The sequence below is a fragment of the Brienomyrus brachyistius genome, chromosome 4 (genome assembly GCF_023856365.1).
Source record: "Brienomyrus brachyistius isolate T26 chromosome 4, BBRACH_0.4, whole genome shotgun sequence".
Taxonomy (NCBI): Eukaryota; Metazoa; Chordata; class Actinopteri; order Osteoglossiformes; family Mormyridae; genus Brienomyrus; species Brienomyrus brachyistius.
The window spans coordinates 4654420-4942777 of record NC_064536.1 but is presented as its reverse complement, the minus strand read 5'-3'; the positions used below and the strand labels follow the sequence as shown (position 1 = coordinate 4942777).

General features: G+C 44.1%; 6 protein-coding genes across 12 annotated transcripts; 2 read left to right on the top strand and 4 right to left on the bottom strand.

Annotated features, from left to right (window-relative positions):
• Positions 1–55: 55 nt before the first annotated feature.
• Positions 56–10141, bottom strand: asb10 (ankyrin repeat and SOCS box containing 10). 2 transcript variants are annotated; one of them, XM_049011193.1, is made up of 5 exons: positions 9760–10141; positions 5531–5798; positions 2317–2824; positions 1451–1564; positions 56–1307 (listed from the first exon to the last, which is right to left on the bottom strand). In XM_049011193.1, exons 1-5 carry the CDS (start codon positions 10094–10096, stop codon positions 1122–1124), a joined length of 1413 nt encoding a protein of 470 aa, XP_048867150.1. In that variant the 5' UTR covers positions 10097–10141; the 3' UTR covers positions 56–1121. The 2 variants fall into 2 exon arrangements, with proteins under 2 accessions (XP_048867150.1, XP_048867151.1); XM_049011194.1 differs by lacking the exon at positions 9760–10141 and adding an exon at positions 6715–9718.
• An 11907-nt stretch (positions 10142–22048) lies between these two features.
• On the bottom strand, positions 22049–22868 carry zgc:92591 (uncharacterized protein LOC436997 homolog). Its single transcript, XM_049011197.1, has 3 exons — positions 22678–22868; positions 22472–22590; positions 22049–22389 (listed from the first exon to the last, which is right to left on the bottom strand). The coding sequence occupies exons 2-3, from the start codon at positions 22586–22588 to the stop codon at positions 22153–22155; spliced, it is 354 nt and encodes a 117-aa protein (XP_048867154.1). The 5' UTR covers positions 22589–22590; positions 22678–22868; the 3' UTR covers positions 22049–22152.
• Positions 22869–54285: 31417 nt separating this feature from the next.
• Positions 54286–240125, top strand: asic1c (acid-sensing (proton-gated) ion channel 1c). Of its 4 annotated transcripts, none has more exons than XM_049011189.1 (11): positions 54286–55688; positions 215718–215868; positions 218383–218510; positions 227709–227859; positions 228055–228111; positions 230684–230837; positions 231018–231109; positions 231249–231328; positions 231779–231850; positions 234830–234882; positions 239620–240125. In XM_049011189.1, exons 1-11 carry the CDS (start codon positions 55134–55136, stop codon positions 239696–239698), a joined length of 1572 nt encoding a protein of 523 aa, XP_048867146.1. In that variant the 5' UTR covers positions 54286–55133; the 3' UTR covers positions 239699–240125. The 4 variants fall into 4 exon arrangements, with proteins under 4 accessions (XP_048867146.1, XP_048867147.1, XP_048867144.1 ...); XM_049011190.1 differs by lacking the exon at positions 54286–55688 and adding an exon at positions 183337–183926; XM_049011187.1 differs by lacking the exon at positions 54286–55688 and adding an exon at positions 209005–210157.
• Positions 240126–246482: 6357 nt separating this feature from the next.
• Positions 246483–255966, bottom strand: cdk5 (cyclin-dependent kinase 5). Its single transcript, XM_049011196.1, has 12 exons — positions 255810–255966; positions 254729–254817; positions 254570–254637; positions 254266–254326; positions 253694–253750; positions 251281–251376; positions 251044–251118; positions 250465–250561; positions 249601–249670; positions 249144–249204; positions 248914–248994; positions 246483–248626 (listed from the first exon to the last, which is right to left on the bottom strand). The coding sequence occupies exons 1-12, from the start codon at positions 255844–255846 to the stop codon at positions 248540–248542; spliced, it is 879 nt and encodes a 292-aa protein (XP_048867153.1). The 5' UTR covers positions 255847–255966; the 3' UTR covers positions 246483–248539.
• A 78-nt stretch (positions 255967–256044) lies between these two features.
• Positions 256045–264388, bottom strand: abcb8 (ATP-binding cassette, sub-family B (MDR/TAP), member 8). Its single transcript, XM_049011186.1, has 16 exons — positions 263999–264388; positions 263266–263593; positions 262622–262777; positions 261707–261801; positions 261499–261604; positions 260432–260593; positions 260206–260291; positions 259940–260037; positions 259558–259663; positions 258850–258883; positions 258401–258537; positions 258130–258224; positions 257909–258042; positions 257641–257788; positions 257157–257407; positions 256045–256866 (listed from the first exon to the last, which is right to left on the bottom strand). Exons 1-16 carry the CDS (start codon positions 264103–264105, stop codon positions 256783–256785), a joined length of 2127 nt encoding a protein of 708 aa, XP_048867143.1. The 5' UTR covers positions 264106–264388; the 3' UTR covers positions 256045–256782.
• Positions 264389–264500: 112 nt separating this feature from the next.
• On the top strand, positions 264501–284875 carry atg9b (autophagy related 9B). Of its 3 annotated transcripts, none has more exons than XM_049011184.1 (15): positions 264501–264807; positions 270993–271215; positions 271601–271646; positions 272773–272835; positions 273409–273573; positions 276402–276543; positions 277439–278187; positions 278466–278619; positions 278717–278896; positions 279174–279419; positions 280159–280388; positions 280479–280581; positions 280850–280928; positions 281098–281274; positions 281475–284875. In XM_049011184.1, exons 2-14 carry the CDS (start codon positions 271107–271109, stop codon positions 281256–281258), a joined length of 2427 nt encoding a protein of 808 aa, XP_048867141.1. In that variant the 5' UTR covers positions 264501–264807; positions 270993–271106; the 3' UTR covers positions 281259–281274; positions 281475–284875. The 3 variants fall into 3 exon arrangements, with proteins under 3 accessions (XP_048867141.1, XP_048867142.1, XP_048867140.1); XM_049011185.1 differs by having other exon boundaries at positions 264503–264807; positions 271059–271215; positions 281537–284875; XM_049011183.1 differs by having other exon boundaries at positions 264508–264807; positions 271059–271215.
• The last annotated feature ends 3483 nt before the right edge of the window (positions 284876–288358 follow it).

The window sequence follows — 288358 nt, the reverse complement described above, 5'->3', positions numbered from 1 at the left end:
ATTTATCAAATAACCGCTAGCCATCGTTTACACATATAAGGAACATGTGTCGGCATTGAGGAAATAGTTTTATGAGAATTTAATCATTTGCAACATTCTGCTACGTGGAAAAAACAGCATTCACACCGTGGTGTTTGTGTAACAAAGCTATACAATTACAAATAAACTCGTCTTGTAAAATACGTATATGAAGAATGTTCATTAAAAGTTCAGAAAATGATTGCCTTCACTAAACAATAGTTTCTGATGTATGAAAATACAAAATGTAAGCCAGCAATTTTCATGTTCTTAAGCAGGGATATTTCTCAGAGAAGGTTATATTTAAAATCAAGGTGCTTTCATTACCCTGTATTGACCAATACGGGATAAAAGTTTTTGGTAGAATAAACGAATTCGTTATGTTATATGGTCATCCTTCGTAAAAACTATCCTTAATATCATAGATCTGCGTAAAGTGTCAAATTAAAAATTGTTTGATACTCACGTGTCAAATTGTATTATTTTACCATATCCTACCATTACGAAAAAACATCCGTGAAGTGGTCTGCGGCCATCTTACATTCTTGTGCTTGTCTTATGCTTAACTCTTATTTAATTTGAAGTTGTTTACATTTTCCTGAAAATATGCCGAAAGTTTCTTCTAAAGGAGTATCAAGACACAGGTCCTATTTGAATGTTTGACGCACTTTCAAGGTTAGGGCCCCCTCTTGTGGACGATTAGTTGTTGTCAGCCAATACACGAATATCTTGTTGCTGTACTGGAAACAGAACCTTGGAAATACCTTACGTGAAAAAAAACATATCACTATATGTATATCAACCTAACAAAAATAAATAACACAAAAAAATAGCGACACAAAATAACATTTTGGGGTTAGTTTTCAGTCTAAAGCAATACGATAAACAATTGTTTATAAACCGTTAGTTTTCAGCACAAAAATACAAATACAATTAATGCAAGTGTATACTTTAAGTTAGTTGTACATATCTAAAATTATATTCCATGCCATTCTGCGAAGTGTAGTGCTTGCTTGGTTCTGAAGGTTTGTCAGCCTTGAGGACTTAATCAGTGTTCCAAGGGTCCCTCAGAGACAGAAAGCTCATCCATTTCTTCTACCTCATCAGTGGATGTAGTCCCGGAACTCCAGGAGCAAGTATTTCTGCAAGAAGGTGGGCAGACCCAGCTTGGGCACAACGTGGGGCACGCGTCCCTCTAGGAGACCCCGGACCTTGCAGCGAGCCAGGTGCTGGAGTGAGCGCGGCATCTGGGTCAGGACGAACACGGACTCGTAGAACCCCCTGTGCTCCTGTAAAGAGGTGGGGGTGCATTAATGGCTGCCGCGTTGCGTAGGAGATCACGTCTATTACACGCAGCCCTCTGCTGGTTCTCAGCTTAGCTTTTCTGAACTTGAGAACCTTCTCCACGTGCTGAGGACTTGCGAGGACTCACCTGGAAGACCTCATGGGGGACAGCCTCCCTCCAGGTGTCTGTGATTTTGAGGCGGTCGTAAGCATTCAGGATGACCTCCATGGTGCGAGGTGATTTACAGCAGTGTTTTAACAACTGGAGAAGACAGAAACCAGGTTCCTCTGAATGACATTTCCAGTAAGGAAGAACCTCAAGTGTCTCTATGTCTTTTTGACTGATCTAGCTGGATTGCACCCCCCCCCCCCCCCCCAAGCCTTATGTTCTAATATAGTCATGCAAGCGTAAGTTCCTTAACTCTAGATCATGGATCATAATCCTAACCATAATCTAACTGTTCGGAGAACCATCTGTTGACCTTCCAACTTATCTATTACTTGGTTGCTGATCTGTCTGAGGAACCAATGTAGAAAATGCCCAGCTTTTCTTTTCTTTTTTTTTCGTAATCGATGGCTAATCTGGCTCCACTGTTACTCTGCTCTGAAAGCTGGAGGAGCTGAATGTTGGATCCATGAGAGCCTCTGTTTAGATCTGGGAGCCCAGGGGTGTCCCAGGGAACGCATGAGACAGCTGAGCAGACTGAACACCCCCCCCCCCCCCCACCACCACCACCTCGGAGGGATCTGTGGGAGAATCAGCAATTATGGCTAATTAATTTCTTATTAACATTGCCTAATTAGGTGTCGGGCAATTTGTTTGAAGGAAGACGGAGTAGGGGGAAATTAACAAAAGTGTGTATATATTTCTTCTCCTTTTTTGAACTGCGTGCTGTATTGATATGGGGAAGGTGGTCTCCTTTGCCCCTGTGCTTTTCCTCATTCTCCTGGCAGTCACAGGGCTGAAACAGGTGCCAGAGAAAGGTGCATTGTGGCGCCCCCTCCTGGCCATACCTTTGGCAGCGCCCCGGGCCAGACGCGGGTGGAGCCGTAGTTGAGCAGGGCACGGACGATGCGCTCAGGGTGGTGGGTGGCCGCCTTGTAGGCCACGGCCTTGAGCACGTTGTGCATGGGTGTATCGCCGCTGTAGCACATGTTGTTGACGTTGGCGCCCTGCTGCAGCAGCAGCTCGGCCACGTCGGCGTTCACGTTCTTGCTGGCCATGTGCAGCGGCGTCTGGCTGTCGCGGTCCTCCGCGCGCACATTGGCCCCGGCGCTCACCAGCAGCCGGCACACCTGGTGGTAGCGCTGCAGGTCCTCGGCCGCCTGCGGCTCGGCGCAGGCCGTGATCAGGGGCGTCTGGCCCTCGTCATTCTGCCTGTCCAAGGCGGCACCGTACCGCAGATATAGGTCGGCGTGGTCCGGGAGGCCGTGCCGCGCCGCAACGTGCAGCGGCGTGTCGTCCTCCTCCAGGCTCCGCCCATTGACCGCCGCGCCAAATTGCAGCAGGTGTTTGGCACATCTGTGTGGAGGTGAAACGACAGCTACGAATGAGAAGTTTTCTTAATATTTTGGCATCTTTGACCGGCACAATCGCTCTCGTCGCCTGACACCCCCAGGGTCAGTGGTTCGAATCCTGCCTCTGCTTTGTGTGGGTTTTGCATGTCCTCCCATGTGTCTGACAGGTTCCCTCCCAAAGTCCAAAGGCATACAGGCTGATTCGTGTCACTTACAGTTACCTTAGTGCGTGGTTATGCCCTGTGATGGACTGGCATCTTTTCCATAATGTTCCCTGGTCTTATGGGACAGGATCTTGCTCCATGACCCTGTCCAGGAGAAGTGGATGGAATGCACGGATGCTTACTATATCAGCCATGTTTTACTAACTGATATATGGGTTGATCCTCTCCATCTGTTGCTTTATGTGCATATTGTGTGCACTGAGAGAAGCATCTGCCCACTGAATGTGTGTAAAATGCTTTTTGTTACATTGAAAAAGCAATGGTCAGAACAAAGGCAGAGCAGTCAGTGGATGTTACAAAGAACGTGACAATTTCCCCCCATAGCAGCACCCAGGGAACTGGGGGGCTAAGGGCTTTACTCAAGGAGCTACAGATGTGCTGAGACTGGGCTCAAACCAACAACCTTCTGATCATTGACACAGAGGCCGAGTCCACTGAACCACACGTTACCCCATGATAAGAGACTGTCTGACTTAAGGTTAATGGAATCTTCTGGTAATGGTTCCGTCTTTAGGAAACCTTGTGTCTTCCATAGGAGTTCATATAGTTGTATAATTTAAAATAGATGTGAAGTAAGTATGCAAGGTTCAGTAAGAGTAGGGTTAACAATATACAGACCCTCCTCTACCTACGAATGAGATACGTTCCGGACGGCCGTTTGTAACATGAAAGGTATACGCAAGTACAAAGAACTAGGATGCTGGGAGTACGCACGCTACGCTGGGAGTACGCACGCTCCGCTGGGAGTACGCACGCTACGCTGGGAGTACGCACGCTACGCTGGGAGTACGCACGCTACGCTGGGAGTACGCAGGCTAGGCTGGGAGTACGCACGCTATGCTGGGAGTACGCACGCTACGCTGGGAGTACGCACGCTACGCTGGGAGTACGCAGGCTAGGCTGGGAGTACGCACGCTACGCTGGGAGTACGCACGCTACGCTTCTGCGCGGCGGGAGTAGCAGCCAGAAGTCATACTAGGCGGAATTGGAGCCACAGAAAAAAGACATTGATGTTGCGGAGAGGAAGCAGGAGCCCAATTAACACAATTTGGACTTGCAGTACTCTTTGTTCGTATGTCTGAAAGTGCGTAAGTTGAAAGTTCGTAAGTAGAAGAGCGTCTGTAATGTAACAGTTATTTGGAGACATTGTGAAACGTCAGTGAGCGACTTCATATGGGCTGCTGTAACCAATCCAGAGACTCCGTCAGCATTTTCTGGCAAATTAATTGGCCCTAGTTTGCATACATAATTGTCCTGGTGTAACCATACCGAAAGTCAGTGCATCAACACGATATTTCTCTAAAGTAGAAAAGTTATTTGATTTTGGTACTTATCCCTGCTTCAGGAGCACATTTTCAAACATATGTCAACAGTATTACAGCACTGTGCCGTAGGTATTTCTCAGAGGTTGCTGACAGGCTTTCTCTCGATCTAGACCTGGCTTTAGGACTTTGGGTTCTCGGTAGTAGGTGCAGACATATGCAGGAAAGTTAAGAGTCCTAATCTAATTTACTAACTGTGCTGCACCGTGTTAATGACGTCGTTATTCAAACTGAGCGGCCATTAGCAAGTTTAACTGAGAGGAGCAAAGTAACTGCTAAAAAAAAGCCTTTGATTGTCAGTGAAATTAAAAGTAAACCGGGTTAAATGAGTTTTCCCACTGTTTTGACCTCCGGTGCAGTGGTTTTGCAGTTTTCTGTTACTCTCGGTGCTGCTGTGTGGCCTGATGTAGTTCTCGTTCCTGCACTGTAGGATCTGCTGATCAGGGTCGTCAGCTTTGTTGTTCTTCTCTCCTCTTTTTCGTTTCACAAAACCCTTGTTTTACCCATTGTTTCTGTTGTACTTGGTTATAGCGGGAGATAATATTTTAGCTCTTCAGAGAAGCTCAAACCGTATTGAATGTTTCGTACAGCCCCTGCTGGTCCTTGGACAGGAGAAATGTGACCCATTACCCTGGTGATGACTGCCATGTCCTGTAAACAATAAATTTAAAACAGATTTTGTATATTTAGCCGACACATCTAAAATGGCATACAGGTAAGAAAGCAGGGACAGACAGCCCTGGAGCAATTGTGGTTGAAGGCCTTGCTGAAGGGCTCAACAGTGAAATCACTCTATTAATGCTGGGATTTAAACCAACAACCTTCTGGTCACAGCTGTAGGGTCCAAGGCCACAGAGCCACACACCACTCCCGAAGCACAACAGCAACTGGTGAAATGCACTGAACATCCTTCGGCTGGAAATGCACTAAATGCAGTGAATGTGCTTTGGCTGGAAATGCACTAAATGCAGTGTCCAAGCATTTGCTGGAACTGCGCAAAATGTGTTGGACAAGCAATGGCTGGAAATGCGCTAAATGCAGTGTACAAGCGTCGGCTGGAAATGCGCTAATTGCCATGAACAAGCATTTGTTGGAAATGCAGTAAATGCAGTGAACAAGCATAGACTGGAAATTAACTAAAGCCGCATAGAGGCCGCTACCCACTCCAGGGACTCGGGGAAGATGCACATATGCAGCGGCGCAAGGCCCTCCTCGTTGGTGGCGTTGGCGTTGGCGCCGTAGGAGAGCAGCAGCCGGGCACACTCGCTGTGGCCGCCCTCGCAAGCCTCGTGCAGTGCTGTGGTGCCCCCGGGAGCCAGCTCCACGTTGGCGCCTCGCTGCAGCAGGTGTCGGAGGCAGTCAGCATAACCGCGGCTGGCCGCAATGTGCAGCGGGGTGGTGAGCTCCTGCTCGTAGGTCAGCGACCATAGTCCTGCAGGGGGTGGAGGACCAGGTTCAAAGATACAGATACAGCTTCCAGCTCCAGGTAAAATTCAGCAGGTTAGGGATCTGGGTCCGAGTTCAGATCCTGTGGCTGCTAGATGCTGTGCTGATACTCGTGGGAACACCAATAGAATTAATGCGTCAATTAATGCAGCATAATTAATTTCAAAACAATGGAAAATGTGCAGCACGGTTCGTTGTTAGTAGCAAGGTCGTCCCCCACCACTGGAAACCAGGGTTCGAGTTTGCATGTTCTCCCCCAGTGTCCTCATGGGATTTTCTCCCCACGGTCCTAAAACATGCTGAGGTGAACCGCAGTTGCCAAACAACCTAGAGGAAAACTGAGAATATGTGCATTAAATGCCAAAGAGCACACGTTCAGTGCAAAATGGCAAAAGTAAGTAAATGATGTGCAGGGAAGCAGCCTGGTGATTTAATTATGAACTGGCCCAGACAGGATATGTTGAGAGAATCCAGCACAAGACTGACAGGATCGACAAGTGCAGCTTTTGAACAGGAGTCAGGAGCTGGCGCAGTCTTGCCAAGAGGCAGATGACCTGGCCTGCGCTTGGCCACTGTAAACACAAGCCTGAAATCCCAAAACAAAATGTCACTCCACAAATAGCACAAGGGCTCCATCGGACGCGGCACTAAAATAAACACCATCGATTGCCCAGGGAAGGCTGCCCCTTTAAAAACACTGCAGATAATATTTGATTCTCGTAAATTCCGCGTGTTTCATCAGTTCTAGCCTTTATGGATCATGTTTTATGGATGAATCACTCCATGTGCCAAAACCTGGTCCTGGATGGTGTAATTACCATGGATACAATGAAACCGCCTCGTTATTTTGTCGGTTTTGGCATCGACCAGCTCGCAAACGCAGGGATGAGATCGGGACCTACTCAGACTCCTGTAGTTCAGCCTGTGGGTCTTCCACTCGTCGATGTTGCTGGTGTCGTAAATGGCGTTGACCACATGGCTGGACTCGGGGTCGTCGGCGATGCCCACGATGGTGATGTCGTCGCCCACCATGAGGGCGTGCCAGAACTGCAGTTCGTAGCCCCTGGCCTTGGCCGTAGGGATGACATCGTTGCGAATCTTCTTCGCCTTCCGCCACTTGATTTTCGTCCCCATGCTGTGTGGCCGGCCCCGCGTCCCGTCCGGTCAGGGCTGCGGGTGCTTCTCTGTTTGGCGCTTGGAGGTGCAGATCCCTGCAGGCGGACCCCGATGAGCGACGAGGTCAGGGGAGCCTGTTCTGCCCATCTGAGCTGTACTTGAGCGGTTGGTGCTCATTTTAAAGGAGGAACGGTGTTATGCGATACGCACCTCAGCCGTGAATGGCCAAAAAAAACCCAGTCAGCAGGACAGGAGCTGCCTCAGCTGTTAAAGGGCCAGCAACGACCGACCAACGCAGCCTGGACCAACGCTGGTGCCTGGCTACGTCCCGTAAGGCCGTACACGTGGATAAGAACAATGAGCAGATCACAGGAAGGGTAGAATATGATGGGTGTACCGGAATGCGTCATTAGGTCAGTGCAGAGCTGCGGTGGAGGATCAATCATCCCTCAAGAGTGATGGGGCTCACCTGAGTGACGAGTGAGAACTCGGCTCATGGCTCAGAACCGGTCCATTTGTGGGAGAGAAAGATAAAAGAATCGCGTGCGTTTCATTTTAAGAAATGCACTTTGACTGAATTGTGCAGATTTTACCTTCCACAGTGCATGGGAATCAGATACACTGTTCTCATCGCAGGGGGCTTGTGAAATAAGTGTGGCGGGTTCATAGGTGATGGCGGAGTCTGCGACATCACATCCTCCTCGATGGCATGTCAAGCTTTTTCGCTCTGATGTGTTATTTTCCATTGATCTGGGAGAGGAAAAGCTTAGAGCACAGCTGTCTCCTCTTTCGCTCAGTATCGATCCGCCAAAAACACCCATATTTCACATATAATCCTGCTCATCGATTCGCCGGGGATCCACCCTGTTGTGGACCCCTGCATCCACAGAAAGTGACACATTTGCGACGTGTCACAATTTTTGCAGAGTGTGTGCACTGGGAAGAAAATGAGTTTCGTGTCATGATTTTGCATACGGCATGCATTTAAAAGATCTAAATTGTCTAATTTGCTGTGCTGCATAATACGAGTAGGACCTCGCAATCGCAGAACTGTTGTGGGGGTCCTGTAAATCATGCTTATTTTGCTGCAAGAGATGTAGTTCATTTCCTCCTTAATGTCTTAAAGGTACAGTAGCTTCGCTACTTAATGACTGGGTGGTCCAATTATCTGCCTTCACACAATGCATGTGAATCTCGTGCAGGGAGATAACATTAAGAAATGTATGAATATCAAATTTACGAACATCGGGAATGAAACGATTTAAAGAACAGGTGAGCAATCAGTACACGATCTAATCCATTACTTCCAGTTTGATTCTGCTTTTAGTAGCTGATGACTTATCAATTCCTGGATGCTTGTTCTATTTTTAACCATTAAGTGAAGTGGTAGTTCTTCACATTACCACTCAGACTGGAATGCCACACATTGTTTGATTCTACAATTAAATTATTTATGGTCAAGGATAACAAGAATAAATGAAATGGTTGTGCTTTTGGGTTCAGGGGTTAGACCAGGGGTGTCAAACCCGGGGGGCCGGAGCCCTGTGTAGCTTAGGTCTTTCCTATCCTACCACAAATGATTCAGCTCAAGAGCTGTGTGGTAATTAGCAGAAGGAGTTGAATCAGGTGTGTTAAACGAGGGTAAACCAAAAACTGTGCGGGGCTCTGGCCCCCCAGGACTGGAGTTTGACGCTCCCGGGTTAGACTGCTGAGCTCCCGTCATTCCGCATTGCCAAACCTCATACAGTGTGGTCACATGGTCACCACATTTGATGGGAGGGGACACGCAAGGGCAGGGCGGGTGCACCTGAGTCCCACAGGAAGCCCGTAAGCCGGCTGATGTCTGTCAGCCCGGGCCGTTTACGCCGTCACCTGGGTGGGCCCACGTGCCATCTGGGAGGTGGACGGCGCGATAACGTGCAGCGACAAGTTACCAGCCAAAGCAGAGACCCTTCCTGCTTTCGGGACCATTGCTACGAATGGATGAGCTCTGATTTTTGGGGTGGCGTCACAAGGATGGTAAGTGATAAGATCATCACGAACTAGACCCGACTTAAATTTTAAATAAGCGTTTGTCACCTTTTACACCCGCTCTATCTCACCCACCCATTCAACCTCGTTAATAAGAGGCTTTGCACAAATTAACTAATTAAATAAAGAACGCTGAGCATCGATAATATTTACTTAATTTGTTTTAGCCTTAAGCAAAGTAATAGCAGGGCTTACCAGTGAATTCTTCCACAAATTATTATTAATAATATATGTTCAAAGTGCGTCAGATTTTTTCCAGCATTGCCTTTTTTCCTTTGTTCTTTTTTTCCTCTCAAGCTGAGTAGCTAAAATTGTAATAATAATGTACATAATAATGTAACTGTCATATGTATTTCTGTATTTGCGCAGTACATGTGATGCTAATTTAGTCTCGCTTGCATTAATGGGCAAAGCGTCCCCATTCTCTGAAACACACACTATTACCTAAAAGACCTGCATGTGCGTATCATTTTATTTAAATTATGGTGAAAATGTGCAGCTCCCCACTTCCAACCGGTTCATTGGAATTGCTAACATATAGCTCAATTTTTATGCATTAATGTGCATTAATACGCATTTAGTCGCAGTACATGTGAGGCCGAAGCTGAAACGTGAAAAGCCGTAATTTAAACGTGTAATTTCAGACCTGGGACCTGCGTTTCCTTGTTTGCGGAAGGAGAGTTTAATTTAAATGCGTGACACGGTCTTATCCTGCTACGCCCTCACTGCATCTCAGAGGCTTTGTTGGCCTTGTTTCTATTGGACGGTCTGAACTCCAGTGGCCAGTACGTGACTCTTACCTTCGCTCTGGCAGACCCAGCGCATGTCGCCGCCCTGCGACTCCACAAGGAGGTCCACCGGCGACCCCCGGGGGAACAGCCTCTGCACGGCTTCCAGGTTCCCGGTGAAGAGGGCGTTGTGCACCACAAGGTCGCGGCACAGTGGTGGCGCCCCAGCGATCCGCCTCTGGACCGCCGACGTGGGGCCTGTGTCCCGGGCCTCCTTGTGCAGCAGGTAGGCGCTGAGGCGTGGGGCTCCCTCCAGCCACCTCCGCTGCGAGCGGCGCTCCAGCTCGGCCCTGTCCACCCGCAGCGAGCGCAGCGCCGATGGGGTAAACGCGAAGCTGCTGTGCGACATGGCCTCCCACGCTCTCTGCCCCCTGCCCAGCAAGGGGAGCCTGTTTTGATACAAGATACCCAGCAGCCTCCCGCCCCCCTGCCCTGGCCCTCGTGAGGGGCTATTTATACCCCCATATGCGCCATTTCCCCGAAATCTTTTCATGGCTGCTCGGAGGGACAGCTGTTTTATTTCACGGCATAGCACCGCAGCACCGGCCAGCACTGTCACGCTAAAACTTGGCACTTGTGTTTTGGCTGCCGTGGAGCGTGTTTGCCGAACGGCGGCCGGAAGCGGACCCAGGGAATATGAATTATGTAATGTGCTCAATGTAACGTGGCTGTATGCAGTGGGCTTCGCATAAAACCGAGGGTGGGGGGGTGGCGTATTTGAATCACCGCCTAGTGATAGGAATCTGTATGTTGGGCATCCAAACCCGGGGAGGTTCTGTGGCACCATCAGTCATGCGTCTAAAACTGTCTTTGGCGGGGGGGCACGTGGTCCAGCAGGGGAGTCCCAGAAGGACAGAGCAGGTGGCTGTGAGCGAAATTGCGGGTGAGAGGGAGGGGGCCAGATCGCTTGGAGCCCCCCCTTCCGTCTCCATCCCCCCGCCCCCCCCAATATCAGCACGCACACCTGACTTAACTGTAAAGGAAGACGGTTATCCTTGACTTTTTATCCTCCCCTATAATCTTCATCTTCCTGGTGAAGGGCTCCTGCTTTCCGCTAAACCTTTATTTTTTTTTACTGTTTATAGAGTACTTCAGTAAGTATTACATGCCTCCTATGTTACTACTCCCCTGTGGTATACTAATACCATTTGGAAGATACTTCAATTATTCAATACTCTCCACAGCCCATTAAGGCCAAACTGAGAGACATGTCATACTTTATAAATGGGTGTGTGCGATTCCCGCATTATGGCATGAAGTTAGTTCACTGCCTTGTGTCTGAATGTGTTTCCGGGAGGAGATTCATCACGACATTACATGTCGGGAGGTATTAAATAGCTGGTCGAGTTGCTTTCCGAGGAATAGTTGCCGTGAACATTGTGTCTTTTTGAGGGAATCGCATTGTGATGTCACAATGCTAGAGGAATGGTCAGGGTCCTACGAATGCTGAATCCCAAATCAGTAACGGCTGGGGTGGCACTGCTGTTAGCTGCGAAGGGACAGTCTAAAAGCTCCTTTCCCAAATTTACAGTGCAATTGCTCAGCAAACTGGGATGAAACGAGACACACGGCGCTGTTGCCATTTAATCACCTACGGAAGAATGAAAATGCGCATCTTACCGTACACATGGATTTCAGGAAACTGGCAGTAGGGTAGCCATAGTAACCGTGTAGGTGTCCTCACGACCAGATGGATGAATAATCTTTAAGACACGGCACAAGTACAGCTTCCCATCTGCCCTCCGAGATCGGCGGGAGAGATGAGTGGCGTTTCCAGGAAGGAGGGGCTGGTTGAAGAAGGCCCACGAACTGCCCCCGCTTCCCTTGTGCACATTAGCACAGTGCACCGACATTAATGGACATTAGGACGAAAACAGCACCACCGCTGTTCCTCCGCCGCCTCCTCCCGCTTTCGCCCCGGGCCACACCGGCGACGTTCCATCGGCGGTAGGACAGCACGCGCTTACAGCTATCATGCCCGCATCCTGGGCGTCCCACAGATATGCTACATTTGACTGATGAACAATTATTTGCCAGGGACAGGGGGGGAAAATGGACTGCACTAAGTGTTCCGCTCGACTTTATGGGCCTCCGGTTCTAAAAATAAAGAGGACTATGCTGAAAAACGGGCTGGACGCTTGTGGCGGCTGCCCACTTGGCCTTCGGCGCTACAGGATGGCGAGGCTGAAAGAGACGGGCGATGTTTGATGCAGCAGCCATCATAGGCATGAAAACATTGTCGTGCTTCCGGGGGGGGGGGGGGGGGGGGGGGGGCAGTTTGAAGAGAGAAATGCTTTTTGGCTGGTCTTTGTGTGTGTTTTTATGATGGTACACCTTATGAACGAGTTCATCGCAAGGGCTACACACCAAGCCAACGGCAAAAGACTAGCGCCAACAAAGACCACTGAATGGTCAGCTACCTTCGGCTGACGTTAGCTGCCTTTGGCTTCCGTCGATTCGTAAAAACTTGTGCTGGAACATTCCGGCATGACAAGAAGTGTCAGTTAACATACAGGCCGATAAGAGAGCTGTTTAGCCAACTAGCTCCGACGCAGATTCAACGTGGAAAATTGGCCAAAATAGTGCCGACAGTGACTAACCGTGCCGACAGTGACTAAACGTGCCGACAGTGACTAACAGTGCCGACAGTGACTAACCGTACCGACAGTGACTAACAGTGCCGACAATGACTAACCGTACCGACAGTGACTAACCGTACCGACAGTGACTAACCGTGCCGACAGTGACTAACAGTGCCGACAGTGACTAACAGTGCCGACAGTGACTAACCGTACCGACAGTGACTAACCGTACCGACAGTGACTAACCATACCGACAGTGACTAACAGTGCGGACAGTGACTAACCGTACCGACAGTGACTAACAGTGCCGACAGTGACTAACCGTGCCGACAGTGACTAACCGTACCGACAGTGACTAACAGTGCGGACAGTGACTAACTGTACCGACAGTGACTAACAGTGCCGACAGTGACTAACCGTGCCGACAGTGACTAAACGTGCCGACAGTGACTAACAGTGCCGACAGTGACTAACCGTACCGACAGTGACTAACAGTGCCGACAATGACTAACCGTGCCGACAGTGACTAACCGTACCGACAGTGACTAACAGTGCGGACAGTGACTAACTGTACCGACAGTGACTAACAGTGCCGACAGTGACTAACAGTGCCCAATTGTGCTGCACACAGCATCCCGATGGACAGTCATCGAATGTTGCCACTTTCAACCGCCAAAAAATGGCTTGGTGTGTTCGCAGCTTTAAGAGTGTGGGATGGGCGTCCCACACAAGCTGCCACATGCAGGGGCTGTATGCCTGATATTGCTCAGCTAGGGTGGGGGGGTCACAGGGGACAGAAGGTAGAAAGCAAAGGAGATGGGGAAGGGTTGGGCAGGCAGGGAGGACGACATTTTATGTTTCAGATGGGAAATGCTATGGTTCATTTTAATATGATTGGCTCCCATGCACAAATAAATAAATATTTATCTTTGGAGGGGGGCTGGTACAAAATCTGTATTATTATGTTATAGGTTATATAATCCTGCAAAAGAGTTATCAATTCTTCAATCTTCTAATGTCTTGACGTTACAATACAGCATCTCTATAGCATATCTATAGCCATAATTAGTTTTCGTAATCCGAGGTTTTTGATGCAACGACTCCAGGTGAGATATACAGAGCTGTGAAGTTTGCAAAAATAAAATTAAAAACGCGTCTTTGCCGGTGTGAATGTTTTTAAAAGATACACCTTGCTGAAAAAACGTGCTATTAGCGTGCATACAACCCAGTAAACAGTATCACATTCAGATCATCTGTTCATCTACCAGGTATATTATAATGGACAACCAGCATTTAGCCGCTTCCGCCTTCATTTCGCATCATAGCCAAAGCAGACAGACCTAAACATGTTAATACATAAAAATGGAGGATTTCCCCTCAACTGAAAAAGCATTTGTGCCCTATTGATGATATTTCCTTACAGATATTATGCTTTTTGCGCATTTCCATCCGAAAACATGGACTCGAGATGTCCCAGCCATACCTTAACGACCATGCTGGTATGGAAATCAATGCAATTTATTCGATTTTACAGTTCGATAATAGATGTCACATTAACTGAAGGCATCTAAGAGTTTCGACTTTGCAAACACACATTACCAGAGAGAGACGGGTAATATTGTATTTGCTGCCGATGTGCATCCTTTTAAATGATATCTATAATGAGTTTATAATATGCATCTGGGCTACCTCCTCTCTTCTTTGATGTCTTCTAAATGGCCCGGGTGTCATCAGCAAAACATGTAGGCACTTTCCCGCCTCATTGACTCCCAAATGTATTTTAAATATCATTCCTGGTAACGCAATTATTTAAAACGCTGAACTAAACACTTACTAATGGGGGGAAAAGACAGTGACTTCAAAAAATTCATTTCTCAAATGGTGGGCATTCAATTTTCGAAGGCGCCGGGAGTTTGCCGACAACAAAAAAGCGCACAGCGGCAGCAACGGCCGCCTGCTCTCCCGGCTCCCCTCGGACGCCAGCCGGCCGCCGCTTCCTGGCCTTGCACACCAACGGCAGCTGCGGAGCACCGCCGCGCCGGGCCGGGAGATTCCGAAAACCAGCCGCGGCGTCATTATCTGGACGCTTCAAACTGCTAAGGAGTCTGTTGTTTGTTATAAGCGCAATTACGCAATTAGTTCCCGCTGATTATGGCCCTTTTCATTCTGGTTTAAGTTATTTTTTTCAACACTGATCAGAGAGAAAATGAATTAATTAACCGCTCATCGGCTGGAAGAAATGATAATAAAATAATAATAATAAGCTGGTTATCTTACAGCATCACGTATAGGCCGCTTTAAATTGCGGGTAAATAAAATAGGCCTTCCAATCTAGTTAACCACAAGGCAATGCAAATTAATTGTACAGGCTAGTTGATAATCGATTTTAATGCCCCCTCTTCCAAACCAGACCATGTACTGCAAAGAGGACAAAGTACAGTATAGTCTATTTAATACACATGCGTACGTTTGTTTCACGTTAATATCTCTAATTACAGTATTCCTTCCTGATCCTTGTTAACTCATCTTCTTTCCTTATTGTCTGTGTATGTTATTAATATTTATTTATAATCAGTGACTGTATGAGATTAGTGGTTGATTGATGATGACAGGTCGTCACCTAACAGCTTAATACAATCCTGCAACTCCTCCACCTTCGCAACCAAGAGCCCATCCTCCATTAGCGCAAGAGCTATAGGTAATGGAAAGCGCCCTGTTTCGTACACGGAGAACATGCTGGACATGAAGCAGAGCTGCTTTCTCTTCTCTTGGGCGCTGACGTTCGACCGGAAGGTCTGGACTGATTGACAGACCCGGAGCGAATCCAGGACCTGACAAAGGTACGTTTATAAGGCGGGCTGCTGTCCGTGGTTCTGAAACGTGGTATAGGGAGCAGAAACCAAACATACATCAATGAGACGGACAGACACGAATTGGGCGAAACGTCAAATTTTCAGTTCTGCTCTGGGCGTTGTAGCTTTAGTGAGCATGCCTCACAGAAATATTTCGTTTCAATTAGTTAAATGTAGTCTTTCATATCGCATTTGTATTGTGCAAGGAAGAACCTGCCATGAGAGGATGTCCTTCAATAAAGGTATTCATTACGTTGAACTGTTCTTGGACCGAACAATTACGAGAGCGGCCGCGCTTTGGTAATCGCTGGCGTGGTATTTCCCAATTAAGTTCCTGTTTGAGGGTGGCCTAGGGGAAAAAATCACTTTCCCGATAGGTCACATAATGACTCGACAGTTAATTAGACTTCTTTTCTTATTTACCATTATTGCATGATCCTATGCAAAGCAGGCCTATCTTTTCTTTTTCGGAGCCATGTATTCCAAATCTGTACCCATGAATGGTCCTTCCCCTCCCCAGGAAAGGAAACCGCCCCCGTAATGCGCTCCCCCCGCCTTTACCTCACCCACCATCCTTGGCCTCTAACTTTTTCCACTCAGCACCCCATGCAAAAACTCAGATAGGTGGCTAAAACGAGTAGTTCCCACAGCCTGAACTGTAGGTTAATGGAAGCTCAGGAACATACTTCGCAGATATTACTTTTCTCCTACCTTAAAGCCTTAAACCGCCTTCCTGTAATGTATCGCGTCTGTCATTACGGATTCCAATTGTCTCCTAACGCACTGATCGCCGCGCAAATAGCCCGCCGCTTCATTATGACAATTGAGAGGTTCATATTTCAACCTAATAGCTTTCTATAACTTTAACAATCTATCACGACCTCATTTCATTGCGAGTGCATTTAATACGCGCTTCCCTACCAAGTGGAACATTTTGTAATGATGCACTCTCACACCAAAACAACGCGAGGCCGGTCCGCACATCACTCACTAATGTATCCATCCATAATGGGTTTATAACACTCTTTCAAAAAGAGACAACAATGGGGGGGGGTTAGAACCCGACAAAATGTTCAAGATGATAATTTTTAAAACACCATCATTAATGATTCTATCATACCCCCGGTAATATATCTATAGACGTCCTACCATTAACGCAGTATCTGAAAAAAAAATTAAGAAGAACGTCATTAAAGTTGCCGAAGGGGGGTCGACGACCAAATATCACATTAACGAAAGATATTTGACTTTCTGGTCTGACGACATATGAAACGATGAGGTGTAAATGTATAATAAAACAAGTACGAAAAAATAAAAACATTAGACTAATTAGAAAAATGGCAATCAGTTCCTTTTGGTTATCTTTACTTGAATTTGATCATTACAACTCGTTAGGCGTATTATACAGCAATCAGGGGCTATACAAAGAACGCGCATTTTATGATTAGATTAAACTCAGTGTAGATCTTGTGCTAATCAGAACATTATGTTATGTCGCGCATCACATTTGCTATTATTCAGCAGCAAAATAAACACGGAATCAAGATATGCATAATTGAGACTCATTAAATGTCTAATATGGGCGACACCCGTTTGGCCCGTGTGTGGAACTGCCTCACGTGCGTAGTCGCACGCATGGGAATGACTCGCAGCCGTAATGACAGGTCCTGTCGGAACACGGGAGGCCGAATGAAACACCGTGCATAGTACTACGGGTTCCTATTCTTACACGATAAATTAATTGGCATATTAGTTTGCAATCAATTACCGCTCGATGGCTTAATTAGTGGAGAAGATGTCCATACGTGTTCGAATCGCGGTTAATGCTTTTGTGGTTCCCCATAAAGCTGAATGTTTTTCTCGGGATTTAAGGATAACAAACATGGTTAGTGGAATATCAATCAGGTTTTGAACACCAACGCTGTTTTCTCCCAATCTACAAAATCTAGACTGCGTATATGGAGCATAAAGCGATGAAATATGATTTTAATTATGATGAATCTTGAATCTGTTACTAATTTTTGGCTACAGACAGATCTTTGTGGTGAAAATTAATACAGGTCTATCTGGTTTACATTTTTACGTTTTGTTGTTAGATGTAAAAAAAAAAAACGTAAATTTGTGATTTATTGGTACTGAAAAATCATGTGAAAAATCAAATAGAGATCATGAGTTTAGAAAAATTAAACTGTAAAAGAAAAGGTACTGAACACGCTGCAGTCATTTCCTATTATTTCATGTCACTCACTAGACTCAGTGTGTATCATTTACTGAATGCACTTCAGCTAGAAAGCTAGATTAATACATTAAATTAAAACTGACATGAGATCATATATTGTTCAGTTGTACCGCGATCCTGTAAAAAGTGACTTTTCCTTCTAAGGGATTAAAAATCAAGCTGATCCATCCATCCTTCCATCTTCCAAATGTGAATTAATATGATTTAATAAGATTTTTGTGGTGTGATTAAAATAAATACACGAGTAAGCCGTACAAGCTAGTGTCTGTAAGCTGCCTTCGGTGCACCTTAAATACACCACACACACGGCTGTTCAGGTTTAACGACGCACACACCCGTGCGTATTGCTCTGTAGGTAATAGCTGCTGATATGATGACTCTGTTCACCAGAAATACAATCAAGATTCAGCTTTATTTGATCTCATTTACTGTCACCATAGCTTGGCCCTGATCCTCGTGCCGTAACAGCTACGAGGCACACAAAGTTCAGGCCTAGCAATATACGATATTAAAAGGCAAGCCAACAATTCCCTGCTCTTTTCCCTGCTTCCCTGCTTCATCATATTTAGAGTAATAACAAAACACCAAAAGTTTATTTTAAAAATGAATAGTCATGAAAATTCATTAAATTACTTGCCTGGATACATGAAACAGATTCATTTCCCAAAAGTCACCCTTTTAAATAGAAATAATGGAAATAAAATAAATTAAAAGAATGATTAATAATAAATGCACTGGGCATTGATATTTGTGGTCTGAAGAATGTGGAGAAGTCGCTCGGAACACATGCTCCAACTAAAATCAGTCCGTGACTAACACCAAGGAGAAATGTTTCCTTAAAAGGCACTAACTCCCTGTTCAAGTAGCCTGCATGGGGAGCATGGATATTTAACTAATCAACTAATTTGCTAATCAACCGAACGAACATATTATCATTTTAGAAGAAATTCCCTCTCGTCTATGGAAATAAAATAGAACTTCTAATACTATACCGCTTAAGCAATAGCTCCCTCAGGTGGACAATTTGAAACAGTGCAGCTTTTATATATATACTGAACAAAAATATAAACGCAACACTCTTGTTTCTGCTCCCATTTTTCATGAGATGGACTTAAAGACCTACAATTCATTCCAGATACACAATATTACCATTTCTCTCAAACATTTCTCACAAATCAGTCTAAATGTGTGATAGTGAGCACTTCTGCTTTGCTGAGATAATCCATCCCACCTCACAGGTGTGCCACATCAAGATGCTGATCTGACATCATGGGTAGTGCACAGGTGTACCTTATACTGCCCACAATAAAAGGCCACCCTGGAATGTGCAGTTTTTTGCTTTATTGGGGGTCTGGGGACTCAGAACCGGTCAGTATCTGGTGTGACCACCATTTGCCTCATGCAATGCAACACATCTTCTTCGCATAGAGTTTATCAGATTGTCAATTGTGGCCTGTGGAATGTTGGTCCACTCCTCTTCAATGGCTGTGCGAAGTTGTTGGATATTAGTGGGAACTGGTACACGCTGTCGTATACGCCGGTCAAGCACATCCCAAACATGCTCAACGGGTGACATGTCCGGTGAGTATGCTGGCCATGCAAGAACTGGGACATTTTCAGCTTCCAAGAACTGTGTACAGATCCTTGCAACATGGGGCCGTGCATTATCTGTCTGAGTGGCTGGTCTCAGACGATCTTGGAGGTGAACCTGCTGGATGTGGAGGTCCTGGGCTGGTGTGGTTACACGTGGTCTGCGGTTGTGAGGCCGGTTGGATGTACTGCCATATTCTCTGAAACGCCTTTGGAGACGGCTTATGGTTGAGAAATGAACATTCAATGCACGAGCAACAGATCTGGTTGACATTCCTGCTGTCCGCATGCCAATTGCACGCTCCCTCAATGCTTGTGGCATCTGTGGCATTTTGCTGTGAGACAAAACTGCACATTCCAGGGTGGCCTTTTATTGTGGGCAGTATAAGGTACACCTGTGCACTACCCATGATGTCAGATCAGCATCTTGATGTGGCACACCTGTGAGGTGGGATGGATTATCTCAGCAAAGCAGAAGTGCTCACTATCACACATTTAGACTGATTTGTGAGAAATGTTTGAGAGAAATGGTAATATTGTGTATCTGGAATGAATTGTAGATCTTTAAGTCCATCTCATGAAAAATGGGAGCAAAAACAAAAGTGTTGCGTTTATATTTTTGTTCAGTGTATATATATATATATATATATATATATATATATATATATATATATATATATATAAAGGATAAATCTAGTTGCGGCTTGTCTCGTGAAACTACTGAAACCTTTATTTTTTTCTCTCTCTTTTTTTTTTTAAAAAAAAAGACTTTTTAGAAATAGTACAAAAATAAATATATGATTCATGGAAATCCTATACGAGGTATGAGTATAAACGATATATTTACTTGCATTATTAAAATGACTTTGGCAGTGATTATGCCACTTGACATCTCATGCAGCCTTTGTACTGTCTAGCGTCCTGCGATTTTCTGTGGATCAGCATAAAACCCCCAAAAAGCACTTATCAGAGATAAATTAAGGAATGGATAGATGCATGCGTTGTACTATGCAGTACACTACATTTACAGGAAATATAGCATATGCATGTTTCTTTTGGGAAATTGCACTTTTTCCTCCTGGCATCCCAGCATTCTAGCGTCATCATACCGGGAGCTCATTCAGTCTGAGTATTTGGGTGCGTCTTTCATACAAACAGCTGTGCATCCGTCAGCAGCAACGATGCAGGCATGTGCCCTTTATGTAGGACCACAGGATTATGTTGCTGAATACAGTTTTGACACACGCAGCTATGTCGTTAAGCTATGTTCATTAGTGCATTGTTCTGTGCTGTGGTGCCTATTTACACCAAAGATTTAATATGCTAATAGCAGCAGATGGTCTAGTTTTACAGGATCTGAACCTTTTTCAGTGACCAAGTTCCGTGGGCAGTGGTGGCTTAATGGTTAGGGTAGTGCACTTGTAATTGAAAGATTGCTAGTATGAACCCCTAACCAGCTAGGTACTGCTCCCTGGATGCTGAATTAGCTGCCCCCTGCTATGTCATGATGCCACCTATGCGTTAAATGCAGAGGACACATTTGTCGTGGTGTGTCAACACTGATAATCTAATTCACCTCTGATAGTAGCAGTTGTAGCATGTTTGTGGACGTTAACTTGAATCGCTCCCATAAGTATCCAATTATGTAAATTGATTGCGTTTAAAATTGCAAAATAATGTTACTTTGTGTTAAGTGTCTCAGCAATGGACTGTCATGTTCCACCACAGCAGAGGATCTGTGACCAAACGGGATTTGTTTCCTGGGAGAACTTTCTTCTGCAAAAGTACCTAGCAGACAATCCGAACTAACTAGCCTATCCCAGATAATCTCCAACATAACTGGTCTTAACTTTGTCCAGCTGTGTTGAACCTTCAATCACAAATTGAAATATGCAGTTTTTTATTGTTAACAAAATGAATAAACAAAATTGATAGTTAGGATAATTTGATGCCACTTTACTATAGACTATCCTTATAAAAGTTTATAATCAGGTTATTAATTAGGTTGTAGTATTTGGTAAATGATTAATAGACAATTATAAGTAATTTTTTGGTAATGAGTTACTACCATTTTATAAGGGGAGTCTAATTATAAATGTGGTAGAGATAGTTTATATAAAGTCAGATAAATGAATCTTTTGTTTGGTAGCTCATTTTTGGACGACTTCATAGGAATTACTTTCTGAATAGTGTGTGATTCATCCATTCATTCATTCAATTACACAGCAGCATAGCCCCGAATCGGAAGTGTTCTATGGCATCGATCCTTTAACGTCTGCACATTCTACTTAAAGACATGAGTGGCATAGAAGGGCAACCCAGCTTCCACCAAAAATCTGTCAAACCTTTCTGTGAAATGTCCAGCAGTAAAAATGTGATCTGGGGCAGAAATGCGTGATATTAAAATGACACCCGAATGTAAATAATCACAGTTGCATCAAAATGTTGGATGAAAGTATCATTACGTTTTTTGTAAAATGTAAATCTTCCTACATTAGTCGGGCTGAATGTCCGACTTGTGGTCGTATTGAAAACAAAAGTGCAACACCAGAGATATCTTACAGTATGTGTTTAACTCGGGGCAAATCTGCAGAGGCCTTGGTGTATGAGTCAGTCTCTTGTTTTTGCAGCTCTATCAAGCCACAGTACAAGTTAATCAGGCCTTACAGAAACACTCAGAAAGCAATATGAGCCCCAAAAAAAAAAAAAAAAAAAAAAAAAAAACATTTAGACCTGTCCTGGGGAAAGAATCACTTTTCCGGGTGGTGAGAGGTGGTTTGTAAGTGCCTTAATGTCAACAAAAACAAGGGAAGCCATTTGTAGGTGCTTTCAGTTTCCCTCAGGCTTCCATTGGGTTTTCTAATAAATATTTTAAACACCAAAATAGAAGTTTAGAGGAATCAAACCCCATTCCACTGTGTTAAGATGGCTCCAAAGATACTCCTTGACATTTATAGAGTTCGGTGAAACCAGAACCAGTAAGTCATCTTTCCAATGGGACCTTCCATCTAATTATATCCAAGTACTCAGTTATCACCTTGAGAATTTTGAGAATGTTTTATTTCAAGAGCCAAAAGGCAAACAAGTGCGCAAGTAGCTGGAGGCGTTGCGATCGCTGCAGTTCAGGAAACACGCCGGCGTTTCACTTGGAGCTGGTGTATTTGGTCACGGCCTTGGTCCCCTCGGAGACGGCGTGCTTGGCCAGCTCCCCCGGCAGCAGCAGGCGCACGGCAGTCTGCACCTCCCGGCTGGTGATGGTGGACCGCTTGTTGTACTGAGTGAGGCGCGACGCCTCGGTGGCGATCCGCTCGAACACGTCGTTGACGAAGGAGTTCATGATGCTCATGGCCCGGCTGGAGATGCCGGTATCCGGGTGAACCTTAAGGTGCAGGTTAAGGCATGATCTTAAATACGTCGCTACGACGTAGCCTAAATTCGACAGTAGTCTCATCAGTAAATACCTGCTTCAGGACTTTGTAGATGTACACCGAATAGGTCTCCCTTCGCTTCACCTTTTTCTTAGACGACTTCCGGTCCCCGGGAGCCTTTCCTTTCTTTTTTGCAACGTTATTGCTCATAGCTGAAAAATCAAATCGGATAAAGTTTATGTGTAGTACATGTCGGATGCTCAAAATGTTTTTGCTTACAAAGGGGAAAAATAGCCAACCTTCTATGATACGGTGCTTTTTAAGCTGCCAAACCTATGTGAGTTTCAAACGATTGTCCACGTTTCCTAGAACTAAATCCGCTTTTGTATTGTCTTTAATTTATTAATTAGCAAATCAAAGTAGGATGTGATTAGGATATTTATCACGGCGTTTCAAAGTAATTGGCAAACTTGTTTTTACCCTTTAATGAGCTCTTGAAAAAATGTCGAAAGCCTTGATTGCGCAGGGAACGCGTCTCATGGTAAAATGTTAGCACGTGGTCGCTTTTTAATTGCTTTCCTACCACTGACAGCGCTTCAACAATCCGTATGACGTGCAGTGACCTTAACTACCTGCAGGTGTCACGCTTGTAGCGCATTCTGGTCCATGTATCGATTATTCTGTATTTTGGATACACCTGAAGAAAACCCACCACAAACCATATTAACAGAAAATCTGGTAAAAACGCGCTCTTTCACTTTACTTGGAAAATTCTCTTTACATACAGTAAGCTTTATGCCGGTTTTCTACAATGTTCTTCATAACAATTCTCTTTCGGACGGGATTGTCTGGCGTACGTACTATTCAGTAATGTCTAGTAATCTTTTCACGTTACTGTTTAATCATATGCTTTAATACTTACGGTAGATGTTGTAATAAATATGAAACATTTAAATTAATCACCTTTTAATGGTAAACAAGCAAGCAGAAACAGACAACCTTTATTACAGATTACAACGATGACATATAGAACTTTCTATATGAAAATGACTGATTGTGTAGCTACTGAATCTACACTGAAACCGAACTCTTAATAGCGTCGGAAGAGGACATGAGAAACACCATATGTGCTCATGCATCATCACTGTCTAAGCATGGAAAATGTATCAGGAGCTGATCTGAGCTCGTGAACACTACTAATGCAGTTACTGATCATTACGGGCTCTATAGTGCAGCCGTATCACATATTTTCTACCCATAACACTTTGCATCGTCGGCTTTTAGAAAAAGTGGCAGGGGAGTGTATGCAATTTACCAGCGCTTACTTAAGCCGTCATCACGCATGCATTTCAGACTCGGGTTTTTTTTTTTTTTTTTTTTTGTGGTTCCGCAGAGCTTTAGAGAATTCTCTGTCTAGGGCCAGACGTGACAGCTGTGATATAAGAAATTAGACTTTGACACACACGCGGTTCATGGAATTATAATGCACTGTCAAGTTATAAGCTTGGGAAGCATTAAACCAGCCTGATACCTGACAGAATACGATAACCCATTGAGATGTTCGAACCATTTCTTCCATTGCTACCTTTTAAAGCAATCATCTGCATTTGAGATGCAGCCATATCTCAGTTGGGAGCAGGATCTGTTGGTTAGTGTTTCAGTCCATTAAAGTTTGCTTCCCAATGGACTATGGTCACAGAAAGCCTCCATGAAGTCTGACAGAAGAAATTATTGAAAGGTCTTGCAGGTAGGTTCCATTTACACGTCACTTCTGTCAGAATAACATTCAGTCGTGGTTTTCCAGTAGTGAGTTTTCGCTCGGCGGATCCCTGATCACGCAGAGAGCAGTCCTCCAAATGAGCTCACATTAAAACCTCACAGCTGGTGAGTGCCGTTGCAGATAGCTGGCTTGCATTGGCATTCCGCACATATCCAGGTAGAAAATTAATTATTCAGCAAATTTAAATTTGTATCTGTTACTCCCCCCCCCCCCCCCACCCGACACACACCTTGCTCCTGGCACCGTTGCTTGTCGTGGTCCAGTAGGGATGTATTTGAGGAGTTTTTCCGGAAGACGGCTGAGTGCAGTATTAGCGATATGATGAGTCAACAGACCCAGGCGGGGTCAGTGGTGCAGACGTGTGTATGGGCCAAAGTGGGCCCACAGGAAATGTTCAGGGAACCATGAGGGGGATCGGAGGAAATACTGAACACAGATTTCACAGCATCTGCCCTGGCAGCATCTGCTTATTCTGTGACCTCAGCTACATCTCCACTGCTAAATTAATATCATACTTGAAAACCTCTTCTCAACCGCAAAGCCTGGCGTGGGAATTAAATGTGGACTTAGCTGTAGTTTAACTGTCAGCAGTAGTAATAATTCTCCATGCACTTAACTAGTTTCCTGGATTACATCTCCCCAGATAACTTTCTTGTGTTATTGGCCCATATAAACCTAGTACTGAGTTTATCAATTAAGCAGTAAGCAAGCCCACACACAGCGCGTCTGCCAGGTCCTTACGTGGGAACCGTGCCACAGATCGGCAGGGACAGCAGCTTTTGGGTTTGCCAGCTTGCGTCTGTGTCAGTTTTCATAGTTCATCGGATTTTTCATGTTTATGCACAGATACGGAATAAGCTAACGGAGTTTAAAGAGTGAAATGATCATGAGGAAAGAAATGCCAGGCAACAAAACGACACAGTTGCATAACTGACTCATAAAATAATGTGCGATCCTCTGTCCTGTTCACAAGTTAGTTTTGCTGTGTTTTTGAAACATTGACTCTGTGTAAGAATCCTTAGGATTCATATGTAGAATACATGACATGGAACTTTCACATAAAAATAATTGTTTGACTGGCTGCTGGGGGCGGTATGGTGATGCAGTGGTTAGCGCTGTTGCCTCACACCTCTGGGACCCGGGTTCGAGTCTCCGCCTGGGTCACATGTGTGTGGAGTTTGCATGTTCTCCCCATGTCGTCGTGGGGTTTCCTCCGGGTACTCTGGTTTCCCCCCACAGTCCAAAGACATGCTGAGGCTAATTGGAGTTGCTAAATTGCCCGTAGGTGTGCGTGTGAGACTGAATGGTGTGTGAGTGTGCCCTGCGATGTGCCCTGGGTTGCTCCCTGCCTCGTGCCCATTGCTTCCGGGATAGGCTCTGGACCCCCCGCGACCCAGTAGGATAAGCGGTTTGGAAAATGGATGGATGGATGGATGACTGGCTGCTGATTTGTTACATAGAGGAAAAAAATGCTTTAAAAACCAGGCATGGGAGAATAAAACACTACCCTTTTATTATTATTTTTTTAATCCTCAGAGTCCTCAGAGATTCTGCAGAAGTGTCATTCAGATCACAGCTGCTGTCCTTCCCAGAATCCTTCAGTGTTGCTTAAGTGCCTTATTGTCAAGGATGTTGGCTGCTGCTGCATTGGAGCCCTTGCAGCTCACAGGGCCGCAGAGCTTCCCATATATGCGAATAAATAAACTTGTGTGACTTATTATTATTATTATCTTTTTTTTTCTAAATTGTGCATTGTTTGCTTAATTTCTGCACTGACCTATGTCCTCGCAAAATTAAAACCATGGCACAAAATGGTGAAATTTGTCTGTGCATCACGTCCTGCTTGTGCATGCGTACATTGCAAACATTACTCTTATTTGACTACTGCAGATAAAAAGTACATTAATTTGTCCTTTGGATGTATTCAAATATTTTGAGTTTTGCTTGTTAATATCTTCCTAGAGGCAGGAAAAAAAGCTTGGATAATTTTTTTTTTTTCACGCTGGCTTCCAAAACGGTTCTATGCATGAAGACTGGTATTCACACCTTTAACATGGCTCAGTCTTGACAAATTCTCTTGTGCACTCACTTTGTGTATTCCAAGAAAAAAAAATCCTGGTGGATTTGCACGCTTTCCAGCTCTTTGCTGAGCCCCCCTTAGGGCTCTCTGTTTTAGCGGGGGTGTCTGATGATGATTAAACATTTACCCTGCAGATTCCCATCAAAGAGTATTATCTACCTAAACCTCTGCTCTTCCTCTATTCTGAAAACGGTGTTATGCTTGTCTACAAGGCTTTCTATCTTTTGTTTTCTGTACTTAAGTTCACATAGTCCGTCACCAAACAAGCTGCTGTACTGTACCAGTTTTGCTACCTTGTTATAAGCTACTGATAGAATTGAGTTTTGACTCATGATGCATAATTTCATCCATCCATCCATTCATCCATCCATCCATCCATCCATCATCTACTGTTTTTCCTGATCGGGTTGCGGGGGGGGGGGGGACAGTAGTCTAAGAAGGGAAACCCAGACTTCCCTCTCCCCAGCCACTTCGTCCAGCATGTACAATTTCAAAATTCAAAACTTTATTTGAACAGCCACCTAAAACAGTTTTTTTTTTTTTCACGTATTATAATTACAAAGAGTCACCCTGTCCTGGGTTGCTCCATGCTTGTGCGCTTGCAGTCTGCAGGATCCAGACCCCCGCAACCGTGAATAGGACAAACAGCTACAGGAAATGAATGGATGGATGGTTATAAAGAGTCATCTGACAGATGTAGACAGGTGATGTTTTGGGAACAATATGAATGACAACCAAGGCTAAATGTAAAAAAAAATACCAATCGGAATGATAACAGGCACAGACAGTTTGAGCTGGATTGCTTTCAAGAAGGTCACACCATGGCAGAACTGGACATCCTACAGGAGAACTGGACATCCTACAGTAGATCAAAGGATGGGGATAGTTCCTGAGTTGCTCTCAGTTCTCCCAGAAATCTAAGGCATCGTGAATAAATTTGCATTGAGGTCATTATTCGGTGCCACGGACAAGCGATTCCCTTTTCCTTTGCACACTCTGTAGCGCTGTGATTAAATGCCTTTTGGTCAGTGAAGTGTTCTCGTCACAATTATTATGGATAACCCAGCCGGCGGAGCCCCTGCCAGGCTACCTTTCTCCTTTTCATGGCACGTAGCGCTCTGCTCCCGCACTCAGCCGTGCCGCTAATTACTGGGGCTTCCTCTCTCCGGGCACAGTGCATTTCGGCTTTGAAACGCAGAAACGATTTAAGCTGGACTTCTGACGCGCGCCGGCACCAGCGCTAATGAACACGCCTGCATGCAAAAGCACATTGAGGAATATGGGGGGGGGGGGGGGGGGGGGTTACATGGTCAGGTCCCATGTCAATTTTTTCTAATCTAAATCTCACCCCCACCCAACCAAATCACACAGTCATGCCCCCCCATGACCAAAAAGAGAGTGTTCACTGCTTGCTAGAACTTCTTCACCCTCATTTTCGGTTTAGTTCCCATTTAGGAATCTTTGACAACACAGTGATTCTCTTTCCTGTTTCAGTGCCTCACTGCAGCTCTTTCAATGGCCCTTCAGACCATCGACAGTTATTCTCAATTTTAGGACAATAGTTTTAAAGCTTAGGTATAGGTGAGCCAGAGCCTTGTTACTGGCCCGCATTCGTGATTCACTTTCATTATTCCATTCCGATAATAACTATGGACTTGTGTGACAGTTAGTTGTAGGGTCATCAATGTGGTGCATGTGCAGAGTGTAGAGCCCAGACGCATCGCTGAGACTCCTGCGTGAGGGGAACATCATCCTAAGGACACTCTGCACTGGATGGGGGGGGGGGTAGGGCTGTCAGGGGAGGGTGTGTGTACAACGATTTCCATTAAAAGGGGAAATGTAACAGAAGTTCAGCGTGAAAATCAGGGACAGTAATTCTTACATTTCAGTCAACTCACAAATCCATGAGAAAGTCATTTCACGGCCGCGAGAGTCTCTGAGACATACAAGAAAAAAAAACTGGGGTCTCTCAGGAGGTTGGCAGCTGTAAGTAATTGATTTTGTTGCCTTTCTTGGTAATAGAAAAAAAAACATGAAATTGTGGTTGTTTGCTGATTTTATGAAATTGAGCAAGCACTGAATATTTCGATTTACAAAATATGTGACAGTATAAGTTTTACAGTTATCGACCTTATCTAAACGTCTTCTGTCCTTTAAACATCCATGAAAGTAGGATGAACTTAGCAGACACTAGATCTCTGTAGCAGGACTGCGTCCAGCATCATCTCAGACTTCAGACCCAGACCTGACTGTCTGACATGTCTGACATCTTATGGTTTTACTGTGGCTGCAGTCCAGGGATTCTGGGTGATCCAGACTCCTTTCTCTGCTGCACGTACCTGAGTGCAGGTATCAACCAATATGCCAACCTGACCTGTGTCTGAACCTGCGCTGTTTCAATGGGCATTTGTATCTTCAGAGCTCAGTGGTGGGCATTTCAGGTCCGGAAGTTACAAATCCAGACCAAGATTTTCTTTCTACCCACCAGCTGAGTTCTCTGTGATGACTGTGACTCTTTATGCTCAGCTGGTTTGTACGAACGAAATCCTGGTCTGGATTTGTAGACTCTGGACGTGAGATATCCAACGCTGCCAAAACTGTACCACTTCGATGCATTCTTAGCTCAGTCAGCTTTTTTCACTCTTGGGTTGACACATAAGAGCCTATTCACACGATCTAGGATTTGACGTGAAGTTTCAGCTCCAAACTGCGTGCTAATGATCTGATAATCATGGTCTGTTGAATGAGGGCACAGCAGAAGATGTTTTTCCATTTTCCTCTGCATCTTGTCGGGGTCGAGGCCCAGGATGTTCATGTAAAATAATTAGGGAGGGCGAAACTAGTAATTTACAAGCATCAAGCACTTTAGTAAAACAGAAATTCAAAGATCCACATGACTAGATCACAAAAATATCTAAAGAAAAAAGAAAAAGACTGTCTTCGCACACAGCTTGAAAACAAATTTGGAGACATCATAGTGAAAAAGACACAGATGGGATATAAAATATATAATAAAATAACCATGGTCTCCTGATTTAGATTTACTCTCTTGGACTGCATGAAATTCAGGGAGTGGTAGACAGTCATAGAAACAGCAGAGAAGACATGGAGTTTAATATCATCATTCACAGCCTTTGTCATTTTATAACGTGTGATTCAAAGGCTTGGTGTGTATTCCCACTTTAAATAAGGACGTCAGGTTAACTACAGTATCGCTGAATCCAAATCCAGCTTTGGGCTCCAGCATTGAAGGCATTGTCCTAGCCAACAGAGGCAATGCGACAATGCGACAAACATGCGACAAACATGCGACAAACATAGCACAACTAATTAATAGGGATGAGAAGAATGAAACTTCCACACCTGTGGTAAGTGGGACCATGTGCCCCCCCCCAAGTTGGTTTAACCGATTTCCCATTGGTTACTGTATTTCTTTCCATGGGGTTGAAGACAGCAACAATTATCCAAATCAAATCCTCATTCCCTCCAAAACTACATTATCTAAAGTGATTCTTATTACGTAAGGAAATTATACACACGAATTTAATTGTTTTCCGTGGTATAATTTTATCGTTATTTCCACTTCTCTACATTTTCTCAACTCCCACATTTTTTTCGTAGAAAATTCCTTTTACAGTGCCGTTTTTAAGTTGGTTTAGTTTTTAGCTTTCATATTCAATGAAAAAGTGGGTGGCGTTGCTTCACACATTAAATACTAACTAATTCTGGCTTATTTATAGATGACTGGATGAACCCTGAATGTTCGCAGCTGCTGGCCACTTCTTAGCGGAGGACAGTGAGAGCGCAGTGGCGGCGTGCTTGGTGGTGCAGCCTCGCTCCCAGGGCTGCGCCTTTCACTGCACCACCTTCGGTTCGGGTTCCTCCCACGGTCCAAAAACATGTGGTTAGGCAAAATGTTTCTAAACCTACAGTGTGCGATTGTACGAACCCCGCAATGTATTCTTTCCAGAATATCCCCTGCCTTGTGCCCTCTGCTACTGGGATGGACTCCAGGATCATTGTGATCCTATACTGGGTTAGCGGCTGGAAGATGGATGGATGAAAATGCTGGAAACTACATTTACAGTAAACAGGATATTTCCACTGTTTCACTGCCTTCCTAAACTGGATTCTGCCCAGAATCCCTTGAGCTCTCTACACAATATGGTTTTACTGAGTTAGCCATAAAAATGTGTATATATATTTTTTTCTGATATTTTTAAAAGAAGGGCTTTTACATTGCATGAAGCAAGGTTAACGCTTTTATCTGCCTGATTACCATGGCAACACATCCAGCAATTCAAGTCTCTTCCGGAACTGGACATTAGGGGAAAAACATGGTATCTCTTTCCCACAGGGTAACTAAACAGAAAAACATTCATCACTGCATCCCCTGCAAACTCTCTTTCCAGTTGACCTGTGGAGATGGAAACTCTGTATGGTCAAAGTTGCCAAAATGTGATCATTTACATGTTAATTACTGGAATTCTCTGTGTATCGTGTGGGTTTCCTCTGAGTACAGTGGCGTCCTCATGTGGTCTGAAAAACATGCAGTTGCGGAATTGGCATCTCTTAATTGGCATTGGCATGGCAGTGTGTGGGTTAAGATTATGAGTAGGGTTGGGCTGATACTGGATAAGTGGTTTATCATTGAAGTCTTCTACCCTTTCCATTATTTTTAGCCTCCTTTACTCCTTTCATCCTCCCTAATATAACATCCTTTACCAGTTCCCACTGTTATGTTCATCATTATCTTTCTATACCCAAATGCTTGTGTCTAATCTCTTCTATTTCAAAATCAGTCAATGGTGTGTGTAGTAGGAGACAGCAATGGACTCACCGCCCTTCCTTGTCAATTTTCCTTCGATTGTATCTCCCCCAGATGGAAGGGAAGAAATGAAAAAAGAAAAAAAAAAATCTGAAGCGGCGGAAATGGCTAAAGTAATGGATTTGAAGCTCTGAATCCCCCCAGAGGGTCTAGTTCAAACTTTGTCCATCTTTCTGATGAGAGCTGGGAGTCTCCCTTTGCTACACCATCATTTCTGAGAAGAGTTACAGGTGAGAGTAATTGATTTGACCTGGGTGGTACAATGGGCGACTCTGACAGTTTAGGAGTGGCGAAGATCACGGTGATAAGTGGAAATGCAGACGGATTATAACACAGCACGTGCAGCATAGCTCATTAAGCAGGCGTGTTCCCTGCAGAGGGCGCGATATTAGGAGTCAACACAAGAGTCTGATAAGTTCAGAGAGTTTGCAGACTGCAGCGCTGCACATTGTTACTATGTAAACCTGGGCACTGTGCGTTCGAACGGTGGCAGCACATAGAACTGGGTAGGAATGTTCATATACAGTAGTATGTTAATGGAAACATATCAACAGGTCATGACCTGCAATGGACTGTCTTTTCGTCCATGACGTCCCCTGCTTTGTACTTCCTGGGTAACTCCACCCCTAGGCTCAGACACAGGTCAAGATGGACTGTTGGTTAGAAATCAGACATCATACATCCATTTCATTACCGAAGGTTAAAGAGCCACATTATAATCAAAATGGGGGTGCAGAACATGCTCGCTGACCACGTCTCTTGAATGTTGCAATAACAGCCCGATCTGCTTCTCCATGAGCTCCACTTAATCGGCCCCTCCCCCGCCCCGTTTAAATTCTGCATGGTGTCGTGTTTGGACCGTCCACTTGAAAGCCAATTACCACTGAGGAGTTCATGCGTTCCCGCCCCGGAAGATGTGCAGGGCGGCAGAAACGATTCCCGCGGTGCATTTACATAATCTAATTTCACATGCCCCATCAGAGGATGGCAAAAGCTCAGCGGAATCTGACGGAAATGCAGTCCTGGCTTCACAGAGCTAATTTTAACTTTATTCATTTATTTGTACTCAAATTGTAATTTTTTAATGTAAAGGAATGTAGTGAACACATAAAGAAAAGCATACATATACACACACTCATACATGTATGTATATATATATATGTACTGTACATATTTTTCTATGTGTGCGGATTAGGTTTATATTACATTGTGGGGACCAAATGTCCCCCACAATGTAATAAAAAACCAGTTATTTTGACGTTGTAAGGACCATTTTTCAGGTTCCCACAAAGATTTGTGAATGCAGTCAAAGTTAAGTAAAAATGTCAAAAGTCTTGTATTTTGTTTGGTTACTTATGGTTACGGTTAGGGCTGGGTGGGGGTTAAGGTTATGTCATAGTTAGCATTAGCATTTTCCCCATAGAAATGAATGGAGAGTCCCACAGACCTGTGTGTGTGTGTGTAGTTCCCTACAAGGGAGAGTGATAGTGTCGTGTCGTGTCGCATGACCTGGCCACCTCACCTAAACATAGAAATCGCTTTGGAGGAGTTTGACTTGACTGACGGAAAAGCAGCCAATTACAGCTCAGCATATGTGGGACCTCCTTGAGGACAGCTGGAAAAGCATCTCAGGAGGCCACCTCATGAACCTGCCATAGAGGAGACAGTAGGGTCAGCCAGTCCCTGGAGCAATTGGGGTTAAGGGTCTTGCTTATGGGCCAAATGGTGCCATCACTCTGCAGACCCAGGGATTTGAACCAGCAACCTTCCGAGTCCAAAACCACAGACATGGGGACTCACCCCAACATTTTTTTGGCTTAATACTTTTTCGGTCAGTGCATAATTCCATATTATTTCATGGTTTTGACATCTTTATTCTAAAATATAGAGAATGGTAAAAAATTAAATAATCCTTTCTATGGGTGGGTGTGTCCAAACTTTTGACTGGTACTGTATATTTCTGGAACTATGTATTGAAGTATCCTTGATCCCCTGCAAATGGCATAAATAAAGCTGCCAGGGTTTTATTGTATTATTATACTGCAAATACAATTCAGCTGGCTCAGTACATGATTTAAGGTTTTGTGAGGACTCCGTCGCCATGGTGGTCCTGCTCCAGCTCCATCTAGTTAAGCCAAAAAAAATCCTTCACCGTTATGCCATATTTCCTTGGTTATTGGCAGGCTGACATCAGGGATCTCTGCCAACTGAAGGGCTGCACCTAGCAAGAAAGGTCACACCATCAGAGATGCAACCGTAATTAAAAAGGAGAGAACTGGTTGATCTCCAAACATCTGTGTGCAATAAATATACATCCATCCATCCATCCATCCATCCATCCATCCATCCATCCATCCGTCCGTCCGTCCACCTTCCAATGACTTATCTTGATCAGGGTCATGGGAGGGCTTGGAGCCTATCCCAGACAGTACAGGGCACAAGGGAGGGGTAACCCTGGACGGGATGCCACCCTGTTGCTGGATGCAGTAAATATCTTCCTAAATACTTAAACCACAGGACAGCAGAGAATTGTCACAAGAGTTCGCCCAGTATGTATTTATATGAAAGGTCTTGTACCGATCAACTGTAAATTAGCATGTGGCTAACATGGTAAGCTAGTCTATTCGCTACACTTTATATATAGCCTAGGCTTACAAGTCTAACCGTGCCTGAAAATATGACAGATGATTTTTCATAATGTGCAAAACAAGCCGCAGTCAGTAATAACTCTGCCGCACGCCTTGTTGTCGAAGTCGGCCTCACTGGTCAGCATTACGTAATGCCCTGTGTTGTGGAGCACGCCATGACCTCTGACACTTTCAGATTAGTTGAAAACTTAACCCTGCTTAATAACATGATCTTACCCCATTTCTAAGGCATTGTGCCCTAATGGAGTGCTTAGCATATCTGCACTGAATTATATTTGCTACTTAGAGTAGCTGATATGCACCGCATGCTGGGGGGGGGGGGGGTCAGCCTAGCCTAAAAGGGGCTGCTTATGGAATTAGCCATTACTGATATGACACATAATGAGAGCAGCGCTAACAGGCCGATCCTTTGGAGTTGGATTTGCTACAATATGCATTTTTATCAGTGTCACACAAATTCTAGAAGTAAGCAAATGCAAATGGCGTTCAGTTAGATTCCATATAACATTGTATCGCTGGCACTTGTTCTGTGTCTGTGTTGGTACCTTGAGTGTAAAATTGACGCGATGGGCTGCCCTCAGCATTTTGCTTGGAGGAAATGTGTCCTGGGTCTCAATGGACGCATCACCTGCATTTACTAAATTCACAGGACTTGCTGAATTGATCGTTGTACCTTTTGCATGGATGGCAGTAAATGTTGCATTCACTGGAATGAATGTCATACTCGCTGGACCCACTGGATGAATCACTGGATGGATGGCGGTATTCACTGCACCGGCTGAATAAAATGTTGTACCTCGTGTTTACTTTACTCACTGGGTGGATCCTCTAATTTATATCCAGACTGAAACCACATAATAGTAAGTGAATAAGACAGGAGACAAGAAATACACACTATAGAAGAAAAGGGCAAGGCATCTCCGGTTCAAAAATAAATAAAATAACCCAACAAGTATATATTCAGAAGTGTGAAGCTGAGCCTGACATCTTTAACGCATGCCCTGCTCAAAATTCCCTGGACGGTACTTTTGTGACAGACTTACCACACAATATTCTACAGAACGTATCAGCATGAAGGGCTAGAACTTCAGGATTGCCAAGTGTCACACGTCACAAGAGGCCCCTGGTTTGTGAGCTGTGGCACAGTATAGTTTGATGCGACACCTTTCGTGGGGATCACGTCGTGTATGAGTGACAGATGTCATTAATTACACACTTTGCTGGTTCTCAGAGACAGTCTGACTTCCGAGCACAACAATGTGAAGATTGTTTGTCGTGTTTCTTGAACTGGGGAATCCAAGCAAACAAAATGCCAGCTTTGAAAAGGATTTGTTGGTTGCATTTTCTCATTAGACTTTTAAAAATGGCATCACTAATCAGCTCAGTCGATGTGTGATTGCGACTCTGTGAAATAGATGCACATATTCTATTAATGGGCCAAATATTTACTTGGAAACCCTAGCATTACAAAGTGAGACTCTGCCTGAAAGTTTTGAGTTCAAGGTCCATTCACCCCATCAGTGGCACCTTTTCTAAGTTCATTTCAGGATACAGACAGTTGTGGTGTTTCCCTTTATAACTGCATCTACTGTAAACAAACAAAAAAAAAGGAATCTGTGTTGAAAATCATCAGTATCCATATGATGTATTAGAGATCACTTTGACCTTCTCTTTTGTTGAGTGTAAGTCAGCATCTAAAAAAATCAACCAGGTTTCAAGAGGCTGTCATTCCTGGTTCAGTTGCAATCCTGCAATCAGACCCATGCGTTATCCTCTCCATCCTCTTCTGCTTTTCTTCCTCTAATTTAATTCCAAGCAGCTGTTCACATGAGACTCCCTCCTGGGAATTGCCAAGTTATGTTTTTTTGCTTTGTTTTGTTCTTCACAGTGCCTGTCACTAGACAATGTTTTGCCAAAACTATTTACCAGTGGTGACACTAGAGATCCTGTCTAGGGTTTCCCGCATAGTGGTAAATACTCTCATGTACTCGTAACCAGATTTACAAACTTAAAAATTGTTTTATAAGGCAAATGTCAAAATAATGTGACCTGTCAAGTCAGATCATTTACAGACTACAAAGTTCGAATGAGTGAGGAAGTCTTTCATATTGGAGAGCTTTGATAAAATCACTGTCAGCGAATGTCAGTCTATTTACGTTTGTATGCTGGGGAATTTGTCTATTAGTTGTTCATTGATTGCAGCCTTTATACAGTATAAGCAACTTGCAGTTTTCCAGTTTTTAGTATGACATTTTCCTGAATAAAATCAGGTACCAACGCCAGTTTTCTTGTCCTCCTAGGACTGAAACATTAGGTCACTGGTCCATGGCCTTAACTATCATGCAACCTACAGGTCATATTTTGTAAATCTGTGACACCCAGGAGTTCGAGGACTCTAATAGGGTCCAAAAAGTCTCTGACAGACCTCAGCATAAAATTGTTATCAATGCAATATGACCAATATGTTAAGTGCATACTGCCCAGGTTATTTTGCATAGTATTAATTCAATTTACTCTTGAGGGATTTAATTTAGAACAAGATATAATCCTATCGCTGTGTCCTTCATCAATGAGGAACATATGTACACACCCATAATTTGCCCGTTTAAAATAGGCCTAGTGGGTGGCATGAGATTTTCGGCAATTATTCAGTCCTAGTTTCATTTCAGATCTTTGATGTGTGAGTAGGAAACATTGTAGAAGTCTCCCTCTCTGACGGCAGATAATAATTACACTTTAAATAAGAAATATGAATAATTTTTAATACATTAAAGCCATTGATTATTTCCTAAGGAAGTCACACTGAGTGAAGCCATTTTGTCCTAATTGAACAATCAGCCCATGTGTTTGAATTAGAAGGAAGCTAAATTTAACAACGTAGTGAGGTATACAGAAATAAGAACAGAAATACTTTATTGAGGTTTTACAGTTTATAGAAATGTCATCGTAATATTCAGTCTTGGGAATTCAGGATGGTAAGGAAGCATCGACAAATCATAGAATATTTAATTAATCAGCTAAGAGCTGCTGCAGCTGTCCCATGTCCCAAGATTTGTGTGATGTGTCAAATCAAAGCCAGTCATCACTGTGTCGGGTGAACTGAGGAGCTGGACATTGACAGTTGGAAAATCAGCAGCAGTTAGAGGGCACCAGATAGAGGAAATGCCATGACATTGCCCTCATATTAAAGACTGCAAATTTGTCAACTTAACAGCACTGTCATATACAACGGATCATGATGCAGAGTCATTAAACTTTCATGGCAGTAATCTGAATTTATGAGTGATTTCTTCGGCCATTTTCTGTCCATTTCTATTCAGAAAATGGTTGAAGACCAGTTTGTCGTCTGTGCTGGCAGATAGCAAGATAAAAGGTTTCTTTAACGTTAGAACAGCAGTGAGAAGATATAGTTAGTTTTTGCCTACTAGTATTTTTGGCATTACATGTTTCAGCAAATGATTACGTCATTAATATGAGCTTCAGATACATTTCCCTGCCTTAATGCACGGTCACGTGGTACCTGCGCCTGCATGGTTAGCCGGCGTTTAAATTTAAATTTCAGTACGTATAGTTGTTCACTGTCGGTTTCTACGCGCGTCAGATGTCTTGTATTTAACGGTATCCGAGGAGCTAAGACGTCTTTCACGGCATAGTAAGCCAAACGATTTATCCCCATAAGTGTGTTCTCTTTTACAAGGTAAAATGTGATATATACATCCGCCATCAGATTTTTGTGTCATGCTACACAATATTATGAAGTAGTCTGAGGGGATATGTGTGAAAAGGAGGATAGGTGCACCAAATGTTACCTTAATTGATGAAGCTTTAAAAATGGGGGGGGGGGGGGGGTCAGTGATGGCGATATGTGTGATATGACGTTATCATACACTACTCACAATCAGTTAGGGATATTGTAATGTAGATGAGTGCTTCTCCAATCTGCTCTGAATATTAATGAAATATGTAAAAGTTCCCTTTGACATTAATAATAATATAGAGAGGAAAACCATTGTCATTAGCTTAATATTTATTACCCCAGAAATGTAGACAATAACAGGGACAGCCCCGAATAACAAAAATTGACAATGTCAGTAGCCGGTGTTTCCTCCATTTGCCGCAATGACAGCTTGACAGCGACGTCTCATGCTCCTCACTAGCCTCATGATGTCGTCCTGAGGCGATGCGCTCCACTCTTCCACAAGTGCTACCTGCAGTTCTGCCAGGTCAGGTGGGGGTGGGGTACGATCATCCAGTCTCTGCTTCAATTGGTCCCAGACGTGCTCTCTGGGGTTCAGCTCAGGGGACATTGATGGCCATACCATATGAGGCACTCCAACTTCCTGAAGTCGAGCTGTGACAATTCTGCAACGATGTGGTGGAGCATTATCATCCATGAACAGAAAGTTGGGGGAGTGCTGGCGGAATTGGGGGATGATGCTGGGTTCAATGATGTCTCTGAGGTAAGAACGTGTAGTGACTGAGCCATGGACAATAACCAAATCTGATTTGCGCTGACTGGTGATGCCTGCCCAGACTGTTGCACCTCCTCCACCAAAGCAAACCCTGGGGACCATGTTGACTTTAGCGTATCGCTCTCCTCGCCGTCTCCAGCAACGCTGACGGCCATCATTTCCATGCAAGGTGACCCGACACTTATCAGTGAACAGGACGGTAGACCACTGCTGCATTGTCCAGGTCACATGGTCTTGTGCCCACTGCAAACGTTCACGCCGGTGTCTTGGTGTCAGTCAAAGCCAAAGCGGTGGAGTCGGTTGCGAATGGTTTGTCTGGAAACCGTAGTGCCCCGCGCACCTCGTAAACGGGCCTGCAGCTGTGTGGCAGTTACATAACGATGTCTGAGTGCAGTGGTCCTTAGGTACTGGTCATCGTTGCGGTCTGTCTCTCATGGGGCTCCACTCCTGGGTCTGTCCTGACCTCTGCCAGTAGTTCTGTGTCTTGATGCAAGTCTGCTGATGACACTTTGAGACACACCAAGTTCACGGGCAACGTCTGACTGCCTGCCACCGACCCGAAGGCACCATGGCCAGGTGGCGCTGGTCGTCCGTTAAGTGACGTCGTGTGTTCATGGCTGTTTAACTGATGAACTTGGAATGACTTGCTGACAATACCAGCTTTTTATCCCCACAGACTGTTGAAACTGATGCCACATTGAAAAAGGTTGTCTTGTGGTATTGGCCCCAATAAGGCACACCTGTACACAGTGAGACCATTACATGGAAAACACAAGATGAGGTGTGTCTATAACCCCAATACAATTGCCTCCCTATCCCAAAAATGTCTGAAGTGTAACAAACACTGTATGTATGACATCCACTGAGTCTCTCACAATATCCCTAACTTATTGTTAACTTATCCCTATTATTGTTTTCTAGACCAGTGACTGTCAAACCGGGTTAGAATATGTAGGGAAAATGTTTTCTACAGTTTTTATCGGTAGAGGAAATTTTCTATCGGTCCACCACTTTTAGACTAAACGTGAAATGACAAAATGAACTCTTTAGTTTTGCTGTAGAGGGTACGTCTAATACCAGGTGTGTTCTAAAATCACTCCCAGTGCAAACACAATTAAAGGTAAAGATGCTTTTTGTTTGTAGTTTTTAAGAGATGGGCATTTGTGGAAGTAATTACAAGCGTGTACCATCCGTTGTCGGTCACTTTACCGGTGGATAATGTATAGTTTTATAGCAATGTTTAGCAATAGGTTTATTGTTTTAATGGCTTTCGTTCCGCTGGAATACATGTCCCGGTACAATACCAAAGTCATAAAACCACGGTAATACTAAAATAATTTGCCTCAACTGATTCAGTTGTTGATTCGGTCGATTGCCGTCTGAGGCAAACCTTAAGTTCCCTGAATGTTTTAATGTCACACTTGTGGTCCTTAAATACTCTTATTAGGTTCTTTTTAAGAAGTTGTCGTGTAACTCCTCCTCCAGTACTACTGTACACGTGTACCTGGGACGATTTGGACACAAGCACCTGCTAAATGTGTAAATGCAAGTTGGAAGTTTTTTTTTCGTTAATATTAATCACCCTATGTAAACTTAGCACCTACATATTATACTTTTAGCATTCAGATTAAACAGGTTCTGCCTCTCTATTGGTGAAGCATAAGTGCAGTCATTAAAGGGGCTGCTATGTTCTTGCAGCCTTTAATCAAAATAAGAGGCCTCCGCTTTTATTGTCCGCAAATGTTCTTAGGTCTTAGGGTATTATCTACCTAAAGAGTAGCGGGCCCTGAAATTATCTGACTGTCCTGTTAAAATGTTGTTCCCTTTTGTACATATTCTTGTACTTCTTGTGCAACTCATAGTTGAAAAGTAAGACATGACATTCGTATCAAGGACAAACGTAACCTCTGGGTATATAACTGCTCTTGAATTTGATAAAGAATATAAATACCGATTAGCCAGAGCTCTCTCATTTACTGGGGATGAAGCTCATTATTAAAATATAATGGATAATTTCTTGGTCAAAGCTTCTTTTCAGATCAAATAAATCCCACTCGGTTCTGTTCAGCTTTTCTAAAATTGCAAACTTCTGAGCATGGAGAGAAAGAAGATAAAAAGCATCAACAGCAGAAAGCTGACGTCCAAGTGTGTCTCTCGTAACTTTTAGCTGTTTACTGAAGAGTGGTGCGGCCGTCGCTTTCTGGCAACTTCCAATCCTCCTGAGGAGAAGATGTGAGGAGCCCATTGGTACAGGTATGTCAGCATGGGGGTGCTGTGCATTCTCCCACTTTGACCTGAGATGTGTTGCTGCAGCTTGGCTTTTTTGGGATTCAATGTGTAGCTTCTAAAGTTCCCTGGAAACACCCAAGAAACTAAATGCTTAAGTGTGGAGAAGCCTTTTGTTAAAATACACAGGGTTCCAAGTTAGCATGAAGATACCACTAACAAAGTAAATCTTCACTATGACAAATGTGTCACGTTGAAATGAATGACCTTATGACTGAATGACAGTAGAGCTTTCAAATAAAAGCAAGGCTATAACCATAACTGTTGCTATTGTGTTTGGCATTGAATCGCAATATTCTGTATTTGTACTACATTCAGTTCTGTAATTCCAGAAATTGTTTGATTAAAGAAATGTAGTTAACATATTTTATACTAGAGCTATGCTATGTATGGAAGTTTAGAGTAATGCCACATCATTATCATGTGCGTTGCCATGCCTGCCCTTCCCAGAAATAAATATGTACTGCCAGCCTGGCACATGTAACAGTTATAGACCATTTCAGAGTTAAATTAGGCTACAGGGTAGGTTGACGCCATCTTAATTAGCTGATGTGTAACATCTTTGGGATTTTGCTTACGTGGCAAAGAGCAGAAACTGAAAAGCAGGTATAATTCCATCGTATGCAGCTGTCACGTGTTTGGGTTGGCCATGAACTCTTTGCGGCTGGAGTTAACGACGCAAACCGTGCTTGGCATTGTCAGGGGGCGTAGGCTGAATCGTGGTCAGTCGGCATTCTGTAAGTGCCAAAGAGGCTACCGTGTCCAGAATTGCTGGCGCCTGGGGGAATCCTCTGACTGCTTGCCGCTGTCAGGTTCTGGCTTTCACGCCGCTGAAGTAGGGCCGCTTCGGCACGAGTCAACAGACACTTGAGTCTGCTGTCCAGGGTGCACGGCGAGAGAAGGGAACCACTGGCTGTTTACAACAGTAATAAACCTCTCTAAATGCAGAATAGTACCCCGGCGGTCGATAAGGCCTGAATGGTTAATGGGATATTTCAGGGCCTACATTCCTACCACCCCCATCGTAGGTAATCTCCTAATAGGAGACGATTCAAAGATTTGCTAATGTTAGTCTATGGCTGACATCTTTTTGGGGTCACCTGGTTGTTGTTAGTTTCTCTGCTGTGGGCTGCTTGCCTAAGAGTGGGGAGATCAATCTGCTTTATATTGCCCAGTTAAGTGCTGCAGTTAATTATGGAAGTTTCATTATTGGTCTGGAGATACAATGGCCTCCAAAGGAAGGAGGACTACTGACAAATGGTCTAATTTACCCTGAGAACCTCAATGTGTAGAGTAAATAAATTCTGCAAATGTGGGATGGTACTGTGTACATCTTGCCGATACCTTTTGATTATAATTAGAAATGTATATCTTGTCCTTAAGAGCCATTTCTGTAATCAGAATACCTCAGTGTGGCTGAATTGTCATTGAGTGGCTGACGGAAGCTACTCACAGCCTGACAAGGAATTGCTCACAGGTGTGTTCTTGAGAGACTGAAGCAGCTGGCAGCGTATCCCCCCCCCCCACAAACTCTGTGCTTTAGGTTGTTATTGGAGGAGAGAAGAGGCTGCTTGGGCCTCCTGAAGATGATCCAGGCAGCTGTTGCTATCCCTGGAACCAGCTGCTCTTCCCTCTTCCAGTGCCTGAGTCCTGGCACTCTGCTTTCTGAGCCAAAAGGCCAATTGATGGTGCATAGCTGCTGCTGCCCCCCCCCCGTGTCTGTGCCATGACTGTTTTTGTATGCTAAAAGGTGCTGTGAGGTGTGGTATTTGCGAGAGAGAGAATGGTAGCATCTCAGGTTGTCTGGACGGCATGGTGAATTCCGTGATAGCGTAGCAGTCGGCAATGTATTTGTGTTCGTTGGGGAAAATGGCTGCGCTACTGCCGGAATTGCATTGAAAACAGGTTGCTACAGACAAGGTCTAATTTAATCGTCGCATCTTTATTAAAATGCGTTCCATTTGCGAACAGGAATGCGCATGGGAGATGTAATTGCAACTGTAATAATGTGTTGCCTCCATTACACCTCCTCTAATCAGAGGGGCTTGATAACAATCAGTAAAAGCACAAGTATGTCATTCCCATTAAGGATGTGAAATTATATCTGCACTTATTGAACATTAGTAACGCAACATTTATGTAAACAAATTATTTGTTGAATTGCGTGGTAATATCTAAAGTAACAATTGCCTTAAGAATGAGTAGAAATAGCCAAGGGGTGTTTGTTTAATATTAATTTCTTGCCATTTTCTGTCTGCTTTGCCAGATCTTGTGAACTCTTGTTGATTTTGTGCTGTCATACTTTCTGTATGTCTTCTGGGGATGGAGGAAGGCTCACATCTACAGCTGGGCTTATTAGGGCATGAAAAAGTGTAATATGTATATGTATATGGAGTCATGGCACTTGGTAAGATGGTCCTCATATAAAGTGTTTGGACAGTTGGGTGTGGATTTAAAATGTGTCACATTTTCACTTTGTGTGAGTAACTGTTTCCAAAATTAAAAATTGAAGCAGGGTTTAACAAATTCATATGGCAGTTTGTGTTTAATGGCATGTAAGAGTTCATTTACGTCTAATGAAATTGATTGACTCAGTTTACAGGATGAAACTGTCAAGGGTTAGATACAATTGTTGTGCAGTTTTTGTTGCACTTCTGTGTGACGAGCCAGTAGTTCTGCTCCTAATTAACTTGAGGGATTGTGGGGATAGGGGGTTAATTTAGTTTTTACTGGGCAGGGGGCAATATCTGAAGGAGTCTGGGTTCAGTTTAGTGTCTCATAACTCTTACTGTCTAGCCCCCCACTGGTCTCGGAGTGGCATGGGGATTCTTGGGTAACAGAGTGAAGTTACCCGTGTTGTCTTTTGGCTCTCCTTTGTGGTGCTTATTTCTGGACGCTGACTCAACAAGGATGGTGTTTCAGCACATCTCAGTCCCATCAGCTTGTGACCTTCATCTTCGCTGGTTCTCCTTTTTGTTCTGCGGTCCAACCTTTACCAGAGATTTGCATTTGTTTTCTTGTCATGAAACCCCCAATTATGTCCTTTTGCTATGGTAACTTGCCTGTACATTGCTCTCTGGTATGGTAGGAAGGGTATCATGGGCATAATAGTTCTGGTCTAGGCAGTGGATTTTGAATTGTTCATTTTGAAGCATGGTCTTCAGGCGGTGGTCTGCATAACAGTTGCGGATGGTCTGCAGATGTGTCTCATAGATTGACAAAACGTTAATATTTTCAGCTGCTTTACGCCACGGGAAATGCTTCTGAGCTAAGAATACGCGCCCCACCACCACTTTTCCAGTGAGAATCATCTTTAGTTCTCTGCGTAATCACACAGTGTGATGGCAGGGTCCCAAGCGCTGGTGTGCTATTTTTTTGGGGTCCTTGATTTGAGAGATGTTCAACACCACTGGTCTTTTTTTTCCTCTTTGCTGTGAAACATTTCAGAATCTGCTGTTATTAACTAGCACAGAAAGGCTAATTTTCTTTTATCCCGCAGGCCGTGTCACATTTTATTGTCTGAGAATGGTCAGACGCTAAGAAACGGAGGCAGTGACCCATCGCAAATGAAAGCCGACACGCCGAAGGTTGGATATTACGGCCACTCTGGATGTGTCTTCATTTGCCGCTTTCATCGGCCGTTTATCTTTAATGGTCTTTTGCAGCTGCGGTAATTATATTGTCTGCTACAGAGTTTGTGTACTCGTACAAGAAGGTTAGTTCAATTTATGTTCTGCAGCAAGTCAATGGTGAGGAAATGAGATAGGGTAGGTTTGGATTTAATATGACACGTTAAAGAATAACGTATACCTTGGGGGTCATAGGTAGTGTAAGATCAGATACGAAACAAAATGTTATATATTCTGTTAATTTTTTACTGTTCAGAATGTAATCCTTTGGAGTGTTTCTAAGATCCTGTTGTTTGTTTAATGGATTTGTTTTCACTGGCAGGTAGCAGTTGTTTTTCCTTACTGCAGGGTATTCTTTCTTGCACAACATGTTTCCAGGATAACTACATCCCTTTCGTTAATTCGTTAGACTGCATGCTGCACACAAGACTGCCCTGATTGCATTGGCACCGTGTTTTGAGTGAAATCTTAATTGCAATCAAGCCCAGTTGAGCTGCACCCCCATGATATCGTAGCACCGATATCAAGTTTTCAAAGCAGGGAAGGCTTCCTTAAGGGTGAACCACAGAAATGGATTCCCGCGGAGGAAGACTGGTGGCAAAACTTCTCTAAGATGATGATTTTTTTTTTCTTTTTTTTTGGTCCCCAGAGAAACCCTCTTCAGAGCAGCAGCGACCACTGGAGGGAGGCCAGCCGATTGGATGGGGAAGTTGGTTGTGGTATATGTGGTGCATGAACACAGCTGGTTGAAGAAAAACGGGCCTTTAACCATGAGCACTTTGTTGGTCTCTCGGCATGCTTTTTACTGCCCGCATTGGTGACAGAGCTGGACATTTGACTTGGCTGTCGGCTAAAATGGCTAATGGGGTAAATGGGACCTAATTTGCATGAGTGTCCGGTAAGCAGGTTAATAATGGTAATGATTGTCATCGAGCAAGTTTTACTGACCTGTTTGTACTTTTAAACTGATATTTTCAAAGCCTTGAGTTGCCACTGCTTGTAAAGACCTTTGAGTCACTCTTACAGTAAGTCTGACATGCTGTTTGCAGCCAGCGACGGCTGAACAGTAACACGAATCCTTGCATCAGGGCTGTGGCTCGCTCCTGGCAGTATCTCCTCAGTCGCGTCCAGGGCAGTCTGTCTCTTCCCCACCACCCCTTCCACACAATCATGCACATTTGATGTACCCTTACTAGCCTACCTGTCTACACCCTCCCATCACTAAATCCACAGCTCATCTGCCTATTTAAGTATGTGGTCTTGGCCCATGCTGGTCTGCTGGCTCCATGAAACGGGCTGCTTCTGCCCCTCAGCCTCAGGGCCGTGCTCGCTTGTCCACTTGCCGTTCTGCCACCCTGGTCACAGTTCCGCCTTCTCCGCCTCGCGGCTCCGCTTCGCTAGACCGGCTGCTGGTGGGCAGCTGCCGCTTTAGTGCTTTGAGTGCTGCTGCTGTTATCATCTGTTGCCAGTAAGTGGCAGTTCGAATATGTGAAGTATGTGGGCGAATGTAAACTAAATACAACCTTTTATCAGTGATGGGGGAGGGCTGAGAGTGGAGAGTATCACAGGAAACACAGGGCGCGGAGCAGTTTACCTAAATGCATGCAAACTCCACACACAGCTTGGTTTAGGAACTGAACCTGCATTCGTGTGTGTGTGCGAGACCACAATGATACCGTCTAGGCCATCGCGATGTCCTTATCCAGTTTTAACGATCATCGGTCATAAGTAAATCACACTAATGGCAGCTAGGCAAATAATTGCCAGAGGTCTGTTTTTAAGTTGCATTAATATGTTCATCAGCAAAGGGTGTGTTTTCTTGGTTCTATAACTAGCACTACAGCAACTAATAGATAATGTCGCAAATAATCGGTAGTAAAAATAGTCAGCAACGATTTGCTTATCGATTACAGTAGAACCTTGGAACTCGGACGCCTTTTAGCTCGACCAGCTCGGATGTCGAACGGGTCTGCTGAATTATTTTCGATTTATACCTCGACCAAATTCTTGGGACTTTTATGTAAAGTACGTTTAGTGATGCAGTAATCATGGCCCCTAAAACAGTGAACAGTGACAGCAGCAAACCGAAGAGGAAAGTAGTGAGAGTAGCCGTAGAACCTAAAAAGGAAATTATTGCGAGACTTGATGGTGCCCCTGTACATTTCTGCTCTCGCCTCGAACTATGGAATTGTCATTTATTTCATGTTTATTGCTTTTTTATGAGTGCTTTTCCATATGTGTTTTAGTTTTATATTGATAATGGTTTTTGTCATTAGTTAGGTAGGTAGATAAGTTTAAATTGGTAATCATTTGGAGGTCTGGAATGGATTAAATTCATTTCTGTTATTTCTTATGGAGAAATTTGACTTGGACCTCGACCGAATCGCAACTCGATCAGCCTTCTGGAGCGAATTAAGTTTGTGTTCCAAGGTACCACTGTAGTTGCATTTTTGTGGTTTGCTGCGTAAACTGCATATAATGACATCATCACCTAGGAACTTTATAGTGGGTGTTTTAAGCCTAGTTCATATGTCCCTTTTCTGCATGATCCCCTTCTACTCATGCTCAGTGAATTTTATCACCAATATTTCAAACTGCCATATTAGTGTTGCTGTGGAAGATATTGTCAAAATACTGTATACTGTGGTGTAAAATACATCCATCCATCCATTTTCCAAACCGCTTATCCTACTGGGTCGCGGGGGGTCTGGAGCCTATCCCGGAAGCAATGGGCACGAGGCAGGGAACAACCCAGGATGGGGGCCAGCCCATCGCAGGGCACATTCACATACCATTCACTCACACATGCACACCTATGGGCAATTTAGCAAGTCCAATTAGCCTTAGCATGTTTTTGGACTGTGGGGGGAAACCGGAGTACCCGGAGGAAACCCACACACATCTAACCCAGGCGGAGACTCGAACCCAGGTCCCAGAGGTGTGAGGTAACAGTGCTAACCACTGCACCACCATACCGCCCCCATGTAAAATACAGTCCTTATCAATCTAAATATGGTGCACTCAGTGGATCTTGGGTTATATGCCGCTTCAAGGATTGAAAAGGTTTATTGTCATTTGTACTTTTCTCGTATTTAATACTTGTACAATTGTGATATAACAAGACAAACAGTTACTAGCAGTACAACACTTAGAAATAAAATCTATGTATGAATATGCATATGTAAATATGAATGTATGTGGAAGAATAAATGTGTGTATAATAGCTTGTAAATATAACTTGCAAATATAGTTCAAAGTCAGAAATACTAGGGGTTTGGGGTTGTAATCGGATCAGTGCAAGAACAGTGACAAGTGCAGGTCAGAACTCCTATGGCAGTGGGGAAGAAACTGTTCCTAAAGCAGGAGATGCAAGTTCGCCACTTTGTCACTTTACACAGTGTACAGAATCTCTATTTAAAGTTTTTATTACAACTGTAACTCAAAAACCACATCTTTGTTTTTCCTTTTAAATAAAGCATTTTCACTTTTCCTTATAACCTGTGTTTTGGCCCAGCTAAATGATTAGATCATCTGATCACCCGGTCAGAAATCGGATGTCATCCATTTCAAATTGTAAAATGATAAAATGTTTTTTATAGCCCTAGTTATGACACATTAACTACCTGCATTGTGGATGGTGGTTGTGGTTGTGAAATGAGCTTAACGCAGCACCAGCCTGAGGGGTGTGGTCAAAGTGTGTTGTCAGTTCCAGCGCTCTTACCCTTTTGCAAGTGGTTTTGAGAGTCTTTGGTGATCATCAAAAACTCTGTGTAACAAACCCTTACTCCTGAACAGATTGAGGACAGTATGTAAACAAACCCGTGATTGGGAATTTGCAATTCATTTTTGAAGCATTTTAGCTGTGTTAATGGATGATGGGGCTGTCCAAAATATTTTATGTAAGTGTATCTTCTTGGAGCTCAGAATGAGCTTCTTGAAGGTTTTTATTACAGATAAGTATTTATGTAATAGTCTGAAGTTCAAGTCCTAGGAAAGGCTAGCTGTTTTACTTAGCTAAAATATCTCTGTATGAATTGTAAGTTTTAGTTCTTGGCAGCTGGCTATTCTCTCAGTTTGTATTTTTTCTGAGGACTTAAGGCAGTGGTTCTCAAACTCAGTCCTCGGGACCCACTGCCCTGCCTGTTTTCCAGCTCTCCCTGCCCTACACACTGCTGATTACCTGGATCAGGTGTGTTCGGTCAATCAGAAGCTGAAAGACAGCTGGGACTTGTGTGTGGGGCAGGGATAGCTGGAAAACAAGCAGGGCAGTGGGGCCCGAGGACCGACTTTGAGAACCACTGACCTAAGGTATGTTCTTAGAGTTTTTAACCCTGTAATGGTTGTATCATTGGAATGTAATCAGTGGATGCTGATACAATTTTGACTGGCATCCAAAGAGTTAAAATGGTCCTCCACTTTTAGGTTTTAAAAATGCAGCACATATTTTGAAGATTTAGACCTTTTATGAAAATTTTATTTTGTCCCCTAAAGGAGGGTTTGACAGAAGGGGTGGGGTCCATCACGAGCTCCTCACTCATATAGCCTGTAGAACTTGATAACCTTAAACTTTCTTACGTTCTTCTCTCGCCTTCTCAGTGTACCAGTTAAACAGTCTGTAGGAGCGGAAACAAACTGCACACGTGGACAAAACCCATAATCTTCCCTGCCGGTGCTCCATGGCGCCGAATAAGCCTCTCAACAGGGCCCCTATTCATGTAGCTACTGTGATCTGAGGTGGAAGGGCTGGTGGTATCTTTTTTTCTAGTTCATGAAAAATGACAGCAGGCTGGGGATGGGGGGGCCCTTATAACTGCAGCTCATAAACAGCATTAACTCTCTGGCTTACCTCCACTGTAAAAACCATGTGTCTTCACTTAAAATTCACTGACGACAACGGAACTGGACAGATGTGTGTAAGACTTTTCACCTGAAGGTTGTTTGAGGCCCTCCATTTAAGGGCCTAATGTTAGTAACTTTGGTCATTTTTAATTTCCAAATTAACATCCATCCATCCACCCATTTTTCAAACCGCTCATCCTTCTGGGTCACGGGGAGTCAGAAGCCTATCCAAATGAACAATCTTACTTAAATATACTTAATGTTGCTCCACTGGTAAAACAATGTAATATACCGATTTAAAACGGATATTAATGTTTGGGCTTGACTTCATTGTCATTATAACTTTTGGGTCCTATATCCATGGCAACTCTGTCACATTTTAAATTTGTGTGAAGCACCATATTGCAAAGCCTTGTGGGGCTTCACAGAGCTAGTGAACCTCCCAGCTGTTGGGAGGCAACACGGTAAAGAATCTGAGAATTGCCATGTTTGCATTCAGAACTGGAGTTGCATCCTGTGTTCGAGTGTCTGTCCACTGTTTTGTTGATGCATTACATAGACATGGTAGAGATGATGATTATGGTTTCATTAAGTGTGGAAGGTTAACATGTGAACAAGGCTTACTGATTTAATTTTAAACATGCCATGTTTGTGTGGGTGCCTGAGCTTCACCTTTAGGCTCGAAGCTTACAGTACAACAATGTTGGTTCCTATTTAACTAGCTCACAATCATGCCCTGAGCTTGTTAACCTCAATTATTTTTCTGGATTTTAATTGTACATCCATCCATCTTCTGTAGCCACTTGTGCCTATAAGCTCTGGATCCAACTCTGAATAGGACAAGGCGGGGAACAACGCAGAATGGGGCACCGGCCCATCGCAGGGCACACTCATACATCATTTACACTTGTGGGCAATTTGGTCACTCCAATTAACCTCTGGATGTTTTTGGAAACCCACGATGACAGTTGCTCAACATGCAAACTCATGGAGCCTTGGTGGAGACTTGAACCTTGGTCACAAAGGTGTGAGGCGAACGTGCTAATAATGAGTGTTTCAGTTTGTCACCCCTCTAATGAACACTGTAATTCCTGTGGGATTCCACTGTGTGTGTTCAGCATTCTCCCATGTTTGAGTGCCTGTGAGGCAGTTTGGGTCAGGTTGCGGCTGGGCGACCACAGCTAACTATGAGGTGGGGTGGTTGTGAGCAGGTTGGGGATGTACTGGCTGTATGCAGTGAGATAACATATGGCTAGGATTGCACAAGGTGCCGAGAATGACCCTGTGCAGCCCGTCTCTGCGGGTGCTGTCTACGGGATTAACATACCTTTGCAAAAGTGCTCATGCATTTAGGGGATAGTTTGTTGTAGGAGGTTCTTATATATATATATATATATATATATATATAAAAATTGAAAATGTAGATTCCCATAGAGAAGTGAGCTTTAAAAGTGAATACCTTAAAATTTTAATTTAGAATGTACATCCATGGTGCAGCAGTAAAACCTTGAATGTGGTGTGAAAGGCACAGCAGTAATGTGTTAGTTGCAAGATACTGTATGTTTGCTCCTGAGGGCATTTATACGCTGCGGGGAGCCTCCCCTGTAACTACACCGTTCAAAAAAATTAAAGGAACACTTTTTAATCAGAGTGTAGCGTCAAGTCAGTTAAACTTCTGGGATATTGATCTGGTCAGTTAGGTAGCAGACGGGGTTGTTAATCAGTCTCAGCTGCTTTGGTGTTAATGAACTTAACAACAGGTACACTAAAGGGGTAACAATGAGACGACCCCCAAAACAGGAATGGTTTAACAGGTGGAGGCCACTGGCATTTTTCCATCTTCATCTTTTCTGATGGTTTTTTCACTAGTTTTGCATTTGACTACGGTCAGTGTCACTACTGGTAGCATGAGGCGATACCTGGACCCTACAGAGGTTGCACAGGTAGTCCAACTCCTCCAGGATGGCGCATCAATACGTGCCATTGCCAGAAGGTTTGCTGTGCCTCCCAGTACAGTCTCAAGGGCATGGAGGAGATTCCAGGAGACAGATAGTTACTCTAGGAGAGCTGGACAGAGGCACGGAAGGTCCCTAACCCTCTGGGGTGTAGGGGTCGGGAGCACACTTTCACTGACCGGGGCATGGTCACACATTTTATTGAATATCATAAACTTAATTCATGGCAAATAAATTATTTCTTATATTCTTCTTTTGGCATTAAACTCTCCTTATCTTAGAGTACTTTGTAAATATGTCAGATTTATGTGAAGTTTGTAATTTGACATCAAAGTATAGACATTGCAAAATGCAGTTTGGAACACTTGCAGAAACATTATAAAAGTACATAGTAAGCAATGGTGGCAGTTTGTTGTCAAGTCAAGTCGGTTTTATTGTCATTTCAGCCATACACACAGTATATAGAGAAGTGAGATAATGTTCCCCCAGGACCATGGTGCAACACAGAGCAGGACAAAGACAGAGCAGCATCATAAGTGCAGAACCCAGATATCTGATATTTTGATCCCAGATACCTGATCACCAAAGTCTTGGCTACATGAAGATGACTAAATTGTGTACATTCAGTTGGATAAATAAGAAAAGGCTAACTCATCTCACTATTTCTGGTCTCCTTTCATTGAATATGTAGCAACTTTCATGTGTCTGCATGAGCCACCTGGGCACATCCCCCCTTTTATGGCGCTGATGGGGATGTATCTGGATCGCGTTTCACCGTTGCGTTGTTCATCAAATTACCATGCGAATGTGATTTGAATACGCGGTAATGCGACTATTTAGAATGTGAATAGCGATCTTCAGGTGAGGGTGGCACTACACACCCCCCATGCAGGTAAAACAAAGAAAGGTGACATGGTTTACTTTTTTACTATTTAACTTAATTTTAAAAACTTTAATACTTCTGACAATGGACGTTTTGAAAAGAAGACAGATTATGGATTTAGTCAGCGTTTTTTTCCATGTTTCTACAATAATATTTCGACAATGCCCGGCCTCATTTGGCGAGAGTAAGCAGGCAGTTCCTGAAGGATGTAGGAATTGAAACCATTGACTGCCCCACCCACAATAAATAACCTGTGGGACATTATGTTTGGGATGTCGCCAGGTTGCACCTCAGACTGTCCAGGAGCTCAGAGATGCCTTGGTCCAGCTCTGAGAGGAGATCCCCCAAGACACCATCTGTCGCCTCAGTAGGACCATGCCCCGATGTTGTCAGGCATGCATACAAGCACGTGGGGCCATACAAACTGCTGAGTACGATTTCGAGTGAAATTTCGGCAAAATGGACCAGACTGCTGTATCATTTTTTCACTTTGCTTTTTGGGTTGTCTTAGAATTCAGCCCTCTGTAGGTTGATAATTTTCATTTCCATCAAATGATGTGGCATCCATCTGTTTCTAACACATTATCCAGTCCATATCAGTATAGATATCAGCATGATTTTTTTTTCCAACTTGAGATCTGTGTTTCCAAAGTGTTCCTTTAATTTTTTAGCAGTGTAAATTCCTGCTATATTCAAAGAAATTGGCATATTTAATGACAATTCTGTGTGACAGTGTCTGTTTTGATCAGTCGTTTTTAAATATGTTGTGCCTGTGGACAATGCTGCACTAAGTCGATGGTTTATTCTGAATGTATTGTAGGGAAACTTGTTCAGAATAGCATAACGTCTGTTTCATTTCTCACTTAAATATTTGACTGTTAATGTGGTTTTCTGCACCCACATTATCTTTTTTTGAGACTGAGGACAAGTGTGATTAAATGACATGAAATGATCTGCTGGAAAAGTTTATCAGAGGCTGGAATAGTAAATATTTGAGTTGAATTTAAGTAATTTCACTGTATATGATATGTTGTGGGGTGGCATGGGGACACCTCTGGGACCCGGGTTCGAGTCTCCGCCTGGGTCACATGTGTGCGGAGTTTGCATGTTCTCCCCATGTCGTCGTGGGGTTTCCTCCGGGTACTCCGGTTTCCCCCCACAGTCCAAAAACATGCTGAGGCTAACTGGAGTTGCTAAATTGCCCGTAGGTGTGCATGTGTGAGTGGGTGGTGTGTGAGTGTGCCCTGCGATGGGCTGGCCCCCCATCCTGGGTTGTTCCCTGCCTCGTGCCCATTGCTTCTGGGATAGGCTCCGGACCCCCCCGCGACCCAGTAGGATAAGCGGTTTGGAAAATGGATGGATGGATGATATGTTGCAGCATATTGGCAATTGTTGACTCTGTGATGAATTTCATCAGCGGCCTAGTGTTTCAGGAGAGTCATATGAATTTCGGACATCAGTCGAAGCAGTGTTTGATTGTGAAGACTGTGTCACTGAACTATGATTGATAAAACACTCTGAGCCTGATTTGGAAACACATTCAAATGATTTTAAATAAAGCACATTTTGCTTTGTACTCAGCATCTTGATTTTGATGCTCCAGGTCAGCCAGTCACAAATCAGCTCAGAGCCTCGCACCCTTTTCCTTAGTTAGATGTAAGGTGCCAAATCTCCAAGCCAGGACAGAATGCTTCCTTCAGTTTGGCTGAGACCCGGTGGCTAGTACCAAGGGGGGCAGTGTGCTGGATTAGAAATGTTTGACTGGCAGTTTTGCAAGACGGTGGGGTGGCCTCCTCTGCATGGACCGTCTGGAGGAAGGGCTGGAATCATGTCAGGGAGCCTGTCACCTCACACTGATCTATGGATGCTGGCCAGAAGCTTAATCAATGGACGTGCAGCGAGGTGTATCACTGAGAGAGAGGAAAGCTCAGGGCTTAGCTGTGCATATACTCCAGAACAAGTCTGAAACATCTGCACACAGTTATCAACACTGAACTGATGAGGGGGGTCTATAGACTATATAAAATGGAAGTGCTATATTTTCAGTTTTTGATTGTGTCTGTTTAAATGATGAACATGGGATTATTAATTTCTCAGGTTTTACCTGCATTTTTATAGCGTTTGTATTTAGAATGGTGTATTAGCTCAGAGTGTGAGCTATACAGTATGTGTGGTCGCCTGGATGTCAGATCCTGCTGTTGTCGCAGGCCATGTCAAAATGCACGTGAGTGCGGCCATTTGCAGCACATCACCAAGAGCAGAACGTTGCAAAGTTCCCGTGCTGATCGAGAGACTCCTCTGTGTGGACAGGCAGCCAGAGCAGCTGAGGAATTCTCTGGGCATGTTCGGCAGTGGGATGGACCCTGACTACTAAAGAGCCAGAGAGAGGGAGAGGGAGAGGGAGAGAGAGAGAGGGAGGGAGGGAGGGAGGGAGAGAGAGAGAGCGCAGGCTAAGCAGAAGGAAGAGCGAGCGAGCGAGGGAGCGAGCGAGAGAGGGCGGGAGCGAGCGGGAGAGAGAGAGAGAGAAGCTTCAGACAGCAGAATCTATACAGAATCTAAAGATAAGGGGAAGGTTCGCAGGCTCTCCAGGGCTCCGGTGGAAAGGCGGCAGGAGAGGCTTAAAGACGACAAGTGGTGGGCTGCACGTCTCTCTGGGGAAACCAGGAGGAAGGGGATTCAGCAGAGACGCCTCACGCAAGCTGTCAAACACAGAGGCAGGTCAGGGGGAGGTCTCTGACCCCTTGTTTTTGTTTCAGAGCACAGAGGAAGACTGAACGAGGTAGGGGAAGGTGGATGTTAAAGACAGCCAGCCATAAAGATCCATACTCCTCCCCTTCCATTCATAAATCCATTACATTCCATTGCTATAGCGATGTGGAGTCGTTCTTTCCGATTGGTGGAGGAAGGGTCCCATTCAGAGGCTTAACCCCACGCGCCGCCTTTCATCACTCCCATATTCCTATTTCCTCTGTTTTGTTTCTTCCGTTTCGTCTTTGCATTGCTCTGCCGTGCTGCTTGGCTTCTTCTCCTCTTTCTTTTTGTTTGTGTGTGAGTGCATGTGTGCGCGCGTATGTAAAAGTGGGTGTCTCGCAAGCTATCATTGTTTGGTTTTGGCATAAAAGACAGCAGAGCGAAAAAGGAAGAAGACGGGCAAAAAAGAAGAGGCATCCTTGTAGGAGAAAGGATAGCAGTCTAAGGACCTGGGACTGCGTAAACAACTGCCATTCATTGGAAAGTGAATTGAGATTAAAGAGTCAGTTGACAATCATTTTGGTTAGCCACAGATTAAAGGCGGCTGAAGCAATCCTCTGGCAAAAGTTCTTCCCAGATAGTTGCGGAAAGGAGCACCGCAGCCATGAAGGGGGACTCAGAGGAGAGTATAGAGAGCTTGCGGCCTTCCAACTTGCAAGCCTTTGCCAACAACTCTACCCTCCATGGCATGAGCCACATTTTTGCCTATGGACATATGACCTTCCGCCGCTTCTTGTGGACACTGTCCTTCTTGGGTTCATTGGGCCTGCTCCTGTTGGTATGCATGGACCGCATCTCATACTACTTTGAGTACCCACACGTCACCAAGCTGGATGAAGTGGCAGCACCCAACCTCACCTTCCCTGCCATCACGTTTTGCAACCTGAATGAGTTCCGCTTCTCCAAAATCACACGCAATGACCTGTACCATGTTGGGGAATTGCTTGCCCTGCTAAATGAGGACTACCAGATTGCTAACCCGCACCTGGCCGAGCCGGAAGTCTTGGCGGCTCTCAAGGAGAAGGCCAACTTCCTGAACTTCAAACCCAAGCAGTTCAACATGACCGACTTCTACAACCGAACTGGCCATGACATCACCGAAATGCTCCTTCAGTGCACTTTCCGAGGAGAGGAGTGTTACCCCCTGAACTTCACCACTGTGAGTCTTGCTCCTTGAGATGTCAAGTTTCATTTCTGTTTATTTGTTTGCATATAGTAGCAAAGGCAACATGTGTTACCACCATCTTTTCTCTGTGCTATGACTTTTCTGAACTAGAAAAATTCAAATTTCCGGAAATTTAATGTAAAATTCAGGCAAACGAAAACTTAATTTTTGGTCTGGATGAACGTTTTGCAGAACAGAGCAGATTGAAAAGCAATGAATGCAACATGTCAGGTTCCTATCACCGAAGATGTAAGTTGAATCATGCGGAATTTGCACTACGCTATGGGGGACTGGGCAGGCGTAGCAATTGGAGATCTCTGTCCCCCAGGGGTTAACATGAGTAGCTTTGACCTGCTGTTTGGTATTGGTGTGTGACGAACACACAGGAATTTCAAAATGTGTGGTCTTTACCGGCAGGCAGCATTAGACACTTGAGTAACTTTTTAGAGGAAAAATCTTTTCATTGAACCACCATTTGCCGTTTTCTTTATTTACTTATTGAGTTCTGGTGACTGCATGCTTTTTGTTATCCTTAAATACATGCTGTGAGCTGTAGTGACTCTGTAAATAGAATTCTTATCTGCCTTCCTGTATGTGGCCCTGATATCTCAGTTATCATTTATCTGTCTAAATCAGATACTTTGCCTACTACAGAAAGTAATGTTAGCCTTTTTTTTTAGGGTGGCTATATATATGGTATACTAGTGATCCCTATCTTTGATTGGGGCAAATAAAACATTTTAAATGGAAATATTTCGTATACAAACGAATTTGTCATTAAAACAACAGGGAAAGATTATTGAAATAATTTGGTGATTATTGTGAAGTGAAAAATGGGAACTGCGATATTCATATTTCGCGAAACCAAATTGTGCTCATCTAAAGATCAGTCTGCGTTTGACTTGGGGACTGCACTGCACATATTTTTCTGCCTGCTTTTCTGTTCACTAGTTAACAGATTTACTAATACTGTAGAGTCATCAACTAAGTTGTAATCTAGGATGATGTGTCCGTCTTGTGGATGAATGTGTGCAGAGGTGATGTTTTTAGCCACTCCTCTGTTTAATGTTACCATTTCTGTATTGTGCGATCTTGGATCAGCTTACGTCCTTTATTAGTTTTCCACCATGGATATAGCACAAATGTTTCGGAACTAGGTAATCATCAGTGACGAATAACACAATAATAACGAACGCAAGCCATTTGAGTTGGGACTCAATTGTTTTATGATTGTGTGGCATTGTCAACGAACCGATTTATACTTATCTGAGTATTTTTTAAAAAGACTTGTTCTGGACATTCACTTACTGTTACTCTACAGGAAGTGCAAGTTATGGACCTGGGAGGCCATGACAAAGTATTGTCACTGTTAGCGCTGTTAGGCAGAGTTTCTGAGGACCAAGGGCGTTATAGGAGTCCTGATATCCTCTTCTTGATTGCCACTGAAAACGATGAGGATATCTGTTCTCTGTTTTGCCTTACTCTTAACTTAGATTCTGTTCATTCGTGCATGGCATAAGTGTTCCTCTCCAGGTGGTTCATTGCACACTTTTATGCAGAAATTATACTTTTTTGAATGGGCTAATTACTCGGTGTTATAATCGGAGGGTAGAACTGTTATAATCAAGGGTAGTACTGTTAGCTTAATGCAACTGTAACTTAGCCTTTAGCCTGGTTGGCCAGGATACCCCCGCTCTGAATAGTGAACAGGAAACTGAAATGTCTGAAGAAACTGGACCATGACTTTAAGCCTCAGCAATCTGAAAACAGTAAGCAAGCGTCATGCCTATCATGGCATTACCTGTCATCCGTCTGAGCAGTAGGGGGATGTGTGTAAGGCAAACAAAGGAAAATGTGCAGCCTACTTCATATATTTAGGCAAATATCAGTATGAGTAAGTTGTCTCCTAAATTCTGCTTCCAAATCAGTGCTTAAACGTCATTAAATCTTTGTTTTATTTTGACAGTGATGTGTTTGACAGCTCATTGAATAATTTTGAAACACCACCTTCCTCATCTACTCTGACCATTATTTTTAGTTGCAGACAATATATTTATGATTCATTTACCCTATGACCATGTTTATTTTCATAAAGGAACGCGGGCATGGTGGTATGTGGTCAGTGCAGTTTAACTGGCAGACATGCCTTTTATGAGTAACTTACTCTATTTTTGGAGATAATAATGATCCATTATGAATTTTAAAATATCCAAAGTAGAAGTACAATTCTACTGTCATATATAATGAGTCATTAGCCAACATCTGAGTCCTCTTCAGTTCATATCATGTTGAGAAAGGAGTTGTGAAAAGAGAGAGTACACTGGCCAGATTCAACTGAACAGCACGTATTTATAGCTCTTAAAGGCATTCCTATTTAAATGTATGATGAGATTCAAGTTTGAGGAGTACAGGGAATATTTAACTTGCGTTATTTTTTTTTTATGTCAGATGACATTAAGCATTATCGAAACATTTGCCGTGTGATTCAGCAGTTTTGTTTTGTATTCTTTCTGAATTCTTCTGGACTGGAAGCATAGGCACATCAATACAAAAATGTGTTGCCAGGGGAGGTTACAATAGCAATATGCAGTTTGAAAGTGCTTTATGGGTGTCGCTCTGGGTACATTCTGACAGTATTTGTGCTGTCTGTTTACTTGCTTACACTCCAGTGCCCTGAGAACTTGTCATGGCTGCCGTGAAGGTGGGCTGTTCTCACCGGTACCAGGGGGCCCATCTGAGCTGGCAACAGAGAAATCTATTTAGATAAACCCTGTCTGGTGAAAGCAGTATCTATGTAAAGTTAACTGGCTGTAATCTTGTTTTCATTGTTAATACTAGTTAAGTCTACAACTCTACATCAGGTATTCATTAATCTTGCAATCACTGGGAGGTCATCTCAGGAACATAGCTGTTACAAGACAACTGGATGACAAGCCATTGTTTGTGTGAGCTTAACTTTTACTGGGAGTGACTTGTGATTGGTGGAATTATCACATGCTTGTCAATGAATGGCTTTCCCCATTTCCCCGCTTCTCTGTTTGGTTGAAATTTCCAGGTGACTGTCAGGATGTGCCTTTGAATTTCTCATTTTCAGTCTCATGTTTCAGACTACTGCTTTTAACGCAATACTGAGTTTTGTATGTTTAAATAGGTACACTGTAGCACTTTACTTGTAAAGGTTGCATATCAAATGCCGTTATTGTTTCATACTTGCTAAAATATTTTGAGACACTAAGCAGATGTGGTTCTTAGGAAAGAACCATGTGACGCAGGCATATAGATCTGGACCGTGCAGTGAACAAGGAATCGAACTGTTTAGCTTCCCATGGCTTACCAATGTATTTTTGGGAGCCCTCTAGTCATTCGTCAAATTAGAATGAGACGGTTTCTACCATTTAAAAGCATTACAGCATCAGTCGTTTTAATGGTGCTTCGGTCTTTGCTAATCACAGGTGCACCAATACATTGGGATGAGGCCTGATATCTGGTGACACCAGCTTTCCTTTTAGTGCGTTGGAAGTTACTAGGTCTCACTGGTAGAATACCTGTCTCTCAGTGGTTACATTAGATTTGTGGTCAGTGAAGGGTTTGTCTGCGATGGGCTGGCCCCCCATCCTGGGTTGTTCCCTGCCTCGTGCCCATTGCTTCCGGGATAGGCTCCGGACCCCCCCGCGACCCAGTAGGATAAGCGGTTTGGAAAATGGATGGATGGATGAATGGTTTGTAGGGCAATATCAGTTTTTGGGTTAGTGGGCATGCCATATGAGGAGAATAGCAGCACAGAGAGCAGGCCTACCAGTGTAGGTTTTTACTGGGGGAGGGAAGAATGTCAGGACTATATTCTACACAAGAAAGGTGGGAAGCCAAAAAAAAACAAAAGACTTCCGGGAGCTATGTTGCTTGGACCCGTAATGATACCACTACAAGTACAGTACAAACCCATATATGCAGTGTTACCTGGAACATACCCCACAACTCCTAAAATCTCTTGATCTCACCCAGCTGACTATATTTAATCCTAAAAAGGTAACTCTTCCTGTCAGGGTCATATGGGTGTCATTGACTCGTCTGCAGGCCAGGGTGGCGAGTGACTGCCAGAGAGGCTCATTCAGATGCAGCTCTGTTATTTCTTATGCTTGTTTGTTGGCTCATAATACATAAATTTTTTTGCATAATTTTAATGCATTTCTTTGTTCTCAGGCAGCACTGGTGGGGGCAGAGAGTGAATGGGACTGAAGCTTGTTTCGGGGGAGTTTGTTGCCTGCGCTGTGAAGGCTCTGTCCGGTAACTCGTGTACAAAAGGCGTAGCTGATGATAAGTAAAGCTCCAGTTTGAGAAACAAAGATGCTCGAGTCAGCTTGAGTTATTAGCAGTTAAGGTTAATCGACCTCCCTGCTTTTTGATACTATCAATGTGCTCTAGTAAGTGATGGACTTCTCTTACAAAGCAATTGACGGGTGATTTTCAGTCATTAATGATGCTGAGTGAATGGGGAGTGCCTCTCTTCACCTTTGCGTACTAAAAGGCTTGTACACTGGTTCTGTTCCTGGTCAACTTTCAGTTATTTGCCCCCTTGCTATTCCGTAACAGAATTTTAGAGGTGCGTAACAAACGCACAATGTTAAAAGGCAAATTCTCTGAACACAAGTGACTGACAGGCTGCTTCTGCAATTAAACACCCACAAGCACATTTGTTAGTGAAATTTGACATGAATATTATAATGGGGAATTTCACAGCACGTGCTCCTTCAAAGACAAATGAGGACATCACCTTTATTAAACTGGTAAGTGCCTTGACTGGCACTGATGGTGATTTTCATTGGCCAGAATTTGCTGTTACTATGAATGCCAAAAAAATAGAAGCTGTTTTCTCACTTAAAAACTAGATGCTTAGTTGATGCTTGTATCCAAAGCAACTTAGTTTGCCTATTTTTATATGACGCATTTTTATAGAGCAATTTTAAGTACCTTCAAAAGAATATATATGTATGCAGCCGTGAACATGCTGGGGGCTATAGCAGGAACTGTGCAGTTATGTTTGTGTGCATGCTTGGCAAACTACCCTAAACCCCTCTCTCCAATGATTGTGACCTTCATTGCATTGACAGTTATTGGATAAAAAGGAGTGATGGTTGAATGGAATGGCAGGGCTTAAAGTGGGCTGCTTTATTTGTAAATTGTTTTATAAATACATATTATAAGCTGAATTTGGTTAGGTATTTTTAATACAGTGTTTTGAATTTTGTAAATATGTTGCTTGATTTGGCGCTGAATGATCATGAGGACCTTCTCTGTAGCCCAGACTTTAGCATATTATAAAATTCGACACCAAGAGTTTATACTCCTGGGTCACCCATGGCAACTCAAAAGGATAATGAGACCAGTCAGGGCCAGCTGGGTGTCTGTAGGTATGAAACTGACATGAGGTTTGCCAAAACAAATCATGTTCCCGCCTTCCACTAGCTTTTACACATCAAGAAACGTTCTAGATGTTGAAAATGGTATTGGCATGTGTCAGGGTCGCTGGTAAAGTGGGTGAGCGCACGGGCAGGCAAGCGGGCAGGAAGCAGGCAAGGAGGCGCAAGTCGGGGGAAACCGGGGATTTATTAAAGGATCAGGACGGGCAGGACAGAACAGCGGCTCGAAGACTCACTAACATCAATGACGGACAAAGAACTAAGGCAAGACATGGACTGAAATAGACAAGACTGGGCGAAAATAGTCAGACACAGCTGGGCTAGATCGGAGAAGCACACGTGGATAATCAGGGGGCGTGGCACAGGCGAGGATCGGACGAGCCGGGCGTGACAGCATGATCTTGGAGTCTTATATATTATTTGTTTCTTTTTGAAATCTTGGTATACCCTGTAATGTTCAAGCATAACCGGGCTATCAGTTCCCTGATGTAATCTGCCTGCGGCTATTTTTAAGCAACCAGCATGAGTAAAAATGGTTAGATTAGCGAATTCTAACTTCTAATTTTTAGAAGAGCAAAAGCTAGTAAAAAAAAAGTAATTATGCAAAATTAGAAAAAAAATCCCTTTTGTTTGGCTTTTGGGTTGTACAACAAAAATGGTTCTTTTGATAAAAGTGCTGACAAGTGCTTTATATGAGAAGAACAATGGAAAAAACATTGCCTGAAATTTCAAGTTATGTAAACATTCGCGACTTTAAATCGAAAGCAGTTTGTCTTTATGTATGTAAAGATGGAGATATCGTTTTAGATGTGGGTTGCCAGGCAACAGTGTCGAGCTTTGGAAAAGCAAATCATTCACAGGTAATTACCGTTGTTATGCTTGATGACAAACACTTGCTATGCTGCTGAACCAAGCGGAATGAGTTCTGTTAGACCTGCTCTGCAGTACGGAATAGTAGGGCGTAGTGATGTCAGATGACCAATTGGGATTCCCTTGGCATTTTGTGCAAAACATCATGACTGCAGGAGGAGTTGAAGTGAGGTGTTATGGTTCCTTTCAGGAGAACTCAGTTCAGTAGGGGATCATGACTGAAGCTGTTCTTTGTTTGGGTGTAGCTGTATTGGGTTGGCGAAGAGGGAGCTGCATGTTTGTATCAGAGAGGCTGGCACCATGCCAGGCCCCTCATGCCAGCTGCGCAGTTTGCTTTGCCCAGTCCCCAATGGAGAGTCAGTTTCTTCAGATTGATTTGTCCCTGGAATGCTGAGTTAGCCTCTTCCTGGTGACGTGACCACTATATAGAAGGTGGCCTCTTCAACAGTAGTGTGCATCACATAGCAAACATCTACAGGATTTGTACGGTCATGAAAATCATGAAGTTTAGAAATCAACTGTTTCCAGAAAATATCAAAAGTTTTGAAAGTCATGGGATTTTTGAGAACTACGTGTTTTTTTTTTTTTTTTAATCAACATTCGCAGTATAGCCCGTCTTTCTTGAGCTGTATTTTATTTATACTTTCTGTGTTAGTGTTGGTCATGGGCAAGGAAGGCACTATGACTAAAATGTTATTTTGAAGTGTACTCAACATGTTATAGAATGTGTAAAGTTGAAATATTAGATGCTATAAAAAAGTGTGCATGCGTGTGTCAGTCATGCATTTAGAGCGGTCTTCTGGACAGTGGTAAAAGAAATATTTTGAATAAAATAATAATCGTTATCTTGAAGAGTAGAATGTGTAAAGAGCATGTGAAATCCAAATATCAAACGGTACCGAAGAATGACGTGAGGGTGCATGTGTGTGCAATTGTCTGTGGAGTTTTGAGACGCCGCAGTACATTTAGCACATTGTGTTTATATGCAATCTGTGAAATTCCACAAAGGTGCTAACAGTTCCAACGCACACCCAAGGACCGACATTGCTACATGTTAACATGCATTGAGCACTGTGGTATTATTACACTGCTCAAAAAAATTTAAGGAACACCTTTTAATCAGAGTGTAGCATCAAGTCAGTTAAACTTCTGGGATATTGATCTGGTCAGTTAGGTAGCAGAGTGGGTTGTTTATCAGTTTCAGCTGCTTTGGTGTTAATGAAATTATCAACAGGTACACTAAAGGGGTAACAATGAGACGACCCCCAAAACAGGAATGGTTTAACAGGTGGGGGCCACTGGCATTTTTCCCTCCTCATCTTTTCTGATGGTTTTTTCACTAGTTTTGCATTTGGCGGCGGTCAGTGTCACTACTGGTAGCATGAGGCGATACCTGGACCCTACAGAGGTTGCACAGGTAGTCCTACTCCTCCAGGATGGCGCATCAATATGTGCCATTGCCAGAAGATTTGCTGTGTCTCCCAGCACAGTCTCAAGGGCATGGAGGAGATTCCAAGAGACAGGCAGATACTCAAGGAGAGCTGGACAGGGCCGTAGAAGGTCCTTAACCGATCAGCAGGACCAGTATCTGCTCCTTTGTGCAAGGAGGAACAGGATGAACATTGCTGAAGCCCTACAAAATGACTTCCAGCAGGCCACTGGTGTGACTATTTCTGATTGATTGGTCAGAGACAGACTTCATGAGGGTGGCTTGAGGGCCCAACATCCTCTAGTGGGCCCTGTGCTCACTGCCCAGCACCATGGAGCTCGATTGGCATTTGCCATAGAATACCAGAATTTGCAGGTCTGCCACTGGCACCCTGTGCTTTTCACAGATGAGAGCAGGTTCACCCTGAGCATATGTGACAGACATGAAAGGGTCTGGAGAAGCCATGGAGAATGTTATGCTGCCTGCAGCATTTTTCAGCATGACCTGTTTGGTGGTGGGTCAGTGATGGTCTAGGGAGGCATATCCATGGAGGGACGCACAGACCTCTACAGGCTAGACAACGGCACCTTGACTGCCATTAGGTATCAGGATGAAATCCTTGAACCCATTGTCAGACCCTATGCTGGTGCAGTGGGTCCTGGGTTCCTCCTGGTGCATGACAATGCCTGGCCTCATGTGGCAAGACCATGTAGGCAGTTCCTGGAGGATGAAGGAATTGATATCACTGACTGCCCCCCACGAACGCCTGACCTAAATCCATTAGAACACCTCCGGGACATTATGTTTAGGTTCATCTGATGTCGCCAGGTTGCACCTCAGACTGTCCAGAAGCTCAGTGATACCCTGGTCCAGATCTGAGAGGAGATCCCCCAGGACACCATCCGTGGTCACATTAGGACCATGCCCCGACATTGTCAGGCATGCATACAACCACGTGGGGGCCATACAAACTACTGAGTATGATTCTGAGTTACTGTAATGAAATTTCGGCAAAATGGACTAGCCTACCGCATCATTTTTCACTTTGATTTTTGGGGTGTCTTTGAATTCAGCCCTCTGTAGGTTGATAATTTCATTTCCATCAAACGATGTGGCATCATTTCGTTCCTAACACATTACCCAGTCTACATCAGCATAGATATCCAGCATGATTTTTCCCCCCATTGATATCTGATGTGTTTTCAAAGTGTTCCTTTAATTTTTTTGAGCATTCTACAACGTTCTACAACACGTTGGTTATACTTCAAGGTAACATTATTTTGTTCTTTTGTGTCGCATGTATCTTATGCTTATGTCATATCCGGGTAACGGCACACACAAATAACTAGTCTTTTAGCTCACCATTATTAGACCTGATGCAAATTAAACTATAAACCTTTTCTTGATAGAGTGTGTCTGAACAAGTGAGAGAAGTAACATATATATCTGCACAATTATATGCAATTGAAGGTACATCTGTACCCAAAGGATGAATGCAAGGTCATAGCAGCTGGTTCCTTACACAAAGTACATGTTTGTAATGGTGTAATGCGATGATGATAATTACATAACTTAAACACTTTTCCCGAATGGGCTGAACTGTCTGAATTGATTCTTGGAAATATAGCTTGAACTCCTGGAGAAGTCATGAAAAAGTCACGTGAATTTGTTGATGGAAAAGTGTACAAGCCCTGCATCTACTTAATCCAGCAGACTGAACATATCTGGGAACGGGGAAAGGGTGGGCAGTTAAAGGGGACCTCCAGTAGGCTGTTTTCATTCTGAATGGTTATTGTTTTGGTGCTTTGTGGAAAGATACCTGAAGTGCAGAATCTCCATTCAAGCCTGCATCAGTGTTTTTTTTTTTTTTTTGAAAAACATGAATATTGTGAACTAATTTATATGTACCGTGAGAGGTCGCTTGAGGTATTTAGAATTCATGCAGATTGTTATTGGAGAGATGAGCTTTGACCTTGACTGAGTGAGGGAATTCATTAACATCTCTAGCCTGACTGATGAGGAAAGGAGAATGGGGAGATGGGAAAAGCAATGCCTGAGCTATCATTTAGTGTTCATGGCACTGGGTTCATTTCATTTACCTCTAGAGAAATCGGCGCATACTGGATTTCTGCTTCTGTGTGTATCATGTTGTCACTGTTTGTTTCCACAGCCTTTCAAAGTAATTTAAGAACGGTCTTCCCCAGCATTAGTACGGCATTACCTCAAATGCAAACAAACAAAAGGCCAAAATGAGCATTATTGTGTTGTCATCATGAGGGCTAGTGTTCCACATTTGAGGGGTAACTTTTTTGTTTTGCATTAAGATTGAATGCTAATGATGTCAATGTTAGTTAATGTGGTTTAACTACTAAATGGATGAATAATTAAGGTTCATTACCTGTTGTCGGTGGTTTGGACTGGGCTATGTAGCTTACTTACACTTGCTCCCCATCATGAAATTTCAATTTTTATACTGAGGGTCCATTCAGAATAAATATTCAGACAGTAGAGGTATTGGTGTCTAAAAATTAATCGCAGAAACCCTTCATATTGGGGATAAGGCAAATACAGATTGTGGCATGAGATGTGGAAAATGAAATACTCAGCGTGGCACTGGGGATCAGAATGAACCTATCCTGTCACTCCTTTTAAATGTGGTCATAAATAGTAAGTTGTCTGGGTGCTTTTTCAGTTCATCATTTGAGAGCATCCCTGAATGAATGGATAAAATGCGTGGTCCTGTGCGGAAGTCCTCACCTCCTGTCCCTCTGCGCCAAAGGGCGCACGCCTACATCTTAGAATCCCTCCCGATTCCTTGTGTATAAAACTCTAAACAGAATTCTGGTTTTGTTGCATGTTTTTCTGCGTGCACTTTATTGGTAAATGTAGCCTCTGAAGCTTTAAGAGTGTGAGTCTTTGATCGCAGAATCTTGCCACAGTGCCCTTCAAACTACAGTCTCTTAAGCATAATACACTGTCATGTAATAAATCCTGCAATTCACTTCGCAGATGCACTCAGTTGTCTTTCATGAAAAGGGCTGTTTTTTGTCATCTGCTGTTTTTAGCTTTAGAGCTCGCATAATCCCTCTTATATGCACAAACATTGTCTCTGATTTCAGTAATGTTTTTTGGTTCTGGTCTTTGGTGTCAGTTCTGCAGATGATTAATTTTAAAAATGCCACTCAGTACCTGGGAATCAGTGATCTGTGTGAGATTTTCATTCTTTTCTGGCTGATCTGAGGCATAATATCGATTGCATTGCTGCAACTGGTAATGTACTGAGAGAGAACCCCAAAGCAGACCTGTTTTTGTTGAATTTACTGAGCAACGTAAAGAGTGTCTTGGATGCTTTTAACTTGTTTTGTCTCTTCAGAAGGTAACTTTACTGTATGTTCTGGCAAACCTCAGATTTTTACCTTTGTACAGTGACACACAGGCCTCGTTCCTATGACAACCAAACATGAATTAAAGGCTGAGAATATGACCGGCCTCCCTGAGATTTCAGAGCAAATAATTTAATCCTCAAAACAATACTTCAGGATGCATCAGAAATGCTTTGTGATTGTATTTTTACCCTCATTTATGGGACTTTGCCCTTTTAGTAGAATGTGTGGATATTAACATGCACTATATCATCAAAAGTATGTGGACACCAGCTTGTCCAACATCTCATTCCGAATATAATATGAAATTAGTCCAACCATTGTTGTTATAATGGCCTCTACTCTTGTGGGGTTTTCCATTAGATGTTTGAATTTGACTGGTAGAGTTTGCTGCCATTGTGGTCGGGTATTGATATCAGGTTATCGGGTCTCTTTCTGTGAGCTTGTGGTCTGTCGCTTCGCAACTGCACTTGCTCATAGACATTTTGACCTTTAAAATGACTTTGCTTGCAGTTGACCAGGGCAACTCTAGCAAGACAGAGTTGTGTCAAAATGACTTGTTGGAAAGATGGCATCCTATGATAGAGCCAAGTGGAGAGTCAAAAACTTCTTTTGTACAACCACCGATTCTGCTTTTAATGTTTGTGTCAGGATCAGTCATAACCTTGTATGTCAATAACCTGTTTGGCCAGCTGGTGTCGCTGGTGATCCCGTTCTGTTATCCTTATTTCCCTTGGTTTAGTGCCCTAGTGTGTTTCCCTGCTCCCTGGGCTGCTGCATGGCCGAATGGGGAGAGTGTGTGGTTAAGGACTATTATTACTACTGTTGAGGGGGTGAGTTTCAACCATGTTGGTAATTTCTTGTTTTGTTTAGCTTTGTTTGATATGTTTCTGAGTGTTTGGTATGTATCCTTGTTTTATTTTTGTTAGTTATCCCTGTGTGTGTCTAGTTTTTTATGTATTATAAACGTTGGTTCTAGTCTTTGAATCTGTAGTGATTATTACCCTCACCTGTTCCTTTTACTCCTAGTCCTTACTGATTTGGTTGATTCAGTAATAGCTAGAGATGGGCCGATCCACATTTTTTCTGTTCCGATCCAATCCCAATACACAGCTGACGATACATATTCTGATATAATAGCTCTTTGTACATGTATAAAGCTGTTGATGACAATAAAAAGTAACCTTAACCTTTTTACTTTTAAAATATATTAAATGTAATATATATATATGTGTGTGTGTGTGTGTGTGTTTATGTGTGTATATATGTGTACAGTATATATGTATTTTTCAACTAGTCAATACAAATGAAAAAATGTCAAAAACCCTTAATTTCATTGATATCAGCCAACCCTGTACCAGAAGCTGTAGTGAGTGTGCAAAACAGGCCAAACTAGTCACTCACAAGTCATCATTTTTTTCATTTCTCACGTTGTCTTGCACAATTGTGTGTGCTTTGTTTAGTGGAATTTTCCACTAAATGCTATTTCCACCTCTCAGAACTTTTTTTTTTGTTTTTGCGAGGATTGCAAATCGCTGTCCTACGAAGTTGCTGTTAAAACCGTAAACTACTTCCAGAACGTTACTCTATTATATGATGCTCTTTGCTCCTCGTACTGCCAATGGTATGCGCATGACGTCACAGCAAGTGGAAGTTACTACGCTCACATCCACTGAGTGGCGAAAAAACTGAATGGCAGTCCTCGCAACAACGGCAAAAGTAGGAGCGATCTTTTTACAGACTGCCGAAAACTAAACATTAGATATGGATCGGTAACACGGCCAAATCCCAGTCCGTCTAATAGGTATGCGTGGGTGCCAGTACCGATCTGAATATCCGAATTTTTTTTTATTCTACTGACACCAAACTGTGCATAATCTGCTGCTTATCTTATTAAACAGCACTAATACTTTTCTTAATCTCCAGTTCAGCACTTCTGTTTCAAATGACCACAGACACAAATTAAGAGCAAATGGAAGGATTAATGAACAGCACATGGAGATCTTTTTTTCCTATGATCAGTTCATTATATGGGGGAGGAACAGTTTCCTTCATATACTGCCTTCCATCGCTACAGAGATAATTGTCGTCTTTGAAGCCACCATATTACAACATTGCTTCTCCACTGTCAGCCTCTGGTGCAGGGTTCCGATTAAAGAGAAGGTTTGAAGGCAATTACGGTACTTGATGAACAACTAACACCTAATTTTTTTTGTCGCCAGAAGTAAAACAAATGGCTCAAAACTCCAGATCACACATACAGGGGTGGCATTACAATTGTGGTAGTGTTAATGACAGGTGTAAAGGTGATAGTATGTCCAGGCGAAAGTTCTGAGAGGTGGGAGTAGCGTTTAGTGGAGAATCCCGCCAAACAAAGTGCAGGCAATTATGCAAGGGGGTGCTGTCATCGAAGTGTAAGTGATGCTGTTGCCAGTGAGAGCAATTGGGGGGGCATTTTAAGCATTCACCGCTTGTTTACACTCTCTTGGAAGATTCAAATTGAACTGCAAATACCTCTAAAATGCCCACAAACAACAAACAAGATTTTCAAATGGTGGAACAGTATGTGAAGAATGGTTCTAGTAGCCTAATTAAAGATTTTTTCCTGTATTGGAATCTATATCGATAATATCGGCAGTTGTACCGGATTGGATTGGAACTGAAAAAAATGTGGATTGGCCCAACCCTAAAACATTGCCTCTGCTGGCAGAACTCAATGCCCCATAATTCAGGTGGAAGCTGGTTATGTCCCAGTTTAAATTGCCTTAATTTAGTCGTTGATTAAATAAATGGCACATTTCTGATCACAGGAAACCTGAGGGCATAATTATTTAAATGTGATGAGTACCTGTAACTTCACCTCTTTTGGTTACAGTATGTGTGAAACTTGTGTGAAAAAAAACTACATTGTTTTTAGCTTACTTGTTTGTGTCCCCTGAAGAACGGTTTACCAATCTGGATTCTGTCACCTTAAGTAGGGAAATTAACAATAAAAAAATTCAAAGCAGTGATCTATGAGACACACAGGCTATTATTGTTGTGTAATTTTGTTAGGATGTCATGCTGTCATGACATGTTTGTCATGATGTCATGCTGTCATGACATGTTTATCATGATGTCATGCTGTCATGACATCATATACCTACTGACCCCTCCTGTTGGCCACATTAGCTACATTTAAAGTCTGGTGTATGTATGTATCTGGCCAATGTGAGTAGCGTACATGGTGTTTAATGTGGTGATGCTACGTAGACCTGGGGTAGCATTTTCTACTAAGGAGTGTCACCCCAGTTTCATTTCTTAGCAACTTACAGTAACTGGTTTCTCTCTCTATAAGTCAAGTAACAGCAAGAACTCTATTATAACTGTGAAAATGTTTATTTTTTTTTGTATACCTTGGAATTACTTGGACAAATAATGTGGTGTCACTGTATCTGATAAGCTAAAAATAAGAACTAGCATCTGACTGCCTGCAGTGTTCTTTTTTGGTTGTCATTGTCCTTGGGGAAAAACATGTTACATTAAAACTAACCTTTTTTTTTGCCACTGGGGCAGTCTGTTTATGTTTAATGCAGAATAAACTATTGCAGTGTATTTCATATTTCTACATTTGTTAAGTGCTGTTATCATGTATATTTTTGCCCTGAAGTGTGGAGAAATGAGTAAATGTGGGTTTAAACCAAGTAAAAGTCTTACTGGGAATTGTCCCCTTACTGAGACCAGAGCAAAGTGTTTGAGTGCTGCCAAGGTGGGGGCGAGCACTCAGCAGGTGTGTATCCGGGGTGTACTGAGCCCTGGCCCCATCCTCCTTTGGTCCGGTTGTGCATGACAGTGTCATACCTGGAGGCTCACTAGCCGTTGAGCGGCAGGGCCATCCTGTTCAAAAGTGGAAGGCTTACGTTCCTCCATGGCCATGCTGTGTGCAAGATCTACACAGCAAGCAAGCCCCATACCAGCGTGGTTTCTCAGTTACCGGAAACAGGAACTGTCTGTGGCTGATATTTCACACTTTGTGAATGATCTTTATTTGATGCAATATATATATATTTTTTTGGTAATGTTCTCTGATGCACGATGCTTCTGCATTTTCATGAGTCATATACAGACTATGGTCTCCCCATTTCTGTGAAATTATTTTTCCAGTAGTGCGTAGTACTAAAGGTAACTGTTTCCTTAAGACTTCCTGTGCAATAACAATTTCTGTGCATGATCCTGCAAACTAAGATTAGATTAACAACAACAAAAAACAGGAACACTGAAATTTGCCCAGGGAACTGTGAACAGAAGGAATGAATTTAATGCCAATTTACTTGGGCTCCTTATTTATTTCGTGAATTCAGAAATGTATTCCCCAGTGCAGGCATGCAATATTAGATTTGAATTTTTTTTTTGTCTGCCTCATTTGTTGGATATACATTTTCCATATGAAGTCTATATCTGTGCTCTTTTTAGATTTCCTGTACTGAAACTCGGGGAATTTCTGCCTTCAATCATGGCAGTTGAGTGACTAGCAGGAAGTGCATCTGTATCACTATACAGTTGCCAAGTATCATACAAGCTACTGCTTGGAAGTACTTGTTAGTGTTGCACATTCATTCCATTCAGACTCCGCTCCAGCCCATAATGGTGAAGCCTTAGAAATGCTGGCTGATGTTGGACTGAACAACCAAGAAGGAAAAGGAAAGCTTTTGAAGCTCTACCAATATCTGGAGTCTTCAAATCTCACCTGCCTAGTAAATTATACAGCAGTGATGTTAAAAGGAAAGCAGAAACTTTAACCTTCAAAGACCGAGTCCCTTTTGGTCTTTTGACACGATGTCTATAACTATACAAGTGTGACACGGGGAGATGTGTGTCAAAGGAAAATGCTCCAGGCGCCACTAATGCAACTGAGCAAAAATTACTTTGTTAATTTTTACTTTTTCTTTTCCTCACAGGCCTGTGGGTTTTTTCTAATCATGTAGCTACATTTAGGAGATCACAGAGCATCTGGGATCCCTTTGTTAATCGATCTGCAATGTTTTAATTATTAATTATTGTTTATAAGGGAAGAGTACATTTTGAAATTGAGTGCAGCTTTTCAATTTGTTATTTTGGACGCGAAATTTTGCAGATTTTTTTCAAATCACGTCTTGCAGTAAACAGAAACCAAACCCAGCCGAGTGTCACTGTTGTAAGGGACACGCAACCGTAGCAATGCTATAGAAAGTGCGGTGAAATGGCTTTAATAAGGACATGTTCCTACGAAGTAAACAGTACAAGGACAAGTCTTTATTGGCAATATCCAAAGCAATATCTGACTGTAATAAAGAACACAGATGATAGCAAATGGACAACTGTTGTGCTGCAGTGTTGGGAATTTGCAGGCTGTGAAATAGTCTCTTAAGCCTGTTAAATTACCAAAACCGTCTGTTATAGTACGCATCTTCTCTCTGGTTTCAGGTTTTTTGCTTTTGGCTAATCCCCATTATGGCAGCGAGCCTTCCTGGGTGCCTGTGATGCAAACGCAGTGGAGGTGCTAGTATGGTTTGTAAATGCATGTGTGAGTCAAAAAAAAATTGACCTCTTTCTCAAAATGTTGGTAGAAATGGGAAACAAAGGAGTCTTGTTAGAAAATAACCACAATAAAATGATATTGCAGCTGCACGCTGTTCCTTCCGTAAAACAGTTAAAAGCTCTCAGTTTGCTGCAAGTTCCTTCAGAGCAATTATATTTGTTTTCCGTCTGCTAATTTACAAATGTAATAACTTTTCCTCTGCTAATGTCATTGATTTTATATTTTTATTTCCTCCAAAACGGTTAATGAGCTTTTTATGACCCCGTTTAACAGTTCAGAACAAATTCTCAAGATTAAATTTTACAGACTGCTTTACCTACCACAAAATATCACTGTTCTGACATTTAATATTATGCTCTTCAGTACATGAATCGATCTTTCAAGCAATCACTAACTTTTTTTTTTTTTTAAACAACTTTGTTGTCACGCTTGTGATTTTGTGAATTTTTTTTTTCCCTCCCTAGAATGAACTGGAAGAAGCAGAGCTCAAATGATAATATTGGGGGGTAGTTGAATTATTCCCTGACTTCTTTAAAGAAGTTGAATAGTGCTACATTTGTTTTATCATTTTTAGTAGCGATGAGACAAAGTAGGATACATAATTTATTGTAAGAAGGAAATGAATGTCAGTATATACACCCACTGCTCTATGGGTAATTAAAGACCTGTCCGTCAACCCTGAGGTAAACGATTATATGTGAGTTGGAGCAGCCACACCAGAAATGGTATTCGTATCTTATAGCTGCAGTAAATAAAAAATAATGAACAATATTAGCTTCCAGTCAATAAAAATATGTTCCCCTGCTAAAGTGTCTGTGGCAGACCTTGTTTTTGTGGTCCAGTTAGGATGTGCTCAGACTTTATGAAATGCCTAGTCACACTTCGGCGAGTGTTTAACACTCTACTGACGTTTGATAAATCCACCCCTGTCTCTCTCAAGTGTAACTTCAGGGGTTCTGGAGGTTTTTGTCCAAGGTTAAAAGGTCAGTCTTGCACAAAGACAAATATAAGCCCCCCCCCCTCAGTCAGGGTTGCTTTGGTCTCCTCTTCCAAGCAGATCGGTACTGTTCACTTGTATAGAGGACGTTAACTTTGAATGCGTTGCTTTGTAATTTTTGTGCAGCTACATACTGTACTGAAGGAGACATCAATCTCATTCATGTGAACCATCAACATTTCAGGGTTTCTTGGAGATCTGTGTCACGCTGCTGAGGCCGAGTTTGCAGCTGAAGACTTAGGAAAGGAGCCCACATGTAGTGTTTGTTATGGAGGGCCTCTCTGTTTGTCTGACGTCTGCAGGATTCATGGCCGCCAGTTTGGTTTGTTGGGATTATGCAGTTGCAGTGGTCTGACGTTTCGTAACTTGCTTTTAACTAGAGCTGTTCATTTCCTCGGACATCACTTATCTTCATTAAGGCCCCCTCATTAATGCCCTGTTTCACCGCACTGTGCTCCTTTTATGTTCATCAAGGCATCTGTTAAATAAATACTTAAACTCATCATAACTCAAAATTCATCCTCTGCTGCTCTGCTCAAACTGTCCACCGGGGGAGTGGTACTTACAGCAAGGTGTGCTTGGTGAATGAATTACGCCACATTTAGAGGTGAAGCAGCGGGATGGAATGAAGGATGAGGCTTAACCTGGAACGGATGTGTGTAAGTTAGTCCTAAGCATCTTTTTAACACTTACCCAGACTTAGTCCTAATTTCATTACACTTTCATCTTGACACCCCCCCCCTCCACACACACACACACATTTACATAATGCTTATGTATTTATTGTGTTAGTCTGTGTTTGGCCTCTAGTGGTGGCTTTATTTGTGAAGTGTTGTGTGGCCTCATCAGCAGTCCACCCTTCCCGTCTGTGAGGTATAATGCCATAATGTTATATCCCCTTGGGGTTGCCCACCTCTCATTGGTTGAACAATGCAGTGCAGATGACACGATGCACGTCATGACCTCATGGCTGCCATTGAGGACAAGCGCTTAAATGTAACAGATGTGGATCCCCCTTCCATGCCTTGGTTTGAACTTAATTTTTTTTTATGTTTTAGGGCTGGTGTGAAATTTTAAAATGTTTATTGTATGTAACTTTAGAATCAGACATGCATGATAATAAAGGGAGCATGTTGACATAGCCGCTCATTACAGCTCAGAAAAGCAGGATGCTCTGCATGATCTCTAAAGCGAATAACTCTGCCTTAGGCTGCGGCGATGAACCTGCTTGTCCGCCAAGTGGTTCTGTGTCTCAGGGAATCGAACGAGAAACCAGAGTCCGTATGATCTTGGACTTGTTTTTTGTTGGTTGTATTCGTCTATTTCTGTGAAGGCTTTGAGGTCCTTCTACTCATACTATGAACATCTGAATAGGTTCCATTCGTATGAGTGAATGCAAGATTTGTCCAAACTCCCAATTTTTTTGTTAACAATGAGATTGCTATTTATGTTTTTTTTTTTTTTGCTTGTTCCCAATTCGTCGCAGACTCCTGACTGCCGCGCAGGACGATCTGGCGTGAATTGGCGGCTGAAAACGTGACACGCCTGAAATAAGACAGTCACTCTCCTGCCCGCCCTGAGACGTGTTGTAAGATGAATTCCCTCTGCCTCGTCGACCAATATGTTGCCATGGCAACATCTTTTGCAACGCGCGGCTACATCTACTTGGAATCTGTAGCCCGTGCTGTGGGAAATGAAGTGTCAGACGGTTTTAAAAAGCGCCGCTCCGGATCTACCATTTGGTGGGACTGTGAGCTGGGTGCTGCAGCCCCATGGATGATTCTGTGGCTTCTGTTAATGCCCCCCTTCGTGTGAGGAGTAGTTTAGGTCTGGTTGAACAAATTGGATCTTGGACATTCTGAGCTGACATGTCAAAGAGTGCTCTGGGCATTCAGATACTAGCAGATTTTTACTTTAGCTTGAGTGCTGTAGCTGTTAAAGTGAAAGGGCAGTGTGGGAATGGATCTGGAAGGGGTCGGCAAACTGGAGCATGTGACAGAAGAGCTTAATAGTTATGGGATTTTCCTTTTCGGGGTTCCAGAGCTGGGGTCGACACAGAAGGGGAATTACAAAGAAAGCGATTTCTGTGAGGGAGGAGAAAAACATTAATAACAGGAGGCAGGACAGTTTTACTGAAGGAGGAACCAAAACACCCTGTAGAGGGCCTTTAAACAAGAACCATCTTAATCATGTGACCATCCAGTCTGCCACTCCCCATTCTAATAAGCAGCAAAATTGGAAAGGAGGGACACTCAAACTACCCCACATATTCCAGGTGTATTGTAATTATTTTCCTTCAATCTCAAATTTGAATAAAGACCTCCTAATATAAATGCCGTGTTTGCCCTGTATGATGATTCATGACCTGGGCATAGCGAGGGGCTTCATATTTACATAAATGTATTTATTGTTTATTGGGGAACCAGGTCTTTAAAGCCAATCTGCCAGCATGCATAAAAAGAATGTGCTGGAAGCTTTCCCTGCAGTGACAGCACCGTCCATGCACTGGCAGACACCGGCAAGATCGCTTTGAGCGGCATGACGGGGCCGCCAGTGTCTGCAGTGTGCCGTGGTTGCCGTCACTCATCCCAAGCGAGTGCAGTCCTAGGGCAGGCATTGCAGTTGGAGATTGACGCAAGGGCGTTGGATGCCTTGGGTGGCTGTTCAATGCCGATGCATCCTTGTACATGTTTCGGACTTACACGGTTTTTCTGTAAACGTTTCACATTTAAATTCTGATGGAATTAAATGTAGTCCAAAGCCACCAAATTAAACACGCTGAACAAACATATGTTATCCTGCAAGTTGATACAAAACAAAATATTATAATATAATTACCTAGCCTTCATACAATTTATGGAGCAGAGGGTCGTGATAATACTGCAGCCAGGGACGGATTACGGACCGGGCCAGTGGGGCCGCTGCCCAGGGGCCCTTGGGGTGCAGGGGGCCTGTGGGGCCCCTAGCCCAAAACAATTTGCAACGCTTATCAACAATGTATTTTTGTTTGTCTATTTCAGAGGGCCTACATTCTTTGATCCTCTGCCTACAAGGGCCCCTGACCCTATAGGGAGGGCGTTTGGCTGCCAAGGGCCCTTGAATTGTGGTGGTTGTGGTGGTGGTGGTGGTGGGGGGCCCTCGCAAATGTTTTGCCCAGGGGCCCACACAACCCATAATCCGTCCCTGACTGCAGCCTATCCCAGGAAGCACTGGGTACAAGTCAGTCGCAGGGAAGTTCATATTAATATACATATTAAAAAGTATGTTATATTTATAAAACATATTATGCAGATGTGACATACTACTAACGTAAGTTTATCAGATAATAGCTCAGAAGTCAAGTACCAGTTTGTGTTTAGTGCCACGACAGCCTGTGGGAAATGTGCCCACGTGTGAAATTTGAACCAGTTAAGTTTAAATATGGTGCTTGTTTGCTCAGCGGTGCCCAGCTGTGGCTGTAATGTGGCTGGAGCCATGACGTCACGCTGGCACCGTGGGAGAGCTGCTTTGGAATTCAGCCTTGTCTTCTCAGTCTCATCTCAGGCCCCCTGCTTCTGCATCAGTAGATCTCCAGAAGGACACAGACAGGTGGTGGGGGTGGGGGACTCCTGCCCACACTGTCTGCAAGCATCGATCTCTAGGCTGGCAGCTTTCCTTTGAGAATTTGGATGGACTGGGCACAGGGCCAGAGGCCTCATGGTATGTTCAGTGCTATCAAACACCCTTAGAGCACCTCAGAACTCGGAGGTGTGGCCGGAGGGGGGAGGGGTGCGCTCCCTTTAGCGATAAGGGTGGTTTCCCTCTGGTAGTACACCATATTACTCTACAGATGTGCTCATAAATCACAGTTTGTGTGCGAGAATTTCTGTGCGCAGATTTGAAATGTACTATTTCTCTCTGTTATCCTGCATTTTCTTTTGCTTTGTTTAACTGTTTAATTACTGATATGGGTTGCACTTCATGAAAGATTAATTATGTGAGGGATCTGAGATGGTCTCTTTTGTGAGAGTGCGCTTCGTGCTGGATGTGTAAACAGAAGGCATCTGAAGCATTTTGGTGTTTCAAAATTCTGGTGTTTCAGTGAAAATTGTGAGGTTAGTGTTTCGTTTATGGTAAAGCGCCTCGGCAAGCTGGTTAGTTCATTGTTTTTCAAGGACCTGTTCAATTCAAAAGGGCATGTTTTTTCCCCCACTTCAGAAATGTGACATTTAAAATAAGTAAATGTAAATATAATTAGATATCAGCTGCACTGGTAATAAAATACTCTTAACTATAATGGGGACCAGTAGGACTGGGCGAAATGACCTCAAATCAGTATCATGATCAATTGAACATTTTACCTCGATTACGATTAATGAACAATTGTTTTGTTTTTCTTTTTTTTTTGCCCTCATATTTCACTGAGAAGGTTTGTACTGTAAATTTAAGTGTTAAAGCTATTTATGAATATTTTATGAATCGTATCTTTATGATTTTTTTAATAATTGCAGGAAGCACACACATGGACCATTTATGGTTATTTATTGAATATTTCAAACAACTGAAATCAAAAGCACAAATAACTTTAAATGAAAACGTCTTATGAAAAAGGCCACATTTTAGTTTTAATGCAAAATAATTTGCATTTCTTGCAAACAAAATAAATGAGTGGAAAGCGGATGATCATTATAACTGGATTTTCCTTTTTCTTTGCGTCTCTGGCAGATTACTATCTAATTGACATTTGTATACTTATTACATGCATATAAGGTAATAAAACAGACAGCGTCACTATTTGCTGAATTTTATTGACTTTCAAAGTACAGCACAGCCATTTCAAACACTTTAAATTACAATACCGCAGAAATTACCTACTGATCTGTGGATAATTCAAATCCACTATAATACAATACAGTACTGTACAGTACATAAAATATAGCTTATTATAGTTTCGCTACTGCACCTTGTTAGCTAGTTCTTGGCAGTTTATCAAACTTTCATTTTATTTTAGTCTATATTTGTCATTAAGAGAAAATGATTTTCTTTTTCCTGTCAATTTTTCTGTGCATACGGCATTAGGCCACTTAAAAAAAAATTGGTTCTCGTCCTTTTTTTTTGGAGGGGGTGGGTTGGGCGGGAGGGATTTTTCTTTTTTACAAATTTTGATTGACTGTTTGGACTTTCAAATATGTAAGAAAATACATACCGAAGAGAGCAGACCTACTTAGTACGCCTCCTCAGTTCTTCGTTTGTTGCGTTTCAAATATATTAAATGTAAGAAAATACAAGAATGTAAATTCCTTGATCCATGTGTATCTCATAAATGCCTTCCCAACTATGGATTTGGATACTTTATGCTGATGTTTCATTCGTGAATATAAAAATGATACTATTTGAAACCAATATTCTGTTTGTCATTCCCATTCTAAATGAACAACCAAGATTTTAAAATATATATCTAGAAAGAAAGTGTATTAAAACATGTTAAAACACGAGGAATTTACAAAATACAGGAACCTGAATGGTTGAACAAGGAAATGCAACTTTACAAACAAGTACTTAAGAACATGTACCACATCACTTCCCCAGATTTAAATCTTTGCACCAGCCCATCTCAGGTAGAGACAAATTTAGGTTCATGAAACCATTCCAAGACTAGGATTACACAATGTGGATCAATCGTCGATGTGGAATGCGCGGGAAATTCAAATTTCGTCATTCTTGGGCATTTTCCATGCGATTTTTACGAAATAAATAAAAAAAAAATTCGGGTCGGAGGCATTTCGGTGGGTCGGGCGGGGACGAGAACCAATTTTTTTTTAAGTGGCCTTAGCCTCATGTAGCTTAGCCTGAAGCAGACGGGCTAATTACCGCAAGGCAAAGTAGGCGAGTAAGAAAAAAATTAAATAATGAATATATATATCTCCATATGTTATGTTTAAAAAGACCCAAAATAAACACGATAAGCAGGCTACTTCATTATTCTATGCAAATTATTTAAACATTATTTAGTATTTGTAGATGATTTTGTCCCAGACTTCTTGATCCTTGCGAGCCGTTGATCACTATAACCGTGTATTTTAAATATTGCTAGTGTTGAAATCGATTGCTTGGGTTCGAGTCTCCGCCTGGGTCACATGTGTGCGGAGTTTGCATGTTCTCCCCATGTCGTCGTGGGGTTTCCTCCGGGTACTCCGGTTTTCCCCCACAGTTCAAAAACATGCTGAGGCTAATTGGAGCTACTAAATTGCCCGTAGGTGTGCATGTGTGCGGGAATGGTATGTGAATGTGCCCTGTGATGGGCTGGCCCCCCATCCTGGGCTGTTCCCTGCCTCGTGCCCATTGCTTCCAGGATAGGCTCCGGACCCCCCGTGACCCAGTAGGATAAGCGGTTTGGAAAATGGATGGATGGATGAAACCGATTGGTGGTATTACCTTTGGTAGCTGAAACCTGTTTTTCCGCAGTGTTTACATTTGACCTCTTTTTTGTTTGGTGTCGTCTTCACTAAAGCCACAATGTGTCCAAAAGACGGACACAGCATTTTTCTTTGGTACAAGCTGCTGGAGTTGCTCAATCGGCTCAGTGTTTGAGTTATCCTCCATGTCCACGTCAAAGCTGGATGGGGCGGAGTCATGTGACAGGACACGCGGTAGTATGTTTTTAAGGGAACAGTACATGAACACACACTGGGGGAAAGTATTTACAGGATTTAACTTTCAGGTTAAGTTGGTTAAGCTCAGCTGGATTTCTGATCGGGTTCTTCCAATGATCAGAAGTATCTCATTCTTCAGCCTTGTTTTTTTTTTTTACCAGAATCGTGTGATTTTTAGCTTGGCAGTAAACACAAAGATGTTCACTGTAGGGTTGAAACTGAGGATTACCTGAAAATAGTCTTATTTCAAGGTGCAATCAAGTAAGTGTACTTCCAGTTTTCCCAAGCGCATCTGTTTCGTTTTGTGTTTTGTTTACACCTACCCAGACAACACAGGTGTCGCAATAACAGAAATGCGCATTTCTGCACCCTTTTATCGTTTTTGGTAACCTTGTACCAGCTTGTCAGACATTTTTGCTGTTTAGTATTTCTTTAGGCAGTTGTCTCATTTATATCATTCATGCTGTTGAATTACTTTCTTCTCACTCTCAGAATTAATCAGAGCAAATGAATGGAAACATCCAATAAACAGGGACCTGATGTTCCTGAGATGCACTATGTACATTTCGCGATATTCTGAAACTGTAGTAGTTGAAGATTTTCAGATAGATTTTTCCATGGTGAAATACTATGGAGGAAAAATACTGTTTCAAGGTCCTGAATCCCTTGGGATGCATGGGAAAGCCATTGTTTAAGGTTTAACCACTTAGAATTACAGTAACTGTTGGGTTTAGAGCTGCCACTAAGGACTATTTTTCTATGGATTAATCTATGGACTATTTTACCGATTGGTCAATAAATCTAAACGATTCATTTTCCTCCAGAAAATCAAATAGACTGTTTAAGCTAATTTTATTTTGACAACAACACACTATGTTATTGCAAGGCTTTTAGATAATGGACACTGGCGTTTCAGCACTATACCAGCATTATTTTCACGCACAATTCAATGACCAAATTAGTAGTATGCCTAAAATGTTAATGAGATGTCTATTGTGACTCCCAAAAGTTAGTAATCTGTATAAATTTGGTGTATCCTTAAGTTTATTAGATTAGACTGTTTTGGTAATTCAAGGAAGCGATATGCATTGAAGTTAAGAAAGGGATAACTCTTCAAGACATTGTGGATAAACAAGGTTAAAAAGAGGTTTGTGGTATGGCTGTCAGGGTGCGGGTAAGGCTGGTGGGCAGGTAGGATCAGGCAGGCAGGCAAAATAAGGGAAAACTGGGGGTTTATTAAAGGTACGGGTAGTACGGGACATAAGACTAGAACTAATATCAATGACGGACCAAAGGCAAGGCAAGACGTGGACTCATAGACAAGACTGGGCGAAAATAATCAGACACAGCTGGGCTAGATCGGGGAAGCACACGTGGATAATCAGGGGGCGTGGCACACACGAGGATCGGACGAGCCGGGCGTGACAGGTATGGTTAAGGTAAGGGCTGCGTCAGGGTTAGGGAAGCACACGAGGATAATCAGGGGGCGTGGCACACGCGAGGATCGGACGATCATGGCGTGACAGGCGCCGCTTTTTGCTGATTTAAAGTCCAATACTTTTTTGTTTTTTTTATGTAAATCTAGTTTTCAGGTTTATTTCAATTCACGCAAATTATTTTCTTTTATTTAGTGTCCATTTTCGTTTCAGTTTTAGTTTACGATAATAACACTCTCAACAAACACTTTTTTTTTGAGATTCTAAGGTAGCATGGCATTAATGATGAGTGTATTTAGCAGGTACAAATATTGGTATTGGTTCCAGCCTCGTCTTCTCAGTCTCATCTCAGGCCAATACTTAAATCAATGACAATTAAAACACAACATAAACACGACTGTATTATGGATTTTACGGATTTTTGGGGTGGGATCACAGTAACTATGCTGCTGTGAGGATTACCGTCCCATTGTTTTCTTGATGGCTGAACAGTATGCTAATGCGAAACAAATGCTTGACTTCACTGAGCTCCTGAGAGCAACCCGTTCTTTCGCAAATGTTTGTAGAAGCAGTTTGCATGCCCAGTGGCATGATTTTTGTATACCCATGGCTATGGTAGTGATTGGAACACCTGAATTCAATGATTTGGAGAGGTGTCCCAATACTTTTGGCAGTATAGTGTATAAAATGTGACACACAGTGTTTTCTTATATTTGTTTTATATTTGTCGGAGTAACAATGCAAACAGACAAGAATGGGCTGTATATTACTTAAATAAGTTATCCTTTTTTATTTAGTGCTAAATTTGTATGTAATTCCTTGGCTACCTGGTGTGTGTACTGTAACAGTTCATCTCACTTTTGTTTATAGCTGCTTTGTACTGTGAGTGTAGATTTTTCCATTGCTCCCTTCAGTATGAATCCACCAGTGGTACATGGATGCCTAGGGCAATATGAACTTTGAGGGCTAACTTGGCCAAGAAGGTTCAATCAGAATTGTAACGTCATGTGACAGTCATCTTGCCGATAGGAGCAATGTACCATGGGAACTGTGGTGGTCTTGGGTTGTAGTTCTCATAGATGTAATGGATGCCTTTCTCTGTGAATTTACTTTCATTTAATCATGCTGAAATCTATGCCCAGTTAAACAAAATACTAGAACTACAACTTATCAAACTTGAAATACATGGTGGGAGAACAATTTGTTCAGTCAAATTTAATTTTGTTTTCAAGATCTGTGTAAAAATAGAAACATTGTCAAATCTATGAAGTACATCTATAATGATGTTTGTATATCAGCTTTTAATATTACAGTCAAATGATGGTTTTCATTCACAAATGGAAGTAGATGAGTTTCAGTAAATGACATGCAGTAATTTGTATGAAAATTTAATTCTAATTTGCGGATCCAATCACTGAATAACTGTAGTGGTTGTTTCATTGGTTTCTCATATGTCACAGGTGATTGTAAACTGATAAATGAACTCTGAATCTGCCAAGGCACAAACTCAGCCATCGGTGATTTACGTCATTAATTTTATTTGTGTTTCACCGCTGCAGTCTGAGAGTTCCAGTGGCCATCATGGCTATCATTATGCATTTGAGCCTTTGTGTCAGCCAGCCATTATTTACTACTCTGTTCTACCTAAGAAATTGTTAAAGGTCATACCTTGATCTGTTAAAGCGCCCAACTTGTCATTTTTCATTCTTCCATCAGCTTAGCACATCATAGCAATGTCTGCTAAACAAGGGCAATAGCAACAAAATATCTTCTCTCTGGTGATTAATACCCATTAAGCATGTTGAGCTATAGGAGATGTGTGACCTGGAGTTAAGCTTAAAAGCTACATTCCATTCAAATATACACCCTGTGCTGCATGTCTGTGATGTCATTCCGATGTCTGTGATGTCATTCCGATGTCTGTGATGTCATCTCTCTTCCGAAGCATGCAGCTGAGGGGAAGCTTCATAAGGTTTAAGTCAAAATAACTTTCCATGAGGGGGGGCGGCATGCTGAGGCTGATCGGACTTTGCTAAATTGCCCGTAGGTGTGCATGTGTGAGGGAATGGTGTGTGAGTGTGCCCTGCGATGGGCTGGCCCCCCGTCCTGGGTTGTTCCCAGCCTCGTGCCCATTGCTTCCGGGATAGGCTCCGGACCCCCCGCGACCCAGTAAGGATAAGCGGTTTGGAAAATGGATGGATGGAGGTTTCCGTCAGGCAATGAGAATCACTGAGCTATAACTGAAAGTGCAGTCTTCAGAGGACTCTCGCAGATGTACAGCAGGTACAAATGTAAATGTCACATAGGTTGTGGGGGTCCATTATATACATTTTGCCTGGTTATTGTGTGAACTTGATACTGTGCGCTGACTGGAAATGTTAGCAGGTTGACATAATGATAGAAGGCCTAAATTATCTATGCTGGTAAGTCACAAGAATTTATAATAATTCTTTTTTTTCCCCCCCATTAACATTCCTTGGTTATCAGTTCTCTCTTCGCTGTGTACATTCATTCGTTCTGGAAATGTAATTAGTCATATGGGAATCTGATAGTGTTTTATTCCAGACTCATGATGCACTTCATCTCCGCGTATCCGTTCACATTTAGCTGAGTGGAAAAGATTCTTTAATTCTCTGAAACCTGTTTCTGGTTTGGCAGAATATATTGATTCCATGTGATTTTTTTTACGGGGGAACAAAATGCTTCCCCAAATCATTTTAATGTTCACGTTATGATGTGGCTGCTGGCAGGCTTCTAAGAGGTGCTGTATACTCGAGGGCCATATTTGAAATAAAGGAGAACTGAATCATCATCTCAAAAAAAAAACAGACCAGGCTCACTTGGCTTTTATTTGTAAACACATTCATGTTTTTGATGAATATTCATTATGTTAGGGTGTGTGTTATGTATAATCCACACTGAATGCAAATGGGCTGGAGGTTGCCCTCAGCCACAGCTTCATAGCTGCTAAGGTAGTAGTAAAGATGTATTTATTGATGCTCCTGTGCATGTGTGTTTATATAATATTTAAATGCTACACTGACATTTTGCACCTGAAGTCTTGGACTATTTCTCAGTCTCAGTGACGCGCTTTTGGTCTGGGAGATGTTTTCCCGAAAGTCTGTAGCCAAAATCTGATCTCTGTTCTGTACTCTGATGGGTTTGGTTTTCTTCCCAGCATGAGAATGTAACTGGTGATGTGTTTGGGGTGGTGTACTGGCTGACCCACTGCACTGTGCTTTGCAGACCTCAATCCCCTAGCTGGGTGGCCCGGGATTTGCATGCTACAGTGGCCAGGAAAGTGGTAAAGTGGATGACCGGATTTCAATAGACATGGTGACACAGATGGATAACTTGCTTGAACCTGTTAGGCATTTTTTTCCACCTAGATAAAGGATGTAAAAGGGTATTGTATGAAACCCGATTGTTGATTCTATACCCAGGTTGAAATATAAACAAACTCCGACCAAAAATCAATATGTTATAGTGGTATCAACTGTGAAATAGCAACTGGATGGAAGTGGTGTTGTGTTTTCTGATGGACAGTCCGTTATCCCTCAGACCTGGGCTGTGTATCTTTATCTTTCACGTAGTTTCCTGTTCCAGGATTCAGAGGCGATTCTAGGGACACTGGGGTTGTCCTTTAAGTGTTTATGAAGAAGTATGACAGACTGCTTAGTCCTGGCCTGCCATTCCCCCTATATTTAGTTTTTGAAAAAGTTAACGTACCATATTTCTTCAGCAGTTAAAATGCAGAGTGGTTACTCTTCTCCTGCTCTAGTTTCGAGAGGCTTGCATGACTGTAGCATGGATTGTGTTTCTCAAATGCCATTCTGACCGTATTTTTGTGATCGACAATATTTTATATATTTTTGTGATTTGCGTGACGAGTCGGGATCTGGGAATGCCAGCTTGGTTGGTTGTCAGTCTGCAGGTCCTCATGCGGCCTCCACCATTGATTTCTGTGCAACGTGTTTCTAAATTACCCTGTGCAACTGCTGACAGCTTCCATCTCTTACAAGCAGCGTTCCCCCTGTGTCGTCTTCTGATTGTCCCTTCCATTAGTGCCATCGAAGTATGTTTTGGAAATATCTGAAATTCGATCCATTCATTTCCCATTTTGCTTTAGTCTGATGGTCAGGTTACATACACACTCACACTATGAGTAATATGTAATGTCAGGTCACCTATCTGTATCTCTTTGGTCTCTGGGAAGAAAGAATATCTAGGGGAAACCCACACAAACTCCACTTATATAGAGCTGGAGGCAGGAATTGAGCCTTGGATGTGTGAAGCCGTAATGCTAACCACCATGGCACCTTCATGCCCCTTTCTGGTGTCACATTTACTTTATGTAAACCCTGTCTGTGCAACGAATTCTCATTACTCTTTGTAACTCAGACAAATGTTCAGTCCCCACAGCGGTTAACTGTACTCTTGACAGTAGCTTTAAAGCGCTGTGTTTTTAATGTGAACTTTGTGTACAAAGACACACATTCTGCCTGTCTAACATGCCCTGTGCCCTAGCGTTGTCTAGTTTAAATGCTGCTGGTGTACAGGCGACAGGTGAAAATCCATACCCCGGTGTGCCGGCTAGACGCTGGCCGCTCTCCTCGCCATCAGCGTTGTTAAAAGATTGCGCCGGCGCTCTCTTGGAAGCCGAACCCGTGGCATGTCTCACCGTTCATGCGTGTGAAATCAGTCGATTGCCAAGCCGTTCGCTGCGCGTGGTGTATACTGTACCCATCATGCATTTCGAGATTATAATCAAACGCTGAGAATGTCCAAAGACGCACCCAGGGCTGATTTGTGTGTTGTGTTTTTTTGTGGTGGCAGCATTCACTGCACCTTCCCCTCTAGCCTTGCAGTGATGATTCTCCCATATTTATGCAATTTAATAAGTGCATTCTGACCTATGGGCTTTGTCAGCATTTTTCTATCTTTTTCATGCCTGTTTTCCCTCTCTGATGCTTGTGGCCAGGGGATCAGTCCCTGCAGTGAAGCCACTGGCACCAGAGTGCTAATTTGGGTTCAGCAGACACCTTTCACCTACAACTCAGTTCACTGATAAAACAGCCAATGGACTTTTAACACAACAATATAATTAGAGCTTGAAACTAGCTTAATTAAAACAGAAAATAGGCTGTATTTGAATAAGGTAAAGTGCCATTATGAATGATTTGGAGCTTGTTCACGTCCCATGTTTTAATATTGGGTTGAATGCTGCTTGTTCTGTTCATGCTGGTATGAATTTGCTGTATGTATGCATCTCATCCTCTTATATTCATTTTAATGATTTAAAAGACACCGTTTATGCTAGTTTCTCAGTTTTTCCTGAAGTTTGGCTTTTACTCATTACTTTGTGTCACACTGTGTGCTTTTGACATTAGTACAACTCTGACCAAATAAACTCGCTCACGATTGATAGAATGACGGATGGATGTAATATAAAATGAAACTATTGACCTAGCAATAAAAATGATGATCTCAGTGATGGAATGGGTGTGTATGCCCTCTGAAAATGCTTGGGCTGTCCATACACTAGCCAGTGGAGACTGTCAGTTACTGCAGTGATACGGAGCATTCACACGGAGTTCCAGCATTCACATTAAGGAGACATGGGGATTAGTTGGCAGCTGTCCTGGGTGAGGTTGCAGTAAGATTGTGACTGAAGTGCTGGCAGTCGATGACTGTCGCTATGAATATTTACACTGCGGCCAAGATGCCCGAGCGTGGTTTTGATTTATTATTGTGTCTATGAAAGCCTGAGTTTAAATCAATGTAAAGTGTTTGGAATGATAGTGTTTGGTAATCTGTTAGTTTATGATAAAATGTTGCAGTTTAATTAGCCAAATCATTTTTCTGTATAAGGAGCAGTTTTTTGTAGTCATAGTTAATGCTAATTGCAGTTTTGCAATGATAGTTAGTGTAACACTGCATCTTTAAACTGTATGGCAGTTTTTTCTGATTTTGTTTTGCTTATTTTCAGCTGCATGGGGTGATAGGGACCTAGGGACAGCTCTTGTGTGGGTCAGTCGTTTGTCATCTCACCTACACGTCTGGAAATGTTTTATTGAATACGATGCTAAAACGCAGTGCCAGGTTCTCTGCTGTAGCTGGCCAGTGCGAAAGGAGAACTCAGACTTTCCTTCACATCGCACTTAAAACACCCAGTGACCTTTTTAAATGAATAGCAGGTATTGCAGGAGAATAAGGTCAACCCAGCTAAATAAAATGCTCTCGCTTGTGTTGGATTTCAGCACGAGAAACAGACAGGGTTATTTTTTTTTAACCAGACACAGGAAAAAAAAAACACCTCACCATACAAAGACTGTAGATGGCTTTCAGTGTCATCCGGCACTACTCTACACATTAAGGAACCAAACTGGCGTACAGACGTTTGCTGATTCATACCATGGTGGGCAACTGCTGTAGTAGCTTTGAGTGTGGATTTCAGCCTGAATTACTTTTGTAATAATCACTGGGGAAACACTAACGACTACTGTGATAACCTCGAGCCAGTTGTTTATTTTGATCTGCTGTCATAATAATCACTGGAGAAACACCTGAACCTAGTTTTGGGGTCTTAGTTGCTTGTGAGAGCTGTTCTGTGCATGTTTTGCCAGCATGTGCACACATGGTCGAAACGCCTGGTTGTCTTGTTCGCTTATAATGCACTGCTATGCTGCTGGTCATTTGACTGACCTCCTTCAATGGGTATCATGGAGTTCAGTGTGCAGTCTTTCTGACAGCACATCATGTCTGTTTATAGTGTCCTTCTGCCTCCTCTTATGGGCTGGATCTGCAGCTTTGCAATAAGGATTCTATTATAACCTGTTTCACCTGTATGAAGTGTTCTGCTACTAGTGGTGACAGTAATTAGCCTAAAGGTTAAGAATGTCGACTCTTAATTTAAAGGTTCACATCCCAGGAGGCACTTTGATGCAGAGGCCTGGAAACTGGGCTGGAATATCACAGCAAATACAGCTGAAACTGTGATTCAGTTTAGGCCTTTTTTCTAAATACGCGTATAGCCATAATAGGAATAATTGCTAACTTTAGTTTGTTTCTCCTCCCAGTATTGATCTGAGATGTGATGTTTTTTTTTTTTTATCGTGGAAGTGCTATGGCTCCATTAAACCCAAGAGTAATGTTACGCATTTATTGACGGTCAATGTGATGTCATACTGTAGGTATTGGTGTTGGTTTAAATTTACTTGGGTTGCTCGGCTTTTCTGTAGAGACTCTCCTGCTGTGGCTTCAAACGATTTAATGACTTGCCTCCAATATCACTTCAGTGCTAATTATTCTAGTCATCAAGGGCTCCTTCCCTGAAAGCTGCAGCATAGCTGTGACTCATTATAGTAGCTGTTTGGCATCACTCTGCTGTCGTAGCAGATGAGGAGGCAAGTGCTAGGAGGGAGCAAGGGAGAGTGCATGTTTAGGTGACACCAGATCTTTGAATTATGGCTACTCTCTGCCTGTTTTTGTGCTTTAACCTCAAATCAGAAACTCAAACTTGTATATTGTGGTAATTTAACTTCTTTGTAATGACAGTTTGTTTTGCGTCCACCTGTGTGTAAGATGCTGTAAGCACCAAGTCAGTGCATGGAAACACTGAAATGGAAGTGAAATGTTGAATATGCCAATCAATATTTATTGAATTATTCATTCTAGCATATTGTCCTACATACTAATATAATTAGTGTTAAAATATATTTACACATTTCATGAAAGAATGTTAGAATGTTAAATATTTATCTTTGATCGTGCGTGTGGCTCTGTGGGTTAAGATTTCCCTGTGATCAGAAAGTCGGCAGTTCAAATCCTGCGCTTGGCAGAGTGATATCACTGTTGGGCGCTTGGTCAAGGTCCTTAACCCCAGCTGCTCCAGGGACTGGAAGCATCTGCTAAATCAATATAAATCAGATGTAAGAGTGTAAAAAAAACGAGGGCACTCTTCCACGGCGCCAGGTACTGCACTTTTGGTACGCTCATACTTGGCGAGGGCGATCTTTGCGCTCACAGCAGCTCTCTACTGAGTCACACGATGCCTTACTTTTTGCCGCCACTGTGGTCCTTGTTCTAGTAGCAGTTTCCATAACTTCCAACAGGACCCTGTGCAAAGCCTTGAATCTTCATTTATCCCGACATGAAATCCTACCCTGAATCGCTGGCTACACATTTACCATTTTCCCCATTAATAGCTTTATCTAAGTTTATTTTTTTTTATTCCTGGGCCAGAATTAGTTATTTCTCCTTGATTATGCGAGTGATCGGTATTTCTTTTACTGGATGCTTCATTATGTTGTGTTGTGCTAGGAGATGCGACCCGCCATGTGACGTGCTTAAGTAAATACAACTGTCCCTTCCACAGTGCGGGGGTTAGGGGTGCAGGCCCCCCGTGACCTGGAAAAACCAAGCAAAATTTTTTGGTCCCCTAGGTGAGAGGAGCGAAACTAAGCTTAAAAATATGAGAAAGATGAGATGCAAAGATCACTTGGGAGATCACTTCGAGATATGACGTGAAAGGCTGTCGTAAACACGCTTGGCATCTTCCCAACCAGCACTGTGAATGTATCTGATGCATTTATGAGTTACCAAACTTATGTGCTGGCCTCCACATGTGGCTTTTGCAAAACTCCCAAAAAAATATATTTTTGATGTTGACTCCACGATGTATTGGAACTGCAATGGGGAAAGTTGTGATGGAAAAGGGTTGATTTTACAGAGCAGAAGCTTGATTTTCTGACACTTAAAATGTGCCTGTAGAGTTGGTGTGGGTGTGTTTTTGTGTGTTTGTGGTTTGATAGTGTTTTTAGAAAATATTAGTTTTCCTTTTTTTTTTGGTTACTTATAGGTTGAATTGTGATTTGATTTACGGAAACTCTTTTGTGAGGTTTTTTTGGGGGGAGATCTTATGACCCATCCTGTCCCACCCTGTTTTTTTGCTTTTCTCATGGGGTGGAGTCAGCGTTCAGGTGTGGGTGCTTTCTGATGATTACTGGGCTAATTAGCTGACAGCTAAATGGTTTTGTTAGAGGGTTTATCGCTGCTTCTTTTCACCTGCTCCCCTCGTTTCCTGAAACCCATTGATTATTTGTTTCTTTACTTTTTGTACTTTAGGCTTAACACTGCATTTACAGTAATTTACCTTCTTTTCCTTTAGCTATTTATACTGTTGTATGTTCTCATGAATTGTTTAATAAGTTAAATTCTTGCTGCATGTGGCCTCCCCTAAATGTTACCGCATCAGGAGACAGGCACTTGTAACATCAGATAAAAAGCACATTGTCACATTGTATTTTTAATCATTTCACTGAAACGTGTAATGTAGATGAGCGTGTAACCCTGCATCCTTTTTATGAAAAACGAAGGATTCCTTTCAGTTGGGGATGATGGCTCTTATGGGGCAAAACAACCTGGGCAGCACCCAATAGTAGGCAGCCCGTTTGTAGGAGTGGGTAGACTTGGGATGTTTCCAATGGTAGCAGGAGATCGGTCTGCCAAGGCCTTTGACTGCTTCCCGATCCACAATCAACTGGACCCTTATGGTTCCTCCTGTAGTTGGTGGGCCACAGGAGAACAGTCCCACGTGGCTCATTCTGGCCTTGCTGGACCTATGGGTGAAGGCCTGATCACCATAGACTTGCTGAAGAGCACCCCCAACATGCCTGGTTACAGGGGGCTTCTCCAGTTTCCCTGCTTTGGGTGAGGTATCTGAATTCCTGTTAGGTCAAACAACCCTTATAAAGAATACTTAGTCTAGCCCCTCACCTTGGACCTATTTGACGTGGGAGACCCTTTCAGCATAGCTCCTAGGAGCATTGGGCCACACAAACCCCTCCACCAAGGTAAGATGGAGCTTGAGGGGGATGTTGACTTTTGTTTGTGGATTGGAGTTTAATCACATCCCTTTTCTTGAAGTTCTCTACGCTTCCACAGACCGCACAAGTTTACTCCACCTTGCTGTTAAGATGGCTTTTTTGTTGTGTAAAGTTTTAGTCATGGTAATCCACGGTAGGTTTTCAGTGAATCCTTCTGGCCCACATGTTTATTAAGGGGAAAAACATGCACTACTTTGTCACTCTATGCCGGGCTTTAAGGCTGTGTCACTCTATGGCAGGCTTTAAGGCCGTGTCACTCTGTGCCGGGCTTTACGGCCGTGTCACTCTGTGCCGGGCTTTACGGCCGTGTCACTCTGTGCCGGGCTTTAAGGCCGTGTCACTCTGTGGCGGGCTTTACGGCCGTGTCACTCTGTGCCGGGCTTTACGGCCGTGTCACTCTGTGCCGGGCTTTGTATTTGGTGAAAGGACTTTAAGACCTGTAATATAAGGTAAATTACAGTGTAAATTAGAATCAGAACTTAATGATCGGGACAATTGACTGTGATGGACTTGTGCTTCCCATACTGTGGTTCCTTCACAACTGTACTGAACATAAGGGTGTGTTTAAATGTACTAGGCATCATGTTTTGTCGATCTTCTCCATATCTCTAGCTAAGATGTTTGTTATAATCCATAATGTAATACTACTTAATATACACAGGATGATTGGGACAATTATATTTGGTCTTAAAATGAAAAGGAAAGAACCATCAATGTGGCCCATAGTGCTGACTGTCACATTATTATTAATAGAGATGATTCCCACCTTGTCTGCCAGGGGATGGTGTTTTATCGAACTGTTGAGTGTGACCCTAGAATAAAGGTCTCTACAACTGCTATTACTTGTACTGCTGTCATTGCCATCACTGTTTGCTGTTCTCCTGTTTCAGTAGGGATTGAAGCTGTATTTACCAAATGTTCATTATCCCTGACTGCCACTTTTCTTACTCCAATACTTATGAGTTGCAGCTCTTGTCCCTAACAAATAGAAAGTGGAAAAGGATTTGAACTGATGCAGTCTGTGGGATATAACACAATAGCACACACAATTATGTTCTTGGGGAATTTGGACTATTCTGTGTTTTGGCCCATATGAAAATGTTTAGTTGATTCCCCAATAACATGAGTACTTGATTATCAATTGTTTTTGCTGCTCTATATAGTTTTATGTAGCATTTCTGGTGGAGTCAGCTAAGAGAGGTGAGTTGGGGGGGGGGGGGGGGGGGGGGTGGGGTGGGTACGAGTGAAGTTTCCTCATTTATTCATCCTACATTTTTGTTTTTCCTCTATTTGTCGCTTTCTAAATTAATCAAGCAAACGATGTAATGACAGCAAGATAATGCTGAAGCTTTCCTTTGTTGTTAGATAGTGAATGAGTCTTCAGGGAAAGAGAAGATGATTCTGGAGTGTGGAATACACAGTCCTGCATGGTCTTCTAACCCTAACTATGTAAAATAGTTGCTGCTGTAAAATAGTCTCTTTCTCCACTGTCATTTTTGTTGGAGGAGGGTTTGGGTGAGGATTTTATTTCTTCATCTCTCTGTCCACCCATTCTTTTAAATTCATTTTAATGGCCAATTATCAGAGTACCTGTGATATGTCCTGCTTATGGACCTTCCTCTAGGTTTCTGTGGCAAGTAATGGGTTTGCAGCACATCCTTTTGTCTAAAGTTGCTGAACCCCTCATGTTTTTCTTAAGCGTTCTAGCTAGTGACATGCCCATTATTCTGAAGGGTGCCCGATCTGTCTCACATTTCTGGGGACATTCAATGCCAGTGTGCAGCTCTAGATCCCTTGGCTAAGTGGAGAATTCCTTAGTTGTCCCCGTACTTAAATGGGCTTCTCAATAGCACCTTTGAGCTGAACATCATTATTTAGCTGTGTGGACCCTGAAAATCCACAGTGTACAATATCAGATAACGGCGATCAATAGTCATCCAAAGGGGCAGCTTCCCTTTAAGCAATAGGTGGATGAATTGACATTTTTATTGTATGATCCGGAAGTTTTACTCTTTTTTTTTTTTCCCTTTTTCTTATAAGTGATCTCCAGTTAACATCGTCCTAAAATGTTTTTCTATATTTCCCAAACTGTGCTATGATAACTTTGCAGTATCTAGGATTATAGATTTATTGGAAATGCATGTGAACACTTCCATGCATGCCGTAATCAGAAAGGGATAGCTATACAAATGACCTACAATCAAGTCATTCCCTGGAGCTATTGTGGGTAAAGGGCTTTGTTCAGGAGCCTGATGATGACATCACTCTGCTGACCTTGAGATTTGAACCGGCAACCATCTGATCATAGGCACCTGCTAAGCTGCGCATTATTTGCTGTTCTGATAGCAGCACTGCACATTACTTGGATCCGATACCAAGGGGGGTGCTAATCTACATGCCGGGAGCATTTCCGATAATGGTACACATCTACATGACATTTTCTATTTTATTCACTTTTGTCCGGAGTGAAATGTATTTGAAGAGCAGAGGGCCTGGTCAGCCAAAGTGAAATCACTCTGCCTGCCACAGAATGTCTTGGGATGCAATCCTCTAGATCTGTCTGTCTAGGCCTCTTGCTTCACTTGCTTGGTTACGTGGTACCTGGTGTCGTTATAAGCTTTGCCTGTGGAGAGTCTCTTTCCAGCTAGAGATGTTTTGATCCATAAAAACAATTAGCTAAATTGGGCCTAACACAGGACAGGCACATTTTTTCTTCCATTGTGTTGCAAGTGGGTTTTAGTTTTTATTGCTGGATATCTCTCGGGGCTCATTAAGATTCTAAAACTGGAGGTTATAACATAATGATGACTTTCGAGACTTGCCTTCTTCTAAATATTAAAATCGACTTAAGTTCCATCCAATCATTGAGGTTGCCAAGGTTCGTGTGTCTCAGGCTGTCAGTGTTGTTGGCGGCACCAGTGTTGACATTTGATTGGCATAACTTTTATTTTTTTTTATTCTGGGAGTGAAAGCTGTTCTCTTGCTGCTGCTAGCTTGTCACCTGCATCACTGTTTAGCTGGCAGGTGTAATTTGCTGGTTCCCAGATGGGCCAGAAGAGCAACACGAAATGGGGGAAGCAGTCAAGCAAAGGATGGCAGCCTGCCATGGACGTCTGGACATGAGCCTAAATACACAAGGATCGCACCTACCTGGGAGTCATACGCCTCATATGTTTGATTTACCTTGACTCAAATCTTGAATGTGAGTTGGGGGGCATCATGCTATTGATCACAGAGGAGCAATCCAACATATGTGACCGTCTTGGTTTGGAAAATGGATGGATGGATGGATGGATGGATGGGTTAAACCTGGTGGCGACAGACTGTGCACAGTGAGTCTTTCCCATGGTTTATATTTCTCCAGTTAAACATCACATCAAAAGGTGCTTTTGATTGTTACATCTTAGAACAACTGAAGAAACTGCTACCGAGGTCTTACATGTGGAATAATATGTAGCTATTGTTGAGAGCGTTTTCAGTTGGCCAAAAGCCAAAGGTCACTGTCGGTCAGAAATAATCACCGGCCACATACTGAAACAATGTGACTGCCATATGTAGTCCAAATACATCACGCAGGAAGTCTCAGAGAAGCAAGTGATCGTAGGCGAACCATGAATTTCACGTTTCTTTATTGTCTGGCCAGAGCTGGCACTGTCTGAGTTTATAAGCATAAACAAATCGATGTTGCAGAGTGATGAAATGGAATAGGAGTCTGTTCTGATGAAACAGCTTGCTGGGAACACTCTCCTCCCTCTGTGTGATTTGTAAGATTAGCATATGTCCACTTTCAGAAAAAGATTTTCTCTAAACAAAAAAAAGGACAGAAAACAGTAACTCAAATATTAAAAGTACATATTTTTAACAATATGATGTTACTTATCCCCACTTTGCCCCCTATCACACCTTTGTATCTTATCACTAGCTCAAATGTTCTGACATATCACCAGCACTTTGAGGAACAGATTTTTGATGCTTATTTATTTATTCATTACATCTTAATTACTGTAACGTCAACATCTGGGAGCCCACACATTTGTACAGGGGACAATACACAAGCCAACTCAGACTTAACCTACTATAACTATACTGCATGTTTTTCTTTGTGTTCCAAGAGGACTAAATGATCACTTTCTGCATTTCCAATCACCAGAGGCAACAGACACTTACCAGAATGAATGCTATTGGCTGATCATACACGATGTCATTTCCGCACCACAGACACCATTTATTGACAGCCGCACGTCAACCACTTCAGATTCATCATTCAAGCTTAGCCAAGTTGCCACAAAGCCTCTGAGAGTACAATAACCTCACAATCACAATCGTTATTTCAATTTCATGTTATAAATAATTCCAACTGCAGACATTAACAATCTCTGCAAAGTTAAATCAAAGCCAAATACAAAACCACAGAATCAGATTTGCAGAGGGGAAAAACATGTAGAAAGTTAGAAACATGAAATGCAGAAGTTGAGAGCTTCTGGGATTGGTTTTTGTATATAGAACACAAAAGGACCCCTTACTAAACCGCATGCTGCTTATTCCTAAGTAGAACTGTAACAGAAATAACACCTACATTTACTTTTTTCGCGCTTCTCTCTTCTGCTCCATAGACACGAGTAGGAAATGCTAATTAACAAGATGGAATATTATGCTGAGACTGTTTTCCTAGTAGGTAAATGACAGCAGCAATTTGTATCTTCACAAAACCATCCAGTCCTTTCTGTAATGCTCTTAAAATGTTATTAGAGCTTGCATGACATATGCAAACCAGCTTGGTTTCGTGCTCTGATAGTTGCTCGCACCTTACCTGCGCTTGGTCTCCTATCACACAAACCCCCAGACTATTCTACCTATGATCATCCCCCAACCCCTCTCCAACACACTCCACTTACCAACCCCAAAGCTCAAGCACAGGGAACTCTTGAGAAATCATTGACCTGTGTCTATAATCAGGACTCTGTGGTAACAGCGGTGATAACCGATTAAGCAATAACGCTGCTGCACTGTAACTATCCCGTTCAGTATATAAATGGCAGCGAGAGAAACCGTTTGCAATAAACAGCCTCAGCGATTCACAGCACTTCGCTGTCTCCGCAGGGAGCCGAACAGAACGCCCCCCAATGGGGCCGAGACGGAAAAAAGTTGACCCCAAGCCCTGCCCTACAGATTCACACACTTACAGCTCACCCCTGAGGAATCCTCACCCTCAAAATGATCCAGGAAACCATGGAAACCGCATGCCAAATGAAACATATATTATGATGCAATCTAGGGGAGGCAGTGCCCCAACGCTTACTGGTACCCGCCGTTTACTGAATACACGCTACGCTGTTCTTGGAACAGACTTCTAATATGATATGATGATGTTTGGGATATTTCAGGCATTGGACTATGTGTCCAAGTGGGAAAAACTCCCCACGTATGTGGTGGCTGGACAGCAGCACCATCTGAACCTCGGGCAGAGCTGATGGAATATGGGCGCGCACGCATGCCACAGTGCCGGACCATCCGTTCCTGGATGTTAACACCTTTTGTGCTAACCAGCCAGGCAGCCACGTACTTTGATGGCAGGGCTGGAGTGGTACTCTACAAAAGCTGCTATGAGGTTGATGACGTGTGGTATGGATGTTGTTATATTCAAAATGAGCATTACATTAAAACTAGCTCTGGGTTATGTACTTACAGTACACAAGCATATAGACAGCTGTATGACTGCAGTTACAAATATGTACTTCGTTTTAGTTTGCAGCCATACGCGGAGTCTTTATTATCCCGTAGCGGAATCATACACATGCCAGTATTTCCAGACTTCTTTGATCCACTGGCCCTATTTACGTATGATCTTTGGTCTGGATCTCCTTTCTGAGTTCTTGGTACTTTTCCCCCTGGCCAATGCACAACTGAGGCACATTTACATCACAGAATAAACCATCCATTTTGTTTGTTTTCAGTTGGCGCATGCCCTCAAACGTTGTGTCCAACCTCTATGATGAAAATTACGCCGCGACAGTCACACACACTGTGGTGTCTCTGCAGTAAGTAAAGTCCTAACGTTTGAAACAATGTGCCAACCTCAGGACAGTCGTGTACAGAAACTCAAAGCAAACGGATGCCTCCTTTACAAAGCAAATAATTTATTTTTATGAACGTCTTTTTAACGTGTTTATTTGCAGGTAGGTACACTCCAGTGCTCTAGTGATACATTTCCACACCACAGGAATATAACCATAGAATAGATACCAAAATCTAGTGTGCTAATTGCTACGCTAATTATTCCTTTCTCAAGCCCATGGCATTGACATTTTTCCATAGAAAACTTTTGCATTTTTTCCAGTGGTGTGATTCTGCGAGGCTTTTGTGTGGTGTATGAACAAGGAGACATTTTTGTCCCCTTGGCCTACTGACACCAAGAGGAATAGCAAGAAAAACATGCCGATGAAAAATGAAAACATTAAAAGATTAGTTCTCAGGGTCTTAGCAAGGCTACAAAAGATCATTCTACACGGGTCGTGCAGCCAATTCCCATTTTATGGAAAACATGCCCACGGTTGCAAGTATACCCGGCATCCATGAGGTCAAGCTTTTAGTGGAGCCCAGTTGCCACGTCCCGCTGGCAGTGTGATTGCTGTTCTCATGGTAACACCCTTATTCTGACGCTCTAGGAAGGCTTTCACCAAACCCTGCCTGTGTGGAAACTTAAATTTTCTTATTCCTGAGCAGTTCCACCCCACAAACAGCTGGGCTCTCCTCCAGCAACGTAAAAAACCTTAGGCGCTGAGGATTCGAAGATAAGGCAAATCCTGCTTGTCCACTGCATGAATGATGGCACAGTGAACTGAACATTTAATAGGAAAGCCCTCTACCTTGTTAATTTACACATGTTTTCCCACTGTTAAATCTCACCCAATCCTGCCCAATACCAGAATGCTCAAACTCTCTGTGGTTTTCCATACCCCTAGTCAATTATCACTTCAAAAAGGCTTCCTGGTGTTATGGGAAGAAATATGCTACTTCAACGAGCAAAAAAAAAACCGCATCATTTAAATAACAGACCAGGGTTCACATTACTGTAAGACAGCTGTCATATTTGAGAAATCAGTAGAATGTTAATAGCAGAATGTATGGACCACAGAGGCTGATCATTCTGTGGTATTCCCTGGGTAAATTGTCTTTGAAAGCAATACCCAAAACATCTTGCGATAATTAACACACAATTGTGCGAAGGTAATTATAGCAATAAGATTACAGAGGCTGAATGACAAGCTTATGGCTAACTATAGCATGTCAAATCACAGGAGACAAGAAACAGTATGTGTTCTGTACCTAAAGTCAGTACAGAGTTGACCAGAAATCTTATAGCATGCAAAAAGCTCTGCATTCATTCCAATATAAATGGAACTTTTATATTACTTAACACAACAGGTAAATCCCTAAGACAGAGCATCACCTCATCAAAAAAGATTGCAGTAGTTGAGTGTCAGAGAAATACTGGGAAGGAAAAAATAAAGGTGACAAACAATTTTGAAATAACTCATCTTTTATGAAATGCCTTTTAAAAACATAACCAGCACCGTTAACCTTTTTGCAAACTACATCTACTCACTGAAAAAGCTTCTTCTCAAAGTGTCATCTTAAAATCAGACTAAGCCTACATTATGTAGCTGTTAAAATGAACTTCACAGAAGTTTCCAGAACATCACCCGCTACGTATTAATTTCCTGTGTAGACTCCATGGAGCTGATCTGAATGAGAAAGCAGCCTTCGTTACCACATGCAACCTTTCCGTTCATTTGCCTTAGAGTAGTTTTTCCCAATCTGGTCCTTGGGGACCCACAGACAGTCCACATTTTTGCTTCCTTCAAGCTCCTGGGAGCGAAAATGTAGATCGTGTGGCTGGGAGCTCAGAGGGAGCAAAAATGTGAACCGACTCTGGGTCCCCAAGGGCCGGATTGGGAAACACTGCCTTAGGGTCTTGCTGAATAACCATCAGCTATCACAGAGACCACGTAATAAGGTGCTTCCTTGGTCAGGATGTGAACAGATCAGGCAGCTGGCTGGATGGAGCCATCCCTGAAATTTTGTACTTTTTTGCCAGTGCGTTAGAGAAAGTTGCCTAAAATGTACTGTGAGTTAAAACCCTAAAAGGGCAACAATAAGAGACAGCTGCTGTCAAGAAATCCATCACATTAAATTTAAAGGACATCTGCAGTGAAAAAGGTATAGTAGTACATACAAATCTTAGGTCAGCTGATTTCAGAGACAGGAATGGACCTACAAGAGACATCAAAAGGAGTAAGAATTTGCCAATATGGGACATTGGGCTCCATTATGTCCATGATGCTGCTAATATACATTCGCACCTTCACCAAAATACAAATCCCACATTTACCCTCAGCATACATAGTGCCATTAACTTGACTTATGCTCAATTGGAACACAAACAGCTTTATCAAACAAGACAGCCTAATTGGAGTCTTCTGTGGGCAAATTATTCTACACTGTGCGGCTGTCCCTTCAAACAACCCACTCATTGGTCTTATTAGAATGTCTATATAAAGTATTCACGGACTTTGCTGGCCCAAAAATCCATTGCATGTTACCCGGCGTCTTAGGTCACTCACTTCAGATTCAGGGAAGACAGATAAAGAGTCTAAGTGAGTAATTGCACCTTCTCCTTGCCCAGCATCTTTGAGCCCAAATTGAGGGTCATTTTGAGACCCCCAATATACATAAACAGTGAAACAAGAACCATGGAAGATCACAATGCATACTTTGTAGGATACAGTGGGGTAGAATGCACAAGCCTGCCCTCCTTTTAACATGTTGAATTGAGATGTTGGTCGGTTGCTAACATCTTTGTATTAACACCACGGTGCTTCCAAGCTCCTCTTGGCTTGCTTAGATGCAAGAGCCCTCAGAAAAAAAACCAGACTTGGATTTTCCCCATGGTTAAAACATCACTGTCTTTGTCTGATTCAGGAAAAATATAACGTTAGACAGGAGGTGCAATGCAAATGTGAATCATTTCTCAGTCATTGCTGAGTATCTTCCTCTGAAAGACATTTTGTTATACCCTGTCAGCACCAAGGACCTGTATCTATCCCCCTGCAAGCATGGTACTGTAAAGTGGAAGTCACGAGAGTGCCCTACATACCCTGGACAATCTGTCTATATCTCACCCTGTGACTAGGTCCCAGACTAAACACATATTCAGAGAAATACATTTTCAAGTCAATGTTTTGTAAATACTTTCCTAGTCATTCTTTACCTTTGTGGCTAGTTCAGAGAGACTACTCCCGGATTGTTCCGGATGAAACTTGCCATACTGTGAAATTTGACTTTTTCATTGAAAATATGAACGCCGATAATGTAAATCTATATTATTCAGTTGCTATAAATGTCAATCAAAGGCTCGATTGTCTTCGTTCCATAAATTTAATTTTCTACTGTCATGATGAGAAGGAAAACTAGATCTTTGATTGAGTGGCCTGCTTTAAAAACAAGCTGGGTATGGGTGACGAGAAGTTATTAACGAGAAACACAGCATTACCTGGTCATTCTCTCGGAAGTACAGCCTCTGCAAGAAAGTTGTAATGTATTCATTTTGGAGAAAAAGTCTGAATCACCCTCCTCCTACGTTAATGAATCACATGAAATGAGAATTGCCGGAGAGGAAAATGGCAGACATATGCATGAAGAGGTCAGGAAGTTTTGGTGAGACAGTATTTAACATACTTCACAGTACATTACCTGATTTGCAAAGTATCATTGGGGGAAAGGACATAAACAGGGAGGGAGAAAAATCTGACTGCCCCCTCAAGCTCATGCAGAATAAAATTGCAAATGTTCTTGCGATCTCACAGGTGTCCTGAGGGGCAATGCAGTGGGAGGTATCTGTGCTTTTCAGCTGGTTTAATCACCGCCTCATATATCTCAATAACAGCAGACTGATCAAGTGAAAGCTCAGATAGGCTAATTAATTTTTGCAAAATCCCTTCACACTGGCCCTGACACAGAATGCTAACACAGCATGGACATTTTTTACAGTCCTATATATTCTTTCATACGAATAAGCTCAACCTTTATCAAACGTCACACTAAAAATCAGATTTGCAATTGCAGACAGTAAGTGATGGATAGCATGCTGACATCACCAGCTCACGTATGACTGGTCAGCTATCCTGCATTAGTATGACCTACACAGTGTAATCAGCCTGGTCTCTGAGGTGTACCTATAGCCTGGCAGCTGCTAAATGCTTTTCCTGTTAATGGGCCACCTCTGCTTAACAGTCCTCTTTTTTAACCACAACCCCCCCCGGCTCAGGTGGCACAGCAGCTGAGGGATACAGGGAACATTTGGGCACCATTAAGAGTGTTAATACCATTCTTAGCATGTTCTGTTTGCAGAAGACCACATACTGGATACTCTGCTGCCATGTGGCAAGCGAAGGGCTACACGTGGGCGGCCCTGCGATGTGGACCAGCCTTGCCAAGTTAACCAAATGTAGCTTACCATGGGTGGTGGGGGGGGGGTAAGGTACCATTTATCATATTTCTAGGCTATATGCGAATGCACTACATGCACATACGTTCAGGCCAAGAGTTTAAAGGCTTTACGCTTGGAGGACCTTTGCAGATATGCTAAACATGAGTTTATCTTGTGGTACTTTCATTCCAAAATAGCATATTGCTCTTGCTAATAACCTGGGCTAGAAGCAACACTGGGTGAATGAAAATCATTAGTTTTCACTTATTAGACAGCTATTGTCTGCATAAATTGAGTGTAAGAAACATGCAACGAGAGTAATCAAATTCAAGGTCCTTTGCAGATAGGGGTAATTGCAGATTAATGTGATCCACCGAAGACCAAAAATAATTCCAGCTGCATGATTAGCTAATTACATGCATAAAGACTAATATACACAGGTTGTTTGTGGATATAACAAATTGCAAAATGTTTCCAATTTTAAGCCCTTTTTAAAATCTACTCCGCTGTTCCTTTAAGATCCTCTCAATAAAAATATGACATGCAATTCAGGTTTACCTTCAATAGCATAAAGGTACTGCGTTTGTATAGCTTCTGACCTCAGCCAAGAACAGTCATTAATCCAAGTCTCTAACAGAGGAACACCATATAAGACCAGATAGCACCTTTAAAGAAAACATTTTCTTTAATGTTCTGTGATCCAGGTGAACGTTTCCAGCTGCTGGATCTACAGTGACAGGTGTCAGCTACAAGCAGGTATTCTCCTGGAAATCATCCCCTAATTCATCATTGGACAAAGGGTCCTGCTATACAAACAGCACTTCTCAGTCAGAGGAAGTTAAGATGGTCATGGAACATAAGACCCAGAAGAATAAATAATGGAAGACGTATGAAACACGACAATCCTAAAAATTACATACATTTTTCTTTTCCTGGGTTACACATCATATGGTTAGTAGCTTAAAAACGAAACACGAGGAGTACAATTGAACCGTCACTAGCAGAACACCCTGGATGGCAAGCGCTACGTTTCAGAGTCACACTGAACACACCAAGTGACACAGCCTGTTAGCTTAGAGGCGCAGAAAGGATCTATTGCCAAGGGGCAAACTTTCATCCAATGTGGGGTTAAACTGTGATAAAACCAAATTCTGCTGGATTTTGCACGCTGGCTAGACAACGGCATATGTAGGCGGATATCAGGAGAAAATCCACTGCAGTAAGACTGAAATAAGCAGTTGCGTCCATCTTTTCTTGGTGCAAATTTAGCACCCCAACTACCTAATCCTTGATTAGGGGCATATGTTGTTGTACAATAACGCACAATAAAAAAAAATTTTAATCCATCACTGTAACCACTGAATCCCAATTGGGGTCGTGGTGGGGGGGGCAGAGCCTATCCCAGGAACAAGGGGCGCAGGCAGAAACCAACCCCGGGCAGTCACCAACACACCACAGGGCACACACATTCACAGGGCCAATTTAGACTTGCCAATCAACCTGCCCTGCATGCTTTTGGACTGTGGGAGGAAACCGGAGCCCCTGGCGAAAACCCAGGCGGACACGGGGAGAGCGCACATACTTCACCCAGAAAGGACCCGGGAACGAACCCAGGATCCCCTTGCTGTGAGACAGTGGCACTAACCAATACGCCACCATGCTGCCCGAGATGTACTTTAATATTTCCAAGTATTTTTTTACACATAAACATAACAACTTGTTGAACTAAGTCATTTAACTGTAAATGAATTTTTCGTCAGTTTTCAAGGTTCAATGTGGTCCTTAGAGAACTCAGAACCTCCATTCTAGAGGAATTCATAAGAATAATGAAAGCAACAAATTTGCAGAAGTGAATTCCCTGTTATAACCACAAAACCAATATAAATACCAAGAGAATAATCCTTATACTTGTTACAGTGTCACAGCATTAACTGTAATCTGCTTCAAGAGTTCTGTACTTGCTTCAAATAGTGTATGTTAACTTCATTTCGCTGGTATCCTTGTGTGAAAAGGCTATCTCACAAATCAGTGTCTAGGCTTATCCTGACTTGAACTGCAAGACGTCTTAAATCCTTGTGAGAGTTTTCACCAACTGCCACACAGGCGCATAGTAGCAATTTAGGTACTTATTTAAAACCAAATGTATGGTCAGTTTTTGGCCTTGTCAATTGGCCATAAAGCTGATGTACTGTAGATCTAAATGTATTTGTAAATAAATAAAGGGTCTGGACAGCTGTATGGCTGTGTGGTAGCCTGCTCTCTTAACAAGCCTTTTCATTGTTAGGAAGGGAGATATAATTTTTCTCTCAGTGGTTGTGCTGCTACTTGGTCCCCCACCACCACCACTGCAGTATTTTCTGAAAATGACATAGTGCAGCCAGTAATTGGATTAATTAAGCGAGGGGGAATAGACTGAGGGGAAAGCCAGCATGTACAGGATTGGTCGCTAAAGCACAGGTATTTATTGTGACACCTTCCTCTTGTGTTCTGTCACCTCAGAGGTGGGTGAAACGTTCAGGAAATAACTTGAATGACTGACCACCGATTGCGCATTAAGCAACAGAAAATACAATGAATTTCAAAATTTCTGGCAGTATTTCTGTGTCGGCTATCATCTAACATTTGGGGCACAGGAGTGGGGTGGGCATTGTCGCAATGGGAATTTCCGAGGGGGGGGGGCGAATTGGTCATGAGGGATCTTCGTGCCCTTTGATTTCATAGGCTCTCCTTTGCACATTGTGGTGACCTGCTGGACTGTTACACGGACCCTGGCATGACCACCTCGTTCAGGGTCTGGACCCCGGAATGAGGCTACCTGGGCTGCTGCTCTTAATAGTGTGGATGAAGCTCAGAGGTGATGTGGGATACATCACCGCAGGGAGACGCTGTTTGTTCATGGCCCTTCATGCTGACGTGGGCCGGAATGGCAGTGTGTGTATCCTGTGTCCAGGTTCCTGCTTCATATGTTCTCATGGCATGGCTTCATACGCACCATAACCTATTAAATGAAAGCTTACGGACGTTTTCTCCATTATCCCTATGAAGGCGACTGATAACGCAGCAAGAACTGGAAATTTGGAGTTTCCATTTTAAAGAGTCAAATGTGTTATTTATATCAACATACAGCACTGCCTGAAACAGTTTGTAAATTACACAAACAAGTAATGCTGAATATGTGCTCACTGACGATGGATGATAGCTTGAGAGATTACAGTTTATTCTGTTGCTTAGCAAACCCTTTTATCACAGGGGACTTTTGTCTCCACTTTCCCATACATGCTGCTGGGTTCTGCAGCTGGGTTATTGTGTTGGACATGTTCAGGTTTTCATCCCACGCAGGCAGACAGTGAACCAGAGACCTTTGCTGACTGGTCGCCTTCCGGACTTGCCCCTTGCAGCCAGCGTCTGCCCCCTCTCCCCCTAGAGAACAGCGGGTCTCCAGCATGGCTCCACCGGCCGGCCGTGAGAAGGCACGAGGTCTTATCCAGACGGCAGGTGCAGGCCCAGCTGTTGATGGAGGAGCAGGTGCTCTGCAGACTGATCAATGCGGTGTGGGGTGCTGACGCAGCCCTTGCCATGCTTGGCAGCGATGGGGGGCTGCATTCACACGGAAAGCAAATGAGGCAGGTTCATATTCCAGGTTTTCACCGTGCTACGGGAATGCAGGCTTGATGCTGATTTGCCCATAGTGTTTTTGAAGGAAACATCCTTAGAGGGAATAAAACCCAATGAGCATAGTGACGTATCTGCAAAGACGCTTGTCAGTCACCCCTCCACTAGAATGCCACGCGTGGCCAGAAATCCTCCGTGCTCGGCTTAAGGGAACGCTGTCATGGTGGAATGGATGAATCGCTGCAATGCCTCTCCTGAAACACGCCTAGGCACCCCTACTGTATGACATTGAAATGTCGTCCAGACTTGTGTTTCCTTACTTAATTGTGTGAGTAAATAACAAAGCAGCAAGGCTTATCTTGCCTGGTGCCACCCAGTTGCTTATCGATCTTATTAGCTTAATGACTTCTACTCCAGGGGCGGCATGGTGGTGCAGTGGTTAGCACTGTTGCCTCACACCTCTGGGACCCGGGTTCAAATCTCCGCCTGGGTCACATGTGTGTGGAGTTTGCATGTTCTCCCCATGTCGTCGTGGGGTTTCCTCCGGGTACTCCGGTTTCCCCCCACAGTCCAAAAACATGCTGAGGCTAATTGGACTTGCTAAATTGCCCGTAGGAATGCATGTAAGAGTGAATGGTGTGTGAGTGTGCCCTGCGATGGGCTGGCCCCCCATCCTGGGTTGTTCCCAGCCTCGTGCCCATTGCTTCCGGGATAGGCTCCGGACCCCCCGCGACCCAATAGGATAAGCGGTTTGGAAAATGGATGGATGGATGGACTTCTACTCCAAGACTCATCTTAGACGGAGGACTGGGGGCTTACGCATGCTTACATCGTACATTGTACTGGGGAGCTGCATCAGAGGGCTGGGGCCTTACGCATGCTTACATCGTACATTGTACTGGGGAGCTGCATCAGAGGGTTGGTGACTTACGCATGCTTACATCGTACATAGTACTGGGGAGCTGCATCAGAGGGCTGGGGACTTACGCATGCTTACATTGTACATAGTACTGTGGAGCTGCATCAGAGGGCTGGGGGCTTACGCATGCTTACATCATACATAGTACTGGGGAGCTGCATCAGAGGGCTGGGGGCTTACGCATGCTTACATCGTACATTGTACTGGGGAGCTGCATCAGAGGGCTGGGGACTTACGCATGCTTACATCATACATAGTACTGGGGAGCTGCATCAGAGGGCTGGGGGCTTACGCATGCTTACATCGTACATTGTACTGGGGAGCTGCATCAGAGGGCTGGGGACTTACGCATGCTTGCATTGTACACAGTACACTGCCTGTGGAACACGCTTTAGCAGAGATGTTTCTATGAGCAGGTGAAAGCTAGATTTAACGAAGGAGCTGCTCACTTCCTGTGGGGCGAAAAGGAAAACGAACATTAATCAGGATTACCGATTTTAGTGTCATGGCGAGGAAGTCTACATGTATAACAATACCAGCCTTCATTGTTAAGGGTATTTACTTACTTGTATGTGGCATATTCTGCGGTATGAAGAACCGTGCAATGATCTAAAGTCAGTGTGTTCAGTAGAAAGTAACATTATTATCCAATCAGTTTATTTTAGGAATGAGGTTACCGCTGAGCCCACCACCCTGAATTGTTAGAGAGTTAAGGGGAGGGTCAAGTTTGCCATTAAAATTCTTGATATTCGTTAAACCGCCTAATTAACCTAGCAGTCTCATTCAACCATTTTCTTTTTTTTCATAAATGCTATTTTTCTTACACTCCTTCCCCCCCACATACAGGCACTATTAAATGAAGACAATTTTCACAATGAATTCTGTTCCCACTCAATATCCTTGAGCGCCTCCTTAAATTGGTGAAGCTGATAGCTCGGAATTCTGCTTGTTATCACATAGTTTGTTTCCCAGTGCACTGCAGCTTGTGACTTTATAATTGTCGTGGGACACCTCATGTACTGGAGATCCAATTGCAGAGCTAACAGATAGCTGATACAATAGACTGATGGACATAATCTAAGGTGGAAAAGCTGGGGACATACCCAGGGAGTGAAGGGAAAGGCAGGTACACTTGCAGACTTCCATGTACATAGACTTGCAACAAGAATGGGCTCAGGGTACAATTACAGTGGGCAGAGAATCGGAATAATAACTCATGCAATCACACAGGAGGAGAACCAGGAACCATTTATGTCAACCAGTTAAGCTAAGATGATTGGCAGCTGTCAATTCTCCAGTGAAGCGGCTGGTTGTGGGTGCAACTTGGGTGTAGGAGTATGGGTGCATTATGGGGGCACTGCTGAGATGTGTGGGTGTGGCTGCAGTATTGGGGGTGTGGCTGAGATGTGGTGAGAGGCTGAAATATGGGGGCGTTGCTGAGATGTGGGGGTGTGGCTGCAGGATTGGGGGTGTGGCTGAGGCATGGCCGCAATATGGGGGCGTTGCTGAGATGTGCAGCCTGGCTGCAGTATGGGGGCACTGCTGAGATCTAGGGAATGGCTGCAATATGGTGGTGTGGCTGCAGTTGGGGTGTGGCTGCAGTATGGGGGCATTGCTGAGATGGGCATGGCTGTAGTATGGGGTTGTAGCAGAGGGGCAGGGACGTGGCTGCAGTATGGGGGTGTGGCAGAGGTGCGTGGGCGTGGCTGCAGTTTTGGGGACGTGGCTGTGTGGCTGCAGTTTTGGGGGGCGTGGCTGAGGTGTGGGGTGAGGCTGTAGTGTGGAGGTGTGGCAGAGGTGTGTGGGCGTGGCTGCAGTTTTGGGGACGTGGCTGTGTGGCTGCAGTTTTGGGGGGCGTGGCTGAGGTGTGGGGTGAGGCTGTAGTGTGGAGGTGTGGCAGAGGTGCGGGGACATTGCTGCGGTACAGTGGGGAATTCTGACTGCACGTTAGTGCTGCTATTAAACAGTTTCATTTTGGAGGTCTTGCAGTTCTGGAAGGGAGGCTTTTGTTCATGGCATGCCCTTCGTCGTGTCGACTTTTTGCTGTTCCTGTCAGTGGCTGTTTCTGTGGCTTTTGTGTTGAATAAGAGTAAAAACTCCAGTACTCTGGTTTAAATCTTACCCTGCGTTTGCTGGCTGGTTATTTCCTGCAACTTTACCAGATATCTGTCTGACTGAAATTTACTCTTGCAGCTCTGTGGCTCGGTGCAATACGATTCCCTAGGAAACTTTTTCGTGCTTGTGAGTCACCACCGTGCTTAACGGGAAATTTTACACCACAGGCAATATGAAAACTGTCGTGTTCATGACTCCGTAGTCTTTCTCTTGACTCTTAATTTTCCTCTCAGAATGGAAATCCCAGATGAGAAAGAAAAAAGACTATTTTGAATACTGGTAGGCATGTATGCATTCCACGATGTAAGGAACTCAGTCTGACCACAGAATATGAAATCCCAGGGCATCGACTATGATCTTCGTGACACGCAAGCTAAAATATAGCTCCATTGTACTCAAACAATTCATATCCCAATGATCATCTTTAGCATCACGCTGGGTATGCTAAAACTGCTTCCAGCTGCAGCTGATCTCCAGGAAGGGACCCTTACATGTGTGGCTCAGGTAAACTGATTCTTATTGTTAATATTTCAGTGGTGTTGCAGAAATAAGTCGTATGAAGTTTATTGAGATGAATGATCACAAAGTAATCATTTCAATTCAGTTCTGTGGTTATTTTCAGATTGCGGTCTAGACAGTAGCCATTTTAATTGTGGAAGCAGAGCATTCTCTAAACAAGAATATTGTAGCCATTAAACTACATTTTCTCTTTAGTATCAATTTCTTAATGGGTGTATTTGAGATTTTAGATGGTATTTCGCATTTATTCCCCCTTAAATTTAGAGGACAGGAATTCTAAAATGGGTAAGAGTTACTCAATGCTAACAGCCGTTTACTTGTAAATGACTATTGCTATCATTGCTTACAGAAATGTAATTAAGGATGCTGTATTGATTTGTTTAGGGATTGTGGAAAGGAACAGATGTATGTACCCGAATGTGGAGTGGTCTGTGAATGCTAATTAGCATCACAACCGTAGCACAATCTCCATCTGTATTTGGGGAACGCATTGTTTCCCCTATTGAGGTCACAGAGTTCTGGCCGTATGCTTTGCTAGACTGATGAATAAAAGCATCCCAACTGTGACCTTGTAGCAGGAGATCTTGAAATTCATGAGAATACGTTCCTGAAAAAAACTGTATAAATAAAAGCATTGGCAATGGTAGGGAGACTCGTAACTAATCATAATATTATGGACTTAAAATTTGTGGGATATGATATAAAGCTATCGTCCAATTTTCCATTGTTTTCAAGTGATTTCTACTGACAGCTCAGCGTTCACAGATTTTCAGTGAAAAGAGGTGCTGTAGGAGAAAATGAAGAGAGAGAGGAGAGGGAGTGGCTGATAAGGTTAGGAAATGATGGCGGGGGGGGCTGCCGAGGGACTCCTGGCTTCAAAAGGCCTGATTAAGGTCTGTGAACATGTGTACCTTCTCTATGTTGACATTAAGTACTGACATGCGGTATTGTCACAGACATGCTATCCTCTATGCAGCTTTCGGGAATAGATTCAGAGATATTTGAAACCTCAAACTGTGGTTAATCTGGCCATCTGTTAACCACCCAGACTGTTTAACTGGGTAAAGACTGGGCAAGCTGAATACAGGCACTCAATCTAAATCCCATTCTAGTGGCACGTTTAATTAATCTTACCAGAACGTAGTCACCATAACAAGCTCATGGTGCCTGTCCTAGAGATAGCAGGTGGGTGTGTCTATTTCAGCTTTCCTTGTGACTAATGTTTTGCTGGCTGGTACCTGCAGGCAGAGACCTATCTGCAGATGTGTCGAGCATACAGACGGAGGGCCTGTTCACTGTGTGTGCTGTTCTTACACACCTGTTTGTAGTATTTAAAATGTGTCCCTTAGAGGAATGCACCTGAGGCAGTTAGTTCCATTTCGGGTCGGCTCCAGCCTGAGACCCACATTCCTGGCCCTTTATCATGCCAGAATATAAGATAATGGTGTTTTCATTTTATTTACAACAGTCTGTCCATGCATAACACATTGTTAGACTTTTTTTTATACCTTAAGGGGCACATCTTGGAACCAAAGGTTGCCTGTTCAGAGAATGCTGAATTAGTGGGTGAAAAGGTCCGCTGATTGAAAATTAAAAACCGAAACTCTTATGAATATTCATTACATGCAAATGGGAGGCATATTGTGATCTATATAAACAAATCAAGGGTCTTCAGTGCAGGTGAGGCTCTAATTTATATGGAAAGTGTTTTATGCATTTGGTACCGGAGGTGCTCAAGGTGGTAATGAGAGAGCGTTCAGCTTCCTGGAGAAGATATTTCTGTCAAGCTGAGCCAATTGCCTTCGTATGTGGTAAAGTTTTGTAAAGGAGTACATGGATATTTTGTACTTTTTTGCCAGTACTGCTATTTTAATTAGCTGGTAATTATCTTAGTAATCTCAAGGTAAAGACGTTCTTGTTACAATTTACAGTTTAACTGGAATTATTCTAAACCCACCTGAGTATTATGTTTAATTGGTCTGGGTCTATCACAAAGTACTATAATACTTTAAACTGTATTAAAATGATAAACAGGAACTTTGCCTAAAATGATAATTCTTTACTCTCTTCCATGTGATAGAGATAGAGCTAGGAATCTATGCAGAACATGCCTGTTATTTTAATTTGGGTTAGTGGTACATGCATTAAAGTCTCCAGTGAAAATTCTGCAGTCATTTCAACTTTTTTCACTTCATTTTTTTGCCCCAGGGATTTAGGAGAAACTGGTGCCTGTTACGTTGAGTGACAGGACACAATCTGAAATGCACCCCAGAGGTGGTGTCCTATGGATGAGATTTAATTTTTTTTTTCCTGTCTGCGGACTTCCAATAAATCCTTGAAATGCAATTGTTTCTTAGTGATGTAAAAAGGTGAACTGTTTTCAAAAACAAAAAATGCAGATTCTAACTGTGTATAATGCAATTTCTATTGTGTGCGCAGACATAAAACATCGATGTTGATCTTGATATAATTTGTGAAGGAAATCCCCATCTTGCGCCCACGATGTGTACAGTATGTGATTTACTCTGAATAAGATTGCAATACGGGAGAATATTGCATTTTAGAAACATGTTTGATTATATGTGCTTCTCTGTTTGTGCTATAATGACAGCAGGTTTTGGTGTTTTGGAAAATAACAATGAACACTCAGTCCCGGAACAGGATCGCGGCAATTGCTGAGTTTCCTGTTGAAATCCCATTCTCTCACGAAGGATCCTCGTTAAGATAAGTCTTGACACTGCTGGGGAAATGTGAAGGCCAATCTTCCGGCCACCGGCCTGAAAAGGCCAGAGCCTTCCCATTCAACACTCTGTTGGTCCCAAAATAATGCCAAACTCACGATATCGATTTTATTTCAGGGTGAGCAATGTTTGATTATTGAAGGTTTTTTTTGTTTTGAGCGACCGAAGAGCTGCCCTTATTAAATCCGAGCCTTTTGAGCAAAAGGTTATCTCACTAAGCCTTTGGCCAGAGGTGTAACTGTGTTTGATGGACTGCTGGAGAAAGTGGTGCTTTGTAATCGTGTCACCTTTCTGACATTTGCTGTGACATTGTATTACGTAGCATCTTTAGGCCGGACACATGATGTACAGTGGGAGCAGCCAACCCTCTAAAAGCTAATCTGGTGCTTTGAAGCAGATGATGTATTTTTTTTGTCTCCAACAGTGGATTGCTGTTAAAGTGCTCTTTACTTATTTTCATGGGTATGGCTTTGCGCAGTGTGCGCAGACGTTGTTTATGTGCTTAACTGCCACGATTTGGTGGGGTTTCCACCTTTACACTTATTCCCTCAAGCTATTCACTGAAGCAACTGGGGTTAATTACGCGGCTGAGGAAAGCAGCAGCCGTGAGCCGCCCTGGAGTTTGAGATGCGAACTTTCCGCCTCGGGTTAATGGGGTTGGTTTCATATGTCTCCGTAGGACATCGCTGCCCTGCATTTGGCTTTAATGAATTTTCTTCCCAATTTTTTGGTTTTCAGATTATTTTAATTTGTTTCCTCATCGGTCATTGATGATTAAAAGAGGAAGGGCTGTAAGTGGCATTTCATATTTCATCTTTGTTTTAATAGTCTGTAATTAACATAGCAGGGGCACTGTACCAAAGAACCTCAGGTGACCTTGGTCATCTTTCTGAGATACAGCATATGAAATGTCGGAGATGAGATGTATGCTCTTAGTATGGTACTTAATCATGCTCTGTTTGGAGAAAAAAATGGATGTCAGATATTTCCTGGTCTGTGTCTCTTTTGAAACTAGACCTCATGGAAGTAGGTCCCAATTAAAGTTGGGATTTGTACTGTAAACTCTCTACTAGAAATGCTGGTCTTTAGTAGGGTCTCATTCCTCAAAGTTAATAGTTTTGATTCCCTCCTTGGCTGCATGACAGTAGGGTTTGTTGTTTGCTTTGGATAATCTCGTTTCATCCCCAGTACAAAGATTTGCAGTTTAGATGAATCTCTGTGTCTGAATCAGTGTTGTTAGTTTAGATTTTTTTTTTTTTTAGTTTTTATTTTCGTATTTTCAATTATTGGAATTCTAATTTAGTTTTCATTTTCAATTTGGTTTTATTTACTTTAAAATATATTTATTATCTTTCTTTCCATTTGTTGATATCAGTTTAAGTTTTGGTAGCGTCATTTCTAGTGATAAACCGAAGCTGTTCATGCGTCTGATCTTTAGAGAATCCTACATGAATACACAGCGCACACTATGTACGAAAGTAATTCAAACTGGGCAAAGCATGATCCAGATCCCATTTACGGTTTGCAAGTAACATTCTGAGAGACCAGCAAAAAAAATAAAGTTGAGTTAAGCAATGATTCAGTTATACAAATAATACAGTAATTTTTTGCAAAATACTATGTGTGCGACATCTCACAAAATGAATATAAAAATTATTTTGAACAAAAATATGTTTTTTTTCTCGATAGAATTATACTCAAAATACTGTCACAGAGCACTTAGCTAGCAAGAACCTAGCTAGCTAGTACTAAATGCTGTTTCTATTGGTTGAAGTACATTGTACAAAACAGGCCCAAAGCATGGTGCTATCTAAAGGCAATATGCAGTACTGGGTAACATTTCCTCTAATGATTTGCGTCAAGGAGAACCATAAACGGGGCGGCATGGTGGTGCAGTGGTTAGCACTGTTGTCTCACACCTCTGGGACCCGGGTTCGAGTCTCCGCCTGGGTCACATGTATGCGGAGTTTGCATGTTCTCCCCATGTCGTCGTGGGGTTTCCTCCGGGTTCTCTGGTTTCCCCCCACAGTCCAAAAACATGCTGAGGCTAATTGGAGTTGCTAAATTGCCCGTAGGTGTTCATGTGTGAGTGACTGGTGTGTGAGTGTGCCCTGCGATGGGCTGGCCCCCCATCCTGGGTTGTTCCCTGTCTCGTGCCCATTGCTTCCGGGATAGGCTCCGGAGCCCCCGCGACCCAGTAGGATAAGCGGTTTGGAAAATGGATGGATGGATGGGAAGCAATATTTATCTAAACAAGCAATTATGGAAAATGGGTGAATGCCTGGATTCCAAATGGACAATTCAGATACATGACAATTAAAATGGATCTGCTGGCCTACTGGTCTTCATGCTGAATGCAGTGAAGTCGATGTCATGTGCTTCAGAAGAAATACACTGTAAATACTGTGCAGTTGTGGTCAGAACTTTAGATGCACTCATCAGGGGCATAAATGTCATATTAATTTTAGGTTTTTAGTGATTTATTTTAACCGTTCCTTTTCCCGGGTGGACTAATTGCACAGCATACATTTTCAATAATTAAAAAAAAAACATGAATGTGGTGCACAAGTTTGAATATATTCTGGATTTCCTGCGATCCATACTGAGTCAAAATTATACATACCAAGTTTCCTGTGGATCCTTAAAAAGTCTTATTTTAGATTTGCTGAATTTAAGGTCATAAAATGTCTTAAAATATATTATTTTACTGGCATGTAGTCTTTAATTAAATCCCATCATATATGGTTTAACATTTCATAAAATTATGAATGTTTATGGAATCATATGACCTCTGAGCTCGCACACCTTGTTCATTATTTTCATGATAACTGGGCGAGTTCTGGCTTGCATAGCCCATAGATATCAAAACACTGTGCTTCGCCGATCTAGGATATTTTGATGTCTATGGTTGGTAAAGGTGTGTGTACAGTATATATGTATATAGCCTGCGTAAGCTCATTTTCATTTCACGGGTTCGGTGTAAGCTAGCGGACGTTAGCATTGTAGTTTGCGTCAGTACTATCCGCCGTTGACACGGGGAAATGCAAATTTAATGAGCTTAATTTGAGCTTTAGGGTTTAAATTTATGTGAAACCGCACTCCTCACAATGTGCACAGCGTCACTTGGTGGTAAAAGCGGATCTTTTAAAATCGTTGTTCAGTTCATGTATATGTGAAGTGCATTTTAAAATGGCAGGAGCTATGGGTTTTTGTTTCTGGTCGTGTGAATGGTATTTTTTTCCTTTTTGAGGTCTTAGAAAGGTCTTAAGTCTTAATTTTGATGTTAAAAATTGTGTAGCAACCCTGCACACGGGTTCAAATATATACATGCATTCACCTAAATCTTTTAATAAGTGGTGCTGAAGGTTCTAGAATGTCTTTCAACTTGACAAGGCCAAGGCCTATTAACTTCTGGTTAGTGATCATGTTTCACTGCAGCTGGTAGTTCCTCTTTGCCAGCATAAAAAGGATTTGTTTGACAGCACTCATTGGATTGACTAATACTCAGAACAGTGGGAAAGTCAAAGGAACTCGATGAAGATCTACAGTAGGAGAATTTAGATTTACACAAGTTGGGAAAGTCTTTTGGAGCCATTTATAAATGACTGTAGATCCCAAGATCATCAGTTCAAGCAATTATATGTAAGTACAAGTAATTCAGATGTATCACCACTTTGCCAAGGTCTGGAAGAAAACCCAAACTGTCTCCCTCAGGATGAAAGTAAATTGGTTAGGATGTTCAGGAACAACCCAGGAACCACTAATGCTCAAGCCTGCCATGAACTGGAAACTACTGGAACACCAGTGTCACTGTCCACAGTGAATTTTACATCGCCATGCACTGAAAGGGTGCCCACCAAGAGAGAAGACCCTGCTCCAAAATCGACACCTTCAAGCTCTAATGAAATTTGCAGCTGCCCACATAGACAAGCCAAATGCCTTCTGGAGAAAGGTTTTATGGTCAGAGGAGACACATATTGAGCTATTTGACGACGATCACAAGAGGTATGTTTGGATGAGTGAAGGTGAGGCTTTGAAACCTAAGAACATTGTACCAGCTGTCAAGCATGGTGGTGGTAGCATCATACTCAAGGGCTGCTTCACTGCCAGTGGTACTGGTGCAGTGCACGAAATGGATGGAACTTCACCTCAAATCTTGGACGCGGTTGGGTGTTCCAACAGGAAACCAACCAATTTAAATGAACTCTACCAATTCTGACAAGAAGAGAGGTCAAATATCCAGCCAGAATTATGCAAGAAGCTTCTTGTTGGCTACGAAAAGCTTCTGGTCGAGGAGCAACTTGCTAAGGGACATTTAACCAAATATCAGAGGGGTGGGGGGTGTATATACATGTATATATTTGAGTCTGTATGTATAATTTTGACCCTGTTTGGATTGCAGAAAATCCAAAATAAATTTGCACCTAATTCTTGTTTTTAAAAACAATCATTGAAGAATAATTATTCCACCCTAGAAAATGAACGGTAGAAATAAATCATTTAAAGCCCAGAATTGATATGACATTAATGTCCTGGATGAATGGATGTAAACATCTGACCACAACTGTATATAACCCTTAGTACTGAGAGAACAAAGGGGGAAGTGACTCTTGGTCATTCAACTTATATTACTTGATGATTAGTGTGCTGCTTCAGAATTCGTTTGCAGTGAATAAGTATTGCTACCATCTTTCAGACCTCTAATGAGTGGTTTTATAAATTATATGTGATCTGTGTGCTACCCAAACTGAGAACTCGGAATCAACTGCAATTTACGAATAATAATAAAAATTTTATGTAATTTTATATATTACATAACATTCAGCATGAGGTAGTAAAGTGATATGTGGCAGAGCAAGGTAGCAGTATGAAGTGGCACAGTGGGTAGAATTCAGAGAATGGTGTAGCAGTATTACAGAATTAGCAATAAATAATACATTTTAGATTATTGTTTTTTTTTTATTTTACAATTGTGATGGAAAATGTGTTTCCAGGCCTTGTAAGATGCGCAGACAGATTCTAAATTTCATTATAATGATATTTTATCGATCCTTGTGAGGAAATTCTCTTTTCACCTACCCCATCTTACTCATGACACACATGTAGGTGAGAACAAGCGTGGCAGGGAAGGGTGGCCCCCGATAGGGACTCCCATGGAGCTGAGGGTTAAAGGCCTTGCTCAAGGGCCCACAGGCATGACTATTCCGCGGGGCTCGAACCAACAACGTTCTGATTCCAGGCACAGGCGCTTAGCCGACTGAGCCACATGCTGATTTGGACTGTGTCCCTCTGTATGTGATGATCAAGCCATTTTATGCACATCAATGTATATTTGATCAAATGAGGCAATTTCAGTATCGGTTGTACATTAACAACTAAATAGAGCTGAATGAAATCACAGTTGTTGATGTTCGTGAAGCTTAATAGAGTATTGATATCAATGAGCAAACGTAATGGGCTGGATTGGAGTGGGCACGTGTGGTGCTGTCTGGCACACGTGTGGCAGAAATGATCACCGTGAGACCGTGTGTGGCGCTCGTAGATAAAACGACTGTTGTAAAATTTAAATTTGTCTGACAGTTAATCATCAGTCACAAGTTATGTAAGCTCAGTGTTAAGACTTAGAGGAGCAGCTAGGCAGGGGCTAAAACTGTCTTTGTATGAAGTGTGCACCTCTGATATGGCCCTCGTTATATGCTGTGAGCTTTGGACCATACTACAGGTACAAAATTAGCGGCAGCAATGTCTGAAAATGAATGCTGTTAAAAAATCAGCAAAGAGCAGCGCAGATACGGGGATATGGTGAAGTTGTGGTATGGCTAATTAGATTAAATTCAATAAACGTTATTGATCATAGGGGAAAATTCGACTGCATACGACAGCAAGGAATTCTGCTATGTACAGTAGGCACAACCGGCCGCTGATACTGTCCTGTATGTGAGCTGTCCTTCACCACCTCCCCCGTGTCCTACTGTAATTGGCAGGGTCACTGTTGTCCCTTCATTCTGCCACTGCTCCTCCTCTGCTCTTTTTAAGGGAGCTGGTTCGCTTGCCTCTCTCTGAATTTTGTGCAATCACCATCCTGCATTTTCAAAGCTGACAGTTATTAACGAGTTGTAATTTTTCTACTTTGTGTGAGGAGGCATCGTGACATCTTCCACTGGGTTTCCGATAACGATGGCTGCCGTGACTGGGACAAGCCTTAATGACTCTTTCAGAGTTACAAGGATTACGTTTGTTTCATGAAGGACATTTGTGTGTTATATAGCTTTAAATACCTTGATTATTGTAATTAAATCTTAAGTAGTCTTAGTTTTATGACAATGGTTGGAGCAAACGATGATATTGCGATAATGCAGTTAACTACATAAAATGGGTATGATGTCAAAAGCACACATTAGTTAAGGCACCTCATAGACATGGGTTTTATTTTACTGGCAGTGTGGGTTGTAAAAATGGACCACAATCCTTCTTCTTTCAGTAAGTACTTATGCAATTAGGGCCACAGAGATCCATGGCCTATCCCAGGAAGTGTAGTGTGTGTATAGCACAGTTCCTTCTGGAGGAGTTTCAGATACAAGCATGATTTAGAGCAGCGACATGCATCCCTGTGTTCCTGGCATTCTGGAGATGCTGCTTTTCCTTTTTTTTTGGTTTGGGTCTTTTCCTGTGCTTTTCACATACCGCAGATGCGCATGCTGAAATGTTAGTAATTATTTTTCACCTACAGTAGCACACAGTAGTTTTCTTACTGTTTTACTTGGCATGACTTGAAATTATGTTTGCAAACCACTCATTTAAAGTTGCCACTTCCCCTGACCTACATCCTGTTTGGAAATTGAGAAGATGCCAAATTCAGGAAGAAGATGTAGACTTGCCCCCCTCCCCCCGTGACTCCCGTGCCACGAGGCCATGACATTAATGGGTTTATGTGCCTCCTGCCTGCAGTAGGGAGGGAGTGATGCTGGTGATGGGGGCCGTTGGGTTCGCTAAACGCCTGTCACACTGTGCTGCACCCACACATCTGCAGAGATAGCGAGTCGCTGCTTACCAGCATGACTGCGGTCTTCCCCACTGCTTCCAATGGGCCATTGTGGTCTGGAACCACAGGATGTAAAACCCAAATGGACACCTGTCAGTGCATGCCTCATTCGCTCCTGCTGTCAGAGTCAGCCGCTGCCTAGAAAAGGCCTTCGGGCTTGACGGAGACTGTGGGCGGCATCAGCGGAGGGACATCGAATTATGTGTGCATGTCCAATATCTTCTACTTTGAATCAGAAAGTGGCTCAAGTGAAAAATTATATCCATGTAAAACAACGGCAGGTATTTATTTCTAAAACATTTGAGATTTAAAACACAATGGTGTTAACAGTACTCATTCACAATGGCCAAATAGCAATTTTAAGCTAAAGGTATGTATAAAGTACTTCATTTACACTTTAAATCCATCCATCCATCCATTTTCCAAACCGCTTATCCTATTGGGTCGCGGGGGGTCCGGAGCCTATCCCGGAAGCAATGGGCACGAGGCAGGGAACAACCCAGGATGGGGGGCCAGCCCATCGCAGGGCACACTCACACACCATGCACTCACACATGCACACCTACGGGCAATTTAGCAACTCCAATTAGCCTCAGCATGTTTTTGGACCGTGGGGGGAAACCGGAGTACCCGGAGGAAACCCCACGACGACATGGGGAGAACATGCAAACTCCGCACACATGTGACCCAGGCGGAGACTCAAACCCGGGTCCCAGAGGTGTGAGGCGACAGTGCTAACCACTGCACCACCATGCCGCCCCTTACACTTTAAATCAATTTTTAAATAGGCTGATTATAAAGATATCTGAAGAAAAATACTTAAGCATAAAATAATTATTACTCTATCATTATGGAGTCAACACTGTTGGGTTGTAATCTTTTGTTGACTCCTCCCCAGTTACTCCTCTACAGTAGTATCTACTGTAGTAGATATTTTTGAATCCCAAGGCTCCCTATAGTATTCAGCACCTTGAGCATCTTCAGTCCCGTGTGCATCTTGGGTAGGTGTTTACCTCCTCCTGAAACCTGTCTTTCTTTTTGCCATCGTCAGATTCGCTCAAGCTTTCCTAGGTAGCTTCCGGAATCCCTAACGGAGAGCAGTTTTCAGTTCATTTCAGATTCTTGGCAGGATTCAGGTTGAAACCTGGGCCATGCCCAACACATTCCATCTTATCCACACTCCTAGTTGTATTATTAGTTTGTTTTTAAAGTTTATTCTTCGTAGAGTTTGTCATTTCTCTTAGATGAACTCGGGCACCGCAGGACAGGGTCCCATTGCCCTCATATTTCACACAAACTTTGCCAGCCAATCAGAATGTCCTTGATGTCTGTTATGTTGACACATCTACTGAAGTTCATCAGTAGTGGGTTTGCCTGTGGTGTTAAGTGAAATTGCAGGGTGAACACATTGATATTCAGTTAGAATGGGGTGCGTTTGAAGAATGACCTTTACGAGAAAGAGACCAAATGTTCGTATTGTGCAGCCACTGGTTACAGAATTAAAGTCTGCCATCTTGCAGATGTAAACTCTGACATTCAGAATGCTGTGTTTGTCTCATTGTTTCGGTGATCACCAAGCTCCAAAGCTCAGGAAAAAAAAAATCCCCACTGGCTTCCCTTTGCCGTTTTATTTCACCCTCCGTGTGCCTAGAGACAGCATACAAATGGCGTGTGATATTTAAACAGCTGTAACATTTGCAGGAAATTAACATTCGGGTCTCTGGGCGCATCGTTTCTTTTCACCCATATCCAGATTGCCAGGTGTCACCACTTGGCATCTGCCTAGCCTGGCTGTACCTGCCCCCCCCCCCCCCCACCCTCCTGGGCCCTCAGGCCGTCATAGTTTTCTTCTGAGGGGGCTCATAAATAACTCTCTTTTACAATAGACAGGATTTCTGCTCTCTGGACATCTGTACACTTCAGGGTTGCGGCCACTTGTCTTACATGCATTTCATAAAACTCAAGTTGTTTCCCACCACCCCCACATAGATCCCCGGGCCTTCTGTAGAATGCAGAAACGGTGAAATCATTCGGGGATTGCTCTCTGCAGCCAGCCCTGCGGCCATCCCAGAATTCCTCGGCAGCCAGGCAGCTTCCACAACCACCCTGCTTCTCACACCTTGGGAAAACGTCGGCTCAGCCTGTTAAAATGTCTTCAGCTTTTAAATGACCCCCGGGATAATTGTCAGTACCACCAAAAGGATTAACATTATATGCCAGTCAGTGTAACAGGTGGTGTGTGCAATGATGCTGTTGGTATTTAAATCTGGAGAATGAGTGGATTTTGGTAATTAAATTATTTTATTTTCCTTTTAGAATCAGCACCTCCTTTCAGTGTTAGCATTTTTATATTTTTGTATTTTGTAATTGGTTTATGACGGTTTGTATGATCAGTAATGTGATATTTTATAATAATGTAAACCTTTAGCTAGAAACATTGTAGCTACTGTAAGCATAAAGGACTATGGTAGTGTGTTGTACAGAGGACCGCGGGATGGGGAGGCACACAGAGATGTTAATGCAGCATATGCTTCACAGACACCTGGGGTTTCCTTTCATGATCCCACCATCATCTCACTATAACCCTCCCTTAACGATTCTGTCATCATTTTACCATCATCTTCCCTTTTAATTCTGTCATCCTCTCAACATCCCGGCGGAGGCGGAAGTTTCAGGTCCTGAAAGCATAAATCCAAACCAGGTTTTTGTTCCAACCAGCCAGTTGAACACTCTGACACTGTGACTCTTTATATTCAACTAGTTGGTTGGAACAAAATCCTGGTTTGGATTTTTACTTTCAGGATCTGAAACGGCCGCCTCTGGGCATCATCCTCCCTCCATCATTCTATCATAATGTTGCCTTCGTCATCTGTCTATCTTCATCATTGTCCCATAATCCCACAACGATCACAGCTGCTGTTCATTTGCCCCCATCCATGCTGTGGACAGAGTCTGTTGCTCACTGGTCTCTCCCATAGTGCAGTGAGGTCGCAAATGCAGTACTCCAGCGAGAGAGCAGGGAAACTCATAACTCTGAGGGTTAAACCAATTCATCCTCACAGGTCAGTGCGGCCTGCGTGGTGGCATTTGATCATATCTTCTGGCGTTGGGCGGAAAGTTACTGAGGGCTTTACTTCTTGCCATTGGCTAGGGATTCAAGTCCAAGTCCATGGGATTCAAATTAATGCAGTATTTTACATAATACAGGTAATGTGAGGTCAATAGATGAAATGCAGTGGCTTATTCATTAAAAAAAAGTTCACATGGATAAACAGGTGCCAAGGCATTTTATGAAGCAGGTGTGTGATTTTGCTGGAATACCGATGGATGTGAGAGTGGAGAGATGAGTCACTGCCCAGGGAAATGATTAATAATTAAATAATTAAAGTGGAATCGGCATGAAGCGATAGGCACCAGCTGCAGCTGCATGACTGTTCTCTCCAGGGCAGCCTTTACACCACATCTGAGCTGAGAGATGGAAGGCCAGTCATAGCAGGTGATTTCCGGTTAATTCTCTCACGCGGTTGAGAGGGGAACACCTCCAGGCAAGGGCACCTGGATGTAATGGCTCCGGTCCTGGATCCAGTATTGTTTGAGCCTCCTATGCATCACCTCACCCTGAGTCAGGTTCAACTAAGTCAATGAAGGCTGACTAATGTGCTTCCCGTAACCTAAAAGGAGGCAAAAGAGCGAATAATTAAATGTCACATCAAAGGAGGTGAAACCCTAAGCAAATCTGGGTTTGTGTGCTGAGCATTTCCTTCGTATTCTCATCTGAGAAATGCCATCCAGACCTACCTCTGCCGCCCAAGAGCCTCCAGCTTGAGAAAGCACTCTGGGTGTGTTGGTTTCCTTTAGTGAATTGTGTTTGTTGAAAATAAGTTTCACCAGATTCCGGGAAACCCCAGGGCATATTGAGCTGTTGTAGAAGCTAGTGGGTAACTGCTTTTTTCTTTTGGACCTGGACAGTTAGAAATAACAAGCTGCTTGATGTGCTTTCCTCCCGTGAGTATCTCAGGAGTTGTCGGGGATGTAGCGGCGCTGGAGAGCGTGCGCTTCTGGAAAGGCCAGCGCGTCTGACGGGGCCCTATAAGGCGCTGTTGCTGCAGCATGCGGAGAAACCCCAGCTGGTTTCTGCGCTGATAGAAATGCAGCACATTGTAAGGCGCCCTGCTCTGTCGTCAGAGCCACGCTGAGCATTGTCACGGGAGAAAATGTTGACATCAATAGCTGATGCTGCAGCAGGTCGCACGCTTGGTTTTGAATGACAATGGGAAACTGTATCTGTAGCCCGGCAACATTTTGCAGCAAAACCAAATTCAGTGACGCATGTTCTCTGGCATCCAGCGGCCTTAAGCACGAAATATCATAACCTGTGTGTTTGTGTGACACTTGGTAGAAGCCATTTGCTTGTCTTGGGGATCAATTAAGGTGACGGGGGAAGATGAGATTAGCAATTCTCTGTTTGCATGATGATAAGTTAATTATGCAGGTTATTGTAATCAGACTCCAGCAGCTCCCATCTTGGCACTTGCAGTCACAGGGCTGCAGAGACTCTCTATGGTGCCGTCCTGAATGACAGCAGTATGTTTTCCTGCATCGGATATGGGAGTCTATTGCATAAATCTGCTTCCTATAGAACTGCTGTTAAAATGTTTGGCTTATCAGGAGCACAGATAATCTTTTTCTGTGAAGGATTGTAGTTTGTTTAATGGTCTGTAACACACCCGTTTCATGTATTTGGAAGTGTAATAAACTTATATTCCAACAGATCACTGGCTTAGAAAGTAGACCTGTTTCTCTCTGGGGTGGTTGCGGGGTGGGCTGGGGGAGGAAGGCTGGATTTTCTGTTTGTGCCAATACATGAGTGATTGGTATGCCAGATGTGGTCTTTGTTCCTGATAGAAATTCTCAGTGAGTCTGATGGGAACACAGTCCAATTACGTGCCAAACCCTGAGCCACTTTTGATTGACAGCGCATCTCCTGCCAGTTGCTGTTATACAGTAATGGCAGCAGACCTCTGGCCACAAGGAAGCTCCTGCTCCTGTGAGGTTTTAACGTAATGTAGGGGGGATAGTGAAGGTGTGGTGGTGTGTCTGTGAGTGAGCAGAGATGTGCAACCTGTGCTTAAAGGGCTAATGAATCATTTACCGAGTGGGAAAGTCACTATTTTAGCTGCTCCAGTAAATCTGACCAATGGCAAAGGGGTGTAACCAATACTTGTACAATATCGTCATTCCCACTCCTGTCTGACCAGTAAGAACACAGGAATGCTGTTGATTGGTGGCCCAGGAACCTCTGTCCAATTCGGCAATGCTCTCCTAAAACTCATTCCCAGCAATGGCCGCATGGTAGATTTTCAGGTCCTGTTCAAAATTAGATAAAGCCTGACAAATGCGGAGCTGCTTGCTTGTATGCTTCTACACAGCGGAGTGTTGCTTTTGTTGTGACTGTGACTATATATGGCACAGAGGCGCTAAATGAATCTCATCAATAAAGTCAGGTTTTTTGCTCCAGGGGGCAAGTGAGGGCTTTGGAATGAGATAAAATGCAGTTTTCCCCAGCAAACTATAGCAAGTGTGTTAGCTGGATTATACCGGCACTCAGAGTCCTTGTACTTTGGGGCAGCACCTGTGCAGTTGATTACACTGCACCCATCTGGATATGGGATGAGGTTATTCTTTCTGATTAATGGCTGCTAATACACGACACGTAATGGTGCCCTAATTGAATAATTCGTAACCCGAGGTGTTACTGGCTCTGTCATAAATAAGCCCAGCGGGTTGGAATGGTAGATAAAATAGCAGTTAAGTCCTTGAAGCAGAAAGATTCAAAAACAATGACCCACGGGTTCCATTTATCAGGCACTATTTAACTGAGAGCGAATTACTGCATGGCAATTTTACGTTTAACTTCTTTCTGTCTGTATTTATACAAATTAAATGTAAATACCCTTAAAAGGGGTATCGGTTCAATGGCATGATACTGGTGCTAGATAAATGGGACATGAAAGATAAGGAATAATGGCAGGCTACAGAAAATTGCTTGATTGTTTAGTGTTTAATCAGGGTGTTTTTGGTAGGACTAGCTGGGGAAAGGGGGTATCCTGGGTAGGGATGGGAATCGCAAAGAAATTATTGATGTTGGTGCCGTCATCGATTCTTCTTATCGATCCGGTTCTTTATCGATTCCCTTATCAATTCCTAATCACTGTAAAATAATCAAATATTAATTTATCACTGATTATAATTTTGTGGACAGGTAATTCAGCCTGCTTAGCTACATATTTATTAAGAAAATCAGTAGTCCTATGCAGTTTTATGCAGCAAAAGCTACTGATTTATTAGCTGTAGTGTCATATGAACAGTAAATAAACAATAAGTTAAAAATATTTGTTATAACACTGTAGTAACAAGCACACAGGTACATTACCACAAAATCATACCATCTTCTTAACACTTGAACATGTTAAACTTACTAATGCTCCTAAAATGGAGAACACCCTAGTTAAATATTAGACATCTGCTTTACAATGTACTGACATACTAAACTAATGAAAGCATTTCACTACCTGTACCTACCGAAAAGCTTTTTGATCTGCTGTGGTGAAAGGATGCAAACCTTTCTCCACGAACTTTGCCACAGCCCGCTGGCACTCGTTCACCCTCCCCTCATTACATTTCGCTGCCTGGAAAGCTGGCGTGAACGGGTTTCGTTTTTCCGGCCATGATGCGATTGCTGCGTCCGAGGAGTTATCGTTCCCACCCTGCATGTCATCTGCTAAAATGGATGAAACAAACGTACTACATAATTCGCTCGTTTCAGATAAACGTGCCTTTAGGTTAAGGCACCGTAGTTAGTTAACTGTGACTATGGAGACCACGGAGCTTGCACTCGGCGGAGTGGCGAACGCATGGCATCTTTAAATGTGATGCTGTGTTGACAGCCTAAATGCTTATGCATGTTACTAGTGTTACCACCCTTAGAAGTGACAACGCCTTTGCATTTGCATTGGTTGTACATAGGGATTGGTTGCGATACGGACCGAAAATCATTTCTCGATATTTTTAGCTGAACCGTATATGATACTGTATATATCTCAATATTGTTTTCCCATAAAGTAATAACAAATAGACAGTTCCAAGTCAGAGCCAAATGTCCTCAATGTCACACGGGCACTTTTATTTACAGACAGTTGTACATGTACATGAAAAAATGGCTCAAAAATGTCGAATTGTCCTACCTTCGTTTCGACAGATATATCTATTGATCAGTGCTACCTTACCGAAAATTTTGTCATTTTTATGGGCTGAAACTGAAAACGGATGATCCAAAAAATAAATACGTAACTATGTAATGTAAGTAAGCATTGCGAAATACCTTATACTGTAAGATTAAGTGTTAAAACATGTCAGGTATTTCGACATACAGCATAGTAAATCAGCGTAATGCTGACAGTAAAGTTTCATCAATGTATTTAATAAAATATTTAAAATGTATGAACACTGAAAACACAGAAATAAGCATTAACTCCAACGCAAGGTAGGATAGATCCATTAGCGGTTCTTCAAGTACGAGAAAAGAGGTTTGATGTCATTGTGCGCATGTGCAGTACCCAAAGGTAGGACATTTTGCGCGATATGAAAATTCCGGATGAATCGTTAGAGGAATCGGAGGTGTACGATTCCAGTTTTTCACAACAATAAGAACCGGTTCCAAATCAGACCCAGTTTTTGATTCCTCGTCCTGGGTGTAGGTTCCTGCAGGCTAAACTGCTATGCTCTCAACTTTTCCAGCTTGAGGGGAACCAATCACACTTCAACCCCCAGGCCCTTGTGGGTGTAGGGCATGGGGCACTCATGGACTGTATCATCAAGGCAGATTTCTTTCTTGGTTGGATAACTTGTTGGATTTAAGGTGCCGCAGATTAAATGGACTTAATTCACTTACATTTAGCCCAGACTGCCTTAAATTCAACAACTTATTTAGCTATGCAACAAATCTTGCTTCAGGATACAGGCCCCTGGTCATGATAGGTGTTGCCCCAATGATGTTAGCAATGTAGAACAATTTGTTTAAATAACAGAATTTGTTTAATTTACAGTTTAAATAACAGAATGGTAAAAGGGGCCTACCTGTAGCCTATTTGTTCTGCATATTCCTGCTGTTGTACCCTTGTGTCAGGTGCATGTCTTGTAGTGTATGAAAGGACTGGGTGAAATGATATGATATTACAATATATACAATAATATTGGAATATTTTCAGATTTTCACTATAAATATTTATCACAATATTCTAAAATTCGTATGTAGAAAACAGTAAAATATGACTGGTGGATTTTCTGATCATGATGACCAGATTGTTTTACTAATAGTTATGGAGCATTTGACGGATATAATCATAAATTATGCCAGCACACTCATACCTTGATGGAATTTGTGTAATAACAGTGCATTAAAATTAGAGGTGGGAATCGGCGGTGACTGCCCAAATTGATGATATATCGATATAGGGTTTGCTGATTCGATATGTATCGCACATTTAAACTGATTTTGCTGAAGAGCTTTTCAGGTCTACTTTTAAAGTAAAGACAAAGTAACGGTACACGTATTTGTCGTGTGCCTTTCGGTTACAGCACTTTCAGAACCTGCAATGAAACAAATTAATACATTTCTTGACATGGGTTAAACCTAAATTCATAAGTAGATGTTCAACATGGAAAACACTATGCTAATTATGGCTTTGCGTTGGCTACAGCTTGTGCTAGAGAGTGCAAAGACCCTCCCACATGACTGATTCAAATCAGTAGTTTGGGAGCATTTCGGTTTCTCAGTAATTTACGGCAACACCAGAGAGAGAGAGAGAGAGAGAGAGAGTAGTTGATAAGACTAAGAATGTCTGTCGGCTCTGTTATACCAAATTTGAATATTTTTCTGGAAATGCATCCAACATGCTAACTCATTTTAGACACCATCATCTGAGTGTGTACCTTTGCCAGGAAAATTAGAACGGGCTAAAAATTGACTAATGCTAAGTTCACACTACACGATTTTGACCTTGTATTTCCACTTGCAGAACGTTTTTGGTGATCGCCAACAAAACCCCCAGACCGAAATCAAATCGGCACTCAATTGCTAATTAGTTCAAAGACGCGATCGGACGGAGTCACCGCTGCCTCAGACGCCCGTCAGATGTCTAGCAGGCTAAATATCCGGACCTGTCTGAAACTCCAAATCCGATAGTGTGAAAAGTGTTGCAACTGGCAATGAGTGCGGCGCCGAGCTACAGCCAAAGAAAGTGCAAGACACTGGGTGAGCTGAAACCCGAGGGAGGAGTTTAAAAAAGGTGTAAATAGTTCCGTTTGTTTAGAAACTGCTCTTAGTATTCATAGAAGAGGTACAGAGATATTCAGTGAAAGTTTCGTTTTACACGCTTGTGGTTAGCTGTGTCTGGTGCAGGAGTCTCAGCACACGTTTACTCATTTTGATAGGACCATGCTAAACTCGCGTATGTCAGTCACTTAACAAAATCCGGCTGTGTGCAACTGGGCAAATAAAGTAGCAGTACCAACATCATATCGGTTACCCATGTTTAAATTGACCTGCCTTGTGCCCGTGGCCTCCAGGATAAGCTGCGGATCCCCCACGACCCTGAATAAGACAAGCGGTTGCAGAAAATGGATGGATGGATGTTTAAGTTAATCTTTAGTAACTGATCATTTAACTCTCACCGCGATTTTCAAGTCGCAATTTGTAACAGAGTCTCCATACTCGCGATATTCAAATTGACGACAGCATAAATGTTCACAATCACATTATGATATTTTATTGATACGTCACCCAGCCCAATATAAACATAAAACTAAGAGCAGGTTAATAGAAAGTGTTTGGGAAAAGTGAGCGCTGTGTTTTACAAATAAAATACTTGTGAAGAAGCGTTAGCTTAGAGAAGGCTCTCGGCCTCACCACAAGAGGAGCAATGACCCAGAAATGAATGCTGACAAGTCATAATGGTGATTTGAATTTTTGATGATGTATGTTACTCCCTTAAGATACTTAACTTGAATACCTTCATTACTTATTCAGCTATTTTGAGAGTAGGGTCCACAGACCCAGAGATGACAAACACCAGTTTGCCAAGCAAATAAATAATTGGGTAATCGCAGTACTTGTGCATCTCACCCAGTTAGATGGCACTTTAAACACACACTGGATGATGTGAGGAGAACATGATCTGAAATAAATCCTTGTGGGGAGACTAACCCTCTGCTTACATTAGAGAAGCATAAGACTGTGGTTATTGTATTGGATGAGATTGCTGTCTTATATTAGATTTGAGAACAGGCTTCAGCTCATATTGAGTTAAATCACATAAGGTGTTCTAAAACACCAAACACTTAATTTTATTGATTCAGCCAATGGTTCCTTATTGCCTATGTATAATTAGATATATCATATTGTATGTTTAGTGTGTCCAGTCTGTTATTTAATGTCTGCATCCAAACACAGATTACCATTGATTTCCAACACTTTGCCTGGCGGGCTCAAGTAACCCCATGGAAAGCAGAGTGAGGAGGAGAATGATAGAATCATTTAATGCATCGCAATAGCTTAAGAGTATGTGGAGGTCCTGAATGATGCTACTGTTACTCGTATTTGCCCTCAGTGAGATGAAGCTCCTCCCGATTAGAGTGTGCAGAGAGCATCTCCAGTAATAAATGTTATTTGATTTGCCACATGTGGTATTGATTGGGGATAATGGCGAGGCTGTACGTTGGTTTCTTTGGGCGATGGTGTAAAATGCTTTAATCTTCCTCTGGTCTCCAGGAGACGTGTACCTGCATGCCGGAATGCATAGCGGCTAGCCTTGCTATATGACCCCCCCCTCTACCCCCCCCCCAGCCATCCAGGGCTTCTCCTTATTCACACATAACCAATACCACTTAAAACAGCTTCTGAGTAACACATTACATCTCCTGTATCCCATCCCGCCGTATCGGTTATGTCGTTGCGTGTCCGAAGAATGCATCAGGGCGTCTAAAATGTTAGCGATAAGTCAATAATCAGTATTTATATTAAGTGCTGTTAAAAATGCCCCAAATCTCAACTGTTGTGTTAACAAGCATTTAGTTTTGAATCTGTTTTTGTTTTTAAGCCATGCCTAAGAAAGCGCTAATGATGTTTTTTAGCTTCAGTTTATGTGCATAAAGCATGTTTCTATGGTAAATAGCTGGAGGTGTAACTCGGATTTCATGGTGATAAATACAGGAATCGCATGAATCGATTAGTAGTTTTACATGCTTTTACTAGTTTGTTTTTGTTTGACTGATAGCATTAACTTTAGGTAAATATAGCTTGTATTCTTTTAAGGCATACAATGGTTGTTAAACAAGTGTAGAATAAAAAATATTTAAATGTGGTCCCCCACAAACCTTGCCAGTCCCACCATATTTTGATTAAACATAAAACATCTTTTTATAAATTAACTTGTCATTTTATAATTAAGCTTTTACCTTAGGATTAGGAAAATACAAACCGGATTCCAAAAAAGTTGGGACACTATACAAATCGTGAATAAAAACTGAATGCAGTGATGTGGAGGTGCCAACTTCTAATATTTTATTCAGAATAGAGCATAAATCACGGAACAAAAGTTTAAACTGAGAAAATGTATCATTTTAAGGGAAAAATATGTTGATTCAAAATATCATGGTGTCAACAAATCCCAAAAAAGTTGGGACAAGGCCATTTTCACCACTGTGTGGCATCTCCCCTTCTTCTTACAACACTCAACAGACGTCTGGGGACCGAGGAGACCAGTTTCTCAAGTTTAGAAATAGGAATGCTCTCTCATTCTTGCCTAATACAGGCCTCTAACTGTTCAATTGTCTTGGGCCTTCTTTGTCGCACCTTCCTCTTTATGATGCACCAAATGTTCTCTATAGGTGAAAGATCTGGACTGCAGACTGGCCATTTCAGTACCCAGATCCTTCTCCTACGCAGCCATGATGTTGTGATTGATGCAGAATGTGGTCTGGCATTATCTTGTTGAAAAATGCAGGGTCTTCCCTGAAACAGATGACGTCTGGATGGGAGCATATGTTGTTCTAGAACCTGAATATATTTTTCTGCATTGATGGTGCCTTTCCAGACATGCAAGCTGCCCATGCCACACGCACTCATGCAACCCCATACCATCGGAGATGCAGGCTTCTGAACTGAGCGTTGATAACAACTTGGGTTGTCCTTGTCCTCTTTGGTCCGGATGACATGGCGTGCCAGATTTCCAAAAAGAAGTTCGAATCGTGACTCGTCTGACCACAGAACAGTCTTCCATTTTGCCACACTCCATTTTAAATGATCCCTGGCCCAGTGAAAACGCCTGAGCTTGTGGATCTTGCTTAGAAATGGCTTCTTCTTTGCATTGTAGAGTTTCAGCTGGCAACGGCGGATGGCACGGTGGATTGTGTTCACTGACAATGGTTTCTGGAAGTATTCCTGAGCCCATTCTGTGATTTCCTTTACAGTAGCATTCCTGTTTATGGGTGGCAGTGTCGTTTAAGGGCCCGGAGATCACGGGCATCCAGTATGGTTTTACGCCCTTGACCCTTACGCACAGAGATTGTTCCAGATTCTCTGAATCTTCGGATGATGTTATGCACAGTTGATGATGATAACTGCAAAGTCTTTGCAATTTTTCGCCTGGGTAACACCTTTCTGATATTGCTCCCACTATCTTTCTGCGCAACATTGTGGGAATTGGTGATCCTCTACCCACTCTTGGCTTCTGAGAGACACTGCCACTCTGAGAAGCTCTTTTTATACCCAATCATGTTGCCAATTGACCTATTTAGTGTTAATTGGTCTTCCAGCTCCTCGTTATGCTCAAATTTACTTTTTCCAGCCTTATTGCTACTTGTCCCAACTTTTTTGGGATTTGTTGACACCGTGAAATTTTTAATCAAAATATTTTTCCTTTGAAATGATACATTTACTCGGATTAATCTTTTGATCTGTCATCTACGTTCTATTACAAATAAAATATTGACATTTGCCATCTCCACATCATTGCATTCAGTTTTTATTCACAATTTGTTTAGTGTCCCAACTTTTTTGGAATCTGGTTTGTAGCTTGGATACTTGAGTTTGATTAGTTTAAATAAGTCACTAGTATAGAAATTCATATCTATGGTGTTAAGCGCATGAGTCAGTGGTAGAAAGCTTATTTTAGTCTGTTAACTAATTTCAGAAGCAGGTGTGTGGTTAATAAGATTACAGTAACAGCCTTCTTGGTGCTTTGACTGATTTCCCAAAGGAATGTGGCCATGTGTGATGAGTGTGACGACTATCCTTCCCTGCTGTTTACGACCTCGATCTGTCAGGCCCCTGTAATCAAACCCAAGGGTCTTTCCGGTCTGCCGGACAGGCATGCCAGGTCCACGCACATCACACTCTATGTGATACTGGGCCTGGGCCACAGACCACAAGTGGGCATCCATTTTACCAAGCTGCTCTGTATTTACAGTATGCCTTCGTCTTATTAGGTAGCAGTTCCAAAGGACTCACTCAGACCTTTTGCTTAACGTCACCGGCAGGTCTATCTGCACCCGTCTTTTAAAGCTAGCAAGATGTGAAGCCAATTCTGTAGAAACTTTCATTTGACCAACTCATCTTCTGACCTTCCTGCGCCTGAACAGGAAGCTGGCTTGTGTGCCCCTCGCTGTGCTGCTTTGTAATGGTGACGTGTGCCCAGCTCATCCAGTCAGCTATTCAGCTCACATAATATAATGTTGATTCTTTTTAGCCCCTAATTTTTATTCTTAATAACCTGCTTTTCTGAACAAGCAGTTTAATTACGCTTGAGAGAAAGTCAGTAATTGCAGCTGAGTTTAATTGTTTTCACTTCAGAGCTCATATTTTGATTATGACAATGGGGAAAATTATTTTCCTGGTATTAATTCCTATATACATTTACATTTTAGTACAAATTGGTATTGCTGTTAAACATTGCATCGGCAGAAGTATTTTTTTTTTTTAAATGTGCAAATAAGTACAAATGTTTTTTTCATGTATGGTTTTGTCGTGTAAAGCGTTGCATACATTCTAGAACGAGAACAGTTTATCCTGAATAAAACCTACTTTCCTGTGTAGCGGCCATAATGAATTTCAATACCAGTGGGTTATTGACATTCAAATGTCTGTGCAAGCGTCGCTTAATTCATTGTGATTATTCTGACAGCAGGATTTCTGTGCACATTTGCAGGTGCACAGTGAGGGCAGGAATAAGTTGCTTAGGCTCTCCTTTAATTTATCACTGAAGTTGTATATGCATAACAAACGGTGAAATAACGACTTGTGAATGGTAAACGTGTATTTAATGGATCCATGCACACATTTTGTCTCCTTTTCTTTCCATTAAGGCTTTTAGGACATTCTTGTGTTAAGAACTAGCAGGCTGTAGGTTTGAGTGCATTCTTCCTCTTTTCTTGTGCCGGTAAATAGAAACGGGTATGTTTTATAAGCCTGGTAAATGAGAGGTGTTGCATTTTGTGTCTGTTAGGCCTCCATTAAAGGACTGAAGATGAATAGCATTATCAGGAATATGTGACCCTGATTCACTCATCTGAAACAAAAAAACACATAAACAGCCAAAAAGAGATTTTTTTTTCCTCATCAAGTCCGCAAACGAGCTTCGATGACTGTTTTATTTAGAAGTGAAAATCTTGCCTACTTTCGCTAAACTCAGCGGTTCTGTGAATTTTATACTAGAACCTGTTGTGCAAAGGTTCTCTGCCTGGTCCTGCAATGGAGTACTTACCTGGACAGTTTGGACCCTGGATTGTGACGGTTTGCCCACCAGCTCAGCACTATAACATTTGAGTGTACAGGCCAAATTCAAAACCTTAGTCATAGAAGTTGTAGCTGGTGCTGAAGGTCTTCAAATTAGAAATCAGATACTGTTCAATAGTTTCACAAATATGCAAATATGGTCCTAAATAATATTTTTGCTCTGTTTTGCTTAAATACTATTTTCTATCTCATGCCTTGCCTGCAGGATCTATATCTTAAAACTGTAATTGAGATAATGTATCAGCACCTCTAATCATGCCTCTTTCTTCCCAATTTCCCTCCACCCACCTGTGATGTCATGTGACCCCCATGTGCCCCCTCCCCCCCCGGATGCTGTGCTGATAGGTAAGTCTGTCTGAATTTCAGCTTCTCTTTTTTGCTATCCAGCACATCTGGGAAATGCAGTGGAGTATCAGGTTCCCAAGTTTAGGTGCGAGTTAAATACAAACATTTGATAATGCTTTGCAGTACATTCAGTGCACCTTCATAATGCATTCATAGAACATTCATAAGCAGCATGCAAGTGCACCTTAACATCCTAACATCCCTTAACAGCTTTAATATACATTAATAACAAACATTACATGATTATACAATTATAATGTTTGTTGTTATTATATAATGTTTGTTATTAATGTATATTACAGCTGTTAAGGGGTGTTAGGATGTAAAGGTATACATGCATGATGTTTAAAAATGATTTCTGAATACTTAATGAATACATTATGAAGGTGTACTGAACGTTTTAGGAATGCAATATAAAAGCATTATGAAGGTTCATTATGAACATTTTTGTTTCAGGTGTTAAGCCAGGAGTGTCAAACTCCAGTCCTGGGGGGCCAGAGCCCTGCACAGTTTTTGGTTTACCCTCATTTAACACACCTGATTCAGCTCCTTCTGCTAATTACCACACAGCTCTTGAGCTGAATCATTTGTGGTAGAACAGGAAAGACCTAAGCTACACAGGGCTCCGGCCCCCCAGGGCTGGAGTTTGACACCCCTGCGTTAAGGGGAAAGGGGTGCTGGAGTGACTTTTCAGAAGGGCTCTGTGGTTTGTGGTATCACAGGCGGCACATTAAAGTAAACATGCGGAGCTGTGATGTGGGTATAGCATCGGAATAAAGAAACGTTCCAGTCAGATGTACAATGTGTGTCATCTCCCACATCCGGGTACCATAAAGGAAGATATGCGGGTCGTCTGCTCCACTGTGCGCAAGATTAAATGGTGCATATCCCAGCGTGTGGTTTTAAGCTTGCATAGCGCTGTAAAAGCCTATGCCTCCACTCTAGAAGAATGCGCGATCTGTAGCCGCTGCCTCTTGTTCCTTTAAATGTTCCAATTTAGACTGGTCCCTATGTGCCGTCTGTCTGTGGTATGATGCAGTTCTGCCAATAGCAGTGTGTCCTCTTTGCTAAGGATACGCGGTTTGGTGCAGCTAACCTGTCTTGCAATGGCAGGAAGTAGAAGAGCTAGCAAAGGATGTGCATGACAGCCCCCCCCCCCAACCACCCCACACCCTCTTGCTCATCGCAGGCTTAGTCTTGGACAATCACAGTGCTTGTGGGATTATTTTTTCATGCTTCGACTCTCTCTCTTTTCGCTGTGTACTTAATGTGGGGGGGGGGGGGGGGGGCTGGAGGCCCTCAGAGCGGCCGAGGGACCCCGCATATGGGACGTCAGGTTCCTTTCATCCGTATGACGTCGCGCCTCCACAAACTGTAGCCATTAAGGGATAAATTATTCTACTGTCACTTCACACCTCGTCTTTTTTTCCCACCATTACACGTGTGCGGCCATGCAGGAAAATAACAAACCTGCTGGTGTGTTACACGCTCATGCTGGAGGGGAGAAAGAAGAGGAGGCTCCTTATTTACATGATCTGGCCTCTCGCGTGTACGTTCAGTCGGCTCTGTGGAGACCTTCATGCTCCGGTTTATCTTCTCACGGTTTTCCAGGCAGGAAAACTCGACCGGATGAGAAAGCGATTTCTAGACATGTGTCCGTCGTGGAGGAACCGGCACTTTCATTCGCTTCGGCCGTCTCCGAGCATGACTGAAAGAAAAAAATAAAAGAGCGTGGTATTTCAGACGAGCTTTACGCAGTGCCAGCATTTTCTCGGCTGTAATTAAGTGTGTGTGGCCTCAGAGCTCTTTAAGGAGCCTGTGTTTTCTCCTCTGCAGCCGCATGGCTAATCTCTGCCTCTCAGTACATCCGCTGCAGCGCCATCGGCCGCCGTGCAGCTGCGCTCATGGTCTCATGCAGCCCACGGCATGACTCATCCCCTCCCACTGTGCCGCTGCTTGTGCCGCAGCCAGCTGGCTGCCTTTAAAGGTCATTGTAGGGCAAACGGGCAGCGTGTCGGCTCGCGTCCCCGTGCTGCATTTTGGTAGCCCCCCCCTGCTTTTCACTATGTCCACCATGTAAACAAACCATGCTCGGCAAACAGGAAACATGGCAGCAGCTCTCTTTGGTGCGGTGGTGGGGGGGGGGGGGGGGGGGGGGTCGCTGTTTGCTGACCTCGGTAAAGACAGCGGAGGGGCAGCTTCAGGATCGTTGCTGGCGTGTTCTGCGTTTAACCTGCAGTGCTGCCTCTCCCCTTCAGGCTGTGCAGATTCATTCGCAGTGCTAACTATCGCTAATTGCTAATCAAGGCGTAATGGAGACGTTCAGTCTACCAGTTGCACTCCCTTCTTCCTCGATCATCCTGGCTGCTTATGCGCTTTATCCTCGCTTCCTCTGTGGGGTTCAGGGAAGCCAACCTTCCCACCAACAGCACTTCAGAGAGAAGGGAGCGCAAGACAGAGCGATCCGTCAGCATGCAATTACAGCGGCATCGTCATAAGTCAGTCACGCCGAAAGGGGGGGGGGGGGTGGTGCGGTTGGCTGTCAGCGGGAAGGATTTATGAGCCCTCTTCCATTCTCCATATATTGTTTGACATCGGAACAAATGGGGCACAGATATGATTTGGCTTGTTAAGGCTGGTACTCCATCAAGAGATTGTGTGTCTGTAATAGAAATTAAATGAAACCAAAATCCAGATCTTGAGCCACCATATAATCAATACTATACCAAGCCTATGAAGACATCAGATTGAGGTCTCAGTGCAGTATGATGCCCCTTGTGTTATATACAGGGTTGTAATCATGAACAAGGTCAACCGGAAGGAAATCTTTTTCATTGAAGCCAATTTAGTTGGATTAAACCTTATAATTGACCATTTCCTAAAGAATGTATTAGTATGTGAAAATTATGACTGGCTGTTTAATGTTTTTGCATAAAGAATGGCTCACAATGTGTATATTTTACACCTTGTGTTTTTCATTTAATACTTTACACGTAAAGCATCCTCATTGAGACCCGCGTCGGTTTCTGTCACCCTGATTTGTTGATGAAATGCCATACAGTAATTTAACAAATTCTGTTTTCACCAGCACACACATACAACTGCAAACCATGCGCACTGTAAGTTAAAACAGTTAAAACTAATCCCTCCTGGCTATGATTTCCCTGAGAACTTGGCATATATGGATCGCGTCACTTTTAACGAAACGTCTGACGGGACACCTTTTCCAAGCCCTTGCTTCCTCGCTTAAGGCCGAGTCTGCGGGGCAGTCCACGGGCGGGTGTCTCAGGCTGTAGCCAGGGGGGGGGCACCTGGACTGGCTTCACGTTGATCCAGATGCCGAGGAAACAGCAGCCCATTAGGGCGGCAACAGCGTCATCTGGAAGAGAACGATGAGCAGGAGGTGTTTGCATCGGCGCTCTGAGGTTCCATGCAAAAAGTTGATTTGACCGTGTAGAGACTGTATGATCGGGAGCCTCTGTCTGAATGGGAGATTGGAAACCGGAGGCCTCGGGGCCTGAAGACACCCTGCTGTCAAACATGACCTCACCTGGGGGAGTTCCTTTGAAAAATTCCAGTTGGATCAAAACAAACAACAGCCTACTGATTATATATATAAAGGGTGGCTTGTGAAAGAATTGCAGTAGAATATAGACCTCACTGTGCTGCAGGCTTATGTGCGGAGTCTCCCATCAGACGTCTCAGTTTCACTCATTCCACCCAGCCTGAGAATGCGCTGGATGCGCAAACGGACGTCGGCGTGTTAGGCGGACATAGAGGAGTACAGGTGCATTTAGCTTTAGCATGATGACGTGAGCAGAGGTTCTTGGGTGTCACTTGGTGACCGAAGAACCTAGAGTCTGTATGGTAACAGTGTGGATGCTTGTTATCCACCCCATACACTCACTCTGTGGGCTTCTGCCTGGATCAGAGGTCTCTTGGGGGAGGAATTATCATTTTCATGTACTTTGTGGTTTATAGTGGTTGATGTTAAAATTAGATGCGAAAGTGCTGCTCTGTCAGCCGCTTTGTTTTTCTCAAGTAAACTATTTTAAAAAATCTGATTTCCCAGAAAGCCGTGTTCAGGCTTAATGGGTTTTATTTCTAATCCTCAGATCTGTGAAATGACACAAAGAACTGGCCTCATTTTCCTGTGCCTTCAGGTACGGCTTTGTCTTCCTCTGTAAGGCATTGATTTGCTGATTTGCTGTTTAGTTTTGGGTTTTTTTTCCCTACATTTTTACGTTATTGTTGTTTTGTAGTGATTTTTGATGCCCTTCATGCGACCAGGCTGGAGTGAGGAAAAACTGCAGCAATTTGCTGCACATCTAGAGAAAAAAATCCTCTTGTCCTTGACTGGGTTTCTCATTAAAATATATTTAATATGCATACATGCATTTTTGAAATCTAAGGTGATGTTAACTAAAGTTTTATTATTGTAAGTCTAGCTTGTATATATATTTTTTGTTTTTGTGTACGATTCATAGCAAAGCATTTTTGGCAAACTGGTCGGTTTTATGTGTGTTTCTGTGTGTGTGTTACCAAAATGTTCCCTGCCTTTCTCTGAGGCTCCGATTACTGTGACCCATATTGGATTGGCTGTTGATTCTTGGCAATCCTCTTACTTTGGAATAAACACATGGGTATTTGCTCAGGTGTTGTGTTAGAATTGTATGCCATTTGAGAACTGTAGTCTGAGGGGCTTAGTACTGATATATATCGAAAGATGCATTCATGTAGCCACACATACTACAAATATAAATTTATTTTTCTACTGAGGACCTGTGGTTGGTAGTTTTAATGTGTTTTTTTGGTTGAATACGTGTCTGTTTAGACTTGGGTGGGGTGGGGGTGACCACTGTATGTGTCACTGTTTTGTCCTGCCGATATCTAAGATGCCTGCCTGAGCTAATGCCCTACTTTACGGGGGAAACTGCGGAGGGCTGCTGCGTTCGCGATTACGCTTGATTTGTAAATTCATTACTAACTTCACTGCTGTGTCTCTCCAGCGACTCAAATGGATCTGAACAACCATAAAATTAACCTTGTGTGCAGATAACTGGTTGGGGTGTGGAACGCCAGCTGTGGGGGAGTTGCTTCTGAGTGATGGGGAGGGGGTCCTGACAGTTCTCCTTTCCTGAATCTCCTCTGGGGTTTAGGGGGGGGGGGGGGGGGAGCGCGGCTGTTATGCGAGGTTCTCCAGTGAGATGAAGTAGCAAATTCTTCATCCCGTACGGAACGCCAGGTTACTCAAAATGAAATAAACACACACATCTGTAAATGAATAAACACTGCGATAATTTAATGTGTCCTTTTGTTTTAAATAAAAATATTTCATGCAATTACTTAAATCATTTCAATTATATTTCATAATAAACTTTTTTCACTTTTGACTTTTCACACTGATGTATTTCCGAATGACAGTTTTGCGAACTAGCTTTTTATTTCATAATTCCACTTTTCATAATAATGGTGCGCTCTGTCAATCACTTTGAAGGGGATTTGATTGGATCAAGTGTTCCGTGAATGTCTTCTCAGTGACTGAAGTCTAAAACTAGTTGCATTACAGAAACACAGAACTCCGTCGGGGAATAAATTGCGAGACAGAACGCGTCCCGGCATGACATTTTTTTTAACCCTCTAGACGCATAAAAATACCTGTCTTCAAGCACTTCAGCCAGTGACGTTCCTTAAATTTTCATATGCTTGCGTACTACGAAGTATGGCCTCGTTAGAGCATATGCAATTAGCTACGCACATTTCAGAAGCATGAACCGTTTGGCTTTTAATGTATTACAGTCATGAGCTGTTGATGTGCTCCTGACTAAACTCTTACAGTAAAGTATGTCATGGTTATATCTCTACTACGGCATTTGACATATGATTTATGCCAGTGTGTCATATGTGTCAGTGCAGAATGTAGTGTAGTAAACCGCATTGTGAACAACAGCATCTCTTTTTCCCTCCAAAACAAAAAAAATAAGTTTAAATCTGCTGGGAATTTGGTTTAATATCGCACTTTCGTGACCTATTCATGTGGAAAGTTGTTCAAGTGCACACCATCAACGTTCCGCGCAAATTCAGGAAAAAGAAATTGTATTAGAACTGATTTATGTTTTGGAATTTGCACAGATCACACCTTGATGAGGCTTCATTGTTTATATCAACGTTTCCCCACGTGTTATTGATATTGAAATGTGCCATTAAAAATTACATGAACGTAAAATTAAGACGCTTATGCAAGAATGTGCGTTCAATAGCCTAAATAATGGATATGTTAATAGAAACATATAATAACAGTATAAATGTTTGTATAGCTTTATATTGAGCTCTCCAGGGGCTTGCACTCTGTCAGATATTCAGTCCCACTCCTTTCCCCGCTATTTTGCTCCTATTACTTCACATGCTCCAAATCGGCCATACTATATAATTCAGCATATCAGATGAAACAATGAGTAACGTCGTGGAAAATGTAACAATTTTGGAGCTGCTTTGGGTATGATTAATAGCCGAAATTTTACCATGTATCTACCAATAAAATGCATTACAGACTCAGTGTCACCAACTTTGGTCAGTTGGATTGCGGGACATTTTATAATAGAATTAATGTAATAATTGTATAGAATAACATAGATTTGCCGTAAGATTTCTGAAAGCGCGAGTGTCACGCCAGATGCGTGAGATATAGCAACTCTGCAGACTGAATCCTTCGCCCTTGAATAAAAAAGTATTTGCCTGCCCTAGGTATATCTAAATACTGAAAGACCTTTTTAACACGTACCTTTGTACCGTGTTGACGCGGTATAAAAATACACGCGGTAAAAATACACGAGTTTTTCAAACTTATTTTTTGGCCACCTAAACACAGGCTTTTTTTTCCATGTCTAGAGAGTTGAAAAGACCATGTGGAGATGTATAGAGGAGAAAAATGCTCTCGCGTCATATTCTGTCTCTTGGTTTATACTCCGACGGCATTCCATGGCGGTATGAGTTTTGGAATGACACTTTCCTGTGTCTACTCCGCTAATCGACGGATCCAACTACTGACATCCCTTATGTCCTCCATAGCTTCCCGGGACTTTTCACACTGCTTCCTGTAACTGCAAAGCCGAATAGTGCGCCACAAAGGATTAGCAAATCACAGGCTTAATCCCACCCCCTCAAGGTGATTGACAGAAAGCACTATTATTATGAAAAGTGGCATAATGAAATAAAATCTGGTTTGGAAAACTGCCATTCAGAAAGTTGAACTGTGTTCTGAAATATAATTAAAATTACTTAAATAATCATATAAAATAATATTTTTTATCATTTCAGTGGATTAATTATTGAAATATCTGTTTTTATATATGTATATACATGTGTATATATATTTGTGTGTGTGTGTGTGTGAGAGAGAGAGTATGTGTGTATTCATTTTGGGTAGTATGGCACTCCATAATCCTGTGCTTTTCCAGATGATTATCTCTTGCCTATTAGTACAGCAGCATAACTACTTAGGTCACTATCATGTCACCTTGTGGTGACCAGATCAGACTCTGAGTCACTCACGCCTACTGTTCTGGGCTGTCGACCCACTTTGCCTTGTGTCGTCCAGTCAATTTGTCCGGCACATGTATGTTGCTCCCTGCTCTCTTGCAGATATCCAAAGTGGTGTAATAACATTCTTCAGTCTTTCTAGAACGTTTCTCACCACGTACCACCGTGGCCAAGCTAACACCTGCAGTGTCTCTTGTTTCTGTCACACAGTTGAATTGCTTCTTGGACGTGCAAAGTGACATTGTGGATTCCTAATATATGGAGGGTTTATTTTTGGTCTGGACATATGCTAGACCAGTTTCATAAAAAGAGTACTGCCTTTGCTTGTTTGAGTGCATCGAGGATGTACTTCCTGTGCAGTTTAGAAGGTACTGACTGCTCGTACACACAGCTGCTAAACTCTAATAGGTGGTGTGCTGGAAGCGAATGATGGGCAGCATGACTCACCTGCGTGGTCTCATTTACTCCAGGGCTCTGGAGCTACGTCACGGCGGTCAGCTGGGCCGGTCTTCCACCAGCAGAGGTCAGGCATGAGGAAAACGGGAATAGCAGTAACCTCAGTGTCGGGTCATTCCTATGAAAACGGAACAAACCCAGAATGTCTAGGAATCATAATTAAATGTCACAGCATGTTGTTGTGAGAAGTAGATAAATAAGAGTTTGCAAATCGTAAAATTACTGTTGACACGTAAGATGCCAAGTAATACCCTATAGATTATGAGTCATATTTGTATTGAACAGAAGAGTATGTAAACAAACCACCTCACAAGGTTTGTTAATGTATTTGTATTTAAGTTAATACAGTTTTAAAACTTCAGTGAATAATTAGAGGCTTGATTTGAATAAACCTGCTTTTAAAAATATGTGTGAATTTCTATGCATTCTCTAGTATATTATGTCTCTGACCCATTCATTTAAAGACCCCAAGGCTGAATGTTTTTGGAAGGGGGGATAATCTATTAAAATAAGCCTGACCTTTTCTTATGATTTCTGACATTCTTTTTTCATTCTGCTGGCCTCTGGTTCTCTAAAGACCTCGGTGCAGTATAGCTTATTCATTAAGAATTCATATTAAATGACTCTCTTATTGAACAGGGGTCTCTGTGGTCTTTGAAATTTTTCTTTTTAACATTATTGTGCACATGATGGTTCCACACTGGTCATACTTGTGGCTCCAAAGAAGCTTGGTGGCATCTGTGTGTCTGGTTCTTCACTAATGATGTCCAGCCTGACTGGACTGCAAAATGCATTGTGGACTAATTGCTTTAGTCCTACAGACAGTTATGGCTTGCAGTGCAACTCAGTGACGTTTCATTCAGATGGGCAGATTGAGCCTAAACCTGGAATTTCTCCCGCACTGATAGCAGCCAACAGGGCAAAATTTAGTGCATGTCAATTGCCATAGATTTGAGCTGATTTGGTCACTTCCTGGGGCCAGCATTTCCCTGAATGCAATTTTGGTGCATCCCTGAGTGGTTTGAAATTGCATTCAGTAGATAAAATGAACACATAAATCAGTGCAACACTCAGTGATGTAAAAGATCCAAGGGCAACATTGACAAGGGCCCTGCAAACACTCAAGGTATTAAAACACTCATCTGGGCTCCTGTTGTGTGTGTGTGTGTGTGTGTGTGTGTGTGTGTGTGTGTGTGTGTGTGTGTGTGTGCACGTGCGCTTGCTTGGGGTGGAGGGGGTTGGTTCTGTATCCTGTGGAACCATAGCATTTCAGGTTGCAAAGCCCAGTGATGCTGATAAGTAAGAGGATTCTTGTTTCCAAGCTAGGCCTTGTAGATTATGGTACCTGAAGTTGTGGATGTATAAGTTTCCGAAGAGGGGTGGCCATGGTGATCTCTGGTTTAGGTGAGAAGGCCTGGAATGTGTGGTGAGCAACTCTTCACACTCCACTAACTTGTCACCTGTTTGTATACCTCCTTTGCAGGCATTACTGTGTGCCATGGCTCCTGCAGTGCGTGTCCCATGTCACCCTCTCAGCATTGACTCTTAACTGTGTTTTTGCAAACAAACAGCTTCTGCCTGTGGAGAGACTTGTCCTGTGTGTTCAGATGATACTTGCGGAGTCCTGTGAGTACTGCTTGGGGGCATGAGGCCGTAAGCCAGGAGGACAAGCCTGCAGGCATTGACTTGAAAGGTCCCTGGTTTTGACCTTATTGGTTGATTTTATTTTATTTTTGGTCATTCTTGTCATTTGTTGCGTTCAAGGGTAATTTTAATAGCTCCATATAACATGAAGACTTTTGTCTCACCCCCGTGTCCCATAACACTGTCCTAACTTTCATGAGATGGTCACAGGGGAAGATAATTTAAACTGATGAATATAAATCGCGCTGAAATTGTTTACCATGGTTTTCGAGGTGGATAGTAAGCTAGCGTCACCTTAAACTAGGCCCAGGAAAGCGTGTTTCACTCACTGGATCTTTGGCTACAAAATGTTGTAGATGAAAACAGGTGGCTTTATTCATTTGTAATCCGGCAATGATTATTAAAAAAAATTATCGTTCTTTATTATAATTTGTTTAACCTAACACACGGTCAGAAGCCTGAATAAGCCTCAGAAGCATTGATGCAAACCTAGGGAGTGGTCAGAGGCAGGAGTGCCGGAATGTTCCTTTTGAAGCTGCAGTCACGTTCGTGAGGAAAGGTCACATTCCCACACTCCTGCTTTAAGAGATGCAAGTAAGCACACATGCAGATGATCCCCAGGCATTCACAGAAAACTCCTAGAGCATTTTAAAACCTGCCTTAACACTCTCTGACCTTATTTTCCTTCAAAGGACGGTCTAGCCGTATCATGCCCGTAACTTTTACGGAGTCCTTTCCTTGTTATGCAGGCTTCATCCGCTCGGCTTTCAATGTTTAAGCCACGAATGCAGGGATTCGTTTTTTTGTGTGTGAAAGGAAGCTTGAATTGGAGTGGAGGTTCTTCTGGAGCAAAGCCACCCAGCCTCTCGTTATCCTGCTCTGGACAGAAACAAAAGCAGAACGTACTCACACCTGCTACGATTCATTAATCACAGCTCTTTGCTATTATTGTTGTACAGATTCATATTAAGTAGTCTAACAGGTTTAAAAATGAATACACTTGTTAGAATTTAAAAAGGGAATGGGAATCGATAAAGGGAGATGGGTTTTTCTCAAAATGTTTCGGCATGTTTGTGGTCTGCTGTGCCCATTGGAAACAGGCATCACTTCAGATAGTGTCGACTTACCCTTGTGAGGGGGGTTGATTTGAGTGGAGAGAAGAATCCAGGTGGATTCATAGCTGTGAACAGATTAGGACAAAGCAATGAACGGCATTATTTGAGTTCTTACAGTTTTGCTACTGGAGGTCAATTCACGTTGTGAAAAATGTACCATCGCCATGAGAAATAAGAACAAAGGAATAAGCAGACAGTGCCCCTCCCCCGTCTAAGTTGTGAGGCAATTCACACAGATCATCTGAAAGCTCTGTTACGTGACTCCATAGTGTGCCGTCCTTAACTCGCACTTAAGGGCTTACGTAACATGCAGAGTCTGTGCAAGACATGCATATGGTGCCTTGATTGCGTCTGTCTTTCACCTCCGTGAGAGTAAAATGTAAGATGAGACAAGGCAGCCCAGTGTGGGTTGGTACGCTATCGCATGGCTGGGGTACGCTATCGCATGGCTGGGGTATGCTATCGCATGGCTGCAGTACGCTATCGCATGGCTGGGGTACGCTATCGCATGGCTGTGGTACGCTATCGCATGGCTGGGGTACGCTATCGCATGGCTGGGGTACGCTATCGCATGGCTGGGGTATGCTATCGCATGGCTGCAGTACGCTATCGCATGGCTGGGGTACGCTATCGCATGGCTGTGGTACGCTATCGCATGGCTGGGGTACGCTATCACATGGCTGGGGTACGCTGTCTCTGGAAGGAAAAACGATTGAAAGGATCAAGGCCCTGGAGATTTTATTAATATAGTAAATCCATTTTCAGTTTGTCTTATACATGTGGCTGCTATGAGGATAATCTTTTCCAGCAAGGTGTTTTTTTGCACATGTTGGTGGCGGTCATTATCAGGGCTCGAATGGAGTAGCGGGTCTGGAGAACAAGAGTGGAACGCGTCTAACGAGTGAACTGTGGACACCTGAGTTGCCACCAGCTGAGAAATCCAATAAGCAGGCCTGGCGGTGGCCCGAGTCGCTGTTTACGGGGTATTAGAGAGCAGCTCTCTTGGGATCCGAAGCCCTGACGACACATTGTTTGGCGCGGGTTATACTGTAAACACGTTTTAAAATCACACACGTCGATATCCGGAGTGGATTAGCGTCATGCTTTAAAAATGCCCCCGCAGGCATGTTGCCGGAGAAACACTGATACGGCAGTAGAAGCGAAACACGGCCGTGTGTCCCAGAGGATTTAAGGAACCATTGATACTACTGCCGTGTCGTGCCGTGAGGCCTGGCCTGTCTGGGGATGAGGCGGAAAATCAGACTTCGCTGCTCATTGTGGCTATGACACCTCGTGGGAGATCAAAAAGGTCTGAGTCTGGGCTAGCTGGTCTGTGTTGGGGAAGATAAACTCTGCAGCAAGAGCAGACTGCCACATGATCCTCCGCATAGCACGTCTTACTTTGAGCGACTAGTGTAGCTTGTGTTGGGGCAAGAGACTCTGCGTGTCATGCTAGTCGGTTCTGAAGATTGCAAGCACTGTGCAAGATGGAAAATTCACTGATGCCTAACAGAGCCCACATGGAACTGAGGCGATGAAGATCCCTGGTTTTAAATTTATGGTTCTTGTTATAACACTATTATAAAAACTATTGTAGTAAATATATATGATAAGGTAAATATAATAATAGCATGTTCTGAGAAAGCTGTGGGACTCACTTTTAATAAGTATATGAGCAAGTTGGCCCTTAAAAACTGCCAATTGAAACAGAGCATTGTATTAGAAAGACCACATGTTGTGTAGGGACCAACTGCAACTCCCTCTTTGGATCAGATTATGCTGTAATGTTTTATTAGTGGTGTCCAAGGGAATTTACTTGACAGTAATGCATTCTTCTGCTTTTATGGTTGTGGCTTTGTGCATCTGAAGATGTTGCTGAATGCCAAAGCGGTCTTATTTTAATCTCATTAATTAGGTCTTTGCATAAAGGGGGGGTGGGTGTAAGGAACTCAAAGTGACCGGTGGCACATTGATAATCTTCTTAGTGAAGGCCTGATGGGGGCTATTTTTTGTCATGCAGCACAAAACAAACAGAAAGGAAGGATTAGCAGGTTTGGATGAAGTTATCCGAAATAAAACCGGGGGACGTGATCCATATATGCAAGAAGAAGATGACCCTCAACGTTTACTTTTCTCTCCTTTCATCGTCATCTCTTGGTTGGTCGCTACAAAATGCTGTTTCCAGGGAGTCCGTTGGCTCCGGTCCCTGTCCTCACAGAGCTCCACGCTGCGGCTTTCAGACATCGAGATGTTTTCATGGCCTATGGATGTTGAGTCTCATTTCCTCAGCGAGACGTGAGGAGTAGTAAAGTCTCCAGGCTTCAGGATGCTGAGTCAGAGGTCCTCCACATCTCCAAGGCGTTCATATCTGTAGACACACCAGTAGCAGAGCTGGCAAACGTCATTGGAGCAGCAAGTGTGTGTTTGTATTTCGGGTGTCAGAGTTTGCTCCAGTAATCCAGAAAGGGAGGTTAGGCTCTAATGTCCGGTGCCTGTGTTCAGAGGGTCATGAGTTTGTGTCTCATTGCTGACAGTAACCATACTGTATCACTCTTGGACCCTTGAGCAAGGCCTTGAACCCCTACTGTTCCAGGGGCAATGACCCATCTCTCTGACCCCAGGCTTTCCTGACTTGTATGTTACTTTGGACAAAAATTGGCTAGCTAGTTAAATACATAAATAAAAAACAAATAAAAATTGTGATTTTTTTTTTTTGGTAACTTTTATGAAGTCTTATGAAGTTGAACCTTAGTTTATTCCCGATTTTCATTATCTGAAATTTTTTGCAAGTGACCCTCTAACAGCTTTTGCATGGTCACACAAATATTGCCGAAAAGAATCCATAAAAACAGAAATTGTTCATGTGGCATGGTTACATGAGAAAATTAATTGTTTTTCACATTTTGTTGGGTGAAATGGTGTGCTTCTTCCCATGTGAAATTTGTTAGCAAATTGCTTTGTATATAAAGAAGGGGGCATCACTCAGACATAAAAATCTTCATTAAAATGCATATATATTTTTAGTAGGTTGGAGTTGTGTAATAAAAGTGTAGCCATTTGCCCTTGAGCAGGGCAAACAGCTGAAGCACACAGTCAAAACCTCACTGCAGTGGCTTATGAACCTGAAAGCAGATGTTTGAGAATCTTGAGTTTTGACAAGGCGCAGGTCCTGACAGAATAAGCTGGTAAGAGCTTTGCCCCAGAAGTTGTAAAGGCTTTTGCGCGTGGTCCTGGAGGTTGCTGCTTATCTAAATAGTTTTCTTGTACTTTGTCAGGCTGTAGAATAAATCCAGGAAAAATATATTCTTTTATTTTTATTGAACCTTATGGTTGTAGCACAGAGTTGTGGGAGCCCAGGGTGGCAGTGGAAACTCCCCACTAGCTCTGTGAATCATCAGCACCACAAGAATGGCCACTGTTGTTCGTTTTCAGACGTCCTTTTAACTTTTTTAAGACGGACAATAACCGGCACAGTGTTTGAATCGGCACGAGGCTTGGCCTGAGTCTGCAGTCAGTGAGAGAACCAGACCAGCCGGTCGTCCTCCTCACAGCAAGCAAGGTAACTTAATGAATGAGCAAAGAGGCTGCAGACTTGGCTCATGAGTGTCCCTGGTCTTCCAGACTTCCAGAGAGCCTTGACCGTGGTGCCTGGTGTCCCCTGCACCCTCCTCGGCTCTCCTCCGCCCCTGCACCCTCCTCGGCTCTCCTCGGCCCCCGCGCCCTCCTCGGCTCTCCTCCGCCCCCGCGCCCTCCTCGGCTCTCCTCCGCCCCCGCGCCCTCCTCGGCTCTCCTCCGCCCCCGCGCCCTCCTCGGCTCTCCTCCGCCCCCGCGCCCTCCTCGGCTCTCCTCGGCCCCCGCGCCCTCCTCGGCTCTCCTCGGCCCCCGCGCCCTCCTCGGCTCTCCTCGGCCCCCGCGCCCTGTACCCTGACGCTGCCACAGGGTTGCTGAGCATCATCGGTGCTCGCCTGATTGCAGAAACGCTGTCTGTTACAGTAATGCGCCAGGATTATGCGCTTTATGCAAGACTGTACCCCAAATCCAAAGGGTGCAGAGAACTGAATGCCATCGGAATATGCCTGTAAATCTAGAGAGTGTGTCAGCTGTGTAATTATAGAGCAGCAGGACCTGTGTTGTCATCTGGATTTTGAAGTACCGTAACTGGAATAATGCACGATTTCGCTGAGCAACAGCTGGACCAAAAAATGCCAAAATAAACTGTTTTATTTCAGAAAGGAAATTCATTGAATATCAGGCAGCAGTAAATTAGCATTTCCCATTCTGGCTTTTTAGTCCTCGGTTTTTCCAAAAAGCAGAGCTTTGTTTAGTGGGCTGTAGAGCCTTTTTTTGCATGGTAAAGTGGGGAAAATGGTGATCTTTGTATTGGGTGCGGATTACATTCAAAATACGGGACTGTATTCTGACAAGTCAGTGTAATCACCATCAATGGATGAAATATCATGCATTTAAGTCATATATTGTCTGTTCTTGTTTTTATTACATTGATGTTGTTTTATTCAGTAAGCTAATAAGTGAATAGCTGGATGATTTACCAGAAAAAATATCCTGTGTAATTTAAAGGGCAAATTTAATCATTCAGATACTGTTACATATAATAGTGCCGATTGACACCCTGAACGGCCGGGGGTTGGAACTTTCCAGAAGAGCATCTCTGCGGAGTCACATGACCTATAATGAAAAATAATGGTGACTGCTTAGCATGCTAATTTTACTAGAGGAGGGGCCGTCAGGGCTGAAGCAGATGAAGAAGATGGTTGGTGGCGTGGGCCTGTGGCATGTCCCCATGCCCCCTCATGTAGACGGACGCTGGCAGTGAGGAGTTGGGCTGCATCACAGCTGCTGGGTGACGGATGGGACTCTAATGCATCCAGCTCCCATTTATCACACCGCCTCAGCCACTACGTGCTCCGCTTGTTCGTGTTCCGGCTCAGCGGTGCTGAAACGAAAGATGCCGATGGCTTCCCCGTCCGTGGGCTCGGTTCCGCCGCTCTGTTTGTGCATGAGACAAGGGGCTGCCCAATCCGTTATCTCCGTTTAGCAGTACCGTCTTCTAATCAAGCACTGTGTCAGGCGTGACATTGCGGAGGCCGGCCCATATTAATCATCACGGGGAGATGGGGGGGTACCGGAAAGGGGCGTTGCCGGTGCTGCTTCCCAATAGTGAAATGTCAGCCGTTCAGAATCCAAATGAGGCTTTAGGGTGATGCTGATGCCACAACCTTTGTTTGCAGTCATGTTGTGTCAAATCATTCCAGCCAAGCATCAGGGGTTTTCCAGTCTGAAAATGTTTGCTGTCCAAGCTGAAAAATTAGCTCATAAAAGATGTATATAATTTGAATACTCCTAAAGAAGATTAGCATCCGTCGTGAGAGGACATACCCACGTCAGACATGGCGTGCTCTGCTTGTTTTGCGAAGGGAAATTAATTGGTCTACATCATGTCTACTGAACATTTCAAATTCAAATCATACCTGAGGGAGAGTCATGCTACCAAATCTGGAGGAATTCAATTAGTAAGTGCTGTGAGCAGGTGGTCAAGTCCCTCCCCCACCCCCCCCAATCTTCCTCCTACCCCCCATCTCCCCCCTCCCCATCTGCTATTGATGGGAACCCTGATTTATCCACGCTCGGCCGCTGATAGGTGGAGCCTGGGCGTAGCCTTTGGGCCTGTGCCCAATGCCCGCTAGATAAACCTCTGGGTGAGCCGGTCCTTCCATAAATACACTGGGGCCTCGAGTTTGGAGATGAGAGCGTCTGCCACACGAATAAAACCCTCATTTTTAAATCAACGGAGGGGTGGCAAAATCGTACGCCAGCAAGGCGGCATCCAGCAGGACGGCATCCAGCAGGACTCGGAGCTCCGGGTTCTGGGAAAGGATGCGAAGCAGCACTCGGAGCCACCTGGACCCAGCTGTCAGGAAGCGCGATGCGAGCCAGCGGCGGGGCTGGGGGGGCCGTGCTGGGAGGCGGGGCTGGGAGGTGGGGCTGGGAGGCGGGGCTGGGAGGCGGGGCTGGGAGGCGGGGCTGGGAGCGGCGGGCGAGAGGCTGCGGCTCAAACGGCAGACAGATGGGACCTATTGGACAGGCAGGAGAGGGTGTTGGCCACCTATGTGCAAAAGGTTTGCAGTTTGCAGAACCTGGAGCCGATTAACAGCAACAGCCTCCCTAATATCAATACAATGTTCACAAATGATTGGCATATAAACATAAGAATTAAAAGCTAATGGAATTTTTCCAGTGCCTAAAGACTCTCAGGCAGAAATGTTCGTTATATTTATGGAATTTATATATATATTTGTTTATTGTATTGGATATGATATTCTGTAACGAGCAAAGCCTGAAAAAACGACACTGATTAACAAACACACATTTGCATTTAATTCAGTGTGTTGTGTTATGAAGTGCGTAGCCTGCCGATGTGATAACTGACAGAGGACAGTACAGACGGGGGACAGACAGTGGGATGCGTTCATTGTGCACCAGCACACACTCGCCGGTTAAACTTGACCAGGCTGATGGTCAGTAAGCCACGGTGGTGTTTAGTTCACTCACACATTCCTCAGAATGATGGCTGCTGGTGGCCGCCCTCCACGCCCGGGTCTCCCTCTTTACTAGCAGTCGTCTCAGGTTGGAGCCACAGTGAGGCCCTTAGTCACTCGCGTGTGCCGCCCATCCAGAGGGTGACCGACGGAGGATGGGATGAGTCAGAATAACGACGCAAAGTGCACGGTAAACGCAGCGCGGCGACTTTCACGCGCCGCGAAGGTTATCGCTCCTTTTTTTATTATTTGTGACTCCCGTGCCGGAAAGGATCGTGAGCGATGTGGCCCCGCCGGAGAGTGGAGAGCAATAAAGCCGGCGAGCGCGGCCGTGGAGGAGGGAGGCACGCCGGACGGCCGATAACGAGCAGACGTGAGGAGACTGACGACTGGGCAGAGCTCTGCGGGCCTCCTGCTGCCTGGGGCGACGTGCTGAACCCTGCTGGTGCCACACGGAACGCCACACGCCGCCGCCCTGCCAGGAGGGCGTCTTCAAACATGCCTGTTCAAAAAGAGCCATCTAATCAAATACATATGCAGAGCGTTTGTATACATATACACAAAATTATATATAGATTTTACACACATACCCTCATATATACAGCTATATATATGCACACTTCGGTAAATGCACAGCTCTCTGTACCTCGCTGTGCGTCTGCTTTTTTCGTCTAATTCGTATTTGGTAATAGAAGCCATCAAACCACAGGCTGGGTCTTGTGGGGATGGCTGTCTGACACCATTCCAGTGTGTGGCTCTGTGCTGCTGGAGCCGGCTGCGGGAATAACCCGGCCCGCAGGGTGTGAAACGCGCGGCGGGTCACCGCTCCACACTGGCTGCAGGTGGGGATTAATCCCACGCTCTGCGCGCATGCTATGGGCGCGGGGGGGGGGGGGGGGGACTCGGGGCGAGGGGGGAGGATGTGCCACACGGCGTCTGCTAAACCAGCGTGCGAGAATTCGATATATTTGCCTACCGCTCATACGGCACACAAGCGATGATGAGTCTCCCTGTGGGTCTGTCGGTGCTCTCTGCCCCACTGAAAACTTACGGGGGCCACAGCTGGCCGGGACACTGAGAGAGAGGCTGCCACACAGCTCATATTTATATTTATTATGCACCTTTTCCGGTTGCATTTCATCCGTTGCTTCTGTTTTGGCTTCCGTGACAATGAAGGTGAGAGTCCTGCAGACGTGCCGAAGATCTTCGCCGGCGCATTTTTTGCATCACGTGCTTGCATTAATCGGCACAGCCGTGGATTTGCATGCAGCGTCGCGCTCGGGGTCTCGCTTTCTCCCGCATTTCATCTGATGTCTGAGTCACGGCCTAATCCGAAGGTCCCAGCACGCAATAGCTTCTCAGCCCCACGCCCATAGGCTAACGCCTCGCATCCCCCCCGCTGTCCTTGATAGGCAGATGTGAAAAATCCGCACGCAGACAGGAAGTCGGCCCCCACGTTGTCTGCAGCTTCGCTGCAGGATGAAGTCTGAGGAAACAGGCTGCTAAGGATCAGCACCATGAAGGGTAGCACAGCAAATAAAGAAATAAATCCCCTATCTGCTGTATCTGTCAGGGAAGCATTAAATCATGCATGCCTTGTCAGAGCTGGTATGTGGAACAATAAGCTGTTTTCATTCGTGTCGTTCAGTACGTGATGCACCAAACTCAACGGCGGTGGGATAGACTGTTGCCCATATGTCTCCCAGTCTATTCACGGTGTATCGACTTTCGATGGCTTAAAATGTGTAGAGAGTGGCTCTCCATGCCCGTACAATGTAAAACTGTGCTAATTGATAATCACAAAGCAGCATTCCCGAGGAGGTCTGTGGTTTTGACGGAATCGCACGTCTGTGTCGCGCTTATTGAGCCAGGCACATCTTTGGACACCCTGTGCACTCTTTGTTTTCTTATTAAATGCATATTAATGATGCCATAGCTGCCAAGGGACCCTTTCCAGTTGGGCCTCCCAACCTTTCCCTGACTGTTCCAGCCCATCCCCTTCAGCTTTAGCTGGAGCTGAGGTATCACAAATATACGGAATGCCTGTCTCGTCTGTCTTGGCTTTTCATCTGTTTCATGGACGGTTTACTGTCAGATGCCAGCTGATCTGAAGCTGTTCACCGCCTGCGAGCACTGAACAGGATGTGTGGTCTATTAGATGCGGAGTGGGGGCCGCCAGCACTGGCGTTCGCGCCACTGTAGGGCTGGGTGGCTTGAGGAGATGCGGTCACTGGAGCTGGAGATCCAGTGGAATGAAAACGACGCTGCCGGTTTGTCCGCAGAACCCGCACTGGAGGGACCGAGCCCGGGCGTGACCTGACTGCTCATCAGCAGCCTCTCTGCTTGGGTGTGCGGGGCTGTTACACACTGTTCGCTTTCCTTCGGCGGGGTGGGGGGGGGGGGGGGCTCTAAAGCCGGTCATCATTTTCAGCTCAGGTCTCCCGTGTCAGATCAGCAGTGTAATCAGTTATACTTAATACATGGTAGCACACTGAGGAAAAAAACAATGAAAGCTGAATTAAATAAATCACATTCCTGCCTGGCACAGATTAATTTTTATGATAAGTACTGTTAATACTTTTCTGAGATGAAATACGGAGCGGCCTGTCGTCTTTTGAGAAGCCCGATTTCTTATCGTGTTCCAGGACCGGGTCTAAATCAGATTCTTCGCCAATTCCTCTTCTGCGCAGCCAGTGAATAAGGTTCTGTTTCACTGCAAAATACGATGATGGATTATCTCCGCCAGTGCCCTGTGCTGCTGCTTCTGCTGCCGCTGTTGCCGTGTTTCCTCACTGACTGTGGGGGTGGTTCCTGTAAGCTGCGAAAACGAGCACCAACCTGGTGAGCCCACCGCTCCTGAGCTCACGGCCGAGGGTTCGATGCGTGGCTGTGTGCCGGTCGTTGAGAGAATACCTGCAGGATTTCTGCACGACGCTAGCAATGGAGGGCATTCTCTGTGTTCTCAGCAGTGGGTTGTAGGGCTTCCAGGTCTCATGTTTGCTTCATCTCAAAAATTCCCAGGCCGCTTGCATCTCATTGTGAGAAAATAAGTATCTCTCAGACTTATGCAATAATTCGGTCCATTTACTTGCTTCATTGCTAAAGCGGTGATGCTTGTTTCATCCATTTTGTCTTTAAAATTCATAACAGGGCCGTTAATATCGGAATTGAGAGCCTGAAACAAATTTAAAGATATGAATCAGGTCTTCACACTGATATCCAAACTCCATGAGAAATCCAGTCATTTTGAAGTGGAGCAATGTTCGTGTCTTAGGTTAGCAGAGAACACAGAGGGATCCTTGTAGCATTTTGTACATTTAATGCATGATGACGTCTGGAGCAGGTGGTTTGAGAAGCTATATTCATTTGCAGAACATGCATTCATTCACTCGCCACTTTCATCTTCTGCAAGGTTAGGCCAAGGATGATCCAGGCATTTGGTATTCTTCCCATGCTGTCCGACTCTCGTGCAGGAGAGGTGGATCTGGAACTCACATACGGCTTCCATGCCGTGGGTTTGTGGGATTCCCGCCTGCTCCCTCGCTCTCCATCCTCTGGAAAAGGATTTCAGGGTGGGAGGAGGAGGGGACTTCCCTCATTATTTTCCAGAAATAATAGCAGCCAATTTGTGTGGAGGATGGCAGATGTTCAGAGCTGAAGAGCTTCCCATGTGTGTAAACATGTCCTTCCTGAGTAACAGCTTGCTGCTGTCGCTCTGAAACCTTATATGTTTTTTTTTCCATCCGTCTGGGGCAAACTGTGGTCCTCTCTCCTCCAGACATGTTCACCTCACTGGCCTCTGTTTCCACAACAGCCCTGTGCAGAAACATGGAGGGTAGTTCTTCTGGAAGGTTCTCTCTGTTTATTGAATGGGCCAAACCTGTAGGAAAAGGCCCACCCTTTTCCCTGCTCTGGTGAGCGAAACTTTATCCTGTGGGCATCCCTCCAGTGACCGGGGAGTCTGAACCAGCCAACAGAGCAACAAATTAATTTGATGTCTCACAATGAATAATTCCGTCTAGCACACTGTTTTAATTAGTCTGCCTGCCTTTGATGCATTCACTCCGCGGAAATGAATTGGTCGACAGAATACGGGGCCAGACCCAAAGCCCTTTATTTTCCCTCCGCTTTCTCTGCCCTTAACCTGGCTAGAGCGGCGCTAGTAGCTTCATCCACCCCACCTACTCATCACGTGATACTGGCCACTTATCAATTAATGGACGTGTACTTATGTGGTTTTATGGGAGGAGGGGTCCGGCTGCTCTAACTCACTGCAACCCCTCCCCACTTGTGTCTAATTTTAGCGTTTTTTTCCACTGCAACTGCTCCCCTGACCTATTGCAGATAAGCGTGTTATTTCCCATTCATTCTGCAGTATATTTGGGCTTCCGTCGTGGGATGATCTTCCCATCTTATTGCGACCCATCCCTGCAGTTCTGCATGTCTCGCTTTGGGCATGTGGTGCCACTTTAGCTTTTCGTGTACCTTCTGATCCGTACTGTTTTGATTGCCCACAAAGGGCCCAGGAGCCTTGCTGGAGTGACTGGTGGAACAGGGGAACTTCTGTTGTACCTTTGAGCGCAAAGTAGTGAATGACACCGCAAGCCTTGCTGTTTTCTCTGGAGAGAAGTGACTGCGAGGAGGAATGTGGTCAGCCTGCACTTACTTAACCGTGGGTCTTTTCTCATAACTACCCACTGTGCTTGTAAGTGATTGCCTGGCCCAGTGTGACCGAAATATCCGGCGTGTCATGCACAATGTCCATGAAGCGGTGGATTTCCCCAAACCACCGCAGTCCAAGATGATGGGCCTAATGCACAGCTCCCTCCGGCAACCTAATGCTGCGCAACTGTTTTGAGTTTTTCGCTGTGGTCATACTGCCATCGCATGAAGAAAATCAAGTATTCCTGAAGATTGTGTTATGATTGTCTTAGGAGTAGATAAGTATAAAATGAATTTGTTGGAATTAGCACCCGATAAACACCATGTAAAAGCTCTTTACCTGACTGTTTTCCTCAAAACGGCATTATGTAACATTGTTCTAATTTAGCTCTTTAGCTAAAGCTGCAAAGTGGCAACAACTGCAAGGAGAACAATATCAATCATTAGCAGGAAGGTTACATGAATATGTATAAGATGTTGTAAATCTTTTATCGCAATGGTCTTAAATTCAGGTATAACAGAAATGGAAGTTATGAGTGATGATTACATAAAGGTCATTTTGTTACGTTATCAGGTGATGGCCAACCCCAGCACATGTCCAGTAATCATAACCTACCTTCACATGTTCCCCTGCTGACCTCATTGTTAAGATGCTGGGTTGTAGACAGCACCATGACCAAGTGTTTTTTTTTTTTGTTTTATGATGATGTCACGATGATGTCACACACTCACGTTAACCTTGGAAATAGACAGGACAGGCAGTGCATGCGGAATCGCTTTGAGCTTTAAGGCAGGTGGGGGAGGGGGGCCCTCAGCTATGAGCTCCGTAAATGAACAAGCAGGGTTGTGCGTTCGGCTTGATCACAAGCTTTGAGGAAATTATACATCAGGCAGGGGAAAAATTACACTCCTCCCCCAACTCTACATTACATACTTATTATGTGAATTAATGGGTTATTAGAATGAATAATTATACACTCCAGAAAGAAATTGATTTAAACGAAGAGGGAATAATTAAATATGAGGAATGGCATCTTATTTTTAAATGTGATTTTCTTGCTGTTGTGCCCATACCAACAGCTTCATTTATATCATTTTCTTAAAAACAGCCGTACATTGTCACTGCGTGAGAATTAACGTGACATACAGGGCAGGGAAATTAAAAGGCTTGGCGCGCGCTGTGGAGTCTCTGTCGATTGTCAGAATCCCTCGGAGGAAACTGCGATCTGCGTAAGTGTGCTGTTCCTGACTGAAGCATTATGTAACTTTGTCATTCAATGAACATAATTCATCAAGCAAAAGAATGAATGGAATGTCATGCGGTTGAGTCGTTCGCTGCAGTAAAGGCCGCGTGAAGAGTCACCGTGCCTCGCTTAGATTTTCACGTGAATGCTGGGGGAGGGAGGTCGGGTTTGTGATAAACCCCGGTCTGGGATCCAGCGTCCGTGCCCCCCCCCCCCCCCCCCCCCCCCCCCACGCAGGCCCCCCCTCTGCCTCACTCTGGAGTCTCTCTGCATCTCTGTCGCTGAGGATGTCGCTTTGAATATTTATAGCAGTCGACACGGGCAAAACAGTATCCCATAGGAAATGGCGGGCTGTAAATCTCCCAGTGTGCCTTGGGCAGGGGCCAGCCATACTGCAGGGGAGACACCCTGTCCGCAGCCTCGTTACTCTCAGTATAGGCTTCCTATAGAACTGGCCTGCTACTGAGATAGGGGGGGGGTTGGCAGTGTGAGTGGCGGCATATGGGGGGACGATAACGGCCAGATAAGGGACTGGAGGTGGTGCTGATCTGTTACACGGAATGAATCTCATACTGATACAACGTAGCACCTCCTAATGCTTTGCGGATTCTGCATAAAACACACGCAAACATCAGTAAAGTAACATCTAATGACAGGAGCCATCCATCAAATGAGACTCTAATCAACATCAGACCATCCTTGTCTGTCTGTTGACCTACAGTATCAGTGTCACTCCTCACCCATTAAAATGTATTTCCCTATCTGTATTTTATTTGGGGTTGGTTGGGGGGGGTATTCATATAGACAAATAAAAGATTAATTGGATTGCACGGTGATTTATACATAAGTCAATAGAATTTCATAAGTGAAATTTAATTGCTAACCCACCTGCATTGCTTTACCCACCATGCGAAACACAGTAAAGAGATAATAACCACTGAAAAAAAATACTGAAATAACAATAGCAAATATCAGTCGTGGCATTAAAACAGAGAATTACGGACATTTTTAAATGGCAGATTTAGGTCCCTCCGAATTGCCTGGCAAGGTCTGCGTGTGATTCACTGCGCAGGTTAGTGCGATTAAATTATCCCAACCCTGATAGATCCAATTAGGAAGCAGCGTGATGCAGGCAGACAGCAGAACCTATTGTGGGGCTAATCCTCCAAAATCCCCAGAGAGGCTGCCAGAGACAAACCGTGGGTGGGAAACGTCTCAACACACCCAAGATATGAATGCATACAGCCAGGGATGAAATGAAGGGACATTGCAGAAACGTGTGACTCTGTCGCGTTTCTGCTTCATTTAATGCAGTGTGCGTTCATGTGAGATCTCACATACTGCATGAACAATGCATCCCCCTGTCATCCTCGGCAACCCTGACACACAGGTGCTAATCTCCAGGTGTTTAAAAGCAGTGATCTCTTCCTCCCAATGCATCGCCGTTCTGCATTCAGCCGATGTGAGGGAGAGGCTGTTGTCTTCACCCCTGGGATCTCTTTCCATCAGTCCCCTTCCACTTCCCCCCTTATTCCTTCATTGCAAAAACGTCAGGTTGTGTGCAATTGGTCTGCCCCCCCACGAGGCCTCCTAATGAGACTCACGGCTTGCTGCAGACACCTGGCAGTGTCGCCTTAATGCCAAGCTGGTTGTGTGCTGGTAGTTAGGTTTTTTTCTTATTAGGAATAAACATGGAGGGCAATAGGGTTTAACCATGGGGAATACTTGAAATGGTTTTGTCCAGAACCACTGATCATCACTGATCATGACTGTAACGTACATCATCTTCATTTATCTAGCATTGAGGCCAACCTGTTAGATTTAGATGTCCAGCATGCTCGTCTGTTGTCGAAGATGACAGAGCTGAGTAAACCTGCAAGTACACTGATGATAGCAATTTCTTTTTTGTAAGTGACAATGCCCATCAGCTCAGTGTTTCCTTTGCTGCCGTTTCTCGTAATAAACTTGGCCGATGTCAGGTTTTGATCACCTTATACAAGTCCCTGTGATTATTTACAGTTTCGTCTGGATTCGGTCTCCACAAGCGGGTACAAATTAGATGAATGATTCAATAATGGAAAACGTTCCCAGAAGAGAAATGAGCACACAGAAAATCCCAGAGGTTAACCACCCCTTGTTTGAACGCATTGATGTTGAAAGGTCATCTAATAAAACAATGTTATGTATGCCAGATCCGGAAGGCTGCTCCTCTAGGAACTGTGTTTTGAGACTAGGATCATCTTGTACAAATAGATGAGGCATGAAGAAAAGTGTGTCTTCGCAGTCGCGGAGTTTGGTGTCCCTTAGCCTTGACCAAAGGTGCTGTGACTCTCAGGCTGCTGTTTGGTGTGATCGAGACGAGCAGCTAATGTGTATTCTTCGGCGTGACCTCAGGTCTAGTCTAAAATCAAGTTTTAAATGATGAAAACAAAGCTGAACTGACTTGATCTGGAAGTGTAATGTCTGGAATGAAGCTGCATTTCACCTGTTCGGTTTCTGCTCCCGTATTCACCTTTTGAATTTTTTTTGTCAGAGGTCTCAGAAGCCAACAGACTGTACAGCCTGATAACTACATAAATGCCGTAGAAGTATAAGCTCCAGCCACGACACTGGAAAAGTGCCGGAAGAGTAGGATCTTGTCAGATGGGTAGAGTAGCAGCATATTTGGACGATCGTGCCATCTTTCCTCCGGCGATGGACTCGACCGTGACCGTGTAGCTCCATTGAGAACCGAGTGTTAAAAATCCTACGCAGAGAGAGGAACTGAGACGGACTTCTCCATGCCTCCGTCAGTGACGGGAACACTTGGCCGTGAAATGTTTGAGCTCCGATCATTGAAATTCACTGTGAGCAATCAAGGCAAACGCTGGCCCCACTTAGCTACATTTAGCTTGATGCTCCCACTGCATCTGAAGGGTTCACGTGTAATAATTTTGTGTCTGTTTAATTTTGATTTATATAGCAATAATTAGATTAATACACCATAAACTGGAGTTTGGCATCCGTTTGTTTCTTTAAATTAAATCTGTCAGCGATTAAATTTTGATTTGCCCTTGAACTCTGCCGACAGGAAAGACGTTCATTAATGAACTGCAGTAATTAAACGATGTGTACCTCATGCATTGAAAAATAGCAATTCGTGAACTAAAGACTGCATGCAGTTCAAGTCCTCAAAACCTGAAGTAGTGAAGGGGAAACATTTACTGGAAATTAGGATTGAGCCCTATTGAACCTCATTTGAAAGTTGATGGGCCTGCTTTTCTGCAATTTTGTGTCATAATATGCTGCTCCATGATTTATGGACTGTACTTTTGGCGAGACTCATACTCATAAGGATTCATACTCGTTTTCAATCATCTTTAAATCAGCTGTCAGGTATCAGGATCCAGGTTCGAAATATCAGCAGGGTTGCATCCTGTTCTTCTGTGAATAAACTGAAGATTTTCCTGTTTGTTCAGGTCTTCTCTCTGCACCTGAGAGCGCAGCAGAATCCCCCAGATGACGCCTTTGCAAAATGATGGCTACTATCTCGTTACTGTAAATCTGGTTTCTCCCTGCGGGACCTCTCCCGCTGTGTGTCTGCGGCACCCTCGTCTCGCGGGGCGCCGTTCCACGTGAATGCCACGGTGATGACAGGCTGCCTTTTGTCCTCACGTGAGCACAGGGGCTTTTAAAGAGGGCTGTGCTTCCATCTCCCTTTGAGGCATTGGAAAGGGCCATTTCACATCGTGCTTTATACTTGATTAACTCTGTTCTCCTCGGATTTAGGGGATATTGTCAATGTCTTTAAGCACGAACTGATTGGTCCCTGTTCTAAAATTCAAATAAGACTGTTTAGCAGTAAATTTCAGCTGAAATAGGAGAATGGACATTAAGTAGGATTATGCAGGATAGCTGTAAAAAAGTATGATGATGATAGACCTGATTCTTCTGCTGTTTTATGATCATGCATTAAACAACGCAGTTGGACTAAAGTGATTTTTTCTCCCTTGGCTTTGCTACCAGAAAATAAAATAACTATATTGTTTTGTTGTAAAATTACCAGAACATCCGTCATAAATCAAAAATAATGATCTCCAATGACCTCTAATCAATCTTAATGTCTTGGATGCTAAATATCCAAAGACCCAGGACTAAGTTAAAAGAAATGACAAGTCTTTTCAGGGTCATAGGCCACAATGCATGCCAGGTCTATTTATCAACTGGGCACTTTAAACCCAGTGTTTACCTGCCTGAGACATCACATGTTTCCTTCATCTGGTATCGCTGTTCCTGCCACTCACACACACACTAATTGCCTGGAAATGTGGAGATTAAACAAGGCGCAGTCACTCCAGCAGGGGTGCAGCAAGACCCCGGCACGTCAAGCACTCGCATGTAAATGCACGGAGATGCTGTCCTAATGCGCTTAATATTGCCCGCAATGTCACACAGATCTCACAGGGGCACCCAGCTCGTGCTTTACATTGCTCTAAGGTTGCTGTAAATTTGCAGAAGACCGTGCGCATTTTACTTACTGACTGATGCATGAAGAAACACCGGATGTGTCGACTTGTATTCCCATTAATTACGTAAATGCAGCTTTTAACAGCAGAGGCTCTGGTAAAATACCTGACCAGTGCATGTGCGCGACAGTATTTCTGTTAATGCCAGGTGGGTAAACGATACATACAAATGCTCAGGCCTTCAGCTTCTACTTCTGTCCAGCTTACTGCTGCACTGGCGTCACAGGCAGTCATGCACAGCCCAGGATTATTCAAGGCGCTCCAAGACGCATGTAACTCCTCATCAGCAGAACCTCACCCAGGGCGCCTGAATGCGTGGCATCCTCAGTCGCCATGGCAACTCTTGCGTCAGAATTTCCAGAGCAGTTACAAGCACTAAAAGTTTCCTTTGCAAACTCTGTGCAGAACTACGGCCCTCGGGTCTTTCAGAGCAGCTTCTCCTCTATGGCGTGTTAAACATCAGGTATTGCCGCTATAGAAATATTCGGGCTCGTACTATTTGCTGCGGCCTCAGGCCGCTCAGGGACCCGTGTCACGGCCAGATTCTCAACCTTCCCCCCCTTTTATTTCTGTCTCTGGCTGAAAGCCGGCGAATGTAGCATGGGCCGGGCCCGGCAGGAGGCCCTCTGCGTCGCAGCTGGGGCGCGCTCTGCGCCGTGTCTCCCATTTCCGGCGGCCGTGTTAAGGGATTCTTTTTTAGGCTGCACAAAAGGCAGCCAGCGCGAATAGATGACTTTCTCTTTTCAGTGGGAGTCCAGCTGGCTGTCGATTGGGCATGCGATGTCATGAGATCCCCTCGTTTGACTGAGAACCACTTCCAGACTGCCTGCGCTTGTCGAGAATCGTCCCGCTTGCCGGCCCGTCGTGGCGCCCGGCCATCTGATAAGAGCCATTGTTTGGCTTTTTTTTTTTCTTTTTAATCTCGTCCCCTAATGTCTTTTCGCCGCTCTTCCTCTCTGCAGGCTTCTGCCTGCCTCTGGATTTGGCCGAGGTTAAATGCGACCCGTCTGACATGTGCGGCAGGCATGCGGCGTCCTGTGTTTCAGGACCACGTGCATTCGACATGTCTTGGAAGGATGACAGTACTCTGCTTATTCCAATCACTGACTGACTAATTGATTCCAGGGAGCAGTGTTTGCAGTGTGCAAATGATTTTAAAACAGTACATGTTTTCAGAAAAATATCAGTGTAGGTCTCTTCCAGCGCTAAAATATGCTTAAAATCATATATATATATATATATACACACACTTTTTGTTTATGGAGCCAGGGAACATTCTTCCAAAGTGTTTGTACTTGTCATTTTGTTTACCTCACACTGACAAACATGTAACAGAGCTGGAGCTGAGTGCTTCCTCTTCCTCCTCCTCTGAGGATCTGGTCAGCACACCGACGCCGCTGGAAGCAGCCGGCTGTCGGCAGCCCAGCTGTCAGGTAGAAGTGGCTCGTTGGAATATTCGACAGAATGCACTCACCGCGTGCCAGGTGAGTGGGACGTCGGGGCAGGACTGAGCACGGGGCTCCTGTTAAAGCTGGGCGCTATAGACATACTGTACGCTGGAAGGTGGCGTATTAAGCTGCCACTGGTACCACTGCATGACTTCCATATATGGCAAGAAAAAAAAGCCCTCTATGTAGATTGTCCAGCACTACGTGAATCAAAATGTTCATCTAGCTCTAGGAGTGTCTGGGGGGCATTGATACCCTGGCAGAATCAGGGGGCCCAGCACTTGTAAGGGGGCCCAAAATTTCTAGGTGCATCCTTGATTAGCACAGGCCAGTTGTGCGAATGCTCAGGGATAAGCGTCAATGAAGTAGCTGTCCTGTCAAACTGGCCGTCGGAGCAGCCTAGCTCAGCCCTGTTATTCATTTCTTCTTCAGAAACATCTTTGTCAAGGTTGGATCTTTGATTTCTCTTAAAACGTGCTTTTAAAAGTCAATTCTGTTAACTCATTACATAAGCAGAAAGCTTTACAAAGCCGGGGAGTACGTAGAGTGTGGAATTTCACTGGAACCTAATGAATAATTATGTAGTTCAGACGCTATTTGAAATATTCAATGTGAGCCGTTTTCCAGTTTCTCGAACACCGCGGGTGTTGCTGGACACGCGCCTCTTTTCTAGCGTTACGTGCCTCGGGCTCGCCACTCAGGTTGGGGATGTAAGCTGTTCGCTGATCCGTCGCCTGGGTCTTTCCAGGATCGCTTGTCCGCGGCTTCGTGATCGGCTGTCTGAGCATGATTGGACACAGTGATGCGTGTCCCAGGACCTTTTAAATAGACACCTCTGGTATCGCATGAGATCAGTGCTGTAGAGCCTCCGCCCCCATCAGTCAGGATGCCGCCCGGTCCGGTTCCTATGCCATCACACCTGTTGCATAACTGTGTGCCTCCTATTAATAGTCTATATTGATTCATATGTGATTCGGTTTAATTAATGGAGGAGATTGAGTGGTTGATATTCTTGCTGCCCATAGCCACGGCCACACATGCTGCTGTTTATTCAGTCTTTTGTGTGTAACGAAGTGTTGGTAGGGTGTCCATAGTGTTAAGCCTTCAGTAAGGTGACATACAGCCAGTCCTAGGGAACCCCGACTGTCATGTGCCTTTCACTGGTGCAGTGAGAGGAGTTGGGCAGCACAGCGCCCCCTAGCGTGGCTGACGTAGGAAGACGTCACAGAGGCCAAGATGATAATTATATTTATCTGGGTTATTTGAAAACTGCTTTGAATACGCGATAGCTTTAGTTTTAGAGTTCGAAGGAGTTTGGGAGTTCAGAGCAGACGTTGGGCGCTTATTGCAGAGTGAGGAGAGTGGTGTAGCGGTGAATCGCATTGGCAGAATGACGGGAAGTGTGAACCACACATACTCACTCTGCAGGGTGTTTGTATTATTCGGTGCAGTTGTTAATACGCAGTGTTTCTACGTTGTATTTATTGGATGATGGAGCTTAAAGTTGAATGAGAGCCAAGTTGTTTCCCATCCTGAGTTGATGCTCACTGAGCATGCTCTGGCAGGGTGATCTGCAAGCAAGCGTGCCCTAACCCCCGACATGCATGCCCGCCCGTCTGCCTGCATGTGCCAGGCCTTTCAATTAGTCACTTCTTATCGCGGCCAGAACCTGAGACTTTGGCTTCTCTTGTTCCTCCGTTAATTAACGGCAGCCACCTGACCCCGGCTGGCTACACGGTGAGCCGAATGGTAGAAACCAGGTAGTGCCAGCATTCCATCTCAGGATTGGTCTGGCGATTGCTTTACCCCATCCTGAATTATGTCCCGGGATCTGGTGTGCTCCGGAATATTCTGAATGCTAACCTAACTATTCCAGATGTATTAAAACTGCTGCATTGAATGTGGAAGTAAAACCAAAGATGCAGGGATTAGCCCCCAGTTGTCTGTTAGGGAGGTGAGGAGGTCTCTCTGCTCCCGAGCTTATCCTTCGGGATTGCTTTATTGTGTTGGTGCGTCTGTATTTACATTATCATTACCACCATGGAGCAGCCAAACGCAGAGCGATGAGCAGGTTGTATTGGGGGCTGGTGCACGGATCACAGTGCCGACGTGCAGACAGGCAGCCAGCATCCATACACCTCGGATGCTGAGACAATCGGTAAACCAAAGTATCGTTGGTGGATTTTGCTGGCTCGTGCAAGCAGATGATGCCCTTCAGCATGTTGGCCAGTCTAGGCGACCTGGAGCCCCGAGGTTCCCTCTGCAGTCATCTTGCCACCTCTCTTATGAAGCTGGAGTGACCTGAGCTTTTACAAACTGCCAGAAGTTGAGCTGGTTCCGTTGTAATACAAGTCTGAGCCCAGAACTGATCCAGTGTCCCTCCCTTCCTGATCAGCCTCCCCAGGTCCTGGCAAAAATCCAGCAGGCGCATGTGCTGCTCCCTTCTTAACTCGATTAACCGCTGGGGGAAGCCTGAGCCCTGAGGCGGAGTGGCGCCCCCTAGTGTATATACAGAGGAAGTGCGATGCAGACCACATCCTGCATAATCGCATTTAGGAACAAACAAAAAAAGCCGGTTATTGTGTCGCTCTTTCATCTTTTGTCTTTTTTTTTTTTTTGGGATAATCTAGGCAGTTCATTCAAATCAAAATTTTTCCTAAGCAGGTTAATCCCCCCCCCCCCCCCCCCCCCCCCCAATACATAAAGGGAAATCGGCTTAAATCTATGAATGAAACTGAAGGACTGTCACTGTCCAGCTGAAATACCAGGCCTAGACCTTTGGAAGGGATCTCAGCTGGCGGCTTGCCGTGGAGCAGTCACATGACCACTGGCCCCTCTCCCAGGCCCATGCGCTTGTAGCCATTGACTCCATTAGGGCCGCATCTGTTACCTTTGTTCAGTGTTGTTGACCTCCCAGATTACCACTGGGCCAAGATATGCAACGGACATAAATATGTAACGGAGTGTGCATCATTAAATCCTGAGTGGTAAATCATCGGGGAAACAAAAGCCATTTAATATTCTTATAAAAAGCAAATGTGGCTCTTGGGGAGCCGTTTGCTGTGGTTGTCTGACACAAAGTCACAAACCCACAGCCCGAAGAGTGGACAGGTTTCTCCCTTTGCTGCTAAAACCCAGGCTCTGAGTCCCCCCCCCCCCCCCCCCCACACACACTTTCATGTTACCAATGTAGCGGGAACAGGCCTGCCGAATGAAATAACGTTTACAGAGTGTAAGTAAGGCATGCTCTGCGTGCTCTGTGTAGATAACCAAGCTTTGGAGAAGCTCATCACACAGCTTTTACCAGGGAGTCGTTCATATCGACTGTTTGCAGCTGAATTTCCCACCCCCCTACCCCTTCTTTTTGGGGAGCCACTTGGCAATTATTGTTGCATTGCATCATCCCCACTGCAGCTTCAGCCCACTGTTGTTTGTGCTGAGAGTAAATTCCACGTGCCCGTACCCGAAGATGCCACTGCTAATTCCCTGCCTCGCTTTGCCGCTCGTGGCTTCCAGCTACTATCTGTCCCTTTGGCCGCCGGCGAGCCTGCAGCCGCCACTGCAGGAAACGCCCTCGCGAGTGAGGAACATGAGTGCTAAGCATCATATAAGTGACTCTGTTTGTCTGTTTGACTATGTTTTATAAGTGTGGATACCTTCTGAAAGTGAAACACCTTGCGCACCTTGAATGGTTTAGCGGCTAGGTATGCTAACTCGTGCCAAGATTCAAATGGTTAGCTATACAAGCATTTGACAGGATGCTATTGGCAAATACTGTTCTGAGATAGTTAGCACCTTTTGATTAACAAAGATCTGTACGTCCCAGTAGAATCTCTCATTGTCGGGCTTTTTTGTTGCTAAGTAACATTGCTATTGATAATTCTGGAAAAGCAAAGAAGTGCTGTAAGATTGATTCAGATTAGCCTTTGCCTGGGAGCACTGGGCAGGGGGCAGGACTGCGGTCACCTCCCGGGATGGATGGGGCCCCTGCCATCCGCCTGGGCTTGGATTGCGGCGAATGGGGTACATTTACACTAAATGGATGTTTACTGCCTTGGCTGACACTAATTGAACTCCTCTCTTTTCCACCACTGTTAAGGGAGAAAGTGAGGCTAATTCAAAGCCCCGTGATTCTCGCAGGGCCCATATACCCGGGAAAGATGCCATTCCCAAATGAAAGGGAGAGACATTTCTGATGGAACATCATAGGAGCGGTTCTGCAGAAAGACACTGCCGGCGCCTCTAATTTCCCATCCGCCGCTCCGCCCGCTAAGTAGAGCTTCGGAAACAATAAAATGGAATAAGGGAGCCACCTTTGAAATGTCCCTTTTGATTCCTTGCTGGGTTTTGTGTGCCGCGCTGTTAATTTGCCAGGTCTGCAAAGTCCATTGTAGCACTCGTGCCTTTCAGATGTCTGACGTCGTGCTTTGAGCAGACACTCCTGCGTCAGGCTGGAGCAAATAAGGAGAAACTCCACACTGGGACGCAGACCTGAAGTCTCATTGAGTAAAGTGAAGCAGAGCAGGCTCTGTACGGGGCTCTTCTCAGCTTTGTGTGTCGACGATACGTCCACCTCTGTTCGTGCACATTGTCCAAGCCCTACCCACATTACGGTCAGTTTAGAGTTACGAGTCCTAAGGAGAAAAGAATGATTTCTTCCCTGGGATGTGCACCCCGTGGTCACGTTCTGGCTGCTCATCACGATCTGCTCATCCTCAGAAAGAATATGTCCAGTTAACTCGTATACGCTCCCCTGCTCTGTGTGGCAGTCTTGTGGTACATGTGCCGCCTGCGGTAATGAGCTGTCTGTGTGGCTTCTGTACAGGTGCTGCAATGCATGATGGGAAGGTCGCTGCTGCAATAAGCCACAGATTACTGTGGGCACATAATTACTGTTTAATGCCCTTTGATCATTCAAGCTCAGTATTCTTTGTCTACACATTAAACCCACTTCTTCCTCACATGTAATGCTGAGCCCTATATTCACTGTATATGTCCACTGTCTCCGTTTGGATCCATTTTAGCTGGATTCAGTTCTTTTATTTCTGATTCAATGATGCCATTGACCACACTGCTGCCAGCCATATTTTTCTCCATTCTGTCGGGGCAGAAATTGACTGGGATAATTGTCCAAGTTGTGTCATTCAACCACAAATAGCACGGGAATGACAGCTCATGGAAATAAAGGGAAGGCAGTGATGACAAAATTAATTTTGCCATGGGAGAGGATGATTGTCTGAAAACTGTATTGGAATTAAATATATACTGCGAGGTGTGGGGGGGGGGGGTTGTTTTGACTTTGAAACCCCAAGAGAATAAAACTAAGCTAAAATATCGTCATTTATTTTGACAAGACAAAAAGAATTTATATGAAAAATTGTCAATAATGTATTCATGAAGATATGTAGAATTTGGAATTATAATATCTTTTTGTTGTCAGCGTTAATGTGAACCGGCCTCATTACAGGCTAAACGAATGGTTAAATGGGTGCTTTGATTTCTTGAAGCCAAACTGATTACCGATGCACTGAAAGCAGGCGGGTGGATGTGGCCTTAATTCCTGTAGATGGCACAGCAACCCAGAGGCTCTTCCCGCAGAGCAACAGACCCGTGCGGCCGCAGTGCTGGAATCGAAAGAGAATCAGGCGTTTTAAGGTTCATCTCATCACGCCAAAACAATCCTTCGAGCCCACTGGACGCGCTGGCCTGCCATTAGATTGACTGGCTGGATCAGGATTCGTGCAGGAGAGGCCTGCTGCTGCTCACTCCATGCTGAGCGTAGTGAAGCTGATAGTGAAGAGAAGTGAAACTCTGCTTCAGGTCGTGAGGCATGCATTCTGATTTTACCACATGTCCACATATGTGAGCCTGTCTCCGTTCGGCTTCCTCTGGTTTCAGCATGTTAGCCACTTCTGCCCATGAGGGGCTGCTCAAGTGTGACCCCATTATACAGAGTTACTCCTGGAAGAGTTTGGGCTGTTGATGTTTCCGTAGCAGTAAGATAGGCAGCCTGGGTGAAGCAGCACATACTGTGTGAGTGAATCCTACCTCAATGTGAGCCTGGAGCAGGAACTGTTGTCTGAGCTGCATCTGATGTTCAGAGATCAGTCTCAGAGCATCATGAAGTTTCATACTGGGGTAAATGCAGGGTGGAGTCAATTCTGTGCTAAGCCATGGTAAGGAGGCAGAGGTCTGAGTACCATAGTTTAGGAGTAACACTATCAGTGAGGCAGCTTGGGAGTAACCCAGACAGCGAGCGAGCTTGGGAGTAACACTGACGGAGAGGCAGCTTGGGAGTTACATCATTGGTGAGGCAGCTTAGGAGTAACGCAGACGGTGAGGCAACTTGGGAGTAACGGTGCCGGTGAGGCAGCTTGGGAGTAACACCGATGGAGAGGCAGCTTGGGAGTAACACCGATGGAGAGGCAGCTTGGGAGTAACACCGATGGAGAGGCAGCTTGGGAGTAACACCGATGGAGAGGCAGCTTGGGAGTAATGCAGACAGAGAGAGAGCTTGTGAGTAACGGTGCCAGTGAGGCAGCTTGGGAGTAACAGCATCTTGTGGAACGTGAGCCCATGACCTTTAGTGCGTATACTGCGCCCAGTGTCAGAACAAGAGGTGATAAGGACATCCACAAGGTAAGTCATGGTTATAGAGTATTTATCTTTAGACAGGCGTAGTACTGCATGATGCTTAATGCTCCAGCCTACGGTACCTGCTTGTCATATTCCAGAGAAATTCTTTCACGAGTTTAATTGGCAAAAGTTATCTGAATAAGTTGCTTTTTCAGACATATATCGTAGGAGTTTAGGTTCCCTGCCCTCTGGTGCTAGAAACTAATTAACCAGCCACTTTTCTGCTGAGTATGATTCCAGTGAGCATGGATGTGGTGCTTTGGCCTCAAAGTACATATTAGGGGGAGCAAACATCTGAAACTGGCACGGTGGGAGCCAGCATGTAGGAATCTCCTCACGTTCCTTCATAAAAGAGCTGAAATGAAAGTAAAAGCTGCTTTTCAGATTAACTCTCTCTACAAACAGTGCACTGGATTCAGCAGTCCTCTAGGATTGTCTGTGCATTGAGAGTGGACTCCTTCCTATGGAGGGGCATTCAGCTGGGCCTGCGGTGCGCTCTGCTCGCCAAATCACAGCACTTTCTCGCGCTGTCTGTGATGGCCTCTTGCAGCCAAAAGGGTTTGTTTCCTGCCCTCAAGGAATGTCAGCGAGTGCAGCCTGGCCACCACTGGAGATGTGGAAGCCGGAGGGGAATCCTGTGATCCAGCTGGGGCTGACAGCAGGACCCCCTCCGCCAGTGACATGACGATGGATTAGTCGACTTCTGCAGTCGCTCCCGGTGAAATGACCCACCCTCTACAATGCTTGCAGGCCTGACTGTGCCGTGACAATGTGTTCCTGTAATATCATGTCTCACGGCACCCATAATGCGAGTGTCTGTGGGTGTCCTTTTGCAGATGGTGTTGCATTACAGTATATTAAACAGCCTGACGATCAAGCCGATTTCCTCTGCAGAGACAACGGTTGTCTGCTAGGTAGGCTAAACCCTGAAGTAGAATGTACATTTGCTTGTTCTGCTTGAGGAGCCAGTACGATCTTAGGAATATGGAAGAATTATTGATCCCCATTGGGAAATGAGGTGGTTTCCTGTTAACTTACATTTCTCTAATTTATTCATTCGGCACAGTATTTTTTCTCTATGTGTCTTACCTCTGGTGTTAAAAGCCTCAAGGCCCAACATTGATATGTTTACTGAGCAACCTTCTGGACATGCCTGCAGACTCCTAACCTGGGCAGCCACTCACTGCCCTGTGAGGGATGCGGGATGCTGATTTATTGACAGATGGACTCTGTTCTGCTCAGACCAGGTGCAGGGGTTAGACCTGCATGGACCTCTCTGATCTACCTGTAGGGCATTTGGCTCTTCACTGAGACATAGGCTTTGCACCTAAATCCACCCCGATCATGTGTGTTATATGGATGCGTGCCGAACGGGTGCGGAGCGGTTCCCCGAAGCTGCTCCTCCCAGGGGGTTGGGGTCACGCTGCCCATCACCACACCAGGAAATGACCTGTTAATTATGGAGCTCCATTACGCATCCAGCGCGGTGGAGAGATGCTGTCGTTCCTCCCCAGGGACCCAGTGGCATTTGCTCATAATTTTACAGCTAATGTGCTGCAGATAACGGCCTGCGCTTTAGGAGAGTCAAACCCACCTGGAGCCGATGGCGTCAGAGCACTGATCTCTGACCAGCCCAGGTATATGCCACCTACAGGTAACGTGTAGGTAATGATTAAGTGCCGGTCAACTATGTTTGTCGTAAGTCTGCCTGGTGAAGGCTTCTACTGTATTAAACTATAAAATAATGTGACAATAAAATATTATGCAGTAACAGCCAGTTGTAATCCGAAACAGGCTTCCACCAACAAGGCAATACCCTGGAAATGGCCCTTGGCACACAAATTTACGTGGGGCTCACTGTGTGGCATGGAAAGCTCTTAGGATCAGTCGTCGCTTAAGAGATTTCGGGACGGCAGGCGTGTCAGACGTGTGTTAAAATGTGACATTAACACCGGCCAGATGACGCTGTCCACTGATCACCCGGCTTCACTTCAGTGCAGGCGCCGTGAAATTGTGAAAATTTAATTTGAGTCGCACGTTCCTGTAAGCAGTTTGAGTATATTTTAATATAATTTTGTTCAGATAATTCACTTAGCATGGCTTTATAGATTTGACCTCAAGCCTGAAAAAAAGTCTAATTATAGTTTCCTGCAGAGCTTTCAGGGTAGGATGACATGCCAAGCTCCATGTGCCATAATTAACAGGCTAAAGTGTTATCTTGTAATGTACTCAATGACTTGTAGAGTGTTACCCTGAAATGTTACATAACGTAGTATTTCCCTGTAAAATCATATGTGATACACTTTGGCATTTAGCAATATATTTGGGAAGTAAGCTGGGTACAATGAATTGCAATCCATGAAGTCAGATGAAATGATGAGCTTGAACTGTCAATAGTGTGTTTACTCTGTGCATATCCCGCTATGGACTGGCATCCCATCTAGGGTGTCCCCAGCCTTGTGTCCCGCGATGGACTGGCATCCCATCTAGGGTGTCCCCAGCCTTGTGTCCCGTGATGGACTGGTGTCCCATCTAGGGTGTCCCCAGCCTTGTGTCCCGCTATGGACTGGCATCCCATCTAGGGTGTCCCCAGCCTTGTGTCCCGCTATGGACTGGCATCCCATCTAGGGTGTCCCCAGCCTTGTGTCCCGCGATGGACTGGCATCCCATCTAGGGTGTCCCCAGCCTTGTGTCCCGCTATGGACTGGCGTCCCATCTAGGGTGTCCCCAGCCTTGTGTCCCGCTATGGACTGGCGTCCCATCTAGGGTGTCCCCAGCCTTGTGTCCCATGATGGACTGGCATCCCATCTAGGGTGTCCCCAGCCTTGAGCCCTTTCCTTCCTGGGATAGGCTACTGGATCAGCGGTTATGGAGTGCCGATTGATGGATGTAATAAATTTAGCAAATTGTTAAGTGCAGTTAAGCACTATCAAGATTCGAAAAGTGCTTCTGTCAGGATGTATGAGTGTGATAAATCCCTTTATGGCCTGATCATGGGATCCTCTGTGGCAGTGTAGTACTGTGTGCCATGCAGCCTTTCTTTGTTGAACCCGTCAGTATCTGACACCTTTTATGAAATGGGCAGCCCCCCCACACACACACACACACACACACACACACACATTTTCAGCCCTGCTGTCTTCGCCCCGGTCCGATCCCTTGTTATTAAAAACGTTCCCCTTCCTTCTGCGCACACGAGGCTTGGGAGGGAAATTAACAGTCCAAACAAACGTGTCCACCCACGCACCAGTTACCCTTGACAACTGCAGCTGTGTTCTGGGCATGTTGCTGTGATACATTAAAACACTTTTGGATGTTAATTTTGATAATGCGTCAGGAAAAACAGTCTGGGAGTACATACTCCATGGCTTTGTAGCCCAAAATCTTTTCATTTTACATTTAGAATGCAGGCTTTGCTCAAGGGCCCAACATTGAAATGTTGCTGTTTTGACAATTTGCACTCTACAGCATGAGCCATTGTTTTATTAGTCAGTCTAGTGGTAAATATAGGGGTAACCCGTTGCAGTATCTAACCAGAATCATCTGGATGAGTTGGCATCATCGAAATGCAATGCTAATTATGTCTGAGTTTGCTGGAGGACGGTGACGATACGCATCTGCATTGATGTCCTAATGATTATTGCCATGGCAATCATTTATTTCGGGCATTCTGGCCCAGTATGGGCTTCAACAAATGGTGGCATGCCTCTGAAAGGGGATTGTCAAGTAATATTGATGTGCTGATCTGTTTGGCTGTCTGTCTCCCCGCAAAGGGCCGGTGTGTGTGCAGGTTTTTGGGGTAACCTTTAAGTCAGCTGTTCAAACCCAGGTGTGAGGACTCTTCAGCCAATCAGTCCTCTAAGTCCATCTAATTAGGGAGTTGCAGCTCAAACCGGCAAATCCAGCAGCCCTTTGTGGATAAGATTGCCCTCCCTTGGTGTACAGCTTACTCAGAATGCCAAAGGTTGCATGTAGCCTGGAGTCCCTTATTTCCAAGGCATTCCTCACTTCCCTTCATATATATTGTAACAGAATTTGACACTTCTTTTCAAGGATAGTGAATAAGCAGTGGGGTCTAGTGTCTATGTAATTGCATTGAAGGAAAGTCGGTTTTTTTGCAAATGGCTGCTTTTCCTTCTGTTTCAAAATCAGCTTTTATTAAGGCTTTGGTGATGAGGCTGGGGTGTTCTATTAAAAGCTGCAAATTGATTGAAAAGTTAGAGTTGGTAGCCTGGGGGACTTTGTGTGCTAAGACCCCACTCAAGATGGATGTCCTCTGTCAGCTGTAGGGAAAGCGCTGGATCAGACTCCGCCGTGTGAGGAACGTGGACTTTCAGCTGTATTTAGGGCTGTTTCGGAGCTCATTGCAGCTGGGTCACCGGTGTCATCCGATCAGATTCTTCAGACTGACTAAATCTGACCTAATGATTACATGTGATATTTGGCCTAAACAGGTTTCTTGTTTTAGATATCAGGTAAATTTGGGAAGTGAATCCCCTGAGATGGAATGGCTTTGTTTCCAAGGGTGACCCCCCCCTGCCTGTTGTCCTTTTGTGTCTAAGATAAGCTCCAGGCTCAGCCCCTGAGTCCCAGTACGGAGATGGATGGGCATTTCATTTTAATTCATTTTGGCTGTATGATCTAAGTGGCTTACATGACATTTTTACATGCGTATGCAGTGGGATAATTTACACAATTCATGGTGAAAAGCATCAGAAAACAACCTGTCATGATGTGTATCGTCTTACTCTAGTCCTCACCAGTGGAGTGAAGGTGAAGTATAGCTGAGAACAGGCTCTGTGTGATGGTCTGTCCACCAAAGTGAAGCCTGCAGTGATTAAATACTCACAGGTTGATTTGAAAGCTCCTTGGCGTCTTGGCATAGTTTTAATAGCAGCAGGATGGATGCCCCTTGTAAGGATATGTAGGTGTTAATTAATGTATTTATGTTAATTTATATTCTTATTCTCTTTTCTATGGTGAAAGGACGATGTGCAAAGTCAAAATGTCATTGTACGGCGAAGTTGCTTGTTTTCTGTGCACACGACAGTAAAACTCTCTATGAAGTCAAAACACCTTTGTAATTTATAATTTCGGACACATTTGTAGACATTTCCTCAAATTTGCAGCTGGCCCAGAAATCCAGGTTTCCGTTGGTTTCAGGCCAAAAAGCTGATCTTTTCCAAGATAGTTTCCCCTCCTTCAGCCTGATCAGCATCAAACCCAAAACGAAAAGTGAATTTAAGGCAGCGGTTCTCCCAGTTAGCATCTCCGGGCGTAAACTGAGTTTGATAGAGGAGCATTCGGCCTCTCGTTTATTAAGCATTTTGTTTTGCCGTAAATTCATTACGGTACAATTACACGCCGCTTACGAGGACACGAGAAGCACGCATCTCCTTTGAGGAATAGGGCAGCGCTGCTGCTGACAGGTAATAAATCACAGTAATAATTATTGTAGTAGAAAAAAAGTACAATAATTCTTGAAATTCCTAGCCATTTTTTTTTTGACTAGCATTCTGTCAAGACGTCTCGGGGTCCCAGTCCCCGCCCGGGTGTGTGGTCCCCTCACACAGTCCTCGCCCGGGTGCGTCGTCCCCTCACACAGTCCTCGCCCGGGTGCGTCGTCCCCTCACACAGTCCTCGCCCGGGTGTGTGGTCCCCTCACACAGTCCCCGCCCGGGTGCGTCGTCCCCTCACACAGTCCCCGCCCGGGTGCGTCGTCCCCTCACACAGTCCCCGCCCGGGTGCGTCGTCCCCTCACACAGTCCCCGCCCGGGTGCGTCGTCCCCTCACACAGTCCCCGCCCGGGTGCGTCGTCCCCTCACACAGTCCCCGCCCGGGTGCGTCGTCCCCTCACACAGTCCCCGCCCGGGTGCGTCGTCCCCTCACACAGTCCCCGCCCGGGTGCGTGGTCCCCTCACACAGTCCCCGCCCGGGTGCGTCGTCCCCTCACACAGTCCCCGCCCGGGTGCGTGGTCCCCTCACACAGTCCCCGCCCGGGTGCGTCGTCCCCTCACACAGTCCCCGCCCGGGTGCGTCGTCCCCTCACACAGTCCCCGCCCGGGTGCGTCGTCCCCTCACACAGTCCCCGCCCGGGTGCGTCGTCCCCTCACACAGTCCCCGCTCGTAATAGCGCCAGGTGGGTGTGTGATGCGGGCCGGGGTCTGATGCTTGGAGCCACAGTTGAACAGCAAGAAAGGGACACTGCATAACAAGCTTGGAGGCTCGGGGCCCATTGGTATGCAGACCACCCCCATCTGACTCACATGAGAGGAAATGACTTCAGGCAAGATCTCTCCAACATTCATCCATCAAACTCACGCACAAACACACGCAAATTATATCTCAAAACTCAGATGATCTGAGTGTACCTTAAACAGGGCACCCTAGTGCAGGCACTGAGAGATCCTTTGCATCTCTCAGTTACACTGCTAAGGAAGGTATGACCTTGACTGGAGAGCAGCTCCCTCTACTGAACATCTGAAGAATAATGTTCGGGAGCATGGAACGGTTTCCGATGGAGATGCAGTAAGGCTTTCTCTGGAAAACAAATCCCCTCTGCCTCTGAAACACTGGGGCCCTTGTGAAAGCAATTACCCGAAATTCATCCCTGTGCATCACTGTCTATTTGCATGAGGGAGGTATGACTACGGATACTTAGGTAAATGACAGGTGCTTCTATGAGATTGTAAATCCCATATGCAGAGCTGTTCATCAAAAATGTAATTATACTTTCATTATGCACACACTGTCAATGTGGTCGAAACACTTTCTGAAATTTTAATCATTAATCACCACTTACATACTGTACTGTAGTAGCTTCTTAAACAGTTCTTTTGACGGAATTCATCCGTCAAAGTGGAAAACCAGACTATAAGTCATGCTTGTGCCATGTATGCTTGTCATTACGGGTGTAAAAAGTTGTTACATATAATAATTTTTTTTCTAGGATTTTAATATTAACAAAATTGTACCCAGACGTGAAACGCGTGAGAAATGTTGCACTGTGCATCGTAGTTTTCTAATAATTCAATCTGTGAAGTTAAATGCTGCTTACGACTCATTTGTCAAGTTTAGCAACTTTGCCATTTTTGGACAACATGTCGAGCAATGGAACACAAAACGTGATTCGATTTAAACAGCCTGTTCGGTACCAGACATTGCGGCTACGCTCGGACGAGCACTGCGGTTTGCTCATACTGTAGTGTGTTTGCAAGAGGCTGCCGTGTTTATGAATCAAGTTTACGCACTCGCCAGGCGGCCATGTGTCAGCATGCAGTCATTTGAAAGGTTCATTTACAAGAAGCACTAATTGGTGAAAATACGGCAAGAAACTAAGTGACAGACCGTCGGTGGGTCATATGATTCAGCAAGCAGCCGCGTGCGCCCGTTTAAGCTCATCAGTGGCACTTGGTGATGCTTTTATGTTACATGACGATGATTCATTTCTGTCATTTCGATCATTCAGATGATCAGATGGGGTCTGCTCTCAAATTGGGGCAGCTGGTGAATGGTTATTACACACTTTGCTTCCTCACTTAAACGGTCCTTTTTTTATTTTATTTTACGCTGGAAATGGGACAGGCAGTGAACTAGGAATAAACATTAAACCAGACCAAGGGAGTTCATTCAGATGTAATGATTTATTTTGCTTCTTACCTTGACACGGAGTAGTTACCCTTCCGTTCTTTAGATGAAAAGCCAAAAGTGAGACGCAAAGCAGCCGCCTGCATTCTGCCGGCTTCTCGGCAGGACTTTTGTAACGAGGTGCTAATCAACGCTTCCTCCCGCTTCTCCCCCAAATGACGTTCATATATTAGCCAGCTGTAACGCCATTTGTCATCCAGCGCTTTATTAAACATTGAGCAAGCATTTCATCCCATGTTATATACAGATTTCTCAGCTATGTACTGCACAGTTTTAGCAGGTCACGAGTTATTAACTTCAAAATTTGCATTTGAATGGTCAGAGAACGCGAATTTTTAAAAAACTGCCACATAGATTAAGCTTAATAGTTTTTCCTGGGGTGTCAATAGCGTAGTGTTTTGTGCTTGTATTGCAGTTCCGAAGTTTAACAAGTGCTGCTTTTGCAGAGCACTTTATTCAAACCCAATTCATTTCACTGTAGGCTGTTAATGTAATTTTTAATATGCACAAGTGGTGAATTGATTTAATTAAGTGTTATTAAATGTTTGTGCATCCCAGTGACTCACTAAGTTGGGGTGTGGATCTGATGGCTCTGTCATTTTTTAATGTGTGTAGAGGTTTTGTGTTATCCCTGTTTTTGCATGAGTTCCTTCCCTTAGTCCAAAGACATGTGGTTGAACAAGCACTAGTAAATCTTCCTTAATGTCTCCCAGCCAGGTGTTTTTCCATCTTGCATTTTCCTGCCTGACCTCCAGATTACTGTAAGTTTCTCTCAATAAATAGTTACTTGAAGTGAATCGATGGATCTTTTTTCTATTTTGTGTGCTGGAATCATGTCATCTTGGAAAGTCTAGTTTGTGTTTTGCATTTTTCATTGTGTTACAGTGCTTTCCCTTTGATTTTGAGAAGAGATATTAATGTTCACTTAGATCATTAAACCCAACCAAATTACTGATTTGGCTACAGCTACAGTTCAAATCATTTATCATCATCATTCCTCAAGTTTTTTGATAGAATATTCTGCCTTTTATCATGTATTTCCTGGAAAGCGAAAATGTTTCTAATGCCACGATGTCAACCCACATCACCAGCATTTGTTTTGCTGAGTAACTTGAAACTGGGTGTGGGGGGAAAAAAAAAAAGAAGATGTGTGTGTGTGCGTGTGTGTGTGTGTGTGTGTGTGTGCGTGTGTGTGTGTGCGTGCGTGTGTGTGCGTGTGTGTGTGTGTGCGTGTGTGTGTGTGTGCGTGTGTGTGTGTGCGTGCGTGCGTGTGTGCGTGTGCGTGCGTGTGTGTGTACGTGTGTGTGCGTGCGTGTGTGTGCGTGTGTGTGTGTTCATGTGTGTGTGTGTGTGTGTGTGTGCGTGCGTGTGTGTGTGTGTGCGTACGTGTGTGTGTGCGTGTGTGTGTGTGTGCGTACGTGTGTGTGTGCGTGTGTGTGTGTGTGCGTGCTTCAGTCTCGGCACCATATCACTCTGAGGCTCAGCAAGCACTACAGGTTTAAAAACAATGTCCTTATTTACATGTTACTGTTACATTTACTGCTTAAATCTCTTCCTGCCTTAAACGGGGAGTTCGTTTCTTTCATTGACCACCAGGGGGCTGGCTTTACATTCAAAATCAAGGGCTCCATAATGAGATTTGGGACTCATTTAGGGAAAGCTCTGTATGAAAAGCTTCTTCAGTCCATCTCTCCTTACGTACTCACCCTCAATAAGTACTGTTCTGTGTTCACCCATCTGCACCAATGAACTGTAACCTTCTACGTGCCCATTGGCTCCTCCTTTATCAGTGGCCATCTTTCCTTTGGGCCGGTATTTTACTTCCTGCCATTGCTCCACTGCTCCTGTCTCTTCTACTTCCTTCTTCCCATGATACCTTTCACTCACATCCTCCCTGAAAGGCTACCGGTGTTACCTCCAATGTGCTGTTATCTCCATCAATGTTGCTGGATAACCGCTCTAGTGATTTCCATTTAAGTGCCATTTGTTTTATATTGTTTGATATTGGTATATACACAGCACTTGTATGGACCAGACATGATATGAGCAGAATAGCATAAATAGTTGCGAGGCTGTTCTGTGAAGGTAAAGACTAAGGCAGAATATGAGCCGGGTGGCTTGTCTGTGGGTGAGCCTGGTCTCATGAATCTTGGAGGGGGCAGGGGGGGGGGGGTGTATTCGTGTTCATAAGCTTCACAGAGGGTTAGTGGAGAGCACCATAAATGTAGATCAGTGTTGCCCAATCCAGTTCTCGGGGCCCCACAGTCAGTCCATGTTTTTGCTCCATCCGAGCTCCCTGCCAGACGTTCCACATTTGTTCTCCTTCCTAGCTCCGGGTCGGTAGCTGGAAATGCTCAAAAAGTGTTCTGTCTGTGCCCCCCCCCCCCCCCCCCCAAGGACCAGATTGGAAAACACTTTAGTAGCGCATGGTGCTTCGCCAAGGTGCAGAGGTGAGGTAATCCTTCGGTAAGAGGACAGAGAGGCTCGAGGCCACTAGTCTGGAATAACATCAGACCCTAACTAGCCTTGCTCATCACTGTCTTTGAAGTGGCCAAAACAGAAGTAGGATAGACAATAACACGACTATGGTAGATGTACAGTGAGACCGAAACAAAATGCTTAATGAATGAGAGCCTCTAGAAGAGATCATCTGCTGATTTGGGGGCAGTTCTCACCCCCGAGCCAGCAAGCTTCAAACGGTGAAGTGTGTATCCTGGCACTAGGTAGCAGCAGAGTTAGTGGGTTATTAACGCACATGTCTGTGCATAAAGACTGGGGAGGCCGCATGCATTTCTAATCTCGTCACAGATTTTGAGCGCGTCATTTGGCGATGCTGAATGCTGCGCAGTCCTGCATCTCCAGCAGCATTTATAAGATTGCAGCTTGGTGCTGTCGTTCTGTCTGATGTCTTTGCCCACTTCTGTCACTGAGGTTTTCTCTCTTTTAACTGCATGTGCAGTAGTCAGTCAGACATGTTCTTTGTTCTTTCACACTTACCTGTCTCCTCCTCGTTTACTGCACTGCAGCATCTTAACTGTGTCTAATGGAATGGGAGGCAGCAACGGCCAGTGGCTTTGATTCATCTGCTGTTTCATAAATATCTGCGACTACAGTCAAAAAACTGCAAAAAGACTTGTGTTTTGGTTGGTTACTTGTGATTCCGTTTAGTGCTGGGTAGGGGTTAAGGTCGTCATAGTTGGGATTAGGGTTTTGCCTTAATGAATGTACGGTCCCTACAAAGTTATGAATACAAATGTGTGTGTGTGTGTCAGGGACGGATTATGGGTTGTGTGGGCCCCTGGGCAAAATGTTTGCGAGGGCCCCCCCACCACCACCAGCACCACCACCACAACCACCACAATTCAAGGGCCCTTGGCAGCCAAACGCCCTCCCTATAGGGTCAGGGGCCCTTGTAGGCAGAGGATCAAAGAATGTAGGCCCCCTAAAATAGACAAACGAAAATACATTGTTGATAAGCGTTGCAAATTGTTTTGGGCTAGGGGCCCCATGGGCCCCCTGCACCCCAAGGGCCCCTGGGCAGCGGCACCTCTGGCCCGGTCCGTGATCCGTCCCTGGTGTGTGTGTGTGTGTGGATGCATCACTGTCCTTGGTGGATGAAGTGCTCCCCAAAAGATTCTAGCTTCTGAGATACAAACCCCTGAGAAACAGGAATAGATACACATCTTAACTGCTTGAGTTTTTATTTTGAAAACAAATACTTGTTGTGATTTGTTTTTATTGTTTGTTGAATAGTGGGTAGGAATCCTTGATGTAATTAAACATACAGTCAACATCTCCACAAACATAAGAATCGGAATGCTCGTGGCATGTGTATTCCTGCATGTGCATGCATGTTTGCAGTCAACTGCATATGTGTGTCTGCATGTGTGCGCCTATCTGCACACACCCCACTGCAGCACTAGGGTGGGATGCATCTCTAAGCTTGGTGTTTCTCCTGTTTGTTGACTGATGGAGTTTTGCACCGGTCAGTTTGGTATCACACACGTTTGTTTTGGAATGAATCACAGGCTTAGGCGAAATTAATTTGCTGTGAGTTGTTTGTTAGTGCAGCCGCTGTAATGCGGCACTGCTGGGTGCATGTTCTGTTGCCCGTGAGTCAGTCTTGCGTGGAAAGTGACCGGAGGTTGAAATCCTCCTCCATCTCTCGCCGCTTAAGTGATCCGCAGTTAACAATCTCATTGCACTGGGTGCTTTGCCGCAGGGAACAGACCTGTTGCGGAAGCAGTGGATTGGCGTGCTCAGACATCGTGTTCTGTGACATGGAAAATCCCAGCTTTCGCTCTGTATACACTGGTTTCATTTTTAATTGAATCCTGTGTTTGTAAGACCCAGCTTTCGCAAGCGATGGCCTCATCCGCCAGCCATGTCTCTCTTACTTGTCCTGGAATGAACTTGCCGTACCCGGAAAATTAATCTTTGCGTGTTTATTGGCGTCTGCTAAAAATTGTCAACTCTGGGAAAATTTGCAGTTCAAGGTATAAAGTAATTAGTAGATCTGGATTTCGAAGCGGGGCGGCATGGTGGTGCACTGGTTAGCACTGTTGCCTCACATCTCTGGGACCCGGGTTCGAGTCTCCGCCTGGGTTACACGTGTGCGGAGTTTGCATGTTCTCCCCATGTCGTCGTGGGGTTTCCTCTGGGTACTCCGGTTTCCCCCCACAGTCCAAAAACATGCTGAGGCTGATTGGACTTTGCTAAATTGCCCGTAGGTGTGTGTGTGTGTGTGAGTGAATGGTGTGTGAATGTGCCCTGCGATGGGCTGGCCCCCCATCCTGGGTTGTTCCCTGCCTCCTGCCCATTGCTTCCGGGATAGGCTCCAGACCCCCTGCAACCCAGTAGGATAAGCGGTTTGGAAAATGGATGGATGGATGGATGTCGAAGCATTTAAGTAAGCTACTGGTTCACCTTTATGAGAAACGTGCGCTGCAGACATTGACTGACACAGACTGTATGTGGTCATGTAGTTTGAAGACATCAGCACCGCGGCTCTGTTTTTTTGGTGATGTGAAGATGATGTTCTGGATCTAGCCCCAAGCAGGTTTGAAGAGCCACTGTGGGAGACCTGAGTCCAGTTGGTCAGTGTATTGCGTTTAATGGGCCTTGGCGTGTTCAGTGGACTGGGGCCACCAGGTGCCCAGTGAACAGAAAGCAGAGCAAACCAAGGCTGCCCCCACTGTGGGCTGCCTCCTCCCATTCCTCGGGGGGCCTTATGTTTACATTTTATTTTGGGAATCAAAGAGGAGGAACACTGAGTTCTCCCTCCCTGAGACAGGAGCCAGTCACTCTCATCTTTTTTGGGGGCTTCTCTCATGTTTACTCTTCATTTTTTGAGCTGTTTGGTTAATTTAAAATGAGCGAATGACACATTTCTCTTTTGAAATGCAGCATAATGTAAATTCTGCTGTACTGTGAGTCCAGCGGCACCCTGAGGGAGGACATGGATGAGCACCGATCAGGCCCCGCATGGTCGTAATCGATACAGACAGACGGGGAAAGATTTATTCTGGGTCCAAAGGCACCTCTGTGTGCTCTTCCTTCAGATATGTGATGAGCTACGCTGGAATGCCAGTTCCTCTCCTTCGTCTCATCCCTCGAGCACCTGCCTGCTTGTGCCTCTGCTGCCCCTTCCAGGAAGGGCTCTTCACTGCTGGGCGTCTGCTGTTCCGATGGGCCATTGTCTCATATTTAGAGGAAACTCAATCCATGTACTTTTTGCCCTTCAAGAACACAGGAAGAGAGCGTCATCAGATTCCAACATACCCCCCCCCCCCGCCCTCAACTCTTGCGTTTTCCCTCACGATTGGCTTAAAAAGCAAAACCCTGCCCCCCCTCCCCCCCCCCAGCGCTGACCCCCCTCCTTGGATCCACACGGACCTCCTATTACTGGAACCTCCCGCAGTCTGGAAGAACTTCTCTGGAGTGTCAGCGGTTCTAGACAGAGGGGGAGTTGGAGGATAAAGGCAGCATGGGCTCGGCTGAAGATGAGCAGCATCGGCAGGAGAACCAGGATGTGCAGGAGCCGCGGCCGTCCGACCTCACCGAGTTCGGGGCCAACTCCACCCTGCATGGCCTCAGCCACATCTTCCTGCCCGGCGGCGTCACCATCCGCCGCCTGCTGTGGGCAGCCGCTTTCCTCAGTTCGCTGTCCATCTTCCTCTACCAGGTGGCCGACCGCGTGGTCGAGTACTACCAGTACCCCCACGTCACCATCCTGGACGAGATGGACAGCCCGCTCATGTTCTTCCCCGCCATCACTTTCTGCAATTACAACAGCTACCGCCGATCGCAGATTCGCCGCAACGACCTGTTTTGGATGGCAGGGATGCTGGGTGTGGAGCAGACAGACTTCGATGACTTCCTGGCCGCCCTGGGCCAGCCGGTCGACAATAGCAAATTCTTCCCCAGCAAGACCTTCAACATGCTGGAGTTTGTGCAACGCACGAGCCACAACATCGACGAGATGCTGCTGGACTGCAAATACCGGGGAAAGGACTGTGGTGCAGAGAACTTTACCACAGTGAGTGCAACCCCACACACGCGCACGAACATTTGGTCCCCACGATGTAATATAAACAATCCGCCCACACACACCTAAACTCACACACAGCGCTCCGTCCGCACGCGCGCACACGCACACACACACGCGCTGCGCTCTGACCTGCTACTTGTACTGCACCTCGGTCCAGTTTGAGTTCTGAAAAGATCCTGAAAGTTCCTCAAAAATGGACATTTCTAACCCCAGTCAGAAGGGCAATGTTCCAGGAATGTGAGTAGTGATTGTACACGTTGATGCGACTTACATCTACCCTCTCAATCTGCTAGAATTGCATTTTTTTTTTAGGGATATCTTAGTTTGCGGCTCCGTTTAATATATATATATATATTTTTTTTTTTGCGAAAACCAGTTTTAAGAGTGTTGTTCTATGCGGTGAATTGTTGGCAATGCCTCTGAAATCATGTTATGAAAAAACGTACACTATTACGGAGTAAATTTAATTTTATATTAAAATCCAAGAAGGTCATGAATTCTGTTAATTCATCATTAATTAGTGGCAAATACTACATTTCAAGCAAAAATGCGAGAACTAAACAAAGATCAAATTATTTTAAATTCCATACCTTGATTTAAAGTATAGCGGGCCCCCCCATCATGGGCTGTTCCCTGCCTCGTGCCCATTGCTTCCGGGATGGGCTCCGGACCCCCCGCGACCCAATTGGATGAGCGGTTTGGACAATGGATGGATGGATGGATGGATTTAAAGTATAAAGAGAATTTAATATACAGAGGCTGGGAGAATTTACTTAAACATGAATTTCTGCTGGTAACCAAGGCATCAGCTCCTGTAGACACTGCACTGTAGAAAGATGTTTGTTGTCATGCCTGTAGTAATGTGCTGCTGGTGCTCTGGGTTTTAGCAATGCACGTCAATGATGACTGACACCCTCGGGATGCAGTTTGTGGGCGAGTATATGTGCACAGATAAATTTGCTCCGTAAACTAGCAACCAGGAACCCGTCCGAGCTGGTCGCTGTCTCTCCTAGACCTTGGCCTTGGTTCACAGGTGAGCTGAGGCTTTCCTGAAACCTCCAGCCCCCTCCAGATGACCTTTTCAGTTACAGTGCCTAATGGCCTAACCCAGGTTGAAGGGACGGACTTGGGTAAAAGTCAATATCTAGAACAAAACCCAAAGTGAATTGTTCTGTCCTTTCCAATTAAAAAACGAAAAGGAAAAATGTGTGTTTTTTGTCCTGGGCTTTAACTCTACATTTGCATTTTGGTTTTAAGATTCACTATATTATATCTCTTGGCTCATTTCTTCTCTGAAGACCATTCTAGAATTAGATGTTGATTAAGTTCTTTTGAGAGCTGCGTGTCCCTGCCATGCACACGTACACAGTACACTGGCTTTCTCCAGACACTTTAGAAGAACATATGCCTGTATTTTTGGACCACATGTTCATCGTATAATATTCTCCACATTCTGTTTGAGGTTATTACTGCAGCCAGCAGCAAATGTCCCATGAATAGTCCCTTAATGTGAGGATATAACCTTTGTCTCCTATATAAGTACATCTCCACATTACTCCATAACGAGGGACAAAAGAAAGATTATCATCATTTATGTTATTAATTCACAAAAGAGTCTTGAAGAATGACCGCAGCATCCTAAACTTTATTAAAGAAGAACTTCTTGCGGGGCATTAAGGTTCTTTATTGGCCTGGTTTTAGTTTTCTAGATTTTAAACAAATCTGATTAGCTTCAGGAAGTGTGGCTTAAAAGAAATGACCGCTTTTAATCCAGTGTTGGTGGGCCCTCTGTAAGTTTATACATCATTATATGTCTAACTGTTTGCACAAAGTAATATAATATCAAATAAAAATCAGTATGCTTTCAAGAGATGGGATATTGTGTATGTTATTACAATCTGGATGCGCCCATTCCTAAGGGTTGTGGTTTCTTACTGTAATGAGATGCTAGAACCTTCTCTGCAGCTCCGTCTAGACTAGCTCGTGCTCGTGCTGCATATTAATAAATTCAAAGTGAAAACCAGGGCCTTTGTAAGACGGTCATGGACCTCCTTAACCCAAACTTCATCACCAATGAATGCAGTATGCAGATGTAGAGAGAGTTTTTAAATATTATTTGTTTGAAGTCTGTGTGTCAGTGTCCCACCAGGCAGGTAAACAAAGAAAGGACAGGAGATTAAACATGTCACACTTCATCGCTGAAAACAACAGAGCTGTTTATAGTTAAGCTCCATAGCTGCGATCTCGAGTTTGCTTTCTGTGCTGCAGGGTTGTGCTTTGGGTCGACTGGTGTCTGGCCACAGTCCAAACACATGCAGTTCGGTGAATTGGTGACACTACGCTTTTTAACCCATTGTGTGTGTATGCTCTGTGATGGACAGGCATCCCGTCCAGGGTGCCCCCTGCCTTATGCTCTGTGATGGACTGGCATCCCGTCCAGGGTGTCCCCTGCCTTATGCTCTGTGATGGACAGGCATCCCGTCCAGGGTGCCCCCTGCCTTATGCTCTGTGATGGACTGGCATCCCGTCCAGGGTGTCCCCTGCCTTATGCTCTGTGATGGACTGGCATCCCGTCCAGGGTGCCCCCTGCCTTGTTCTCTGTGATGGACTGGCATCCCGTCCAGGGTGTCCCCTGCCTTATGCCCTGTGATGGACAGGCATCCCGTCCAGGGTGTCCCCTGCCTTATGCCCTGTGATGGACAGGCATCCCGTCCAGGGTGTCCCCTGCCTTGTGCCCTGTGATGGACAGGCATCCCGTCCAGGGTGTCCCCTGTCTTGTGCCCTGTGATGGACTGGCATCCCGTCCAGGGTGCCCCCTGCCTTATGCCCTGTGATGGACTGGCATCCCGTCCAGGGTGTCCCCTGCCTTATGCCCTGTGATGGACAGGCATCCCGTCCAGGGTGTCCCCTGTCTTGTGCCCTGTGATGGACTGGCATCCCGTCCAGGGTGTCCCCTGCCTTGTGCCCTGTGATGGACTGGCATCCCGTCCAGGGTGTCCCCTGCCTTGTTCTCTGTGATGGACTGGCATCCTGTCCAGTGTCTCCCATGCCTTGTGCCCAGGGTTCCTGAGACAGACTCCAGACACTGTGCAATCCTGTCCTAGATAGGCAGTTATGAAAGATGGATGGATACTACCTCTTTGGCAGTGATCAGTGGCGATAAGCTTCTTGACTAATTTTCTGATGCTCTGATGTAATTAATAATTATTATTATTACTACTCTGGCATCTTGTAGACTGAATACTTAATGAAAATAAGACCTTTAATGTCACCTGTCTAGCTGCAGCATATAGATCACAGTGAAGATCAGATTAATGGCAGGGGACATTTTGAATAAATCTGTCGAACAAAATGAAAAATGACTGGTGGTATTCCTGGCACAGTTGTTATGTAGCAAACAAGGTCATTATTTTATTATGCCAACCTTAATTTTACTGCCATTATGCAGCACTTAAGCAAAGTTGCTTTGTGATTAATTTTTTTTTGTTGTTATCTAATTTCCCATCCATCTGTCCTGCTTGGGTACAGTGATCCCCCCCCCCCCAAATGGTCCCGTTTCAGCATGCCGATAAGTTACCATATGGCACCTGGCCTACCTCCTTTACAGCCATACATCATGGGTTATGAAGCAGACATATGATGTTGCTGTTTTGGGTGGCTTACTTCTGAAAACATGTAAGGGTTTAGCATGCTGCATAGTGCAAGGTCTTCCTGGAGGATCCCCTCCACTTCATCATAAAATACTCTTGGGGGGGGTGGGGTTCCATGAATTAGAACATTTGTTCTCTCTCTCTTCTATTGCGTAACATTCCTTTATGTCATGCCAAGACAACAAGGCATCACAATCGCAAACAGGTGTGATTGTTTCATGGAAACTGCTCTCTGTTTTAAGGTAAATTATCGGTCGCTGGTAATCGCAGGCCAGTGGTAAAGATGGCTTGATGGAAAGTCACCCACAAACCGTCCTTCACGGTCTTGTATGTTGTCTTAAAACATCCACCCTTTCCCCACACCTTTTTAGGGTGGCACTGGTGCAATTTGCGTGAAAGTGGTGTGGTTGTTGTTCTGATTAAAGGCTGTTTCACACCGAGTCTGGTTCTGAAATGTATTTCAGTCATGATTTTTGTGATCCATTGTTTTTTTTTATTATTTGGAGAAAGCTCAGTTTTTTAAGTTTTCGGTTGGGTTTAAAAACCAAAGAAGCAACCGCGTGTCAGTTTTTACACATGTAGTCGTTTTTTTTTTTTTTTTTGAATAGGAAGAAAACATTTGATTTGGTAATTTATTAATGCTTTTATTTTTGCTTGATTTATGGACCTATCTGCTTCCAATCAATATCCAATAAAAATCCAGGTAACAAATAAACAGTAAACTCTGTTCCTCTGTTAGTTCATTGATAATAGATGACGCTGCTGTCATATTTTCAGTACTAATTTTCCTTATCTTGAATTATCATGTGAAACAGTGGCCGTGAAGTCTAAGCTCTTGTACAGGTCTGTGGAATTCTCTGTTCTTGACGCTTTGTTAGAATTGTTTCCACTGTCTTCACCTTTTACTTTGCACTTGTTTTCTCAGAATAAACAAGAAAAGCTGACTGTCGCAGCTGCTAGTGCTTGTTGCCATTTGAGGAACTTTTTTCAAGCGTGAAACTTTCGCATTGTGTTCGGTGTGAAAGTTCTTTATCCGTCGAATTTGCATCAGAATATTTCATAAATCTGTATCTTTTTTGTCGGTCCCGGTGCACCTATTGTTGAGCTGTGGAATGCATTTTATGGTGATTTTACATGATATGTTAAATTTGCCGCATCCAGAAAGGATATAGAATTAACCAGCGTTAGATCCTGTGAATTCCATACAAATAAGATGCTTTTGAGTGACTGATAGTTGTTTCGATGGATGTGTAAAGCTGTTCTAAATTGTGTATAAATGTTGATTTCCCCCCTTAGCTTTAGGATTGGGTTCCTTAGAGATGCAGGAGCTCGTTGACTTGCATCATGGACATGGAAAAGGTTATGAGGGGCCACTGGTTTGAGTAATGAAAAGCCGAGTCATGGTGAGGAAACAGGGTTTGTCACGCAGGGTGCAGCTGGGCCGCTTAGATCTGAGGAGCTAATTGTGCTGTGCAGTTCACTGGAATGTATCAAATACACATTTCCGTTTTGCCAGAGATTCGCAAGCTTTACTCAGTAGCCCCTCGGTTCAGAAACGAAGTATTAAGAGGAAAATGAAATTTTTTTAGCAAACAGTAGAGACACCTAAAGGAGAAAAAGACACTTTAATTTGCTTTAATTGTCTGACCATTAATTAGGCGAAAGTGGTTTGGGGGGAGCGTCATTGCAGGTACTCCAGGAATTCACGTATCCTTACTGCTGTATCGAGTGGTTATTCGGGGCTATAAGACGATAGTACGTCTTGATGAATGTCAGCCTATGGTTTGTAAAATGCCACGGAATTAAAGGTAGAAGGTTGATATTATTTCTGGCATTCCACTCTGCCCCCTTGATTGCATCACTCGGAAGAATCCGAGACGTATAGTAATTCCACATCATGGAAGCCTGACAGGAAATCGCTTTCGCCTTCAAATACGCTTGCCTGGGATACCGTTATTTAAATGCCCCGTGATACTTGAACGTTCCACGTGACGGACAATTTAACATTCCGGTCTCATGGTTCTTTTGCTGCGTCCGCTGTCCCCCGAATCCAACGGGAAACAGCTTTGCTGGGCCCGCCCCTGACGGCAGCACACAATCTTCTGTAACAAATTGCTAGAAATGGGAATAGCTTGTTGTTCGTTGGCTTGCTCCCTGCTTTTCTTTGTGCGCGGCAGAGCAATAGGACCTCTTTGCTGTAAAGCCTGAGGCGTATCTATAAGCATGAATAAAAGTTAAAATTGTTATAAATACCCGGGGTGACAAGGCTGCCTGCCACATCCGCAGTAAAGCTTCCCTCCCAGCTGCCACTTGGCTCAGGCTTGTTTTTTTTTTAGTGTGGAAAAATGTATCGTAAATATAGAAGCGTCCATATAACAGATGTAAGGGGCTATTAATTACTTTAAGGTCGTGTATGGGTTAGTTTCACAGTATATTTCAGAGCAGTCACCTTCTAGAACATGTCTGTATCTCTACCAGCAGGGCAGTTCTTAAAGTCAGGAAAGGTGAATTTCTGCTCTTCAAGTCAGAGAGGTCAAATTCTTACCTGTTTTTTTCCCCTCATGTAGATAGACTCTCCGTAGCAGTCTCTCTGCATATATATCTGTCATATATATCATATTTCCATTTCATTACACTTATTTTTGTCTTTTCCCCCCCCTTAAGTGTTATAATTTTGACAGTGCGAATGTGTAGATGCTTAGAGAGCCCTGCCTGACGGCCCGTGTGTCAATGTGCAGGTTCTCCTCTTGGCTCTCACTTGAGGAGATGCCAGCCGACGCAGGTCCAGCTGCCTGCTAATAGAGAAGACGCCGGGGATGGCGATCAGCTGAGCAGCATCCTGGCCGGATGGCCGACCCGGATGGCCATGTTTTGGACCATGCTTTGTCACATCCTTGTGCTGGGGGGGTTGGGGGAATTTTTAGCTGATGGTTTGTAAACCTGAAACCTTCAGTGCGACTTGCCAGGGAAGGACTGCATAAATTATTCATCCCCCCTCCCCCACTGGTAACAATTCTCTACACTCTCTAGGCCTGTATTCTGTCTTCTGTATAAAGCAAGTCAGCCAGACTTCATTCCTCTTGAATATTTGCCCCTCACTCATTAAGTGCCATTTCTCATTCCATTACGGTAGTAGTCTTGATGCTTTCTTGCATTTTTCTGGTCATTGACATATTCAAACGTATATATTCATATTTAATAGTGCAGGTATTTAGTCAGCTAGTAGCATTATGGACTCGCAGCTGGAGTAATACAATTTTATGGCAAGAAATTGCTGCGATCGACCGTCATCCTATACTGAGGGTCCTCTGCTTCCTGGGTCAAGCCACCAATAACTGCAACCCTAACTTGATATCTAGATTTGGAAAATGGGCAGGATGTATGGTCATATTAAATTTGTAAATGCAAAACTGAATGATAAATCTGTTATCGTTTGTGAAGAAAATTACCCAGGTTTACGTATTGTGTGACTGAATGACCCCTGTTTACACCTGGTTTTAAAATGTGTCGAGTAACAAGTTTACAACGCTAGATAATGTGTAAACCACCATGAAGATGTATTGTGATCCGATCACTCAAACTAATTCCTGAGGTAGCCTGAGATGCATTTGATCTTTTGTAGTATAATACTTATGAGTCCTGATGCGTCCCTGACAAGGGGCCATTTGACCTTCTAGCAGAAGTGACGTAGGCAGTCATGAACTCTGAAGTGGCCAGCTGGACGTCTTGGAGATAAATGATTAGACACAGGTGTAAACGCCGATGTGTTTCAGCTGTACACTTGTGATCAGGATGCATTTTAAAACTGAATGTAATCGGGGCCTCTGATTATGTCATTCAACGTCTGTGCTGAATGAGTCTGCTGGAGTTTTGGGGGATATTGTAGTCTTGTCGTTGCATATTAGTGCTAATCTCCCAGTAATAGTTCCTTAAACCTTGCTAGCCCCAAGCTAGCAGTGCTGTTATTGTCATAATGAAACACTACCTTGAATCTCTTCCCACTGTGTACGTATCGATGGTCTCATGCGCTATGAGATGTTCATCTCCTGCAGTGTTTATCTATGGATTCTCATGAGCGGGCAGCACCGTGCCAGCACCCTACTTTACAAGATCGTTATTGTGTGTTGCTCTTAATTACCATCCTGGGACATAACAGCCGGGGGGGGGGGGGTAATTTCTCAAGCTTCCCGCTTCTGACAGATCTTCCTATAGAAATACCATCTTATTAAATTTCCTATTTAAAAATTGCTGCTGTAGCATCCCTGAGGTGTAATAACATAAGAGGTGATTGTTTTCGGTCGCATCTCCTGGGTTCTGCTTTTAGGTTAATCGCAAGTGCAACGATTGGACCGAAAGTGTGGGGGTTAGCTGACGCTGTGCAAACTGTGCATCATTGCGGAACACACAAGTCAAGCTGGTGATGTGTTTGCCTATGAAGGAGTACCTGGTCTGTATAATCTGCTGAGGATCAGGCACCAAAAAACTGCATTTTGCCTCATTTAAATGTTTTTGAATGTGATCCATGCAGTGTCCTCTTGTTATAGGCTAATTACTTAAGTATTTATTCGCTTACTGCTACTAGTTGAAGCCCCGAGGAGCTTTTAAATAAATGGTTGGGGATTCGCTTTGGTATCCAGCCAGCCGAACAGTATTCAGGTGAGTCAGATCATATAGTGTTCATGCTTGGCCCCTGCTTAGACTGCTGCTCCCGCAACCCGGCCCCGTATAAGGGGCAGATGATGGATGGATGGATTCATGCTTGGAAATGGCGATGATCTAACGACCTACAAGTCTGAAGGATGCATTTTACTAACTGGAGAAGCACCCCTGAGAACGACTTGGGCGGAGGGCAGCTCAGTGAAAATGCGGAGCTGATGGGGGGGGGCATCACTGCAGGTACTCCAGGATTGCAGGTTCAAATCCCGCCCCTGTTTACGTGCGGCTTATACGTGCGGTAGCTCTGAATTGCCCTTAAGTCTGTGTGTGTGTGTGTGTGTGTGGGGGGGGGGGGGGGGGGGGCAGGTACATGCTGATATCTTCCTTACTCCTGCAAGCATGAGCCTCTAGGGCACCGCTGCCCTAACTTAGTAAACAACCACTGCACAGTGATGGACAGAAAAATGGGTGGAGTATCAGAATATGGAGTGTGAGAGTTCCCTGGGTCTTTGCACAGCCGTGGTCTCGTTGGTCTGCACTATGTTCCACCAGCCCGGCTCGTGTGGAGTTCTACGTTCGGGCCGACCCGGTGAGAAGTTGCTAGCTGAATGGCAGAGTCCGGCCTGGGAACGAGCTCCATAATGAATGCCTGCTGAACCGCGAGGGAGAGGCGTGATGCGCAGTGCTACACTGACGGCATCGGCTGTCGGCTCCTGGAGGCGCGGAGCAGGCAGCGCAGCACACACACACACACACGCACACACACACACACACACACACACACACACACGCGCGCGCTGTCCAAAAAATAAGAAAAAAGACACCTCTTGAATTCTTCGGTTCCCTCATCGAATGAGATGCCATCTTGTGTCTGCCAGTGACACTGATTGCAGAGACCATCTCCCTCTGTCAGTAATGCAGCCGTCACCCGGCCGCCTCTCCACCCCCTCGCCAGTCACAGCCGCAATGTTTGATTCACTCCTGACGCCCGCTGAGTGCCAGTTTGTGCCCAGCCTAATCACAACTCTAATCAGAAGTTATGAGCGAAGAGGAGAAGGCAATCCACCATCATGATCAATTAGTCATCTTCCTTCCTGCCTTCCTTTAATTAAGACTGTACATGAAAGCTCAGCTATGCCTCTTTAGCAGTTTCTGCTCTTGGATTTTATAACAGTTTATCAGATGTTTTTAAGGTCCAACAGCATGATTCGCAATGTCGCTTGCATCATGGGGATGCTTGCTTCATTCTGTAGAAAAGTTGCAGATGTATTGGTTTTATAACAAACGTCAATTGACAAGCAATGTTCAACATATCTGCAGATGTCTTCTGCACAGACATTTTCTTTTTGTTCGGAGTTATTCAGTGACTCATTCAGTTCTGCTCTTTCCATTTTGCTATTAATTGCAATTGTAGCCATTGGCTCACAAAGGGATACTGAGCACAAATGTTTGTAGTTTTTTGTTACTGCAAAGGTGTCACTATTTTAAAAAGCACTCGATGAGACTGCATGTCAAGGAACAAGCGTTTCGGATCATAATCAGCCAGTCCCTGGAGCGATTGGGGTTAAGGGCCTTATTCAAGGGCCCAATGGTGGGATCACTCTGCCGACCCAGGGATTTGAACTGGCAACCTTCTGAGTCCCAAACCACAGAGCTTTTTTTGGTCAGTGCATGTTTCCGTATGTGTTATTATATATTGTATAATTATTCTAAAAAGAAGAAAATAGTACAAATGAACTTTTCTATGGGTAGTTGTGTCCAAACTTTGCCATTACTTTGTCTGTCTCGCGCACAAACACACACACACACACACACACACACACACACACAGGGCTGGTTTGTTTCCATAGCCTTTCCGTTTCAGTTTGCTTGAAATTAATACCGTTGAGAGTCTTTTCTATTCCAAAATCCATGTGATCTGTCCATCTTCCACCTGCTTGCCCAGTACATAGAAACGCAGGAACGATGTGCAGAGCTGGGATGGGATTTGAACTCTCGACCTGTGAGGTGTGCTTCCCTCCGAGTCATAATTGGCTATGAATGGGAATGGGTTGAAAAGAGAACCTTATATCTGGGCAGAGTCACTGCAGGACATGAATGCTGTCCTGGAGAAAATACTCCTTTATGTGTCGTTATTCTGTCATTCTACTCATAAGAGTTTACAGCGGTTGTCAGTAAAGCCAGATTAAATATTTTGTCAATGACTTGGTGCAGTTTTTCCTGCCTGTAACATGGATTGAATTAAAACTGCTCTTGAGCCGGGGAGAAGTGATTATGCGAAGGACGGCGTGTCAACAAATTCACGCGATACCACACGGAGGCCTGGATACTCCGATTGCTAACGATCACAGGTTTAGCCGCCTTTCATTTGTGTGGATTCTGTTCAGTTCTGCTGCCTGTGTGTCGCAGATGATATCTGGTGCAGTTGGGGGGAGGGGAATTAAATGTTGCCTTACAGTCTGGGATAGAAGCTTCCGGAAAAGGCGGAGTTCCTATTAAATCCGAAATGCCACTATGTGTGGGCAGAGGAGCGTGTGTTGCTGGAGTCGCACTGCGAGCAGAACAATGTGTATCACCGTTAGTTAGGCGGTCCGCCTCAGGTCCCGGAAGCTGGGCTTAGCTGTTTCACCTCTGTGTGATGCATGAGTGAGCCATACGCCAGCATGCTGGGATTATGTGAAAGAGTGAGAGACAGACAGGCTCAATGGTAGGCGTACCTCCCCGGTTTCGGGGTGCCACAGAGCTTTGTGGAGTCACAGCACTTGATGTAACCATGGATACGGGGCAGCCTCGTTCCTGGCCATTAGCACATTGCAGACAACAGAAGGGACGTCAGCTGCCGTCCTTGTTATCAGACATCCGGCGACCTTTAATCTCGAATTACTTGGGATGTCAGTCGATAGCGCCGTGTTCCTTCCAGTGGTCTCGCGGCTCTATTTTCGATCCTTTCTGCCAAATAGATGAGTGTCCGCACTTTTCCCACACAGTGTGTCCAATTTCCAGAAAGCCGAGATTCCCTCACGGCAGCCGGGGGCCGGAGTGGGGGGGGGGGGGGGTAGGCTTCTTACGAAGGCGACCGTCAGGGCGACATATGAAATAAGCAGGCACTTCTTTTTGTGACACTTTGTAGCCCAGAATTTGTTTTTCACGTGGCTTTTCGTAAGAGAGATTCCCGCGTAAAAAATAACTCAGTTTTTCATTCCGGAAAAGTTCAAATAACCATAAAGTGTCGACTCCAAGTAGAATCTGCCGGCCAGTTTGAATGTCACACGGCATCCTGCTGTAGACACTAAAGACTGGAGTGGCCTGCGACTCTACCGTTCGGCTTCTGCACATATGAGGCCGTGTATCCTTCACTTAGTGCTGACGGTGAAGGACAGGTTGATCTCTTCCCCTTATGACACAGTGCGAGACTGTCAGGACCGGTCTTCATCTCTTTTAGACAAGGCTGCTTGGTTCAACGTCCAGTGCGGTTTGCGACAGAGACAGGGAGACAGGGTTCTGCCGAATATGTGTGTATTTAACTGTCTCTCTGCGCTCTGGTTTAAAGTGTACCGCTGTGTTCACGTCACGTTTGTGCTCTTCCAAATCTTGCGTCGCTAATGCGCGGAAATTTATAAGGTAACAGCAGCTTGGCCTGTCGTGGCCCTGAGCTCTCTGCTATGTTACCGCGCCTCGGCAGAAGTGAGAGAGGCGCCAGTCTTCTTTTTTGTCTTTCGGCAGCTGTGGCGACGCGAGGATCACCTTTCTGACTAACGAGGCGTGCTGCTGCATGTTGCCAGACGTCTAATTGTCAGCGAGTTCCTCCAAGTTCACTCGAATCTGACATATTTCAAATGGATCTGCATTATTCGTAGCTGCTGTTGAAAGCTCCGTTAGCGTCAGGTAAATACATGGTAGGAGGTGGGGTGGGGGGCAGCAGTGCTGGGGGAGCCTCAGAATGGCGATCGGGGAGGGGGGCGGGCGGCCTCACTGCCATTGTCAGAGCAGGTGTATCAAAGGTTTTGTCGCCTCCTTAAGGAAAGGTAGTGAACTGGCTCTGTGGCCAGAGGGAGCAGAATTACAGTGAGAAAGATGACGGGGGAATGGGAGGGGAAACGGGGGTTTTATTTAGGGATCGGAGCTGGAGATTAAGAAAATGTTTAAGGCAACAAAAGAGGCAGCGGGGAGCGTTAAAAGATATCTGGGTTTGAGCACCAGCAAAAACAGAATGTGGCCGGCAGTACAGGACGCTGACTAGGCTGCCCCCCCCCCACATTTTACAGGCAGGTAATTACGGAGACGGCTTGCGTGGGGTCGACTGGAGGTGGCTGCAGTTCGCACGGCGATGGCCTGCTGATGAATCAGCCTGCAGCAGCTTTACATGCAGCTCAGAATCCTGTGAATGCATGTCAGACCTAGACCACGGCCAAACTGGCTCCGGACTCATATTTCTCTCATGTGGGTCAGAGATTTGATTAAATTCAAGTCATGAACCAGCCGCGATAACCCAAGAGGCTAAATTATTATGTATGTTGCTGCTTGTCTGCACGGATAAGGATTTCTGAGATTTTAATTCATTTCAGTAAAAGTGATTTTTTTTTTTGTCTGTTGCACTCTCTGGCTCAGTGGTGAGCAATATCTCTTCACACCTACAGGGTTATGGGGTCGAGTCCCGCCCCAGGCTCCCCGCGTGGAGTTTGCACATTCTCTCCACGTTCACGCTGGTTTCCTCCCAGAGCGTAAAGATTGTGTGAAGCCTCTGATGGATGGACTTGCCGTGCTTGTGCCTGGCGCTGGGGATATAAGCCCCAGGCTGACCGCGGGCCTGCGATGGATGCATAAGTAGTTATGGGAGAATTAAAAAAAAAATTATAATAAATTTGGGGGGAGGGGGAATATTATTGTGTAAATGATTGATATTTTCTTAGTTAGAGCTGTCATTTACCCCTTCTCTGTTTCAGGGCAGCAGTCCTGACAGTGTGCCTGTCTACCTGTTTACCTGCCAGTTGTACCATATCGCAGAGACTGAAAGGAATATCGGTGCCTTAGCTGATTATGAACTGTATCTTACGTCGAGTCGCTCTGCAGGAGTCCCTCGTTTGTAGTTTGGAGTTTTCAGCTTCTAATTCCTCAGGTTTTTTGCCACCTTCCGACCACCCCCCCCCCCTCCACCCCCCCCCCCCCCAATCCCTCCTTTCCTGGAAAACAAAGGAAAGAGCCGAAACAGCGTGTATCCAGACTGCCATCTAAAGGGGGATTGTGTGACATAGCACTGCTGCGGCAGTCATGAAACGCCCACAAGGTGTCACCCTCAACAAGCGAGGGGAATGATGGTCTGGAAGGATTCACCTGCGTTCTGGATGGGGTGACGTCACGCAGCTTTCGTTTCTGCTGTCAGACGATGTCCCCGGCAGCCAAGGTGGGTTTGTAGGCATCGGTTCCGTCTTCCTCCAGTGGATCGTCCCCGGAAGACGTTTCTGCTCGCAGACTCTCAGCAGCGTGCACACCACCTGAAGTGCCAGACTAAATTTAACCTGCATATGGGATTGATGCTGCAAAGCTGTCACAGGATGACTGATTGTCATTGTCAGGAATGACTTAATAAATTGTTCCTGGTGGGAGGGTTACCATTTTCATTAATGTACAAAAAAAAAAACAGGTCGTGATACACCTACGTGATGGCTCTTTCACATTATGTACATCCCCATGACATATTTGCAGGAGGTGTTTTTATACCTTTTGTTAGCAGTTGAGTCATCCATAATTCAGCAAGATTTATTTGACTTTCTTTAAAACTGAGGTTTTCTTTGTCTACAAAATCAAGACATGGCCCCTATACCTACAGCGCCGGTTACCCTTATCCCGTTATTTAAGCCGAATGTTACTGAAGCAATCAGCCTCTCATCCATCTTGTGAGCTTCCGAGGAATCCAGGCAATTATGCCTTCATCAATGTTTAAGCATCTCCTCTGGTTTCCAGCGGATTGCAAATGCTGTAAAAGGAAGTTTGAGCCTCAGCCATCCGACGACAGGTTCGTTACAAACGTCTGGTTTCTTTAGACCACTGCGGAGTGACACTGATAGCCGCTGGCAGTTGTGACACGCAGAAGCCCTTGCCATGCATACAGCACACTGCGCAGTAACCCTGTATCTGCAACCACCCCAGGTAGACTTGGGGCGCACTGCGAGTGTGCAGAATGTGACCGAAATGAAAGTTTCATTTGTTTATGATGGTCACACAATTACTTCAGGCGCGTAGGATGTTCCCAGCCTACTTGAGCCAGTCTGACAAAGACACGTCAGGAGGCGAGAGGTTATAAATGTCCTCAGGCTGTGAAGCCTGGATGGATTCAATAAAAATAAAATGGATTCGCCCAAGGACCTGATTGGCTCATCGCAGTCAGGCTGTGCGTTAAATTTAAAATCGGCTGGTTCTGCTGACTGGATTTTGAAGCTCGTCTGAATGACCCCTGAGACAAAGCCCTCACGGTACTGGGAGAATTGACCCAGAATCGGAAAAGGTCAAAGCGAGACCAGAACAACTGGATCCCAAAAGCCACTAATGAGTGAGTACGTCCAGTGGCATCAAATCCCTGTTGCGTTGATTTGAGATTCTAGACCAGTAATTTTCGGGACACGGATGCTGGAATCCCCAACTGGATAATAAGGGGATTTTCTCAGCCTGGTATACAGGGTCTGCATTTCGCTCCCCTTCATGTACATATTTGGGCTGCAGCTTTGACATGCACTAACCGTGAGATGCATTTGCAGTAGTTTGTTCCAACCTTCCATGTTGTACTGTCAAGGACGCTGGGGGATTCACGGCGTGTAATCTGCTGCCCCCCCCCCCAACAGTATGCAAGGCCGCCAAACTCGAGGGTGCCGAGCACATGAAAGTGTAAGCTTTATGGGAAGCGTGCCGGTGTGAAGATGCGTTTGATGTGTGTAGAAGCTTGTCAAAACACATAACGTTATTTTTACACATAAAACTACTCTAACTTTCACAAGTGCGCTTCAGAATATTTCGAAACTTCCCATCTGCATTGTTTAATGTTTAGTATTCTAACAGCCTGTATATGATCTATAATGAAGTTAGTTGTTTTTAATGTGTATGTCAAAACAGATTCTAAAATCGGCATTGGTATTCTCTACATTTCCAGATACACCTTTTAAAAGTGAGTCAGAATTTTGTTAGCAAGCTGTGACGGACTAATATGCTTGCAGCTGAGGTATCAGTTGCTCCTTTGATTTTAGTGATTTGCTTTCCGTTGACATACCTGTCATACTGTGCGTCAGGGTGAAAATGTGTATTTTACACAAGCCACAACAGTCTGCCACATCAGGGTGGAATTATGCCTGCGTTAGAAAATCTGACCCTCTTTACTGCTCTGGAGATCCCTTTCTTAAAAGTTCCATTGAATTAGAAATGGTGATTGTGTGGTAATTGTATGGTAATTGTGCAGCGTCGAGGTGAATCTTGAGCTGAGGTTTTGCTGAGTTCTCTGTCGAAGTACTATTTGGTTCTTTACTGCTGGCTTCCGTCACTGCTGCTGCTTGGTGAGTGTTGCCCGTAAAAGCAGGCACCTCTTCAGCCCCTCGTAACAGTGTGCCTGACTGTCAGAAGAGCTCATCGAAGTGGAAGAACGTGACTTGAAATCATGATCCATCTAAAGGTTGCATTTTCTTGTTAGTCTTTAACGTGCATTTTTAACTCTGGCCGCCTTTATGCGTGTAACTGCTATCATATCAAAGGAAAGTGCTAAGCGGTAAAGCCTGTGTTTCTCGCAAGTGTGGACACTTGTGCTCCTCTTGTGTTTCTCAGCAGAGTCTCTCCTAAGCTCTGCTTACAGTCCTGTTAGAGAGATTTTCTCTGGTCTCCACCCTGGATCCTCCCCTTCAGCTTAATTCTTCAGTACAACTTCAGTCTTCTAAAATCTTTTCGTGTTTCGATATAGTTTTGTTAAAACTTCCTCAACTGGGGACCCAGTTTGCTAAAGGGGCTGTTTTAATTGTACACGCATTAACATTGGTGGCCATCAGCGTAGCCTCCCCTGTCATTCTTTATTTTATCGTTTTTTTTTTTTTTTTTAAATCTGCGATAATTAAACCTGTTTTGCACATCTATCCCTGCAGTGCGCTCAGGAGCACGAACTCATCAAACCATGGCTTTGGGCTTCTTGCCAGTTAGATCCGTGAGGCTGATTTTTCTGATCCAGGCTGGTCCTGGATTCCTCCAGTTGTCTCATCGGATCCTGGGACACGCGTTCACTGCAGCGTAACCACGAGCCCCAACTCTTGGTTTTGGTTTTCTTTACCTAATGGCAAAAAAGACGCCGCGCCTTAATCTGCAAGTCTAGGAGCCGTCGCTCTCCTGGGAAATGGGGAGCGTTCTGGACTGCCGGGGACTGTGGGTGGGAGGAAACGTCAGCGCTGGAGCTCGTCCGATGCTTAAAAATGAAAATATAATTTTATGGAAAAATTTTTATGGAAGAAATTCTGCAGAATCTAGATATACAAGACTGATGCAGAAAACAGCGTGATGCCAACCAACTTAAAGTTTAATTGGTAAATGAGAAACATAATTGATTAGCTACGAAGATATACAGTAGTCATAGTCACCATATATTTCGTGAAACCCACCTAAATATAAACTGAGAAGAAAAAAAATCATTTAGAACATTCACTCAGTCAGTTATCTAACGATATATAGTCACATCTCTTCTGCTGTCGTATCTGTTGTTCAGCAAACTCAGCAGAAATGCGCGTAACCAGTTAACTGGCTATTAATTGGGAAGCCACAGCGGCACATTAATTGCAGACCATAATCACTTAGCTGCGTAGCACTGCCGTTGCTATGAAACCAGCGCAACATTTTGAAAAGCGTTCAAGCTGCATATTTTTTGTAAGATATGCACTGATCGCAGATAGCTAATGCTCAGAACTTGTTTGCTGCATTTGTCCTCCCTCAATAACATTGATGTGGTGATGAGCTTTTTTCTGCCACCTTCAGTTGAGACACACGTGAACATTGACAGTAAACATCACAGATGAGTAATTATATAACTGATTTTAAAAGCAAGGGTCTTCATTTAGTCATTTTCCAGATTCCATTTGTCAAAAACTGGCTTGAAAGGAATCTGGACAAACAGCCCTTCGAAATTAGAACTATTGGGACTTCAATAGTTCTGACAACAGAATGCAGCCTCTTAAAGGGAGCCTTCTTAAAAATTCTCGAAGCTGCGCTCTCAGAGGTTTGTCTAATTATCTGAAATGAATAATAAAACAGTTCTTGGGGTAAGAGTGAAAGGAGATCAGCTCTGGATAGAGACGGCGCAGCGGTTTACGAGACAGGTTTGGGATTTCCTTCGAAGGACATTGTCGCCCCGACAGTTTTGCTGGATGAACCAGCGGCTGTAGATTGCCAGACAGGAGGGTATGAAGCCAAATAATAATTTTGGATTATGCTGTGGAGAAAAAAGAGAAGCAAATATGAGGAAAATATGGCAAAAAAAAACTCAAGAAAAAGAGGGAGGCATTGAGCTGACTGTGGGGAACAAAGATGGTGGCAATCTGAGTTATACAATCTAACTCTTTATGTGCTAATTCAGCTGTAACCATGACTTACCCTGATGATTTGTTCATCTAAAATAGTCCTCTTGAGGTATGCAGTGTGATATGGTGGGAATTCTGGGTAAATGAAGGGGTTTAACGAAGAATCTCTGAGCTAACAGCCCCACAACCCTAGCTGTGTTAATGCCCATTTGATGTCCTGTTTTGTCCTTTTAGCTCGGACAGCGTCTTTCATTTCAGTCGTTCCCTGTGGTTTCTGACTTCATCCTCTTCCTGTTCACAAATCTGCTGCTCATGGAGATGAAAGACAGTAGCTACTGATTATGGTGTTGACAATTAGCAATTCTTAGGGCAGGGGTCTCCTGGTATTTACCTGAGAACAGGTGTGGCTCTTCGGAAGCCAGGTAGGATAGAAAACCTACTGGACAGTAGCTCTCCAGGACCGGACTTGGAGACCCCTGTCGTAGGGTAACTCATGCAGGTGCTGTGTATATACATTACACAGTATTTATGCAAGCAGGGTTCTTTGACCAATGGCCGAGTGTCCTGCTCTGACTTGTGGATCAGCGATTTCAGTTAATTTCCAAGAACATCATTGCTCTCTTCTCTCATTTGACTAAGCAGTGAAGGTTCTTCATCAGAAAAAGACATCGAATAGAGCAGCTTGCTGTTTGCCAGCTTGCCTTATGGCAGCTTACAGAACCAGACGGCGACAGAGGAAATAACAAATTCTGGGTTTTGCTGTACAGATAGAAATGTAACGTCTGGACAGATTGCAGGGGATCGTCTGCCTCGGACGTGCTCGTTGTCTCTGGAAGAAAGCTGCCCGTCGACTGCAAAGTATGACTCCAGGAATTCCGGACAGGCCATCAATCAGAATGGTTTGGAAGTGTTCCCTGTAAACGGGCACACTTCCCGAGCCAAGGCAGGCAAGCTTTTTTTATTGGTATTATAATGTTTGTTTTGAGCCCTGCTCTGCTTTCTGCCCGACAGTGAAGCAGCGTACAGGATCTGACCGCCGGCTCCGATGTCCATAACCCCCCACCCCCCATGCAGGCTTGATCCCAAGACATTTCTGCTTAATATCGCACTTTTCTGAGACTGCTTGTAATACATTTGTATGGTAATACTTACTCGGTTTAATAATTTAGCAGAGATTAAGGACTAGAACAATCTGTAAGGCTATTGTGTCTGAACAGTAAGGACGCGTAATTAGATCAGATTATCATGCCCGGGTCGATTCTGACCACGATCCAGACCCCGGAAGGCCAACGCAGCCTGGTAGCCGGCAGACTGGAGGTGTTATGGATGAGCTCGGGACCACTGCAAGCAGAGATGAAATGCGTCATTTCAGGGAGGCCGGCGGCGTGTGGGTTGATAGGTGTGACGTCTGACCAGCAGCCTGCCAAGTGGCATGTTTTGGGAGCATCTGACCGACGTACCCTCGCCGATCCTGCCGTATGGAAGGTCAGACTCGCATAGTCTCACTGCGCCCACACAGTGCCTACACGAAATACTGAATGATGCTAAATACTAAACCATATTCCCTACGGCACTGCATTTTAATGATTTGCTTTCACTGGCGGTATAAACTTCCAGACATTTTAGTAAAATAATAGTAGGAGAGGCTACATTTGGGCTAATTTGGAGTAGCTGGTGGCATCATTTCATCAGACTGGCAAAACAAACACAAGGCAAATGCACAGTAACTACATAGCACATAGTAACCACATACCGCATACTGTAGTTACCACATAGTAACCACATACCACATAGTTACAACATATTTACCGCTTAGTAACCACATACCACATATAGTAACCACATACCACATACTGTAATTGCCACATAGTAACCACATAGCACATAGTAACCACATAGTAACTACATACCACATAGTTACCACTTAGTAATCACATACCACATATAGTAAGCACTTAGTAACCACATACCACATATAGTAAGCACTTAGTAACCACATACCACATAGTAACCACATACCACATGTACGTAGTAACCACTTAGTAACCACATACCACATATAGTAACCTCTTAGTGACCACATACCACATATAGTAACCACTTAGTAACCACATATAGTAACCACATAGTAACCAAAGTAACATCAGCAGCTGTCAACCATAGACTTCATCTTCCACACTATCCAGAGGCCCCTGATTCACAGCCAAAGCTGATGCTGGAGCTCTAGAATATTTCAGAGAATATTTCCCTAGTGATGAGCAGTCAGATGTTGAAAGAATATGTATGAGTTCATAAGAAATTACTCCACCTTAAAAATTAAAAACTTTACAGAGATGTTCTCAAGAGCAGTAGATACATTCATTCCAGCAGCGAAAAGTCACAAGTTAATAGCTACCTTGGAGCAACCGATGAGCGTGTGTGAATTATTCAGACTGAACATACAGGCATTGTCGTCATAGTGATGGACTGCGTACATAGGAGTTCATCCTTAAAATGGCCTGTTTTAGATGTGAAATATATACTTTATTACTGATAAGTGAGGGGTATCAAGTGCATGTACACCCTCTCTCTCTCTCTCACACACACACACACACACACACACAGATCTGTTAATGCATTTTGTCTGGAGGCGGTGCTGGGGCCATTCCTGCAGTGTTTAGAAACCCCTAAATGAGAGAACGTTTAATAGCTCACATTCAAAGCACTTCAGGTGTTTTCACCGCCGCAAAGCTGCAGTTTAACTCAATTATTTCTTCATCTTTACAGGAAAGTGGGAAAAACATGATTGGCACTCATTAGCGTTACCCATAACGAGAATCACAAATGAACGCTTATGCCAGTCTGGCCGTGTTCCTGTGCCCGGGTGTCATCTCCTGCAGCACCAAGTAGTACATGGGCTGCATCGAAATTACGTTACTTGTTTGCCACGTAGGAGGCGAAATGTATCATGCATATTGAGAAGTATATCTGCTTCCTTAGTATTGATGAAATCGTAGGTAAACGGTGTCTGGGTGACAGACTGCATTCTGTCGAGTTCCAAAGGGTGCAACCAGTGGGTACTGTGCTGTCCCACATGGTCACCGGAGCTGCAACCAGGCACAGAATGCTGCTTGCTCAGAAAGGTTTGTCCAAAAGTCCATCTCTGTACAAATTTAAATTGAAAATAATATTCAGTTACATAAGTTGACTTAAGTATGTATTTTTTTGCCTTAATAGTTCTTAATAGCTTTGAACTTTCATGGGGGTCAAGCTACGTCATTTGTAAACATCCAGTGTCGGGTAATATGCAAGATGGCAGCTACAATATGTAACAATGCATTGCATTGTGTACTCATGCCCACATACAGTACGTGCTATATTAAAGGTGGAGTAGTAGGCTTCTAATGAAATTCAGTATGTACTGTGTAAGTATGTAATTTCGTGTGTTCATGGTAATGATAACCAGTTGTGTGCATTCCTGAGGTGGAGATTTCAAGTCCAGAGAGTACAAATCCAGACCAAGATTTTGTTTTAGCCAACCAGTAGAGTATAAGGAGTCACAGAGTACTCAACTAGTTGGTTGAAACAAAATCTTGGTCTGGATTTGTACTCTTTGGACCTGAAATCTCTATCTGTGGTGCATTCTGGGCCAAGGTGTGGTTCTGGAAGACCCAGAACAATCATTTTTGCTTGTTAAGGTGTTAGTAGGTTATGCTGCAGCTAGATCTGAATTTCATTAAATGGCTTTCCTTGTTTCCCCTCATCCGTTTTTGCATTCTTTCAGTATCAGCAGTGACACTGAAACAATCCTCCCCGTAACCAAACCAATTTGTACCATGAAATGAAAATGGTTTGATATCAAGGTCGGAATGTATAATCCTCCCCTAACAATGCACATCTTTCTAAGTATGTGTACTGGTTTACTAGACGGGATTGTATTAGGACTGGGGTTGCACACTATATTTTTAACATTTTTTTTTCTAGAATTTTTTATAAGAGTTTTGCAGTGTTGCTTCTTTATATTTGTATTGAAGCTAAAGCATTATCAATGCCTTTTTAATGAAATAGAAATAAATGTATTAAAAACTAAATAGACACCAATAGAGGTTCTGTTATGAAATTAACTAGTTAAATATTTGAGTGCGGAAATTTGCCCAGCGGTACCTTTCATTATAATCATAATTTTAAGTTCTGTCCTGATTCAAATCCATAGAAGCGTGGAGTGGGATTGTGGGAATGAGAGACTTGGTGAGATTAATTACACAAAACTGGACATTCAGTATGAAATGTCACATACATTTGAACCACTACACAGATTGTTATATTAGACCGAATAAATATGTATCCCATAGGGGAAAAAAAGTTCATTATTGCTTATGACAAGTGGATATATGGTTTACGTATCCTGTGCTTGGCTGTGGATAATGCAAGCCTTGGAATCGGAGAGCTTTTTGCAAATATTGCCACTCATGAACACAGGCATTGGTTCTGGAGTCACTGTGCATGCATGATACATGAGTCCTTGCATATTTTATCGTGCTGCTATGTCTTTCTGTTGAAAAATTTAAGCGTAATGTTGCGCAAGGATAAATCCGATTTGCGACCATTAAATAATTTTAAACTGCTTTTAAATGCCTCGACTTTCATTTCAGCTTAAGGTAGATGGAGGTGTCAAGGGAAACGACAAACAAACCCAGGGAAAAATCTAACTTGATGAAACCGATAAACTGTCAACCATTCTGACTGTGAACAGGCGAGGGGTCCGTTGGCGCGGGGGTGTCGAGCCAGCCTATGATTTTTAAGAGCTTCTGGATGGATGAGGCTGCCGACATCTCAGCCGCCCTCTGGCGTGTAGAGCTCTGTGGATCTGCCAGCCCCTTTGCATCAGTAACCCGCACGTCGACGAAGCGGAGATGCGGGACGTTGGCGGCAGAAACTGAAGGGAGGGAAGGGGGGGGGGGGACGAATGGAGGGAGGGAGGAAGGGAGGGAGGAGGCCTGAAGTAATTCCACCGGCAAGCAGATAAGCTGATAGAAATCTCAAATCCAGCTGATAAGGATGCGGCTTAATTAAATTTACGGTGCTTAACTAGAGAGTGCAAAACAAAAGCAGCTTGTGGGCTCTATTGTTTGGAAAATTGCTCCGCATGAGATTCCCTTTCTAGACGATTTGATGAGCCGTGTTTTTTTCCCCAGCCCTCCCCTCCCGAAAAAGGAGCTCCTTGCGGAGGCAGGCATTGCTATTGGTCAGCCATCGCCATTGGTTGCATCTGGTCTCAGTAGAAGCCCCCAGCCCTATAAGCCTGCTCCCTTAGACTGATGGCTACGCTAATGTGCATCACCTCAATTGGGCTTATCTGTTCTGTCATAAATGAAGTCTGCTATTCATTCTTATTATTGATAATGTAACTGAATGGCGGAGAGTGTTTCCTTCCCACCATCATCTGTCAGGTGGAGTAGTAAATGCTGCTACCTCGGCATTAGTAATACTTACTGTCATATAACCTTAATCTGTCATTTTTCGCTTCCCGATGCCATCCGGCACCCCGTGTAATGTTAGTGTTTTGGTACCTTATCCCCTTTCTTTCAAAGCCCCTGACCTGTCAGACTCAGAGTGGCTGGAGGGCTGAGTCTGGTGATGAGGGCCAGTGGCTAAGATTTATCAAGGCCTGGAACACCATTAACTCTGGGAATTTACAGCGAGAGTCTGCAGAAACCAGCCAGAAGCAGAGAACGATGTGAGATGCGGTGATTAAAGAACGGCCTTGGAAAATGAAATAACCGGTGAGGTAAGACTTTAGTGAAACAAGCCGCTGAAAGGTCAGGGGTCAACTGTGAAACTGGTCCGACTTTTTAAATCCCAGCAACATCATTGTAAGTGAGCCAGGCAGGAGCCGATGTGACTGTGTACCGTCTCTAATTGCCATCTCTTATGAAATGTATCATTCTCTCAACACATTGCAATATTTACCTATTACATAGAGGCAGTCTGTGGTTACAAATGATTTTGGTAAAATGTTTTGCATGTTGTGATGACTTGATTGTCGCAGGAGAATAGTATTCAAAGAGTTTTTTTGTCTGGAATATGCTGGAAAGAGCCCAGATTCTAAAAATGATCAAACGGGGCATATATTTGACTTTTAGAGCTGCCATGGTGTGGTTTTGTTTTACATATTTACAGAAGATATGAAAAGTGGCAGAAATCAAAAGAATGCCTCTTCAGCTACTAATGAGACAGTCAGGGTGGGTAAAGAACCCAGAAACGTTCAGGGTACCATACAAAGCTCACCAGCCGATTCGCTGCAATTCCCCGTTCAGAGATGCCACAGATGCATAACTGGGGCAACGGTCGCAAGGCTTGTTGGCAAAAGGTGCTCATTATGTGGAAATAGCAGTTGAAGCGTGTGTCTTGGAATTTCTTGACTAAGTCAATCTTTAACCTCGGCAGCCAGTCGAGGGCGAGCATTGTTAGCGGCTTGGGGCAGGGTGGGGCTTATCGCGGGGGCAGCAAGAATCCGCAGGCAGCGCAGTGATGCACGCATGGTCCTGCTTGGTAACCGAGTACGGAGGGTCTCTCCATCACTCTCAGGGAGACGCAGATAGCCTGCCGTGCGCAGTGCTAGTGTAGCACCAAGGCACTTGTAGTGAGGAGATATTATACCGCCTCAGGGTGAAGCAGTCAGAGAGTCAAGGCTTCATGTCAGTCATGCTGCTGCTGGAACTCCACAGGCATTGCATTGCTGAATATCATAAGGCATCTGTGCCATGGCTAATAGTCTAATAAGTTTAATGTTCTGTGTATAATATGTAAATTGCTCAGTGTAGTCAAAGGCTTGTTGAAGTGTGTTATTGATATTCTCTAAGCCTGTAATCGATAGCTTCTTGTGTGATCTTGTGCCAGTTGCTTTGCTGGAATGTTGTTTGTGCCGTACAGTTTGCATCGGATCGTGTTTGAGGGCCCGTCACGCTGCCTAAGTTTGTCGGTGTGTGTCCGCACCCGTCATGCGCCTGCCTGCATGCCTACAGTGACAGGCGTTCATTCACAAACAGCCCCGCCTCTCATGTTTGCGCCGATCCTGCCGGATAGATTTCTGCTATGAGCTACCCCCAGCCACCACATCCCGGCCCCGCCCCTCCCTACGCCACTTCTCTGTATGAAATGGAAAGGGAGGGGGTGGCGGGTGCAAAATCTCTCCCCCTATTTAGTCATTGTTCTCTCTCTTTTGCGAGCAAGAGGAGTGGAGGGGAGCAGCCTTCTCGGGTCCTGTTGCACGGGCAAATGAAGAGATTTAAAAAAAAATAAAAAAAGCATCACCTCGTAGAGCTGGGGAGAGGGAGGAGTCAAGATCTTCCAGCAGCTCTCGCACAAAAGGCAAACTGCAGGAATCGGCACCTCGAGTCTCGCTCAGCGGCGGAGAGGCAGTAACGGAGAGGGTGCCTCTGACGAGGAGGGCTGCCGCGGCACTCACAACTGCTGAGAGTAACAGATGGCTTTCTGAAACTTGCGGCGAGACTCCGTGACGAATGGGGACATCTTTGTGACTGGCATGGACTTGCTTCAGAGTGGCCATTGATTACATGACAAGCGTGTCCATGTAGGTCCTCAGGAGCAGCTCTGCTTCTTTCGTTTTTTTTTTTTTTTTTATCATTACCTTTCGCTTTGCTCGAAAGTAGTGACCCGTGTTTGTTTTCACTTGAGGTTTAGGATTAGGATTAAGATTGTTTGTGGCTGCTTCGAATGTAGTTTGGATTTGGATAAAGTAACCATGGCGACTGCCTCGGAGACCCCGGAAATGATAACTCAGGAGTCCATCCCGAGTGAGGCAGAGCAGAACAGCACCCAGTATCCTGAGGGCAAAGCCCTGAAGCGCACGATGAAAGAGATCACCCAGGCTTTTGTGAGGAACACGAAATTCCATGGTCTACGCTATGTGTTTGCCCGGGACCGCTCCAAGGCACGCAGGCTCTTCTGGTTCCTCGCCTTCTTCACATGCGTGGGGTTGCTGTCCACGTGGTCCTGGAATCGCCTTCACTACCTGCTGTCCTACCCGGCTGTCACCAAGATCCACATGGTGTGGGCCCGCAGTATGTTTTTCCCAGCCATCACCTTCTGCAACCAGAACCTCTTCCGCATGTCCAGGCTGACAAAGGCGGACCTCTACCACAGCGGCTACTGGCTGGACCTTCTGCACGTCAACCACTCGGTCAACCACAGGACTTTGGGCACCATGCGGGACGACCGGAAGCAGAACCTTCTGAGCCTGATGGACTTCAGCCAGTATGCCCCCCCAGCACGATTCAACACGACCGAGATGGTGGACCGGCTGGGGCATCAGCTCGAGGACATGCTGCTCGAGTGTAAATTCCAGGGAGAGAATTGCACCTACAGGAACTTCACTCCTGTACGTACACAGCGGGCAAGGCCACAAGGAGGCTGACGTGGGTGCGATAGAGCGAGAGCAAATATATTTTTCCTTCATTCAAGTAGGATCTGACTTTCAGTTCAGTTGTGTGTCCTGTAAATTGATAAATGGCATCTGCAAAGGAGACTGATAGATGATGTGGCCTTAGAGGCAAAGTGATGAACCCCAGGCTTAAAAACAAAACAAGAACTGGGGGTGATTTAAATTTTTTGGTAGATAATTAATTGAGTTTGGATGATCAACCGGAGATTTGTAGGTTCAGATTTTGCAGGTGGGTTTGCTCTACAAGTAATCATTAAACTAATTCAGTCCATTTATAAATGCATAAGATGTATAATTTATGCTGGGCAAGGACATCAATTATAATTCCGTTAATAGTCATTTAGGAAGGTGATTCTTAATTTGAAATGCATCGGTGGCGTTAAGTTACATTTAGCGGGGAGAAAATAACACTGTGGCAGCAATTTGGGAATTGAGTCGATGCGGGTGCCCGTGCTCAGTCCCCCTCACGCCGGTGTCTGCCGGAGCAGCTTGGCTCCGTGAGGTGCGTTCAGGCAGGGACCCCGGCGCGGGCACTGAGGTAATTGTACGCGCATTAGCGTGCAGTGATAACCGCCTAAGCAGCTCATCGTGACATTTTATTGCGAAAGTGTGGGCAGTCAAGTGTAAATTTAATTTCTTCTGTCAGATTAAAAACATAAACAAAGCTACAAGGAAAGCCACAATTGCTTGATATTGTGCAGCTGAGATTTTGCATGCGTGTCTGGGAGTCTCCAAGCTAGCTGTAGATGATGGGCAGTTTTCTCTGGGACAGCCATGTCGATACGTGCCAGATGAACCGCCCGCGGTTTTCCTCGAGCACGGCGGACAGCAGCTGTGCACCTTTGCCTCGCTTTGCCCAGGTCTGCTTGTTTTCTCGGTACAAATAAGTGCTTGTCTGCCGTCGTCCGTGTCAAATCTCTCTCAGGCTCATAGTCATGTCCAGAATATTGTGGAAGGGAGCAGTTCAGTAAAATGCCTGCTTGGCCCTTAATGCAGCTATGCCACTGTCTGGGCACCATGTGATCAGAATCATGCCACTGTCTGGGCACCATGTGATCCGAATCATGCCACTGTCTGGGCACCATGTGATCCGAATCTGTGATTCATGATGACTGTGTGTAGATGTTTAGGTAACATTGAACAGGTTTATAATAGCTTCTCATCCAAAGCGTCCCTTGCAGTTGGGTGAGGAATGGAAAACAAAGATTTATAACCCGGGGGCGGCATGGTGGTGCAGTGGTTAGCACTGTTGCCTCACACCTCTGGGACCCGGGTTCGAGTCTCCAGCTGGGTCACATGTGTGTGGAGTTTGCATGTCGTCGTGGGGTTTCCTCCGGGTACTCCGGTTTCCCCCCACAGTCCAAAAACATGCTGAGGCTAATTGGAGTTGCTTAATTGCCCATGGGTGTGTGTGTGTGTGAGTGACTGCTGTGTGAGTGTGCCCTCCGATGGGCTGGCCCCCCATCCTGAGTTGTTCCCTGCCTCGTGCCCATTGCTTCTGGGATAGGCTCCGGACCCCCCACGACCCAGTAGGACAAGCGGTTTGGAAAATGGATGGATGTCAATGTCCTTTCTTTCTAAGACATGAAGTATCCAGTGAGCTTTCCAGTTCAAGATCCCCGTTATGGGTTATAATCAAGTGGGACTGATTAATTGAGACAAACCTGAACCTCTATACAGTATGAAGTTTGTGGCCAAAGTAATGGGGTGACATCAAGGGGAATCCGTTTCTAACATTTCTCCAGCAGTTTTAAAAACATTACACCTGGGGGAGTTTACCCCATATTCCTCTGGTGGTGCGTCCGGAGAAAGAAGTGTATTAGCCAAACAAAAGAGGCCTCACCGAGCGGCCAGCCTTGATAGCGTGATTGTGATCATGTGATCATGCTGTTTGCTGTGTATTATTAGGCTGTTTGCGCTCAGGCCCACTGCGACACGTGCCGACGCTTAGGGCTTTCTTCGTGAAACATCATCATTTCCTCTGCTCTCTGTTTCTTCTGGCACCTATGGGAAGAAAAACAACTAAATATATATGTAGCCGCAGCAGCTGAAAGTCTGTAAATAAGGCAATTAAGCTGAAGTTTGTCATTTCGTGGTCTCTATTGTCAATACTGAGTTGTTTCCCTCACAAAGCTAATGACTTGAGCTTAGACTATTGGCAGGTCCACAACTCTATTGTCTTAATTCACAATTACACCACCCTGCACCGCCCGTCCCCCTGCCTCCCCAGTGTTATTAAGGGAAAGTAATCACAGTGACGCTTTCCTGCTGGGAGGGGGCTACTGACTGATGGCTGTCATTACATTCTCATTAGGAAAGTTCTGGCTAAAAACGGGAAACAATCATTCTTAAATATCATAGGACTAACATGAAAGATTCATCATTAATAGCCATGCAGATGCTTACCTGTAAACATAGGAATGGTAAATGAATAGGGAGCAGGCCGGAATGTTGGTTTAAATTTATTCAAATGGGCGAATCTGGAATTATCCACCTGATTTTTTCTGTTTTCTCTCGTCTGCCCTGAAGGAAATGTCAGTGTAATTGAGAAATGGCTGCCTTTTAGTCTGCGAAGGAATTGGAGGTGGGAAAGCGAATGAGGAGCATGACTGGCAGGACGTAACAAGCCTCCAGGGCATGAAAACGAAAGCGGGGCGTGCACTATCGCTGGCTCCTTTTAAAGGCCTTGTTAAAAGCCAAATTAAAGACCTTGGCGTTTCTCTTGCCGCATTCAAGCCGAGAGGAGCTGGACGTCTGACTTGTTGGGTGGCCGGGGTGGGGGGGGGGGGGAGCGTGGGGGGGGGGGGGGTCTGATTGTGTAGGGGAACATGAATGAGTTTCCTGGTTCTTGCGGTGACAAGTGTAGGTGGTTATTTGGACTCCAGGTGCTCAGGTACTCTCAGCGTTACAGCCCTGAACGAGACCTAACAACGTCTGCAGGGGGTCCAAAATAATGCACGTTGGTCGCCTGCGGTCACCTCTGCTGGCGGTGTAATCAGGCCCCTGCTGCCGTGGTTCCGTCACAAGTGAGTTGTCCAGCGGTGTCTCCACTCTGGCAGCAAGGGCACTGGGGCGAGCCTGTCCCACTGGGGCGAGCCTGTTCCACTGGGGCGAGCCTGCACTTTGGTGTCCCGCGGTACATCTCAGGATGTGCAGGGCTGCGCCTCTTATTTCCACTGTTTTCGGGGCCTTGCTGCATCTCTTATCTCGAGAATAACTATGTATAAAATCCCGAATGCCAGGTCAGGAACACTAGAAACGCACGTTCCCTCTCAGAGCGCCGAAACATTAACATTCAAGGCGTTAATGATGATGCTCTAGTTGAACAGCCCTCAGCTTTTCTTTAAAAACACTTTTTTAAATGATTATTTAAAAATGAAAACATTTAGTGGTTAATTGCAAAGCTGGTTTTTCCTAGAGAGAGATGTTACACTGAACCAAGCATATCTGTCTATGTATAAAAAAGCCTCGCATGTGAGAGCATGATGCAATAGATGTCAGTGGTGGTTATTAACAGATTCCTTTGTTGCCATCCGCAGTATGTGGGCTTTATTTCTGAACAGATTTGTTTAGGCAGCAAACAGTCGACCTGTATCAACGCTGAAGTGCTTGATTTCTGTTTGCTTTAAGCATCAGCTACAGAGACCGCAGACCTGGGGAAGCAGGTTATCCTTTAATGCTGAATACTGTCGGAGAGCTGTCCAGATAAAAGCATCGGCGGGGGTCTTCCTTGATCTGTGTTTTTGGTCCGTCAGGCCCAGGATAAGAGAGTTTAAAGGGTGCCAGCATCTCCGCACGACAGGAAGGGAATGTTTCCTGACAGCGTGGCGCAGACAGCAAGGCTAGTAGTACGGCCAACATCCTGAATTGCAACTGAAATGCGCAAATCCTGCGTCCCCCAGCAGCTCCAGCCCCCCCGCCTCGATGTGCCACGTAGGCAGGCATCCGGCTCGTCTATTGCGCTGGGATTTTTTTTCCTATTTCTGCTCCCAGAAATAACCGCAGCGACGATGTCCTGTGAGCCTCTTGCTGAGACTCAGCGGAGGTGATGCAGGTTAGTGCCATTGCCACTGCACTCTGAAGTGGGCGGAGTCACATTGCCGCCGCACTCTGAAGTGGGCGGAGTCACATTGCCGCCACACTCTGAAGTGGGCGGAGTCACATTGCCGCCGCACTCTGAAGTGGGCGGAGTCACATTGCCACCGCACTCTGAAGTGGGCGGGGTCACATTGCCGCCGCACTCTGAAGTGGGCGGGGTCACATTGCCGCCGCACTCTGAAGTGGGCGGAGTCACATTGCCGCCGCACTCTGAAGTGGGCGGAGTCACATTGCCGCCGCACTCTGAAGTGGGCGGAGTCACATTGTCGCTGGACTCTGAAGTGGGCGGAGTCACATTGCCACGCACTTGCGCACAGCTCCCCGCGTTGCTCCCACTGTCCCTGGTATTGGTCAATGAGCCTTGCTGCTGTATCCCATCTCTGTGGGATGAGGTGTCCAATACAATGTGGTGGCTGGGGGGGGGGGGGGGTGGGGGTGCATGAAACATTTGCTGACTGTGGACAGGTGCCCCCCACACCAGCATTTCCCAGTGCTCAGCAGGATGAGACTTTAAAAAATGGAGGAGCCGACCTGTAAATTGAGACCCCCCCCCCCCCCCCACAGTGTTGCCAGCTGCGGGTGCCGTCTGCTGGCTTTGACTTCTGTTCTGATGGAGAGCGGAGCGTCTCTGCCTGCCTGACTCACTGCATGGGGTGGGGTGAGGGGGTGGTGTTTAGCCATTCGCGGTCCTCATTGCGGGCGATTAAGGCCGTGTGCTTCATGAAAAAGATGGGGAAGTGTGTATTTCATTATTAGCTGTGAAACAGTTCAGGGGTACAGTAGTTATCCAGTCACAGTGATGTCATCTTAATAAAACAGGAATTTGATATAGTTGAAAAAGTGTTTTTCAACTAAAACATCAGAATAAGGAAACAGCATTTTTTTCCCCCAGTTTCCGTGCTACTTGTTAGACAGTAGCAGGGACCAGACTATTTTCAGATGAGCTAAATGTAAAACAAGCCAGTCAGTGAAATCTGTAGAGGCAAGGATGTGGGCCACAGACCGGACGTGGGCCAGTCATGTTGATCAGAACCTAGGGAGGCTTTCTGACTGGCTCCTCCATGAAGTCATAGCATTTAGGTGGGCAGAGAGCATTGCAGTGTGGCTGAATTCCTGGTGCAGCTGTCTTATCTGAACAAGTAAGCAACATTCTCCAGAAATTCGGCCAGAACCAAGCCAACCTCACTCCCTTCTCAGGAACGGCCGAGCAGTGATTAAACAAAGATGCAATTAAATGTGTGAATTACAAATTGCTGTTTTATGGCTTCGGCCCGGCAGATAAAGCACATTCTCATTGTTTAGAGATTGCCCATGAAATCAGCTTTGCTCAGAACTGCAGGTAACTATAGTTGTTGCCTCCCCATCTTAATACCGTACTGCAAATGTGTGTCTTCCTCAGATCTACACACGATATGGGAAATGTTACACCTTTAACTCTGGGAAGGACGGCAACCCTCTGCTGACGACGCTAAAGGGGGGCACCGGCAACGGGCTGGAGATCATGCTGGACATCCAGCAGGATGAGTACCTGCCCGTCTGGGGGGAGACAGGTAAGATCGAGAATCTCTTGACCCCCATCCCTCATTAGCAAGCCCACCCCAAATGCCCTGTCCTTCCCAGTCCTGCAGCAAAGTATGAGAAGGTTCAGTCAGGAATTGTAGATCTCAGCTTACCTAGACAGTCCCTCCAAAGGTCCAGTTTGGCTCATAGGAGTTTATCTTGCGCAAAAATGTGCTGAGGGCAGAGCAAAAAATGATTGGTTCAGACAGACAACCAATAAGATTGTAGAGGAGGTGGATCCAAGCGACTAGAGGAGGCAGGACCAACCAATCAGATATCTTGGTCCCACCTCCTTCACAATCTTATTGGTTATCTCTCTGAAGCAATCATGTTTCATTCTGTCCTCAGAACATTTTTGCGTAAAACTCCCAAGAGCACCCATGAGTTGGCCTCCCAGATAACCCATCCAGCCGGGCATCCAGGACAGCCACAGTAAGAGGCATCCTCAGACCCTCTTGTGTGTTTGGGCCAGCACATATCTCCTGTGTAACGCCTCGGAGAGTAGTGCACGCACACCTGGAAATGAAAGTGCAGAGAATCCCGATGGCTTCCAATTCCATTCGGATTAAAGCCATGAATTTACAAACATGACATTAATCTTGCAGACACTATCATTCTGAAATCTATTTTTGTAGAAATGTATGGGTTTTGTAAAGCACATTTATTTATTACGGACAGGCACATTCTTCATATCCTCATAGCTATCCACGAGATAACTGACCTCTCTCTGAGGACTTCTGTCCCCATGTCTGATGCAAGTTCCCGTAAAGCAGCCCCCGCCTGAAGCTTAAACGCTCATGTAAACTTGCAGTTGGTGAGGTGTTTCACTCCCAGGTGGCAGACTCCTCTGTAGCACACACTGGCTCCGTGGACAGTCTTCTTTCAGTCGTCTTTCAGTCTTCTATGCCTTTTCTGCTGCTTTCTGCAAAGTTTTTGCTTGTTCAGCTGTTGGCGAGTTTGCTCATGCTCAGCCGTGTATCGCCACTGTTTTAAAGTAGGAGGCAAGATGGCGAAGCGCTGCTGGGGTACTGCAGTGCCGCCCGGGGACACTCACAGGGTGTCGAGGCTTATCCGCGGACGTGAAAGCCGCTCACTCGCTCGTGCCTGGCGGCCCTTCGTCACGCTTTCCCCAGAGCGCCAAGACGAAGCGGTTTCTCTCCGTTTCGTTGGCAGACACAGCCAAACACTGCAACATGCATCTTATCTTACCTTATGAAACATTCACCGCGTTACAGTTATTCACAGTCTTAATGAGTTTTAAAGTCTCGGAGCCATTCTGCATTGTAATTTTCTCCTTCATTGGGAAGGCGAACAGAATGCATGCTCTGAAAATGTAAGGGGGACGTAATTTGGTTTTTTTATTTGGAGACAATTGAAACTTGTTACTTTTTTTCTTTTCCTTCAGTGTTTTCTTCCTGTCTGACCAAATATGCAGATTGCTGACTAAGCTTATGCAGACACTTCATCTACTTTCACTTTCTGGGCAGGAACCGTTGCGTCTCCCCATAATATCCAAGGAGAAACAAACAAAGTTCCTTAAATAGCAGCTGCAACTTCCTGTTTGACAGTGATTTACTTTGAATTTATATTACTTTGCATTAATGTTTTAATTTGTGTGTTATTTCAGATAGTCTTACTTAAGTGATTAAATCATGGGACTTTGTGAACCTGGGGCTGTTTATTTAAGATGTGTATGTGTTTTCATATATTTAACATTATCAAGTACTGAAAACTTAATGAAAAAGCTCCTAAAGCATAAGACTGCATTATATCCGAAAGGGTTGCTTGGTGTAATCGGAGATGTAAACACGTATGGCAGAGCGCTGTACTCCTTGGCTGAGGCGAGGTGCAGCGTTGGGCTTTACTCGCTCTTAAAGAGCGAGAGCGGCTGTGGTGGGGGGGCTCGCTTTCAGCTTGGGAGACCACGCCGCCATCGGGGACGGGGGTCTGCAGCGTAACTGACGTGCGGCATTTGAGGAGGCGTGCATGAGTGTCACGGCGTAAGCAGGATATGTTCCCAAAGGAGCTCTGCATCCCCCCTGGGAGCCCGGAACCATGGCGAAGGAATTAAGGGTTAGACTTTAACTTGAGTTTATTGTTGGATCTACTTTAATTTCATATATGATTTTCTTTCTGCTGGTTCTTCCTTCTGAAGTTGCTTATAAAGTGCTCTGTTCATTTCTGTACACCGCGAACTGTAACGCATCAGGTCCCCGTCCTTAAATGCCATGCTTCCCAGTCTACGTGCTACGGAGAGGCTCGTAAGATCAAAAAAAGAGAGCTTTCCAGCCAATTAGCCTCCGCCAACATAAGAGGCATGATGAAATGGATGATGAGGGAAAAAAGAAAGAGGATGAAACCGTGCTTGACCATAAATTCGATGATTTAACTCAGTGTGGTAATAATGGTGTGTTTTGGGTGAATGTCCAGCTGATGTGTCCGGAGGAGCCCAGCACCGTGCCGGAGGCCTGCAGTCATGTTCTCTGGTGGTGCTGTCTCCACAGATGAGACCTCCTACGAAGCAGGCATCAAGGTTCAGATCCACAGCCAGGACGAGCCCCCCTTCATAGACCAGCTGGGATTCGGTGTGGCTCCAGGCTTTCAGACATTTGTCTCATGTCAACAGCAACGGGTACTATATTCTCAGCTCGCCCCCCCCCCCCCGCCGTCGTTGCCACCCTCTAGCCCTGTGTGTCTATAACCCCCCCCCCCATACACCCACCTTTTTTGACTCCTGCCACTTGTTTCTGTCACATCATAAAGGAAATTTGATGCACCCCCCCCCCCCCGCCCCCCACCCCATCTGCTTCACAGTCTCACGCAATGGAAACGTGCAGCTTATTAAGCCCTGAGGCAAAGCCGCCCTCGTTCAAACACGTAGCATTACGGCAGATCAGAATGCTGATGCTTAGGGCCTCAGCCGCTCGGCAGTGGGGGGCTCCCGTCGAGCTGCTGGTCTTGCACACTTCCGCTCGATGAGATGTGAACAGCCCAAACCGCAGCTTTTCTCCCAGTCGTTTCCTTTCCCTGCAGCAGATCATCCAGATCCACAAAGACATGTTGCCGTCTTTTCATTTGGCCCATCGGACCCGCGGACTTAGACAACAGCGATCAGCAATTAAAATGTGATGCAGAAAATAGCGCAAGCCACCTTAAAAATCATCCCGACATTAATTAGGCTGTATGAGAAAGTCAAGTGGGTATTAATATCAGTCTTCCGCCCCTAAGATGTCACCCTAATTAAGGAGTAGCCCGGGCTCCCTCAAACCCCTTTGATGACATGTCTTCTGTAGATCGGGCAACCACTTTGAAACAGTTGTGTTTTATTTTCATTCAGGAGCCGGAGGCTCCATACTGGTTTTGAAAGCTCTGTTCATGCACTTCGCTGCTCTGGTGTGTGGAGGCATCTCATTCGACTCACGCGTGGACACCAAGGACGAGCAGACAGCTGCGGGGAAGCAGGGAAAGGGGGTGCATTGGTTTGTACATCAGCCACTGGGTGTACCGATTATATAGTAGTCCTTTGTGACAGCAAAGTAATAGGAATTAATGTATCTGGTTACTCATTGTTTTCAAAACCATTTAACTCTCGAAACAGCTTCACTCCTAAGAGAATCTCTTCTGGATTTTTTGCTGAATGGGAGATGAGAATCCGCCGCATGTTGGTGCAGAGAGAGATTGACAGACAGTTCCCACCAGGGACTGCCAGCCAAGATGCATTATGGGAAATCTAGTCACTTGGCTGCTTTGCTAATGAAGCCCTTTTTTTCCCACCCTGGTCTGAATCTGTGCCGCCATCGTTTGGCCACCCCCCCGGAGATGGGGTCAGCCAGTGTGTCTCAGCTGACTGCTGTGTCAAAGATGTTCCTGGTCATTTGCACACCGCAGGGCTGCATTCGTTACCGTTATTTTGTGTGGTTACTGTGACAATTCATTATATACGGCTGACTGAGGCACATATAAACTCAAGGACTCTTTCTCTGTTGTCTTCAGTACCTTTTTTCAAGGTGCTTTTTCCCACGAAAGAAGCATCAAACGCACCCAGGGTCAAACCCTGTGGAAGCTTAGAAAATGTTGCCGCTCCACAGCTGACACTGGGCGGCAAAGCGATTTAAGTACTAATTCAGTTTGGAGGCCATATTTATGAAGGTGACATTCTTTACCGCTAATGAGTTTGCTGCACCTGCGATGTAATTCTCAGAATCGCCGGAGTTAGAACTGCAGCCTTCGATTACAGCGTCCCCTCCATTACAATGCGCCCACGGCGGTGGGGCGTGGCCTAAATCGTCATGACCATTGTTAACTAGAACAGTACAGCTGTCTAAACCTCAAGGAAACTGAGATACGCAAGAGTAATGGGCACTCTTGGGAGCTGTGATTGTAATCCGAGGCAGAGCGGCAGTCATTTTAAAAAAAAATATATATATGTATGATCAAGACTTCCTGGATGAGATCTGGAGTTTGACTTTTATAAGGTAAACGGAGGCCGAGCCCACGTAGCGGTATTGAGGCCTGTAAAACGAGTGCTGGGTTTTTATTTAATCATTAAGGGAGCTGTGGGCTGCATTTCCGGTCTTCAGGGCGCCAGTGTGAGAAAACGACCTGTACTGTCCGTGTTCTCTGAGAGTGTTATTCTCGTTAATGCGCTTGGGCCTCGCTGTGCGACGCTGCCAGGGCCGCTGTTCGTAGCTGTGGTTTCGGTTCGCAGGGACTGTACCTCAGCTTGCAAACGAATCCTTTGTCTGCTCTTGTTTGTTCACCAAGTATTTTCTAACGCAAACTTGCAAGGGCTCTTTCATTAAGAGCGAGTCGTTTAAATTTTAATTATGGTTAATGGGCTTGATGGTCTTCATTAACTTTGTCTCCCAGACCCCAGCAATCATAGAGAAAAAAACAGGCAGTATAATCTGAATGATAAAGAAATTCCGGTATTCATTTAACCATTTTGTAATGGGGAAAAAAACGCCTCTTTACAGCAGACTTGAAGTAAAATCAACTTTACTTGGAAAAATTATGGCTGAGGGCCAAATAAATCAAATTTTAAATACCTTCACACAGCCAACTGCGCGATAAACATTCACTGCTCTGTACTTGGCAATTAAACGCATTACAGCTCCAGCCATGTTTCATCATGCTACCTTAGAGTGGCTGATTAATAAGCTAATTAGCCAGAATCTCTGTCACATCGCTCAGTGGATACGTACCGCATATTAAATTTAACGCCGACATGCTTCGGTCTACATGACTCGTGTGCTGTAGCTTCAGAGACATTAGCGTGTAGATGATTGGCAACTCGGACAGGGAACAGCTGTATGAAATGTCACAGGGTCCTTCGCATGAACACAGACTTTTAGTTCCTATTGTGATACGTACTGTAAATATTTAAATTAGGAGGCTTACATTCTTCCTGTTGCTTTTGTAAGCATGCTTATACATTTCAAATGTCATTGGAAATTAGGTTGCGTTACAGGGCACGTGTATCGCCTTGAAAAGTAATTAGGAAACTATTAACCATTCGCACAGAAATATCTTATGGTGGCATTTTTAAAATTTTGTGCTGTCACATTATTATTAATGAATTGCAGTGAAATTGTCCTGACGGTGAGGTCACTGTATGTGATCGTTTTTCTGGCCGATGCAGGTGCTGTTACTGTACTTTGCTGGGTGTGATCAGGCCGGATGCGGTGGCGTTTTCACACATCTGTGGGTGTCCCATCGGGTGGGTCAGCGGCGCCAGTGCGGAGTGCGTGCCAGTGGCAGTGCCAGTGCCAGTGCCAGGCAAACGCTTTGCCCTCCGGCTGGATCCAGGCTTCGCACCATCTCTGGCAGAAATAAAATTAGCTGTCAGCAGCAGATCCTTAAAATTACACAAAGGTTATTAATGGGATTCTTTTTAATTAGAAAGGAAGAACAATTGTGTTTGTGCTTTGTGCTATAAAGTGCAAGTATAACGCTTAATCAGACACTTATTTTTTTCACAGCAAATATATCCTAAACCAGTCATTACTCGTTACTAGAAGCAGCACTTTTTTAAAATAAAAATATGCTTCATATTGGCTAATAACTGTAACAGCTCTGAGCATAATCTTTAATTAAGGGTTATTTTAGTCATATGCATGTCATACATCAGCAGATTTTTTTTTGCACTTGTTGCATTTCTTATTCCAGTTGTACAGCTGTTTAAATGAATGTTACACGTAGTGATTATAATAATTCTTTATTTTTACTTGGCTTTATGTTACGACTGCATATATGAATGAACGGGAATGATAGAAAACACGCCCCAGCTGTACATTTCAGTGATTTTTCTGGGTACGCTGCTGCGTCGTCTTATCCCCTTGACAGAAGCCACACGACAGAACATTTTTCTTAATGTTTGTCCAAAGCGATATGTTGGCTACTGAATCTTTAAAATCCATCTTTACTCATTTCCAGCTATATGAACACAGAGGCTGAGATGCAGGCACCTGCAGGCAGGTGTGTTACGTTTCATGAGAATGTCATTTGTCTCACTAATTGTGAGGGGGGGGGCGGGGGGGGTCTCAGAGCTCCTGCCACAGCCCAGACACCTACTGTTTAGCTGACTGGCGTTCTGTAGAGTATGATTGTGTGATTGTGACCTGCGATGTCTGGAGGTTCCTCCATCCCTCCCAGCCTGCTGCCCTGTGCCGCCTGGGATTGGTTTCAGGCTCCCCGTCCCCCTGATCCGGATAACCGGTTGGAATATGGATGGATTGTTCTTTTTTTTTCTCAAGCCACTTCTGTCAGGTTTGTCGGCACCCTTTAATAACTTAAACATCTTATATTTTATCGATATACAGAACCGGAGCCAACCGCTTCAGTATGAGGAAGATTTAGTTTGTTTGGTGTAGATGTGCTTGCGTTACTTCTTAATCTCTGTGTGTAGTGCCTGCAGCATAGACCTACAATTTAGTTACATAGAAAGTCTGTCTTTTAATCATTGCATTTTTTTTTACGCAAAATGCATCAGTGCCAGGGAGTAATTACTTAAATTTTCAACAAGGAAGATTATTGTCGTGCAGTTACAATAAACGTTATTTGACAGGAAAATGGCTGAATGAAATTCTAAATTTGCTGTCTAAACTGAGCGAGAAATGCAAAATTGTTTCTTCTATTTTCCAGCATTATTTTTTTCAGTTGTTGTTGAAGGGAATAAGTTAGCAAAGAGAGACACATGATGGTGTATGGATATCATTTTTGATGTGCCATTACTATTGAGTAGCAGATGTAAACAATTAACATCTACGATGTGCACAGTTGTTGATTAAGCAAACACCAAGTCTTACAAATCGTTTAACCTAAACAGACAGATGGAGTAATCGTCCTTCTGAAGAGCTGCTTGCATTCTTCTTATTGACACCTGCCTGGGTTTGAATCCCCTTACAAGCCAATATTTGGTTTGTGGCTCATTCAGTAATCATTGCGATTGCCTCTTCTTGCCCCCCAGTGCCATTTCTGTCCCCCAACCTTTTGCATCTCTTTCCCATCATATCTCAGAGACGGTCTACAGAATCTGCAGGAGCTTCTCCTTCTGCAGGAGCTTCCATGTATTTATTACAGCGACGTCTCTCTCCAGGAACTTTCTGAGACTTCACTGGATGTCCTTTTCCTCCGTGCAGGGTGGCAGTAGAATCTGCAGGAGTCTGCCTCTTCACTGCATTTAGTTGCTAAATTAAAAAAAAAATCACCTGCTTGAATCCGTTTCCCAAAGGCGCATTAGTGGATTAAAGACTTGAGTAACTGTCTTGTCTGATTTTGGGGTTTGTTTCTCGTCAGTTGGCTTACAGCAAAGCCGAGGAGAACCCGGAGACGCGTGATGGATGCTCCGGACTGGGCATGGCACCAAGGGGAGGGGGCGTAGCGCCCCCCCCCCCCCCACCCCCGCCCACTTCCTGCTGCGTCCCTCTCTCTGTCTGCCACCTTTGCCTGCGTTGACATGGAAAATGTTCGCTCATCTTCCCGCCCCCCTAGACGAAACGTCCTACGAGGCCGGCGTGCGGGTGCAGATTCACTCCCAGTCCGAGCCGCCGTTTGTTCACGAGCTGGGCTTCGGGGTCGCCCCGGGGTTCCAGACGTTCGTTTCCACACAAGAACAGCGGGTAGCGTATTCCGGACAGCCGGGTCTCACCGCATGCCTCCAGACCCTGCCTCGGCTCCATCTTGCTCCCAGGCCGCTGTTCCGTCTGTGGCTGCACTCCGTCCGACTTCCCGTGGACCCCCCATTCCGTCACCCACAGTCATCGGCCATCGTGTCCCCTCCCCTCCCACCAGGGTGCATCGTCAGTCCCTAACCCCCAGCAACATTGCCGTCGCTCCACAGCAATGTTGACTCAGCTGTCTACCTCCGTCAGACCCCTGTGTGTCTCGTACCCTTCAGTTCTTTTTCTCAGCATTGCGATCACACCGGTTACATTTCTTTACTTTTCTTTCTCTGAGCCATATGACATACGGTATAATAGACAGCGGATGGCAGGCGGTGAGTAGGTGGGATGTAACCTGTGAGAAGTGGCTTCTTGTTTCAGTGCTTAAGGGCTGTGCATCTATACGTGCATGCATACATATTGCAGTACAGCTCTCTGTGGGATGGGCTAGTCGGTCTTGCCCGTTACTGAAATACTGACAGCATTAATATGCAGCTGCTCTGGGAATTGCTTTGATCGGTATAGATTCCCATAGGGAGAAAGAGACTCTCTGCATTGTTGTTTTGTATGTTTCCGTAGACAGGGAGCCCTCTAAGGATACAGGCATCTATTCTGGACTCGGAGCCTCTGGCTCCCAGTCACTGCTTTCGGTCTGTTGTTCCATTCATCTGTTGGGCCGCAACTTTAATGGGCGTTTTCTAAGAATCTTTGTATTGGCTGCAGTCACTCTATCTCCTTTTAAAATGGGTGCAGCTCTGCAGTTAAGGTACAGTTGGCGGCTCTGTTGTAAAACACGTGGTATGGCAGTCATGAATGTCTCTGTAATTTTTTTTTATCCGGTTCGACCGATAAAGACATTTGCGGAAGCACTTATACTTTAGTGAATGTGACAGAATAAGTCGAAGTAAATATATGGTATAATAAAGTTAGTGTCGCTTTATGACATTTGGATTCTACGAGGCTTATTTCGCATTATGTAAGGCAGCTATATTTCAACTTCGCTGTGAGATATATTCAGCTGATATCAATTTCATACATTTTCTATTTCAGCAATTGCAATAAGGATGTTTTATTGTCTTGACCCCTTTTCTCCGTTTTCTGTAATTAATTTTCCACGTTTGTGGATCAGACGCCTGGCCGGCCAGTCAGTGTACGGAATGAAATCTGAAAGCGACCCGGTCCGTGGTCGAAGGTGCCCCAGAACACCTTGGTCAGTGTTACGCAATACTTGAAAAGATGCGGCAGTTCTGGGACCGAGCCAGATAGACAAAGGAGTCACATGACACGTTTCCTGCAAGGCCATATTAGTCTGTGTCTGTGAGCGGTCTGTGTCTGTGAGCGGTCTGTGTCTGTGAGCGGTCTGTGTCTGTGGTGTGTTTTACCACAATGTAATGATAACCTGTAATTTTGACCTCGTGGGGACCAAAGCTCAATTAAATAAAATTTTGTGAATGCAATCAAAAAACTAAAAATGCCAAAAATCATGTATTTTGTTTGTTTACTTATGGTTAAGCATAATTGGGATTACAGTTTTCCCCACAGAACTGAATGGAGATTCCTCAGAAAGACCTCTGTGTGTGAGAGAGCGAGAGAGAGGGGGAAACCTAACAGTATAGCTGTAAAAATTTTAATGACTGTGCATGAAAATATTAATATACAGACTAAATTTACAGTTGCTATACAATGATTGCATCCCTGACTTTGCTTTTCTTGATTTTTTTGAGAAATGTCAGGTAATTTTATTGTATTGCCAGATGACTGCCATTGTTTCCATTTGACTAGTTTGATTACCCTCGTGACTAGGTCCAGGACTGGACGGTAGATAGAATAATCCGTAACTATTTTAGGTGTCCTGTAAACTCAAATAGTTCGTCTGCCACTCAACTATGACTAAGAATTCGTTAGAGGTTGTACCTTAACATAAATAATTCATCAGTTATATAAATAATTCATCGTTAGTTGAACAGCTAACTTTTTCCCCCAAAAATATATTCCCAGGCAGCTGAAACCGTGCTTGGTGGAGTCGATAATGGGCTCTTTCAGTGATTTGTAGATTGGATCCACCCAGAATCCCTATGATTCTGGATACATTTGCATGACAAGGCAGCGAAAAGGTTTTAAAAAACTTCAGCACAATCAGAGCCTCACAAGCTGCTATCGTACAGAATGTGCGGACTAATGGAGAGCAAGGAGCTCTGTAAATGCTGTAAACATCTTTCACTCGGGTTCCGGGAAAGTGATACGGACTGTACTGATCACAGTGCAGGGCATCTGGCCAGCCTGGGCCTGATCCAGAACAAACAGGATATTTTTATTATTTTACAGTGGTGACCCTGGAGGATGTTTCACTGGAAAGTTCTTTCTTTACTATGTTAGAGATGCTTTTCTAGTCTAGTGAACATTTTCCACAACGACTTTCTGTGATTCATGACTTTGGCCATTCTCTGCGACCCTGACGCATAATTAAAGCTCATATTTGATTTAACGATACTAATATTAATGTGCATGAGCCTAAGTCACAGTTTAGCCAGTGAGATGTAGATAGTTCGTACATATTTTCAGTCTAGCACAAATGGTCTCTGCTGGTTAAACGATCCTATCTTAATATTGCCTTAGCTAACAATTTTATTCGTTTAATTTTGCATTGGAAATTTAGCCCTGTCCACCTGTTTAGTCTAACATTATGAAATTCAATTATATAAAATTAATTGGAAACAGATTATGAAAATTCATGTCCAAAGGATGTAAAACATTGGCAGTTAAATATTATGCAATATATCCCATAATTAGATGTCGTTTTTTACGGCATAAGCGCTGCACTGTAGTGGAACATACTATGTCCGCTGGAGGTCATCACATATACGGAGAACATCTACTGTTTATAGGTTGAAAGTGAACTGCTAGTAAATTTCCTCATTCCTCTATATTGATGTTTTACTCATTAGCAGTAGCTGTAGACAATATAATTTGTTAAAGAGCTTTTAATGACGAGTTTTGCTCGTCATTAAAGGATCAGGAGAGCGTAATTTAATCAGTTGTGTCTTTATAAATTGTTCTCTACTGGCTTTTGTACAAAGCAATTTATAAGGGTTGGTTTTAAAGCTCCCTTTGCCCTGCTGTCCCGTTTGATGTCATGCTTTTCTTCAGGATGTCTTCATTCCCCATGATTCTCTGCTTCCTCCTCAGGAGTCGTCTGACATCTGTGACCCTGTGCATGGTCTCTGCTTGTGGCTTTTCTGTGAGCTCAGCAGCCAAATAACTGCACTCTTTCAAAACATCATTTTTTTTTTTTTTTCGTTTGCTGGTCATGAAATCCTTTGAATCCTTTCCTGTACCTAAGGTGACATTGTCATTCTGTTCATTAAAAATCTTAAGTCTTCTTTACTATTCATTAATTCTGATGAAAAACCTGTAATAGTGAAAGAGAAATAAATAATTTTATGTTATATAAGGAAACATTGCATGAAAGCCCTGAGCTATATGGTGAGAACATAAGGGTAGTAGTATAAAGTATGTTTTTAGCGCTAAGATAAGCTCACTGTGCAGGACTCAGTAGAGCAACACAAAGTGTGTCTCCTGCTAATAGTGTAGAGTTTGATTTCTGCTGGGCTGAACTTCAGAACCTCCAGCGATGCTGGACCTGAATGGATCGCTGTCCTTTATGTCAGCTTCAGTACCTGCCCCCTCCCTGGGGAGACTGCAAGTCGACGGCCATGGACTCCGAGTTCTTCTCGACGTACAGCATCACGGCCTGCCGCATCGACTGCGAGACGCGCTACCTGGTGGAGAACTGCAACTGCCGCATGGTCCACATGCCAGGTAACGCATGGACACGCCGATGGATGAGGCATGGCTCCTTAGCTGATCACCTGCCTCTTAAAATGTGTGGGGTCTTTGCGGGGGGAGCGGCGTTGGACTCGCGCAGAGATTGCGAGAAAGTAAATGTTCTTGCCAACAGTGAAGCGTTGCATCTGCTTCAAAAATTTGTGAAGATCTGCCATTTCATCTGCATAGGAACCTCCTCGGTGTGCACGCCCGAGCAGTACAAGGACTGCGCTGACCCCGCCCTGGGTAAGCCCACCACCCTGCAATAGGCTTCTTATGATAATTTTATCGACAGTATATGGACATAACCGCAATCATTCTTTTCTAACCTTGAAATTGCCATGTTGCATTACATAGGAACGGATACCCCCAACATTTTAGCCAATCACACTGCTTCTACCATCTCGTCTGCTCTCCGTGTCGTAGGTGTGGCTGAAGGCCGGTTTGTACTTCACACAGACACATGTGCTCCGTAGTGCCGGACTGTCCGCAGTCCTGAATGTTCGTGTTTTCTAGTGCGGATGTCCTTTGACGTCAGGCCTGGGGTAGTGCTGAAACACGAAGCTGTGTCTGCTCTTAAAAGTCAGCGGTTATGAAGTGTGTTATGGATGTTCTGAAAATAAATACGAATTTTACCAAAACCTAACAATACACTATGTACTAACAGGACCCACGGCAAACAAAAACATTTCCATAAACAAACAAAATAAGATACGATAATAAAAACTACAACTAAACTACTTACAGCTATATTGCTTCCAAAACCAACAGAAATAAAAACATCAAATGATTTCAAATACTTCCAGTTAACATTTAAAATACTATTTAGCAAAAGTAATGTAATTTGTCATTTTCCTGTCGTGCGACGCACTTGAGCCACAGAAATTGCCAGTAACACTTACATCGCGACATTTTGTACTAGCCAGCCTTACAATTTGAAGTCTATCCCTAGAAATACAATTACTAAAAACTAAAATATATACCAACTAAATAGATTTACATATTTATAATAAAAACTAATGAAACTAATGTAAAATTAAACTAGATTTCAAATGAAAAAAGATACATATAAAAACACTGAAAAATTCAAAATGGTAAAGCATCGATGCCAAAATATGCATGGATATATGGTGCTGCAGTTACAAACATATTTTATTTTTATCTTTATAATCATAAGGAATCATAAAAATCTACCATTCTGATCATAGAGGGTATAAAAGGTACATATGTACAATGGTCTGACTTCTTTCTGACTTCCTGTTACTTTTCCCCTGGCCAGTGAGCAATCGAGGTTCGCTTGTGTCACTGTGTGCAGTGTCTGTAAAACTGCGTTGCCAGTATATTGCCTGTTAAGGGATGAATGACTCTTTAAACCCTCCCATGCCAAATGTTTCAAATTTAGTCCAATTTTTGTTACCAGAGCCGGAGAATCCATTTTATCTATTTTTTGTTTGTGTATTTTTATTCATGTTTTAATTATTTGGGATATTTACCTTTTTGACATTCCAATTTCTGAATTTTCTGAAGAATTATAAGTCCACTGCTCTTTGAGGGGTGTACTTACATTATTATGCTATCGTGGTGTCTTTTTATCAATGGCATAAAATGGTCTTAAAATGACAGCAATATGATTTGCCACAATTATTTTTTCGGACAATATATTGTCTAACAAAAGTAGTTATGGTAGCAGGGATGGCTGCCCCCCCGTTACAGTCATTCACTTTTCATCTTCGGGCTTTTGTCTGCTGTCGGGACCCATTGCCACGGAGAAGCTGCGGCCTGCCAGCCGCTGAATACGTTAGTCTCTGAAGATTTTTCTCGAAACTCCCACCCTTTATGTTTATATAAATGCTAATATTTTCATATAAATTATGCAAATGATGTGTGAGGAATCCGCTCAGAGTATAAATATCCAAATAAGAATCTAGGAAAGATGAGTGCGGACACATTTTATTTTCGTTGCCTTTGTTGGCAGCACTGTCTGGAATAAGGGTTAGGGTTACGGTTAGTTAGGGTCAGGGTTAGGGTTAGTTAGGGTTAGGGTTAGTTAAGTGTTACATCATTGCAAGAGCACATTTATTACCAGTTTTCATAAACATCATGAATGAACCCCAGCCCAAACCAGTATACTGATATCGCTGCAAGAATGATGGAGGCTTTGCCTTGTCCAATCCTTTTTCTTATTCCTAATCAATCGATCTTCTCATTTTCAAGAAGCAGACCCTTGACATTTGCATGCCATTTCGATGTGTGTCATTGATTTGGTTTTGCTGCCGGATCTTGGTACTGGAACAAATGAAGCTCTCAGCACACGCTGGGAGGATTGTGTCATTGTAATTCTGTGCTGATGCTAACATTTGTCACACAACCGTGTCGTCCTCCAAGCAGCCAAGCACGTCACACTGCATACGCATCTCTTGAAGGCTGGATGTTTAATTTTTGTGCACCTGCTGTCAAAAGAGATCCGCGGCATCTTTTTGCTTCCATTAGAGCTATGCCAGGGGGTGCCGTGTTTTTGCGAGGTACTTTTGTGTCGGTTTTAGCGTGATGCATTGTAATGTGTTCAATTTTCAGACTTGCGCTCATTCTACAGTGGATTACAGATCCATGTTTGAAGCCAGAAGATCCACATTCCCAGCCAAACGCTTCGTTAGTATGCGGTGTGCTGCTCCTGCGTTTCGCACTGCGCGGTTCATTTCTCGATTTGCCGGCTTTCGCATCTGCCTTTCCACGGTAGCTATTGGCCCACATTCGGTCATGAGTCAATTGGTTTCCATAATAACTCTGTTTATCGTAAGTCCCCCTCCTGTTTTCACAGATTTCCTTGTAGAAAAGGACAACAACTATTGCGTATGCGAGACGCCCTGCAACATGACGCGATATGGCAAGGAGCTGTCCATGGTGAAAATCCCCAGCAAAGCGTCGGCTAAATACTTGGCTAAGAAGTTCAACAAGACAGAGCAGTATATAGGGTAAGGGTGCACGGTGCCGAGATAAACCAGGGGACTATATTTGTGAGACAGCTTCTTCCCCAGCGTGCAAGATGGTATCCTGTTCATATAAGCTGGAAGGTATGGGGTAAAGATAGACATGTTTCATTTAGCTATGGTATGGAGATTTTTCTGAATAAACACTTTATTTCTGTGTTTTAGAGAGAATATATTAGTCTTGGACATCTTCTTTGAGGCTCTCAACTATGAGAAGATTGAGCAGAAGAAAGCGTATGAAGTAGCAGGACTGCTTGGTGAGACAGATTCCTGACGGAAGTGTCTCTTTGAGCTCCGAGCGGAAACTGTGCTAATGCTGGATAATTAAGGAAAAGGTGTTTGGGACCCTGTGACAGTCTAGTGATTATTGCTAATGAAGAAACTTCTCTTGCACAGGTGACATTGGTGGACAGATGGGCTTGTTCATTGGAGCCAGCGTCTTGACAATACTGGAAATATTTGACTACTTGTATGAGGCAAGTATTGACTTGTCTCTTTCATTTCGCCTGCGATGTTACCGAAAGTGAAGAAGAGAAACAATGGCAGAGATGGGGAGATGTTCCTTGGTGCTGGAATCCAGTGTGTTCTGACCCAGTGGCTACCACGTGATAGAGGTCTTTAAGAGGGCTTAGGAATATGGTAAGTGATAAGGGTATGACTGGTGTTGTGCTTGCAAACTTGAATTGAATACTGCTAGAGGGACCGTTAGTCCGTTTTAACTGTTCAGCTATTAGAAAGTGGTCCTGCGCAGACTTTAGTTTGTTTTGTCCTTTGTCCACTGCAATACTGTGTCTTGCAACAACAGACTTCTTTGTCAGACCATCCTCAGTCGGTGTAGAGTGGTGCGCAAAGAGCCGATTCACGTGTAGTGATGATGTCGGTCACGTTGCATATTTAAGTCTTGACATTCCCTTCAATCTATGCAGGTGTTTAAAGATAGAGTCCTGGGTTTCTTCATACGCAAGAAACGTCCCAGACGGTGTCAGAGCGACAATCTGGTAACTAACGCCCCCCCCCACAACGGCCAGAGCTCTTTCTCCTCAACGCTTGGTTGTTAACGTGAATGCTGCCTTTGAGGGAACCCATGTCTTTCTCTCACACTGCGGGGTGTGAAAGGCTGTCGCCCTGCCTTGGGAGGACGTCTGCTGCTTGCGGTTTGTTTAATGCTTAGCCGGATTTGATTTCGATCTGCTTGTCTTGCTCTCTACTTTGCAACGCGCGAGCTGAAATTGCCTCCAGATCCAAATTGGCTGTAAGTCTGCCCCACAAAGGGCTTTAAGTCTTTCCTCTTTCAGAAACGACGGTCCCGTCTTAGTCACGATTCGGCCGCAGAAATCCAGTGCGTGACTCAGTCTACAGCTGAACCACTGGATCCGGTGGTTCTAGCAGCTGAGGTCCTGAAAAAGACATGTGTTCCTCATACTGCCTGAAGATTTTTTTGCATGAACGGTTGCTTCAGTCCTGGAGTTTGGCTGAGATGCTGACATGGCAGAACGTTGTTGAAAGAACGCCCCCTCCCCTCAAACCAGTGCATTACGTGTCACAAAAACCTCTGAATCCCCCAAATCCAGTGTGTAACCATTTTACTGTGGAAAGTAGCCTATGTGAATTCAACAGACAATTAAACGACACGCCTAAAACCTCTAGCTATGTATTGTAACCAAGTGATACGTGTGATTCTAAATGGATGGCATGATATTTTCTTCCATTACTTGTGGTGGTTATTTGACTATATATCTATACTGCATATATATTAAATGCCATTCATTTGGAAAGCTCGACAAGGAATCCAAAGAATGACACTGAAGAATCTAACGTGAAGATGGAATAAAACAGTAATTTACCGGCATTTAATATCTGCAGTAAAGTGCTGTGCTTGTCTGTTTAATTATTTGTGTTGTTAAAACCTTTGGGAGCAAAAATAAGATGATGAATTGGTAACCCTAACTATACAGGCAGTATGTCTGGACGGAGTAGCCGAGCGGACTTGCCGCTATTCTGTTGCAGTTGTTTTGTAATGTTGTTTTGTTTCCTGTCTCGGCTTCTGAGTCACAAGTTCCCCAAAGTGCACTGTATTGTACTGTGTAGAATCCAAGAACTATACTGCTCAATACAATTACTGAATCATTCATCCTTTTTACATGTGTCCTTTGTGAACTTCCGCATTTTGCCTTCATTTGTGCCAGTTTTTTTTTTTTTGTGAACTTTCGAGGATTGATTCATGTTTGTTTCTTTTTAAATTCAAGATTTATTATTTTTCTATTTTTGTTCCTTAGTATATGCCCTAACCAGTCTTATGTTCTCTCTCATTTGATGTGTTTTAAAATGAACACAGCGGTTATCGCAATTATGTGCCAAAGGGTAAAGGAAACAAGCAAGATCTTTTTTTTTAATATGATCCAGTGTAATACTTCTAAAATCTAGTTTGACTAATCTCAGGCTTTGCTAACAACTTTAACGGCTGTATCATGTGCCAGACACTGAGAGCGTTACAAACCTCTCTTTCAAAATATAAATTGTAACTCCCAGCTGTTCTCAAAAATTTAGCAGTTAAACTCGGATAGTAATGGATATTTTTAGCTTTATTGTGTCTAGGTGCCATAGTCTGCAGTTTAAGTAGGAACTAGAACATTCTGATATTTCATACCTTAGATAGCAGCAGAGATTGATACTCCTTTATATGGTCATGAGATCTTGGTGTCAGCTCTACTAACCATTCAGTCATTTGTACAAATCGTGCTCAAGTCAGTAGGTTAACAGTGCTTTATGTCGCTTTCCAGTAAGAGTTAAATCATCTTCATGTTTTGCTTTCCCTAATGATCATCAATCCCACAGAGGAGGTCCAGTGCATTGACTTTGGCCAAGTTTTTATTTTGGTGTGAACTCAAATCTCATTCTACCTCAAATAGCCACATATTGACATTTTTACCGCACTCCAGGACATGGGATAAGCAGAAAATCTGAACTTAATGTTCTCATAAGTCTGCTTGTAATACCCTGTGGAATTTCAACATTTTTCTGCAAATAAGTAAAAAATATATATATATATATATATATATATATATATGATTAACTTGGTAGCTTTTCGCTTAATTTTGGAACTTTTTGGCATTTGTAGTTAAATATGACTCTGCTTTCAGGATTGCTTTGGGTTAACTAGGATTTCTCTTAACATGGGCAAACATCACATCACCTTTAGTACCCTTAGATACTTTTGGAGAAAGTTAATACATAACTGCAAGATATTCATGATTTTTTTGCCAGGTGTTATAAACTTCTAGCTGATTGCCAATCTTTCAAATGATTTAAAATGAGTGATATCCCTCTCACTAGGCCCCTTCAAAAAGTAATGCTTACCATCATGATTGTATCCGTGAGTGTATTTGAAATGCGTTTACATGTTCTATAATATACAACATTCTACAATGAACTGGTCAGTTACACGCACATATAAGCACACGAACGCACATTTATTGCTTATGTGTTGGAAACATGAAACTTCATAGCTTATTACTATCAGTGGTGGAAATTAAGAGAAGAAATGGCAACAGCCAATTCACTCTTATAGACCTCAGTTTAAAAGAATAGGAAACAACAACAATTTAACTCTTTTACTCCCAACCATTGATCATGTTAACAGGAAAAGAGAGATTCTCATTAAATTAAAATTCTCATTAGCGGTAACTAATATCATTATCCCTGCATTAGCTATGGGGATTACGACATGTAGTGAGTTCACATGTATTACTCCGTGTGCCTTGTTCATTCATTAAGTTTTAATGTATATAGATAATAAGGCTGCTTGATCAGCAGGCCACTTCCTGTCCTGGAGTGCTGTACTGCTCCATTGTACTCAATGACCACGATGATTTGTTTCAAAGCACTTGTTATTTACTTAATCTCTGCATTGTATTATTTTAATTTCTATTTAATTTCAGTCACCTTCTTCATCTTTCTTTTCATCATGTCTATTCCAGGAATTTCCAGAGAACCCAAGCAGCCCTGGTGTCACGCCTAATCTTGCCCCCAGGTAGTGATCCCCATCGATAACAGACCCCCCCCCCCTCCCCCTTTCTCTGTTCAGACCCACCGGGACCCATATTCCATATTTCGTGCCCTTACTCTGACTAACACCTTTCGTTTGAGCAGTTTTGATGGATATTTTCTCGAGAAAAACATAAACAATAAAAATTTAAGGTTAGATTTTTTTTCTTCCCCCCCCTCCACAGTTTTAAAAAGTGACAGCTAAGGATTCCAAACGGATTTACGCAATTAGGCACGAATGCAGACCACTGGTTAATGACCTGCGTGAAGTAATGGACTGGATACAATTTGTATGTGTCTGCCTTTTGGGTCCGTAGGGAAACACTCCAAATAGCCATTCTTAGAAATGAACTAAACGCTCTTGACCTCAAGACCTACAGTTTTTTTTTTCCCTACGAGTTTTTCAAAATACCCACTGATTTCGGTGCCATGAAGATCCTCTCAAATCGATTCGGATGTAAGATACAGCTCTGCAATTACCTACCAGGACATTTTACTGAGGAAAATGGCTGAACGTGCCGGAAAAACCAGAAAAAAAGCATGTAGCCCCATGCATGGTCTTTCCGGGGTGGGGGAGGGATCTCTAATATGTTTTTTTAGAATTTCACTCGCCGCAGTGTTTTATACAGCGGCCTCTGTTAGCGGTTAGCCTTTGGACAGTGAATCTGATGCAGACCGTCCTTTTACCTGCTAATTACTGTGTGTAGACTGTGTATGGTTTCCTGCATTGCCCAGTGAATCGTGCTCGGGGAGGCCGAAGCCGCCGCGTACCAGTTTCTGACTGATCGTTTGTAACGGAGGTCACCTGTGGTAACAGGACATCCACATCCTGTTCCGTCACTCCCCCCACTTCTCAGAGAGCCTTTTTTATTCATCCCCTTATCTAAAATGAGAAGATAGTACATGAGGAATAAAGCTTAAAAGACAATAAAAAATATCTTTGGAAAATTAGAGGTGACTCTAGGATGCCTGTGATAAGGTTTCAAAATTTAGGTGGGCAAAAAGAATAAAAATATATGCAGCTAACTGTGCTTGCTTGATGTTGGAGTACTTATGGACCCCCCCCCTGGGGTTCCTTTGAGGTTTCTGCAAGTTGCAGCTTTTCAAAATCCATTGATTGTACAGTAGGTAGTAACTAAGAAAGCTGGTTATATTTCCTATAGTTGCTATGTTCTGTCTCTGAGTTTTTTAAGACGTTCCCCATCAGCGTTCTCAGGCTATTCATCTTTTGTCTAAAAGTAGACAAAATTAATAGATTATGTAATTATTAGCCTACTTGTGATTTTTTTTTGTCAGTTTGCTTGGTTTGTCTTCCGAGCTGACAGAGCGGCTTTGTTGTGGTTGCGATTCCCGCTCTCGGCTCTCCACGTGGAGTTTGCATAGTCGAAGGTATGCACTTGGCTGGCATCCCTTCCCAGGTGTCCGTCACATCCAGCCCGGGCTTCCTGGGGCAGGCACAAGGCTCTCTGTGACCCGGTACTTTGTAAGCTTTTCTGACAGATCAAAAGGTGGTCGGCTGGTTGGATGTTTAATTAGGACTGTTCAGACTTGAATTTCTAGAAGACCATAGCCTATAGTGTAGAGTTAGCATAAAGAAACCTGACCAGTTGACACCAATCATGTCCCTCTTTCTTCAGTAAAATTTCAGTGCCTAAAAAAAAAATCAGCTGTAATTAAGTAAATGGAGAAAAGACCATTTTAGCACTGTACACAGTTATTTAATAGGGGAAGAATTGGTTACAAGGATCGTGATCGTTAAAACCTGTGTTAGACTCCTATAAAAATCATAGACCTGTTGCAGGATGATGACATTATGTGAAAGTGTCAATTTCATAATGCTTAAATGGGAAGAAATGAAAAAAGCAATTTTGATAATATTGCTACGATGTAACAACAGTAACACAACCAGCTTTACAGCAAAATGATACGATGACTCCGGAGTATTCTGAGTATGAAAAACTCCTAAGACACATTGCCGAAGTTACCTTGGATGTTCAAATCCAGTATGTTTTTATGGATACATTTATCCTTCTGTGGATTCATTATGAACCAGTTGATGGGCAGTGGCAGGAGCTCTCTAAGAGACCAAGGCAGCAGAGTGACTTGTGCGCATTAGGTCCACAATTTAAGGTGTTCTGGAGAGCAAGCTGGTTACCAAAGCATCTTATACTGTACATAGACCCATATCTATTAAATCCGGAATCTGTGTGCAGCATGTATTTTTCAATATCAGTCTAAATATTGGATGGAACTTATTTACAATACTTGGAAACCAACTAACTTAAGCTGACTTGACTTTAGTCCATTAGTACAGGGCATTTGATCTTTAGCCATGATCTTGTTCCTGAGCAGATTGTTGTCACAGATGACGCTAGATGACTACATGGATGTGCTTGAACACTCCATGTTTTGGGATGATTTTTTTTTGGCACCGGTGGGGGTGTTGAGCACTTGAGCCGCTCTCTTGCTTTGCCAAAAGTGCGGTTGATATGTCAGCACGATCATTTCCTGCTGCCTGTCAGACTTCAGAAATTGCTCATCGGCGCTTTGGCGGAGAACTCATAAATATGAAACGTGTGTCTTCTTCCTTGTCGTGGGATGTAGTGTCGGGATAAACTGCATGCCTATAAGTAATTTGTTACAGCACTGGGATGTAACCTCCTGTTTTCTCTGGCTAGCTGCCCTTTCTTTGGCTTGTGACTGAAACAGATTCATGTTTACGCAATTAGCAGTAACAGCAAAGACGACAACTGCTATTCAGTTCCGTGAAACAGGTAATAGGATGCATTCTGTGACGTCAAGCTTACAAACAAGACGAAGAACACTGTCCAGCCCAGCACCCAACCGAGGACCTCACAGTGCCCTGCATCACATGCGCAAGATTGTCTGGCCCCCTTGGCTCGGTTCATGTAAAAAGAATTATAAAGAAACCGCACATAATGTCACAGGCTTTTTTGAAAGCTAGGCCACAATACGGAAAGGTAGGAGAGAGGATATGTATTTTCAACTTGTTTATTCTTATATATGGTCATTGTTGCTCTGGGAGGTTAGGATCCTTTTGATTGGGTAGACTTGTTCTGCTATCAGCGTTTCAAAGCTGAGTGTGGGAATATGCTAATTTACTGTTTATAATATATAGCAAACAAACTGCAGTCCCCTAACTTAGCTAATTCTTTGACCTAGTATGCAAACACAAGCAAAGTGTTTACGGAATACCATGTGAATAAGGAATACCGTACAATGGCCTAGTTTACCTTAGTAAAATAATCGTGAAGTGTCACTCCGTTGCTCCTGCGAACGAGAGCTGACGTTCACAAGAAACATCTGTGGAATGTCACGCAGAGACCATGAAAGGTCTCATGCGAATAGCAATTTAAATAATATAGGAGATTATGGATCTTCTTTCTTTTAAAGTCAGACACTTCAGAGTGTCAGATCTGCCACGGGTCTCGGTTTCAATGTTACGAGGAGGAGGTTGAAGTCGGTGCAGCAGATAACTCTCATGCTTACATGAACATGGATTGAATGCTTGTGGACGTCTGAGGAGTATTTGTCAAAATTGAAATAGGAAATAAATGCATGTGAAATGGTACGGAAATTGCAGTATTGTCTTCAGGTGTCACTAACAGTAAGACGATTATTGCAGCCTGGAAGTAACAAAATGGAAAGTGCAATCTTTGGGATGAGCTTGTTTTCCTGGAAGATGGTGAGTTGTGTGATATAAGTAGATGAATGCTGAGGAAGCTCTACAAAGAGCATCGCGTATATTTAAGTGCATCGGTTGTCAAAGGTAATTGCTTCGTAATGTAATGGATAAAAGATGACAGACATATATCTGTATAAATGGTCTTTAATTTGGAGGAAAAAGTGGGCATTGTGTTGTTTGTACTGAGCAGTTCCTGCAGCCCTGAAATCCATTTTAAGAGGCCATTGTCATGGAACCTGCGACCAATGACATCGCTAGATGCATTCCTTTGTGATGTCATCACAGGCCTGCATGCAATGAGTTTGCATCGTAAAATGGACCTCTGTCTGCAGATACAGCTGTCCGTCGCAAGGCTACCAGCAGCCATCTCCAGCCGACTCTTTTTTTTTATTTATTTTTTTCACTCTGCATCCCGACACCATTCACTGAAACAACCACAGTTGTACCTGCTGTATGCCACCCTGCACAGTGTTTGAAAAAGAAACTTGTGGGTGAATTAACCTATAATCCACCTAAGTACAGATCAAGTACAAGGCACAAGACTAAAAACTGTCTCTCTCTCTCCTCCCTTCCTGCCATTATACCATGCTCATCATTCTTTTCTCCTCCTTCATTATTCTTCCTTTCTTCCTCTCCACACTTGTACAAAACTTGGCTGATAACACTCCATCGTTCCTGCACATGTTTCCTGTATCTTTCTTCTGCTACACTCACTTATTTTAATGTGATAACCTGCACTCTTATCACTGTGCCCCCCCCCCCCCACCCCCATTTTGGTCTCCTGTTCATCCATAACACCTATCTTGGTGCGTCCCTCCACCCGCCACGTCGTCCATTTCTTCTCCCCTGCGAAATCCTGTCATTGCTCATGTCCTGACACTCCCTGCTGATCCCACTCATTGGCGCCCTCTCCTGTTGCCCTCCTGTCACTGCCACTCCCTCATCGCCCCTCCCCTAACACGTTTGAACTTTTGACCCCTCCTTTCCCCTTCCCTGCTCCCCGTTTCTCTTTTGCAGAGTACCTGTGACACACTCCGGAGTCACTCGGACAGTCTCGGATTCACGCCGAACGTGTTACCTCGTCACCCGACTCTAGGCAACTTTGAGGAGTTTGCCTGTTGACAACATAAAGAGGGGGGTGGAGTCTGAGAAAACTGGGGTTTGACAGCAAACTGTGACAATTACATATATATTATTACAAAAAAAAATGTGGAGGAAATATTTAAAGAATAGCAAACCTATAAATGCCTGAATAGAAGTAGAATATCACTCAAATAAACAAAAAAAAACTTCCAAAACAGAACTCAGGTTTAATTGCCATATCCTGGCATCATCTCTCTGCTCTCTGTTTCTTTATGTTTAACTCCGGCAAATCAGACATCAAACCCTATCCTGCTTGGGGTCTTTCAAAGAGAGTCCATCTGCTATTACTGAAGTACCACACGTCTGGGACAGATCGAGCTGTCTTCATGGACAAGCCTGTCACACACGGCATTTAGTTGAACTAGTCTGGGGGGGGGGGGGGGGGGCGAGAGATCAGATATGGGGAAGACAAGGTTGGACAATTCTCCCACAATCCAGTGCGAGGCAATTGCTCCTGTAAGGACTTCCCAATTAAGTGTTGGCCAAGAGGAATGGAATCGCAGTGGCTTTCCAGTGGTGGCATCATCTCAAGGAGCACAAGAGGACCTGAAGGAGAGTATCCGGGCAGGCCTACATCTGTTGGTAGTGTCCAAGTGCTTTTTCTCTGTCATCTACAGCTTTTTGGATGTGATTGGGTTTTTGGGGGGGGCGACTTCTCATGCCAGTTTAAGGGCAGACAGCATCCCTCCCCACCAAGATCCCTCTGAGAGTGAGGCAGCCGTCACCTCAGCGTGTCACTGCAGTAGAATCCGTGTCTGTCCTCCCTTTTCACCGGCCTTTCCTGCGAGTGAGATGTTGATAGCGTGGTCTCAAGTCCAATTTAAATTGGCTTTGATGTTTCTCTTTTCTTTACAGCAAAGAACTATATCAGCATTTATGCACAGAGTCCGTGGGTCTGGATGAGGGTGTGGTCTGGTATTAAATATCCAGTTGTTTTTTTGTAGTCCGACTGCACGAAACACGATTAGGTTGGCAGACAGCAAGAGATCACCCTTTTTTACAAAATGAGAATTAATGTATTTACACCGTAGTGGGATACGGCCGCTAAATATGACTGATCACTGGACTTGGGAATCGTGGCAGATGTCCAGGCAATGCGAGGATTGTCCTGGAAAGTAAGATGAGCTTATTTAATAAGTCCCCCGTTTCTGCGTAGGGCCTTTAGCATACAGCTTTGCACAAGCCCGTCCTGTCAGAGCGGCAACAGTAGCAATGCACTCAGTGAAACACCCAAAAATTAACGTCATCATAACATTCTCGTTATAAATGGTAGAGCAGCGGCTTTCTCTCAAGCTAGCTGCAGTGTGGCGAAGACGCGCTGTGCATCATCTTTCCCTTTTCTGTGGGACCGCACTGCATGTCAAGTACCATGAAATGGGTCAGAGTTCCTTGCAGGAAGAATAATCCCTAGGTGACGACCTCAAGTCTCCCAATGACCGGAAGAGCCACGTTTGGTGCCTTGATTTGTTTCATAAATAGCTGCTGTCGCTAGCACATGCGGTGGCAACATTTGTGCCGCTGCCAAGACTTAAAATGCTTATGTGCTTAAAAAGGCGCATATTTCCAGCGTTGGAGTAAATCTGATTGGCCACAACGGGCTTCACCGATCACTGTGAATGCAGGAAATAACCAGCCGTTACCACCAGCTGTGCTGCTGTGAGAAATGTGAAGTTTAGTCCAAAAACAGGTAATGAACAGCTCAGTTACTAAAAGAAAAATCATGTTCAGCTTAAAATGGCTACTGTTTCTACTGTAAACACAACTGTCTGACAGAAGTGTTCCTGAAATGGATCTGGCCCAGGATGAAAATCAGTCTTTAAACTGGGTGTTTATTATATATAAAAACGCTTCCACTCAATGCCAGGTAAACATGTAAGCTCTGCTCTGTTTCCTGGCATGCGGGCCGACTGCCTGGTCTTACACCCCAGGACGCTCGGTGATAAGATAGCAGCATTTCTGTTCTTGTAGAGCCCATTGATAGGGAAAGGGTGAAAGTCACAGTAATAATGATAAACCAATTAAACGTGGGTGTCGGGGCATTAAACTGTCATTAAAAATTCCATTAAATGCTATTCATATAATGGGGTCTTTTTGTTTGGTCGTAAAAATGAAGGCTGTCCTAAACTAGTTGGCCTGGACTGAAGAAATGATGGAATTTGCTACTGAATCACTTGTTGAAAACAACAAAATACAATATACACAGGGTCTACATTCAGGGATCCCCCCAATTCCAGTCCCGAAAGGCCAGTTTGCAATAAGGGGCTGCAAACGCACCTTATTCCGCTCACCAGCCAGTTGCCAGGTTTCGGTGTGTTTGAGCAGGTAAATCTGCAAACTGTCGCAGACTGGCCTTCCAGGACCGGAACTGAGGAACCCTAATCGACATTATAGGGTGTAGATTTACAATAAGACCATGAAATACATGACAGGATACTAATAGATCATAATGTTTGGCATCCAGAAGTTACAGTAGCTGTGTGCTTCCCTGTTCCAGCTGATGCTCAGTCATGGACCCTTATGCCATTACTGGTTAGAATTTGAGCACAAGTTTGCCGTTTTTGACAGTCAATTCATATAATTCAGGATTAGTTTGGCTATAGGATGCATGGACAGCAAATTGGCCCCGCCCCCTTTTTGTCCACTGACCAATCCACACCAACGTTTTAGATCATTTGAAATAACGGATGTCTGACAGTAAACTTCTAACAAATAGCTACACTGTACTGGATTAACAGAAAATATTTCTGCACATAATAACAAAGGGTTTGTAAATGTGTCACTCTCAGTTGACCGGAAAAATACAAAAATGGGAGTCGAAACCATTTTCACAAGATAGGAGACAGGTATGCGTGAGGAAATAAGTTGATTATTATTTACAAATAGTTTGTTACCATGAAGCATTACTTCCATCTGACCTTTCCGGGATTATTTATTATGCAGTTTATCCTGAAAATTCTGCTGCTTTTTGAGAAGTTCCGCAGTCTTTAACCTTTTCATGTGAGGCACCGGCAACACCCAACAATTTAGTTGAAAATGTATTTTGTGGCTTTTCAGCATTTTGTTTGAGGCTTTCCCTGACTTAGGATTTTCGAAAAGGGTTTTGGCTAAGAGAATAGCCTGTAGGTTTTATTTAACCGGTTATGTCTTTCCGTCTATGTTCGTGCATTTATTGCCAGTATTATTACCCAGCAAATTTCATCAGTCCAGCAGCCCTGTGCGCCACTCTGGGCCCCCCCCTCCTCAGCACTTTGGCTGTTCTGTTTTCATTTTAGATCAGTTATTCTCTGCAAACTCTTTAAGATTTACAAGTCACATTGCTTAGAATCATGACACACTGCTCACTGCAAACACCTTAATATTCCATCCCGGATGTTAGCAGGAAAGAAAATACTAGACTTTGCACAACTCCGAACATTTAGCTACGAATAATGAAAAGTAAAAAAGCCTCGCTGTGGTTCATTACTGTATTTTGACAGTGTTTTATTGTGAGCGTTGACTGTTTGATGAGTGCTTCTCAGAGAAAGTCCTGTTTGAGGGTACAAATGTCTGTTTTCCCCCAGTCTGCGTATTTGGCTAAAACATATTGACAGTGTTTTATTAAGAATGAAGGCAGCGTTTGACTGGATTGTGAATTTTGAGTACTTCCTCCTTCACTTTAATGGTCTTGTAGTACAAAACTGTGCTGCCTTTGCATTGTGATATACCACGAGGTAATTACAGGACTTAGTGGGTAACATTTAACGAGAGTAAAATCACCCGAATGGATTGAGTGAAATGTCAGTGATTAAAAGTGCAAAGGGAACAGCTAACCGCTTCAGCATTCATGCTAATTTCTCTTCCTCCCTTCATAATGATTAGCTCAGTGATATTTTATGAATTACGACAACAATCAGTGTAAATAGAAGCAGCGTGGATGTAAAAGGCGATTGAGAAATTGGCCGTCGACAGGAAATCAGGTTTCTGTTGGTCTTAGTACGTTAACTTAATGACTGTTTAACCTGTACATAAAAATGACTGTTGTAAAACACAGAACGCCTCTGAAACGCAGCTTTCTGTTCAGCGAGGCTGAGCCCAATTTCTGCCTCCTCTAAATGAGGGTTCTGGAATTCCACTGAGTCCCTTAATTGGTACCGTGTTCAAACTTCAGCGCACAGGATCCGTCGGTGCCCCTCGCAAGCCTCTAGCTACGATATTTTGCTGTTATTCTCTCACATCCATCTGCCCATGTTGTAGAGCGAGTGCAGATTTTCCCACATTTTATAAGCAAAAGGGGAGCAATACTGTGCATTCACTGTGTGTGTTCTGGGTGGCCGTCTCCATTCAAGGAGTCTGCATATAATTAATTCCATTAATTTTTATGTCAACACTACTACTTTTAGTAAATAATAATAAAAACAGACTACATTTAAATAGTGCTTTTCATCCCCCCAGGGAATGTTTAGAAACAGTTTAATGTGTTCTGCTGTTTATTATGAGCAATAAGATTCTGCATTCTGCAGACATTTAAGCGTTTAAAAAGAAGATGCACTTCTCCAGCCGATTCATAACGTGTATTTCGTCAGCTCCACAAAAACAAATATGTGGAATTACTCAAATAACAGTTTGTAGACAGGTTTTTCTGCTCCCTTTTCTTGGCTGCAGCTGTCCTGCTTTGAGTAGAATTACATTATGGGATGCGCCACGCAAAACTCAACTGTAATGGTAATGGATGTAGGGACGGGGGTTAAGGTGAATTATCAGATGAATTCTGAATTATCTTTTGCTTTTTGTCTAACTCCCTCCCCCACACAGACAAAATAATGAGCAAAAAAATTAAGCTTGGTCTGCAGACCATTTCAGGATGCCTTCAGCGAGCTTTTTAAAAGTTAAGCTGTAAAGACTGGGGCAGCTTTGGGACACTATAGTGTAAGTATATGATAATCGGCTGATATCCAGTTAGCCGATTCTTCTGTCCAGTCACAGAGAAGCAGTGGCGAGTGAAAGGACGTGGTTTTAACAGCCTCTCGACGGGGTGACGGGACAAGGTGTTTTTAAAACCCACCAAGCAGCATAGCAACAATCCTAGTTGTATAGTGACACATAGCTTTCAATGGATTTTTAAGACTTAAGTTCTGCCCACTAGTAGATTAAACTGTAGCTCTGTCATCGCCTAGTAAGTCTGGTGTATTCTACTCTTCAAGTTCAGAAGCTGTGTGTGTGTGTTACTGTGGGCCTCTACCCCTTCGCTCCTCTTTGCATGTCCTCTGAGAGTCCTCGAAGCCTCATGTACCCTTGTGTATCTTTGCTATGTTTTAGTACATATTCAGTATATATCTACTAGTATCAGTAAAGTACTTGGAAGCCAGATGAAGCAAACGGCACGTTCCTTGAGACCGACTGTGACTCTGACAGAGAGCCAGTGCTACTGGCACCTGTGTAATTTAATATGTATTTTCAATAGTGATGTCCTCAATCACCTTTAGTCACACAGCTGGACGTGTAATGGTTTTAAAAAGGTATCATGTGACCACAGGGTCCTCCGTAACGTAATCGTTTTTATACAAGCCGGATCAAATACTCAGTTCACTGATCCAAACTGCTACACTGGAGAACTGGTCTGTCTTAACGTGCTTTTTTTTTTCCAAAGTAGCCTTTTGATGAAAGTAGTTTTAATCTAGATGTGTAATTATACATCCATCAAGACATGTTAATGCCGGTCAGCATGTAACGCACAGTTTGCCTGGTTACCCTTGCCTCAGTAAAACCGAAGCCCTGTTCTCACTTCTGTCTTGTTTTCAGCTCTGTGCTGGGAATTGGTGACCTTGTTAGAGCAGAAGCGGCTACCTTACCAGACAGAGTCTCTGCCCCGACGTCGATCATAATAAAGTTCGCAGCGTATCAAACTAGCGAAGCATTTATCTTTTTTTTTACCTTTACAATCTTTAATTTTTGTAAAATATATGTTTGTGTATAGATATGTGAGAAATTTATATTTTGGTCTGAGAGTTGTGGATCGGCTCTTAATTCTGCTCTGAATTACAAAGCATATAAAACACAATCTGAGGACCAGCTTGGTCTGGCCGGTGGCTTTTCTTGGTGTTACCATTCAGCATCCATGGCGACTCACCCTTTCTGTTGGTTCATCTGCCCGTTTCGTTCCATTTTTGCTGCTGCTTCATCTTTGCCTTTTTTTGGGAAACGCATTCAAACACGGATATGAACTGCGAGGCAAACAGCCCATGGTGTGTTATGCTGGAGTCACTGAAATGTTATTTTAGAATTTTTTTAATGAGTCGACGTGAGGAGCTGGAGCGCAATGGATGTTTTGAACAAAGAGTGAAAGTACTTTCAAAACATCCAGCCATTTGTATTTTGTATGATCAGTTCAGATCTTTTTAAATGGATGTTCATTGGTGTATGTCGTCTCCAATCACCAATATCTCTGTCTTACCTGACGTGGCACCTGGGGGACTGTAACTTGGCTCATCTGGCTCCATTTACTGTATAAATATATTCAGTAAATAACTACCTGCATATTTTGTGAATGAACTAAGACCTGAATATATACTTCAAATAAAAAAGACCTTCTCGTAAATGTTGTTTTGAGTGTCTCTGTACCTTAAGTGCTGCTCTTTTCAGGTCGATCCCGGTAAGTATAGTGGTAACCCGAGTGTGTGTCCCAAAGTATAAGCTGACATTAAAACAGAAAATGCTGATTTTACTATGGGGATTGCATTGAAATTACACAAAATTACCTCTATACTTAAGAGTACTTTATTAAATACTTATACAAATATACAACTTAAAATTTACAGGTATTGACTACACACATAATAGTACTAAATAGCAAAAACTCAATCCTACTCGTGATTTGATAAAAGGCTAACAGGCTCAATGAGGAAAGTGCAGAAGTGGTCCTTACTTCCAAATTGTTTATTTTTTTGTCATTTAGCTATACAAAAGGTAGCTTATTCTGGCAATGCTGTCGTACTTTATTCATGTTTTTGGCTCCTGACTGGAATCTGTTGGCATGGTCCTATTGACTGCTCGCTGTCGGACAGCTAAAACACAGAGCTTTAAATCTGTAACAGATATCTAGAGGCAGGCTACGTCCGTCAATGCGCTTTCGTTTCTTCGCTGAGCATTTTTCTTTTAGTGAAAACTGAACTCAAAATGCTTTGTGAAATAAAAAAAAATTGTTAAACAAGGCAATTTGTACTGCAATGAGGGTTTGAATTGTCATTCTAGAGAAATTGTGCCCAAGGTTCAGAAATGCATTGCACTGAATTAAAATTAGCAGGATTTGCCTTTAAACGTTTACATATTTATGTGATGTACTCTGGGGACAAGTTGTCTCATAAAAAGCTATAAAATCTAACAACCAATGGGAGTTTTCATAACCACTCTAAAAGTCAGCTTGTACTGTAATTTATTCGTCAGGTTACGGAGTTCAGCCCAGGAATTGCACAAAATGCTACTGAAGGACTATTTCTAGTCAAAATGGGAACATCTTAAAATAACCTAATCGAAAAGGCGTATTAATAGAAAACAACTCACTGTTTAGGGTGGCGAGGATTCTATTCAAAGTGTTTTTTTTCTATTTTATATTTATTTAAATATCAAAGCAGGCAAGCACATTTAATAATACTTTTGTACTGAATTTCTGAAAACTTATTTTAGCCTAAAATTAACCTTACAGCTGCAAATCAAGTGTGATACGCAGTTTTTTCCCCCCGTGATTATTACTATAAGCTAAAACCTTGTGATTTTGCGTAACCTAACGTTTGTTTATACAGCGAAAGAGTTTTACAGCATGGATACAAAGAAATAACACTGTTTTAAGGATTCGTGCCAAAAATTAAAATACCCGTCATTAAGAAAGTCTCTGCTGCCATGGAACAGGACCTCGGTGTAACAAGCTGGCACCTTCAACCCGAAAAGGGTGGCAATACGCTGCCGTTCAGCACTGTCAATGGCAGCAGTCTCAAGACGCCACGAGACACTCATGTAACGATAAAACGCAACAGCAGCAACGACGTGAGAACAGGTGCGAGTCCGCAAAACAGTTATGGTCCGTTTCGCCCCAGCAAATTGGGGATGATTCTACCTTCAGTTTTCAATCCATGGAAATCCAAATGATGAAAATCAACTTAAAAAAAAGCAAGAGCGATTTTTTTTTTAAGGTCTTGCAATCAAAGTGCAATCAAAGGAAAATGAAGTCACGAGCCATACAAGAAAGCCTGAGAAATAAGAAGTACATTTAAATAACATTTTTTCCTTTAATTTATACAATCTCAAACCCTATGTTAGTACGTGGCAAACAGTTCAACCTTAATGAAACTAACCCTAAAAGCATAAATATACAGGCCAGCCAGTGTCTGACTGATAGTGCCTTAACTTTAACCATTAACTGCAGCTGAGAGGTATGGTTCAGATAGACTAACGTTCCTCCCCCACAGAGGTAATCGTACCAATACTCATGCATCTTCTGCTAAGAGAACAGTACTTTAAGCCTGTTTGCCAGGCATGCAAGATGTTTAAAGGGCATGCCTGAGTTACAGTGAGGCCCCTGCAGGAAAGCCGGTACCTGTCAGCCGACAGCCTTTATGGAAGAGAGAAGACTTGACTGCTTTGACAGAAGCCTGTCATGTTAGCTGCTCCTTCATGCCCAACAAGCACCTCATGTCAGGAGAAGGTTCTGACTACAAGTGTTGTGGCCATTCCTGTGGCGTGCGATGGAGTGGAAAGGTCCGTTCTTGTCAAGGTGAGGGGATGGTCCTGTCCGGCAGAGTTTTTTTTTTTTTAAAGGAGACGTCTAAGGGGGGCAAAAGTCTGCAAAGTACGGGTGCTGCAAGGCGTCCTCGGCCGAGATGCGCTGCACGGGATTGCACTTCAGGAGGTTCTGTGGAAAGATCCATTGAACCTTTATCAGTGAGGCCCAGGAGGGACATAAGAGGAGAGGTCTGAGCCAGCCCAAAAAGGCCGTTAGCCCAATACGCGTCACTGCAGGTGCGAACAAGCAGAGTGCAAAAAGGGACTGCTCTGCAAACCGGAAACAGGAAGGACGAACACCACCGCTCATTACATATTACTCACTCTGGGCTAACATACTTTTGTCCAAACACCAGTGTCTCGTATACTGCTTTATGAGGAATATCTTAACAGAAGTTTAAATCGATGCATATTCACCTGCAGCAAGTCTCTTCCGGTGGCGCTGAGCTTGGGTACCACGTTTCCCAGCGACGTGGTAGCTGGATACATTGGATATGGCTGGGAACAGAGAGGAACAGGTACTAGTGCAATCCCTCATTTGTAAGGTACTTAAAAGAACTATGCTTATGCAAAATGACAATATTATACAGAAAAGCCCACCGTGGACTGTGGACCATGGAGTGTGGGCAAGCAGGCAGGGGTCTCACCTTATAATCGGGCAGTTTGGTCATAGTTGTCCACTGCTCCTCTGTTGGAGTCCCCAGCAACGTATCAAAGCATTAAGGGAAATACACGGCTTATACTGAACTGAAACGCATCTCCACAGACTTGTCCTCCATTTGGAACGACCAGCTGTAAACCTTGCTGCCTGCTGTAACAACCAAGGGCGGACGTCATCGTACTCATTTAACAGATACGTAGTACACCTTTCGATAAATCCGACGTCACCAGGAAAATCAATTCAGGCTGGTTCAGAAGAAACCAATAGCTGGAAAACCACAAACACTCTGACATCAACACATGTAGATCTTTAATGAGACCTGTAGCCAACAGAAACCATATTTAGATACTATGAATTAAGCCCAGGATGATTAAATTGCCATGGTAGTTGTGTATGCAACAGGCAGTAATATGTTACATCTTTTATGATATTTAAATGGATATCGGAAAATCCTTTTCAGCTGGTCATCCACGTCATTCCCAGGAAACAGGGGCCTTCCTGCATTTGCCAACTCTGGAAAGGAATGACAAACAGGCTAAATGAAACCACTATGACTCAGAGACTCCAAACATAAAGCTCAGACCTTGTCACTGATGACTTTTTTAATACGGCCCCCTAGGGCTGATACACAATCTGACCAAAAGCATGCAAACACCCCCAATTAATCAGAGGAATTTCCATTTAATCCACACCCACTGCTGACACGGATGTATAAGCAGACAGTTATGCAATCGCCTGCAACAATCATTATCAACAGAACGGGTGGTTGATGTGTAAGAGGTTAGTGACTTTCTACGTGGCACCATCATGGGACGCCATCTTTCCACCAAGTCAGAGTTGTCCGGGTCAAACACGAGTGAAGGGAACAAGTTCATTTGTAAAGTGGTCGGCCACACGAACTGACAGAGAGGGACCTAATCACCCAACATCAATAGCCAACCTGAATGGCCGCTAATCCAGCAATGTTCCAGCATCTAATGCAAAGCTTTGCTAGAAAAGTAGAGGCTATTAAAGCAACGATGAACTGGCCAACTTCATATTAATACCCTTTGTTTCGTAATGGGATGTTGAACAAACTGACGTCCACATACTTTTGGCCATGTAGTGTACAGACATAGAGTGTCCTGAGAGCAATTCCAATGGAAAGTAAATGCTACAGAAGTGAGCCTGGCTACAGCTGCTAGTTGCCTTTAAGGTTTCAGTATCCTTGTGAGATTTTAGAAGACCAGTGTCTAGATTTGCCATTGTGAGAAAGGGGGCAGGGGGCTGTGCTGTGGGGGGGGGGGGGCTGAAGGAGACCAGTTCACCTGCAAATATGCACCCTGCTGACCACATGTCGATGGAAGTAGAGTATAGCTTAGCACCAAAGAGGACGTCTGGAGGCCGGTACCATAGTGTCACTACCTACAGGTAAGAAGAGGAAAGCATTGAGTGACAAAAGGAATAAAGGATTGCTTATTTAGAATGTACAGATCAGTGGTCATTGTTGACACACCACAGCACACAGTGTACAACAACAAAATGTGTCTTCTGCATTTAACCCATATGTGACAATGTGACATAGTAGGGGGCAGCTAATTCAGCGCCCGGGGAGCAGTGCTTGGGGGCGGTACCTTCCTCAGGATACCTCAGTGATGCCTTGCTGGTCGGTGATTCGAACCAGCAGTCTTTCAATTATGCTTCCCAATTAATGCTTCCCTAACCATTAAGCCACCACTGCCCACAATGAACTGTGGGCTACTATGAAGTCCTTCAGCTGTCTAACAGTAAGGGTAAACAATATTACTTTAACTCAGTCAGATGAAATCTTTGTATAAAAGGAATTAAGGCTACGTCAACAAAGGCGTGTTTCAGGCACTTCCTGCCAAAGCTTTGCGGTTCCTTACCTCGGCCGAGTAACACCTCACCGGAATCCCAAACGCTCGCGCCAGTCCGAAATCGGCCAATTTCAGTTCTCCGTTCTGAGCAGGGTAGCAAGGCGAACACTGAACGGTGTTGGAAATCGCCCAGGGGCAGCTACACTAACATTATGTAACTAAATGCTAAATAAACTTGCCCACTGCAGAGGGGGCCAGGCTCTGTACTGCCACATCATACAGGTTACCATCTAGTTTACTCCTCACCCTGTTGATAAGGAGGTTCTGTGGTTTCAGATCCCTGTGTAGCACGTTCCGGCTGTGACAGAAGGCCAGTCCTTTTAATAACTGGTACATGAAGGACTGTAGAGACAAAATGGGAGAGGGAACAATGATGAAAAATGTTCTGTTGCCCATAAATCCATATTTTTAAACACTAATTACAGACCGCAAAGTGTTCCCTGGAATGTGATTACTATATTTTGAATGATGTATCTTATGCTGAAAAACCAAGCATGGTATAAAATTAATGACTGCAAATTTGAATTTGAGGGATTCTTAATTACTGGAGGACGTTTCTATAAGACAAGGAATCGCTTTCTCAAATTACTAATGCAAATTTCACAAAATATTTTGAGATTCATACGAAATGTAAATCGTAAACAAAGGACGAGGTTTAATGAAGTCTCGGTAGCAGATCTGAAATAATCTGTTCACAGCGAATAGCAATTATAGCTACATTACCGCATGGGCGCTAAACAACGCTGCACACTTCTCCAATCAAAGGAGAGAATATTCACACACAATAGAAATTCATGAGTGAACTGCTGTGTGCAGCAAGTAAACAGGCGGACGCCAAAGCTGAAGATGGGACGACGAGTACAAGGAAGAAGAGTGAGCAGCTGTGGAGCCCATCAGAGAAGAAGCCAAGCTCCAGATGAAATCCATCCTGCTTCTACCGCAGGGCGGGGAAACTCCCCTTAAAAAGGTATTATAATGTAAAAGACGTGCCATTCGAAGAAATACACATATCGAGTATTAAGTTAGACTACTAAGGCAGCCCATCATTGGGCAGTAGCCTAACCGACCTTGAAAGGTGAAACCTTCAACGTTAGCCTATACGAAGAAAATTACCATCATATATAACACATATTTTGTTTACTTAGCTACCAACAGGACAGCTTAAAACTTCAATGACATCCATGTGGCTCAGGCTATGTCTCACTAGGCTTGGGCACCAATTCATGTTTCATACCACCATACTGTCCACACATTATACTGCGATACATGATATTTTGATCGTAATTTCCAATGCATCACTACTCCACCACTGTGACGGAAGGAGTCCCTGTGACAAAACATGCCAGCGAAATCCTAAGCACTTCGCAAACCCTTTTCAGGTGTTTGGGAGTTACTGTACTGCCACATTCGTCTTCTGATTCGCACATTATTTCACTGGTTTCCTTGCTGTTTAGTTTCAGCCATTCTGGCTAGCTGAATTAATTTATGGAAGTCTGCCCCTAGTGGCAGATCCCTTATTCTACGTTAAGCAACAAGGGCCATTAAGCTAAACAAAAAGGCTGTGTTAGATGATTAATATGAGCCTACATAAATCTTCAAAAACTCGAATGTGGATTTTTACCATTGAATATATAAATACTTTTTAAATTCAAGTAACAAATCTCGACCTGCCAGGGCCAACCTACAGTAAGTCATGGTCTTATAAGAGTGACAAGACACACCAGGTCACAATTGGTCAAAAATAATTAGGTCTCACTCAAAAACGAGATTGTGTCATGTACTAGATTATCTGGCTGTCCTTCTGTATGACACACATGTCTGAGTTTCTTTGTAAGTCTACTTAATCTATATCTGGAGGGCTGTGAGCATCACCATGTGTGCAGCCATTTTTAGAGATGAAGTTCTCTCACATCTACCTGTGACAGAGCCAAACTAGACCATGACAGCTTGAATACAGCCTTGCTACCCAGGAAGGCTGGTAAGCACTGACGAGACACCATTTGTAGCAATCTGGGACAGTATAGCTTTTCACATTGCTCCTGTGTTGTGACAGAACTTTTTGGGGTCACCTGTGTATGACTATGTGATTTTTTTTCTTTTTTCCTCAGTTTCTGGCTCTAGGTGAATGTTGTTTTGGAAGGTATATGACCAGATGTTTCTCCTTGGCTGGCCACCCGCTGGCTGTGTGGCAGTTACTGCAGGGAGCAGCCAAGCATGCATTCACCAAGACAGCGGGTTTTATCCACATGGCATTATAAGGGGGAGCAAAAATTTTTATGCAAAGTACATTAACTGAGTTTCATTGTTTTAACACAGTGATTTTGCTCCAGATATCTGTTTACCTGCATTCTTCAACAGAATATTTTTCCTACTAATTGTTTTGAATGCTTCAGTTACTTCAGAAGCAGATATTTAAGGCTGTGAGAATCTCACTGTTTTGCTAATGAAACGTGTCAGCTTGTTAAATTTTACAGTTTTGGCAGCTTTAACTATTTCGAGAAATTAATTCCAGCTTGAAGACCATTAAGTTGTCCAAAATGCCATTACATATCGGATGCCTTAAATGTACTTCAACAAGCTACATAAATTATCTTAAAACTAAAACGAAGTTCACATTTACTACTGACTAAGAAATCAATTCAGATCTTTAAATGCTTACCTTGACAGTTTCAGGGTCTAAGTCACCATTGCAGCTGTCAAAATATTTCTTCAAGTCCTGCACAGTGGAGAGAGACCGGGAGTTTCTCAGATGTTTGGAAACAGTAACATCAAAAATAATATGATATTAATCTGAACATGAAAATACCCAGAAGCCAGTGGATTAAAGTAAGCCCCTATAACTGCAAAGCGATACATCTTCGACAGGCACAAAAATTCCTTTTGTAAACATGACGTTAAAATCGTCCCGCTGCAGCCATAATTATCTAAAACAACACTGACCCATTCCTGGAGTAAAAATAGTATTTTCTTGTCCACTGCTAAAAGTAGCTCACCATCATACATGCCATCCATAAAAATGGATTAAAGTTAAAGCCTCCCAAAAAGCATAACCTCCATCGCAAACAAGGATTCCATTTTCCAGTCTCAAAACGTCACAAGCCATCTCAGAACACTTTAACAGTGATGCAATGTAAGTATTCCTATAACATGCTTCCAATCTGCATAAAAGGGTCACTTTCAGTTTCCTGTAAACAGTTATTAGGTCTGTTTGCAGTCATCACGACTCCTCACCTGATCGCAGTATTCAAACACTAACGTTAACTTTTTGTCGCTGTGCAGAACATCGTGCAACCTATGAAAAGAAAACTTGTGTTGACACGAGCAGACTTCCTGTTGTGTGTGTTCACGTTCCCAGTAAAACGGTACAGCTTACAGACTCGATTTGCTTAGCGTTTTTTTCTGCAGGAACTATTACACAAGAAAGCAAATTCCACTATTCTGAAAGGTATAATTCCAAAACATTGTTCAGTAAAGGTTTCTATATTTTACAGGTGTAAGTTGGTTGCCATTATGTCCAAGTGCCTTTAATGCCTACCTGACTATATTTTTGTGTTTTAGTTCCTTCAATAAACAGATCTCCCGCAGAGCCGAACTTGGGACACCCTTTAAGAAGGAAGACGCAGAACAGAACAGGCATAAGGGACGCTTCACTCTGCGTCTTATTGTGTATTTACGTATGACGCAATGCAAATACCTCGTCGTCATCATCTAATCTCACTCTCTTCAGAGCGACAATCTCATGAGTTTCTCTGTTCTTGGCTTTGAAGACCGTTCCATAGGTACCTGTGTGAAATCCATTAGACATCAGCAAGCTTGTTAAAAGAAAGAGGCTTATCAAGATATATATAACTTTCAGCCATTGTTTTAAAAAAATGTTAATTATGTAGTGTTGCACGACATAAGAAAATATTATGTACTGGTCCTGGCGAATCCAGAAAGTGATCAGAGGTATTAAAGATTACACAAAAACTAGAGCCTCTGCTGTCACGAATATTTAGACAGTCGATTTATTATTACATACCCAGTAGAAAATAATGCATTCAATTCATCCATGTGTGGTATTTATCGTGCCTAGAATCGCGGGTACATTTTAATAGTAGATTAGACTGCATCGAGCCAGCCACCTAACACTTCTCCAACCTAATTCATGGAACTGGTCGGCAGCGAGCCAAACAGCTATGAAAACAGGGGTGTTATACTAGGCTGAGTTTGACAATAATGCGTAAATGCACACAATGAAAATGTGAGGTTTCTGTAATGGAGATGGACGGGCCCATTACTCAGGCTCTAAGTGGCTTTGGTTTAACTGGGAATTGCTCGTACCATACTGAGGATGGATTGTAAAGGACAACAGTGGGAGCACGATGTCTCTGGCTTCCAGTTACGGCACGTATAGGCATTAAACATCACAGGAGTGGAGGCTTATAACGATATAAAGGCAATGTAACGTGCAGCTAGCGAGCTAATGCACTTCTGCTATTAGAAACCGCAGTCTTGCCCGTCAGCTGTCTGCAAATACCCCACTGCTTTGTTAGCTGTTCTGTTAGCAAAAGAAATTTTAAACTGACAGTCTGTCAGGCATGGACGATAGAAATAGGTATTTAGTTGTGCTGAAGAGCAGGGCGCTTCTGTGTGCAGGTAAACTAGGCCGGGCTTTTAAATAGCCGCCGTGCCTTAGCTACGCCGCTAACCGGAAAGCGATACGTACGCGTTCAGACTGTTAAAAGCCGCACAGCTGAAGAACAAAACCAAAAAGCAAGGCGTTCCGTACTCACCTTCGCCTATCTTCTCGAGTTTCTCATATTTCTGCATGATTGGTAGCTACCGCAGCTAGCTGGCCGGCTAGCCACCGCTCGCGCCCTGACGGCTTTTCGCAAAAGAGAATTTGTGAAATATTGTACGTACAATAGCGGCACTCCGGGCCACCTACCGGCGAAAGGCGGAACTACAGCGCGGGCGCCGCCCACCTCTCGCACATCTAGGCCAGAGCATTCAATACACACACAGACCTTCAGAAATGCTACGGTTTATTTAATATATCTATTTCCTGTGAAAAATCCTTACATCCACAAAAAGAAATGCAATAGAAGACAGTATGACCCTGTTATTGGGGCAGGATGTGTTGTATAGGGGGTGTGACAGGGGCCCTCTGAAAGTTTCCAACATATTTAGATCAGTCTGGGTTGGAGGCCCAGTATGATATGCTTTCATGGGGCCCAAAATCTCTAGTAGCACCCCTGCATGGAGGATATGACTTTAGAAGTGTAGCAAAATCATTTCACTTTGTATCCAGCAGCAAATAAGTTGATGAAATTTCAAGACAAAAAAATTATTTTCAGAATACAAAATTGGCTTAGCTGATATTTTGCAGTGAAGAGCAAGATTTTAGTACATCAAATTCAAGGACCCTTTTTCCTTAGCAGACAGCACCACAATGTAGCGTACAGAGGAGTTTATATGATCCACTTCACTTACACGATACAGCTTCTATTTGAACATTGTTTGCGCTCATAAAAGATGTTTTGGGTACAGACAATGGATTTAAACAGAACTTGCCATATCCTGTAAGTTGTCTGTTGTTAAAAGCTTTTCTATACAGAAAGCTAAGTATGATGTACAGCTACCCTAGCTAATTGTAATGGCAAGTGAAATATATTTATATGCAGAGGTAGTTTTGAATTTGCAAGTCAGCATTCAAAACTGTACTACAGTGCTCAGTTCAAGGGGGTGGTCCGTCGGCTGCCGTGCTCATTTCTGGCCCTGGGCTCTCTGGCGACGAATCAGGTCAGCATAGAGGCCTCCTCTGCTCAGCAAATCAAAGTGTGTCCCAGCCTATGGGGGGGAGGATACACAGCAACCTTCAACTGTGAAGAGCAAAATCTGGACTGTGGCGGTTAATTCATACATCCTATAGAACATCTCACAGCAGAAGGCTTTCAGTATGAGGTTCTCTCTCCACTCTTTGAAACAATTCTACATTTTCTTTGTACTTCCAAACCCCCTCACCCGTTGATTGTTTATACCTTTTGAAAGCTGCAGAGTTGAATAAGTAGTAATTTATCTTTAAACGCCATTAGGTTTAGGTTCAGTTCAGGACGTGTTCAGGCACCGGAGAAGGCTACCTCTGTGATGCGGCCGTTGCTGAGCACACAGATAAGGTCAGCCCTCTGGATGGTGCTCAGACGGTGCGCGATGATCAGCACGGTGCGACCCGAAGCAGCCCGGTCCAGCGCCTCCTGAACCACCCGCTCTGACTCGGCGTCCAAGGCGCTGGTGGCCTCGTCCAGCACCAAGATGCGGGGGTTCTTGATCAGCGCACGGGCGATGGCGATGCGTTGCTTCTGACCCCCAGACAGAGTCACGCCTCGCTCACCTTGGAGAACATCAGGAGGAATGCTGACAAACATCCAAGTATATAGCAGGGTGCTTTTAGTGGAAGCTTATAAAATGAAGGCTCCTTAGCGTCTAACTATGACATGTGGTGTTTTCCTGCTGCAGAATTAAATACTTTCCGCTGTCTAGCCATTCAGGAAGTGTTTCTATGAGCGACGAATCTACCAAGGGCCCTGTTCCCACGCTCTGCCTCTTCCACGGGACCAAACGTACCGACCACTGTGTTGTAGCCCTCCGGGAAGGCAGTGATGAAGGCGTGTGCGTTGGCCAGCGTGGCAGCAGCGATGACCTCGGAATCGGTGGCCTCCGGCTTGCCGAAGCGGATATTCTCCATGACCGAGGTACCGAAGAGCACAGGCTCCTATGCGAGGTCAGAGTGTAGTGGCAGCCATGTCAGTATGCTGCAATTGCATTTCAGGCTGTGTTGATATGCCCCCCCCCTGCCCATCCAAAAGAAAAAAATAAAAGCTGCTGGGGGCACCTGGTTAATAAACCCGACGACTGCCCCACGGATCCAGGAGGGGTCCAGGGTCTGAATATTCTGGCCATCCAGCAAGATCCCTCCCGTGTTGGGGTCATAGAAGCGTTCCAGAAGGGCAGCCACCGTGGACTTACCTGGGCGATGGAGCAAGTTTATCAGCAAGTAGGACTGGTACAGATGGCCCAGTAATGACGTAATCAGGTATAATATTAATCTCTTACCTCCCCCAGACTCGCCGACTATGGCCACAGTTTTACCAGGTGGGAGGGCGAGGGTGAAGTTTCTCAGTATCTGTTGCTTTGGTCTTGTTGGGTAGCTGAAGCGATTCAAAGAAAGAGTGAGAACCCTACTTCTGCGAAATTCTATTTTTTAGTACCCAACAGGTACTAGCTACTATAAATTACATAATTATCGATACACATAAATTCTTTTAAACTTTACGGCTGTGAAAACATTACTTGGGTATGTATCCAGGTACTTATAGAGCCTTGCCTGAAAGTGACATTCATGAAGTCCACCCTCCCAATGAGGGAATGGTACGGGATTCGGCCTCCCCCTTTCAGTGGAATGGTAGGCTCCAACTTCAAGTATTCAAATACGCGGGCTCCAGCACTGACTCCTCTCACCATCTACATTGCCCCAGACATTAGACAGAATCAAGACAGTAGGTAGCTGTAATTTTCTTTATTAGAAGAGTTGTGGGGGGGGTAGTGACGACAGTGTTATTACTATACGAAAAAAAATCTGTGAACTACAAATATGGAAATAAAATTGAGAAACATCTAAATGAAAACTATAAATGGTGCTTCCAAAAGCTTACGATAATACAAATGACGCAAACATTAAAATGAAACCTAAAGAAAATGAGTTAAGCCACAATGAAAACTAACTGAAACAACTTTCAAATGAAAATTGAATGTAAAAGTGACGCCTTTACTTACCTGTCCGAATAGGATGGAGATACTGGCCATAGATCTACAGTAGACAAAAACAAAGGACACCTCACGACAGGCGACACCCAGCATGTCCTTCTGGACAGTTTATGTCTTAGGACATAAAATAAATTTCTTTGTAAGACCATACTTATTGCAGCTGGAATGGTCCAGCTAAGATTGCGTGAGATGTGTAGAACTGCTGTATGATTTATGGCAGTGTTTCCAAACCCAGACCCTGGGGAACCCTAGACAGTTCACGTTTTTGCTTCCTCTCAGCTCCCAGCGCACCTGTACCAGGTATTCAGTGTTCCTGATTGGCTGGGAGGGAGAAAAAAAATGTAGACTGTCTGGGGTTCCCTGAGGACTGGGTTGGGAAACACTGATTTATAGGAAGCACTTAAGCTGAACTGCTCAGCCAGCAATGCAGGTGTACGAAAGTGGCAAAAAAAAACACTCAGCCGTGATGTCTTCGTAAAGCAAATGTAAATTGCGGTAAATATACTGCACTTTAAATAAATTAAAAAAGTTACGATTTTATTTTATCTCAATTATGTTTTAATAGCAAGATGTTTATTTCAAATAATACCATTGCATTGAACTTCAATTGTATAACGTTAAGCTGTTGCATTCCTAACTATTCTCTGGGTGGGTGCTGTTTTCATTTAAAAATACTCCCAGATGCTGAGAAAGAGGAATGTGGAGGATGCAGCTCACCTCTGCACGGTCTGAGAGGCCACCAGAAAAGACATGAGGTCGCCAGGGGACAGCTCATCACTGGCCATTAAAGACCCCCCTGCGAAAATGGTGCCTAAGACAATGCCTGGTGAGAAAAAAAGCTCACACCAATTATTGACAACATTACGCTGTATTCAAAAGCTCTATTACATGTATATATTTACCAATTTTGAATGGTATCCTATCCAAGGTATTCCACTGCTATGTGTCCTGTGTATGGGATAGGCTCCGTGCCCCCCCCTCCCCACTTTTCTGGATAAGCGGTTATGGAAAATGGATGGATGTATGGATGAGAGAATTCTAAGGAAAGTGCTTAAATTCAGCTAGGGAGTTTTACGACTGATCGACTGCAAACACCTACAGTTCAGGACGATGTTGGACAGGCCTTGGAAAACGGCAATTCCAGACCCCAGAGTTTCGTTCATGGCACATGACTTATCCACTTCAACGGCGTACATCCTGAGACACAGGGGAACGGCGACACAGTCCAAGACAAACTCTTAGGGCTGTTTGTGAGGAAAAACAAGCCAACACCAAGGCAACAGCGAAGACTGAAAGATGCCTGCGCACGTGTGAGGAAGCATTCAGCAGGTAGAAAGGTTGGAAAATGATGAATGAGTCTCTTACTGCATCTCACGGTCTTCCATGGCGAAGGCTTTCACTGTGCGCACATTCCCTATCGCCTCATCTGCCACGCCAGTGGCTTTGGCTACCTGAGGCACCCGGACAGATGTACACGACTCATTTCCGCAACCGGACAGATGTACACGACTCATTTCCGCAACAAAGAAATCTGCTGTCCCAGAATGCCCTGCAGGAACTGGTCATGTGTATCCCCAGCAAGAATGGTTACCTGCTCCTGGGCTTTGCGAGACAGCCGTCGCAGAAAGGAGCCGATGAGGCCTCCGGCCCCCACCAGGCAGGGCATGACCACCACGGTCAAGCCCGTGAGTTTGGGGGAGATGAGGTAGAGAGACACGAAGCACCCAACCGTCTGGGTGACGCTACGCAAACCCTGCAGATGACAGCAAACACACGTGTGTGAGCTCGAAAGCGCAGACCTATGCCTTAAGGTTAGAGTTTACAGTAAATATAGACTCAGTCCAATGGAGTCTAGCTCCGCCTCCTCATATCCAAATCGCACCTTGCTGGAGCGCAGCTCTGCCACCTTCAACATTAACCTTTTTCTGTTAATGTCCCAAAATTAAGTGAACGGTTTAATAAAAGGTCAGTTTGTACCAAAATCATGTTTTTTCATTAGCCTTAATGTTAATCTTCATTAGTCGCTCTCGTTTCTATAGTGGATGAGATATTCCAAAATCATGCCTTGATTTTTGTCCTATGTTTTTGTATTTTGGCTTATTTTGCTTACCGTACTGCAGCCAAAACTTCACTATCAAGATTCTGCGAGGAGTAAGATGTATGTGGGAAGCAATCCGTGAATAGCTTGATATTTTAGTGTGTTTTCACAGGGACATTAAAAATGAATGAGCAAGAATATTACTCGTAGTGAAAAGCTATTTTGATGCATTAAGTTTCATTTATATGTTACATTTAAAAAAATTCAAGTACTATTTAACCATGTGATATATACAATATCATGTGCAATAAAAATAAATTAGTTATTAAAATAATCACATTTTTAGTATATTATGTATTGTTTTCAAGTGGTAAAAACATGCTGACCAATGAGCATACTAAAAATGTGATCACAAATACATATGACAACTAATAAACTAATCCATAGAGTGGCTTATTCAGGAACCCACCCCCTGCTAGATATCTGACAGCCCCCCACCCCCTCCCCGCTAAAGGCCACAGGTCAAACCAACTGCCGCTGACTCACAGCTCTGATTCCGCTGAATGTGTATTGTGGCATCCTGAAAATTACATTGGGCACCGAACGGCAGACACATCTACCTGAGAGACGACCAGTTTAAATGAAGACTTGAACTCTTGGACATCAGCAGTTAAGCGATTGACAAGCTGGCCCGTCTTGTTGGCATCGAAAAAGGCGATATCCTGTCTGGTAAAGAACATCAATAGCGAAAATCAGCTCCCAGTCCTGTATGTTTCCCCCTATGTGAAAATCACATTCAAGGGTTTTATTCTACTGAATTAAAAAAACCTTAGTAAAGACTGGAAGAGCCGTTTCCTCATGTCTGCAGCCACTCGTTCCCCCACCCTGGAGAGACAGATGATGTAACCGCTGGTCAACAGGCCCTGCGCAAAAGATAGCATAGTGAACGATGGGTTGGTCTGAGATGACTTCACTTCATCTGATCTCATGGACATCATGCAGGACACCACGCTGTGAGTGTACATGTCAACCCTGACTCACTGGCCAGATCTGGCAAATTATCTGTACTACCACAAGGACAATTTTCATGCTGTCATACTTCTGTTAATGTGGTAAAAAGCTTTCTGGCCAATTCCAGCATTTTGGATGTGACATTTAGACTCGTATTGGCGTGGACAGTGCCGCAGAGTATGGACAAGCCGAGTAGCAGTGAGTCAGTGTGCACATTTTTTTTCATGTGACCTCTGGGATTGAATGCAGACAAATCCTTCAAATTCGTATTTTAATTTGCACATAAGAAATACAGTCGTCCCATAATATTTATGGGGGTTGGTTCCAGGACTCCCACAGATACCAAAATCCACAGATGTTCAAGTCTCTTATATAAAATGCTGTAACAGACCTATTTGCATTTAACTTGCATACATCCTCTCATATGTAAATGCCATTGTAAATGATTGTTATATTGTATTGTTTAGGGAATAATTACCAGAAAAAAATCTGCATATGTTCAGTACAAATGCCACACTATAGTACATATAGGAATAGAGAAAATACAAATTAATTATCTATCTGCGCCAAATTAATTATTTTGCTTTTTATAGCTTTCCAGGTTTTTTTCCTCTAATACTTTTGATCCGCGGTTGGCTGAATCCGCGAATACGGAACCTGTGGATATGGAGGGCCGACTGTACGCAATATCTTAACACGATGTTTCAGCCTTAACGCTAAACAGCAGCTCACCTGCAGCCCATAATATGCCAGAAGCTTCAGAGCTGGCTCTCTCACTTCTCTGAGGTAGCTGCCTGGATGTTCTCGCATGTAACGGGCCACCACATTGACCAGGTCACCCAGCATGAGAGGGATCTGAATGTTGAGGACGGCTGCACCGAAGGCGAGCTGGACAGCACCAAGGCGAAGCAGACAAACAAAAACACCCCTGAATAGTCAAACTGCACCCCTACATCTCTGCTGATTAAAAGTGTGACACACTGTGTTAACTATTTGACTGCTATTACAAAATTACCTCCAGTGTATACTCACAGAATACAAACTGTAACATTTACAAAAAGATACAAATGTAATTGCTTTGCAAATTAAAATGAAGTAGTAAATGTGAAGATACAATTTACTGTTTGACAGTAGCCTGAATACGAAGGTTTCCCAGTTCACATGCAAGGTGCTCAAAGTGCATTGTCATGATGGTATATGTTAATAATCTGTACTTATACACACGGATAATGCACAGCCACGAGTCATGAACTTTGCTTACAATCCTTTCAGAGCAACACCACATCTACTAAAGGACAATATCTTTAGCATGTAAATACCCAAGAATTTTGTACTAGAAGAACTATACAAGTTCAGGGCAATTTCATATCACTTACAACAACTGCACCCAGGAGAGCTAGAAGTTGTGGTTTAATGAACTCCCAGAGGATAGCCCAGCTAAACTCAAGCTCCGCTTCTGGAGTTTGGACCTCAGCTTCTGCAGTCCCATCCTGACAATACGCTGGACTGCAAAGAAGACGTGCTGTGACGGTCAGTGCCGACGGTGCCGCTACAAACAAGCCCAGGACGGCCCCCGGGAGCCTGGCGTTTCGGCCCGCAGCGCGTCCGAGCGAATTCCGGGCTTGAACCCACAACCGATTGGTCGCATCATTCGGTTTCGTACAGAAGATTCGTCTACCACCGAGTTGGGTCAGTGAGGTTTCTCTGTAAAGACGAACATCATTTTTAAGAATCAGTGGCACATTTCACGGTGGATTTAAGAACAATCGACAGACTATATTATTTATGCATGCAGGTCACGGGCGAAAGACAGGGAACAACCCCGTACGGGGCGCCAACCCATCGCAGCCCACACACACACACACACACACACACACACACACGTGCATTATTCAACATCAAACCAAATTTATGTTCAGTGCTTTTTTAAGCAATCTTAAAGTAACATTTAAATGACCGCGATTGTTACAGTTATGGAAATTGATAATACAATGAATTTGAAAAGCAGGATTTTCTGATTTCCAGCTTTGGAACAGCACTGACACTAGCTTTACAAAATGTTTAGGTCATAAAATGGGTAATCAACAGCAACCCAGTCTATAGTCCTACCGTCTGTGAATCCGTACGTCTTTGACTTTACTCAGACGAGCATGCGCATAGCGCAGCGGAACACTGGAGGTGCAGTTTAATTTGCACCTTAGCAATAGATAAAACATTTTCACACGAGAAGTTTAAAAGTACCGCTATATGGTTGGATAAGTAAAAACATTAGAGTTCAGAAGGCTTTCCAAAGCCAGATGGGCGCAGCCATATTGGTGCGACGAAATCTTCACCCAGAATGCAACGGTCAAAAACAAACATAGGACGCCTTGAAACATTCACGTTCCGTAACACTGAAAACACAATAGCTATATTAAGTATTTTTGCTGCATATATGACATTGGATGGAAGCTACTGCTTTGTGAATCGACGCTTTATTTCTACGAAACAAAACAATAACGTGTGGAGTTTAAAATATCAATAATCAAACAGGACAAACGGCTGTGAGCATTTATTGGGATATTACTAAGGGTCTTGACATGCAGCGAGCTCCATGTGTGATGTGCGCACGTGAGCGCTGACCAGGGGGCAGGCGGACTGACGTCACGTAGCGTCGTGTTGACATTCGCGCGGCGCAGGAAAGACTGGAACCTCGAGCCCACCCGGGAGCACGAGTCAAACGTTAAAAAGACAAGGGAAATCAAACACACACACACACACACACTCTCTAAACGTGCCGTGCTGCTTCTCAAAGCCATGTTACCCAGCTCAAGAATTAGGTGACTTTTGTCCTCAGTAGAAAACTGAGGAGATGGAATGATAAAATGGGCTACGGGAGTACCCGTTAACGAGGCTAGCTGTCCGACGAACAGTACGAGGTAAGTCACTCTGTCCGGCCCCTGAATACGCGGTGTAACCTCGCTACGGTCGATTTAACATGTTATTGCCATAGTTTCCCGTGTTAGCCGCTGGTTAGGCCGTGTACCGCGTCCTCGGCGAGTCCACCGGCTAGCTTGTTAGCTCGTCCGGCTAGTCGCGGCCGAAGCCGTCAGTCCGGCCGTCGTCCTTCTCCGTCCAGGTAGCCAAATTACCAGGTGGAGATGCTGCTCCGCCTTTGTGCTGAAAGATGGTCTTCAGGCCAAGGGGAAGACGGTTTAGTTAGTCAATCGACGTATTTTTTTAGACTAGTAAGGCAGTGGGCGTGTGCTGATATCTTCCAGCTATCCTGTAATTACGTTATTGACAGCATAAATAAGTATATATAATGTTTGAGAAAGTAATGCTATTTGAGTACCTCTGTATGGTGTCATTCTGGACTGATATTGACAAGTTACATGTTAAAGTTACATGTTAAGTTAAACGTGTGAGCCGCTTGTGGAGCTAACTGCGGCGTTGTGCAGTAGGTTTAAATGTCTCGACCTGAAGCCGGCTAGTCTGGCACACATATCTAGTTTATGCCATAAAGCCTTGATTACATCTAGTAAGATAACTACTTCCTGTAATCCAGGAACAGTTATTTGTAGCAGTAACCCTGTTTGTGACATGTGAGGTTCAAGGACAATGTAAATCCGTTGCATGTCAGTCACATAATATTTAGCTTTACATACCTCATCTATGCTCTACCCTATGAGGCATTTAATGTGGAGTTTACGTGGTGTTATGACAATTGGGAGGAATCCTCCCCCACTGTTGAGCAAGTAGCTGATCACGTAGGGAAAGGTCAGCCTGTAATTTGATGTGGCTGCAAGTGCATGACTGCAGATTGCTTCACAGACCTGGGAACTTGGTGTACAAACAGGGCTGGCATGTCCTGGGGCGCAGGCGGTACCATCGCCCATCCCTGACAGCTGTGAACAGAGCGAGGCCTTTGATGCTGGCCGCAATACAGTTGTGCGCTAAGACTGGGTTGCAACCAATTGTGGTATGAAGCACGTTTGGTTGTAAAAAGCTGCTTCAGCTACATTCAGTTGGCCAGAACAGGAGAGCTGGGCAGGGTTATTTCCTGAATTGCTAGCGTAAAATATTCAGTAGCGCATTTATTTTTGAACATTTTTACTTGTCAGTTCCCTTGTTTTTGCCCTAATGTAATAACAAATCATGAAATGAACTTTCCGTGTGTTGTCTTCCAACCTGGCATGTTGATTCAAGTCAGTCTAGGCTGGGACCTGTTTATCTTACTAGGGAGCAAATCTAGACTGTAACTTTGGGCCTGCATATGCTCAAAACTTGGACAGACTGGACTGTTTAGTCGATGTAGCCAACAGTCAATAAATATTTTAGAACATACGGCCAGAAGTTACATAAATCAATGGTTGAAGTAGCTTGTGGGCACGTCTACTAGTGGGTGCAATGTGACAGCTACATAGAATTGGCTCCTGTAGACTTTCAGTATGCTTCACTACGGCTTCAGCCAAAAAGATGCTCTGGGTTTGGCAGTGAGAAGCTGTTCACTGAGATACTGCCACTGGTGTGTGTATGTGTGTGTGTTGCATCACACACCTCAGTGAAAAAACGAGCTTGAATCACCAGAGGAAAGGATTCATACTGGATCAGTGCAGGAGCTTAGATTAGAGGATGAAAAATAGTGGAGGGGAAAAAAAGATGACGATTTCTGTCGTCTTCTGGTGTGCTGTGCTGGGGCACAGAAGTCGCCACTCCTCAGATGTGCTGTGCTGGGGCACAGAAGTCGCCACTCTTCAGATGTGCTGTGCTGTGGCACAGAAGTCGCCACTCCTCAGATGTACTGTGCTGTGGCACAGAACTCGCCACTCCTCAGATGTACTGTGCTGTGGCACAGAACTCGCCACTCCTCAGATGTACTGTGCTGTGGCACAGAACTCGCCACTCCTCAGATGTACTGTGCTGTGGCACAGAACTCGCCACTCCTCAGATGTACTGTGCTGGGGCACAGAACTCGCCACTCCTCAGATGTGCTGTGCTATGGCACAGAACTCGCCACTCCTCAGATGTGCTGTGCTGGGGCAAAGAACTCGCCACTCCTCAGATGTGCTGTGCTGGGGCACAGAAGTCGCCACTCCTCAGATGTGCTGTGCTGGGGCACAGAAGTCGCCACTCCTCAGATGTGCTGTGCTGGGGCACAGAAGTCGCCACTCCTCAGATGTGCTGTGGCTACTCAGCTTTGTGATTCGTCTGGCACTCTTTTTGTGTTGAGATGAAGCCAAGGTCTAAAACTGGAACGTTTGTGGAGAAAGTTACAGGAGAAATCCGTTATTAATGACAATCAGTATCCCATATTCATGACAATGAATATTTGAGGAATCTACTGATTGATGATTCATCGAGTAATCATTCACGTGTAGAATAATATATAATAGAGATGCACCAATTGCAATTTTCTTGGATAATTCCGATTTCTGATTATTTTGCAAGTGCGACCGGCAGATACCAATTTTTGACAATTTTCATTCTAAGAACTATAATTGATAATATAAACTCATCTTTTCTTCAGTGAAAATTTTTATTTTCACAATAAAAGAAATTGTTAAACTTTACAATTTCTGCTGAACTCCACTAAGTTACAGGATCTTCTCTCACTTAAACAAATCTCAAAATAAAGTGCACTATAACTGGAAAGAGGTACAAATAACAATTAACTGAAAATGAGCTACTGTACACCGAACTTTGTCTGACATATTTTACTTTACCAATCGAGCAGGTGCAGCAGATTTAAATAACAAAACAAATGTCAGTTACTTATATCATTTTCCAGTATGCTTAAATTCACCAGATAATATAACGTTGACCCTTTTCTCTTTTTCTACTCGTCTTGAAAATAACATCCATAGGTTACAAACCTCCATATAAAACTGAAGTGTACTATACGCTTCCAAATAATAATAGGTGCAGGACAATATTATTAATACCAACATCGCATGTTATGTCCATACAATTCTTACATCGTTTGTAAGCTAGCTTAAGATCAGGCTTTTTCATACCTTCATACTGTACGGACATTATAGCGCAGTTAGTTTCAATAAAACATTTTTACTCTCATAGGAAAGAAGCTTAGCTAGCTTTGCAGTTTTAATGATTATTCCTTTTAAGCTTTTTAAATATATGTTTCATAATCAGTTTAAGGTTTCGCTCCGATGTTTCACCACTCCATTTCATTTAAGTTGCATTTTTTTTTTTTTGGACAGTGGACGGCGGTGTGCAGCGACAGTGCTACTCGCTTCACCACTGAGCCATTAAAGCTTGAATGATATGCAATGGTAATATCGACATGGCATTTTATGCACGTGCAGTTGTGGCATCGTAAGGACTGCAGTACTTTGCTGGGCTCAAACCATCACTTTGTGCTAACACATTTTTATTCAGTCACAGGAAACAAAACTTAGCAAGTTTTTCAATTTTAATGATTCTCTTCAAGATTTTCTGGTACATGTTAAAAATTCAATCTGAAGTGTACCACCGCTCCTTTTGCAAGAACGCATGCGCTCTCCAAAACAATAGTAATCATTCTTGTCCTTGCTTGCCTCGTTTGTGAGAAACTGAACAAAAATGACTGAAGAGGAGAATAGCGAACAAGAATTGGTCACGAAAAGACGTTCATCTTCCATTGTTTGGAAACATATCGCATTACGTGGAGATGATATTGAGCGGAAGCAAGTGATTTATCAGCGCTGCTTTGTGTGCTTGCACAACTCGGGTCAGTACCACTAACATATTTGACAGACACTGTTGATAAGTTTTTCAACCCCTAAATACTGCAAAAACTTCAAATATCTCAGTTGCAAAGGGTCAACTTTTTTGCAATATTGTTCATTTCTACATTCACAAAAAATATTATATACCATATTGTGTAAGATGATGGCTAAGTGATGGTTCTGACCTTCGTTTTAGCCGTGATTATTCTGACATTTGTGATTATATTAAACAAAGTACATCACAGCTCTTTTTTCTCATTTGGTTTTCTTAAATCATGCATTTTCTTCGTCGTAAACAGCAGAAAACTTTTGGTTTTCAAGTATATGCAGTAATAGTGACTAAATCTTAAGTCATGTAGGCCTAAGTGTACATGCATTATGCGGTTTTGCATTTTTTCATGTTGCCCTGGGAAGTGTTGTAGCCTTGACCCACCATCGTAAATAATCTGTAGCCATTGTTACAAACATGGACCATTTTTCTGTTAAGGCAACAGCAGTCTAACACCTCTAGCAGTAAGCTCTGTAGTGTAACAGCACACTGTGGTTTTTGGACAACTACATCATGAATATTTTGGTAACGTACTGAAACTCCAGGTACTCCAGATCTTCTACCACTTGTGTTTTTGAGGCAAGCACCCGTCTGTTTTCTCATACATTCTTGTATGTGAGCAGATGTTCACAGTGAGTGGCTGGCTAGCAAGCACACAAGGTGGAAACTGTAATTGTTTGCCAACATTTGCTAAGTCGAATGCATCACTGTCACCAGAGCTTATCATCACACTTGCTTTCGGTCAGGTCATCCCATTAGCGATCGTATGCAGCAAGCAGATGGCCGATAAGAACAAAAAACAAGCAACTTGTTTGAACTGATCTAACCACTTCATAAGGAAAGGGTTGTGATATAGTTTTGTTTTGGAAATTTTACTGAAAGTTTGTGCCTGGAGAAACTGCACTGTTACACATTGGTGCTGATAATATGAGAGGTCGTTGTGTTGAAGTCTATAGTCTGGAAATCAGCACATTATTACTGATAGAGGTGCAAGCTGCTGCTGTTATGGTAGAACCTCAGTCACACCACTTGTGTGAGATCTGTCCAACAAATGCTGAGAAGCTTCTGAAATACAGGAGAGATAAAGGCATTCTGAGGGTTGGACATGCCAAGCATAGCTGGTCCAGATCTGGGAGCCATGACTGTGTATCTGGACATTTTAAGCAGCTGTTGCGTGAAAATCCTTTTTGTTTTAGACACTGGAAATAAAACTAATTTTTCCTTTTAGTGGGTCTAAAATGAGGACCCCAGGAAATTCCATGTAAATGACCCTTTGACCTTGACATTGTACCTAAAGAGAACACAATGATAAGTGTGGAAACAGATCGATTATGATACTGTACAAACGGCTCAGCGAACCACAAGATATGGTCCACTGTTTGCCATGGGTTATGTGTTCATATGAAAGGTAGCACGCTAGCAGGAACATGGACTCTGAAGTCTCCATAATCCAGAGAAGAAGAGGAGCGTTATTTTTCAAATGAGGCCTTGTCCACAGGTACATGGGTATTTTTTTTTTTTATAAAGGTAGCTTTTTCTATGCGTTTGCCCTTTTGTGCACAGGGAAACAGAGTTTTTTATGCAAAACCGCATCCAGAGTGAAGATTTTCAAAAACTCTGTTTTCAGTGTCAGTGTAGACATTGACATTAGAGTATGCGCTGTTTACATTAGGCGAGTTTACTCTTGGCAACGCATTTTTAGCCTCTTCACCTGGACAGAGATTTTTTTTAATGCACGTGTACATGTGGACAAGGACTGATTGTCATATTCTTGATCTTTGATATAGATCATGTTGGTAGACAATTTGTGCAGAAGTCGAGGAACACAACTTGTAGTTTACTAAGGAAAAATATATGATGGCTGCGATGGGCTGCCCCCCCCGTCCTGGGTTGTTCCCTGCCTGGTGCCCGTAGCTTCAGGGATAGGCTCCAGATCCCCCCGCAACCCAGAAGGATAAGTGGTTTGGAAAATGGATGAATGGAAATATATGATGACTAATGAGTAGTGTTGTAATGTTGATCATGGGATTTAAAACAAAAGCAACTGTTTGAAAAACATAATCTATTTATTGCATTCACCCTGCTGCCGCATACTTAAACATTGTTGCAATGGGTTCATCGCTGTCCCACTCCATTTCAGTCTCCATTATCGAATCAAATGTCTGGAAATCAGACATTATTTGAATTTTGAGAATACTGTGCTATGTTCAACAATATTGTGCCATCTGCTGCCTTAATATTGTTGGGTTACATTAGGGGGTGATTGTATAAGTAAAATGTTTTTGAAATATGCTTCTCAAGTGTGAGCTCCAAGGTCAGGCTCTCGATTTACTTCTGTTTACACCAGGAACCAGGAATAAGGATCCTGTTCCTTAACACCTGGGGTTCATGGTGGGTTTCTTCATACATCCAGCATCCCACATTATTCGGGGAGAAGCCTTGGGGGAGAATGTGAATCGCAATGGCCAACTTTGAAGCATACCAGGAGTACCAGCGGATCGAGGACTTTGAGGAGGACTCGCCGCCTGGGGAGGAAGACTTGCTTGTGCACGTGCCAGAAGGCCTGAAAGGTACTTTGGCAGATACTGGCAGGCGCCACTGGGGCAGATTCTGTGCTTTTATGATTTGTTCATTCAGTTGACACTGTTCTGCAGAATATGTCAAATCGACACTCACTGATACTGGTGAAACAGTCATTTTCTGTCACACAATATATGTACCAAAAGATACCTTCATTGTTTTAATGTGGGTTCTGTTCTTTGTCATTGTGACTTTAATGTAATTTAGTTGTATGTTTTAGAGTGATGACATTTTCCTAGTCTTTTGGTCGATAATTGACATGGCAGTATAAGTGTAAATGAAATAAGTAATGATAGTGTTCAAGTGTCATTTAAGCAGCAGAGCCTGCTTTCCTGAGCTGGATGGTACTTAACACTGATGCTTTTCTCTGTGTAGATTCATGGCATCATATCAAGAATCTGGACAACTTCTTCACAAGAATATCCTTTGACTAAATTTCCTTCTACTCCCAGATGTTTGTGGAAAATTTAAGGAAGCATGAAACCATGCGTTTAAATCTTGTGTTTCCTGAGTTTATAGGTCAATCGGAGAGGACGTTTGTGAACCCAGTGTCTCTGTGTCCTCTGGTAGTCCTTTTTCATTTTCTTCTATGGTGCTGGGTTTGATTGGTGAAGCATTTCCAATTACATTGTGGGTGGAAGGTTTCCCATGATGCCACATTGCGACGGGCCCAGTAATGCAGGACCTGTCTCTCTGAAATGAGACACTGATTTCCTTTTATTCGGCTCAGTTGGTTTTGCAAAGGGTCGAGGCACAAGTCGCAAATTGAATTGCATCTCACATGTTAACTTTGGTGGCTCTTTTTTTTTCCTTTGAAAGTATTAGGAAATCAGAACCTAACATTCGGCTCTGATTAGCAGGTGAGCCTGTTGTGCCAGTGGGGCCTTTGCTGGGGAGACCTGCCCTTAAAACCCAATGCTTGTATCGAGAGCCGCGTGCTGATAAGTTTAGAAAGCTGGCTATTTTCCAGTTCAATTGAAGAATATTGGATAGAATACCGACTTTAGTGCTGAACCGCTCCATTTGCTTCTAGAATAACTGGTAGCATGGATGCAACAGCCTAACAAAACTAAAATGGTTTCATGGTTGTATATTATTTAGATATGCACAGTCTCTTGAGTTACAATTACAGTTTTTTCCCCAATTCTTAGAACAGATGCAGATTTTTTTTATGCTAAATCTAAAAAAGTTCACATATTTGTCTCCATTTACCTCTAGATTTAGGGGGTAGAATAACGTGCAAACCTGCCTTTAGAGGAGGTGTGCGGTTTTGGAGGTCGATCAATATAGAAACATGCAGCAGGCCATTGTATTGTATTATGCTTGGTTTGATAACATTCTGACTTTGCTGTGAAGGGTTGCTGATGGCTTTAGCTGGTTTGTCTGGAGAATAAGATAAAAATAAGGAACTATATTTAAATGTGGTCCCTGAATAGGTATCGATATTGGACCAGACAAGGGGTCAACAAAATTATTCCTATACACTTAGCCTTCCCTCCTCTAGGGGTCTCATGTTGCTCTGTTTTCCTCAACATTTTCCTCCACATTTACCACTTCCACCAGAAGAATGGCTTTGCTTGTATGATGCTGTCCGAGTTCTTCGAACTGGTGTAAGTGTGCCTATGTTCCCGTCTTGTGTATCAGAGAATATCACATTAATTACTGCTTGAAGAACCTGCTGGCATACAGGGACTCGTACACCTGATATGGGCCACGAAGCACATGAGTTGCTTGCTGCCAAACAAGCCTCGGGTGTAACGTGATGCAGCCCCAGGCATGGCCGACTCCTAGTACGCAGACCAGCACTGAGAGCAGGAGGGACAGGAAGCGTGGACACAATGCTGGCCAGCGACTCCCTGGCAGCCACTGCGCTTCAGCTTACTGGCCCTTGTTCGCATGTTTCGTGTTTTGGGCCAGATGGTTTTATTTACGCCCAGGAGAAATAGTAACTTAGGAGCATTGATATTGAGGAGACCTTGGATGGTGCTGCACTAGCATTTTTCTGACTAATTGCTTCGATCAGATTTTTCTTTGTTTGCTAATATGTTAAATTAGAAATGGCTGAAAGAGACTGATTTATTTTTCTTTAAACAACTCTCAACTAGTGCTGTTCGACTCTGACCCTAATGACCTTGACTTTTAGCATTATCGATTTAATTTTTAATTTTTTTCCTCCCTTGCAGACAGTTCCTGTTTGTGGTCACATTTACGACATTCCTCTTTAACTGCGTGGAGTACGATGTGCTCTTTGCCAACCGGGCAGTGAACCACACCGGCCAAAACCCCCTGGACCGGAACAAGGTCACGCTGCCTGATGCCATCCTGCCCAGCCGGCAGTGCACAGAAAGGTGTGTTCGTTTCAGCTGATCCTCAGCCTACATCTAGGCCTCAGAAATGCACAGATGTTATCGGGTAGTAAACAGATGTCATCACGTTTTCAGGATAGGGTTGGCCTCATCGCCACATGGAATCACGTGGTAATGAAATGAAAATTATGCCTATAGGGCATGAGTGGAGAAAGTAAGAAATGCCCATGCATTAAGGTATTTAGTGTCGCATAACTGAAGTGAAATTACTGCAGACAAATGAACAGTAATGAGGCTATTAAACAAAACTGAGTAAACGAGATAAAGGGTTACACTGATATCACCACCTGTGTTGAAGTCAGGCTGATAGTCTTTACTTTAAAGTAAAGAAAAACGTCCTTTTAAGTATCACAGCAGAAGGGTGTGGAGACACAGAGGGGGCTCTTTGTGTCACCCGATGGGCAGAGGCACCTAGAGGGTAGAGAAGGACCTTCAAAGGAAGTGGACGCTTTTAAATAGCATGTTGAAGAGCGATGCCTCTGTGGGTCCGCTTATTATAGGGTCATAACGCATTGCTAGCAAAAGACTTGACCTACACAGCAGTGTAAAAAGATTTTCAGGTAGAGCTGCTTGATATGTAAAAATTTCCAGAATGTGCTCTACACTGGATGTCATTCAGGACCATTGGGCTGTTTAAGGTTTCTGCGACGATAGCCGACAAGTTTACAGTGTAAATCCCATTAATGTGTGTGGTTTGGGAATTTTTAGCTTTGATTGGTCATACGGTAAAGTGATCTATTTTTTTAAATGCAGATATTGCATAGGATGCATGTGGAATGTGTTGTTGAAATGTTTCGCAATGAGAAAATGGCTTAATAAACTGCCCCGCAAAGTCACGTCAGCTCTGATTTCTGATCCCCATGACAAGCTCCTTCTTGACTTGCTGCCAAGGCTACTGGAAGGAGGTCAGCAGCATTGCAATCTGGTCTGATAGGTCCTTCTTACAGCGGAGATGTTTCTTGCCATTAACAACTTCATTCTAAAACGGCGCATGAGCTGTTCAGTGAAATTATTCCTCTAAATACTGATTTTTTTTTTAGCGCCACTAAATTCCTTGATACAGCCCAACATACAGTATAGAGGCTAACATAAGCTTCCTGGTTTGTCCAGGAGGAGGTGCTGTGTTACTGAAGTTGCAACCCGGGGATGGGAAGCTGTGGGAGAACTGGCCAGGCATTCCGGTCAACGCATGATCCGCCACCGTTGGCTAATACCAGACCTTTTTTTGACCCAATCATGACTACTTATGCAGATGTGACATAGAACTGACATCCTGTCTGAAGCCTCCGGATGTTTCTGCGTTATCAGGATGAAAAAGCACAGTACAGCTGCATGGCTAAAATTTCTGCTCGAAAACACCCAATAGCACCCCACCAAGTCTTTTTCATAAGACCCTTATCTTGAATTGCTCCATTTTTCAAACACTCTGTTTTCAGATAATTTATCATTCAAATAGCATTTTCCGCACCATATGTCTGCTTCACCCTCGGGGTGATCCAAACTGTGGCCCCCATTCATAATTCATTCGGCCCGCATTCTTTTGTGTCCAGCACTGAGGCTGTGCTAAATAGGTTTATGAGTGCAGTGCCGTCCTGGCGTATGTACATGCCAGTGAGTCTGAGATTACGCAAAAGAGGGACGTGCGTAGTAATGCCCCTCTGCAGCATTCTTTGTCTGGTATGGATGCCTCTGTATTGGGTCCTTATTTACATCCCCTTCCTGAGTGCCGGCTATGGAGCGATGTGTCATCTTGCTTCAAGTAATTTCTCTCACTTCCCAGAAAATGAGACCAAAGCATGAGAAAGTGCACGGGGTGTTTGGGCCAAGCGAGGAGGCTTCTGAATTCCGCAGGATTTGCCGGGGATGTCAGATGTGTCCATTTTAATGAGAAACTCCCACACTGTGTACAGAACACCTACAGAACTACTGCTAGCCTCAGAGCGCCCCGTTATTTTATGTGACTGTAGGAAAGTGCTGTGTTATTTTTAACGGTATTACCGTGTTTCACCACAAAGAAAGTATATCCCTTATGTTCAGAGATCATTTTGTTTTGAGGACATGGTCCTCTGGAGTGTTATTTGTCGTCATTATTGTAGCAAGTCACAAAACATCTTATGAATAGGCTGATTTGGCTGCTTTGTCTGTCACCTGTGTTAAGTTTGTTGGATAAAAGTGCTCCATCCTTAATCTTTGAGTCTGAGTGCAGCCTTCATGACGAATGCAGTGCAGGCTGAATTTGCGCCTTAATCAAAGAAACCGCGCCCCCCTGCAGTTAGTGCTTTGGGTTCAGCATCTTCTGAACTCGATATGTTTTAGCTGATAGTTAAGGTAGAATATCTGCCGGTTCAGCATTCAATTCCTTAAACTGCTTACTGAAGGAAAAAGGAGGAAGTTAATATCAAGGTGAATGCATTTACGATTGAGTGACCTTGGACTATACAACAGAACTAAACTAAAGGATCAAATGCATCTGTGGTTGCATTTATCTCTGTTTCTGTGCCTTGGTGCTTCAAAGTTTCATAGAAAAGTTTTGAAATTCTGTTAATTCGAGGCTGACAACCTGTCTGTTGATCAGAAATGATATTAACACTATATTTTTATGTCCACTACATTCCTTATGAGACTTGTACATTACTTATTTACTATTTTCCCACCATCCCCTATTTCAAGACTTTGTAATGATTTTTCTGCAGTGTTTGTTGCTTCCTTTAGTTCCATCACCGAGATCAATGTTAAGAAAACAAAGAGCGGACCATAGTGAGAGCGCGATTGTGTTCCTCCTGCCTCAGATTCAATTTGTCTCCTTGCAGGATTCGGGATAGCAGCTGGATCATTTTTCTCCTCATCATGGCTGCTATCTTCTGGGTCTATCGGCTGATCAAGGTCTTCTGCAATGTACTGAGCTACTGGGAGATACGACAGTTTTACATTAAAGCACTGAAAATTAGGATGGTGAGTCTTTCTGACGTGTATCACACCGAGGGCCACGAAGGGGGATTGACTTCATTTAAGTTATGGTACTGTGGGTTATACAGCTGCAGAAATATCCCAGTGCTGTACTGTTGTCCTTTGTGAGTGCGGACAGATTCACAGAGCTTGTTATTTTGACTTTTGGTTATTTCTGCATGCCACATGGAAAACAATGTATAATATGGTGGCTTTGCTTTTGGCTGATCTTTTTTGGTGGTTGGTAGCTTTAATAAAACGTTGTCATGACATTACCACCATCATTAGTTACTACCATGCTGTAATTGTGTATTACTTGATTTCAGTTTAAAAAAAGGTCAGATTTCCTGTAGATGGCGGTACCACATTTATTTACAGAATGCCAGTCTAGCAGCAGTGGAATGTGGGCTCCAGGCTCTCCTGCCATAGTTACTGGCTACTGTGTGTGATGATGACCAGTGATAATAATCAACCAGTGACTACATTGCCGTGAAATCTGGGAATATAAATTACTCCCATTCTTTGTGTCTAGACCTCTAAACTGCAGTCTGTATTTCATTTGTTATAAACACAAAGTACATCAGTAGCTAACTTTTAATATTCAACATGTCAGTTAAATCTGCTGCTCACCAGTTTGCAAGGCTAGCTCTCGCTGATCTCACTCTTATGGAAATAAAAGACAAAGCAAATCAGATTTCCCCCCTCCCGATACAGATCAAATTTCCCACTTAGTACTAGGTCAGATAATGTAAGTTGAATTTGTTGAATTGAATCTAATTTCCATATGATTCCAGTTTTGGCCACAGAATATTTGCTCCCTCCCAGATGACTTAGCTCTGTGGTCGTGGAGAAGCCCGTTCTCACCCAGAGAATGTGTGCCATCCTCTTGCTCCCTCCACAGGACGAGCTGTGCAACTTCACCTGGCAAGAGGTGCAGGGCCGGCTGATCAGCCTACAGCGTGAGCAGCAGATGTGCATCCATAAGAAGGAGCTGACAGAGCTGGACATCTACCACCGCATCCTGCGCTTCAAGAACTATATGGTAGCCATGGTCAACAAGTCCCTGCTGCCAGTGCAGCTGCAGCTCCCCCTGCTGGGCGAAGTGGTCTTCCTCACACAGGGCCTCAAGTATAACTTTGAGCTTATCCTGTTTTGGGGGCCCGGCTCGCTCTTCCAGAACAAGTGGAACCTGCACCCCAAGTACAAGCGGGCTGGGAACCGGCTGGAGCTGGCACAGCAGCTGAGTCGCGTCATCCTTCTGATGGGCTTAGCAAACTTGCTGCTCTGCCCCTTCGTCCTGGTCTGGCAGGTGCTTTACGCCTTCTTCAGTTACACCGAGGCTATCCGGCGCGAGCCTGGAAGCCTGGGCGCCCGCCGCTGGTCGCTCTACGGCCGCCTCTACCTGCGCCATTTCAACGAGCTGGACCACGAGCTGCACAGCCGCCTGGGCCGCGGCTACAAGGCCGTCTCCAAGTACATGAACTCCTTCACGTCGCCGCTGCTGGCCGTGCTGGCCCGCAATGTGGCCTTCTTCTCGGGCTCCGTGCTGGCCGTGCTCATCGCGCTGACCGTCTACGATGAGGACGTGCTGACCGTGCAGCACATTCTGACGGCTATTACGGTGTTGGGTGTGGTCATCACAGTGTCCAGGTGAGTGGGTTTTGGGGTTTGGATCTGTGAGTGGAGTTAACATCCTTAAATCTATAAAGTCATTAAATGGTATGCATCTATCTTCTAACAGTCTTATGCCCTGTGCTGCCAGGGTTAGGCTCCAACTGGTATTCCGAGTAAATGCAGAGTTTGGAGCAAAGGTTTCTTAGAAAACCGTTTATTTAATCATACTCTTGCAAAGAAAAGAAGTGTTGACTTTAGATCCCAAATGTTACAACATGTTGAGCTTCCATGTTGAGAGCGCTGGCTGCCCGCAGGTCCTTCATCCCGGACGAGCACATGGTGTGGTGCCCGGAGCAGCTGCTGCAGTGTGTGCTGGCTCACATCCACTACATGCCCGACCACTGGAAGGGCAACGCCAACAAGGGCGAGACCCGCGATGAGATGGCCCAGCTCTTCCAGTACAAGGCGGTAGGGGAGGCTGCGCATCTCCGCAGACTTCACAGGGAGTCGTTACGGCCTGCAGCCGGGGCGAGTCTGACGCCTTATGTCCATCTTCCTCTCGTAGGTCTTCATCCTGGAGGAGCTTTTGAGCCCCATCGTCACGCCCTTCATACTCATCTTTCTGCTCCGCCACAAGTCTCTGGAAATCATCGACTTCTTCAGGAACTTCACCGTGGAGGTGGTGGGTGTGGGCGATATCTGCTCCTTCGCGCAGATGGACGTCCGTCGCCACGGCAACCCGCAGGTCAGCAGCGGGGGTGGGGGGACAGCAGCCGTTCTCCAGCGGCCCTCAGGCATCGTGGAATCGCATGTGCTTTTGGCAAACCGGAAAAAAACGTTAAGACTGAAAGAAAAAATAATGATAATATGTAACCTCTTAACTGACTTGCTTTTTATTTTTATTTGCTTTAAATGTAAATTTAATGAGAACATTCTAAAAATTCCCCAAAAAGTCCCATGGTGTAACATTCGAAAGATGACCTGACTAATATTCTTGCTTCCGAAATCTCTTCCACTTCCAGTGGATGTCAGAGGGCCAGACGGAAGCTTCCGTCTATCAGCAGGCGGAGAACGGCAAGACGGAGCTGTCCCTCATGCACTTCACCATCAAGAACCCCCACTGGCAGCCCCCCCAGGAGAGCTCGATCTTCATCAGCCACCTGAAGGAGAAGGTGCAGCAGGATGCCGCCACAGGGCCCCCCCGGGCCCTGCTGCTTTCCGAAGCCCCCCTCTGTGCCTCGCTGCTGTCCAACGAGTCCGGCCACGGGGTAGGTCTGCATCCGCAGTCCTTATGCACAGACGCTATCAGCTCCTGTACTCTCAGAAACGTGTTTCTGAAGAGCCTGGTACCCACATCTGGGAATTCCCCAGGCGGCCAGGGAGGCCCTTTCCATATGGGGTGATTCCCACATGCAAACGCTCATCTTACTGGGAATGTTCCCCCACATCCGACACTGACATCGGTCAGCATAACAGATCAATATGAACCTACAGGAAACAATTTAGACCCAAGTCAGAATCATGTTTTATGACCATCTTTTAATGGGTGATTAGTACCGTTGCCTCCCACCTATGGGACCAGGGTTCGAGTCTCTGTCACGGCTCTACATGTGTGGAGTTTGCATGTTCTCCCCGTGTCGTCGCGGGGTCTCCACCAGGTTTTCCCGTTCCCCCCCCCCCCCACAGTAATATGTCAAGGAATTGGAGTGGCCCCATTTCCCGTAGGTGTGAATGCTGTGTGCGACTTGCGTGTTTTGGTGCCCCGTCCTGGGTTACTCTTTGCCTTGTACCCAAAGCTTTTGGGATAGACTCTGGACCCCAGTGAACCTGCATAGGATGAGCAGGTATAGAAAATGGATGGATGGATGGATGGACTTTGTAACAACGTTCAGGTGTATCCCCAGAAAGGTTGTGGTTGTTCATGCTACTGATATATTTCTTAAGATAGCATCACCGTCAGCCTGCTGTCTCCCTCCATTCCTTTTGTCTTTTGGGATTCAAACTCAGACTGATAATCTGCTGGCCAGCGTCCTGACCCACCCAGTGCTGACCGCCTCGGGACAGCCGGGACACGACCGGCGCTCCCACCCGGCCGGCACCACTGCCTCCGTGGCCGCTAGCGTTCTGGCCTCCCTGTCGGGTTCCCAGCTGCCGGGCCGCACGCGTTCCCACGGCCAGCTGCCGGTCGGCCACGCCGAGAGCCCCATGTACCGCAGCGACCGCACCATGGTGGACAGGTAGGCCACTGCCAGTGTCACCGGGAATATAGCCATCTTATACAGTTAAAAGACATTTACTAATTACATCATATTTATTTCACTGGACAGCATGTCTGCCAGCGACTCACGGTTTCGAGGCGAGTCCAGGTCTGCCCTGCAGTTGGAGTTGGCCTCTGCTGAGATGAGCCTACACGCCATCTACATGCACGAGGTGGGTACTGCAGCCTGGTTATGAGGTCCCAGAAAACCCCTCTGTCTGCTCTGTCAGGCCGTACTCTGTCAGCCCTCTGTTTGCATGCCGTGAGTCTATTGTAGTCTGATCTGTACGTAATTGTTTGTCAGTTCTGTCTGCCGGCTTGATGGGTCCCTCTCTTAACTGGCTGGCTGCACCATATGTTAGTTTTCTCAGGGCTCCTGAAAACCAGCAAAACAGTCTTATCAATTTGGTTCTTATATGTTGTATTTTGCCCCCTCCCCAGGTACACCAGCAGGGTTCCCAGTCTCAGCGCCCCCCCGGACAGTGGCAGGCCCCCATGCCCATGAGGGAGCTTACAACAGGTCCATCTCTTGCTTTCATTTCTATTTTGTGATTCGATAATATTCTCAACCCTGCTAAATACCAGTAATGTACCACAGGAGTTTTAGGAGTGTTAGATGTTTGCACCAGATTATTTAAACTGAATATCCATTGGCTCCTCTGTGATTTCTATGTGTGTGTGTCTCCCAGATACAGCACGGCTGCCCTCCCGTGCCGGGGGATCCTCCGTGTCCACACATGTATACCCAGTAGGCTGGACAGAGGAAGAGGAGGGTGGTGAGGATGAGGAGGTGGAGGTAGATGTCAACAGCAGATCTGGTTCACGTCGGGACATGGGCAGGACCTGCTGAAGTGCCTTAACATGGGGTAAGAAGGTGTGAAGCACAGTTTGTGTGCAGTCTCAGTGTGGGTGGGGAGGTGCAGATCTCTGAGAGAGAGTGGCACTAATGTGGCATTCTGTGATCTGTCTGGATCGAGTGCATGTGGGCGCAGCTTTTCTTGCGGTCGCAATGAACCTACGCAACATTGACTTGTTGAATTTTGTTTTCTCTCCATTTTATTTTCAGGGTTTAAATGTATATAATTTTTTTTGTCTTTTTTTTTCTGCAAATGAACGTCGTGGCCTTAGATCATTCATGCCAACCCTGTTGAGTGATGGTTGGGTTTATATGCAGAACTCTCCAAGGTCTCCACCGCATCTCCGTTACTCTTGGTACCGCTCCTGGAAACATGGGGGTGTGCGGCCTTCGTCTTCCAGCCCCCCACCCAGCGTCCCCCCACACCCTCCAGCACGGTTCTTCATGTAACAGTAAACCTCAGTCCCGCTCAGCAGGATTTGGACCTGGGGCAAAGAGGATCCGCCTTTATTTATTCATCTTTTTGCTTCTTGATTTGTTGCTTTCTTTTGGGGAGCTGAACATGAGCAAAGTCCGACCCACGCACTGCAACACACAGCTAACAAAAGACCCTTCTGCAGAGGGGGACAAGGTAACCATCTGTATACGAGTGTCCTAAGTTTACAGACTGACTGGGTGCTTTTGTGAGTTTAGTGGAACAGTGATGCCTCCACATTTGGACACTAAGAAGGAAGGATCTGCTGTCCTTGTCTCTGTGGTATCTACTCTGTTCATCATGAACTTATGGCATGTCACTCACTCACAGGACTCCTGGAGTCTACTTTTTAAATCTTGTTCTGCAAGGTCTTGTTCTGCATTGCTATGGACGGCAATTTATTTTGTAGATGGTTTGGAAAGATTGGGAAAAAAACAAACACTAACCTGGTCTTATAGCACTCTTCATTTAGTAGATCTGCACATGAGGATTGATCCCACTCATGGCGAAAAAATAGGGGAGTTGCAGGAGTGAACCGTGACTCTCCGCCTGGATCTGTGACAAAGGCCCGTTTGGGCTAGATTCTGAGCGGGTGCTTATAGTGAGACTCCCACATAAAGTGGCTAACTGTCAGAGGTGAGCGAGTGCGGCTGCTAGGGGCATCGTCAAAAGTCATTCTGTTACCCTTTTTATTTAAATATCACATTTCACATTGTGCAATTGGATGCATAGTTATTACTGATTTTTAATTTTCCACTATTCATTGACCTTTAACTTTCTCATTCAAAAAATTATACATGTAGGATGTTTAACCACTCTTGGAACAAAATCAATTAATCTTTAGATATTCTCTTTAATATAAAGTCCAGAGGTGTCAGTAGGGATGTCTTCTCGTTCCATTATCAAGTTGTTATCCACGTTATACAAAGCAGGGTGGCTTGCAGAGTAGTTAATACCAAAGGTGGTTTATACTACTTGAATCATCATTCATCCGAAACTCCTCCAGTCTGGGTTCACTGGCCCCTTAAGTGTTGGAAACGCCACTCTAAGAAACCTAGACCTGTTTAAAAATCTTAGCTGGTACCCCATTCTCTGCTTGTTTGATTACAAAATACCCATGTAACACCAGACCTTACTGTATTTTGGTATGTTGATGTAATGCATGGGGCCATTTAAATGTCTGGGAGGGAAGATCGATTCTCCTACTGGCTGCTTTCTCCTGGATTATTTTTGTACTGGTGGGGCTTTGAAGCTTATCATGGTCTCCTGCTCAGGCTTCTATTTACAGTCAGTACCTTCCTCCAGAACCAGATGTCATGGCTTATATCTGAACTATACATAGAACTTTATTTATATGCTTTCTCATTATTTAAGCAATACGTATTTATTTCAGATAAGATAAATACACCAATAATTATTAGGAACACTTGTAAAACAAGGTGAATGTGATTGGTTTTTGCAAACAATAATTTAATGTATTCTAGCACTACATAAAATGCATTTAATGCAATGGGATGGCTTGCCCCCCCCCTCCCCCGGCCTCTGTTGCATGGCACCTTAATTTTAATGCATGTTCAGTGAAAACTAATCAGTCAATTACTGGCAATGAGTGCTTGGATTTTAGCCAGGCGATTGGCTGGGGTGGTAAGTAGAGGATGTCCTCTACACGCTAAGAAAGAGCAGGGTGACCCCACCTGCGATACATGTGTCCCTGTGTAATCGGTAACGAATTAAAAGGAAAATGATGTGCACCATTCAAACAACAATGTTTTACTGCAACTTTGACAGCACTAGAACACAGTACCCTTTTAATTTGCCGATATCCTGTAGATAAAATATAAAAATACTAAATGTAAAAGTTTGTCTCTAATCGCAGTGAAATGAACTGTGTGTCTTTACAGATGTTTGTTTGTAAGAGAAGCTAACATACAGCTGTGTTAAGACATCATCTGTACAGCCTTTTGCACTGAGAACCTAAAGAGCTTCATAGATGGTAGCAGTAGCGTGGTGTGGGGGAAGGACCAAGGAGCTATCTATCCTCAGTCTTTGCCTTCTCACTCGACCTGGTTGTAAACATTGTTTTCTCATGGTCATGGAAACGTCAAAATAATAGCAAATTAAAAAATCACCCCCCCCCCCATGGAGGGCTCTAGGATGGACTAAGGCAGCTAAAATGGCGTCTACGTATGTGATGTCACAGACGTCATGTCTGAAGCTTCTGTGCGTTAAAGCCTGTATGATAGACCCTGTTTGTTGCCTGTATTCATCTGTATGCCATGTACTGCAGGTGTGCCAGAGCTCTCATTACATGTTAAACGTGCAGGCAGCATATACTTTGAAATGCTTTACGCATAAGGTTTCATTCGTTTGTATCAGAACAAAAAAAAAACAGTTCATGTACAGTATTTGTGTTATGACACGTGGGGGTGTATGGTGCAAAAAAGCTTACCGAACAGAATGTTGGCGTTACCACGGTGGGTGAGTGGTAGATCCTTAGGGTCGTTTACTCCCTGAGAGTCGCTTGTCCTGTTTTCACACTGCTTACATACAGCACGGCTACCTCGGCTAGGATGTTTAAGGTGTAAGTGTAAGCTGTGGGCAGAAGGACCACTTATGAGCGCACCCCCACCGGTCTGTCATGGCCGGCGTGACGGAAATGTCAGGGTATGTCTGTCTGTGTTAGGGGCAGCAGAGCTCTCTGCTGTGACACGCTCGCAGTCTACATACAACTGTTCAGCATTTCCTTACATATTCACCTACACCCTGCCTGCACACTGTTACTTTCATTTCCACTTTTAAACCAGACTGAAGAGAAAGGCAACAATTACTGGTCCAAGGTGCTAAGTGCTTGGATTTTGGTTTTTTAATTTAAATTTTTTCTTTGTGCGTGTGTGTGTCGATTTTTATTTAAAACTCTCATGAAAATGAAACATGCCATTGGAGCTGCCCAACTGGGCACCTCTGCTTGGTTTACACTGTTATCAGTTTTAAAGAAATGCGTAGCTTTATGAAACATCTTCATCTGTTCTCTTGGTTCGTGAACAGGAGAAAAATCTTATTTTGTGTGTATTAAATGGAAGTAGTGTTTTGAAAGATGCATTTGGTTTCCAATAAAAAGCTGAATTTGTTCATGTCATGCACTAACTCTTTATTCACCCCTAATGTCACTGGTATGAATGAGTTTACCTGCTGTGAAAGTACAGGAATGTGATACGTACTGAAAGTTGCTGCTAGGGCAGCAATTTAAGAATAAATATATTGATCAGGGCTCTTCAAATATGGACCTCGATTTCAAACCCAGGCCATGTTTTCAGTTCTCCCAGGTAGTAAGTTTAATAAATACTGATTCTGATTGGATGGAGGCTTCACACCTGGCTCACTGGCCAAGGAAGGCTGGAAAATCAGCTGTCGGCCCCTGAGGACCAGGATTTGAATAGCTCTGATATCCAGCCGTCAAAGAAATTAAGATGACAAAGCAGAATTTTTCGTTTCATTCATTTCTCAGTTTGAGTGTGTCTCTGTAAATATATATTTTTTGCAAACTGCAGCCTGGTTTCTCATTGATGTAGAGCTTCTTCCTTGCTTTATAGGACTTCAGTCCAGCTTTTAGGAGCCTGATACGCACTGTCCTAGCAGTGCACTTCACACCTGCACTTAATGTTTCCCGTTCCTTTTCGAAGTCACTTATCATTCTGCGATTTTTGAGAAACTGGCAGGTAAGTTGAGGTCATATCTTGCTTTAGAAAGTCGCTCTCCGTTACCTGGCTGGTTTCTGGTCGTTCCCAGTGTCTCCTGCTTCACCTTATTCTTCTGTACTGCTGTCTTAGGAATTTTGAACCTGGAAGCAACCTGCTGCTCAGCGTTGCCTTCTGCCAGCAGAACCATAATTAAAACGGGATTTAAATTTGTAGGATTTGTCATGGAGTTAGTCTACAGTGGTGGAAAAAATTGAGACAATGTGCTTTTAGGCTCTCCAGGAAACTGCAATTCTGGGGTCCTTCAGTGCCACCTAGTGACTAAAACACGCCGATTAATCAAGTCAACTGGTTTGTGATTATTTCCCCCATGACAATAGATAGCAATGGACGGATAACTTTTCTATGCAACCCTGAGTTAAATATCCTCAAGAATGTGGCTGGAGAAAGAGAGACAAATAATTAAAAGTGTACAGTGCGATGTGTTATGTTTTCTATTACACTGAATCATGGTGAAAAGAGTGCCCCTTATTGTTGGTGTCTTTCTGATATTCCAGGTTCATGAGCATCCTGTGTTGCTGTTCGCAGCCTTGTCTGCACTCATTTGAGGCTGATCCCTGATACCCTCCCCATTCGCTTCACTTTACTGCACATTCTGCAGGCCCATCAGATTAGCCCACTGGTCTCCCAGAAGGAAATTAAGTGTTACTGGAACTTCCATTCAGTGTATTCCGAAAACTTATTGATCAATCGCATGGATTTGATACATAAATCCCTTTTTAAAGAAAATGACGTAATGTTTTCCGGGTCACATTCTCTGAGAGTGAGTTCAGGGGGCCGCAGTATTTTGATGTTATGCTCTGAAAGCAAAAATATTTGCATGTTTTCCTGCAAGTAGTGCTGTACTGATGCCTGATAGAAAGACTGTACAATGGTCCAGTTTCCATTATTTTGATTAAATCAGATTTGATCAGGTTTACACGAAATCTTTGACAAACATTTTATAGGAACTTGCATATTTAGTAGATGAAGTTTCAACATTTAGTTTAAATTGTTTTTTGAAAGTGCAATATTTTTCCACTACAGATTTTATATAATTGATTTGGTTCGTATGGTAGTATGTCATTTATGAAATCCTTTCTGATACAATTTAAGATGATAAAAATTTATCCAGCTGTATGACCTTGCAAAATATTCCCAGATACAGTGGGGACTACGGGGTGCAGGGGTTCTCCTTGCAGTGTTACTGCACTTATAGTTTAACACAGATCTGAGAAGTAGGGGTGGCGATTGCCAGAGAGGTGACAATAATACTATCATGATATTTGGGCCGGGGCGGCATGGTGGTGCAGTGGTTAGCACTGTTGCCTCACACCTCTGGGACCCGGGTTCGAATCTCCGCCTGGGTCACATGTGTGTGGAGTTTGCATGTTCTCCCCATGTCGTCGTGGGGTTTCCTCCGGGTACTCCGGTTTCCCCCCCACAGTCCAAAAACATGCTGAGGTTAATTGGAGTTGCTAAATATGCCCGTAGGAATGCATGTGAGAGTGCATGGTGTGTGAGTGTGCCTTGCGATGGGCTGGCCCGCCATCCTGGGTTGTTCCCAGCCTTGTGCCCATTGCTTCTGGGATAGGCTCCGGACCCCCTGCGACCAAGTAGGATAAGCGGTTTGGAAAATGGATGGATGGATATTTGAGCCATGATACGATATTATTGCCATTCTTTTACATTTTACGATGCAGGAAGTATTGTCATTCAATTCTGCAATACAGTGCAATACTTTTTTCTCACATATGATTAAAATGCATTACAAGTAATAAGGAAAATTCATCTCATTCAAATCTCACCCATTTAATTCTGTGAACAAAATTATCTCCTGTACTTTTGATGAAATGGACAAAAAACTTAGTCCTTCATTAGATCTGCATAAACTGAACATAGGACCACACTCATAAGTCAATGCAGAGAATACAGGTGCATGGTGAATAATAATGGCAATGAATGACTACAACAGCCCATTGAATAAATAACTGCAGCACTAAACTGATTAGTAATGGAAATGAACACAGAATGACATTGATTAGTTTCATTTTCTGTTTCCAGATTGTTTCAATGTAGGTATGGACCACTTAATAATCTGAAGCATTTACTGGTTTTCTGATAAATGTTAATGTGTTGTTTGTCCTTAGCCACAAATCTGTTTAAACTGAGGTTTGAAGCGCCAAGTAAGATAACGATGAAGAAAAATTTATGTCAGAGAAACATGTATAAGGGTTTCTATTACCCTTGCACAGCAATAAAGTCCCAGAATTTAATAAATGCATCTTAACATAAATCACAGTAGCTTACAATAAATGTAAATGTTGACGATTTTAGTAAAAGAGATTGACACACAACTCAAAATAACAATGTTGCATGTCAAGCTGATTATTCGCTTATTCGCTGTATTTTGGAAACACATTCTCAGTTTGAAAGCTGTCCGCCTGTTCCAGAGTACGTCACCCAAACGTTCCCGTTAGTAACTTAGTTGGAACTGTTCAGTTGCATGGCTCCAACTGTGTAAGATTGTTAGCAATTGTGATTTTGGGAAATGTGTCACCGTATTGAGAAGAACGAGGCCTTGCGCCATCTTGTGGACTTCATGAGCATTGTTATCAGAATCGACGAATTTACAAAGTAGAAGCATATTAAAATAAGAAATATATACAAAATAGTACTAAATAAATATACATATATCGTACTCATATGGCATATACACCTCCAACTCTCACGTATCGTACGCAATACTTGGCGCCGCTGTACCGATATGATATTGCGATAGTACACTGTATCGATCCTTTCTTCCACCTCCAAAAAAAATAACCCCTTGCATGCCAATGGGTCAGCGTCCCGTTCGCAGGCTCTCGGTCATTTGCCTGGCCCTC

Coding starts and splice junctions, on each gene's coding strand:
- asic1c (XM_049011187.1), top strand. CDS start 209,522: ATGGCGACTGCCTCGGAGACCCCGGAAATGATAACTCAGGAGTCCATC. Junction 230,838..231,017: donor AAGACAGAGCAGTATATAGG/GTAAGGGTGCAC, acceptor TCTGTGTTTTAG/AGAGAATATATTAGTCTTGG. Junction 234,883..239,619: donor ACGCCTAATCTTGCCCCCAG/GTAGTGATCCCC, acceptor TCTCTTTTGCAG/AGTACCTGTGACACACTCCG.
- cdk5 (XM_049011196.1), bottom strand. CDS start 255,846: ATGCAGAAATATGAGAAACTCGAGAAGATAGGCGAAG. Junction 254,818..255,809: donor ACTCGAGAAGATAGGCGAAG/GTGAGTACGGAA, acceptor GATTTCACACAG/GTACCTATGGAACGGTCTTC. Junction 249,671..250,464: donor AGCAGGGTGCATATTTGCAG/GTGAACTGGTCT, acceptor ATTCCTTTCCAG/AGTTGGCAAATGCAGGAAGG.
- asb10 (XM_049011193.1), bottom strand. CDS start 10,096: ATGTCGCACAGCAGCTTCGCGTTTACCCCATCGGCGCTGCGCTCGCTG. Junction 5,799..9,759: donor CTGGGTCTGCCAGAGCGAAG/GTAAGAGTCACG, acceptor CACCCCCTGCAG/GACTATGGTCGCTGACCTAC. Junction 2,825..5,530: donor ATCTTCCCCGAGTCCCTGGA/GTGGGTAGCGGC, acceptor ACCTCCACACAG/ATGTGCCAAACACCTGCTGC.
- atg9b (XM_049011184.1), top strand. CDS start 271,107: ATGGCCAACTTTGAAGCATACCAGGAGTACCAGCGGATCGAGGACTTT. Junction 278,620..278,716: donor AGCTCTTCCAGTACAAGGCG/GTAGGGGAGGCT, acceptor TTCCTCTCGTAG/GTCTTCATCCTGGAGGAGCT. Junction 278,897..279,173: donor GTCGCCACGGCAACCCGCAG/GTCAGCAGCGGG, acceptor TTCCACTTCCAG/TGGATGTCAGAGGGCCAGAC.
- zgc:92591 (XM_049011197.1), bottom strand. CDS start 22,588: ATGAGCAATAACGTTGCAAAAAAGAAAGGAAAGGCTCCCGGGGACCGG. Junction 22,390..22,471: donor TCTACAAAGTCCTGAAGCAG/GTATTTACTGAT, acceptor CTGCACCTTAAG/GTTCACCCGGATACCGGCAT.
- abcb8 (XM_049011186.1), bottom strand. CDS start 264,105: ATGTTTTATCTATTGCTAAGGTGCAAATTAAACTGCACCTCCAGTGTT. Junction 260,594..261,498: donor TTAAACTGGTCGTCTCTCAG/GTAGATGTGTCT, acceptor TGTCATCTGCAG/GGTTTGCGTAGCGTCACCCA. Junction 257,408..257,640: donor GGGCTACAACACAGTGGTCG/GTACGTTTGGTC, acceptor ATGTTCTCCAAG/GTGAGCGAGGCGTGACTCTG.